General features: G+C 30.5%; 12 protein-coding genes and 2 non-coding genes across 28 annotated transcripts; 7 read left to right on the plus strand and 7 right to left on the minus strand.

The window, feature by feature from the left end:
- Positions 1-29,265: 29,265 nt before the first annotated feature.
- LOC105258829 (COP9 signalosome complex subunit 8) lies at positions 29,266-32,538 on the minus strand. Its single transcript, XM_011270357.3, has 4 exons — positions 32,345-32,538; positions 32,104-32,174; positions 30,886-31,064; positions 29,266-30,242 (listed from the first exon to the last, which is right to left on the minus strand). The coding sequence occupies exons 1-4, from the start codon at positions 32,408-32,410 to the stop codon at positions 29,983-29,985; spliced, it is 576 nt and encodes a 191-aa protein (XP_011268659.1). The 5' UTR covers positions 32,411-32,538; the 3' UTR covers positions 29,266-29,982.
- Positions 32,539-32,582: 44 nt separating this feature from the next.
- Positions 32,583-47,246, plus strand: LOC105258830 (dedicator of cytokinesis protein 1). Of its 7 annotated transcripts, none has more exons than XM_020029865.2 (23): positions 32,632-32,992; positions 33,696-33,937; positions 34,064-34,812; positions 34,965-35,121; positions 35,237-35,407; positions 35,492-35,872; positions 35,966-36,181; positions 36,275-36,597; positions 36,693-37,041; positions 38,199-38,297; positions 38,653-38,843; positions 38,923-39,273; positions 39,481-39,757; positions 39,868-40,115; positions 40,288-40,419; positions 40,511-40,790; positions 40,883-41,106; positions 41,225-41,524; positions 41,680-41,989; positions 42,067-42,176; positions 44,290-44,415; positions 45,759-46,017; positions 46,100-47,246. In XM_020029865.2, exons 1-23 carry the CDS (start codon positions 32,950-32,952, stop codon positions 46,565-46,567), a joined length of 6,006 nt encoding a protein of 2,001 aa, XP_019885424.1. In that variant the 5' UTR covers positions 32,632-32,949; the 3' UTR covers positions 46,568-47,246. The 7 variants fall into 7 exon arrangements, with proteins under 7 accessions (XP_019885428.1, XP_025267408.1, XP_019885424.1 ...); XM_011270359.3 differs by having other exon boundaries at positions 34,968-35,121; XM_020029866.2 differs by having other exon boundaries at positions 32,633-32,992; positions 44,308-44,415.
- A 3,691-nt stretch (positions 47,247-50,937) lies between these two features.
- LOC105258831 (glycerol-3-phosphate acyltransferase 3) lies at positions 50,938-67,074 on the minus strand. Its single transcript, XM_011270364.3, has 9 exons — positions 66,913-67,074; positions 54,402-54,677; positions 54,148-54,288; positions 53,886-54,020; positions 52,466-52,699; positions 51,764-51,879; positions 51,525-51,666; positions 51,231-51,439; positions 50,938-51,122 (listed from the first exon to the last, which is right to left on the minus strand). The coding sequence occupies exons 1-9, from the start codon at positions 67,063-67,065 to the stop codon at positions 51,035-51,037; spliced, it is 1,494 nt and encodes a 497-aa protein (XP_011268666.1). The 5' UTR covers positions 67,066-67,074; the 3' UTR covers positions 50,938-51,034.
- Positions 67,075-67,652: 578 nt separating this feature from the next.
- Positions 67,653-69,045, plus strand: LOC105258832 (ATP synthase subunit e, mitochondrial). The gene is made up of 3 exons (XM_011270365.3): positions 67,653-67,777; positions 68,216-68,372; positions 68,841-69,045. The coding sequence occupies exons 1-3, from the start codon at positions 67,724-67,726 to the stop codon at positions 68,888-68,890; spliced, it is 261 nt and encodes an 86-aa protein (XP_011268667.1). The 5' UTR covers positions 67,653-67,723; the 3' UTR covers positions 68,891-69,045.
- Positions 69,046-69,175: 130 nt separating this feature from the next.
- Trnak-uuu lies at positions 69,176-69,248 on the minus strand. Its single transcript has one exon. It is a non-coding gene; the product is annotated as a tRNA-Lys (tRNA).
- A 737-nt stretch (positions 69,249-69,985) lies between these two features.
- On the minus strand, positions 69,986-72,453 carry LOC105258835 (dihydropteridine reductase). Its single transcript, XM_011270367.3, has 5 exons — positions 72,248-72,453; positions 70,898-70,981; positions 70,569-70,815; positions 70,292-70,484; positions 69,986-70,219 (listed from the first exon to the last, which is right to left on the minus strand). The coding sequence occupies exons 1-5, from the start codon at positions 72,335-72,337 to the stop codon at positions 70,120-70,122; spliced, it is 714 nt and encodes a 237-aa protein (XP_011268669.1). The 5' UTR covers positions 72,338-72,453; the 3' UTR covers positions 69,986-70,119.
- Positions 72,454-73,108: 655 nt separating this feature from the next.
- On the plus strand, positions 73,109-80,581 carry LOC105258833 (E3 ubiquitin-protein ligase KCMF1). Its single transcript, XM_011270366.3, has 8 exons — positions 73,109-73,341; positions 75,524-75,691; positions 76,103-76,242; positions 76,401-76,597; positions 77,046-77,238; positions 78,351-78,568; positions 79,204-79,654; positions 79,994-80,581. The coding sequence occupies exons 1-8, from the start codon at positions 73,326-73,328 to the stop codon at positions 80,168-80,170; spliced, it is 1,560 nt and encodes a 519-aa protein (XP_011268668.1). The 5' UTR covers positions 73,109-73,325; the 3' UTR covers positions 80,171-80,581.
- A 6,049-nt stretch (positions 80,582-86,630) lies between these two features.
- On the plus strand, positions 86,631-88,835 carry LOC105258836 (ribose-5-phosphate isomerase). The gene is made up of 6 exons (XM_011270368.3): positions 86,631-86,844; positions 86,926-86,986; positions 87,695-87,810; positions 87,886-88,019; positions 88,098-88,239; positions 88,328-88,835. Exons 1-6 carry the CDS (start codon positions 86,716-86,718, stop codon positions 88,532-88,534), a joined length of 789 nt encoding a protein of 262 aa, XP_011268670.1. The 5' UTR covers positions 86,631-86,715; the 3' UTR covers positions 88,535-88,835.
- Positions 88,836-89,477: 642 nt separating this feature from the next.
- Positions 89,478-89,550, minus strand: Trnak-uuu. The gene has a single exon. It is a non-coding gene; the product is annotated as a tRNA-Lys (tRNA).
- Positions 89,551-93,836: 4,286 nt separating this feature from the next.
- On the plus strand, positions 93,837-96,761 carry LOC105258837 (cardioactive peptide-like). The gene is made up of 4 exons (XM_011270369.1): positions 93,837-94,000; positions 95,722-95,799; positions 96,179-96,257; positions 96,502-96,761. Exons 1-4 carry the CDS (start codon positions 93,995-93,997, stop codon positions 96,705-96,707), a joined length of 369 nt encoding a protein of 122 aa, XP_011268671.1. The 5' UTR covers positions 93,837-93,994; the 3' UTR covers positions 96,708-96,761.
- Positions 96,762-97,518: 757 nt separating this feature from the next.
- On the minus strand, positions 97,519-102,106 carry LOC105258848 (TNF receptor-associated factor 6). Its single transcript, XM_011270384.3, has 5 exons — positions 101,946-102,106; positions 101,156-101,290; positions 100,509-100,730; positions 98,387-98,631; positions 97,519-97,806 (listed from the first exon to the last, which is right to left on the minus strand). The coding sequence occupies exons 1-5, from the start codon at positions 102,034-102,036 to the stop codon at positions 97,552-97,554; spliced, it is 948 nt and encodes a 315-aa protein (XP_011268686.1). The 5' UTR covers positions 102,037-102,106; the 3' UTR covers positions 97,519-97,551.
- A 6,233-nt stretch (positions 102,107-108,339) lies between these two features.
- LOC105258838 (secretory carrier-associated membrane protein 5) lies at positions 108,340-110,870 on the plus strand. Its single transcript, XM_011270371.3, has 8 exons — positions 108,340-108,562; positions 109,141-109,404; positions 109,503-109,566; positions 109,664-109,792; positions 109,876-110,032; positions 110,110-110,211; positions 110,298-110,424; positions 110,502-110,870. The coding sequence occupies exons 1-8, from the start codon at positions 108,506-108,508 to the stop codon at positions 110,661-110,663; spliced, it is 1,062 nt and encodes a 353-aa protein (XP_011268673.2). The 5' UTR covers positions 108,340-108,505; the 3' UTR covers positions 110,664-110,870.
- Positions 110,871-111,712: 842 nt separating this feature from the next.
- On the minus strand, positions 111,713-115,031 carry LOC105258849 (DNA helicase MCM9). The gene is made up of 11 exons (XM_025411651.1): positions 114,907-115,031; positions 114,579-114,720; positions 114,271-114,432; positions 113,982-114,107; positions 113,797-113,903; positions 113,471-113,687; positions 113,140-113,373; positions 112,677-113,047; positions 112,376-112,585; positions 112,071-112,222; positions 111,713-111,982 (listed from the first exon to the last, which is right to left on the minus strand). Exons 1-11 carry the CDS (start codon positions 114,999-115,001, stop codon positions 111,930-111,932), a joined length of 1,869 nt encoding a protein of 622 aa, XP_025267436.1. The 5' UTR covers positions 115,002-115,031; the 3' UTR covers positions 111,713-111,929.
- A 12,352-nt stretch (positions 115,032-127,383) lies between these two features.
- Positions 127,384-235,919, plus strand: LOC105258840 (zwei Ig domain protein zig-8). Of its 9 annotated transcripts, none has more exons than XM_025411644.1 (9): positions 127,384-127,665; positions 141,124-141,497; positions 141,585-141,756; positions 164,401-164,576; positions 216,991-217,201; positions 217,546-217,599; positions 223,903-224,075; positions 225,154-225,310; positions 234,830-235,919. In XM_025411644.1, the coding sequence occupies exons 2-9, from the start codon at positions 141,375-141,377 to the stop codon at positions 234,964-234,966; spliced, it is 1,203 nt and encodes a 400-aa protein (XP_025267429.1). In that variant the 5' UTR covers positions 127,384-127,665; positions 141,124-141,374; the 3' UTR covers positions 234,967-235,919. The 9 variants fall into 9 exon arrangements, with proteins under 9 accessions (XP_025267429.1, XP_025267427.1, XP_025267431.1 ...); XM_025411642.1 differs by lacking the exon at positions 127,384-127,665 and adding an exon at positions 133,793-134,148; XM_025411646.1 differs by lacking the exon at positions 127,384-127,665 and adding an exon at positions 133,793-134,148 and having other exon boundaries at positions 141,178-141,497.
- The last annotated feature ends 7,874 nt before the right edge of the window (positions 235,920-243,793 follow it).

Raw genomic sequence — 243,793 nt, forward strand, 5'->3', positions numbered from 1 at the left:
TTCAGACAATTTTTGTTTGCACAGTTGTAATTTTAATTGATTGCATTGATCTAATAGTGTCGCAGGAGATTGTGAATTAAAGCAAAAATAGCAAAATTTATGGTAAAAATTTGTTAAATAAATTCAAAGATTATTTATATTTTAATGTAAATTGAGTTTTGTTTGTTTTTAAAAATAAAATGTCTATCAATAAACTTTTTGTATATCATGTATTAACCGAAAATACCTATACCCTATAACCCACTTTTATAAATAACTGTAGTATATTTATTGTAATAACTGTAGAGTTTTAATCAGTTTCACAATAACATTATATGCAGTTATACTTTGCATTAAATATGTATGTGTACGAGTTTATTTACAGGGAAAGATGAAACGGAGAGTGAATCTTGCTCGAGGTACAACTTCCGGATTTCGGCACAATCGAGCATCGAATCTCGATACCGTTCGCCCGAGTGTTTTACTTAGCGTCGATTTTCTCTCTCTAGAAACCGTCTTGCTTCCCGGTAGGCAGCGTGATCACGATTATAATGGCATACAGAGACTCGACGCCGAGTCGTGGGGTCACACGCGGGGTCGTCGGGTTGTAAACCCTCGTCGGGTGCGACCCGCGAGAAGAAGGAAGAAGAATACGTTCCCTCTTTGGTTTTCTTTCCCTCCACCTTTTTCTCCTCTTTTGACCCGGACTCCCACCCTCTATCGCCTCGTGGGATAGTCTATATACGATCTGCAAGCAACGTCTCCGATCTGCACAAAGTCGTTAACGAGTCTCCTCGTTATCTTTAGCGCTTAGTTTTATACATGTTTGTATACATGTATATACGTGTGTGTTGCTTGCCTAGACGGTCTGTTATAAGGAAAATGACGAAAAGTGGGAGAATTCGAGGGGAATTCGAGGGGATAGAAGAGGATTAAGGAGAGAAAGAGAGAGAGATGCGCCTAGACATGGAGCTGAAGAACCGGGAAGGTCGTTCTTTCTCCTCCTCTGTCCCTTCCCTCTCTATTCCTCCTTCTCTCATCTCACCATTGCTGATCCTCGAAGACACACAGGTACTTTCTCCTACAGTTTTTCGGTGCCGCCTTTGGCATGCATAGAGATCGACGACGACAATGATGACGTCGACGGCGGCAGACACACCACTCATAGCTTGCGGATTGTTTACGGACCGTGAAATTTTATTTGTCGGCCAGGATGTAACTCAAGGCCGAAAAATCGTAATTAATATTAATAGCAATTCGGATTTAAAAGAACCGGAAGAATTTTTAATTTTTTGTCAATATTAATTAATATAACAAAGAAATATAATAAATAATAATACAATATAATAGAAAAAAATAAGTTAAGTTATAATCATAAAAAGAAAGAGAAGAAAGATATACTCGTAAATAAAGGTATCCTTAGATACTAAAAAAGAATATTAATCAAATTATTTAAAAAATCATGTATAGAATTTTTATTATATGATAATCCTTAATTATATTACAAATAAGAACATGATGAAAAATATTGGAATTAAAATTATATTGTTTATTGTGAACGGAAAAGTTAACCAAATACTTTTCGAAGAATCGCCAATCTCTTTTTAGCGTACAAAATTGATCTATACGATAAGATCATCGATGTAAATCGAGATAGGGTTCTGATTTATATAATTTATGTAAATATGCAATTTATGTACGATTTTTCGCTCGGATTCAAGGTGAATGCATTGTGATTTATACGGATATTGCGTGTTTTAAAAATGTTATTCGCAAAAATATAAATGATGCAGTAATTTTTAGATTAGCAAATGAATTATGCACTCGATGTTTCGTTTTTAACTCTAGGCCAATTTCAATAATCGAAACTACACGCAAATAATACAGTTTATTTTTAGACTCGCAGGTTACTTTTATTTTTGGCAAATATCGACATGAGCAAACTTCAAATTTCAACGAAGTTTATTTATACGAAATAATGCAGTTGTATCTTTACCTGACACGTACATGACATGTTATATTTTCATCGCAAAATTATATTAGAATAAAGCAACAATAATACTGTTTCCAAAATCGCACTAACAGATATAATCTCAAACTTGATAATTAACATAAACTAATATTTACACATAATGTTAATCTTCACGTAGCAAAAAGTGGCTCGAGATACGATATGCAATGCACACATTGCAATTTTGTTGATTTCTTCACCCATTTCTATAACTGTGGGAAATAACAGGTAACAAATTACTGAGCAGAAGCAATGCTAGAATCAAAACTTGATGCGTTGCGCAAAAAGCACCTCTGGTCGGCGAATTTTTTTTCGAAAGAGAGGGCGTTTTAAGATTTTGTTACGCCATCATGCAATTTCGCTGATTTATGATCCCTTCTCTCTATCGCTTGTATGACCGATCATCTAACGGAGAACAAAAGGATCTATTACATGGCCGTTACCATTAAATGGAGAAAAATGATGGAGAACACATTTGCTCGTTATAATTTTCATGAAATCATACGGATTTCTAATAGTATTTACAAAAATTTTAAACTTTTCAAAGACTTATAGAATAGATTGAGAAATTTAATAATGCATTATATTAAAAAAAAAAAAATTTTAATACGCTCTGTCTATCAAAATTTTCAATTATGTAGAAAAATGTTTATCATTACAAGTACAAAAATGAGGGAGAAAGAGAGAAATATTGAAAGAGCGCGCACGCACGCGGAAAAATGAAGCTTATGAGAGGCTGCACGCCCGCACGTAATATGGGTTTCATGAGTGTTTGACAGATGACTAATGCAGAACCACCGCGATGGACGTACGGACACCGGTTGAAAGCCGAGCCTACAAAGTCGTTAACAACGTTGCTTGGCCTTGGTCAGGAGTCGTTGGTTAACGGGTCGAGGGATTTTTTCTCAGATCCCATATCTGCTTCCTGCTATTTACTTTGTGGCTGCTATACGCGCTTTATCATTGTCCTCGTGGCATTTTATCTCGCATATCGGGCATATATTAATAATCCCCCGCATCTTTCTTTTTCTCACCGTTTAGCGCGTGTCGGGACCTTTGCGAATTTTTCCCTTATCAATCGTGTGATTTATTTTCGCGCGAATTTCATGCAGAAATTCGTCTTCTGCAAAATGCCTCTTCCGAAAGACATTCTATCGCGCTGCTGAAAAATTTTATCTTTCCAACAATTTTATATTTCCAAAAATTTATATTAGATTAAAATTTATATTTATCAATTTATTTATTTTAACGATTCTGTCATTCAAAAACATTTTCGATAACTTCAATATTCGTGATACTTGCAAATATCTGCTGTTATGTTAATGGTAAAAGTTTGTACGAAATATAATGCGCTAAATAATAAAAAACAGATCGTAAATCAAGATAATTCGCCGAACCATATTTGTCTTTTCAAAGCTATCGCGATAATTAAAAAAAAGATGCATACGTGTAATTATTATCGAATAAAAAATTTTATAGTCGTTTAAGAACTTCGCTTTCTAGGAGAAACGTCATTTCTGCGGAAATATTATACGCAGCATTAAAAATAGAAAACGCTTACAACTGTTTATATCATAAAGGACAGGTTCTTAATCGTACTTTCTTGAGTACAGAATGTCAGCGTAAAGCAGATGTCAATGTGCGTTTATTAATTCCGCTCATAAATAGCGATGGGAAAACAAATGTATAAAAAATATTGTCCAGGTTGCGCGTTCTTACACGTGCGCGATAATTCGCGTTGACGCGTTAGATATTCCGGCAGCCTGGGGGATATGCGTTTTCGCAACAAACGTGTCAATTATCTCATCAATTTATCGTACACGAGTCATGTGTTGGCTGATTAGGATTAGCCATATCTTAATGCAGCTCTAGAAAAAGCCATATAATTAATTCCACATTCGAATAAATCTCTTTGCAAATCTTGATTGGAGGACATGTGATATAAAAAAGCGCGTTTATCTAAAATATTACATGTTTGTTTTCATAATTAATTAAATAAAAATTAATGGCGCGTAAAATTACGAAATTACTACAAATATGGATTATTAAAAAGGATCCAAGATCTTTTATTAAAGTATTTTTCCATGATTGATTATACAAGTAGATACGGATGAATCGATTCAGCCTCATTCTTAACGCGACGATGCAAACGATTGAACGCGTCAGTTCAAGTGACAACGACAGTGGCAGCAGTTACATTACTCGTTCCTGACGCCAATTATTTACATTAAGTAATCGTATAAGATTCCTATTTGCCGGCTTCTGATCTTGCCGACGTGGAGACAAGCAGTAATTATGCATTTACGAGGACGCATATGCGCGTTTATAACCACTTTCGCCTCTCTAATTACGAAGGAAGATAGCCACCATCATTTGGATTTGAATTTAATGGAACGAACAATACATAGTTATATCGACTTTAGTTTTTTTTCTTCCCTAAAAAAATCGAGATTAAAGTATTAATATCATATGCTTGATTCTTTCCTTTTTTAAACTTTTACAGAATTAAGAATCAAGAAGCAAGAAATCTAAATGCACGAATTAATTGTCCAAGACATGTAAACGATGCACAACACATCCGCACTTTTTGTCCAGAATATTGCAAAATCCTTGTTTAATGGTTGAGTGACGCGCGTATTAATGCATTAGACTATCTGCGCCTTCGTATCGTTGCCTTTGGCGTGTCGTTGTTAAAAAAAAGGATTTTTATCTGTTGTAGAAATGTTAGCGGAGGGAGATACTGTTTTCTTAGCCAATCGTGCAAAACATATTATTACTAAATTCCTGAGATTAAATGCGAAAAATCAAAAGCTTCAATTCATTCTTCAATTCTTGTTCCTTCTCTTTCGCTTTTCTGTAAATTTTTTGAATCTTACAAATTTTATAAAATATAATTGTACAAAGTTTAATGAAATAATGTTAAAAAATATTTTTAATTGTTTGAATTGATGAAATCTTCATAAGTCTTTTTTCCTGTTTTTTTTGTAAAAAAATCAAACAATTTAAACATATTTTTTAACATTATTTCACTAAACTTTGTACAATTATATCTCATAAAATTTGAAAGATTCAAAAAATTTCCGATCTTTTAATCTGCAGACAAGAGAAGTCAGTTTGTACACATGAAGGCTGCAATCTTCCCCTCTAACGTATATTACAATAAATCACATAGCGGGTCTAATTTCGCGCTCGCATCGATCACGAACACGTCCGATATTCCAATCGCGATCGGTTTCTCCTCGGCCAAGTATTATTTCTATCAGAGAGAAGAGCCTCTCGATTGAGTATCTCTCCTTTTCTACAGAATTAGGTATCCTCGGCGAATGGTGTGTGCGACCTCGCTGTCCTGCGCGTATAGGTCGTTTCACCTGTCACCTGCGCAGAAACGAAAGAGAGAGGACGATCGCTACGGGCGAAAAAGGAAAGGACGAGCGAGCGAGTAGTCGCGTAGACATCCCGATTGATCGGAATCGTTCGACAACGCTTAACTACGAGACCCACCGGCTTCTTCGATATTGGCCTAATAAAAGAACGAAGTTGTAGGCCTGCTTCAAGATGTCAAACAGGTCAATACGCATGCATGTCAATCTGAAATTCTCTAGAAATACCTTTGCATAAAATGATTTATTTTCTGTATACAGAGAAAGAAAGGAAGAGAAAAAGACATATATCCGGCGCGATTAATTTATTATTCTCTTAAGATTTTAGCTCTAAAATTCGACATAAAACGGTACTTTAATTTCAGTATTTTTAAAGCTGAACAATATTTGTGTATGGCAACATTTATTAAGTTAAAAAATATTTTTATCTAAGGGATGAAAGGTCAGCGGTAATCAAGTGATATTTCCAAGTTTATATCCTCGCATCGAGCGAAGAAAACATTCTGAAGGTACATGGCAAAATAACATTCGGCACATAATCCGTGCGAGTTCGATGAAGAGCGGTATTCTGCATTTCGATGTTGCTCTTTACCCGCAATGTGAATACAAACTTCACCTGTGGGCGTAAAAGATCGCGGTCATTAAATGGCCATCTGGATATCTTATAGACGTGAGTGGAAGGTAGCGATATTCAAATAAATGCAAAACTTCCGCTAAACGACTTAATTTTTTTTTCAAAAAATGACTAGAAGTTGAAGAAATTAAAAGAGGCTATGCTAAATATATTGATGAGGATTATTATATTGATGCTAAATATATTGATGAAGATTGAGTGAATAAAATGTGAAAGAGGAGGAGACTCTAAAAATAGTTCCATAAAAAAACATAAAATAAATATTGACAGGAAATACTTAATGAGAAAATACCAATTGAATTATACATCAAAATCTATCCAAAATAACAAAAGTTCAATATGTTTCTTTGTATACGCACAAAAAATGGACATTCTTGTTTTGAAAATATATTTAGATTTAACATGGAAATCTTGAAATGAGATTATATTGCGTTAATTAAAGAAAAATATAATTGCTTGAATAATTATTTACTTGAATGAAGCCATTTTATACAGTTCAATCTAGAAAAATATATTCTTATGATTTAAGATTTAATTTTCTTGAATGGAAAAGAAACAATGTTGGATAGAAAATAACATTTTTAAATCAAAGATTATAATTTTCTTAAAATAGAATTAAATAATTATATTTTCTTAAGGTGACAATATTAAAATAAGACTATAATATTGTGGAAATTTAAAATTATTAAATTCTTCGAAGAAAATTATAAATTGTTGCGTATATACGAAACAATGAACGCGTTAGATTAAGTACATAAATTTTGATTTGACACTTCTTTTTTTTCTGTGCGCGCAAAATAAAAGTTTTTCGATTGAATTTTATATGTCTCATGGCATGAATATTTCTCTTCGATTGCTTAATCTATCATATTTTAATATATTTAAAAATTAATATTTCCATCTGTCGAAAAAAAAAGAATTATTCTTTGTTGAATTTGGTATTATTTGTAAAATTTTCTTAATTAAATTTTTGAAGTGACCGATTATTACTCTCATCGCTAAAGTCACGGTTTCCAGCAAGCGGTTAGTACAGGAAGTGAGTTCTATAAATGCGACTTTCTTCATATATCTAAATCGGATGCCAGCAACCTACCACAAGACTCGTCTCTCTCGTAAGAGAGAAGATCACGGTGCTCCGGAATGGGCGAGAGATGGATGGTGCCGGGCAGAGTAAAAGCGCGTTATAACGACGGTGAATAAATATTGGAGTAGGTACACGAGCGGTATTACCATACAATACGCATACCGCGTAGAGTCGTTCTGCGGGCCATGCAAGGGTGCGACGCTCGCTGTTGTCGCGCTCCTAGAGTTTTCTGCTCGGTATGTTTATGTGCGTGTAATGTTTCTCTCTCTCTCTCTCTCTCTCTCTCCCTCTGTCTCTTCAATCTTTTCTCTTTAATAGCCATTAATCATCGCGATCTTCCATCGAGGCCCACGCAGCTACAGCGTCAGATACATTGCGTATGCGATATCGAAATATTAGAGAAGGGAGACTTCCCTTGGTTAACTCTAGAATAGGACTTCGTGGATATCGCATTTCGCATTGCGCGTTGATCTGTATCGACCTCTGGACTGCAAGATTACACAGAAAAAAAATAAATGTCAAATCAAAACTTGTATATACTCGAACTAACTCGTTCATTGTTTCGTATATACGCAACAATTTATAATTTTCTTCGAAGAATTTAATAATTTTAAATTTCCACAATATTATAGTCTTATTTTAATATTGTAATTATCATCTCAAGAATATATAATTATTTAATTCTATTTTAAGAAAATTATAATCTTTGATTTAAAAATGTTATTTTTTATCTAACATTGTTTCTTTTCCATTCAAGAAAATTAAATCTTAAATCATAAGAATATATTTTTCTTAATTGAACCATATAAAATGGCTTTTTATAAAATTGCTTTCAAGTAAGCAATCATTCAAGCAATTATATTTTTCTTTAATTAACGCAATATAATCTCATTTCAAGATTTCCATGTTAAAACTAAATATATTTTCAAAACAAGAATGTCCTTTTTTTGTGTATGCATAACGCAAATAAGGTTTTCCCCCGTCCTTCCCCCTACATTTTAACGAATGTTCAATGCTTAAATATAATGCACAAAAATGTTAAAAGATGCTGAGGAAAAAGTTAGGGGCAAAAGATTTTAGATCGACTTTGATTTTAATGTATTAGTATTTCAATATTTAGATGCAAATATTAATTATTTAATAATATTGTTTCGTATATTTTTGCGGATGATAGATTATCATTTGATAAAAATAAATTTTAATTTTTTTCATAATAATATTAACTTTTGACATATATATTAAGTTTCACAAATTATCATAATTCGTTCGAAATATACCCCTAATCTTTCATCGTTCCCCTTTATAATTAAATATCCAGGTCATGACCTGTCTTTTAGGTACCTCTCAGAGCTATTTCCGTGAAACTGTATGATCATGCTAAACTTTGGCTGATTAAAGCAGCTATTTCCATGAAACTCTACATTCATGTTAAACTTTTAAAAATATAAGTTAAGTTCTAATACGGGATGTAATTCGGGATTCATATTAATCATAAATCATTCCGATTTCCTTGCACGATTGTGCGATTGCGTATACATCTTACATGTAATCGATTAGAATTAAAGATCATCTACGAAACAAAAAGTGTTTCAATCATTTCAACGTAGATTAAATTTCCAATCTCGAAAGAATTTCGCGGTTAAAGTAACTTCTCGAGAGAGACAAGAGAAGCATCATACGCAGCGGCTGGTGTTTAGGGACGAGCGGCTGGAGTCTCTAGTCGCAAGCGAGCGAGCAGAGAGCGATCGCGAGTCGTTAGATCCTGTTGGCCTGCTGTCTCGGAGAGGAACGGCCGACGTAACGTAAGCTTGCATCCCGCCGACGCCGAACGACGGAGACGCGGCGACGTCGGCGCGATCGGGTCGGACAAGGATGCCCGCAGAGACAACAGAACGCGCGAGAGGAGATCTCGGGAGACCGAGTGTAAGAGCTAGAAGCGCGGTCGGGGACGGGACCAGGAGGGGAGTGGGTGAGCCGACCTCTGACCCGACGCGGTGAGGGGACGACCGGGGACCGCGGCACCGTGGCGCATAGCTTAGGCATAGCTCGGGCATAAAGCAGCGACTCGCCCGCCTTTCACTTCGCGAGGAGATGAAGGCAAGAGACGTAGATAGAGACGGCCGGGGAGTGCCCCGCCGCGTCTATGCTATTATCATATTACGGCCGATTTACCGTCGCCGCGACGCTGGCGTCGGATCCAACTGCGACAGACCTTCGCTGTCTCTTAATAGCCAGGATCGAAATAGTAACCATAATTAAAATTTGAAAAAATCTCAATCATAAGAAAAATAAAGCAGAGTAAAAATGGAAGTAAAAGGCTCTGTAAAAGAAAAGAGAGTAATACAGAAATTAAAAGAATAATATTCTTATATAAGAGCTGCTTTCTTATTAAAAGAAATAATCGTAGATGTACCAAAATACCTTGTAAAAATTTTAATTTTTAATAAAGTTCCTTGAAACGACTGCAATGACGCTTCGAGCAATTTTTGCTTTCTTCCTTTGCGAGTTTCTCGCTGTCAACGCGTTTTGCGATAGGATTATCATACGACGCGATCGCGGGACAAATGTTCCAACACTCGGATTACGCAAGAAATAGCATTGAGACGTATACCTTCGACCGCTCAATTTTTGTCCCACTGAGAAGAAGAAATAAAAGTCGAATCGCTATCACTGTACCGCAAAAGCGCGCGATTGATCTCGCGAAACGAAAGTGATATCACTGCGCCACAAGCACGGAGCATTTATTTCTTTTATCGCGCTTTGATCCCTTTTCCCGCGCGCGATCCGCTCTCGCAATTGCTGCGCGATAAATTCTACAAACTCTCGAGCGTGACGACATAATTATAATTTATTAAATAATTATAGTGGTAAAATAATTGCTAGTATATTTTATATAGTATATATTGTAATGGTAGGGTGTTACTCTTTTCCGGAGAATATAATGTGTAAATACCATATCCTCTAAAGAAACAAGCATAATATAAAACAAAGATATTCCGAGATAAAAAATAAAAAATAATTAGATACATAAAGTGAAAAATATAATATAATTAGTTTTCTCAGTTTTCGATAAGAAACATAGTTCTGTTCGTCAATTTATTAGCATGTATATATCTCTTTTCTCTTATGCGATGATATAACGGTATAAATTGAGCTTACTTATTTCCGTACGACAATTTAGTCTTGAATATATCCTAAACTAATGTTGACAAAAAAGTCGAAGTCGATTGTAAGTGTCGACGAGTTGTTCGCTCGAGCGAGCGCGAGATTGACGGGATAATCGCGAAGCAAGACGCAAGTGATTTCGACGCGTGGTAGATGGGACATTCGTTACTGTCTTTATTAGCGTGCGTGTTTTGCTTCTTTTACTTTGTTGTACAAATGACGGAAGCATAATTAACGATTTGATGTTTTCACTGTTGAAAAGGAGAAATGCTATTTTCAAATTTTTATCGATAATTCATTGCAAATAACTTCTTGTTACTTCGTACAATTGCAAAATAAATGTAATTAACTTATAAACGGATACATGTATTATACATTTCTGCGAGGAATACTTTGTTGGTTATTTTTATATATTTATTATCGAATTTTTATCGGAATGTGTGTGCTCGCGACATACAAATATAGATTGAGAGTCGGAATTTTTGCAATCATATTACTTTACAATTTTAAATGCTTTGATTTAACAAAGAACATAAATAGAGAAAAAGAGAGAAAAATGAGAAAAATATGTGTTATACATTACTGCGAGGAATACTTTGTTGGTTATTTTTAAATATTTATTATCGAATTTTTATCGGAATGTGTGTGCTCGCGACATACAAATACAGATCGAGAGTCGGAATTTTTGTAATCATATTACTTTACAATTTTAAATGCTTTGATTTGACAAAGAACATAAATAGAGAACATTGATTCCGGTGCAACTCGATCTAAATAATCGATGAGAATAACCGAAGGACGGCAGAAAAAACGTACTTTTGCATCTCTCAGTCCAGCATGGTGAGACGACAAAATCACTTTCGTCGCTGCTCGTGTCTCCGCGCGTGCTAATCGCGGAGATGGCGCGATACTGGAGGTCGCGCCGGCTCATTCGACCCCGGTACTCCTCGTAGCAGCGAGGACACCAATCGCTACTCTAACGTAAACGCGGAAAGAGAAGTTGTGAGGAGAAAAAATAGTAACCAGAGAATAGAGAGAGAGAGGCGAGGCCGAAGAGTACCGGTGAGAGTGCACGGCCGTAACATACAGTACGATACGGTCGTGCCAGCATTCCTGTAGGTCGACCCGTAGTGCGCGCGACGTGTAATTATCATCTCCCAAGGGCCTATCCCACGCTATCCAAGTTAAGTGGGACACAGCCGATTACTGCGTGAGCGATTAGGAGAGAAAGAAGGAGAGAGAGAGAAAGAGAGACGCAAGGAGAGCGCAAAAGAAGGGGCCGCACGGCTCGGCTTTGAAAAAATTTGACTTCAAGTTTTTTTCTCAGAGAAGGATGCAAATTTGTTGACAATTGTTAAAATTCTGTCGCACTAACGCTGAACTGGATCGATAATTAATGGATTATTTTTAATTACTGGATTATTAATTCATGATAATTAAAATTTTGCTTATCATTATTTAGTGTAAAAGATAGTATTATTAACGATGTTAAAGTAAATTTTAATACACAGTTTAGTGCAAATTTAAATTTTCCCGTAGCAATTAAAGATTGATTTATAATGTTATACAATGATAATATCCATATATCTTTCTAAAGGCATAATTAAAGTCTATCAGTCTGTAGCAGCGAGATTATAAATTCAAGCGTTCGATAAATCAGATAAATGAAGGCAAATTGTTTTGTGAACTAATAAATAGAAATTGATACACCTCGTTGACTTCTATCAATTTCCGGTTTATATATGTATCTATTGAAACTTGAAATTGTCATTTATGTAATTGCGGTATATAGATCAATAAGAGAGAGAGAGAAAGAGAGAGAGAAAATAATTAACTTTGTAATTATTAAAAACTAATTTGTATAATTATTGTAATTTCAAATTTTTTTTAGATTGCAGAAAATATTCTTATCTAAGAATGTAATAATAAGATTTGTGACATCATTTTACAGCTAAAAAGAATGTTCTATATACTAATACTAAACTATTTTAATCCCATTATTTTGATAGTCTGACAAAAAATATTTGATAAAGTTATAAATAAATAATTAAAAAGAAAATGGCATAAGAACCAATGCGTGGTAGTTGGAGCGCAGAGAAGTAACACTTCTTTTTTTTTCAATATTGGTTTATTGAAAACATATTAATAACAAAACATATTAATAACAAAAAGCGAATGTTTCGGATCATCTTTTGATCCTTCTTCAGCGCGATGTTAACATTATATATTACAAATAGTGACGCGTTACATTAAACAAATTTATTTTTATAATTTCTCGACGCGTAGGTGACGCTAAATTGCATCCAGCGGAGATCTAGCAAGCACTCTGCTTCCAACAGTCAATTAAGTATACTATAGTTATGCTATGCGACGTCACAGCAGATCAGATTTCGTGCTTTCTTATAATTAATAATACAGTATACTGCTGTGTGCCTCATGTTTATTCGAGACTCGGTGACGAACTCACTTATAAATAAATAGCATAGCTTTTTCAGATACACAACTCGTTAACTCGCTCCTGTAATTTTGCATCAAAATAATTATGAATCCGAATGCGTCATAGATTATAGCGATTCAAATGCATAAGAACTTATGCTAATTGTTATATGCGAGCAGCAAGGGTAGCATTTATAATATTAAAGTTCTCGCTAAGCGAAAAAAGATGTGATTAAATTAGACGCAGCGCAGCTGATTGCCGTATGAATGATTAGAACGGAGAAGAATGTCAGTGGAAAAGGAAGGATTAGCTCGGCCGATGATTGATTCGTGTTTCTCTTGTCCGAGAACGAGAAGGAAATGAACCTGTCCGCGTTAACGCGGCCGCTGCTACTTATCATTTCACCATGCATAATTGCGCAATAACTATTCCCGATTGTAACAATTACATAAAAGAAGATCTAGCACGAAATATTTCTCATAGAAGTGTAATGCGAATATAATTGATCGAATAAAATTATCTTTGTAATATATCATGATTTAAACAAGTTACTAAATAATAACTATTAGATAAATAATAATAACTCTCTCTCTCTCTCTCTCTCTCTCTCTCTCTCTCTAATTTTGATTTTAATATTTAAAACAGATATAATTTCCGAACATCTTGTATATAAAATTAAATATATATAAAGTTTTTTAAATTTAAGTTAAATTTAAGTTTTCAAGACAATTATTTAAATTTTTTAAATTAGTTTTCAAGACAATTATTTTCAATGATTATTTATTAATTTATTTATTCTCTTCTAAATGTATATATGTATAACAAAATTAAAACTAATTATTTTTAATAAATTGAACTTACACTCATCGTAAATATGTTTATAAAATGTAATAAAATATTTTATATAAAATGCTTATAATATATGTCTATATAGCATAATGAAATACTTTTTGGAGTATATGTACAATTTAAATTACTAATTCACTACTAAATTATATTTTGCAATAAATCGATATTTTATGAGAAATTTTATAATAATTACGAAATATTAAAATTCATTATATGTATGTAAATATATATATGAATTAATTATTCCAGTGATTTCTAGAAATATTTAAGCTAGAATATATTTATTATTTCACTGTAAAATCTCTCTCTCTCTCTCTTTCTCTCTCTCTCTCTCTCAAAATAATTAACGATTGAACCAATGCAGTTTACTATCGTTGATGCCGACGTTGTGTAGTGAATCATTTGCATTGCGGTAAATTTCGTTCATACAAACGAGCACAAAACGATTCGGGCAAGGAAGGACAAATTTCGAAATAATTTGAAATATTTCTCAACCTAAACAAGCGTCCTTGTTTTTAATTACGCGATGCCCGGATCCGCTAAAACTTAATTAACCGATCACAGAGATAAGAAGAAACATCGTTCGGACAAAGTGTTGCGCGTGAACAAAGCTGCAAAATATTTTAAGGTATTACGTAATTGCGATGTTTATGAATTTATATGCTCGCTAAGATTATGGAGATATTGCAGTTCTCATGACTCAACAAGTGATAGTTTACGTAATTCCGAAACTATTCGAAAACCGGTACAACTCACAGAGCTTCTATAAATATCCAATTACGCTTATACAATACTTTTCAATAGTCTCTATTAATATTTTGTATATTTATTATTTTGTATATTTAAGTCATTATCCATAATAATTAATTAATATTATAGAATTTTAATTATTAAATTAGTATAATTTAAATATAATTTAACATAGCGATTCATAGAAATCCTTATTTTGAATTTAGTATATTTTTTATCTTTAATTTAATATCAATAAAAATTAGTTAAAAGGCTTCAAGGACCAACGCAATGGTGAAAATATGCAAAAAATGAACGGTTATTACAATTTAATAAACCATATGAAAATGTTTATTTAATTTAACACGACAAACGCTGCGTTTCAATCCAATTCGGATCCTTTTCAATGTCGAATAACACATGACTGTTAATTTTATTTTTATTTTTATGTTTATCACTCACTTTGTTATTCGACATTAAAAAGGATCCGAATTGGACTGAAACGCAGCGTTTGTCGTGTTTAAATTAAATAAACATTTTCATATGGTTTATTAAATTGTAATAACCGTTCTATTTTTTGAATATCTTCACCATTGCGTTGGTGCTTGAAGCCTTTTAACTAATTTTTATTGATTTTATCTAACGGACCTTTACTTCATTATAATAATTTTAATTTAATATATTTTATTTTTAATTTTTTAATATAATTTAATATAGCAATCCATAGAAATCCCTATTTTTTCTTTTCTTGTTGGAATTTTATAATGAAATAAGGATTAGGTGAATAAAGTCGATCGAGCGATTAGGTCTCGATTAGTCGTGACTTCGGTGCCTGGAGAGGAGCAAAAGTCGAGAGGAGACAATAGATCGTTCGGGAATTAAGCGCAACGAGAGAGGGCGGAACGCAACATCGATGGCGAGCATGATCGTTCGCGCGAGAGGCTTAACGGTTCTTTCTTTCCGAGGACTAACGTCATCGGAGGTGTACTTTCGACGTCTATAACTCTTTAAAATTTACATAAGTACATCGATGATAGGCGTACCGCACGGTGAGATCGAGTGCGCCGACAATACTCCGGAGATACCGAGGAGAGAGATACTCCCACGCGCGTAAATCGTTATTGACATTGACCAGTTTCCGCGTGGTATACGTACACAAACAAATAATTGTTCAAAATATTGCATTTCTCCGAAGTAGAAGAATAGTAGTAGCGAATAATTCGCAGAATAATTACCTTTAAATGCGAAATGAAAGGGAAAATAAATGTAGCAATTTTCTTAGAATCATTACTTTCCGGCGTAATATTAAATAATATCATTAAATATTTATAAAAGATATTTAAAAATGCATATTGTGATTTCACAAAATTTTGAAATTAACGCAACAATATTTTTTATTGATTTATGTAGACAAAATCTCATGATATGGAAGACACGTCGTCTCGACTGGTCGTCGCTGCTTCGATAATTCGATTATCGTGCCTAATTAAAGCACGGTAGTATGCAACAATTGTTAAAGAACAGTGATAGCGATATGTTTAGAGGCGATGCGACTTCGCTACGACTATGAAAGGTGGGAACCGTCGGGAGAGAAGTCGTGCGCGACGTTGGTGGCCACTACCCGGAAATGGACGACGACTATGGAGTCATCAGATTCCCTTGCACTCCATTCATCTGAAATCCATTGTCGTCGTCATCGTTAATAACACGAGACGAATCGCGATGACACGCGCGACACCGCTAAATGTACACTGATAAAATCGTTCGCGATGTATCCGTCAGAATGTCCGGCTTTTTAAACCTCGGCAATTTATTTTCGTATTAGGGTGGTAGATAAATTTATACAGAAAGAAAGAGAGGACAAGACATAAAATGTTGTCCTTGAAACGAATTATGCATTGGAACGATACATGACATTTCTTTGATTACTGTCAAGAGACCGGATGGCGTTGGTCGTTTCAATCTAATGTCAACTTACTGATATGTAATGCAATAAGTCAACAAGATATTTAGTAAATGATTACAACATCCAATTTTTTATTTTATATGTATATATGTCATATGATGTAATATATATCGTAACTTTTTCTCTCTCATATAAAACGAATGATATTCATAAACTTTCAACTTTGTGCGTCACGAATGATATTCGCATTTAGTAAAAAAGTTAAATTATCAGACAATGTTTTTCTAATCGATTATTCTGACAAAGCAGTTACTTTAGAATACAATAGATAGATCGTTAGATATTACTTGGTATCAGCTTTCTCTATATACTTTCTATACAAATCAACTAATAAGATTGATAGAAATTACAATTAGGAACCACATAATCTCAAAATCGCATAAGAAGTGTAAATAATGACGCTGCTCTTCAAGATTTGATAGATGAACCGCGCGCATATTTGCGATATTGGCTATGTCATGTGAAAAAACGATCGATGCTCTCGCTTCGTTTCGTGCGCAACAAAAAAGTCATGGATAGATGATGTCTAATCGTCCCTGGTGTCCACAAATTGGAAAGACGCGAGAGGATGGGGCCTGACGTCATTCAGCCTAACGAGATTAGAACGCGTTTCGTACCATCGGTTCCGATAACGTATATCCATTAAAAAAAGAGGAAAAAATACATACCTCCCATCCAATCATCACATGCGTGAAAAAATAGTGATCCTCACGATATCATTTCTAAAAATATATTTATGCTTTAGCGTTTTTGCTAGTAGTCTAATATAGAATAATTCCGACACTCTGATGTAATAAATATAAAATGTTGTAAAAAAGAAAAAAATATTATAGAAATAATATATAATTAGCAAATATTTTTTACGAGCGTTATAGCAATTTCTCGAGGGAGAAAAAGAAAACAATTCTATTATTTTATATAATCATTGATGATAAAATCAATTTCCAAAACAGTTTCATTATCTATTATGAAATAATAGCTTAACTTGTCATTCCGTAATCTTCAATATTAAATAGCTTTATCTGTTTTCAATTGGAATAATTGCCAATAATGAGACGAAAACAAATTCAAGGGATTTTCAAATTTAAGGGATGTACCTTACAATGTATCATTGTAAGTAAATATGTATATACATATGTGTTTATATGTGTGTGTGTGTGTGTTCTTATTGGTCGTCGCGCCACTAGTACCTTTCTCTCTCGCTCAAGGAAACGGTGCATCTCGCGGGCGAGAAAGGGTCGGCGGTCTCTGTATACCGTAGGCAAATCGCGTCCTTTTTCCCGGAGCGGTGCACGAAAGCGGAGACAATGGATACGTGGGCGCAGCATCGCGAACCTTAACCCCAGGTGAACCCTATATTCTTCGTTCTTTCTCTCTCCTCGCTCCCTCCCCCTTTCTCTTTCTCTCTGTCTCTCTCTCTCTCTCTTTTTACACTGGCGAACACTCTTCTTCGCGTTTCTGCTCTATCAACTAAGCCTCTATTCTCTGATCCTTGCAGAGCTTCGTCGACCCTCTTCCGGTCGAAGCAGTATTCTCTCTCTCTCTCTTTTTCTCTCTCGATCTCACCTATATCTTCTCAGGTGTTTCTCCCTGCCATCGAGCGTTTGCGAAATCCCAGAAGTTGCGCGCATGCAACCACCTTCTGTCGTGCCATCGAAGCGCGAAAGTGGGGCTATCTAAGAAAGGCTATCATGGAAAAGCTCATGGAAACCATGCTTTTTCGAGATGAGAATTTTTCGTGCGCAGGATTTTTTTCAAAAGGTAGAAGGTTTTTCAAAAGGTAAAAGTTTCATATTATTAATTACTTATAACACTGTTAATAAATGGAAAAATACGGAATCTTGAAATCCTGACCAAAAATTGTAATTAATTTTTGAAGAATTAAAAATTTTTTTTTTCAAAAAAATAACAAATATTCAAATATAAAAAAGATTTTTCTATCTATATATTTATTCTAGAACGATATTATATTTCTTATGCATCTTTGCCCTTGCAATGTTACTTTGTTGCATAAATTTGAAATTTTGTGACATAATGATTTTGTTCTTGGAAAATTTCCAGAGCAAAGAAACTTATTTTTCCAGAGAGTACATTATTACAAAATATAAATTTATGTTCTCTACAAAATTCATGTACATAGTGTATTCGATAAAGTGGCAAAATTGAAAATTCTTATTAAACAAAAAAAATGGAATTAAAAGGTTGTGTAATCCGACTATTCCTTTTTTTCAATCAATTGTAAAATCTCGGGAGTGTCGGATAATTCTTTGATGAAACTCTAGGATGTTGTGTGAAAGAAGCAAAGACTTCGCGTAACATCCAAAAGTTTCAAAGAAAGAATTTTTCACTTTATTTCTGGCGGACATTATGGATATCGTTACGAACGCCATAAGCATGATTTTTACCAGGTTAACAATCATGATCTGCGAAGAGGCCTTACAAGGGGAAGTCGCGGTTGACTCTTCACCAATTTTGATCTCCTTTGGCTGTTAAAGTATCGTTACCGAAAACGTTACGCGGGGGGGGGGGGGCGGGGAGGGGCGAATTATCTGCGAGAGAAGATGCTATAAAAATCCATTCTCTCATTCATCATCAACTTTCCGCTGATGCATTTTTAAATATGATACAATATGCATGGTACCCGTCAAAATTAATATCAGAATGAACATTTTTTTCAAAGGTCAATATTTGAATTGAATGTTCAATGTTCCAAACAATCGGGAAAAAAAAATTTTTTTTACATGGTGCATTGGACGAAAAGCTCGAACACGGATCAACTTTTTTTCGATGTAGATTCACCACACCAAAGGAGATCAAAATCGGTGAAAAGTCAACCGCGACCTCCCCTTGTTAGTCGAAATTATTTTTCAAAGTACGACGGGCATTAATTTTACGCGATAAATGTCGTGTACGAAACAAAAGATTCGTCGAGAAAGAAGAGCGATTTTGTCAATTCCGGACGAATTTCCTTACTTCGTAATTAGGAACAAAGAATGCGACATAGCGGATTCGCTGGTTTCTTTTAAACATCGCGTACTGTGCTTAACTTTCCGTATTAAAGTGTATAACTTAAAGTGATATATTAAATTGTTCGTTTTTTTTAATTTAAACAATTAAAAATTAATGAGAATTGATTATTTAAAAATTTTCATGCATTTTAAAACACAATAAGTTAAATATATTTTTTAAAAACAGTTATATATGTGATAAATGAAAGCAAGAAAGATTTATATTAGTTATAATCTTTGACGAGAGAGAAGTCGCAGGATATTCTTCCGAAGATTTTCTTCGGGAAAAAAAATTTCATCTCCACAGAGGGTCAAGATGTCTTTGCGACTGAATAACCATGCCTCTCGATAATCGATCGTTATTGTTATCGCACATGAAGATATTCTCGAGGCACGTATCAAGAGCGCGGGAAAAACAATATTACGAGCATTCAGTTTCGGGGTGGGTCGAGAATATCTCGCTATCATGTTCTCAGGATCGGAAGAGCGCGGCCTCGGTTTTGCAACAATGCAAGATATGTTACTCTACCATGTTATGCAACACGATGCGTATTTGCTCGTACTTCTCTTATTGTTAGCATAAGAAAGCCATTAAATGGCCGCAAAATTTTTATGATCTATGGTTGTTGCGATCGCGATCGAAATCAAGCTATTTATCATAATATTCGAATAAAATGGATATTACATCCGAATAAATCTCGGATAATCTATCGACAGGTGAGATAAACAAAGATGTGAAAATCTCATTTTAATAATCAATATTATAAATAATTTACTAAATTAATTTTACATGAAATGCTCTCGTTATTTTCTGTAATGCTTTACGTATTATTTCTTGCACAAATTCTCGTTATTAAATTAAAGTCGGACATTTCGATCGATTATCGAAAACTCTCAGTCCTTACATTTTAGAATGATGATAAATTTGAACAATTGCAAATTTCATATCCTCTATATCATAGCACCTGTCCTCGCGTTTTCTAGTCGAATCAATACCTTTGAATGAATCGAAATGTTTGACTCGAAGGATCTCTTTTGAGGCGAACGTCGATCGATTCAGCTGATCTCCGATGACGAGTGTTACGCAGATGTTACACCGCTCGGAATGCTACGAAACGTTCGATTAGAGAAGGGGAGCGAGGGGACATAGAGGGACAACGGCAGGTCGGAGGATAGAAGATACAATTGAATGTTGGCGGATCAGTGGGCGGAACGCAGTTCGATTGTTTCTTTATCGCGATCATCCTCGTTCTCTCTCCTGCGACGCCAATAGCAATCTCACCCGGCATAGTGTTACCGTAGATTTATATAGGGTGTTCTTTCGATCACATATTTCGCAATAAATTGTGACGTCATGATATCACGATATCGTTTTAAAAATTTAAAAATAAAAGAAGCTAAAAATATTCGATTAAAATTGCAATTTTTTAAATCCAATCGCGCGAGTCAGAGCTTTTCAAACGTGCATCAACAGCTTATGCATTTATCAAAGGGATTGTCATTTTTTTTATTGTCAATTTAGTTAATAAAAAATAAGTCATCCATATAATTTAATTTAAAGCTCGTTAAGGGCTATCCAACAAGATTATAATTATGCAATGTATTGTCGGCTCTCTCAAAGTTATAAACAACTGTCATTTTTTTCTACTTGTAACTGAAAATACGTATCCGGTACATAGTGGTGGGACACCCTGTAGATCGCGGCTTTGTCCCCGTTCGAGCTGGTCGATGGTACTCCGGTGGGTGCGCTCAGAATGCGCCTTCTCTGTGTGCACGGCATACCATCGGAGAAAAGAAAACCGATCGTTACCTTTGCACAATTGCATCCCGTGCACGCGGAACGTATGCGCGATCGAACAACGAGGGGATCATCGATTCGTCTCGGGCTCGAACTCCCCCATACGCTTTCGATTATTGGTGAAGACGGAAAGTCTCCTTACTGTCTACCTTTGGCAGGTAGACGCGGCAACTTGTATCTACGCTTATTTGCAAATAATAAAGAAGTCGCGGCTAAAAATGTCTAATTTTCGCAAGCAAACTTTAAAGATATCGTTATGTGTTTTCATATAAAATTTTCATATAAAATTTTGAATGTTTAGTAAATTTCTCTATGTAAATTCAAGTTATATACATGAATTTTAATTAAAATTTTATCTGATTTCGCATATAAAATAAATATATAAATTTCTTAAGCACACAAGCAGACATTCGCTTTTTCGTGGCTACCGGATATGTAAAATAAATTGCCTGAATAAAAGAGGTATCTTGTGAAAAAACACTTAAAAATATATGTGAAAGAATCTGTCGTTTGGGGCATTAATTTAATTTTTAATTTATTTCGCCTTCAGTTTGTCGGTTTAAATCAATCACGTTCTATTATATATCTTGTTACATATGACGTTAATCATACATCTTGTTACATATAAGATTAATATACAGATATTGGCAATTGATAAAAAAAAATAATAATAACACACATGATTTGGTAAAATTAAGTTTTATGTTACTTTTAGAAAAATTAATTAAGAATTCTATATTACTTTTTTAATCATTTTATTAAAATTAACGATTCAAAGGAGACTATTTTCATGTCAGATCTCTGCAAAACTTAATATGAATTAAATATAAATTTATTCTATTTTTGATTCTATTAACATGTATAAGTTGAAAAATTACTAATAATAATACTTTTTAATATGTCATAATTATATTATCTTTATACATTTTCTTACGAATTATAATTATGATTTCAAGAATATATAGCTCTTTATTAATTACTTCTATTCTAAAATTAAGAAATTATTTCATGAAAATAAATCTAAGATACTCAGATCTTTGCGAATGATGACTAATAAATTCGAGTGTTAAACAATGACAAATAATTGAACAATTTTCTTGAATAATAGTAGATTCTGATGATCCAAAATCTATCAGATCGACGGGGAGGAAATGACACGATTCGATTGGAACCTAACAAAAAAAAATGACATCATCGATTAAAGAAGGAGGATCCTCAAAATTATCATCAGAATGCAAACTCTTGTAAAGTGGATTGCTTGATTACGCAACAAGGAGGTAGGATAACTAAACCCGAGAAGATGTAGCATGTCTGTTTTGAATTACGATGACAAAGAGAGAGTGTGAGATTGTGATTGCATTTCTATTATGCTCCATCGACAATTACGAAGGTATTGTAAATGGAATGTTTTAATTGCATAATCTTCATTTTTAATTAATTTTGAATATCTTTAATTTCATAAATTAAAATAAATCTTTTCACGTAAATTTAAAAACATCATAAGTTGTATATAAAAATGAAACAATTAAATAAAATTTCTTGATAGAATAATTACATTACGCAAGCATTCTTCTTCTTATGAATATGATTTAGATATACATATCAGTAGCAATGCTTTCTATTCTCTTGAAACTTGAAAACAATAATAATATATCTACATCGAATATAAATCTCTTACAGTTGAAACATGCATTTGAATGTTTCCATCATGCAAAATCTCGAGACATTCAACAATAAGTAAAAATCAATGAAACAAAAACACCAAGCTATAAACGTCATATTGCGTTTTCATTTAAAACTTCGGATTATTCCTACGCTTAGGATAAATGTAGAAATAAAAAAAGAACGAGCAATGTCTGAAATTGCATAACTTATATAATTCCCTCCGGCTTAATGTTTCTTATAGCTTCTAACAGCCAGGGTCTTCATCGAAGCTGCCAATCTAAAACGCGACCGACACAGACACGCCGTGATTGGATGCCTCGGCGTAGCTCCGCGGCTCGCGTTCTCCGATTAGGTGAAAAATCCGCGTCGCGCGCGGATAATGCGACGCAGATTCTTATCGATCACATCATTTAGAGGCAAGTGCAAGTGGCGTCCCGCGATAAAAATACCCAGTAATGGTATCAAGAAGAAAAGGTCACTCTGAAACCTGGGCGCCCTTTTCTCCGCACGTGTCAAACGAACCGCTATTCGCAAACACCATCGCCTTTAATTCTCGAAAACGCGCCCCGTGAAATCCACCCGCACCCCCGAGTCGATCCGTGAGGTCACCGAGGAAGAGGAGGAGGAGGAGGAGGAGGAGGACAGGCTGGCGAAGGGAAATCCTCGTCGAAGGCTCACCGCGGCCTTCCACTTCGTCTTCTCTTCATCATTATCATCATCCACTCCTCGTCCTCGACGTCTCACCCCCCGGCTCTTCCGCCGCAGCCGTGTGCGCGATGGGGACTTACGAAATCGCGCGTTCGTTCGATTCGTGCCGCTCGCTCGCGCGGAGAGCATCGGCGTTTTCCGCGACGCGCAAAGGTCATCGCAAGCGAGCGCGAGCGAGCTCGGGAAAGAAGACGCGAGTCACCGGCGCGTACTCTTACGAGGGGAGGTCAGCTGAGGTAACCCGGCTTGGCTCTTCCCTCTCGCCTCTCACCTTCGCTTCGTTTAATGTTGCAAACGATGCTCGCTTGTCTTCGTTAATACTCCGCGTCGCGTTGCGCCGAGATAATCACATGGGATCTGGAGAATAAGATTTCTGAATTTGAGGCCGATACCGATAAATTTCGTCTCGAACAAGGAGACTCTTACTGGGAGAGACGCTATTCGCAAATTTCATTCAGAAATTTAATTTTATATATTCCTTTTTATCTGTTATTGCTTCAATAGTATCTAATATAGTTGAGGTATACTACTTAATTAGATTTTTTAAATCTTTTTTAGTGTAATTCTTTCAAATAATTTTATTTATTTATTTTATAACGCTATATTTTTAATAATTTCTTTTGATCTTGCATATGTATTATATTTGATTAATTTATATTACCTTGATAATTTTTTTAGGACAGATTGTGTATGAATTTAAATATTCCGCTGTTGAATTTAAATATTCCAATTGATTGAGGATGTACAATTATTGAAATAGGGTTGTTTACCCTATTACATGCTACGATATTATCGATGATGGACGATTGAACGGATGCAAGAAGATCCACCCGCTAATGTCTGTATTCGCGGCGACTCACGACGAAGATTCAGTGTGTTCTTTCGCTGCTTGATAGTTACTTCGATTACATTGCCGTAGGGCAAATAAATTACATTCTCGTAAATCACCGAGGTTGCAATTTCATTCTCCATGTCGAAGAAATTCAGTATAAAAGCTGTACATTACGTTAATTCCATACATCTCTTTCACAAAATATCAAAGTAATTACTTATGATTCTTTCTATGTTTTTGCAGCATGTGTGGCCTCTTCTAATTTGCAAAAAAAAATTCCGATCACGTTTTCGTTTACTGATATGTGCTTAACGGATTTAATTTATCTTTAATACTTTAGTACAGAACTGTCATACTTAATTTTACGTTCACTATTTCCTTATTTGTGTTATTTATACGTCCAACATTGAGAAATGTTTTTTAATAATCTTAAAATATCCGGACTTAGATATGCGTGACAATTAATTTTAGAATCGTGGCATGTATTGTTGTTTAGAGGCCATCTGCCTCTTCTGTTATTTCGTTAAATCGAGAATGCAACTCAATCAGCCGGCGCAGCCAAAACAAAGTCTCCCGAACCTCGCGCGAGCGTGATTTCATCGAAAGGTTAACGAAGACCGATAGAGAGCCGCGAAACGTTCGACAATCCGCGAGCGAGGCGCGAACACGAGGCATCCACCACCAGGTAACGTCCCGAGGAGCGCGTTGTTCGTGATCGTTTTCTCTCCTGGTCGTCCGCCGCACCGCCTCGGCATAGAATAATAATAATAAAAAAAAAAAAAAGAGAGAGAGAATCGGCCGGCGCGATGCGATATCGCGATGCAATCATCTCGCCGGATGAATCTGCATTATTCAACGAACGGCGTTGAAAAGGCGCGCGAGAGGAGCTCGTGGAAACGAGTCCCGTGTTCTGCGCGTTCTACAAGTACAGATACAACGGGTCCGGGGGTCGGACCCCATCATCGACGGGGCCTTGTCTGGGGCCACATCCCGGGGCCGTTTGCAACCCCCCGCTGATCTCGCGAGAGCGGCTTTTTCGTTACCGATTATTATTGGCGCCGATATATTCCCGATACGGAACAGCGCGTCTAGGATAGGCCTCGTCGTACATATGTACGAGTGCGCGTGGGAACATTGCCTTCCTTTTCCGCATGTGTTCGATAGGTTGGACGCTTTTCTACGAGCATTCTCACACGTTGGAATTAACGGGCGAAAATTAGCTTACGTTGGGATGATTTAACCAGGGTATATCGGCCGATCGTATTTTAACGACTTCCCGGATACGCTCGGCACGAAAAGAAGCCTTGGATTAAGAAATCTAATCTCAATATCGAGATGGATGAATTATAGAAAATCATTTGCGTGTGAGAATGTTTAAAATTGGATTATAATAAAATTTAAAATTATTTAAAATATGAGAAGAATCCATTTAATTGGATTTTAATTCTTTATGACGTTGTAATAAAATCTGTAAAATTGTAAAAAATAAAAGACCTCATTATTAATATAGATTTTTCGATAGTAATAAAATGTAATATGTGAGTGAATGATTTCATAGGATTTCGTAGGAATATAATATCTAGAGATAAAATCAATAATCATTAACCGATCTGACAAATGTGGCATTTTTCAAAAAATAAAGAAGGATTTTTACATTCAATATCAAAGAATTAATAATTAATTTTCTAATATATTATATTATATTATCGCAATAATTATTATCCTTAATCACAATCAAATATTAATATGCACAATCAAATATTAATATTATATTAATCATTGACCGATCTGATAAATGTGGCATTTTTCAAAAAATAAATAAAGATTTTTACATTCAATATCAAAGAATTAATAATTAATTTTCTTATATATTATATTATCGCAATAATTATTATCCTTAATCATGCACAATCAAATATTAATATTATATTAATACAATTGATTTATTAATATCATAATTATTTTCCGCGTATATATATAAATATTAAATGTTATACGTAACATGTACCGCTTATATATTTGTTGTATTCAATATTATTTTGTTGAAAAAAGTTTATATATATCTATAACAAGTACCATATAATATACAACATTATTTAATATTTCCCATGTTTTATAAGAATAAGATTTCTTTTTATTCACGCTAATTTAGAGATTAGGCGAATAATCATAAATAAATGTTAACAAACAGGAGGCCGTTCATCATCAACTTTTTATTATTTTAGTAAAATAGCTTCCTGTATAAAAAACTTCAAAATAAAATATTATTTGTCAAAATATTGTTTTATAAAATTATTAATTAATTAAAGTTTCTTCACATTAATATCCATTGATATTTGCTCGTGATTGCTCGTTCGATTTCTCTAGAGTCGACTTAAGAAATTCGATAAAAAGCACTCGATAAAAACACATATATTTCAATTTGTTCTACAGAAAAGAGGCAGCACTACAAAGGCTTTCACCTCCGTGACTCTGGAGTGTACAGAGTATGATATGCATTCTATCCCGCATAATAGAAGAGATCCAACGAGCGGCGACGAGAGCGAGTTTCAACTTCTCTCGTTAGCATGCATATTCCTCACGAAATATCCGCGATCCACGCGCGGTCGGATCGAATAATGCATCGCGCCGCGCACCGCGGAGATCGAAACAATCGTTCGCGAGCAGAAACGAACGCGGTAGATTTCCGTGGCGATTCTCACGTTTCTCGAACGCTTGCTCGAAGCCGAGACCACAGGTGTGAGAATCGGACGAAGGCGCACAGAGGTTGCTGAAAAGCTACACGTATCAACTTCACTCTTATGATCTTTTGAACCAACTTCTCTTTATCAAAGATCTCTATCAAATTCGTTTAGTATCCATCGTTTATATATTTGTTGTATTCAATATTATTTTATTGAACAGTTATGTATATCTAATAAATCATACATTATATGATATGCAATATTATTTAATATTTTTCATGCGATATAAGAATGAAATTTCTTTTTATTCATGCTAATTTAAACATTAAGCATGAACAATCATAAATAAATCCTAACAAACAAGAGGTCATTAATTATTAATTTTTTATTATTTTAGTAAAATAGTTTCCTATATCAAAAACTTTATGTAAAATATTTTTTATAAAATTGTTGATTAATTAAAGTATCTTCACATTAATATTAAATTTGTACTTTAATTGTCAATATTAAATATTTTTATGATTACACACGCAAAAACATTATGTTTAGACAAAATATTAAATATATTAAATATTACATGTATTACATAAATATTAAATATTAAATATATTAAATATATTACATGTATTAACCTTGAAGAAAAATTTGTTATCTATTTGCGCTAATAAAAAAAATTAGTTATTTTTAATCGTTTATAAATAAAAAAAGATTCTTTTTCAAACTTATCTGTAAAGTGCTTTTTTATTTATTTTATATTTATTTTATTTTCTTTTTATCCTTGACACAGTCTCAAAGTTTGCATAATCAACGTGAAACGAATGCTCAACTAATTAAATTACAAGTAGTCAATTTATTGCTTCTTAATAAAAATGCAAAAAAAAGTTATTCGAAGTCAATCGCATTCGCGAATTTATAGTATCTCAAAAGTTTCGCTAAAAAATTATTCTCAAGAGAGGACATAAATTTAAATGTTTAAATATAATAGCTATATACATACATGTATAAATATCTACAAACATATATGTGTTTATTTCAAACAGGAATCCCGTATTAATATTTTAATCATTACTGGCTTTTAATTTACAGCATAATGCATTTATGCATAAATATATGTGTAAATATATATATATATATATATATATATATATATATATGTATTTAATGTACACATATATATTAATACATAGATATGCAAATCACCTCGATCCCGACAACATATATGTAGCTTTTCAGCACCTTGTAGAGAGATGTAGATGGAACGCGTGTAGAACTAGCGATACTGGTGCAACAACTTTCTATAATGGTGGTGCCCCCCCTCCCCCCCAAAAAAGAGCAAGAATATCGGAGTATCGATGCCCGACGAGAGACCGTGAGCTACCTGCCCTAAGTTTCGTTGAGAATACCTGCGAAATTGCGTAACCGGTGGCATAACAATGTCGATCGGTCCGGTCCGAGGAATCGATTTCGTAGAGAATTCGCTCCCCTTGGAACGTACAGTTGTTATGTTACTTACCTTTATACTTCCGTAAACCTGTCCACACATCCCCGTCGATTTTTCCGAACGAGAATTCGCAATTTGCGTGGCTCACCATATTATTGTAAATAAATAAGCGCGAATTTTGCTTTTCGGCTTTTCCGCGCCAAACGTGGTGACGTTAGCGTTACGCCGTTCGAGATATCGAATTTCTACGAGAAGTATCGAGTGTCCTGCACGAATTTAATTTAACCGCGGTTTTCAAAATTACACGTGAGATGAAATTTGATGACTCATCGATTGCCGGTGATGTAAGCCGATTTTATCAAAACGATTTCATTGATTTTATCTTGATTGAATTTGTCTTTCTAATATCTCTATTGAGCCTTACTAATCCTTTGTTTTCTTTTAGTTTTAAATCTTAAAAGATGAAAGATATCAGTAAAACTGAAATTTAAATTAATCAAAATTTCAGTAAAAATGATCTCTAAAAAAGAACTGTACTATATATTAATTAAATATTATATCTATAATATAATTAATTAAATATTATATCTATAATATATATTAATTAAATATTATATAATTATTTTTTAACATCGTTATAATTCGTGAACATACTGTCGAAATTTTTAAATAAAAATAAATCCATAAAAATAAATAAGTTAATTTAAATTTTTTTAATTAAAAAGAATAACAAAAAATGGAGATTGCGAGATCGTAAAAATCTATCTTAAAATGTATTTTCGCTGTAAATGACTGTTAGAAATCCTCATAAACTGATATCAGGGGAAATATTGCGAGGATAATGGTGAATGGGAATAGTTCAGTGAAGAAGAAAAACAAATATAAAAACACTCACTTGCTGTTACAACACACTTTATCAAAATCTAGCAATGCACGCCGTTTGAAACAGTTCCAGTCTTTTTATTTCTCCTTTCGTTTCTTCTTCTCGATTCGAAGGTACCACGAGGAATCACGCGTGAGAATAGTTCGCGTGCCACGCACGTGTTTAAGTTAGATAGAGGCACGTCGTTGTCGTCGTCGTCGTGAGGAACATTAACGGCTACCTGCCCGATTCTTACTGCGGCGAACCACTTTGATAATTACAGCGATGCGAACGGTGTGTATTTTCAGGGGATCCACATCAGGTAGGCGAGTTAGGAGCACGACAGGGAAGAGGAGACGAGAGGAAAAGAGACTCCTGTCGGAGGATACTGTTCTGCAAATGCCAGTCCGCCCTCTCGCGCACGCACAGCTGATTATCGATTAATATAGTTGTTGATTCCACGCTTGCGAGGAGCTTCATTGAATTATCCTTCCGATTGAACGGACAAATCGCGTGGGTAGCTGCTTTCTGTCTCTATCTCTGTCACTACTCCCTCTCCCTCTCTGTCTATCGTAAGGTATGCTTATTTTACGAGCACGAACATCGATGATGTTACCTTCGGCGCGCACTTCCTCCTTTATATAATAGAGTTACGAGGCGAGATTGCGAAAGGAGGTTCGAGTCCGTCATCGAGATCGCGCAACGATTCGAGTCCACACGAGATGAAGTCAAGGAAGAATAGAAGATCCCTCAATTTTCCAAAAAGGACACAAATTGTGTGAGTTTCTCCAGTTGCTCCTCCGTTAAACAGATCTTGTCCGATTGACTGTATTGTTCCTCGTCGTTTTGCTTGCACGGTTGCACTATGGTACCGTCGACGCTCCAACCCCTGTCAATAGCGGCTTGTCGCGCCTCATCCAACGACATCCCGCTCATCGTCGCCATAGTCGTCAGGTTCAATGAAGAGTACGCCTTCGATATCAGCCTCATCACTCGTTCTCGAACGTTGTCTGCAAAAATCGGAGGTGAATCGGGAATTCCGTTAGTACAACAAGAAGTCTTCTTGTTTAACACAGAGCAAGAAATTTGAATAAAGAACACCAATAGCTGTGCAGATGCCGCTCGACTAATCGATTATCGATTGGCGTTGTAAGTGATAATTATGTATAGACGGTGGGTTTAATAACAATTGATTGTCGTTAATTATAATAAGGTACATATTTAGTCTTTACCTCTACAGATGTAGGGCGCTAAATAAAGAAAAAAAACAACATAAAACGTAAAGAGATAAAGAGATCAAATTTATTAAAATATCAAATATATATTTTTTTAATGCATATACTTACTAAATAATAACTGCAATAAGAGATTTAAGATTTTAATTATTTAGAAGATAATGATTAATACGAATTTGCATTATTATTATTATTGTAATGGATAATCTCTGTGGATGAATAATCATGATGATTGTATTTTTTTCAGATTTCTTTGGTGACATTATATATTAAAAATACATTATAAATTCTAACAGTGGCACATAGGAAAGAAATAATTTAATTCCAGGTATCTTGTTGTCTAATTCTAATGATTATTTTATTATGGAATTTCGTTACTTTATTAATCTCTTATTATTTTAAAATATATTTAACTTACCTTTTAGAGCTGCCATAATCTCTTTGACATCTTCGCTCCATTCCACATTGAGGGCCACATGCACCGCAGGCCAATTGCGTTGCCACATGCGTTGTCCTACAATCCATATTCGTCTGAGGTCTTCATGGGCGGCTTTTATATCCGAGGGAATTCGTTGCCAGAGGAACTTTGCGTTGCATCTGTCATTGTCGTTTCATTCAAATAAACAAAATCACAGGTCGATCGGTAAACAGATTCGACACACTCTCTCATGCGTGATGTATGATGTACAAAAATAAAATAGATCGTAAATAGCCGATTTTAGCAGATCGCTGCAAGCGATTTTGCGTTGCATCTGTCATTGTCGATTCATTCAAATAAACAAAATCACAAGTCGATTGATAAACAGATTCGACACACTCTCTCATGTGTGATGTACAAAAATAAAATAGATAGCAAATAGCCGATTTTAGCAGATCGCTGCAAGCGACTTTGCGAAATATTTTGTGTGACACGCTCATGCTATCGACGCAAAATACTTCTTTACGTGATATAAATTTTAACGCCAGGAGAAACAAAGCGACTTTAGACCGATAGACCATAAAGGATTATAAAAAGCACAATGCAAAGGAGGATAACAAATGGTGTCATCACAGATAGATTTAATGGATCTTAAAACCCACACAACAATAAATGAAAAAAATATTCTTATTATCTTGTTGGCAGATATAGATGTGAATAAAACATGAATACTCATACATTTTATAAAATGCATCCCAAGAAAGTAAGGTGCGAATAAGAAGCAAAAGCTTCTAAAAGTATGTCAAAAAATAAAAGACATAATATAAAGAAATATTTTAGCAATAATTTTGCGCAATCAAATACTTAGTGATAATGGTATAAAGTTGGTGCAATGAATGATCCAATCACCTGACAACTTAAGACAACATATAAATTCAAAAACATGCTTAATCATTATTTCAACTGTTTTTCATGGTAATGTATCTGATTAAATTATAACTCAATATTCAATATTGCGATATAAAGGAACTTTACATTAAAATATACATTGAATATCTTATGCTAATTCAAGCACATAAATTGCACATCCTATCTGTGTTATTAATAAAGCAATAATGTGTTATTAATAAAGCAATAATAGAAAAAATGGTTAAGATAAGTAAAAGATACAATATCCCTCATGAGAAACTAATTGAATATGTGTGCTTTTCTACTCACAGATCATTCTGATGGAGATAGACAGCCAGCAATCGCATGTAAGCTTGTGCAGTTAGAACACCAGTCGTGGGCTGAAACGAGCGATTAACTGAAATTACTTTCCACATTCACCTCCTCAATTATAAAACGATATCTCACCCAAAACGTGCTTCATCGCCGAATGCAAGTACGTAAAGAAGATTGAACATAAATAGACGATATAACCTGCAAAAGCGCCTTTTCGCACAGTTTGGAAACTCACCTCCAATTCGCTGATTTCTAGCTCGTTCATCAATCTGTTGAGCTCGGCGGTACAATTGGGCACCATGACGGCAGTTTTGTCTATTATTTCGACGATAATTAACGACCCGAGATCTCAAAAATACGCCGACCACGACAAAAATCAACCGCAAGTGCCAACGCGAGATGGACAGAGCGAAATCAGCTGATGTCGCGCGACGTCGCGTTCAGTAGCATCGATATTACAGATTACAGCTTATCTCAGGCAGATTCGAGATCTTTTTATCGACAATATTTATCCGCAAATATCCTCTTTATCGATACGATTATTTAAATGGGAGCCAAGAGTACGAACATTCCTCACTCGCGTTTTCCTCTCTGTGCTTACGTCAATTTTTATGCATTTCGTGACATGTTTGTTCCCTCTAGTCTCGTCTCTCTTCCATCCGTTCTCACATCGCTGTGGTAATATACATAGTAGAGAAGTGTAGCATCCTGTTTCGGAGGCATTATAGTAATAGATGGCAAGATAAAAACGGCAATATATTTTATTCGCCCTGGCGAGATGCGAGTCGCGAGATGTAACTAATGTAAATATCTTAGAAGTGCTAAGAGTACCGGAATAAAATGACAATGACATGGAAGCGGATTAATGAGCAGTTAGGAGTAGGTGAGGAATACGGTTTGTGCGTAAGATTAATAACCCTCTGTGCTGCGAAATATTCCAACATCCTGGGAGGTGCCCCCGAGAGTTCAGATAAAATATTCGTTACATCGCGTCTGACATTCGAGTGGGCACTTCACCCTTCGCTACCTCTGTCGTGTATACTGAATCTTTGATGTATTTTATGCATGTGACATTTCGTATATAATATTCGTGTATTCAATATTTATGATACATTACATTAATCAACTAATATAAATGGATGTATTGTTTCATTATACATACCGTAGTCATGTTGAATTTAGAATTGATTGAAAATCATTTTATTTTGTCATAAATATGGGAAAATAATATTATTTTGTGTATTAATATTAATGCTATTATGTAAATATTTTATTACACATATATTGATCTATGTTGATTATTTATAAGGAAAAAATATTCACTATTATACATTTTTATCTTTATATATACATTTTTTATATGCATGTAAAATATATTTGTATATTTTAAAAATAATCTTAAGTTATTACATAAAATTGAGCAGATAATTAGTTAAAATTTATTAATAGACATTAACACGAAACAATTATAATTCCAAAATTAATATAAATTGAAGATATAATTTTTTATTGAGATATACAAAAATGCAGAGTCTTGAAGAAATATTACAATATTAAAATGAGATATATTTTTAATTTCACTTTAGCCATCCATAATTTTGCGCATCCAAACCCGTACACGATACGTTTAACAGTCGGAGAGGTTGTACAGATAACTGAGGAGTGTGGAGACTGGTACTATGGCCGCAGCAAGTTTAAAGGCACATGTGGAATTTTTCCAAAGTCCTATATACATATCTTACAGAAATCAACGTATACGGATAACCTAGTACATGAAATCACTAATGTTCTAAAAGAATGGGGGCATCATTGGAAGTATTTATATGTGGTATGAATATATTTTTTTTATTATATATATATATATATATATATATATATATATATATATAAAACTTAATTTATCTCTCTAAACATGTATAAATATAACTTTATATAATTTTTTGTACATATATAGACACACTCCGAGTACTTCAGGACAATGCAGCAACAAATTTTGGATGCAATAGGATACAGAAGCAAGATTTTGAGTGGTACTTTAACAGTAGACGAATTGAAAGATATGAAAAGATTAGCAACGGCAAGGATAGACACTGGAAATCAACTGTTGGGTTTGGACATGGTGGTTCGAGACGAGCATGGAAACGTTTTAAATCCCGAAGAAACGAGTACTATCCAATTATATTATCATCATGAGACTGCTGCAGAAAGGATAAGGAAGGCGTCCAATGACACCAAAAAAAAGTCCCATAAGCCACAAGTACCTGTATATTCACATATCTTCTTTGTCAGTGTGAGAAATTTTGTGTGTAAAATGGCAGAGGATGTAGAGCTACTATTGACTTTATACGATGGTAGGGAAATGAAAGCTATCACGGAAAATTACGTGGTATCATGGAGCAAAGAGGGACTTGCAAGAGACATCGATCAGTTGCACAATCTTAGAGTATTGTTCACGGATCTTGGCTCCAGAGATTTGACAAGGGACAAAGTTTATTTAGCCTGTTATGTAATTAGAGTGGGCGGTATGGAAGCCAAAGAACCGGACCACCGACGCTCGAGCGTTGCACAAAATAATCAGAACAAATCCAAAAGTACGGAAAATATGAGAAGACCATTCGGTGTAGCCGCGATGGATATCACTTTATTTATTACTGGCAAACTCGAGGGAGATGTTGAACAACATCATTTTATACCTTTTATACAGTAAGTACATATTTAAGGTATCTTGGTTTTATGACATCCAATATTGTGAAATTTATGATTAAACTCTCAAAGAAAAGTATTAATTAATTAATAATACTTGAAAGAGAGTTAAGGCAGAATTGTTTTGTTGGTTTCCTTATTCTTTGCTTCAGATGTTGTGAGAAAGATAGTCTTGATGGAACATTACGTAAAATTATTGCACAAAAAGAAGCAATTATCCAGAAACATATCAATGGCAATATTACCAATATCACAGGTGGACAAGGATTATGGACGAGTTTAAAATTGTTAAGAGGCGATCCAAAGCAAGTGAGTTGTGAAATAAAATAATTTTTCTATACAATTGTAAATTTTTTCTAAACGATTGTATTGTTGTGCTTTATATAAACAAAAATTATATCTCTAATTTTGAGAATTTGTATAGGTACGTGACGAAAATCCACATCTAGTCCTCGGTAATGTTGCAATTGCACGTAAAATGGGATTTCCGGAAGTTATTTTGCCGGGTGACGTACGCAACGACCTATATTTGACTTTAATTAGTGGCGAATTTAGTAAAGGTTCAAAATCTACAGATAAAAATGTGGAAGTAACGGTTAGTATAAGAATTTAAATAGAAGATAAAAATTGATAAAAATATTCCTACAAAAATAGATTAAATATATCTGATTTTTAACAGGTTAAAGTATGTAATGAACATGGTATAGCAATTCCTGGAGTCATGACATTAGGAGGCGGCGCGTCTCCTATTGATGAGTATCGTAGTGTTATTTATTATCATGAAGACAAGCCTAGATGGTGCGAAACGTTCAAGATTGCCATACCTATAGAAGAATTCAAGCAAGCTCATTTAAAGTTTACATTCAAGCATCGCAGTTCTAACGAAGCGAAAGATAAGTCTGAGAAACCATTTGCTTTAAGTTATGTTCGATTAATGCAACGTAATGGTACAACTCTGCAAGACATACAACACGAATTGTTGGTTTACAAATTAGAGCAAAAGAAGTATGAGGAAAGTGATATATCTTACTTTAAATTGCCATCAACACGCGGAGAATTGGTATGTCTATTTGTTTATTAAAGAGATAAAGGAAATTTCATACATTTTTAATATTTCAACATTTTTATCTTCTCTTTTTTGTGTGTGATTTAGGCTGAATTAAATATAGAGAAGAAGCCAAGTTTAGGATCATTAACATTAAGCAGCAAAGATAGTTTTTTGATAGCAACCAATATTTGCTCAACAAAATTAACCCAGAATGTAGATTTATTAGGTTTACTTAATTGGGCATCACACAATACTGGCTTGAAAGAATCTTTAGCTGCTTTAATGAAGGTCGATGGGGAGGAAATAGTGAAGTTTCTGCAGGTAAAATAAAATATTCGAGGGAAATTACATGTATAACAATAATAATTATATTTGTATGAGAATAATTTTAATGAGCAGCATCATTTTTTACAGGATGTTTTGGATGCTTTATTTAACATTTTAATGAGTAATTCAGACAGTGATGTCTATGATGATATGGTCTTTGAGTGCCTTTTATATATTATTGGACTCGTGTCCGATAGAAAGTATCAGCACTTTCAACCAGTATTAGATTTATACATTTCTGAAAGTTTCTCTGCAACTCTTGCATATAAAAAATTAATTGCAGTATTGCGCAAGCGTATAGATAACATCGGCAACAACGATGGTCAAGAACGTGATTTATTGCTTAAAACAATGAAAAGTCTGCAATACTGCATGAGGTTTATTGTTGAATCTCGTCTTTTATTTACTGAGTATGTTTCATTTATTATTACCCACATATATATTTATTCTTTAAAAGAGAAATATATACATGATTTTTAATAATTATTGTAATTTTCTTTCAAAGATTAAATCAAGATGAAGAAGAATTCTCACAAACATTAACAGATCTATTACAATCCATTGTTAATCTCATGAGTTATGAAACTGATGGGACTTTGTTGGTTCAAGGAGCTTGTCTCAAGTATCTGCCTACAACAATACCTCATTTATTAAGGGTCTACAGTGGCAAGCAATTGAGTACAATTCTAACAGATTTACTTGTGACTCTACCAACAGGTAGATTAACTAAGCAGAAAATGATGACAGTCAATGATATTGTTCATAGTCCACTTTTTTTAAATGTGGAGTGTAGAGCGATTTTATTGCCAAGAATTACTATACTTGTGAGAGACTTATTGGAAGCCAAAGAGGAGGTAAGATGTCATAAAATGTGCTGTTTCCTAATGCTATAATTTCCTATAATCGACAATTTAAGCAAATTGGAATGTATACATTACACTTATCTATATTTCACAAGAAATAATATAAATTCATCATTTATATAATCTCGCGACACTTTTCACAGAATTCTAACTATATACATTTGCATATAACTAAATCTGATTGAACTTATAAATTTTTACTTGCATTTAATATCGTGTCGTACATGATAAATATCATTCGTGCTTTCCGTACAGCCTGCGATCCTTTCGCCACGCATCTTTCTACATGAATCTTATCAAACTTCCTTTTTTATAGAGGATGTCTTTTCATTTTTTATTTTTTAAATCATAGCTTGTTTATTATAAATTTTATTACTAAACTTTTAATCAATTTTTCACATTATTATTTTTATTAATATTATTTGTATATTATTTTTTATAAAAGAAATAAGAAAGAAATTTTTTAAAAAAGAAATAATATTATGTATTTAGCAATAATTTTTCACAATATATATAATAATAAAAATTGAAAATTGTTGTTATTTGAAAATATAATTGAAAGAGACATCCTTTTTACTTACTCTTTCAGTAGAGCATGTAAGAGTAAATATATTCATTGTATTGAAATAATAAAATTCCAAATGTGGCATGTGTTTGTCCAGTGATATGTTATTGCGTAATGTTTATTCTGCATTTTATATAATAAGCATTTACATATAAAATTATTTAATTTGTGTGATATCTTCTTCGATTTATTACTTTGTTTTTTTTTTGTTATAATATAAATTTTGAAATGTTTTATGATTTATATAGTTTATTAATTCATAGTATGAAAATATCAAACACTCGTGACTGTGAAAAAAAAATTATAATCATTAAATGAAAATTTTCTTTTTCTTTTCTCTATTATACATACTTTTGTCTATTATTAGTATATCACATTAAATTTTTCTATTATTTTTCTATTATTAATATATTTCTTAGTGAGAAACTGCATCTTTACTGCATGCAGTTCTAAATTCACATTGGTGTCGGGAATTTTCAGAAATGTATATGTCTTTAGAAAATGGTATTTTTTTTTTCAACTAACAAGGGTTATTTCATTTTTTTTTTGTATACGGTTTGGTTTTGGTTAATGGCGTTTAAAGGGGCTATCGAGTACGCCTGGAAAGAGCGTGGCGAAGGTAGCCAGGCTGCTCGGCGAAAATCGACATCGGCTCAACCAACATCGCGGCTACTCTGAAGAGGTAATTTTTGATAAATGCAGGAAATTCTCTACGCAATCTACGGAAATCTTCTACGAAAATAAATAACGTTTTTCATGGCGTTACATGGTATATTTTAAGACAGTTTTACACAGAACTTTGCATTTATGCCTGTGTGTTGTATTATATTTTATAATTTAGGATCGATGATTCGCGTTATGCGAATTATTTTTGTGTGTGAATGTATAGATTGCAGAGAGTGTATATCATATTATAATTCACTAATTTAGACATGTTGATTTATATATTTTTCTACTAATTTTTATATTTTATAGAAATAGATACATTCAAGCAATCTTACTAAATACTTGTTAAATCTGTCTTTATGTTCCTACAGGTGGAATTATGTGTCAAGATATTGTCTGACATTCTGGAACTGACTTTTAGAAAAGATATAGGTAGCACAGTTTCAGATGTTAAAGAGATAATGTTAACTGCATTACGCACTGTTATACAAACTGTTATATCAATGGATAGGGAAAATCCTTTAGTTGGAAATTTAGTTTCAGTCATGTTAGCAATATTCAGGTATTTTTAAGATCTTAAAATAATGGTAAAAAAATTATTGGAGATATATCTCTATGCTTATTTTTGTCATCTTTTTCAGACAAATGACACAACACCATTATGAAGTATACATCAATCACTTTGGAACAAGAATTGATTTACTCGATTTTCTTATGGAGATATTATTAGTTTTCAAAGATTTAGTTTCTAGAAGTGTATTTGCAGGAGACTGGTGTGAAATGATTATGCTTCAAAATAGTGTTATTCTAAAATCATTACGATATTTCTCAGGCACAATTAGAGATTATTTTTTTACCGAATTTGAGCATCAAGCATGGTCAAATTTTTTTCATTGTGCTATTGCATTTTTAACTCAACCTGCCCTACAGTTGGAAACATTCACACCAGCCAAACGAAATCGTATTATTGCACGTTATAACGACATGCGTAGGTACGTTTCTTATCAAATATAATAATTATACAACCGTTTCAAATCACTATCACAGAAAATTATAAACTCAAATAGAAATGCAATTTAAATAAATATATGAATCTTAGTTGCATAACACATTTTATGTATAAAATATTTTTATTAAGCATGGTAAATTGATAAAATAAAAATAATAATATCACATTTTCTTTATATGATACATTACAGAGAAACTGCATTTGAAATTCGATCAATGTGGTTCAATTTGGGACAACACAAAATACTATTTGTGCCTGCTTTAGTCGGCGCAATCCTTGAAATGGCATTAATACCTGAAACTGAATTAAGAAAAGCTACAATACCTATCTTTTTCGATATGATGCAATGTGAATATTACAGTTCACGAATAGTGGAAGGATACGGCGATACCAAACGTGATCCTGCTCATATTAAAGCTAATTTTATAGAATATGAAAATGAGATGATTGCAAAATTGGATATCTTGGTATAGTTTTTATATCATTTTATATATTGAAATTAAAAGTCGCAACTTAAATTTGCTTCATTAATTATATCAATGAAAGATTATACTTTATCAAAGTATCTTCTTTATAGGTAGAAGGAGGTAGAGGTGACGAACAATTTCGTGCGCTTTGGACTTATGTTATGGGTTCTTTGTGCGAAAAACATTCCACAATGCGAGAGCAAGGCTTACGCTTTGTAGACACTATCGCTAAACTCATGGAACGTTTATTACAATATCGAGATATTATTCACGCAGAATCTCAAGAACATCGTATGCTTTGCACTGTAAATTTATTGGAATTTTATTCTGAGATTAATAGGAAAGAAATGTACATTAGGTAAATATAAAAAAAATGTACTATATTTTAATAATTAAATTTAAATGTTTTAATCGTCTATTTCAAGATTGATTAAATTCTATATAATAAACCTAATTTTTTATGTTAATTTTATTTAATATAATGTAAATAAATAAATATTAAATTACATTAAATTTTTTTTACATTACAGGTACGTGAACAAACTATGTGAATTACATTTAGAATGCGATAATTATACAGAAGCAGCTTATTCTCTGAAGCTTCATAGTCAGTTATTAGCATGGAGCGACCAACCTTTACCACCTTTGCTGATATCGCACAGGTATCATCACATACTTAGAATTAAATAACGAAATATTTTTATACATTAAACTTATATTAATAAAATAAATATTAAAATATTTTTTTCCTAGATATCCATTATGCCAAACACATCGTGAACTAAAAGAAGCATTGTATAATGATATTATCGATTATTTTGACAAAGGAAGAATGTGGGAATGTGCTCTTACTGTTTGTAAGGAATTAATATCACAATATGAGGAAGAAACATTCGATTATTTGCAACTATCTGTATTATTAAGACGTATGGCAAAGTTCTATGATTGCATAGTAAAACAATTAAGACCTGAACCAGAATATTTTAGAGTTGCATATTATGGCAGAGGACATCCTGTTTTCCTTCAAAATAAGGTAATAATAAACTTTGACATGTTTAACAAATAAAAATATATTTTTGATCGTATTTTATATTCGCTTTTAACCAAATAATTCATTTATAATAGGTATTTGTTTATCGAGGAAAAGAATACGAACGGCTTAGTGACTTTTGTTCAAGAACGTTGAACCAATTACCGAATGCAGAGCAAATGAACAAATTATCTCCACCCACTATAGAAATGTTGGAATCTAATCATCAATATGTACAAATTAATAAGGTAGAGCCATTGATGGACGAAAAGAGGCATCGTCTGAGTGGTAAACCAGTTACTGCAGAAGCAGTTTTAAGGTATTCAATATTATATTAAAGTAACTAAACACAACATATGCAACATTTTATTATTATTGTAAATATATTTTTGTAAATATTATTATTATTTTTACGTTTTATCAACTATATATTTTAGGTATCATCGTGTGAATGACGTACAACGCTTTAGATTTTCAAGACCCGCACCGAGAAAAGAAATCATTGCGATAGCTAATGATAAGGAAAAAGAAATAAATGCTGGCATTAATAGCAGCAATGAATTTGCTTCGTTATGGTTAGAAAGAACAGTGCTTGTGACAAGCTATCCGTTGCCCGGAATTCTTCGGTGGTTTCCTGTGACATCTAGCGAGACATATTTAGTCAGTCCATTGAGAAATGCGATTGAAACTATGGAAGCTACAAATATAGCACTACGTGATCTCATTATTGCTCATAGGTTTGTTTAATATTTTTTTATAACTAAAATAAATATAACAAAGTAAGTATATAATAAATATAACAAAGTAATTACGTCCTATACTTAGATTACTCTTATTTATCATTACTTACATTATGAATTTTTGCAATAATTTTTTTCACTACTTATTGCAGGAGCGATCCCAGTCTTCCATTAAATCCCTTAAGCATGAAATTGAATGGTATATTGGATCCAGCTGTTATGGGTGGTATTGATAACTATGAAAAGGCTTTTCTCAATGCAGAATACAAGGAAAATCATCTAGAAGAGAGTTCGGATCTTCTCAAATTAGAAGGACTTATTGCAGAGCAAATTCCCTTACTCAGTATAGGACTCCAGTTGCACAAAGCACGAGCGCCTACCGAATTGACACCGTTTCATCAACGTTTAGAACAATGTTTCGTGTCATTGCGCAATCAAGTAGAAGTTAAATATGGAAAGAGGGTAAGTTAATCTAATTATTCAAGTCAATAGTTATACATGCAGATTTTCAAAATTTTTTTATTTTATATAATATATAGACATGCGATTTGCAAATTGAAAGCCTAACACAGACCGTAACTATGCGAAGGCCACCAACTTCAAGAGGGGATAATCACTGCCTGTCTGAGTCAAATATGAATAATTCAGAGTAAGTCATTCTGTTAATGTTCGCAAAAGCAGCATTTTTTTTTTATTAAGGAGTTATAAACGCATGTTTATTATTTTACTAACGAGTTTATCGTGACTAATATGGAAATAATTATTACATAGCATGTTATTGTTATATCATAATCATCATTATTGGAATAAAGCGATATTTCGTATTACTAATCTATTTATAAAAAGTTACATTTTAAATCTAATTATTTTAAATATTATCTTTATTTGTATTAAATTATATAACAAATAAATATCTGATGATACATGGATATTTCTAAGCAATATTTGTTATAAGTAAAATCAGTATGTGGTAATAGGTGTGTGTGTGTGTGTGTGTGTGTGTGTGTGTGTGTGTGTGGTGTGTGTGTGTGTGTGTGTGTGTGTGTGTGTGTGTGTGTGTGTGTGTGTGTGTGTGTGTGTGTGTGTGTGTGTGTGTGTGTGTGTGTGTGTGTGTGTGTGTGTGTGTGTGTGTGTGTGTGTGTGTGTGTGTGTGTGTGTGTGTGTGTGTGTGTGTGTGTGTGTGTGGGTGTGTGTGTGGTGTGTGTGTGTGTGTGTGTGTGTGTGTGTGTGTGTGTGTGTGTGTGTGTGTGTGTGTGTGTGTGTGTGTGTGTGTGTGTGTGTGTGTGTGTGTGTGTGTGTGTGTGTGTGTGTGTGTGTGTGTGTGTGTGTGTGGTGTGTGTGTGTGTGTGTGTGTGTGTGTGTGTGTGTGTGTGTGTGTGTGTGTTGTGTGTGTGTGTGTGTGTGTGTGTGTGTGTGTGTGTGTGTGTGTGTGTGTGTGTGTGTGTGTGTGTGTGTGTGTGTGTGTGTGTGTGTGTGTGTGTGTGTGTGTGTGGTGTGTGTGTGTGTGTGTGTGTGTTGTGTGTGTGTGTGTGTGTGTGTGTGTGTGTGTGTGTGTGTGTGTGTGTGTGTGTGTGTGTGTGTGTGTGTGTGTGTGTGTGTGTGTGTGTGTGTGTGTGTGTGTGTGTGTGTGTGTGTGTGTGTGTGTGGTGTGTGTGTGTGTGTGTGTGTGTGTGTGTGTGTGTGTGTGTGTGTGTGTGGTGTGTGTGTGTGTGTGTGTGTGTGTGTGTGTGTGTGTGTGTGTGTGTGTGTGTGTGTGTGTGTGTGTGTGTGTGTGTGTGTGTGTGTGTGTGTGTGTGTGTGTGTGTGTGTGTGTGTGTGTGTGTGTGTGTGTGTGTGTGTGTGTGTGTGTGTGTGTGTGTGTGTGTGTGTGTGTGTGTGTGTGTGTGTGTGTGTGTGTGTGTGTGTGTGTGTGTGTGTGTGTGTGTGTGTGTGTGTGTGTGTGGTGTGTGTGTGTGTGTGTGTGTGTGTGTGTGTGTGTGTGTGTGTGTGTGTGTGTGTGTGTGTGTGTGTGTGTGTGGTGTGTGTTGTGTGTGTGTGTGTGTGTGTGTGTGTGTGTGTGTGTGTGTGTGTGTGTGTGTGTGTGTGTGGTGTGTGTGTGTGTGTGTGTGTGTGTGTGTGGTGTGTGTGTGTGTGTGTGTGTGTGTGTGTGTGTGTGTGTGTGTGTGTGTGTGTGTGTGTGTGTGTGTGTGTGTGTTGTGTGTGTGTGTGTGTGTGTGTGTGTGTGTGTGTGTGTGTGTGTGTGTGTGTGTGTGTGTGTGTGTGTGTGTGTGTGTGTGTGTGTGTGTGTGTGTGTGTGTGTGTGTGTGTGTGTGTGTGTGTGGTGTGTGTGTGTGTGTGTGTGTGTGTGTGTGTGTGTGTGTGTGTGTGTGTGTGTGTGTGTGTGTGTGGTGTGTGTGTGTGTGTGTGTGTGTGTGTGTGTGTGTGTGTGTGTGTGTGTGTGTGTGTGTGTGTGTGTGTGTGTGTGTGTGTGTGTGTGTGTGTGTGTGTGTGTGTGTGTGTGTGTGTGTGTGTGTGTGTGTGTGTGTGTGTGTGTGTGTGTGTGTGTGTGTGTGTGGTGTGTGTGTGTGTGTGTGTGTGTGTGTGTGTGTGTGTGTGTGTGTGTGTGTGCGCGTGCGCGTGCGCGTGCGCGTGCGCGTGCGCGTGCGCGTGTGCGTGTGTGTGTGTGTGTGTGTGTGTGTGTGCCACAGGATGTGTTCAAAGGCAAGCATGATTGATCCTGTATCAGTTTTAAAATAATTATATTATACAATTATCCCATTCAGCTGTATAATTCACTCCAGGGTATCCTCACTTACAAGATCCCAAGTTGCAACGTTCAAGTCTCTTGCATCGTTCAATTTTAACAACAGCACACCCCCCAGTGGTGTTCAAACCATCAATTTGTCAAGGTAAAATCATATGAGTGTTTAACTTAGCTTCAGCACTAACTCAAGAATTGAATCATTTCTCTATAGATGAGTTAATATAAGTGCTAATTTATATTATTATATTAAATGCTAATTTCTGTACAAAAGCCTTAGATATTTGGATCTCTTATGATAGAGGAAATATTAAAAATTCAAAACATAAAAAAATAGATGCGCGAATTTATTTAATATTTCTCATAATCACAGTTTATATGTCTAAAGAGAGTAAAATCCCGTTTTAGAGCACATGATAGAATAGTATGCAATATGATTTCAGGAATATCGCTGTTGGACCCGATAAACTCTCGCATAGTACCATATTATCCTTTCTTCGTACTTAATATTCCTGTTATATATCTTTGTTTTTTATTTCCAGTTTACTTGTGTGTTTTCCAGTTATTTTATTTTTTTAGACAATATAGATAATATGAATTAATATATATTTTCCCTTATATATATATGTACATTAATTTGTGTAATTTATGTTACTTTTTATATATTTGCGTTCCGAGAATGAGTAACAAATCCATAAACATTAAAATTAACCAGAAATATTTAAATCATTTATAAATAATATTTTAAAAATAATAGATTTGAAATACAGATTACAATTTTGCATTACTTTATCATTTTGCTTCTGCAGAATGCAAAAGATATAACGAGACAATAAAAAAAAAAAAACCTATTCTTAATGCTACATAGTTATACTTCTCTTTATGTCATAAAAATTATATATTACATGAAACAAGATAATTTGAAACGCATACGAAAAACGTACTGATTTTTTAAATTAACATTTTTACACATCTTCTATTTCTATTTATTCCGCTTCTCATCTGCATGTTTCTGTTTTGCATTTCTCATAATATCGTCATATCCTTGGAATATATATCTCCTTCAACTGGCAATCTGTACTAAACTTCCTAAGTCTACAATAACTACGATAGGTAATTAAAAAATATGTATTTGCTATAGATTGTTGCAAGGCTCGAGTGATATTGCGATTATTACAATTATTACATTTCTCTTATCAAATATCTGATATCTTGATTAAAATATAAGCATACACACAGCTTGTACAATATTCTTCTGATAATTATATTATAAACTAATTATAAACTAATTTATTTAATTCATGAAATTTAATCATTTATCTCAATTATAATCTCATCTATTTTATTTCTGTATCTATTTATAATTATGACTTACACTACTTTTAATCTATATACGATTAGTCTATATACGATTTACTTTTATCTGTCTATTTCTGATTTTACTTTTTGATACTCACGTTGCCTTTAATTGCAAATATTTTCAATTTATAGGAACAACTCCATGCGTTCGCATATTCTGTCAACGGCCTCTTTGCAAAAAGCATTGGGAAATTCGAGTCCGGGAACATATAAGAAGAAGGATGCGAAGCGTAGAAGTTCGCGAAAGAGCGATTCCGCCACGGTGACGAAAAGCGATCAACCGACCAGTCAATGGTACACCACGGCCGAAATATCTCACAGTTCAACATGTTCCATTACGTCATTGATATCTAATTTACATTCGACACCTGTATTTGAACTACGTCAAGAGGTAATAAGTTTGACTTCATACGAGCATTGTCTTTTTATTTCTTATAATCTTAAAATAGAGATATACGCACCTGTTTACACAGCTTACACCAAAACGACCTCTGAGATCAGAAGCGGAGAAAGAACGTAGAATGAGTAATCGCTGGTCTGGGCAGTCTCAACACTATCTAAGGAATATTAGTAATGAATTGGAACCAAGTAATTTGGGAAAAGGAAATAGGGATAGCGTTGGCACGACTGACAGTACAGCATCCGAGGATGATCCGCCGCCGCCTCTGCCGATTAAAATGCGCGAGGCCGATTATTGTAATCTTCCAGAGGAACTTTCCTCTAATCAGTGTCTAGCTAGTAGTCCTTTGAATAATCTGAACAAATCTCCAGGGCAGTGGAAGAACAAGTTACCGACACCTACTGATGATGATCTAGATAGTCATTCTAATAAACCGCCAACGCCTCCACCGAAACCGAAAAGACCGATTAATAATTTGCATAAGATTGTTGTTCTCGCGTCTAATGATGACAAAGATGTCGAAGATTCGTCGACTGCGTAATGTAATGTCAAATCCTGCAGATTGTCTTGCCGAGAGTTGTGCATAACAAGTGTTGATCCACGCTTTATAATACGTATTTCTTGTTATTTCCATTTATTTCTGTATCGTTGATCTTTAGAAGAGTTACCAATCTCTTAGAGTTTTAGTATATTACTTTGTGCCTTTCTTTCGAGATTTAGGATAAGCGAGTTTAATATATGCTATTATCATATAAACTTTTTAATAGTAGAAAAAATGTTACACCATTCGTATATATATTCAGGAACAATATTACTGATAAAAAAATTCAAAAGTTAATGTGACTTCATAAAATAGCATTTATAATTTTGCAGTGCATGACAAAAACTATAACGACAAATCGTAAACTAACATATATATATTTGCCTTATTTTTATTCTAATATCGAGTAATAATATACAGAACTTGATTAACTCGCGCTTTATTCAAGAAATTCAATGTTTTTATAACATTATTAACGGAAAGAGAATTTATGCTTACAAAGATAAAAATTGCTTTGATAAAAGTTTGCTTTTAACGAACGATTGTTCATTATATGAGCATATTTTTTCAAACATTTGAATATTATTTGATTACATTTCACATGTTTGCTGTAGTATCCATTATAAGGCATAATATAATGTTCATTTTTTCGACCTAAAACTTTATTATCATATAGTTTTGGACATATATATTTGTGACAAATACATATTTTTATAGATTTTGATATGAAACATATATACACATATATAACTTTAATTGTAATGAGAATTTTGGGAACCTTTTACATTTTATACTGGCAATTTTTGAATTTATGACTAATGATATAATATACAAAAACAAAATTAATGCATTAAAATATAGTAAAAATGATTTACTTTTTGCACATCTGTTTGATAATATTCTAAATTATTTTACAAATCCGATTTTTATGAAATAATTATGAGTAGTTATATAGTTTATAATCGCAACATAATTATTATTTACCAAATCATTGTGATCTAGTGGTAAAAAAAATTATATGAGTTACTGTATTTATATAAGTCATTCATACTTGTTAACAACGAGACTATAGTCTTATGTGTTAACTTATTTTTAATACAAGAAGACATTGTTTATATAAATATATTTCGTAAGAATAAGTATATATGCAGCAACTGCATAGTGTTGCATGTTTGTTTCATAATCCAAATAAATTATTTACTTGTAATGTCAATTACATGATAGAGTATAATTAATGCTATACATATGACAAACTGCTTCCTAATTGTGAGCACAAAATCAGAATAAAAATTTAAATGGATTATGAAAATTATAATCTATAATTTTATATATATATAAAGAGATTTAATAATCAATCAGGGTGTCGATTTGCATTGCCTTTTAATTATAGCAGATTCTACAAACTTATAACACTAGAAGAGGCCATTTATAACGTTTATACAAGCTATTTATTACGTTTTTCATCATCATCACTTGAGTCTCATACCAAAGAGATTAGTGCTTTATTTATTAAGAGCTTTAGAAAATTATGTGATGCTGAAGAAAAGAATATAATATCCTGTAATATATTGATATTTGCATTTAGTGGATAAAGAAAAATGTGTTAAAAGATAAGTGAATAAATCATTCATTACTTATGATAATTAATGTAGCAAAGATCTGTATTCAAAGTTATTGTTCTTATGTTATTGTTTATTTGCTATGAAGTAAAATTCTAAAAAATAAATTATACATATATTTGAGCACAGCATTTATGAATACAGTTCTTAGCTTTGTCGCTAACTTTGTTATGTAATAGAAAAAAATGACTATATTGAGCATAAAAATTAAGGAATTTAATGTAGTGCCATTTGTTTTTCGATATATATACATATTATATTAAATATTTTTTACTTTTAGGGACCAATGTATACATCACACATTTTGTTATTTAATTTGAAATAATTTTTCTGGTTTTTTACTCTTGCATATAATATATTGCAACATTTTCACACACATACAAAATAATATTTATTTAATATATAACTATATTCACACACATCGACAATATCTTAATTATAAACAAGTAATTATAACAAATTATAACCACTCACATTAGCAAATCCTATACACACTATATGGTACATTTCTCTCACATAAGAAAAGCAAATATATATATATATATATATATATATATATATATATATACATACATACATACATACATATATATACTACATAACAAACCAATTTATAAAACATGAGATAATTTCATGAAATAATTTTACTTGATTTAAGAATCCTTATTTTTTAATATAAAGCTACACATATAGTTACATCTTATATATTATATATTGACTAATAATTTACTTATAAAAATATATTTTATATATAGACCGTTTCTTATGAAAAAAAAATTTACAATGACATTACAAATAGCACAAGAAAGGAGGAAGTGAGGGATGAATCTCTAAGTTTAACTTTACAAAACAATAAATTTATACAAGTTTTGTAATCATAATATATATGCATTAGGATGAATTCAAAAAGTAATTCAATTTTCTACAATTTACTTTTTATATAATAATCGTCTCCAACTAATTGTTCATTACAATTAACAATAATTCTTTTATTTTAGTTCTCTCGGAAAACAATTTTTAAAGATTTAAAAGAAGCTTATAAATTTGCTTATTACTGTAATTAAATCTTTCTTTGGATTGACACCGATTTAGAAAAAGTTATTAAAATCGAATGTAAAATTTATTGAATAAATCATATATTTAATTATATAATATATAATTATATAAATTATATAATGTATTCACTTTTTCAATCAACAGGAATTAGGCCAAATTGATGAAATATATAACAAATAATAGAAAGATATTATATAGAAGTGACTCATTTTCATTAATAAGACTAATAAGTTAATAATTACAGTAATTCCATCGCGATAGTAAAAAATAGCACCTATTGTAAATTTGCTATTTAATTTTGGTTGGAAGTGTGAGAAAATACATTTTTTGATATTTATTTATCTATCTTTTTTCTTTTCCTTTTAAGATGGTTTTTTGAATCGAGATTTTCAAATACAATTGTGATATATTAATATTTATTTATATTAAAATTCGTAACTACTGTGTATTATATTTATTGTTATATTGACATGAATTGCATATAGAGCGTTAAAGTTGACATTTTATGTATATGTGTATATATATATATATATATATATATATATATATATATACATATATATATATATATATATATATATATGTAAAATATAAAAGTAGAAAATATATATATATATATATATATATATATATATATCGAAATGTTATTCAGAGTTTTAATAGAAAAATAACAATAATGTTTCTAAAGAATAATTAATATCCAAAGTGCTATATTTGCTATTCTGTTAAGTCTTCTTCAGGAAAATAAATAAATATTTTTTTTTTTTGTGTTAAAAATATTTTACAGCAGAAACTATATTTTCCCCTACTATTTTTATAGTTAAGAGAAAATTAATGCATCGTCTTCAATTATCTGGTAATTTTGGAAATTGAAATATGTATGAATTGGAAAGATTTTGATGCTATCCATACATTCATACATGCAAAAAAGTATCACATATTTTAACATAATTACACATTTCACATATATAAATAATTCGTAATGCTTTTACAATCATTTGATATTATTAACATTAAAAACTAGCAAATAATAATGTTTGCACTTTTTAAGAACTTCTAGATGAAAACTGGAAACCGTCAACGCATCTAGCCAGCTATATCGCATAAAAATTAACTTAAAATTTACATTTACATAATTATAAATGTACATACAGCAATACGTTTCTGCGCGCATCAAAATTACAGTTGTCACTCTATTTTCATCTAGAAATTTGACAAGAAAATGCAAACAGTCATATCTGCAAAAAGATCTATATTAAAACTTAATGTAACAAATTTTCTTAGTGATGACACCGACGAGATACTGTTAAAGACCGACAGCCCTGGGTAAATTTTCGTAATCACCAAGTGGGCCCGGTGGGCCCGAAGATAATAGAAGATTGATGATATTATCAGCCGTTTTGATTATATTGAAGACAATTACAAGAGTTATTTAAATCATGCGAGTATTTTAGATCATTCTGCTATTGTTTTATTATCGAAAATATATAAATCTTTTATATATCTGTTTTAAAAATGACAAATTATGTATAAAATCGTTATTTTATTATCGACAATGTAAAGATTTTGTTACCTACAGTAACATTTTGCACGTTTTTTTCTGGTTACGCTAAGTCCCATAAGATCATCGGTCTTTAATAGTATCTTGTCGGTGGTGATGATAATGAATGCAGAAAAACAATATGTGATAAACGAGCCAATTGAATGAAATTATTTTGTTTAAACAAACAAATAACACGCAATATTTGCATTATGAAATGTTTGAAGTGACTAGAAACAATGAGTTTATTTTTCATTCAACTTTAAATCGTTTACTGAATTCTTCTTGCTGCTTTTCCCTCCATTCCTTCTTTGGCTTCATCCTCTTCAATTGACCATCCCTGCCATTCATGAAAGAAATATGCGTATAATTATTTGATGAATATATATGTATATAATATTTTCATTTCTTAATAAAAAAAAATGTTTTTGAATTAAACGAATATTACCATTGCAAATCGACGAGTCCACCTTGTCGCGCTATCACAGATTTCACTCGATTCGCAAAATCGATAGCACTCTCCCCCTCCTTTCTATACATTGGAGGAAGATACCAAACATCGCAGACTATTGCCCAGCTCGACATCATCATGTACAAATATTGTATCATCGAATATCGACTGCTGTTCCAAAATGCGTCGCCGAATCTTGGATCGTACTATTTAAAAAATAAAGAGTAGAAAGAATAGATATATATTTTTAAAGGATATATATTTGCATTTTATTTAAAAAAAAGAAATTACTTTTATAGCTACAGGATAAATAACGCTGTCCACTTCGAAACTGCCCTTTTTAAATTGCATAACTGATGTATTGTTGATACATGTACCCTCCGGAAAAATGAGTATTGGTGGATTTGTAGGATCTGATACATGCTTCTTTAATCTGTGCAAAACATAATTATAATAACATTTTAAAACAATTATATTGTCATATAAAATATAACAAAAAAAAATGTATAATTATGCTTAAACGATCGCACCTTTTTGCAACTGCTTCTCTGTCTTTGACTTCAGAACGTTCAAACCATATATGTGGAGAAGCACGGGCAAGAGCTCTTTGTAATATTCCTAAGAAACCACCATGTCTCTGACCTATCTATAATGAGAAATGTAAATAAGAGAATTATTGATAATTTATATTTAAAATTCATAGCATTGCCTTTCAGAAGCTGTATACTGCTTTTAAATTACATATATTGAAGTTTACATTAATAATGAGACTCAACATCATAATTTAATTAAATTATATTAAAAATATAGAAAAATAAAAATTATATCTTTAACAATTTAAAAGTGGAATTTAAATTTTTAATTTTATTTAATTTAAAAATTTAGTTTTTGTATCTCTAATGTTTTACATTATAATACAAACGTTAACTTTTCATTCAATTTTCGCTAAAGAAAATTAAATATCCTAACAAATTTATAACCATCAAAAGGAGCATACAATTTCTAAAACATTTTAACTCAATACTATGCATAAAATAATATAGATAATAAATTTATAAAGTAACGAGATACACCAGCATGCTTTCGCAATTATGAAGTAATATCATTATAGGAATGTTTATAAAAACGTTATTGCAAGCAAAACAAAAAAGAACTGATTTTATATGTGCTAAAAATCAACTACTAAAGGATTTTTGAACAGCATGAAATTCATAATAATAAGAATAACATACCAAGGAATAACAATTATCACACATCAGTACAAGTACATCAATGGGAGACGTGTGATTAGCAACACATATGCCTCTGACAGGTCGGTTCTCTGGGTTGTTGTATGTGATGACTGAAGACAGAGCACTGGATAAGACAGCAAAGCACATTATGGAGACTTTGTAGTTCAGCCACCGCTTGAAGCTACCCTCCGGAACGTAGCCCACTACTGCAGTGCACACTGTCAGCCACATCACCTGTAAACCACAAGCTTTGCACCTGAGAAACGTGGGATTCCCTCTCTCTATCGTTGCTGAGTAGGTACTACCTGTAAACCAAAGTTACAGGACACATTACCTGTAACACTTACCAGTAATGCGCAACAACTTCTGTAATACTAGTAACAAATATTCGATCTCTAGTTACATATACGAAAGTAAACTGATTAAAATCATATTGTTTTATTGCGCGATATAGATATGAAGAATTGAGATATTTTTATATTTTCTATATTTTCTATCTGTTTAAAAATATACTATCCATTTAGCTATATATATATATATATATATATATATATATATATATATATATATATTATATATAGCCTATTGCATACATAGTGAGAGATTAAAATGATAAGAATTATAAATTACAATTTTATTATAGAATATTTTACAATTTTGTCTCTGTACGACATTCCCAAATATATAAAATAACAAAATAGTAAAATTGAAGCAAATGCGCTTTAAACATTGATAGATGAGAATTATATTCGCCACTACACTATATAACGAATTGCTTAAAAGCTGGAAAATTTATCTGTTAATGTACCATCTTATCCACAATATATTACATATATAAAGAGAATATCATTAGGACGCATAAGATGTAGATGTTGAGAGTGGATGTATGATTTACAACGCATACTTCTCCGTTTTTTGGTTTGTACTAAATTATGGATTGTGATTATCCAAGATAGAACGTGATATTATTTTGAACGCAATAAGGAAAGCCTGATTATTCGATTAATGTTTTATGCGGTCGGTAGAATGCCGATTAAACATGTTACAATTACGATATAATAACTAAGAAGCTCTGATATTAGTATGTATAGCAGCTTTAAATTTATGTTTAATATAAGTATGCTGCTCTTAATATGCTATACAGCATTATAAATTTAAAACATTTAAAAAATGTGAAATTAACTATTGTACATATTCTTCTGCAAAAAGATACTATTCACGATCTAAATTTTTTATTAGCTAAAGGAAATTTATACTGCTAGATGAATATGCAAGTAAGAATCCTTATTTCTTTCACATTTACTACATATTTATTATAATTATCATTATTATTATCACTATTATCATTGTATTATCATTATTATATGTTATTATTATAATTATAGCGCACACATAATATATGAAATAGTATTGCACTTACCCCTATAAAGCAAATAAATATCCTTAAGGGTAGAAGAAAGCAATAGCGTATGACGAATCCGATCATCCATATGAAAGTTAACTTCCAAGAAATAAATTCATAAAATCTATTCGTCCGTGTTAACAGATTCCAATTCTACATAAAAATACATTGACAAATTATTTAAAGACATATATATATTTAATAAACGTACATTAATAAATCGCGCGATAGCTATTATTATAAATAGTTTATTTTTTTTTTAGACTCGAAAAAGCATTACCTTAAGTTCTTCGGCTTCAAATCGCGACGTCACCTCATCTTCTATAATAGCTTCAACGCCCGCTCTGATGTAATCTAGGCAACCTGATGGCGCAAATCCGGCTTTTAATGTTTCTAAAGAATTTTTCTGGTTAAGCCTGTCCTAAAATATTTAAATAATTAAAGAAATATTTTCAATTTACGTAAGATTTGACAAAGTATATATGAAAGTATATATAATCTGTTATTTATATTTTTTTCACTTTATAAATTTACCTTTTTAACTTCATCAATTGATGTTTCTTGTTGATCATTTTTTAGATTCGATTCTTCAACATGATTGTGCATTTCTGGCTCCGGAACTAAGATGAAGTCCTTTGATCTGGCTATCACCAAGTTGCCTGCACAGCCGTTTTGTGCTTTTTTCGATGTTACCGTAGAATTTTTTCCCATGATCGTTTGCGACTCGCATTCTTCTTCTGTACTAAGATTCTCATCTTCATCTCGAGTGCCGTTTCTCTTCTTCGCACTCTCTATGTTTTGTCTGCCGGACTGTGACATAGTCAATGTGTAATCGCTCATAAAATGTATGTATTACATCAATTATTTCTTGCATCATTAACGTTTTTGTAATGAATAATTATAGTTTAAAGGTCACGCGGCATTTGCATTATTTTTTGTTTAGAAACTTCTAATTTATGCGATATATTGGAGGACACATTATTTTTCAAAAAATTAAGATATTGATTCGATTAATTAAGATTAGTTATAGACTAAAATGTTTATAAAATAAAATAAATTAATAATTAAAATAAATTAATTAGAATTAAGAGAATTATAAATCAAGAATTTTTTTTGAATTTATATGCCTTTAAAAATACGACAATGATATTCGTAACGATATGCATCTGATTATTGTGTTACTCGCGATTGTAATTCAAGGAGGAGCTATGAAATATTACGTAATTCGAAAATACTACTCGTTATTGTAAGAGATAGCGGAAAACACGCGAGGCTAATCTGTACATACACGTGTTCAAGAATAGCATATGTTATCGAAGATTGGCATATTTAATAATCATCATATCATATAGCTATCGAGACTTTGATCCATCATAATGACAAGTCAATCTCACAATAAATGCATTAATACTAATAATACATATGTCCTTCAATATATCGCTTAGGATAAATAAAAGCTTTTAAAAAGAAAGAAAAATTGTTAATATTAGAATTCCAAAAAATAATCCAACGCGTAAACATTACGAATTAAATAAATATCAATTACTTTTTTTTTATTATTATTTTTATAAATTGCTGTGGTCTATTTTTGCTTGTGACACAAATATTTTGATATTTTAATAGGAAATATTTGATTAATTAACAATTAATTACTTCGAGACTACATTATGCTAAATTATTTGTCAAATATTCGTTAAATAATAAGTAATTAGATTAATTAATTTTATATATTTCATTTAAAAAATGTTTGCCCGTATATAAATATAGACAAATTAAAAATAATATTTTGGATTATTACCTACCACACAAAGAATAGATTTTTATAAAATTGTTTATAAAATAAATTTTCATACAAAAATTAATTTCCTGCAAGTCAAAAAAAATTTTATTTTTCTTTGTAAATTTCTAAAATTTGAAGCTTAAAAAACATTGGTACGAATGACGCAATATTCAGCACGAATGCACCATAATGAATATTAACATCTAGCATAAATTCACCTTTTTCAGCCTCCATTCAGCCTCTTTTGCTCTATGATATAGATATAATATGGAATCATGATTGTATCATTATTTCCGGTACAAATGCATTGAATAAATGCAAGTTGATTGAACTTGAATTTATTCAGTATGTTTATATCGAAAATAATGACGCAATCATAATTTCATATCACCTGACTCTAAATGATTATATTAATATATAAATAATGATTATATTAATGACTTTTAATGACTTTTTATATTAATGATTTTTAATTTATAGCTAATGATTTTAATTGTTATTTTTAGCAAATATAATTTTGCATGTGAATTAAACAGAGATGATGTGTCAAGTAATGTTTATTATTTTTCCGTATTTTCTATAAGATTACAATTGTCAATGTGACAATAGAACTGACAATCATATAACATTTTTCTAAGTACTAATGCAATAATGAAGTAATAAAGTTTTAATATATAAGTATTAAATAATTAAATTATTTTATTACTTTAAGTAGGCTGAACATTTCGATTTGCATCAGTTTAAAAAAAAAGAATAAAGTAAACTCTCGAACTTTTATGTTAGTAATAATAATAATTTTTTAAAATTAATATTTTCATATATTATACATTACACACACATTTTGGAAAATACAAAAATTATAAAATTCTAAAGAAAAAAAGAGACAAAGAGTAGAAAGAGAACAAAGAAAAAAGAAAAGATGAGAAACACTGTCCATCATAAATGCCTTAATTTCCATGATTATGACTTACATAGATATTCTTATCAATATTACGAAAGATATTTTTGAAGTGGCGTGATATTTTATTTTTATTATCAAAAAAACTTGATATGGGAATTTTACATTTAAAATATCAGAGTGTACGTGATTGTAAATAACAAATCACGTTTTTTCACTCGATGTTAGAGTTAATAAATAATTTTTATATTAATATTTTTAGATTAGAAGACTTTAAAAAATATCTTTTATATTAATATTTTTAGATTAGAAGACTTTAAAAAATATTCTCCTTTAATCCTTTAAAAAATATCCTCCTTTAATCCTTTAAAAAATATCCTCCTTTAATCCTCCGGAGTATCTTAATCAGTATTACAGAAATATGCAAATTATTGCTAATTAATATAAAGCATCAAAATTATTATAATTATTATAATTAGTAACACAATTATTGCGAATTATTATAATTATAATTAGTAGCATAAAACACATATGCTTATATTTATTATGAAAAATTTCCATATATTGTTTCCGCAATCGAAAATGGAAATTCAAGATGATTCGTAATCACTGATGCTGCAGATGAACACAAATTAGACTTTATATTTTCGTCTTTATTTTTTCGACTTTATATTCAATTCATATTTCTCTCGGCAAATTTCTATTTTATATGCAAATATTTATTTTTGTACAAAATGTCAAATATAAAAATTAGAAAATATTACTTAATCTTACGACAGGTTTCCACAGATATAATATCCTCTTTTAAAAAATTGTATTTCAATTTGAAGAAGATTTTATTGGTCATTAATATAGGTCAATTTCATTTAAACAATCTCTTACGTTAGTTGATATTGATTATTGTATATTGATCATTCGCTTCTCATATTAACGTTTCCTGTTATCACGTGTCGCATACATATGACATCTCAATTTATATAATAAATCAGTATATGTATACATACAATAATAAATATTTTCTTTCAATTTTAATATTAATATTAACAAATGTTAAGATCTATATCTTTTATTAATTTAGAGATAAATAAAAAAACTCTAAAATTTATAAATAATAACATAATCTAAAAAAGCCTCAGATATAGTGTAAAAAAATTTAATACAACATTAAAACAAATTATTAAAACAAATTACAAGAGAATTATTTGCATCTAGCGTTTTCTCACGTTTTTAATGATAATAATAATATTTATAACTTATTGCATCGATTTGATATAAACAATTTATAAAAAGAATGACATGAGTTACTTAATCGTACGCTAATCGATACTTCACACGTTTCAATGCGCGAATCGCAGCTTCAATATTGTGTCTGATGATTAGCGGCACGTGATGACAACGTGTTGAGAGAGCATCTAGATCACGCGGCAATATGTTTAGCCTTTCTCCCGAGAGAAATGTACAAAGCCTCTCACTAGCAATCGAAAACCGAAATTCAGATGAGTTGTAGTCGTTAATGTTGCGTACACAGACTAAACTTTACATGTTATACATACACTGAAGAAAAAATTATCTTGAAATAAAAAAATTTTAGTTAACTCAAGAAAGCTATTTATTCGGTGGGTACTAATCACGCATTTACTTGTATTCAAAACGTCTGTTTGCTTAAGTCAAGTATTTATTTACATATGTTTAAAAAAATATATATGCTTAAAAAAATATAATTTTTAATGAAATATTTTTATTTTAATTTTACAAAATATTTATTAAAATGTATTTTTTATTCCCAAAAATTTTAAATTTTTTAATTTTAAAAAATAATATATTTAATTTAATAAATAGTATATATTTTATGAAAATAGTATTTAAATAAAAAATATATAAATGAAAATAATGTACTTAATATAACATGCATATTTAATTAAAATTAAATGCTTTTGCTTAAATGAAAGAAACAATTCCTTGCATTTAAAGCAAGTTTCAAGAAAACAAATTTATTTTATTTAAAAAAATTTTTCCCTCAGTGTATATAGTATATACATGTATATTTCTCTCTAAGAATTTTTGTTTTACAAGTTCATACAAGATATTAATGAAAATTAGAAAAATATTACTTGATTTTACGTACAATAAATTTTTAGACACACATTCTCTTTCAAATAATTATATTTCAAACTGAAAAATGAGAGATATTGAGAAAAATGTTATTTTCATGGGAAATATCGATGTTTTACAATTTTGTTTCCAGATAAAAAATTGAAGGCGATCGGTTCATGAGAAAAAAAATTATAGAATCTTTATTTTTATAGTCATCGGAGTATGTTCTTACTAGCATATAAACTTAAGAAGATTCGGAGAAAGTTTAATAATACATTCAAGAAAGCGACGATTAAGAATGCATTTTTAAAATACCAACTTAATTTAGTATAAAATTTATATACTATATAATCGCAACTCTCTTATGTTTTTAATAAATTTTTAACTCTAGAAAAAATTTGAAAAAAATATTTTTTAAATAATTTTGATTCGTGACTTTCTTGCTTGCTTATTTAAACGAAAACCATTAAAATTAAGAGAAAAAATTAAAATTTTTTATATTTATATTAATGCATTAAAATGATAACAACTAATGCCGTTTTATATATGTGAAAAGTAAAATGATAAAATAATTAAAATTATAAAATTATTAATTATTTGCAATATAAATTATTTCTATTAATATCAGTTTATTTTAATGCTTTGGTGATTAATTACTCGAATGATCGACCAATTATGAACATAATTATATACAATAATATCATTATTCTCTTTATTGAGAAAACTTTGAATTCATTATTATTATTCGATGAGTACATATCAGATATTGTTCTCTTATCTCTCTTAATACCATTAAAGTTTCCACCACAAAAAGGTCAAAGCTCTCGCAAAATGCACTGTAAGGAACCGAAATGAGCCATGTGACGAATACTGATGATTTATTAGTGTGGATGTATCGAAAACATTAAGATAATAAACATTAAGATAAGAAAATAAACATTTTAGCTCCTAAGTTTGTATGTTTACGTTGGAAAATCATTCAATCAAGGATTGCTTCATCATCCTGTCTAACATAATAAATATATATGCTATGCATTCAGATGGTAGTCGTTTTTCTCTATATGTATAGGCATAATATTTTGCTCTATTAATATATTTGAATTATTCTATTTTTTTCTGTACTGTACTTTATTCTTTTTTTTTTGTTTTACACATAAGAGCTTGGGTTAATATACTCGACCTCTCTTATAACTCCGCGCATACAATGTACATGCTCAGGATCTATTATTGTTGCGCGGACTGCCCCTAACACATAAGTATATAAGTCATATCTGATCGTTCATGGTTCAAATTCCATAGATATTTTCATATATTTATTTTATTCAATTGGTTTCGAATCAATTATGCTTTGATAATATGCTTTGATAATATTATATTTCAATAATGTTGTCACTTATTGCAGAAAAAAAAAATTATATTTATATATATGCATGTATGTATGTATTGTAATTGCTTGCAATACATATCCAAATAAATTATTTTATAATATTATATTTTTTATGTAACAATTTGCATACATTCATAATTTCCTATGATCCTAAATTTCGCGTACGATCTAGATAACAATCTATTCAATATATATTCCTATATCTGGAAATGCTTTATAGAGTGGACAACATAAATTATATCAATGATACAGAAGACACAAGAGTTTAGATGAATCTAGGTTACATTTTATACTCTATAAACAGGGTGCTCATGTAGATCCGCGTGCATAGATTCTATTGACAAAAATAGTCTCCCTATCTTCGGTAACGCTACATGTTAGTTAAGAATCATAACTCGAAATCACGCTTATATTATAAGAGATCAATAAACACTTTAAATTTCCACTATAAGATTTCCGTGCGTTGTATTTAAAAAAATATATCTTTATGATTTTTATATACTTATTAAAAAATATGAGATCTGACATTTTAAATAATTCTAAAGTATTTAATAATAATTCTAAAAATGTTAAGTCATATGTTATAATCATTATGTTATAATCGGTTTTTAATCATTATAAAAATATATTGGTCTCTATAATTGGATTAAAAAATAGCAAGAAAATAAAAATAAATTTAATGAGCTAATAGAAAAATAATCTAATATTAAATTTCTAATCCATTATTTTTATTAAAAATATCACAAACAGTTTTGCAATTATATATAGATCTTTTTATATATAAATTTTAAAATCTTTAAATGTGAAAATAATTAAGAAAATCACACACACACATTCTGTATTTAAATTCATTTTTTTATTATTCTTCTTAAAATTGTGCTCAAAAAATTTATATTAATAAAATTTTACTTTTCAGCTGTTTCCGTTTATCCGTTTATCATGAAATCAAAGTGATAACACGGTGTGATAAACAAAAGTCGTGAGGTATAATAATCATATAAAAATGATACGAGAACGTCTACATTGATTTAAGATGGAAATTGTATCGGTATTTTCCTTGAAAGTGAGAATATATAGTCTGATAACGAAAAGTTTGTGTGTGTGTAGAATATTGCAAATAAACTGCATCTTTGCTTTGATTATCGCGACATACGATACAAAATAATATTTTTCAATTCAGGAAAGATAGGCACATTGAGTTCCAGATGTTGTTGATGCAATTCTTAGCAGTTACTTTTTTCAAAACACATACTCAAAGTACTAACTAAGCAATTCATATTTTTTAAGTTTGATGAATTAGTCATGAATTATACCTATTATAGTTTCATTTTTCGTTTTTTATCAGTCATTCGAAAAGATGAAATCGAATAAAAAAAGAGAAAATGAATAATTCTCTGTAATTAGAAAGTAAGTAGCATTAGCTTCATTTATGTGTATTATTTTTCGAAATAATATTGTCTAATTTATAGTAACACTATTCATTAATTTATAAATTAATTTATATTATATATAATTACATCTTTAAATTATAATTTAAAAATTATAATTTTTTAATATGAGATATAAAATGCTATACTGCTTTTCATTTCAATAAGACTATTCAATACTTTTAATCGAATTCAATATATTGCGACATAATCAAGTAAGATTCAAGATTCGAATAAGAATTTCCAAAGTAGCAATGAATTAAAATGTTTGCAAAGACATTTTGCGCAATTACTGTACTATTTAAAACCCGCATATTCTATAATAATATATCTAACAATATAATATATCTAATATAATATATCTAACAATAAAATTTTTATATTCCATTTTTTGTGTTCTTTTTTGGTTGCATATATTTTATCATGATTAAATAAATATATTAAAGATTTTATTTTTTAGATTTAGTATAACATAAATTTTTCATTTTCTTTTCCTGGATTTAAATAATTGAAGAAAATTTAATATAAAATTGAGATAATAAGAAATGAAAATGAATAAGATCCACAAAAATATTATATTAATTGTTCTAATTATACATTTAATTTACGTATTTATACTTTAAAATATTATATAGTAATAAAAAATTAAGAATGGATATATTACAATTCTTCAACACAAAGATATAAATATTTTTATTATGTTATATTAAAAGAAAGATTTCTTTAAATTCTTTGTTCAATATTTTGAAGAGATCTTATTAAATTGAGAAATTGCAGAAGCAAAAAGAACATAAGATTATATAGATATTTTTTTTTATTAAACTTACATTTACACATAAATTATTTCCTCTTCAAAGATATTTTAGTTTGAAATAGATCTAAATGTAAACATTTTCATATCAATTATTATTTATTATTATTATAATATTTTATATTATTTTAGTTCTTAACTATATTTTTATTCAGATATTTAGAATGATATATTCGTTACATGTGTCTAGACGGTAAGGTGACACATGTTTTATAAATCAACTTTTCCGACCATCGAAACTAGAATAATATCAATGACAAATAATATCAATGATGAATTCTTCGTATTCATATGTATAACTTAATACTTTCTTTGCTTCTGACATCACAGTACAAAAAGTCGGACTAAGGTTCAAAGTATTGACAGATTCTTGAAACATCTTATTCATCAAGATTTTTGTTCTTATCAAGCATTATCATTTAATTTATTATAATTATATAATTTATCATTTATATAAAATATAATTTATCATTTATATCATGTTTTTTTCATAGAATTTTTTTCGAACTAATTTAATTGAATGAATTATGCTAATATTTATAGTAGTACAAAAAATAAATGTAATATAATCAAGTTACATCGAATTATGTACTGAATTAACAAATCGAGACGGAATTATATTTGCTGAATATATAATGCGCATTTTCTACGTATGTGCGCACGTACAACGTTTCAAGTATTTAAATTAGATCTTGCTATACACAATAATATGTATAATCGATGACTCAGTAGATTCCTCGATAATAAAAATAATATTATAATGTATATGTTTTTATTTTCGGTGTTTTTTAAATATATTTTATATCATTTATTAAAATAATATAAATCCTATAATTTTTAATAACTATATTATTGATACAAATAATCGGGATTTTTAATGAAAATAATTTGCGTTATGTGTTTAAATCAATGTATAAAATTTTATATAATATTATATATACATATATATATATATATATACACATATAACATATATATAATAACATATATATATATATATATATATGTATATATATATATATATATATATATATATAATTTAATATTGTTGCCATTACATGCAATTTTCGTTGTACTTGTAGAATTATATATTAAATTATAATATTCGATTATAATATATTTAATTATAATTCGATTATAATTATTAATTAACATATTGGCCGGTATGTTTCGTTTGTCACTTTTTTCTTTCCAATTTACAAATAAATTTGTAATAAATAAAAGTAAAGATTAATTGCACTGTTACAAGCCATCGCGGAGACAGCTTATATTGATTTTACTAGACTATAGCATAGACATGTACATACTTTATATAGTCAATACACTAGATATGCATTAAAAATTAGGAAAGTTTGTTCAATATACTAGTGAACATTCTCTAAATGATTATATATATATTTAATTCTAAAGATCCCAAGAATAATTAAAATTTTTTTATTTTTCACTGATATATTAAAGTATGATATCAAGAATAGAAAATTATATATAATTTTTTTTTCTAAAAATATACAAGATATTTTTTTTCATGATATTATACTTGACATAATACTATACTTGACATCTATATGTATAGATTAATAAAATATATACTGGAAATTAATTTTCATGAATTAATAAATACATATAAATTTTAATAAATTTTCATAATTCAGTTTTGCTAGAAATCAGACAGATATAAATAGATTTGCATTTATTTAATACAGAATGCTAAAAGAGCAGTTGCCGGTATATGCATTTTATAAATCCACTATTAAATGCGAATTGTTATACATAAAAAAAGTAATTTATTTCGATGTAAAAAAATTCACATAATATTTTTCGCTCCTAATATCATAAATAATGACTGAAGATACGAATAATTTAATATGAACCGGAGGGCTTAAGCATCTTAAATACAAATTATATTCAAGCAATAAAGTTTGCAGGTTTTCCCATCCCTTCAGTTTCCTTTGGCAATCTGCGTTCGATTTATTTAATGTCAACAGGGTTATTTCTGTATGATTTTCGTAATTACTTTGGCAAATTTCATTTACGAACTTATTTCTGATTTTAGACTTAACTATTTAAAGATGCACTGTAAAGATCCGTATGTTTACATCGAATGCTGAAAGATTGCTATCGAAGCACAAAGTCACAAAGTCATGCCGAAAATACACATATTGCATAGCTACGTATTCTCGTTAAAAGTAAAAGGTCATTAAGTGTTTACAAGTCATATTAATGTACGATATGAATATGATGTGAATATGATATGAATATATTGATATTTGTTTGATTCGTTCATCAAAGATAAATTGATTGCGCTATTTTGTGATATCAGCTGTTTTATGTATAATAGAGAACAGTTAAGATTCGCGTATGTACGATTTATTTCATAATTAAAACATTTCCGTAAATGCAATTGGGTTGAGATGTTTCGCATTATACTGATTTATTAATTATGCTACTTGTTGATCCTACTCGCTTAACTTTCCTTTCAAATTTTTGACTTTTATTTATAATAGCATATAAAATAGTCAATCGGTAAAATAGTAAATCATTAGTCGTAATTTTATCAGTTGTCGAACTATATTTATATATTAAAAATAGAAACAAATTTTAAAAAATTATTGTAATTAATAATAATGAAAATTTTAAATAATACGCATCATGGGAAAAATAATCAGTCATTAAATCAATTAGAATATTGAGAAGTAATATGTGTAGAATATAAAGGCAAATGGAAATGATGAATCAATATATGTATGAATGGACGAATCGGATACCCCTGATATATATGTGATATGTAAACATCTTATAATACTCTCAATATTGGCACGAAAATTACATTAGTGGTAACTGAAAATACAAATATACATGTACGAGTAACGGATTTCTACAAAATAAGCAATCTGTTTAGAATATATAAATATCTAACTCTCCTGCTTAATAAAGAATAAAAGGCAACCCTAATTTTAATTTAAAAATGCAGAGAATTTGATATATCTAATGTTTCTATGCTTTTTCATTAAATAAATAAATTTGGAAATTTTAAGGATAAATACATAAATGTTTAATAAACATTAATTTATTAAACATTTAATTAAACATTAGTTTTTTTAGAATTTAATATTTTTTAATGTATAATTATAATTGTTAGTAGTAAAATGAGTAAAAAATTTAAACCGTTTTAAAACAGATTTAAAATTAAATAAACAATAATATATACAATTTTTTTAAAAATTTGTTTTATATAACTGACAAAAATCTTTAATTTAAAAACCTTTAAATTATTTTTCATTTAAAAACATAAACTAAAAATTTTATTTTTTACTTATCTTTAACACTTTTAAGTTTATTAGTTTAGCAAAAGAAAAAAAACCAATATCGCATAAATTTCTGTGTAAATTTTTTTTAAAGCTAACTATGAAAAGAATTTCTTATTAATGTAGTTTGTATAAATATTACACAATTTGTGTTGTATATAATTAAAAAAAGTGCGCATATTTTTTTTATACTTAAATCATCCGATGTACTCAATACCCTTTTTAAAAAATAATGTATACATATACTTGTGTTAAGATCGCTCTTTCAAAATTTAAGAAAATATATTCAATATATTCAATATATTTTTTTAAAATAACCCTTGTAGTATTGTCTACATTCATTATGATTATGACAAATTGCTTCTTTTCACGACATTTTTAATGTGTTTTGAAATATTATAAATTTTAATGAGACTTATATATAATTTTTAAAATTAAATATTTATTTTCAGAAAATTTTTATCATTTATATGTTATGTAACAATCCGCATTCGAGTAAGTTAACAGGTTTCATTAATGAAAATAATTTCAACAAAGTTTACTCTTAAAATATTTTTTGTTAATAATTTTTTATTCGCATACGTTAATTATTACATGCTCAAAGCAAGAAAATCTTTCAAATTAACTATAATACAGAATAAGATTTATAAAATGCCCAGTTGTTGCATTATTATTATTATTTTTATTAATACCCATATATATAATAATTAGATATTAATTAATATAATAGAAGAAACTTCTCTTACACATTGATTTATTCTGTCTAAAAATAAATCGAGCCCACGTAACATTAAACAATAGTTTTCAAGAATGAGATTTTTTCATAGCTCATATATTTTGAAGTTGCAATAAGATAAATAAGTATAATAGGGGCGCGCTTAATTAACTGCAATTAACAGAAGTCAATATGTTTCGTCTGTAAAATTAAACTGCGTGAGAAATTAATTTCACCACCAAAATTACAGCATATAAGAAATAATAATTTACACAATTAAACAATTTAGTTTTCCTAAAATCATTATTTTCCATAAAAAAAAGTTATAGTATTTTGCGAGTATTATGAATCATATTCGAGTATGTCGAAAAAAAAGGCGATTTACGTATTGACGCGGGAGATTATTCGAGACTTGCATTCAATACACGTGTCCTAAAGTTTCGATACAGGAAACGCTCTTCCGGCGAGAGAGGAGAGACGTGATTGTGAAAACCGAGACCTCGCGGGACGACGCGAGGCACGTTCTCGATATCGCGAAAAAGCGCATTTTATGTCGCCGAGATAACGCGAAAATTCGTGCCGGTTAAATTCGAAATTTTCAACGAAATATCGGTGCTCGCGCACTCACCTCGAAGAGGGCCAGCAACAGCTTGATGTACAGCCTGCGTACACCGAGGGACTTGCCAATACAAGCGAAGAATACAATTGCTATTAGTAGCATAAGGAAGGGCATCAGTAACATGGAAAACACGAATGACATCACCGTCCACAATGACGCCATTTTGCTTACTGCCGAGAAATTCGAACGCGAAGCTTCGTTCCCCGTCGAAAGAGGTGCATGAAGTTTGTATATTCTAGATAGGATACTCGGCAAAAATTTCTGTCAGGCGCCCTCTATGAGTCACATCGCGACCGACGAGTAATTTTCTCACCTCCGAGGGTAAAGACATTTTTTGCGAAATGCTCTAATTTGTGATATTTCAATATATTTTGGAAGGACAGAGGAAGATATATATTCAATATATTTTGAAAGATGAGAGAAATGGATATTTGATATTAACGAAATTTTAACACAAGCTACAAAATTGTTCTCCAAATAGAAGATACTGTATCAGAAACAATATACGATGAATTTTTGTATAGAAGTTAGAGAAAAACAATCATATAAGTCTTATATTCTTTATGAAAAAATATTATTTTTTCATAAAAGGATATTATTTTCTTTTATTTTTTATCATTATATTTTTCGAAGAATTTAGTGAGTATAATTATAATTATAATTATTACAATTATTATAATTATTGTTATTAAATTTTTCGACATCCAATCACAATTAAATATTGGATAAAATAACTCTCTCGTAGTCGAAATGTGTGTGTCTTATCTGAGCAGACGCACAATTCACAACAAATACGTCAGGTGATCCTTATCCGAACAAAATGTCGACCGCCGAACTGAATCCGAGACCTTTGCGGGTTTCTCCTTTTATTAAAGTAAGATACAATTTTTCATTATCGTATATATTACTCTGCATCTTCATATAATTTATTTTACTTCAAAGTATTCAAAATATATTTTTTACTTATAACTATCTTAATAAAACTCTACCTCCCATCTCGACTAAAAATTGATTTTATTACATAATTTTTCTATCGTTTCATGAAAATGTATGGAATGATAAATATGTGTAAAAGATGACAATGATAATTTTACTGCGATCATGACAACTTGTGGCTACAGTTTAAAGTTTCATTAAAAATAAGTTCATCTAATGTCATTCTTTCATTTTCTAACCTGAAATGTCTTAATCTATATAAAATCTGTATGAAATATAATAGACTTTCGTTAATATTACATCTAATATTTCCCATAAAATTCTGCTATCCTTATTTAGCCAATTAATAAATTAATACAAATATTTCATTTTATAGTTTTGCCGCTGGAGTCTTCTTTTTACTGGAATCGTTTATGGTGCATATCATCAGCGAAGATTAAGTAAAAGAGAAAATGCTCGTAGAGAAGAGGAATTGAAGCTTAAACCTATGCGCGATGCAAAACTAGCTGAAGAAAAGAGACTTGCTCAAATAGGTAAAAAAAATTATATAAATATAGATTTACGATATATGTTATTTGAAATATATATATTTAATAAAGTATATTTATAAATATATATATTTAATATATTTAATAAAGTAACATTAAATGTCACTATATTATGTTAAAATGTTACAGAGTCTATAAAAGATATCTATTTTTCAGTCATTTTTTTTCTAGAATTAATATTTTTAGTTTCAATAATATTTGAAGTGTAATTGAAATTAAAGTATTTTATACAGAACTTTATTCAGGAAACAATATTATATTGGCAAAAAAGAGAGAGAGTGTGATTTAAAAAATGTCTGATTTTAGAAGATAAATTGTCCAAATAACTTGTATCAAACATTGTACTATATAAATATCTTATAAACATAATTTATAACATAAATAATTATATTATAAGTATGTTATGAATATAAATATGTTATGTTATAAACATGAATCTTATTTTTTTTTCAGCGGAACAAAAAATGTTTGATGATATGTTCACACCATCCAAAGCAACATAAACTTAACTTATTTGACATTAGTATATGTTCATAAAATGTTGATTGATTTGTATATCTGTAAAACTAGTCGCATATTATTCCGACATCATTATCGCAGTCGCAAATGATAAACTCTATATTGTACAAAAGTATCAAATAAAGATCTGTGAAGACTATGTATTATAATGTATATATGTATAATAGCCCATATGTAATTTGTGCGTACAATATATGAGATTTAATAAGCATATATTCATATATAATAATAGGCAGTATCTTTAATTTAAAAAAAATTAAAAAAAAAATCGCCCGAACAGGGACTCGAACCCTGGACCCTCAGATTAAAAGTCTGATGCTCTACCGACTGAGCTATCCGGGCTGATATTTGAACTTCTTCAAATGTATTAATTACATTGGATACAGATTAATTTAAAATGTTTAAAATTAAAATATCTTAGCTTTTTTCCTTTTCTCTCTGATAGAAAAAATATATGTATATTTTTAATGGTATAAAGATTATTTTTTAAAATATATAATTTATAATGATTACATTTTACAAGATTTTCAAAAAATAATTATTTAAAGTTAGATTTTATAGAGATCAATATAGTTTTTGAAGAAAAATTAAAATATCAAATTTTTTTTCTTATTTCCTTATCTATTTATAATTTAATAAATTTGAGTTAATTATAATTAACTTGAATTAAATATATATTTTCATATTCTAGATAAGTGAATATTATATATAACATAAGTAATAATAATAGTGCTATTATTTTACAATTTATTTATAAATTGTGTTCCTATCAAGATAATTGTTTATTATATGTAATATCTCTGTTTAATTCCCTATTAAATTTACACTTACATATACTCTATTATATTTGTATATAGGATAGTAAATTTACATGAAACAGACAATATATAATGCATTAACCATTCTTTTGTAATATCCAATATAATATACATATTATATTAATAATAGAGATGTATATGTTAATGTACAAAAATTATTTGCTTATTTAAAATAATTAAACAATCTATACATCAATTATCTATACATTAATATACAAAAATATATTATGCTGAAATCATATATTAATTCTTGATATAAAAATAAAGATTGTATGGGTGAAGGATTTGTCTCTGAACATATTCCTTCTTTATGCAACAATAAAAATGAAATATATGTATATTGTCATAAATGCTTTGAGATTTTTGTTCCCACGAATTTTATCTGTTCCATATTTTTAAGCTGTAATTAGTTCTGTCTTATTGTCCTTAGTAATAAGCTGCAGGAGAGAACCATTAGTAGGTCGATCTTGATTCTGAGACCATTTCCAAAACAAACTATATAGATAAAGATAAATTTATAAATCTCAAATTATACAAGACATTTGTGATGAGAAAATGTTATCTTACTTCGACACAAAATCAAGTGGAGTCCATGTACTTGTATCAGCTTTTGGCATCCATTTTCTATTCATTGGTGTATCCAAAGTAATAGGTAGTATACAAGCTACCAAACTATTGGAAGGAAGACCACTATCTTTAGCCGCTAGAGATTTTGTCAATTGATGAACTGCTGCTTTTGCCATACCATAGCCAATCATACCTGATTGAATAAAATTGATTTTTAGTAAGTATAAAAAAATATATATATGACTAAATATATATATTAATTCATTCAAGAAAAGACCTGGTGTTTCTTCCAATGCTGCCTTTGCACCAGTTAAAGAAAGAAATCCTCCTTCCTTCAAATATCGAGATGCAATGCTAGCAGCTATAATGGAACTCCAAACACTTTGTTTCCACATTAAATCACTATTCTTTACAAAATCTTTATGTGCTGCATTGCCACCAGCCCATCCTCCAGCTACACAAATAATACCATCAACTTTTTCATCTTTCAGAGTATTTTCAATTTGGGCCAGAATTTTCGTTTCCTAAGATAACAATAACAAAATAATGTTTAATAATGTACTTTAATATTGTAATAAAAAAAGATTGAAAATAATGAAAACTTACCTGCTGCAGCCAATCATTGTCAGGATTTACAATTACACTTAAATCAGCTTGTTCATTTGGATTTGTATCAATGCAGCCAACCCACTAAAATTATAATATAATACACATTATATTAAAAATTAATTTTAAGAAATATTATAACAGCACATGTGTTATAAAATATTATATTTTTTTACAATAATGTGATTATATAATATGTAATGTATAAAAAATTTTATTAATTATCTGATTCATAGGAGAAAAATTAATTATTATAATTCAAGATGCGATAAAATACACATTTAAACATGATATTGCTTCTATAAAAAAATTTTGTATTAATATTTAACATATAACTTTATAAACAATGATATACAATTGACATTTTTATAAATAATATAATTAGTTATAAATGTATTAATATTATAATGTAATAAATATCTGGTTTATAACATGTGGTTTATTTTAAAAAATATGTATGATTTAAATGATATATCAGTTTTTGTGATTTATTTAAATAAATATTTGTTACCTCCAGATAAGCAATCTCTATGGGAGGAGCAACATTTTTATAAATAAAATAATAAAATAATAGTAATAAATATTTATGCTTTAGCATAAAATCTGATTTATCTAATGCATATTTATTACAGATAAGCAATCTAGAAGGAGTGGTTGTGAAAGGTCTCTCTTGACTATTATTACATAAAATGACCTTGATACACAGTTTTTATCCTACATATTCTCCTATATGTATATGTTTCTAAGGAAGGATAGAAATAAATATACATATGAATATAACATTTGAATATAATAATAAAATTTGTTTCAGCATGTAAACATATATGTGTATTAAATTAACAAAGGATTAGCTATATATTACACATAACTTTAAATTATTATAAAATATCTAATATTGTCACAACTTAATCAAACCAAGAAAATTGACAAGGAAAGTTCATTATATTTAAATCATGGCAGTACTATGCTGTTCAACATTTTGACTTATAAATATCACATTATTAAAGTCATACACATTATGAAAATTATTTCTTTTTTTCTTTTTTTTGTTACAATAAATTCAATGACAAGATTAAAATAGCTATGAAAATGTGCATTTATGCATCATACATATCACAGCAATTATATCAATAAATCGAATAATAAATATTAGACTTTTATTTCATTATTTGACATTGATTATATTTAATAATGTACATTTTTATTTTTGTAAAAAATATTGTTGATAGAATATCGAACATGAAATTTACGAATGCAATATGTGGTGATAAAACTGCCGATAAGATAACGATGCGATTAATCCAAGATTAATATGAGAGAGTAATGACATTCATGAATTTCACCACTCACCCAATTCTGGGTTTTAAATTGCGATACGCAAGCCGAGCCGAGGGCACCCTTACCCCCATACACAATTACACGTCCAAGTACCGTGGCCATTGTTCAATAAATGATACGATTTCGCGAGATCCAATCCCGAGATTCCGCGATTGATGACGGAATGATACGAATGCGCGCGGGAGCAGCTGTCGGAAAGTGTCGTTGAAGGAGTGCTAGATTGCCAGATCTTACCATGAACTATACGTTTTTCATAGATCGCCTTTCAAATTTAATATTTTTTTTTGCAAGAGCAGATTTCTCTCGAGATGAAAAAAATCAAAAATGAAAATCGAATTAAATATTTTTACGATTGAAATATAATATACATATGATTTTGTATTGTCAAAATATAATTGTAAATTAATTTTATTAATTTCTAATTTATAAATATTTTATAATTGATAATATCACAAATCGTTTTGTAACAATTTAAAAACTTCATGAATATTTTTCAATCTCGTATATATGTATGTACATGATTGATTGCAATTTTATTTTATTTCAAAAAAACAATCATCAAATTCTTTTCGAACATATCAATAGAGGCTTACAAATTTTCTTCTTTTAGGAATTAAAATCGCAGTTTTATAAAAATATAATTGTTTTTCACCGAAGTAAAACGAGACGAGGATGACACATATTTCAAATTAATCCACTATCATATTTCATTAATTTAACTATATTTAATTATATTAAAATATTTCACATTTAAATGTATGATTTCATGTATTTTGTATTTCCCGCTAAAATGGTGGTGAGCGCGGCGATCGGCGCAGTAGGCGGCGCGCGACGCGCGTCGTGAGCAAGTGACAGGTAGGTAGGTCGGTCTGACGTGACGTCACATTCGTCAGCCCTAGTTGGGTTAGGTTTTACGCTGGATATTCTAACGAGAAATTTTTTGTTTGACGATTGATGTTTTCTCTGTGTCTGCCGTAGTCGAACGACGCCGAGTGTTACGCGGAGCGACAATCAGGGCAGTCGCGTCTCGCGGAGCGAACGATCGCGAGGGGCTCGCGGAGTTTGGCGTATATGAGATTTTAAACGGAAAATGAGTCGACATGAAGGTACGTACGTACGTTGCTGCGCTCTGACTCGACCCGCGGGATGACCCGCGGGATATCGTCGGCCGTGGCTACGTCAGGGGCGTGAATGGACGTCCCGGGGACGCTCCCCCGGGAGTCCGCGCGGACTCTACCCGGTGACGGTGCCCGGTCGAGCCGCGGGGACGTCTTAACGCATAGGACACGTCCCACGAGCTCCCGAGTAGCCGAGCGGACCTAATGTCAGAGGCCAGATGGCAGCACTCGAATGAAAATCACACCAATTTCTGCGAACGAATTTGCGACGTTTTCCCGGATGATCTCGCAAAATTCGCGACAACGTTCGATGTCCACCTGTTCGGGCCTGTCGTTCGATCATTGATCGGCTGTCAGACCGTCCTATCCCCTCGGTTGAGTCCTCTCTCAGACAGCCCTTGTCATGATGATGATGGTGATGAGAAGTCTTTCCCTTGTAGAACATATTGCAAGCCTTTTCCAATGTTTTCACAGTTTCCTTGTATTGAGACTACTTAGACAAGTGATTGATAAAAGTTTCATGTAGCAAATCATGTCATTGTGAGAAGTCCTTGTCTGCCACTTTCTGGAGATCGTAACATTGCTGATTAATGTGTGTCATAAAAATAATGTTCCTGTACAAGTCATATTGCTCTTAAGTTTCTGGCCTTTGAGATTGTAATATAAGTGAAACTATATTTTCGTATTATAAATATATATGTATTTGTAATATGAGAAAAGATAATGTAATATAATTTAAACCATGTAATTTAAACTGTAAAGAATGTAAGGACTCGAATCTTACAAGGTATAATATATATATATATATATATATATATATATATATATATATATATATCTTATATTTGTTATATAATTATAGTGTCTAATATAAAGATGATAAATTAAATTGAAGTAGGAACTTGAGAATTCTCATTTATCACACATCATTAGTTTTATTTAGCATTTTTTAATAAATTATCATATATACATAGATTTTTAGTTGCTACTGTGAATAGATATATGTGACAATTATTGTACCATTCTATAAAATATAAATTAGTTATTCTCAAATGTGCATTTGCTATAATCAAGCATGGCATATATATAATATCTCAAATCTTGTTTTCCATTGTTGCAAGACTATGACTCGCTTGCTACAAATTGCTATTTTTAGTTTTATAGTCATCTGACTTTTAATTCTTTATTGACAAGTTAAAAGAGCTCTCAAGTTCTTCATATGATTAGTGCAAACTTGAATATAATTTTTTTTTAATAATAATACACACACACACACACACACACACACACACACACACACATATATATATATATATATATTCAATTATCTAAAAGTTATAAAAATATTCACAAAATATTTTCTTCTGTGTCAAGATATTATTTATAAATAATTTTATTGATTAATATGCACAAATATTATTATAACTTTTTCTTAATTAGATCTTTTCCTTTTTTATTTATATGTATTGTTATATATATTCTGCCTTTTCCATAAACAATTAAAAATTATATATATGTATATATATATATATATATATATATATATATATAATTATATATTATTATTTATTATATACACACTGTGTTCAATGCTGCAGTATTAATAAATATGTTATATATTAATAATAAAACAGTATGGCAATTTCTGAATATTACATTGTAATACATTAGGTTTTATAATATTTAATATTAGAGAAATTCTAATATTCTATACTTTTTAACACAGATTTAAAAAAAAAAGTTTGGTTATTTGTACTAAAATCTTTCATTAAGTAATGTGAAATATTAAATTAACAAATTTCTTTATATGTCTATATATATATATATATATATATATATATATATGTATATATATATATATATGTCTTTATATACTATTTCTTTATTTTATTAAATTTTATCTCCTATATTTTTGATTTATTATTATTTATCATGGAAAATAATAATAAAACTTTTTATAGTAAATAATAAATAATAATAAAAATTTTTATAATAATAAATTTATAAAATAGATAATAAAAAAGAAATTGGATATGTATAATAACAAATAAAAGGAATAATTAAAACAATATTTAAAAATTAATGGAACTTTATCTGAACATATGTGATATGTAATATATTGTATGCAGTATTTTTATATTTTTATATTTATTTAATAATAATATTTTAGGGGTAAGCTGTGATTCCTGCTTGAAGGGAAATTTTCGGGGTCGTAGATACAAGTGCCTTGTATGCTACGATTATGATCTATGTGCCAGCTGTTATGAGGGAGGTGCCAGTACCACACGCCACCTCACAGATCATCCTATGCAGTGCATACTTACTAGAGCTGACTATGGTAAGGCCCTCTTATCAAATTTAAAATATAATATTTAATTTATCGATAGTAAGCACTTTACAAGTATTACATTTTTTAACTATAAACACATACACTAGTAAAGAAACATTATTTCAATATATTAAATGTTAATTGATACATTTGGTTATAAATAATGAGAAATTGACATATTTTGATAAATAAAGTTTTTTTAATAGTAGAATTTAAAAAAATTTTATTTATTTAATTATTTTTACTAAATTCAATAATATGGAAATTTATAAATTTTATTTTTTATCAAATTTCACAAAGAAAAACATGTATTTTTGTTCCCACAAATTTTTCAAATAATTTATAGAAAAAAAGGGGATTGCAATTAAATTATTTTATATTAAATATTTCTTAATTCATTTTTAAATGATTTTTGAATAGAATTATACTATGGTGGCGAAGGAGTAAGTGTAGAGCAGCCTCAATCTTTAACTTGTCCTTATTGTGCAAAAATGGGTTTAACTGAAGCTACCTTGCAAGAGCATGTTGCTGCTGAACATCCTGATACTTCGTTTGAAGTTGTATGTATATATCTTTATTTAAAGTATGTATACATGTTTTCATATTTTTAAATAAAAATGATATATTTATATTATATGGATATTATAATATTATATAATGTTCATATAAACAAATACAATAACTTATTTTATATTAAAATATTGTATTTTTATTATAGGTTTGTCCAGTATGTGCAGCTGTGCCAGGTGGAGATCCTAATCATGTAACTGATGATTTTGCTGGCCACTTGACACTAGAGCATCGTAGCGGACCAAGGGACCTGATCTCTTTCCTAGATGAACCCTCTGCAAGCAGGCATGGAGTTAGACGGATACCTCATCCATCTAGAGCTGTTGGAGCCCCACGTGCGCGTCGGTATGTAATAACATTCGTCCTTTATTTAAATAATTCATTTGTCGGTATGTTCATTATATTATATTTATCGAATATTTTTATCAAAAGAGTATTATATAATATAATACTATAAGTTAAGATAAACTTATTCTGACTACTGTTTATCATTGTAGAATGTGATTATTATGATTATTATTTGTCAACTTTCTTGCATTTTAAATTTTATAATAATTATTAGATATTCTTTACGAATTTTTATATAAAATTATATCTCAGTTCTTTAAATATTGTATATATATTGTTTAAAGATGCAAATATGATAAATTTTAATAATTTTTAATATTATAATAATTTTTTCTTCAATGAGAATTTAAACTGTTATATAATTGCCAACAAATAGTTTTTACTATATCATTTTATCATCACTTCATCTTAGATAATGTTCATTAGACTATCATTGGACCTGCAGGTCCAACATGCATTTCAGTTCATCCGGAGGATTGAGCCCAAGTAATCGAGAAGGTATAGATCCAATTGCGGAATTGCTGTCTCAATTATCGGGAGTACGTAGAAGCGGAGGCGGAAGTGGACAAAGCTCATCAGCACCTTCGCAACTACAGCAATTACAAATGCAATTGCAATTAGAACGACAACAAGTCCGGGTATAAAAACAAATTTATTTTTATCCCAACAAGAATTAATATGCCATTTTTTATCATTTTAATTAAAACAGATAAAATCAGCATTATGTATTCTAAAGTTAAGCGTTTTCAGATTAAATAATTGAGTATTAATTCATAATAGAATGTATCCTGTTCAGATACTAAAATATATTATGACTCAGAACTGTGGCAGTAATAGTTACAAGTGCTTATCACAAAGCGAAAACACGTTAAACGTAAACGGAAAACAATAGAAATTATAAAGTATTAAATCAACCGCGATAAAAAGTAATTTTGAAAATGCTCTCGCAATCGTATTCGAAATATATAGAGGTTATTCTCTTGTATATATTTTGTTGAAATTTTTCCATGTTTTGATATGATGTTATTTTCATTGACTACTGTTTTCAGAAATATAAAAGTAGATATTTATAAATAAGGAAAATGTTATAGAAGGACAAATAAAGATAAAAAAATAAAGATAAAAAACATGAGAAACTACAATGAGAAATAACAATAAATGAAGAAATACAAGTTATATTAATTTTAAATAAAATTGCAAAATAATTTGAGAATGATAAATGAAATATATATAGTGAGTTAATTTAATAATTTATACATTGACTAAATTTAATAATTTTGAGTAAATTTAATAATTTTCAACAATCTCTTATGCCAATATGATATTGATGATTAATATGCGTTATTTTATGTTGTTAATAAATATTTAGATATATTAAATGTTGTATTCTACAAATAATTCTTTTTTATTAATTTTTATTTATATTTGAATTATCTAAAATAATAAAAATTAGCATTTTATTTTCACAAAATATTAATTTGAATTTTAGATATTTTAATATCAAGATATTAAATATATATATATATATATATAGTTATCAAGATATATAGATTATTTTAATATTTTTAAAATTGAATATTTAAAATAGATATACAAAAAATTATTCATATTGTAAGAAATCTTTTTTTATGTAAAAAATGAAGCAATATATGAGAATCATCTTTTTATCCAATGTTGTTTATAGTGAAAGAATTAACAATTTTTACAAATTAGACAATATAGATTAAATAAAATATTACTTTTTTTCTAGGCTGCTAGACAACAACTCGAGCGATTACCTAGGAGACAGACACAAGTGATCGGTTCTGTGAGCGGTGGCAGCGGCGGTGCTAGTGGTGGGAGCGGTGGTCATTCTACTGCTATAGGAGCATCAAATAATGCCAGTAGTAACAATAATGCAACTAATGTAACCAATCCACCTGGTATACCTTCTATTAACTCACAGAACATTATGTTCCTGTTACCCAGGTATGTTTTACATTTCTCTTTCTACATATACGCACGCGCATACAAACACACACACATACACAGAGGTTATTATAAAATATAATGTCTCACTATTCTTACTAATACTAATAAATATGGTACTTAATATATGTACTAATATGTAAACAAATACTTAATTTGTGCATTTTATTTTCACAAAATTTTAATTGGGAAGTTATCAAGATATTTTAATATCAAGATATTAAATATATATAATTATCAAGATATTTTAATATTTTTAAAATTTAATATTTAAAATAGATATACAAAAATAGTGTTTAGTCTAGTTTTTATTGTAATAAAAAAATGAAAAAGATTTAATATACGAGACATTATAATGATTTAAAATATTACTTATTTCTTTCTATCAATTTTAAAAATTATAAAAATCTATTGTTAATAATATTGCTCTGATGTGCATTATATAAAAACACATTATGATTATATATTCATTATGTATGTATGTATATGTAAAATTAAATATATACTGATATAAATATTTACTGATATAAAGAAATAAATATATATGTTTAAAGAAGCGTTGTAAATATAAATAACTGAAACATAGTTATTGTTATATTTTAGAAACATGATTTTCCTTTTTCGTATTTGTGTAGATGCATTACGACTACGCTGTCTGATTCACAACTGCAAAGTATTGAACGCGAGAGTGCAAATAGGAGTCTTTTTGCACGCGAACTTATCGTCGCAACGCTTTCCCAAACATTGTCAGAATTGATGCAACAGCAATGTATCGTTCAAACGCCAGCGTCAAATGCGACTACTGCCACGACCAGCCCCGAAACACCAAACGCCAACACTTCCATCGTTCCCACAAAGAAATTGAGTTTAGTTCAGGAAGCAAAGAGGGAACAAGCTACAAGTAAACACATGACATCTATGCAAAAAGAATCACATATTCTGCAGGCTGCTGCTGCTGCTACAACAACTGGTAGCATGGGCTCAGGTCTGCAAAATCAGGGCTTACCTCCAAATCCTAATAACATTGCAACGCAAAATCCACCTATAGTTCAAACATTGATGCATAGTGTGTTACCTCAGCCATTGGTAAGCATCCATTTTTCTGGCATTTAATATATGTACAGTTTAAAATATTCACTGTTTTAATTTATTAAAAAATGTATGAAAGATGAAAGTAATATATATGATATATTTGGAACTCGATGTAGCTATATTTATCTTTCCCATACAACTTCATCTCTCAGTTATCATATCTAAATTTAGCTCTCAGTATGCATAATGGTGGCCGTGGAACGTTCCTCTTACTTCAGTGGCATGTTATATCTAGTTCCAGATGTAGTATGTCGAAACAAAATAACTAATACATAATAGAAAATCATAATGCAATAGTAACGTCGAGTTCTTATAGAATTTCGTGTAATGTAGGTACTGCAGCAACCACTGCCGCCACCAATTAGGAATACTGGTACTGGAACTATCAGGGAACCGATAGCAGCTCCGGCGCCCGCTTATGTCAGAGGCGGAGTAGCTTCTTCGCGTAGGAAGCCGGTTAGAGCTGTAGATGGAAGAAATCAGTCTACGGAGCCACCACCCCCACACTAACCCCTCCTTAGCCCGTGTATCCACCCATCCTGATTCCTCACACAGGACCCTCTAGCACTAGTCCTAGCACTGTTTAGAACACCTCATCATTATTGTTATTATTATAATATATATTAATAATTATTCGAAACACCCTCTCCTCCCTTCTTTCTCCTTTTCCTCCTCCTTCTCTTCTTACTCATCCTCTTGTGCCCTACTATTATTACTATTTTCCCGAACTTTAATCTCGCCATCTTTGCTGTTATGTGACATGGAATAAGGGCAAGAGCTGATTTGCGCTGGCCACTGTGGCATATCTGTGGAATAATAATGTACATAACTCACTTATTGCAGTCATTCTCGGAATATATAAAGTTCGTTCGCAGGTACTATTCTTCTTCGAACGAATCTTGCCATGTTCTTCCACACTGACATTCTACTATGGCGTTGTCTCTTATTCCCGCTGGAGAGCAGATGTTGACGAATAAACGTGCTATAAAAAGAAAGATCTTAAGAACACAGCGACATTAACATGTTCACTATTCAGTTATCAAAGTATCAAAGGATATGGATAAATACACGAGAATATACTGTATTGTGATCTGGCAAATCTAGACGAATATGTACAATGAAATTTTTTAAAATTACATTGTGTACATTATACATATTTGCTGTTACAATACATATAAAATGCTAAAAACTTTATTAATTTATATACGCAGTATAAATTCTATCGAACAATCGACTGCTAATGTGCTATGTACTTTAAAACACGATATGCGTTCTCTTTTTCAAATAAAAATACACGAACGCCTGGGTTGGTCCGTAATAATATATTAATGCTTTTAAATTGTTAAAAACTAATCTTGAGATAACTTTTCCGGCGCACTAATAGTGGAAAATAATACACACAAAACTATTGTAGAGATGAATAAATGAACTGTCACCAATGGTATAACAATGCAGAACAATGTTACTGCATATTTTTCAAATGACTACATAGATTTAAACCTCGTTATAATAGAGAGAGACTCTTCTGTATGCTTTACAATCAATAAATCATTGGTATAATATATAAAAAAAATTATTTATAGTCTATAATTATTATTTGTAGCTTATATAAACTTCTATTATTTTTCAATTCGTTTTAAATAAAATTTATTCATTGCAACACTTTGTATATGTCAAATAAGCAAAGAAAAAAAAGTAGATAAATATATATATTGACAAAATTTTATATACTAGACTATCTTAATTAAACAGATGTTTAGTCAAATTAAATTTGATTTAGTAAATTGGCACTAGCGCGCGGACCATCCCTTGGCAATTATACAAGGCATAAGAAGATGATGTCATAAAGTGGAGAGAGATTACTTTTAATTGTCATAAATTATTATCTTACACGGCAACTTTATAAATTAATGGTTCTCAGAATGATTTAGCTTTTGGCGCTTATAACTGGTATTGAATGTTTTATTAATATTTAATTAAATATGTCAAAGATTGTTTTTCGGATTATTGTGAATTATATAATTGTACATCGTAATTCGACATAGTGTGGAATAAAGTTTCTTTTAAAATTGATCACTCCATTTTAAGGCATTAAAAAAAAATAATTGTAGTATAATATTTTTCAAAAAATCTGTTTTCTCTTAAAGCTATACTTGGGATACATATCTAACACATGTTTAAGAAGCATAACGTAAATTGTTTTATTGTGAATCAATCGCGGTAATAGAAAAAAATCTTTAAATTTTTCTTTAAATTTTCTTAATAGCATACTTAATATTTTTAATAAAAATGTATTTCTTTTATTTTTTTTTTGCAACACCCGAAGACATCGGTAACATTATATCAGAGTATGCAATGTGATGCATTTGTAAAATTTTTACAGAGTAGATTTCGAAATATTTGTATATTACATAAGTATTATTTGTTTTTTCTTAAATTTGTATTGCTTTATAATCTCTTTTTGCCCTTTTTCTTGCATGGTCATTGTCGCATACATAATTTTCTGTCCTGCCATTAATTTTGTCAATTCAAATTATCTTTCGCCTATATTATCCCGTGTGAGCGTGTATCAGCAAGATGAGGTGGTTCTGCAAAGCGTGTAACATTTTATAAAAAAAAATGTGCAAAAATTATATATATACACGCATCGTGTAGAGATCCGTAAAAAAAAAAAAGAGTTAAAATATTTAGTGTGTGAATCTGTATTATGATAGTATGAAATTCAGAGCTTGGTCATCTTATTTTCTGTGCGCGAGATATCGAGGAAACTAAAAATTAAAGAAATTAGGACAAATTGTGTATGCAAGGAACGCGTGTTTAACTTTTAATTGCCGTTTCTTTGATGTATTCTAATCTTCCTGGATGTTTTGCTTATCTCTTTATCTATATTCGACATGTGTACACTTTAAACGAGTGTTTTTTCGAATAACTATTCACAATCCTGTACTTTATGCTGTGTAATTAGTTGCAGTTTACGAAGAAATAGAAACAATTAAACGGGATACACTGAATTGCCTTAATGCAGGATGCCTGAGAAATTAATGAGAGGGATCGACCTATCCTCTCTGAAAAATGGATGTGTCTGCATTGCGACTATCTTGCGCATGATGCTCCAATGAAGTTAATACTGTACTGAGCTAATCTTAATAAAACATATGCATACGTAAAAAAATTATCAAATAGCGGATATTGTGAGTAGATTTATTGCATGATTATATATTCTGATCGAATCAATATTATTTATTAAAATAGAATATACTATGACGATTCATAAACTGCAGGAGCCTGTATTCAAAAGCTTCCAAATTAATATAAGTTTAATTTTTTATTTTTCTCACTTTTTATCTATTTCCATTTATTTGATTAGAAATTGCGTTTTTTTATTTAATTAAGTTCAAACGTAAAACATTGCACATTTTATTTGTATTCGAGAAATTATGTTCTCCTTATTTCTGCATCATTAATCGGATTGTTAAATTTTATCTTTTTATTCAAAATATCTTCATTATTATTATTCACAACACAATATGTATATATTACATGAAATAATGCTTGAAAAAGGAGATTTTAAAAGGCTATTTCAGTATCTTCCCAGTTATTTATGCAATAATCAAGATTCATGATTTTAAACTATATAAGAAAAACTTTAGGATTTATGCAAATAAGCATTTTGGAAATATATTAACAAATATACATACAGAATAGAACAGAATCGTATTAACATCGTTGCAATTCCTAAAAATATGTGTAAAATATTTTATTTCCTCATTTTCCTTTTTGTTAAATAAAATCAACTCTTATAAAAATTTGATTTGTATTTACTATATTTTATGTAACATGTCTACCATATAACTGAATTTTATACATATATATATGTATGTATGTATGTATCGTAAATTTGATTAATTTAACAATTAATCGTATTTATAGAAACATATGTACACATCAGAAAAATTTATATGATATCGTTGATGAACATAAGTAATTATGTTTGCGTATGTGTCGAAGTAATTTGAAATAACAATGCAGTTATATGTGTAGATAATAAAAGTTATATGATAGAATTCAAGAAAAAAATAAGAAAGTAGAGAGTTTAAAGAGCGAATATTAAAAATTGAATTAAATTTCTGATTTATTAATATAATTATACATTTTTATTAATATGTTTCTTTTATTTAACGTTATAATAATATTATAATTATTCATCTAATAATCTTAAGGCTTATGTATCTAAATTTGCGGCCCAATATGAAGGTGCCTGATTGTAATATATTAGATAATTATTAATTCTTTTACAACAAAGAGAATATCGTTGTAATATTGCGTTATCGATATGTGCAAATGGAGATTAAGCGAGATATACACGCTTTCAATAATTAATATATAAATAAGACAAATGTGAAAACAGTTTTTATGTATATCCTTTTCGTTGCTTAATTTGTTTATATTTACTTTACGATAACGCAATATGTTTTCATTAATGTGGAATGAGAAAAATATCTCCGCAGTTACCTTCTTTATATACTTCAGTTTATTGCTTTTAAGACGAGATTAATATAAAAATCTCGTCTTTATATAATTTTATTTAATTAATAAAGATTATGTCTATACGAAATATCGAATAGGAATAATGTATATAGAATTTGAGAATAATATAATGCTTCAATCTATCATTGTAAACCATCAAATTGATCCGTTATATTAACTTAGCATTATTTTTGTTTATATAAAGCGAAACCATTCTTGTTTAGATAAAGAAACAAAGAAACGGTTTGCAAGAAGAGTATTAAATATTTTCGTTTTGATTATATTAAAAATTTGAACTCTGTAAAATTATATCGGTTTCGATTTTTAATTAAAGGCCAGTGATGTATACGATAATGAAAGAAGAATCAAATAAGTTAAAGAAAAGCCGCATGTAATAGATGTATAAAAATAGAAAGGAAAATGTGCTGATTATAGTTACCTAATGCGATCTAAACTCTCTATAAAAAATAATTCTGAACGTAATTTTGTTATTGTATTGCTTCTTGGAAGAATCATGCGCTAAGTAGGACAGACGAATGCGATAGAAAAGAAAATAACGAAGTTCTCTTGACTGGAAAAATTCTATTTTTTTCCTGTAAAACAGGAAAGAAACATATAAAAATATGCGAATAGAAAAATACGTTTATTTCTTTAATGAGATGCCTCATATGAGATATCTATCAAATTGGCAACAAAATTGATATTTTTTTGATAGATATTTTAATTGAAAACTCTGATTAAAAAAATATCAATTATGTATAAATAACTTTGGTAAATACAGTTGTATTGTCACATTTTGACAGATATCTTATATATGCGCAGTCGAACTGATAAGAAAAATAACAGGAGACTCTTGTGTTATTTACTTGTGGATTAATTTTATAACACAAATACTTAATAGCTTTATATCTCTATTTACATCATGGAAGGAAATGTTTAAAAGGATTGTTTTTATCTGCTATCATGTTAAAGTCTATTCGTTTTAAAAGATAAATAGCCAAAATTTATAAAAAAATTATTTTATGTATAGATTTTATGCGAGAGCTGAAGAAAATGATTATGGAAGACATATGTGTTCCTTTCATTTGTAAGTAATTTTTTAGGCGATGTAGTTGCATAATATAAAATACTTATGCAATATATAGCATTAATTAAAGTTGATTGTTACACTTACATCGGATCACTTTAATGCAGTCCAATTTGCCAGCATAAATGGTTCAATTCTTGATTAATGATTTTTTTAAATAAAATTTTTCTTTCAGTAATTTAATTTTTATATAGACATCAATTAATTGATCGTTTTTTAGAAACGAAAAAAGGATTTAATTATTTGATCAAATAAAAATTAAATTAATTGTTTGATTAAATTGAAGTGACAAAAACATTCAAACAGTCAAGTTAGTAAACCATCAGTTAAATATTGAACATCTTGAATATTTAATTTATGAGATTTCTTTTTCTAAAATCTCGATCACAGGAATAGATCTCGGAGTTCTGATATGTCTAAGCGATGTGCTAAGAATTTTTCTCTATGATGGAGTAACATAATTGCACGAATTAGCATGGGAAAAATCTACATGGATTTTTACCTGACTTTTAAGACGATGTTATACGAATATGTATGAATACATGATTGCAATGAACGAAAGTGAAAGCGCGAATGAACAAATAAAAGAAGAGAAAGAGGGTGCATTGATAATCGAAATCTTGTGCGTGATAGATACAGTAAAACGGAAAGTGTTGATAAATATTACTGCTAATTACTAATAGCGAGAAAGAGAGAGAATTCAAGTATAAAGTCTTATATAATAATTATTGAAATGTGTAAATTGTGTTTGGTTGTATTTTGTGTTACATGCCTCTGATGCTGAATATAATGGAAATTCAATCAAAACATATATATGTTTGTGCTGGCTCTTTTTTCCTATATTAGATATGCATCAAATAACTTATGAAGTGTATCGAGAAATCAAGATTTTTATTTGATTTATTTGAAGGATTTAGGGGTGAATATATTAGATTGAAACTATATAATATTGCTATAGGAATCAACAATACGAAAAATAAAACAAATATTGCAAGAGATATATTTATTTATTTTTACTAAAAAAATATTAGTTTATAAATTTTTTCTATCGTAACAATTAAAAATTGTGTGTAATAAAATTGCAGTATCTTTCTTCGTAATTATTAAATCATATGTAAGAATGTAATATTCATGGAACGCGATTTGTATTGGGTTCATTTAAATTCCAAGATAATCAATATCTAGAGAGAGAGAGAGAGAGAAAATTTAAAAGAATCCATTCGTGAATATAAATGCAAGACAGACTTAAAAAAAATCGATTTTTTTAATGAACGAGTTTTCTCGATGCTATGAAAAATCGATTTCTAATCGAATCTCTCATAACATATGTACTCATAACATATGTATAATATGTAAGGAATATGATACTTCTATAATTATTCATTATTATTGTATATACATATGAGATGATAGAGATAACTTGGTATTCACATCAGTTTTCATGGTCTGTTCGCCTGTTCAAATAGCCGCCAGATTATGGCACGGTGCTCCGAAAAGTTTATTAAAGATGGGTCCGCTCGAAAGTGCCAAGAAAATTGCGGCTCATAAAGCCGTGAACGAATATGTCCAGGTAAACTGATTTAATTAAAAAGATTGTATATAATTAATCAGTTATGAGGTTATATTAATATTCCAGTGAATTGTTTTTCAGAATAACACTGTGATTGGAATCGGTAGTGGATCCACTGTGATTTATGCTATTCAAAGACTTGGTAATGATGACGTTTCTTTTATCATATAATTATTTAAAAATTATTTTATTTCAGAATGATATATTTTGAACATTACGATATTTAATTAGTTATCAATTAATTAGTTATCATTTTAATATTAATCTAACATTCTTATTTCTGCAAGTAAACATTTAATGTACATTGTACATTGTACATATCAATAAAACCATATAAAAAGATTCCATTACTATTTATATATTAAATTTTCTATGCATCAATATGTCTTTATAAAAAAACATGTGTACAGGGAAAATCTATTTCTTGATTTATGTATATAAATGTATAAAGCCATTTCTAAAATAAATGATTCAATGAATGCAATGTACAATGCGATACGTTGGTGTTGATAGCTGTGGTAAAAGATTATTTTCCTACTTTTAATTTAATTTTAAAATTTAAACTCTGATATTACAGTATATTTTATGCATTATTCTCTGGATTGTTTTATTGAAAAACATATGACGCTAAATTAACATTTGACCTTTTCATCAATAGCGTCAGCATATTTTTTTATTCTTATTACATATCATATAACGTTCTATGTGTTAGATTCAGTTTTTTATAAAATTTGTAATAATACTTTATTCTTTGTATTGAATAAAATATAACTTTGTTACATTTTAAAAATTTTATAAATATATCATTTTATATATATAATAAATACGCACATAACAATTTTGATTTTAGCTGAACGTGTCAAGGAAGAAGGACTCAATGTAGTCTGTGTTCCTACATCATTTCAAGCTCGTCAACTTATATTAGATAATCATCTAACTTTAGGCGATTTAGAAACTCATCCAAAGGTAATTCTGAAATATTTTTCCTATTCATATTTTTTATTATATATATTTTTAAATATGATTGCAATATGGTTACAGCTGGACTGTACAATCGATGGGGCAGATGAAGTTGATGCTGAATTGAATCTCATTAAAGGTGGTGGAGGATGTTTATTACAAGAAAAAATTGTAGCTTCCTGTGCGCAACAGTTTGTTGTCATAGCAGATTATACGTAAGCACGATCTTTATTTCAATATTATATTCACAAATTATGTAATAATATAATTTCTTTATATATTTTACATTTTAGAAAAAACTCACAAAAACTTGGCGAGCAATATAAAAAAGGAATTCCTATTGAAGTAATTCCTATGGCATATGTGCCGATTCAAGATAGAATTGAAAGAATATATGGAGGATCTGCAAAAATTAGAATGGCTCTGGCAAAAGTTGTAAGTATATGTTTTTATTATTGAAATTATTAAATCAACAATAATATGTAGATAAATAATATATATATAATTTATATTTTATTTACAGGGCCCGGTAATAACAGATAATGGTAATTTTCTCTTGGACTGGCATTTTCCACAAGATATAACTAATTGGGTTAAAGTTAATCAAGAAATATCTCTGATACCTGGAGTTATAGAAACTGGTCTATTTATAAATATGGCTGAGAAAGCTTTCTTTGGTATGCCAGATGGTAGCGTGAAGGAACAAAGTTCAAACTTCCCTAAGATTTAATATATATTACTATGCAAATTATATTTTCTTCAAATCACCTTTGAGCAATAATATTTTGTCTACACAGTGAATCTTATATATATTATCAGCAAAAATCTTTCGCACCTTTTCTTTGGAATATTAATTTTCATTTTTTACCATATGTATTATTTTAGTTGCATTGTCACTTTTTTATATTCTTGTTTGTTTATATCCCTGTTTTTATATGTCTATTTTACATAAAGACATAATTTTGTGATAGTTTTTTTTACCATCGTATAACATTGTAATTATTTTTATAGTTATAATCAAAGAAATAGTTTACATCTTCAAGATAAATTGCTCAATATTCATATTTTGTAACAATGAAATAAGCATTGTTTTATATGAAATATTATTTTATATTGTTATATATGTGAAATATATTATACAAAATGTTTGAAATATAATATATAATTATAAAACAACGCTTCGAATAAAATCTACCTACACATTTTTACAAAATATATTTTTTATATAATTTTTTATGCGTTTAAAGAGATAAATGAAGATTTTATGTAAGAAATAATACTTATTCGGATTTTATGTATTAGTTTATATATCTCTTAGGTTATTTGTGTATATAATTTTTTAAAATTTTTCAATTTTTTTTGCTATTGTATTGAATAGATGAGAAAATACAGTATTAACTGTATTTTTAGAAATGTTATGATAGATTAGGTTAAAGAAAACAAACTTTAACTATTACTATTTTACTAACTTTAACTTGCACTATTTTTCATTCATAATGATTAATTTTTAAAACTCTATACATGAAAAATTTAAAGATATATTGCAGAAGGAGAAAATATATAAAAAAAAAATATATATATATATATATATATGTATGTGTGTGTGTGCGCGTGTGTGTGTACACTTATGTAAACGATATATCATTAAATATTATTTATCACAAAAAATAAATCGCCCGAACAGGGACTCGAACCCTGGACCCTCAGATTAAAAGTCTGATGCTCTACCGACTGAGCTATCCGGGCGAACTTGAAAACTGTGTCGCTAATATTGTATTGTTACTTTCACTCACAAACAATTGTAAAATGATATGTATATATACATATATATTTTTTTTTTACAATTATATATATGCATAGAACAATTCGTATTGTGATTTCTCTAAATGATATTTATATATATTATATCATAATGTATAATAGGGACTGATAACAAAATTCAAAAAATTCCCCGATAGGAAAATTGTGAAAACATTTTACAATAATGACATCATGACTTGAGAAAAAATTTCTCCATAATTGCAACAAATGATTCACCATATTATTATTATTTTATTGAAATACTATTTCGAAATTAATTGCAAACAGTTATTAATATTTTAAAAGATCAATATCTTTACATCTATTTTACATTTATTTTTAAAAATATATTCATATAATTGCAATCAACAAATTTCATGCAAGATTTTGTCATATAATATTATAAATGGTTTCCTATCGAGACATTGATATGGATTTTTATAGATGATAGGAGGAGAGAGCTTTTAGTTATATTGATGATGTAATTATAGGCTGTTTTTCAGATTTTATTTTACATAAAAATATCTTTAACAAAAATTAGCAGTCCATTTAGCAATCCATTTTTTTATGAAATTATAAATTTTCAATTATCGAAATTAGAAAAATTGTTTTTAAATCTTTGCTATTTTATCATACTGTTATATTATCATACTGTTTATATTCATTTTATTTCTCTTTTAATTCTCTAATGTCGGATAAAATTAATTTTTTGAGAAATAAAAACTTTTATATTTCAAATTTAAGAGATTAATATTATATATATATATATATATATATATATATATATATATATATATATATCTTTATTAAAATTGCACTCTATTTTGAATTCGATATTTATTTCAGTTATAGCTTAGTAAATGCTTGAGAATCGTCTTATGAGTATTTACATATAACGTAGTCTGTTATAAGTGTGTATTTATCTTCTCTTTTATGTGAGATAGTTATATATTCTATATTTTGCATAAGCGATACATCTCTTATTCATAAGTATGATCTCTATTATCCAGTAAATGCAAGGAGCAGTACTGATTTACTGTCTTGCGTTAACTTTAGTGCTAACAGCATTTATATCTATCATAAATTAAACATCGTTATTTATTTCAATAAAGCAATAGTTTTTCACATTATTTAATTATATCAACTGTATAACTATATAATTATATATATATATATATATATATATATATATATATATAAATTATATAGTTGATTATAATAGTTGATTATATAGTTGTTTAATAAATAAGGATGTTTAATTTATGATAGATATAAATGCTATTAGCACTAAAGTTAACGCAAGTATTAAAAGAAATTCTTCTTTATGTAAATATATATATATATATATATATATATATATATATATTTACATAAAGAAGAATTTCTTTTAATACTTAATTATACATTTTTGAAAGATATATATATATATATATATATATATATATATATATGTATATATACATATGTATCTTTCAAAAATTTATAATTAAGTATTAAGAGAAATTCTTTTTAAAATAATTTATGAATATGTAAATATATTATAGATATGTGATTGCGAAATGAATAATATTGTCAGACAGTTATGAAATTTAACTTGTTCTTAAACTCTTTTGCAGTTTTCGAATATTTATCGTCGCGACAGATAAGTATGTAATCGAAAATTTTAGCGAAAGAAAAATAAGAAATAATGGACAACCACTGGCGAACTAGGTTGAACGATCTAATCGTAACTCAGCGGGCTCTGATGTGGGAACGATGTAAGTACTTAAGCTTGACTGTTTTTTCTATGATTTTTACATGAGGACTCTTACCCGGTCGACTTGTTATAGTTAGACTGACTTTGCTTCCTGGCATCGATTTAATCTACATTAATCCTCAGTTCCGATTATTTCACTTTTGATCTATTTTGCATAGTTTTTATTTGTCCAAGTTTTTATTTATTGTTATCAAATATTCGATAAACTATAATATGAAACGTTAGAAGGAAGTATACATTAATAATGCATTTACATTGATGATTCAGCGTTCATACAAGATTCAAGTAAAACGTTTATTATTTTGCTTATGAAAATTGAGATATTAAATATGCTTTTTTTTTATTTTTAATTTGCATCTAATTATCTAGAAATCTAAAAAATATACAAATCAATATATCATACAGAAATATATATTTATATGTGTGTGTAAAATATATATGTAATTATATTATATATATACAACTATTAAAATATAATTATTTGTAAAATGCTATTTATAAAATTTATGTAACGAAATCTCTATGTAACCATTTTTGTTTATGATGTAGTGTATATTATGTATGTTGCAGTAATGTTGGTACAGCGTGGACAGAGTTGATTCAATTTTAAAAATTCGTAGACTAATATTTCACTTTAGCGTTAATTTTTCGTGTATGAAAGAGTGACTTTATTTATAATGTTGTTTATACGCATACATGATGCGTATAAACCTCATTTCAACCGCTTTAAATTTTAATAATCTCTTTGATAATTTTGAGTGAATTTTTGTGAACGAAATGTTTTTGCTTTAAAGGAAGTCGTTATTTGTAATGCTGTAAAGGAAGTCGTTATTTGTAATGCAATTTTTTCACAATTCATTAAGCATTTTCTCACAACACATTAAGTATTTTCGTAATTACATATAAAATTAAAATTGTATTAATGCAATGTGTTCACTTGAATATGTAAATGAAAAATAAGATTTTGTTATTTGCTCATGTGTGTAAAATTTCATGTGAAAAATGCTTTCTTCTAAATGCTCAATTCAAATCTATTAATATTTCAAATTTTTTAAAATGTATTGATTCTAAATTGGTCAAAAAATTTGATATTTAATTCAATTAGAACAAATATATTATATATTTTATATTAAGTATTTACGCTTAATAAAACGTTGACCGTGAAAAATAAATTAAAAATAGAAATGCGATTGAGATTAAAATTGATTAAATAAAAAAATAGGAAACAAATTCAAGAAAAATGATATTTCAACATGGTATAGTAATAAAGTTTAAAAACGTAATATTTTGAAATAACGTTCCAAATTAAATTATATTTCGAAATAATTAATACGTTATATTTATACTGACGCATGTTATGTACTCTCAACAATTTATTTGTACAATACATACATCGATTTTTATTTTGTACATTCTTTCAATATATAATCCAATTTCTATAGAGTATGCGCTATATGAAAAAAAAATTTATCAATCGTTATTGTATTACAACAGATTTAGATGCCGTGTATTAAATTGTTTTATGATCTGCAATTATATAATATCAAAACGAAGTGCGAGAACAAAAATTCCTTCATAGACAATACACAGTAAAATAGTAGGATGCCAATATATTATTGAAATTTCCGTTGAAATTTCATGTGACCTATGACAATTTATGATCCGTGAATCTTAAGGAGCAACATGTATTGGATCTGTCTAAGGAATTGCATAAGATGCATATTCCGTGAATAGTCACGAAGTCATAGTTATAATCTATATATAGCGAAAATTATGAACTAAGAGAGTTATGCAAATATATCTTCTAACAAGAAAAATGAAAAATAATTTAATATTTTCCGATAAATATCAGAATTTACATATTTTTCTACAGAAAAAATACTTTTTTTCCCTTTCTTTTTTTCTCTATCTCTTAGAAAAGAATAAGATAGCTTACAATTAGATGCAGCTAATTATTTAATGATTACATGCATTAGAAAATCAAAATAAAAATTTAATTTAGTTACATATATTTTTTCTTAAAGAGAAAATGAGAGAAAGAGAAAGAGAGAGAGAGAGAGAGAGAGAGAGAGAGAGAGAGAGTTTTCATATTTTAAAAATTATCATATTTTGATAATTAAGAAATAACCATTATTATATATTAATACTACATATTTTATCTTTCTTTTTCTGTAGTTTTTAACTGTGTTTCTGTGCAAAATTTTTGTGTGTATTCCTAACATAATTCAACAATCAAAAAGGAAGATTTTTCCCTCGGAAGGATAAGTTAAAAAAGTCACCTACGAAGTTTAAATGCATCCTTGGTAAAGGACAGTATTTTGAGATATGAAATATCGTCGCCCGCGCATTTGCGGTCATGCGTTCTTCAGACTTGCATTCATCCCCATGGCGTTTATCGCAATGGAGGGGTTAACGGGGTTTGTATTTGAAGAGCAGCCGCGCGATTTTGCTCCTCAATCGAGAGAGAGAAGCCACGGCTTCAACCGCGCGTGACAACTTTTGCAAATAAACGTGGAATCCGTATTGATAGTAAATTAAGAACGTATTTATTGTCGAAAAGGTATCACTCCAGAGGTGCGCTTCAGACTATTGCATACCAAAATTTCAAAAACTTCTCAACTAAAAAATCTCGATATGAAGGTAATGTATATATTTCCTTCTCGTAAAAATATATAAATTATTAAATTTGATTTTACATATATAGTGATTGATTTTATACAATTTTGTTGTCTATTCTTAGAAATATAATATAATATATTTTAATAAAAAAATGTGTGTCATAATTCTTCAGATTTTAATATATTTATAATTTTTTAAATATATATAATATTTCTTTAGAAATATATATTTTATATTAATGTATATATAAATTAAAATGCATATATCTAAATATTTATATCAATTTATTTCTTTACGAAGATTCTACAAAATGTTTTCTGTTATAAAATTTTATTTCTTTTTGTTATAGATTTTTATTATAAAATGTGTAGAAAATATAGAATTTAATATATATATTTTTAAAGTAGATTTTATATAAATGATACAAAATCTGATGATAGATCTGGTAATAATACGTTTATATAAAAAATGCACATACACATAGTATGTACAAAATAACTTACAATAAATTAGAATAGGTTTATTATTTCATGTTTTTGCAAATGCCTGCAGTTTTTTTAATTACTAAAGTTATTATTTTATATATATATATATTTTTTATATGTATATATAAATTTAAACACTTATATGCAATAGCATCTGATTATTTTAATTAAATATATAGATTTAAATGCATAATAATGCAATAATAATTGTTTTCTTATCGAATATAAATTTTTATATAAAATAATAATATATATCAACTTTAATATAAAAGATCTTTTCAATTAAAACGACTAAGGAAGATATGTTAAATTTTAAATATGTAGATAAATAGTAGACAAAAAAAAAGAGATAAATTTTTTTCGAATAATTAAAAAAAAGTTATATTTTTTAATGGAAAATCTAATTTGTAACTATTACATTTAATATTATTTTCGAAAAGTTATAAAATGTGTAGAAAATATAGAATTTAATATATATTTTTTTAAAGTAGATTTTATACAAATGATACAAAATCTGATGATAGATCTGGTAATAATACGTTTATATAAAAAATGCACATACACATAGTATGTACAAAATAACTTACAATAAATTAGAATAGGTTTATTAATAATATAAATTATATATAATATATAAATTTATAAATAATATAAATATACTTTAATAATATTGTAATTAAAACAACATTATGCTGATTAAAAATATGCAAATATTTGAACGTAACTGCTGTAATATATTATTAGAATAATGTTTAACATATGGCTATGTGTGTTGCGCGCGACGCTTCCACTATAAAATTATAAAGATTTCCAAAAATTTTTAAAAGAACAACAATATCGAATATACTATTAATAATGATTTAAATTATACTTTATTTTGTCATTTTCATATTATACAAATCGATTGCTGAGAAATTTGCTTGAACTACATTAAAATATATGTTTATGCGAGGAAAATCATTATTGATTGTTTTTGTTAAGTTAATTAAAGGAAATCGAGTGTGTTTTGTACGGCGTGACAAATAATGTCATAACTTCGCTAATTATTAATTAAACATTGTGTAAATTGATCTAGAATACTTAAGCAGCTTAACAGTCGGATTTACGGACTCTATGCAATGCTTATATAACGTAAATATTTGCAAACGATTTATATAAATGTACCGCTTATTTCATTATTTTTATTATATTTACAATATTATTATAAAAAATATAGAAATAGTTTTGCATTTGTTGACTCCTTCTTTTGTTCCACAGATTACTGAATATCTTTGTTGTATGCTGGCTTGCATGTCTCTACTGCAGATGGTAAATACTGAAGTTTCGAAAGAAAAGGTAAGACAGATTTTAACGAATTTGTATTTGTTCAGTGCATTTTATAAAAATATATTCCTCTTTTAACCAATTATTATCAGAATTATCAGAATTATCAGAATTATCAGAAAAATTTTTTAAATTTTGTAAAATATGACAGAAATATTACCAGATTGTAAAATATGACAAAATTGTTATTAATTTATATAATTATTTTGTAAAATATGACAGAATTAGAAAGTGCTAGAGTGTATTCTTGTTTATATCTTCAAGATGTAAAATATGCATCTCTTGGACACAAATTATTTAATAGAATCTATCCATATTTGAGGATTACTCAAATTTCACATTTTGAAAGAAAAAACATCTCTAAGAATGCAATTGATACAATTCATTTTAGTTCGAACGACAGCTTCTAGACGCCCTTATGATGGAGAATACAATGAAGCCAAAGAGACCGTTTTGCAATGCTTTTACGGGTAAGACGTAATTCCAATTTTTTAGCAATTAATATTAATTTACAAATATTATAAAAAAATTTTTGTGTACGTAGCATAACACAAATATACTGTAATATTAAATATTTTCCAACAATTAAAACTTTTTTGCTAGTTTCTATATGAAAATAGTTGTTTTGAAAATAGAATAAATTATAAAACCGCATATGCTTTTAAACTATAATAAATAAAATTTTAGTAATTGAGTATTTTCGGTCTCTCGTAGGATGTGGCAGATATGTTTCAGAAGAAAAAAGAGAAGAAAAGAAAGAACCACGTATTTCTACGTTGCTTCATTTACTCAGAACACTCCTGAATACCTCTAAGCAAAACACTTGGAACACAATTGATCGTGAGAATTATCAATTGCAACAGATGCCACAAGTTTATGTCTCGAATCGAATGCCTCTACGTGACAGACAGGAAAGTTAATTTTGACGAATACAACTTGACGTTCGAGTGTCGCCAGTATTTCTCTAACACAAATGGGACTATATAGATATTTTTATTTTTAATGTATATTATTTGTTAATATTCACTACAATATCAATATCAAATATATAATATAAAAATTATGTTAAAATAATATCATTTAATTTTATATAACTAAAATTAAAAAAATTATCTTTTTTTAAACTCTCGAAAACATGAATGTGATTATATTTCTTTGCAGGGTTTTATTATATCCCTTTGTTTTGCTTTTATTTACTTACGACATTTATATCTCGATATGGCTTAATACTTATTATATTTATTTTCATTTATGGTTTCTAGTCATAATTAAACAAATGTAAATGAAAGAATTATTATAATTATGTGACTACACTTTTTAAATTTTTCCTACAACTTTTAGGAGAATTTCATTGCTACAAACGTAATGTCCATGAAAATATATAAACATAAATATATAAACCAAAATATGGATGCTAGTTAGAATAGAATTAGGAATCTTTATTATAAATATTTATTTATTTATAGAAGTCTTTATAATGATTATACATTTATTTGTATGTACCTTATCTCTTTAAATAGCAGAATCTTAATTAATTTATTGTTAGTAAATCAGACATTTCTTAAATAATTGTTAAATTGGATCTGATTTGTATTCAATAAATCCTATGAAACCTGTTATCTAGATAATTAATATTTAAAATAACGATTAATTTATTTTTTCTTTCTAGTTTTTTAAAATAAATTATAATATATATTTTTTTAATAATAACAGAGCATATATTTATTGCATAACAAATGTTATTTTCTGACAATTAGCTTTATCTCAAATAATATGCAGATAAATATTAAGTTTTATTAGCACACTTCCATTCCACATGTATCTTGTATTTCTTAAATATCGTTGAAATATGAATGGTTTTGATCGAATAATATGTCTGGAGATACTCAGTCCGACACATTCTGGATTATCTGCCTTTCTCGCAGGCCTACCCCAGAAATTTTCAGTGCAAAGTGTAGCCGGATCCCAAATTCGAGATCGTCGATCTTCGCGTATGTCCTCCAGAGAATGATCCAAAACCTATCGAGCATTATATCGATAATCGCATTTAATTAATTAATTTTATTATATTATTATTATATATTATAATTAATTTTATTATATATTATTATTATATTTCTAGAGAATTATTATTGATTTCATATTTATTTCTTCAATAGTATGATTATTATTGAAGAAATAAAATTCTCATTATTTTAAATAAGAAAAATATTAAAAAATTATATATATTTCTTTACGTTCGAAAGTTATATAAGTATATGTAATCTGTAACATTTATAAATTCAATATAATAAAAAAACGTACGAAGTCATAACTTCTTTAACTTATTTTGAATTCGATTACATTAAAAAATTTTGTCCGAGCCCGTCCTTCGGTAGTCTTTCGTATGCAACCGTGATGAGGATTCAGTACGACATCTCAACGCAATTCTTCTTGTTTTTTCTCTATTGAGAGACTACCTGTCCGCAAACTCTTTCTCTTTTGTGCTTCGTGCAATTGCATTACCCATAATCCCTTGTGAAATTTTATTTTACTCGGGCACGTTAGATTTTTTTTTCCGAGTTCAACTTGGCACTTTCATTGTTATGCTTTTACATACCTCGAGGCGAATCCTGTGTGGAAAAGGCCATGTGAGAACGGCATCATAACGGCCATGTGTCAATCCGACTCCCACAAAAATCGTACCATCGGGAAAATATTTCGGCGTGATTTTCAGATACATGGCATAACTGTTTCGACCTACGTAAAAAGTAGGGCTACGCATCGAGCGGCCAGTTTGCCAGTTTATTAGCATTTCGTCAAAGTTTTTTACTTGCCAATAATAGACGAATGTATTTGCCGAACCTGTAGATAAGAGTTACTTATTAATTTTGAATTTTTACTTTTGATAGCCTTATATTAATGTAATATATTAATATAACATTTGACAGTATTTTCTTTAACTTTTATATAAAGATTTTTATGATATGTATTATCAAATATATATTTTTTAATGTATCTCTAAAGTTTTTCAACATCAAGAATTTTAATTGTGGAAATTTTAATTGTAAAGTTAACTAAAAAGTCCAAAATTGCTAAATTAAGACGAAAAAAATTAACTAAAGAAATTAACTAAGCTTCAAATAACAAAATCTTTTTTTTAGTAAATTTGAAATAAATTTTGCTTAACAATATAATTTAAGAAGTTTGACTATGGCAAATCATTAAGATTACAGGCTAATTTAAAATCAAATATCTTAAATATTAAACAATGACAATAATCAAATATTTTAAATATTAAAAATGAGAAATAAATAAATATTTTAAATTTGTATTTTTAAATATTAAACATTTAATCAGTTAAGCTATTAAGCTTTTACTAAAAAATCTATTTAAGATATTAAATTTTTTTATTAAATTGATATGCAACATGTGTGTGTGTTAATTTTGAAATAATTATATTCATAATACAAAAATAATTTTTTATAAAACGATATTGATCAATATAGTCGCAACCACACATGTTTATTCATGGATGTCATGGATATCAAATATATTAACAATTGAAATCTAACAATATAATTATTTAGTAGTAATTGTATTATGGCTTTTATATATTTCTCAGTGGATTACATAGTATTTTTACTATTTAAATGCAACAGAGAGATAATAACGCAGAGTTAATCGTATACTGCAACACGAAATAAATCTCGATATTTTGTTACACCATTCATTACGATTGAATTATGTTTATCCCGACTTTAGCTTTAGTTTTGTCACATGCGCGTTGGACAAGGTGAACTTTCCGCAACACGCCTCCAACAGATCCACATTTGCATGAAACCACATATCTCTTACATATAAATGCCTAGCTTAGATTCGAAAGTAACAATGCATATTATGCAAGAAATACAAGAATTCTACATACGTAAAATCCGTATTTTATTTTTAGTCATTATTCTAGAATGACATTTATGTTATACGTTGACGCATGCAAAATTAAAATATTATGTTTTGTAATTAATTTTAATTTTTTAGAAAGATTATACATTTTGATTATACATTTTGATTTTAATTAATTGATAAGCGACTGAAGATGAAGTTAATTTAGTTTTCCATGCTAAGCTTTTGGAATGTAATCAAATTACAAAAATTGCTTGTTTAGAATTCAGAATTTAATTCAAATTTTGATTATAACATTTTATATTAAATGTTAAATTTTACAATAAATGATAGTTTGATTTATAGTATATTTAAGAAAAATGTTGTTATAAATTTCTAATATGTGTAAATTGTTTGTTGTAAAGCTAATGTCAATAATTAATATAAAATATATAGAATAAATTAATATATAGAATAAAAGAATTTATTTTTGATTTTTTTGAGATATGTTATATTATACATTGCAGTAATTATAAAATTATTTTTTAGTCACCAAGTTTATTTGCGTACAGAACTAATATTACATACACATTCATATATATGTGTAGAATTCAATATGGTAGCAGAAGCACTTGCAAAGTTTTGAGAACTTTAGACTCACCAGTTGCTGAAGAACTACTTTGTGTTTAGCTAAGAGCATAAAGCTAACTTCAGACTACTGCTATTATAAACTATATATCAATAAACGCATGTTTTTCGTCATTAGAAATTTTCAAAAATTAATACATATATTGTAATAAACTTAATTTTTCTCTTTTTACAAATGTGTACTAAAATTAATTCATTGTAATTGCACTAACCATTTGATGTTGATAAATTTTGTATAGTATTGTTGAATTTATCGATTTCATCTTGTCTCGGTGATAAAAAATCATTGGATATTCCATCATAAAGATTAGTGTTTTGTATATTTTTTAGATAATTTGGCTGCTGCTCCAAAATGTTATAAAGTATCCATTTAATATCCGCAAGTTCCTTAATGAATTTTTTTTCTAATCTTGCAAACTTTTCATCCATTGCCTCTGGAAGCACATGTTTTTATAAATTAGTATTAACTTCCCGTGTGTACTAAGGGCAGAATTATCTTATTCTAATAAAAAAAATGTATTCCTTTCTAAAGTTCAATTTTCTGCATTGAGTAGAAAATATAATTATTTTTACTTAAATTATATAAAAATAATATAATTATTTTTACTTTTATTTTTGTTTAAATTGATTTTATTAAATTCCATAAGTTGAGACTCTTTCTATGTACAGTATTATTCTACATATTTTATTTTTTCTTTTTTATTTGATATCATATATTAAAACAAGCTTGGAAAATCGTAAAGATTGTAACACAATTCATAAAGTATATATATATATATATATATATATATATATATATATATATATTTAGTATATTAATCCAATAATATATTTAATATTGATTTTGACATTTACTTACTTGCCTTACACGCTCCGGTGAGCACTGTTGTAACAGTGGCACGTGCATTCGCGATCACATCTTCTGTTGTAATTTTACAAACAGTATGTTGCATTTCCGTGACATCGTCGTTGGTGACATTGGCCTCAATCACAGCTAAAAATTGCAGTAAGTTGCATGATCGCAGATAGATCTATATTTATTAGTAAGCAACACATAAAAAAAAGTAACTTAGTCAAAAAAATTTAATTAAAAAATGTTGTATATCGATAGAAATTTATGTTTTAAAATTACAAATATATGCATATTACAAATTTATGTATATTTTAAAATTAGAGATTGCAAACATCAAATTATTAAATATACCATATATTATTACTACTATTATTACTACTATTATTTTTCTTAACGTGTTTTTGTATTTTTTCTGTTTTTATTCACTTTTATTTTAAATTATTACGAATTAACTGATTAAGTTTTATTATTTGATATAAATGTATTGTTATATATTATGCATATACAATCTTTTCCATCTTAAAATTTGTACTCAAACCATTTTTTAATAAGATAAATATAAAGAAAATGTTTATAATAAAGAATATAATTGCTATTTATAATTATATTATCAAATTTTAATTTAACTTTGTAAATTTAAAATTGAATTAGTTGTTAATGTTAAAATTTTCTTTTAAAGTTTATAAGTCGGTTTATAACACAATAATAAGATTAAATTTTCAATAAAATCATGTTTCATCACATCGATTCTAATTGAAAAATGAAATAACTAAAATAAAAAATTTTTCGCACTTACGCATTTTTCGCAAAGATTCACTCAAACCACATATCATAGAGAATGCACCGAGATAAAACAATGTTATAAAGTAATGTATGGTTGTCGACATTTTATCGCAACATTATAAACAGAACGTTGTACCAAAATTAAAATGGTTCGACTCTGAACGACGATATGGCTTCGACTCACTTTTTTAAAAATAGATTTTATCTTTTTCCCATCCAATGAAAACGCAACGAAGAAAAGTTATGTAATGTAGAAAAAACATTTCATTAAATGTACGTTTAATAAAAATTAATTTTTATTATGTGACTTATATGTAGAATTGTATGTTTTCAATAATAATAGTTTGGTATAACATTTTTATGTTCAATATTTCAACTAATTTTTGTAAACACATTTTTAATTAAATAAATAAATATTTAAAATAAAATATATTTACTTAAAGAAAAAATTGAATAAATTATAAACAAAAAATTTTCTTTAATAAATGATTTATAAATTAAGAAGAAAAGAAAAATAAGTAAACAAATTGTTACATAAGAAATAAAATATTAAAAATGTAGAAAATGTATATGTACATATAGATTTATTTTCTCTCAATAAAAAGACAATAAATTAGAGCAGCCTTAAATTTCATTAAAGAATTGACTAATATATTAATTTTTAAATAATATTTTGAATTTATGATAATATATTATTTTTATATATTTGAATATTAAATTATTTTTTTATACATTTCTAATAAAATAATTGAGATAAATTGGTAAGTTAATATTTAAAAAAATGCACATCTTTTTGTTTTAAATTAAATAATTTATGCAAATAGTATTTATACAAATTATAAATTACTTTTGCAATTATACACACACACACACACACACACACACACACACACACACACACACACACACACACACACACACACACACACACACACACACACACACACACACACACACACACATATATATATATATATATGCACGAATTAATTAAAAAATATAAGCATGTTTAATATTCTATGATGATTTTCCATTTTCACTTATAGAATCTCTAACAATTCTTTTTTCAGCATGAAGGCAAATGTCACATTAAAATTATTCCTACTTTGTTCAATGCATATTTGATTGTTATAATCCGACCATGAAGTAAGAGTAGGAAGATGTAACTACATAGATTATTGAAGATTAAAGATTGTTGCATATGTGAAATGGAAAAGATTTAAATAATTTAAATAACATGAATAAGAAAACTAGCGTCTACGAACTACAGCGGATGGTAATGCCTAAAAATTCTTTTTAATTGTACACGAAATTTAAACGAAAACACGGCATATGCATATATTTTACTTGGTGCAATTAACCAAGATATAGATTCTCATTTTTAAGAAATTCTATAAAATCCTCTTTACCTGAAGAGACATAGATGAGAAAAATATCGGGGCGAAGTCGCTGAATCGGGAATCGAACCCGAGTCTTTTGCTTGCCGGGCGACTGCTCTTACCACTGAGCTATTCAGCCCTACATTGTGTATATATATATATATATACATATATATATATATATATATATATATATATGTATATTATAATATAGTACAAAATGAAAAAATTTAATTATATTAGATTGTAGTATTTGAATTTTCTGCGCATTATAATAAGTTTTGTAATAGTGTTCAATAGATTATAATTAGAATTTTGTTAATAGTAACTAATATCTTTTGTCATATCTAAAAATCTGTACATATACATATATATATATATATATATATATATATATTCATTTTGTCTACAATAATTTTTTGCGGAGTATTAACATCATATATAAGAATTTTGTCTACAATAATTTTTTGCCGAGTATTAACATCATATATAAGAAGTATTGGTTTATTTTCAAAATTGTATTACTCGGTCAAAAAAAATCGTAGGAAAATTTAAAAAAAGCGTTTTGTATACAAAATGTTGAAGTTTGTGGAATTTGAGTTGAATTTCTTGAGAAAAATTTTTTTTATTAAGTTGAAGCGTGTTAAAAATACATAATTTTAAAGAATTAAACAGTGTGTTCTTTCTTAAAGCGCAGAATAAGGAAGATAAAAAAAATTTAAAAACCACCAACTGCGCGTAAAAGTTGAAACTTCAAGCTTCAAATTGCTTTTTTAACTTTTTGTCTACGATTTTTCGACGAGCTTATAGATAGAAATATTCTTAGCATAAAAATGTTTCAAAATATAAACAGGAAACAAGAGTGATTTTTATTTATATTAAATAATTCTAATATTAAAGATAATACAAAGAAAACAAAAGCTGTATGCATTTTTTTGAGAATTTAATATTTCAATTTTAATTATACCTTTTCTATTGTACGTCCCCTAAAAAATGATCATATCTTTCTAATATGCTTTCTCCAGAGCAGCTATATATCTAAAAGCAGTTTCATCATATTTTTCTTTACAATGTTTCGTTAATAAGTGATTCTATTTTGTCATTGTCCATTATTGTGATATAAATACCTTCCACGTAATGTATTTGTACTACACTTTCGATAATCTAAAAATATCTTTTATTTATAAAAATAATCTTAAAAATGACAAATTATTACGCTCTAATCAAATTTACTTTATGTAGACTATAATCCTTTTTAGCAAAAGTGATAGGCGTAAGCGTGGGTTTTAATAAGATTATAGATGATTTCAGACGTGGCAATAATGTTATATTATAATCTTGTATAGCGATTATATGGTCATAAAACGTCGAACATAAAAGTTTCTGATTTTCAACAGTTAATACATTGATATCCTTCGAAAAGCGAGCAGTAATTCTAATTTTTCTTCCCACGTATTGCATTTAATTAGATCTAATGCAAACTATAAGTAATATTGTATTAGTGCAACAAAATGATGATAACAAAATGGCAATCTGCATTTTAAACTGAGAAAATAATATCCTTATATTATGTTATTTCATATAATCTAAATTACAAACGAAAGAAATTTTACAAAACTTTTGTAATTTAGATTATATAAAAGAATATAATAAAAAATTTAGTCTATTTTATAATTTTAAAGCATATGCTAACAAATTATTTCATAATTTTTCCTCTCATTCTATTAACTATATGCTATTCTATTATAAATAATAAACATCTATAAACAATTAAATAAATAACTTTTGCAATAAAATTATTTATTTAATTAAGATATAATATATTTTTAATAATTGCCCAAAAATCATAATATATTTAAATAACTGACTAATCATTTCATTGTTAGAGTCAAGATATAATTTTATTAAATGAAGTAAAATGTTGTTGTAGCTTTTGCTACAAAATAGTCACAAAAAATCGCTATCTCTTTTTAATAATTTAAGGCTTTTTAAGGCTTAAAGTGTTTCTCTATATTTTTTGTAGAGTATTATTTAATGACTATGTTAAAACTCTATTCAGAAACTAACTTCGAAAATATAATAGTATATCTTCAATCAGGTGTTCATACACAATTATGAATAAAATAATTAATGCTAACAATTGAAACTTTTTAGAAAATAAAAGATAATAATCAAAATTGAATAATTATAATATAATAAATCTCCTATACAAAAATCGATTTTTTATATGTTGTATAAGAATGGATTTAAGTAAAAAATATTTGTAATTGTGTGTAAAATTTTTTTTGTATTTTTGACTTTCTGATTAAAGTTTTCTCTAAATATTTCATAAGATATAAAAATAACTTAATAGTGCAAAATTAACATTGCAAAAGATATAGATAGATTTTTTGTATGATATTTTGCGCGTGAAAATCTAAGTACACTTTTCACTAAGCAACTATGTAATAATACGTAATAATATGTAATAATGAATAAAATAATTAATACTGCTAAAAATAAATTCTTTAGAAAATAAAAGATTATGTTAAAACTGTCAGAAAAATTATAATAGAATAGAGATAACTATTTTAGAAATCAATATTTTGTATCATCTTGCTCTATAACAATACTTTTCAACTACTTTTAAGCTATCACATGATTGTAATAAAAATTCTTGAGAATAATAAAGAAAATATTTTCTCAAATATAAATAAACATTTAAATAATTTCTTTTTTGTAAATACTCTAAGAAAGCAAGTTAATAATTTTAAAAATAGAACAGTTAAATATAATAATTGAATATATTAAATAGAGTAAACAAGGAGCAATTATTCTACCAAAAGATCATTAGAAAATATTGGTTAAACTCTTTAATACACAATTGTAAGCAATAGAATTGTTATATTATATTCAAATATTCCCGCCATTGTCGTTGACCTACTAGTTCTAACAGGCAGCCAATAGGTGAAGACGTCGTCACTTATAAAATGATTAATTTATTAATTTTTAATAAAAAATGCAATAAATCATTAAAAGTCATGATGTAGCAATAAACAGCAATTAAGGAATAACTGTTTTATATTAAACATAATTGCAAAAAATTATTAAAAATATATTTTTCAATGAAAATTATTACTTTTACGTTTTTTGTAAATATTAAAAAAATATATTAATTTTGAAAACAGAACAATTGTTGATTCTGATAGAGCAATTAAAGAGTAATCACATTGAGCTATTGTTCATTAAAAACTTTGTGCTATTTCCAATTTATTTTTGGCCGCTAACTCCCATAAAGGTGCAATTTCATTGACGCTAGAAACCAGCGGCAAATTAAAATCACTAGACTTTCTCTAGATATGGCGTCAATAAAATAAAGTTCAAACAGTTTCAACTTTTTCAGTGTGTAAAGCGGCCTTTTCATTGACGCTACTTTTTAGCGTCAATGAAATTGCACCTTAACAGTTGGCAGCCCTACGAGATAGGCTGTGCAGCACTGCGCGTATATAAAATAAATTTGAAATCGCTTCTAGCCTAACCATCTTCACGCGATCGACTTTATTTGAATTGCACGGCATCGCATCGAATTATGATGCGGCGTCGATTTGTTCGAACGTAATTCGGGACATCGCGATGCTGTATAAGCGTCGAATGAGCATGAATTGTCACGCAAATATGATAAATCACATCTACTCACCGTTCACCGGCTGTTCCACAGGCCGCTCCACTCGCTCGCCTCGGGACGTCCCATTCCGATCTTGATGCACACGATATCATCAACGCGAATGCGTGACACTTTATTCGGCACTCCCGATATTCGCTCGCATCCGATAATCATCATCAAGGGCGCAAATAACGCGACGCGACTTCGCTCCATCTTCGCGATCGCGCTATCACTGAACTGTGAAAAATAGCTGTCGCGCACTTTCACCAACATATTATGAAAGTCGCGCGATCATCCTTGGACACTTTCGACGCTCTTTCACTCGCGATATTCGTTTAAAAACGGTTAAAAGACGCGAAAAATGCGGACGTACGACGATCCGTGTAACTGCGTATGACTCCGATTCACGTATGACGCGTATGACGTAGCAGTGACGCGCTAACATGGCGGCCGAACCAGTGCGCATTCGTTTCTGCGCAGAAACGAATGCGCACTGGTTCGGCCGCCATGTTAGCGCGTCACTGCTACGTCATACGCGTCATACGTGAATCGGAGTCATACGCAGTTACACGGATCGTCGTACGTCCGCATTTTTCGCGTCTTTTAACCGTTTTTAAACGAATATCGCGAGTGAAAGAGCGTCGAAAGTGTCCAAGGATGATCGCGCGACTTTCATAATATGTTGGTGAAAGTGCGCGACAGCTATTTTTCACAGTTCAGTGATAGCGCGATCGCGAAGATGGAGCGAAGTCGCGTCGCGTTATTTGCGCCCTTGATGATGATTATCGGATGCGAGCGAATATCGGGAGTGCCGAATAAAGTGTCACGCATTCGCGTTGATGATATCGTGTGCATCAAGATCGGAATGGGACGTCCCGAGGCGAGCGAGTGGAGCGGCCTGTGGAACAGCCGGTGAACGGTGAGTAGATGTGATTTATCATATTTGCGTGACAATTCGTGCTCATTCGACGCTTATACAGTATCGCGATGTCCCGAATTACGTTCGAACAAATCGGCGCCGCCATCATAATTCGATGCGATGCCGTGCAATTCAAATAAAGTCGATCGCGTGAAGATGGTTAGGCTAGAAGCGATTTCAAATTTATTTTATATACGCGCAGTGCTGCACAGCCTATCCCGTAGGGTTGCCAACTGTTAAGGTGCAATTTCATTGACGCTAAAAAGTAGCGTCAATGAAAAGGCCGCTTTACACACTGAAAAAGTTGAAACTGTTTGAACTTTATTTTATTGACGCCATATCTAGAGAAAGTCTAGTGATTTTAATTTGCCGCTGGTTTCTAGCGTCAATGAAATTGCACCTTAAGATTGACCGTCTTTAATAGTACTTTGTCGGTGTCTCTAGTAATAGGTAAGTAGGTTGGTAGCAATAGATGTCATTTCGAGATGAATGAGTGCAGTCGGTGTTATCGTACATAACTGACTGATCATGGCACATTGGTTTTAGGTAGATTTAGATAAGATTAATCAGCATATTGAAATCGTACGAATTCTGTGCGTTTTGACCGTATATCGCAGGAACAAGGACAAAGGATGTCCGGCTTCGACGAGAATCCCTTCGGGGAGCCCACGATCAACGATCCCTTCTCGGTAAGTAGCCTGTGCGTGTCAAACAGAATGACGGAACACGCAACTCCGTTCTCCAATATTGCTTGCGTATCTGTCAAAATTTGTCGATCCGTCTCGCCGATATTTTTTTTCATCGTCTACTTCAGGAAAGGTTAATCACAATCTATCGGACGATACGTGACACCTACCTAAAATTCGATTTATAATTATTGATTGTCATTCTAATGTTGGCAAAAATATCTTTTTGCGCCTTTATATTAATAATTTTTTTTTTTCCGTTATCAGACAATTGATAATTTTTTTATCGCAAAATCTAACTGTGTCATGTTTCTACTTTATATTGTATATGATACTGTATTATTTTACATGCAATTTTGTAATAAGATATATTATCCTATTATTTTTCTTTAGAAATTTTAAGTGCGATCTATAAAAATGTGCCTTCTAATAGTAATCTATTATAGCATATCCTATTTTGTATTTTGGAAAATATGTAAAACATAATTTCATATTTAAATGTAATACAAAAAGAGAATACATTAAGATAAAACAAGAGATAAGAAATATAATTAATAGATGTGTATTAACATGAATAATAGGATCCAGCAATACGAAGAGCAGTAACTTCTACACCTGCTAGTAGAGGTCTTGAAGATTATAATCCTTTTGCTGAGCAAGGTACTCAAGGGACTACACAAGTCAGAGGAGCGGTGAATCCGCCGATTTATGGTGGAGTTGGTGCAACGCAACAACCAGCCACACTTCAACCTACTAATCAAGAAGCACCTCCTCCTGCATATGCTCGCACTCCCCAGCAAACAGTCAATACAGCGCTTGGAAGTTCTTTGTCACCTTCGTCAGATGTAAATTTACACTGAAATTTAATGTTTCTATGCAATTTTTTTTATAAAACTTTGAAAGTGTTTTATGACAAGATAGAGAATATATTTATATATTTTAGCAACGAGCTGAACCAGAATGGAAAGCCAGAGCAGAAGAAGAATTAAGAAATACTCCTTACTACCGTTAGTTTATCATTTGTATTATAATTACAATTCTCAGTTTAAATAATATCATTTTTTATATAAGTAAAGATATTTATTGAAATTCTTGATATCACAGCAAGGCGAAATAATTGGCCACCACTACCAGACAAATGTTGTTTCCAACCATGCTTTTATCAAGATATTGATGTAGAAATTCACACTGATTTTCAAAAAATAGTGAGACAATTATATTATCTTTGGATGTGTAAGTTTAATTTGTAAACAATATTAATATGTTTAGTTATTAATGTCATATGTGTATTGAATATTTAATAATATTGTTTATAGTTCATGGATGGGTCCTGCTAATGAATGTAATTGGAGGATTTGTTTTGATGCTTTGTGACGAGGGTTTCTCAGTATTTGGTCTAGCAATCCTGTATCTTATACTCTTTACTCCATTTTCCTTCATGTGTTGGTTTCGACCAGCGTACAGGGCTTTCAAGTAAATTTTATTTGATATCACAAGAATCAAACAAAGCATAAGAATTAGAAAAATAAATCGTCACTTTAATTTTTCAGGAATGACAGCTCTTTCAACTTTATGGTCTTTTTCTTCGTCTTCTTCTTTCAACTTATTGTGACAAGTATACAGGCTATAGGTATTCCCGGTGCTGGAACTTGGTAATATATATTTTTTGATTACATTTCAGTTTTATACATATGTAAATACTTGTATGCTAATATAAATTGCATCTTTTATATTGTAGTGGTCTAATAACAGCGATTAAGATGTTGGATTCGACGGCCAAAGGTATTTTTATTGGTCTCCTCATGCTCTTCATTGCTATTTGCTTTCTTCTTGCTGCAGGTGGTGATCTCTTACTGCTCAGTAAGGTATAGTACGTTTATTGAAAAATTGAATACTAATTTATTGATTTCAATGAAGCACAAATGAAATTATATATTTATAGATTCATCGTATTTATCGTAATTCTGATGCGAGTGTTACAAAGGCACAGCAAGAGTTTGCTACAACATTTTTGCGAAACGAGCATGTGCAAAACGTTGCGAGCAATGCTGCGGCAAGTGCAATTCGTTCACAAATGGCTAATGCTAGCCAGCCACGTTATTAATTAAATAACTATCATTTATTTGTTCTTCAGATATACACTATATTCTGGCTTTATCATTCAAATAAGTGGATAGATCTCATTAGTTCCACTGTTTACAGATTATGCAAAATAACCATAGAAATGCAGTGTATTTACAAAACTTATTCTTACAATGAATCACTGTAATATACGAAAATTGCTTCACGATTAAATTTATTCTCCGATGTATGTTGTATTAACATTAATTGTACAGTTATAGCAAATATTTAAAGTATTAATGGATATTCTAAAGAAATCTTTCAAAATTAATGTGTATTTAATTTTTTGTCTATTCATTATTGTATTTTATTTCCGTTTATATTTATGAGATCTAGAAATTAAATTACAATGATATGAGTGAGTTATTGATAATCATATCTATAATTTTATTATTATATTATAATTGCTTCTATTTACTAGCTTTCATATTTTAATGGCATAGTTTCATAACAATATGATTATGTATAAGCTATGATTAATTACTATGATAAAAGAAAAATGGTAATTAAATCTTTCTAAGTCTAGATAATCAGAAAATTTGAGTATGGAACATAATTTCATTCAAATTTGTTAAATATTAATATAAATGCTAATTTACTTATGATTGTTGATATGCAGTCTTTTTGTAAACCTTATAAAATCCTGTATACATTCCTTTATATATATAAAATTTATATATAATTTAAATTTTTTATTCTAATTGTTTTTTTTAAATTAAATTTTTGCTTTCTGCAGATTATGTAACAGAAAGAAGTTTATGAATATATATTATAAATATATTAATATATATTTGTAAATATATATTCATAATATTATGAAGTTTATGAATATTTATATTGTATTTTAGCTTATACAAATGTGTCAAAAAAACAATTTATAATTGTTATAGGGATATGATTTTATATGATTTTTCTAATCAAAGTACTAAAAAATGCTGTTATTTGTTGGAAATATACTTATGTTTATTTGTATTTCTTCACGTATTAGAATAGTAATAAATATTATATAAATACAATTGAAAATCTTAAAACTAATCGTTTACAAATAATTATTAAAAATATTAAATGTAGATTTCTATGTAAAATCACAGTATGTGCATATTTTTATAAAATCTATCACAAGATCTACTTATGTCGATCAGCTCATTTAACAGAACTATTTGTAGACCCATTGAATAAAAACTTCTTGTATTTGTTTTAAAAGATTAATAGATATTTGTTATAAAAATATTTCATTAGCAATTGATATTTATATACATGATTCTAATTCTTGTAATTCAAGTCTTTTAAGTAAGTCTTTTGCTATAAGAAAATATTAAAACTGTAGTATTATGTTGAAAAAATTTTTAAATATGATATGTATTTATGTAATTTTGTTTGATATGCATACCTTTGGAATAATATGTTGCAATTGGATCTGTAGGAAATGGACAACCAACATCAGAATTTAACATGGTGGTTCCAATCAATTCTGCTGCAGTTATAGCATCAATAATTTCTACTTTAGTTCGATACATAAGTTTTGCATGGCCCTCTGCTAATCTGAAATAATTAAAAAAGTTCACTAATGTTATCAACTTATAAATCATCGTTAATAATTGTGTTGCACGCGCGCGTGCAAATTTGATTTAGAATAATAGCATGCAAGAAAGAATTCTGGTGTAACTAATTGCATTGATTAATTTCTTATTATACCTGATAAGGCTATCTAAAAGTCGTACTGTTGTTCTTTCAGGCCTTCTATGTGGATCTGATCTGTGATAAAGATAAGTTGCACTAAGTATTTTTTTTGCCTCTTCGGTTAACACTGGTTTCCATGTACGTACGTGCGCGAAATATTCACAGAGAGTCTCTTCCATCCACAAACCTGTTAAGTTCAAAGGACCCATATATGTTTCAGAATATCTGTAAAGTAGTATTTTACAAATATTTTGTTGCTACAAATTATATTGATGTTAATGTTGATTATATTGATGTTATGAAATACAGATATTACGAGTTATTTTCTTCATCTTCACAAGCAGCTTTCAAAATATGACTCGATGTCATTCTGTCCCATTCGGGATTTCTAGTATCTTTCAGAAGGAGGATCAAATCGAAACGCGATAAAAGAGGATTTCCTAAACAGGTTTTCCATTCTTCACCAGTAAAACATCCACCATCTGGATTAATCGCTGCAATGACAGAGCAACGGCTGTTTAAAGTGGTCAGCATGCCGGCTTTAGCTATGGAGATGGTTTGTTGTTCCATTGCTTCATGCACAGAGGTTCTATCATGTGAACTCATTGTCGTGAACTCGTCCACGCAACATACACCTCCATCTGCAAGGACCAAAGCTCCAGCTTCTAAGTGCCAACCATCCGAATCCTACAATACATCTTTCATGGTAGATTATTTACTAAATAATTATTTAAATTGAAGAATAAGATAAATAGATATAAATTATTTGATATACTAACTCTGACAGCACCTGCTGTAAGTCCAGCAGCAGTAGTACCAATACCAGTTGTAAAGACAGATCGTGTAATTAATCGAGACGCAATATGAAGCAATTGTGATTTACCAGTTCCAGGATCTCCAACCAAAAGGAGATGTGGTTCACCTCTTATACGTGTTCCCGTTTCATTGGTTTTTGCTACTCCACCACACAAAATAACAGCCAATGCTAATTTTGCAATATACATTCCATATAGCTGTAAATAATAAAGGACAATAGGAAATTATATCTAATTATATCTATGTTATACATTTTATATTATATTTCGTAATATATAAAAATATTAAATATACCTGAGGACAAATAGAGGCAAGAATATTGTCTCTACCAATTAATGCATTATCTTTATAATGTTCCCAATATGCTGTAAAAGTATCTTTTATTTCAGCAGTAGAAAACGTTGCTTCTGAGATTTTTCTGCGTATCGAGATGTTGTTGGCCATTAAAAATGTTGTGGCTTCTGCGCGATGGCCAACTTTTAATGTACTCCATTTTCGAATAACTACTCCACTAAAAATATTTTCATAAACATATAATTTTAGGATTAGATTTAACATTACATTTTAAAAATGGTAATATTTCATTTGCTATTTTTCACAATCAAATATAAGCTACTAACCTGATGTCTACATTATCACCAGGTCTACATTTGTCGGTCAAATCATCTAACAGAATTACTTGTAGACCCACTGAATAACAGCTTCTCGTATCTATTTTACATTTGTCCTGTATACATATATAAATATTATTAATATGGGAAATATAATATATGTAATGGTAATAACAATATAAAGCTTTTTGTACCTGAATTTTTATTTCTTGGTAATCTGAACAATCATCTTGTTCTAAAGATGTTAAAGTTGTTATATTTGGCGAATTACATGCTTCACAACATTTGATATTTCTAAACAATTGCCTTTCCCACTCTAACTATAAGAAAATATTAGAAATATAATTTATATATATTTATATGCATATTAGAGAAAAAATGAGTGTAAGCTTCAAATTACAATTCATTTTTATGTTCTAGCTGTATTTTATATTTATGCTGAATATAATATTTATATATGATATTTATATGATATTTATATACCTTAACTATACTGATATGTTCACACTTTTTACAGATAAAACGTTTTTTTATCTTCATAATTGTAGGTTGAGACATGCGAACCACTATTCCAGAGGTTGAAACTAGTTGACCAATTTGGCCTGTGTCGATTTTTATTGGTACTGCAGCAATTCTAACATGAACCTATTTTAATATATTATAATAAAACAAGAGATTAATAATATAAATATTAGAATATAGAATATAAATATTAAAAAATAATTCCTGTTTTTATTAAATAATGCACAATTCATATACAAGTAATTAGTAGAAAAATTAAAAATTCATACTCTGGTCTTTACTGTTTGATCTGTTTTACATAATTGTTCCTGAGCTTTTACCGCTGCTTCATCGCACAATGGTAAATAATGTCTAGGATTGCGTAAGATTTTCTGTGCATTCTCCACATCAGCTTCAAATAACGATACAAAACTAAAACATTATGCAAGATTATATGATAAAAACATTATTGAAAAAAAGAGAAAAGAGAGGATTTATCACAAAACTTATTAATCTTTTTATTTATCTTATATGTAAAGTTTAAAATATGATAATTTTGATTTATACATATATTTTTGTTAACCTAGTAAATTCAAGAGTAAAAACAAATCAACTTACTTTACTTGTATTGAATAGAACACATGATCTTGTGTAGCATTTAATATTTCTTCCAAATCTTTTGTGTGATGTTTTAAGAGATAATCTTGAAGCATATTGATTACAGAAAATATTATTATTCAGAGCTTAATAATTTTAATTTAGAATAAGATATATACACTTTTAAAATGCCTATCTAAATAGCACGTGATTATTTTTCTTCTAGACACGTGGAACTGTTTATTAACCACTACTGTCAATATTACGCGCGATCATTTTCTCGTTACAAACTTTCCTCTCTATTCAAATTTCTGTATTTAGTGGTCTAGCAAACCATTGATCCAGAGTGCACTCCATTTGACGCTATTTTCACTTCGCAACGTTGGACCAATCAGAGCGAAGGACCTTGCAGCTTCAAAGCAGCGTCAAGTGGAGCACACCTTTAATTAAATACAATAAGACCCTAGAGAATTAATAGTGCGATCAATAGTGGGGATAAATTAAAAGATAAATTGGCATTATGTGCGTTCTCGTAATTGCGTGCGATATGTCTTTGAATCATCACTACTGGCAAAGGTACATATATTTTTATTAATTAAATTGTTATTAATATAAAATTTGTTATACATATTATTATACATGTTATTATATTATTATTCATTATACATATATTTTTTATTTTTCACTTCTCTTGACTTAATTTCTTAGCTACATGGTTTGAATTTCTTACACATTTTTTACCCATTTCGATAAAAATGTCACGCTTAGCAAGCGACAAAGATTATTTGCTAAAACACCATCAATAGCGCAAATTCCTCAGCTGTCAGTTAAACGCTCGAAATTCCATTTGAACCGGAAACCATTCTCGCATCACGCTCTGAGGATTGGTCGCAGTTTCGGTTACTTTTCGCCAAACCGCATTGACGGCCGGCTTCCATTAATCGATCCCTGTATCCCGGCGTCTATCTGTCCCATAATTCTGCGTCGCGGTTTTGCGCGGAATTCTGCGGCGAAACTTCTTCCGCAACAACGGAAACCTTTTCTGCTCTTAATTTTCGGCGCGAGGGTGATTCGCGTGGGGTGAATTTCAATGGGAACATTTGGGGAAATAAATGTGCGCGGCCGAATGGATATTCCGAGCTTTCCGAATATTTGACTTACGATAAAATCGAATTTTTCGCTCGTTCAAACAGCGACGAAGCAAACGGAAATCGGTGGAAATACACACAGCAATGATAATACTATCCGAATAAAACGAGAGTATTCCGCTCGATTTTCATGCAATTTTTCACGCTGCGGGTTTTTACTTATATCAAGGTAATTATTTGTAGAGGTAGACAGATGGATTTCGAAATATTTATTATACGAAAGTTTTTCTCGCATCTAAAAAAACGCAATGCAAATATTTATCGCTTGTATTAATGTTAATATTTAATTTAATAATACACATTATATAAATTACAATGATTTAAAAAGCAATGCAAGAGATAATACATATTTTAAAGCTTTTATTTTGCTTTCTATAAAGTAAATTATTTTATTTATATAGACATGATTTTCTCGTATATCTACTTATAAATCAAATTACTTATGTATTCGTCTCTTTGATGAATAAAAGGCTTTATATTGAGCGCAAAAAAAACTGTAAACCTGAGAGTCTTGTGTCCTGGGGACAAAGCGTCCGTTAATCAACGTTTTAACGATATCCGATTTGGGATACGTAGCGCGGCGTAACTCATCTTTTTATTTGTCGATTCTCATCCGGCACTATTTCTTCTCCGAGCTTGATACCCGGAGGGGTTTGATTTAAATTGGAGTACGATGACATTTTCAAGTGGGGGGGATAATGTACATTAAATATATGACATCTGTATTGGTTTTACGATGTCATTAGTAACGATTCCTTTTATAACCTGTTTCTGAGTTATAAATTACTGGTTGGACATACGTTGGTGGAGAGAAACAGTATAATTAGCGTTACTGTGCGCACACTAGATATATATGCGAATGTATAATTGGTCTGCACACGATCAAAACTTGCCTCATCCGTTTTGTACTTTAACGTCGCAAGCATAAGTCTTCTGATCTCGTGAATCTCTTCAAAGTAGCTTTGTGTTCAAATATATTTTTTGCAGTCCATTTACATATATTATATTTACAAATATTAAATAATTCTAATGTCACATTATCAGGCTCGTATTGTCTTTAAATGTATATAATTATATAATTATATTATATAAATATTATAGAAATAATATATGATTTATTTTGATAGAAATTATATAATTGGTTTTATATCTTATTACTATAGCAATATAATTATATTGCTTATTTTATTATATTTATAATATAATAAAATATATTATTATAAATAAAATATAATTATTATTAATATAATAATTATTCCAATATAATAAATATATTATTATGTTTATAATATAATATATATTATTAAATATGATATCGATTTAAAGAATCGAAAAAATAGTATCATATATTTATAATGTATATCATCTCTAAGTAAGAAATACCAGTACAAAAATATACAGTATATTGTATCTAAAATAATGTATTTCAATATCTTTTGACATAAAATTGTGAAATCATAGAACAAATTATACAATTTTTCTTGGGTAAAGTCTGCAATACACTTTTTTTATCATAGAAAATTCTATTTTAAATAAATTTATTGCAGTTACATAATATGCAGTTACAAAATATTTTACAAAATTATGCTTAAAAAATTCACAAAATATAAAAATAATAAATTCATACAATTAATATGATATTTATGTATAAGATATTGAATTAATAAATATAATATCATATAAGTAGTATACATTCTTAATTATCTTAACATTACATCTTCGTAAAAATAAACAGGATATAATTGTTTTATTTGATTTTTCAGTATTAACGATTCATCGAGAAACGCCATCCAGATAAAAATAAACGATGAGCTCGTAACGAGATACAAATCGTTTTCCATTGAAATTCCATGACCTTGTGCCAACAATAACTACGGGATCGTTCGCTCAGTGGACATCTATTCTTGTACTTGAAATTCCACGAAACGCAAATTTTCGCCTATTCCATCGAGCGGTAGCAGGATGAATCGTTGGAGTTCAAGTCACACGTACACTGCATTTCCTGTAAGTACAATTCTATACAAGTTGTCAGTCGCAGGCTGCATAGCTGGAGCTTTCCAGATGAAATTACAGAAAGTTGAATGTCATCGGAATGTCCAGAAATATCGCGTTCTCTCTCGAACCATTAACATCACGTTTATTTGTTCATTGCTGGTGTTGGATAACACAAAAACATATAAAATTATAAGCTCAGGAGAAATGGATCAAAGTTTTGAAAAATAAAATTGCATATAATAAAATAATTGATAATTTATTTTATCGGGTTTAATTTTACATATATTTTGTTTGTCTTTTTACGTTTTATCTTGTTTATATGTATAGTTAATATATTAAAAAACAATGCAAATAATTGCTAATAATTTTTAGTTGACCAGATAGCATTCAACTTCATATTGATATTGTTTTTAATTTTATTTTCAAACATTTGCTCTTCACATATAATTTCGGCTTTCAATTTGTACATGATATGAACAATTATTTGTAAACGTATATACAATTTTATATGTGATTTCAAGTATCTTTATACGTGTCACTTTTGAAAAATAACATTTACCTGTTATAAGAAATATATGTTGCTAAACAAATTTTAAATATTTTGAAATATTCTCTTTTAGACGGAAATATGATTTAATTTATTGATATTATTGAAATATTTAACTTATTTATAAATTGTACGGATATTTGTTATTTGTACGGATATCATTTTATATTAATTTTATTGATTTTTTTTTCTACATAAACATAGAATAGTGATTTTGAGCAAAACGTAGTTTTCTCCTAAAGTATACAAATTAAATGATTACATTAATTAAATATTAATGATTATATTAATTAAACGGGAAAATAGATTTTGTCGAATAATAGAAATAACGTCAATTTTTTATTTAAGAATTAGGAAATTTATTCTGTCGAATATAAGATTACGATAAAAATAATATATATAAAATTTCAAAAATTAATTTCATGTATATATTTATATAAAATAATGTATTTATTATATATTATTTTATATATTTATCAAATTTTTGTTTCTGAAACTTAATTTTTACATGTTTTTTGAAATATTTTCAAATTGAGAAATGCATTATCCGCGAGAGATGGATTTTCAATGTATTTTTTTTTTGTTTTTTATACTTCTTTATGTTACATCAAACAAAGTTTTCAATCGAATAAATGGGGCTTTAATTAAATTTAATTAAATTTTATCATGTAACTGTAAAATTATTTTATAATTTTTATTGATTAAAAATCTTACATATTATGTATCTTTAAATATTAATAAATTTGAAAATACTAAGTTCTGTATTAATAAATTTAATTTGTATTATTCTCGAGATGTTTCTAAAAAGAAAATATATTTCCTTATATTTAGAATTTGTGTTACATATTATTATAAATCATCTGCAATACTATAAATACTATGAAGTAATTAAATTTTCTTCCTGTACACAATAATTATATTTTTGTAAAATATTTATCTATTTTTTTGTTTTTAACGAGACCATGCATTTAAAAACCACTTGTCGCTGTTGGTTAATTATTATAAATCACAAAAGTAAATTTGAAATATTTTTATTTATACATTTCAAAGGCATTTATATATTTTGAAAGCAATTAAAAAAAAACTATTTTGAGACCATTCTTTTTTGGATTAATGTAATTTACGTTCTATCGAAATTATTTATATATAGAACTAGAATTTGTTCAATTCTATTTAATAATTTATATTAATAACACAATTACTATTTAAATTTTTAACAAAGAAATTATTTGATTTATTTAAAATTGTTGAAATAAATAAATCTTATCATATTATTATTATAAAGTATCTCAGAGAGATTCTTTAATATAGGAATGCATATATACGTAACTAAAATATGTAACTTATATGTGATTTACCTACACACATATGTGGTTTATTACATATAAGTATTTATTTTATTGTTAGAGAAATGATCTATTTAAAGATATAGACAATATTTTCATTCATCTTCAATATGCGAGACATTTTATCACCCATTTACCATGTTATCGAAAGGTAGGAGGTATTGCGATTCGAAAGAAATATCTCGTGAACAAGCATTAGTAAAAGAGGAGTGGTGGTCGCGTCTTGTCCAGCAAGGATTCCATGTCCTGCTGGGTCCTACGCTTTAATAATACATTTCAAGGCCGTTAATCACATCGATGAAATATAATTTAATACTTCACCGACCTAGGGACGACCACTAAAAATGATGAACGATCGGGAAACACGCGGCAAATGTGCCACCTACAAGAGATTCCCGTGCACCACCCTGAACGTGCAATAACGATAAAGGGTTGGGTATTCGTGAACGACCCTTCTGCTATAGGCACTTGTGAAAGGCATGTGTGGGCTGTACATTACATTCGTCCACTCAGCCACACTCAATAGCCTCCCAATTCGGATTCCTTCATATATGGAGCGGCCGAGTGGTCCTCTACTTCCGCGAATAGCAATGGGACCGATTCGGGCACTTACATATAATATTCAATCAATAGAATATCCCTCTCATTGTAACGATTTATATTCTAAATATAACGAATCAGGGTAAAAATGGATATACAGTGAGTAAAAAATAAAAAAAGCGATATAGATTGATTATACTTGTTATCGTGAAAATACATGCTTTATTAAAATTAAAAGAAAGCGAATATTAGATCATCGATTTAAATTACTTGGTTAATACATTATGTGACAAATAATTTTATATTTTAATAAGTTTTTCTTTTTTTCTTTTATTATAATTTTTAATATTTTCAATATCTAAACAGGTGAATTATTTTACATAATCGATATATATTGTTAATATTTTAAAATTTTTTTATTTTTTTATAATTTAGTAATTTAATGATTAATTAAAAAATATATGAAATGTGCAATAGCAATAATCATAAAGACATGTATATACTGTTAGTTTTATGAAAAATTTAAAAAGAATGGATTTTATCTCTGACTGAAACAAAGTTTTCTCTTTTACAATAATATAACTTTAAAGCTTCGAATCTTGAAGAGTTTCGTTCTTTTTAGAGCGATAGAGATCCTTAAGAGACGTCCCATGGTCACGTAGATATTGATTATATTGATCCGAAGGGGACGATCTACTTACTCGACGAAGAAGTCTTCGTTATTACCAGTATTCGTCCTGATGACATTCGCTCAAGTATGTTCCTTTCGATCTTTGTGTGACACTCGTGGGAGTAGAATCTGTTGTTGTGAACCGAATCAAGACGATGTTCGTGACGGCAATGCCAGCAATTTCGATGGACAAAATCATTCCCGACAATTTGAGATATAATTTGACAGTAATCCGGAAATAAAATATAGATAAGAAAAAAATTAGATTAAAGATTCGCATTGATTAATCACGTTCAATTTTGAATGTAAAAAGGAAATATAGAAATAAAAATTGTTTTCCTTAATTGTGAATGACGCTATATCAAATAAATTCATTCAATTTTCAAAGAGAATGATACTCTACAGAAGATTAAGATATATATATTTTTAATAATAATATTGTTGTTATTAAAATGACAGGCAACATATATTTAGCTCTATAAAAACAAAATATATTAGCTTTAAAAACAAAAAACAAGTTCATATAAAAAAGCTTTAAGAGAAGATTTCATTTTGATATACATATGTTATTCATATTTTACATGTATTTATGATGTATTTTAAAATTATAATTATAATAATATATTTATAAAAAAATGTAATGTTAAAATTAAAATTATTTAGATTTCATTACAGATAAACAAACAGATAGATAGACAAAGAGAAAAAAGGTGAAAGATTGAGAGAAAATATTAGTCTTTCGTTAAATATATACAATATATATATATATATATATATATATATATATATATATGTGATAATATTATATCAAAATCTTGTCATATAATACAATAAAAATAATACAGAATGCCATCTTCAAATCTGTAGAACATTATTCGTTTTCATTTCTTGTCAAAAGACATTAATACTTTCATTTTCATTTCTTGTCAAGAAACATTAATACTTTTCTAACATGTTATAAATACAAAGAGATATTAATAAGACAAAATAGGATAGGACATAAATAATTCACGATAATATCTATATGTGAAAATATTATGGAGTTTAACATCCGTTCATTTCGCGCGACATTCATGCTTCATACTCTTCGCTGCAACCTTTGTTGGATCTGTATGTACGTATGTTTGTGTGTGTGTGTGTATTTGCACTCCTCATCTCTCATATAAATTATCGAAATATTCACATAACTTATCGAATGTGTACATTATAGAGATTTCTGGAATGGAATAATAAAGATATAAAATAACGTTTTTTATAGTTAGCTCAGAAAATCGTTAGTAACAATCATTAGCATATACAAACATATCCGTTAAAACTTGCGATATTGTAGCTGTTTTATTTAAAATTATTGCGCTATTAAAATATTATTATTATTGAATAAAACTTAATCCTTTTGTTCAAATCATAATTTTTCATATTTTTATCAATGTGTGAATACGTAGGTATTTTCTGCGTATTTTTGATTGCAATATTGCACCGCGACAATTTTTTTATACAGCTGCTGGGCATCGAATATTCTTTTCTGTTACATTTTAAAGGGCTTCAAAGAATACAAAAGCTCTTTATTTCACGAGCGAAAAACATTAACATAAAAAATTTTAATATTCAAGTTGCTTTAGATATTCGAGTATTTTTAATAGAAAGGTTGAAACGTAAAAAGATTAACTTGAAATAATTGATATTTTTATAAAGGCAAATTATATAATCGATTGAAAAAGAATAAATTTACTTACCTAAAACTGATGAAATGTTACATTATCATGAAAAGAGAAATTTGATATTTCTTATGAATATTATATTACACAATATATTAAAGTTTCATTTGTTGAAATAAATATTTTATAGCTATTTCTCGAGATTGTACTTTGAATTCGATTTCCGAAAACTATCTCTAACAGTTTTCGAAGAAAGACATTAAGTCAATCCATAAATCATCTTTCAATTTCGTAGATTCGAGCGGGCCACGTTAACTCGACTAATTTCTTTCAGTGGACGGACACATTCATTTTCTCCAATATTTCTTCTTTCCTTATCTATGACTGATTTTATTTTAAAAATCACTATAAATTTGTAATAATCTTTCTGTAGATATATTTTTTTATATATTAAATAATAATTAAATATTAGAAATTTTCTTTCTTTATGTGAATAATATTTATTCAGCATTTGCGTATATATATATATTGCATACTTTGAATATCATATCAACGTCAAACTGAATTTATTCATTAAATATTCATTTCAAAAAATATTTTGCAGCAGTTGAAATATTTTTTGCATATTTTGTACGTTACATAAAATTGCCAATTTATTTAATTTCTTGAAATTTAGGTCGTATTATTTAATATTAAAATTATAGATAAGGAAAAAGCGGAGATATAGTTATTCTTATCTCAAGCTTAAAAACATATGGACACGCATAATAAAGAAGTATTGTCTTTCTCTCGCGGTGTGTGTCATGCTGTGTCGTGTAACGGTGCTTTAGAACCATTTCTTGTGGCTATAAGTTCAGAGAAAAGAACTTCATTTTCATCCATCTTCCTCTGCCTTCTTCACGTTGCGCTTAGATGCTTTAAAGTTAAAAAATTGCGGTACGCCTTAAGAATGCATTGCGCGAGGTTGACATCATGCGGAAAGAGTTATGAGACAATAATTACTTATTAACTAAGAATGCAACAATCAAACAATCAAACATATTCTGCAGTCTGCGTCGATTAAGCGCTAATTTCAACTGATTATTAAAGTAGAATTAAAGAGAATAATTTCAGAAGAAATATGAAATAATGTTATTGACTATGCAACAGTAAAGCTAATATTGACAAAAAAATAGAAAGCATATTAATAACTTAGCATTTAATAGTTTTGGTAGAAAATATATAATAACTATTAATTTTATTAACTTCATTAAAACTTAAATCTATTAATTTTTAAAATTAAATTAATTTAAAAGATCATGATTTTAATCGCTAACAATAAATTGTCATTTTCTTAATAATTGAATATTTTCAAGCTTTATCCTGAAGATAATTTCTCTTTAGTATAATAATATTGTTTATGTGTCATTATTTCATAGTTCTTTATTATTAAAATATAAAGAAAAAGGAGTGGGTGATATTAAAGCTAAGAGTAAGGCTTTGATGCCTGAGAAAAATACTCCGGTGTAGTATTTTATTTACTTTCGGTCTATGGATAGGGAAATATGGTCGGATATAATAAAAACGCATTGCCTTTGGCTATATTACGTTATATGCGCGCACGGTTAGGTAATAATCATTGTTTTAAAAAAATTCCTAAGATGCAGAAGTAAAAACTTCGTTTTCATGAGTCCTCTTTTGTCTTATTTATATTATGCATGCTTAAGCATTCCAAAGAAGCATTCATTATAATCGAGTATAAGGAATTTGAACTCATTATATTATTATATTATTATATTATTATAATTATCACAATTATCACAATTATTGTATTGTATACAGAGATACAAAGCGCTAAATAATTTTTTTATCGACTATACCGAATGGAAGAACATGATCCGTTTTTTTCTTCATGTGTGCAAGATGTATTATTTAAGGATTGATATTTTCTTAGTCAGTAATTTTCGCATGGACGGACACGATATAATCTTCTCGATATTACACATGACCACACGTTCGTTCAAAAATTGAACAGCTAGCTTTGGGGTTGCACCTCATAAATTATCAGCGGGAGTCGAGCGTAGGGTCCTACTTTGGGCACATGACTTCGGATGACTGGAGTCGTCTAGAGTTTTGAATTATGAGAGCGCGGTGACTCTGCAATTCGGTTGGTGATCGATTCCTTGTCGTTTCTAGGCCTTGACATTTATATTTGAAGTTTAGAAAAGTGTTATGCTCGGCTCCACTATTTTAAACGCGCAACATTTTGGTGTATATTTCGAATCGAGGAATAGAATATAGAATAATTTCAATTCGAATATGATTTATATAAATGTTTAAATAGCGTTAAGATCGCGATTTGTTTGAGCAACAAAGTTCCCGAAATTGATGAAGTTATGCAGGGATTTTGAGAGAAGATTTAACGCTACTTTGGTGAAAATTTATGACGGTATGTAATAAATTGATTGGTATGTAATAAATTGATTATGTACATTGGCAGAGTTGACACTTGATAGTAAGGCTATTGATATTAATTCTATATAAACCAGAGAACGACGGTGCAAGTAAATACAATTACAAATCTACATATTTTTAGAAGATGAGATGCAAACAAATACATATATATATATATATATATATATATATATATATATATATATATGTTAAAGTTATACAAAAAATACATATTATTAAATAAAATATTAATTTTATATTTTATATATGTATATACATGTAAAAAATATTTTAATATAAATACATATTTTTCGTACTTTTAATGTAAACATGAAATATATTTAAAAAGTTAATAAAATTATAGTTTCACGTTATTGCGATATGCAATACACTGTCATATCAATATACATATTAAAGTTTAGATACATCATAAAACTTTTACAGACCACTAAAAATTTATCCAACTTTTTCGAGTATTTTTTTCTTTAAAGCGTAAAACGAATACTGTCTCACATCAAAATTATTGATTATTTCTTCTTTCAAATTCTTAAAGGGTAATGTGCGAGAACCGTTTATGGTAAAGATTTATCCAAATTGATCGATCAGATTGCAGTAGGTACTTTCAACTGCAGTTCCCTAAGATTTATATATATAAATCGGCGTCGAAGCTCGAAAAGTGGTGTTAAGCCGGCAAGACCATCGCGATACCCTACGTGATCCATTTCTTTCCTTGGGTTACACGCCGGCCCATCATCATCCGACGACTAATTGTTTCTTTCGTCGAGCACACGGACGGGCCACTCGATCACGCGGGATGATCTATAGCGGAGTAAATCTTGTTTAGCGAGATACAGGTGGTCATCCCGTACAGAGCGGGAATAGAGCTTGATGGATGGCCGGTACCGATCTTGCGGTGCCTCGTGGTTTAGACGCCAAACATACTGATACGTTAACGGTGGGGCGTTCGGTGTAGTTTAACAAAGCTTTGACGGACTCACGAGCCTCGTGCTCGTTTTATGGAGATGCATCGGCGCATTCTCGTTGCGAGATCCCATGTGTTTGACATTTGATCTCGCCGCGCATGTGCATACTCGCAGAAAGATTAGTTTGTTTTATTCAGTTGTGAGTATGTTAAAAAAGAATTATTTAAAAAATTCTTATGAGATAATATCCTAAGAATTTATAAATCCATGTTCACTAAAAATATCCATGCTTACTAAAAAATTTGCGAAAGGATGTTTTTTCCGCTCAATTTTTTTGCGATATACAAAAATCAATAATAAATTTATTTAAGAATCTATAAAAAATATATTGTAATATATGCATTTGTATGTGGATAGAAAAAATATAATTTTATATTTAAAATCTTATAAATATTTTTTAAAATCTTTAAATTATAATATATTAGGTAGCATAATTTTCTGTTTTCTGTCTCCCTTTGATTAATTCTGTTGATGTTGTAGAACCATTAAGCCTCAAGTCATCAATTTTTTTTCGCCGTCACACTATGATTTGTGAGATACAAAGTGTACCGCGCGTTTTTTCTTCGCATTTTTGAATGCATATGATTTTATATAGATCACTTTAACTATGTGTTCTCTTTTTTCCACTTTTTTGTCAACTACATTCTTTCCCACGTTACTTTTATCTTCAACTTTTAATTAAATCGACAAATAGTTTGAGAATTAAATATAAAAACTTTAAATATATAAACTTTTGAGAATTAAATATAAAAACTATTAAATATATAAACTTTTTAGAAAAATATTTAAAACTTAATGATTGATTTATTCTATCAAAGAATATTATTAAATCTATTAACTTTATAATAATCAAGAAAAAAATTCATTCAAAAATTAAATTTCATTTTATATCAATGAATTAAAAAGATTGTACGTGATACACGATTTTTTATTTCTAGTAAAGTAATATGTTATTTGCGTAAAAATATGATATAACAAAAAATGTGACGAAAAAATAAAAAAAATGACGTAAAGTCTGGGAGATTAATGTCCTGTGAAACTTTTTACGCGCGTTTATATAGAGGTGTATTTTGCCTAGTTGGTAAAGAGATGTAGATCATTGAATAATGATAGGATGTTCCATCCCATTCCATTCGCTTGTAGTCCCATCCTCCCTAGCACAACAGTCATCATGTCGTCGTGGTACGGATCACTTAGGGATCATTAGCTTTATGGCGCTTCCGTATGGTTAGCCGTTTGCGTACAAGTGAATATTGCTCAAATACACCGTGAAATCGCGTGACGGCAGTGAAATAAAAGGAAATACGCATGCATTATTTAATTAATATCCAAGAGTTATGAAAATAACGCATAAAAAAAACGTATCTCTACCAAAAAAAATCACTCGCAGAAGCGAGAAAAGAATGATACGGTAGAGTGAGAGGTAAAAAGTCGCAGTAAACTTAACGAATCGCGCAAAGAAGGTAGGCTACTTATTAAAGCATACGGTGAGAACCGTCAAGGAGGAAACAGGTCGCCAAATCCGGACGCTAACGGGATCGATTTAGCCGGAACGAAAAAGCCGCTCGGACCGCAACCGAGCAATTTCCGTCGCGGCGGGAACGATGATTAATTTTCCCGGCGATTCCCACGAAGAAACCCGCGACATACCGTTGCACGGTCGCGCGGAGCCGAATTAATCCAGATGTCACACGATATCCTTAGCTGTGCGTTGCGTCCGCAAGACCGGGTAACTCATCGCGTGTAACTGCACACCGCAAACGTATATCGCGGATATTATGTTACTGTATTTCATTACCAGGGGCAAGGAGCGGATATGGCGGCTGCAACGGCGTATTATCCTGGAGCGCGAGGTGAGCCCGCACGCGGCTCTCTCAGGAACAGAGGAGGATAACGCTTCCTCTTCATGCGGGTGTAACGCTCAGCTCCGACTTCCGGTCATTCCATTCAGCAATATCATCTTACGCGCTTCCTCCGTGACTCAAACTCTCCTCAGACGGGTCATAATCAAAGGCTTACAGCGCGCGCACACCTCTATAAGTCAGTCGTTGCTTCAACGCGACCGCACACCCCGATGTGCTATTTAATTACTATATGGCTCTCAGATACCTCATAAGTGGCTTTGGTATACAGTTTCCAGTATTAATAGCAATATGTATACACTCACATATACAATTATGCATACTGTATATGTATATTAGTATTTCATCCATGTTGTAATAAACTCTCTCCTTGAACACTGATCGAAGCCAGATATACTGTTTGTAGTCTCTTTGCCAGCGATTTTTGCTAGGTCACTAGGCAATAGTAGCCTATTTCATTAAATTGTGCAGTGGAATGGAATGTTCATGCATGATAGTACTTATATCGACAGAAATTTAATGGATGATATACATACAGGGTGAGTAATTTTAAATTACTCACCCCAATAACTTTCTTATTTTTGATTGTAGAAAGAAATGTTTCGAACAAAAGTTGTTTGACTCGAAGGTGGACAAGATGATGCCATTAGTTTGACTTTGAATAATTATTTGAAGATCACACGAAGATCACCTTTAATTTTTTAAATGGAACCGCGTAGTGTTTTGGAAAGCTCTCGAAATAAGCCAATGGCATCATCTTATGTCCCCCTTCGAGTCAAACAACTTTTGTCTAAAACATTTGTTTCTACAATCAAAAATAAGAAAATTAGTGGGGTGGGTAACTTAAAATGACTCACCCCGTATATATGTATATATTGTGTAATAATCGCTGCAAAATGTGCATCACTAAACGTGCATTGGAACTTACATGTATGAGATACTATTATAAGTAGATACAATTGTTTCTTTTTTGCTTTACTTCGCTTTATCTTTAAAATCTAATTACCACTTAAATTAACATTAAACAGATATAGTTTCACATAAACGGTCCGCCCTTAATGAGCACACCAAGTGCGCAAAACATATCGTTCCGATCCTGAAAGTATTATACCGCGTCTGGCTACATTTCTGGCCAGCGCAAAGAGAAACTAATTATATAACGTGATAACGAGATAATTTGGGTTCAGCCTGACGGTCTCGCATTTGTGCGCTCATAAAGAGAATACGATTATAAATAGAAATAGGGAGAATACATTAAGAGATACAAACTGTGTTTCATCGGTCGATTTCCATTATTATACTAATTTGCATGTTACTGACGATTTTTATAAAACCAAATTGCCATCTGCCATTACATAATTAACTTAGGAACTCTTGTACGCGATTTTATCTAAAAGAAGAAGAGAAAGAGAATATCAAGACATTGTAAGACAGTGATTATTCACTGTCGTCTATTATTTTTCGTCATCTTATCTCATGGAAGTGCGTAAATTAACACTGGACAAAAGACATTGTACGTGACATATAGGATTTTGCATATCAGACAGTATAAAAATGTAGTAAATTTCTAACTACAATCTTTGTAACTAAATTTTTTCTATCAGTCAAAACAGATAATTAAAAGATAATTAATTAAAGTTAAATCTGAAAACTATATATTTTCCATTATTTTCGGTCACGCAATTGCTATGAATACATATATCCACACATTTGGTTCAATTATACTTAATTACTTTAAAAGAGAACAGTCGAGTTATTTATGGAGAGCGGTGATTTAAAGCTTGCGATTCGTGGTAAACTTATACGAATTTAATTGAATTTAATTTGATGCCTCAACAGCAATCAATCGCGCAAGAAGTTAGAATCTATTTTATAACTGCGTTATTAAACATTCGAGTGATTGAATTTTAATCCTCGGAATATTTTTGGATTTTACGATAACGAGAGATGGAGCTGATTTATAAAAGTAGAAAAGGGAAACGCATGCTATCACTGCCGCTATTATATCTGCACGATATCTTTGTCCAATTATATTTCCAATTATTTTGCGAGCACATCCGGCTTACATCATAGTCCGCGCGTAACGTAGGCGCAATTTAATCATATATTTCATTTTCGACCAATTATAAAAACGGAGATGTGCCAGAGAATTCAATTGATTTTACGATCGGTATTTTTTAAAATAGCCCTTTATGTCTGCTATATTTTTATATATATTGCAATGGATTGCTTCCTAAATAATTCGTAAATCTGCATATTTTGTTCCATTCAATACGAGCATTATATCGTGATATATAACGACGATATAGTTTGCTATTAATGAGAATTCAAAGCGAATCGAAATGTTTCGCGATTGTTACGGAAGCAATAACATATATTGGCATAAATACGTACTAATACTTGCAAATCTAGATATTTTGTTAGCTTTTCTCTCTCTTTTATCAAAAATAATTTATTAACAATAATTTATTAACAATAATTCTACCAAAACTATTAAAAATAATGATTTAAAAAAATAAAAATATTCAATATATAATATTCTGGATTATATATATATATATATATATATATATATATATATGTATATATATCGTATATATACATACGTATATACAAATGCCATATTTTCTTTTTTTCCTTTATTTATCTGCTAAAGCTATATTTATATTTTACGTTTGTTGCTATTTCGCATACTTATATTGTAAGAGAATATTACTTTCAATTTTATTCAAATTCAGGTAGGATTAATTTGCCGTAAAACATAGAAGTTGTACTCTAATGAAAATTTCAATAGTTCCTTTAATGAGTTTTGAGCCCTTGATAATTAATTCTGCAAACTTATATTTCTGCAACCGAGTTAATTTCACCGACGCAAATTAGGAATTTAATCAAATCTCGGCAGTCATTTCGGCCGTGGCCACGCACAAAAATGGCAATTAAATCCGACATGCCGTTATTAAGTTCCACAAATCATTTACGCAATCTTACATTTCCCATGAAAAAGAAAAATGATTGAGAATTAATTATAATTTATGAATTTTGACGCTTTATTGCTTATTCCATTGTCCCTGCAGTCAATTATTTGTCAAGGCAATTTTGAAGCTATCAATAATTCCTTATCCCAGAAGCGTGATAAATGCTCCGATAATTATTCTCGCATACACGGTAGCACATGAAATCCATTCGACGTCTTTTCTTTTTTATCGTCAGCGAGGGGATAAGAAAGAATCGCGTTCCACGGATTACGCGGCATGGGTGGCACCATTTCTATTCATCGTGGAAAATAAAGCCGGTCTCGATCGCCGAGTTCCGATAACCATGAATATTTTATCTGCATAATATTTCTAACACACACGTTCAACCGCGCGTTTCATCACACTCGTGCACATATGTCGATTCTATCTCTTTCTCTCTCTCTCTTTCTTCCCATCTCATGTCTTGTTAGACATTACATATCCAGAGACGATAGCTATAACGTACGTCGCACTGCAGACTCGTATCGTATTCACGGCGGCGCCGATGTGTCGATGTAAACGTGTGTCCAGTGTGAATCGCAAATCTCACACTCACATCCGCGATTTTCGCACGAGCTGAAATGGGGCAGTATGCGATTTCGCGCGTGCTCAGGGGATACGGACATCGCGGATCGGACGCGAATCGCGATGATAACAAGCTTCATGGACCGCCGCGAAATGGGCCGAATGTAAAGTCAGGACGTCGTTATGATGCGTGTGATGGGTAATGTTGCGTGCCGAAAGTAATGTTGTTTGCCATGAAACGTTGTTAATAGACGCCTCGCGTTTCGCTGTCGTATGTCGCGCTACGATTTTATACGCGAATTTAATGTCATATCGTATACGTTGCGTGATGGTCGGTGTGTCGGGATATTAATGGCGAGACTCTACGTGGCGATATTTCCTGTCTGTTAAATGTTGCAATTATCAGCACAGAGAGCGTTAATCATTAGAATAGAAAGACAGAAAGATTTTTTTCGTTTCGCTGCAACAAAATACATAAGCAATGTAACGTGAATAACATTGCACAAAGCAAATGCCGACGATAGAAATTTAATTAATTAATTTGCCTGCCACGACGTGCTATTAAAAAATGCACTTAGCAAGTTGGTATACAAAATGTCGAGATGCAGAATGAAGACTAAAACCTCCTTTTCTGCGGTCAGAGAGGACTGTGGCGGAAATTTAAATTTACCCACGTACGGAAAACTTCACAAAGCTCAGTGGGCCGCTTAATAAAATTTTCCTACATACAAAAATTCCACGCGCGCCTCCTCTCGTGTTCACGTACAGGTACAGCTCTCAAGAGCGCCGAGAGCCGAGAGACGTAAAATCTCTGTCCCGTTCGCCGCGAGCGGGACACGAGCGCGTTGCTATGATTGCCCGTATTAGAAGGGGAGCACACGTTCGACGCAATGGCTCGCAAATTCTGTATGCATTCGTGGTTAGCGGCGTGCAACGCCGGAACGATCGATCGCGCGAGATATGCACGCTTGGATGCTGCGCTTTTGCACGCGGATCGAGTCGATGAACAGGCCGCGAATCCCCCGCGCGCGCTTGATACGTTACTACGTGTTGCCCGATAAGCAGAGTTCGCTGTGTGCAGATTTCAGCCCTTAACCCTTTAACGCTGCTTGCCTCGAATTGACGAGCCATCCGTTACGAGTGATTTATATGATTAAGCGGGGCGCAACGCCAGATTCATCATTGTGTGATTGCCGCATATTCATTGTAGCCAACAAAATATTTTTGCCTTTCTGTCGAATTTCGATCATTCTCGTTATCGTTGCATTGTATTATTGTCGTAACAAGGTGGTCAAATTATTTGTATGTCTATAACAATGCGCTACTTGGTAACTTGAATTAATAATAACGATGAAATTATATTAATAATTTTATTTCGGCAATTTATTTTAGTAATTTTATGTATAGTTCTAGAGAATATTTTGGAGGGAATATAGAATTTTTGTACAAACACATATTTTTGGGATGGTGAAATTATATTTATTACATTAATAATGTCAAATATGTAACTGATTAATATACTGACTGCATTAGCGTTTTTGGAATCCAACTGTAAAATGTATAACATTTATACGCTTCAAGTGGACACAGATTTAATTTGATTTCTCTTCTCTAAATTGGGCCACGCAAAATTCTTTTCTTCAAACGCTGCAATAACATAAAAAAAGGAATTTTATTTTTGAACGCAAATAAATTGCATCAAAAACTATTTCAATATTTTTCCTGTTAGTATTCTTATTTTTCTAAAATTTTGCTATTTTAATTCTTTGTTTTATCTTTTTGATTTTTTATTCAATTTCACCTAAACATTTCTAAGGGAAAGTCGTTTCGGAAATACAGAATATAATATGTACATAATAATCGTGTTAACGTATCGCATCTATAACTTGACCCTTTACTTCCCGTCTACCCTTTACAATATTAACATGATTCGCTGTATCACATTTCGGCGCCACGGTGCCTACAAAATGCGGGCTTCTCACACACACACAGATTATCGAGTTCTGTGTACACTTAACGTATCTTCGAGCTCCAAATTCATGAGAGACACCACTACAATATCGTGCGCTTCAACGAGGAAGGCAATTGGCCTTCCACCCGCACTGATTTCACTCACCCACACATGTTACACGCGTTCTCCTCCACGAGACGACAATTCACACCGGTCATCATTGTGGGCTACGCACACCAGTATCGCGTCTCGAGTGGATCGTCTCTAGTACTCGGTGCGAGGCACCACGCGGGGCTAGTTTGCCTCATGCACCCACAGTGCGTACGGCTGTTTTGTCACGCGTGCGGTCGACACGCGTGTGTGCACGTTATACGTCGTCGTCGTATTCGTCGGCTTACCTAAGTTTATTGTTAGAGGGACCGCGTACCGCACTGTAGACGGAGCTTGAGGAGATTTAGTGCGTCTCGCATGCTGCTCCGGGTATCACATGTGCCGGCTCTGATCTATCTCGATCGTTCTTCGGTGTTATATGGATATGAAAGACGTCTCAGTGATAATTCGTGGAAATATGTGTTAATTTAGATAGACTAGAAAGTATTTTACGAATTCATGAATGGAAATTAATTTATTTTTTATCATTATACATTGCATTGTTGTAATCTCTGATGGAATTATGAATAAGTGGAAATGGAACTATTATAATTCGTTTGACAATATAATTAATTTCAAACTAATGTTATAAAAATATAACGATGAAATGTTAAAAGATATTCATGATTAATAATTTAATTAAGTAATTTAATAGATAAAAAAAGGAGCAATCGACATTTTATTTTTATAAATTACTTTCGAATCATAAATATCCATTATAATCTTTTTCTATAAATATTTTTAAAAAATTTCATGCATATATATGTAACGAACTCGATATATTATTAATATGAGAATTTAAATTACTAATGAAATTGAAATAATTTAAGTTAATAATGATAAAGATAACGATGAATACGATAAAAAATGAAAAGGAAAAATAGATAAAAATACAGAGAAGGATATTTCCATGACGGTAATTAAAACCAAAATAACAGAATGACAAACGACTAATTTTAAATACACAGAGAAGGAGATGGAGCCGGACCAGAATACCAAAAGCAAATAAAAGTTGTCACAGTACGCACAGCTCCGACCTGTTTACACAGATTCCACAATTCTCTACCATTTTCCGTACTTTTCGTCACAAACCTGGAAATCAAGCGGAACGCAATAGCGAGATTCCGTGGGCATCGCACTATTGGAGAAACGCTCACTCGCTCCGGGTAGCGGTGGTGAGGGAGTGAAAAACGAGAAATTAGGATTTCGAGGACAGCAAAGTGCTTGGAACACGAAAAACCAATTGCACGAGAGCTCGAAGGGTTGGTGGAAAATGCGATAGCTTGATGAGGGTCCGAGAGTGGTGACGAAAGACATTGTTTACTTTAGAAATAGTGTTATTATAAATTTGTTTCACAAATATTGTTAAATATGAGTTTAAAATATTGCTAAACAATACTTGATAAATATCTCAATCTAAAAGATAATTGCAAATAATTTTGTTTAATTTTATTATAAAGTTAAATAATTAGTATAAAATAAATTTAATATAAATTATATTACAGAAAAAAATAAAATATATTGGAGTTAACTAAAGACAGTAATAGCTCAAATACATATAAAATTGATATGTATATTGATAGTTAATAGTTAATAGTTAATAGTTTTTTCAAACTATTAGATATTTCTGTTTCCTATCTCAAATTTTTCGTTCTGTAAACGATGCATTGATTTTCCTTTTGTTAAATGCAGTGTCAAAATATTGGAGAAAAGTGAATAGTCTCTTTTATTTTATTTCATATATCATTTTATTTTACACGCGAGCAAGAATGTCAATGCTTTTGAATAGAAGTATTAAATTTGCAAGACCATGCCATATAGTTGATTTAAGCAAAAACTCAAAACGTCCAAAAGAGGAAGTGTGCAAACATAAAGCTTGACATTCGGCGGAAATTTCGATACTGCAAAGTGAAATAGGCAAACCAATACTGTCGACAACATCGACCCTTCGAACCACAAAGCCGCGTCCTATACCGCCGCCCTGCCATCAAGAAGAATAAAAAGGCAAGCGGATGTCGAAAAAGTTTCGTCCTTTCGTGGAGAAGTCACCTGAACTGCCGTTGCTAAAATTACTCCACTAGAACCGCCCGCAAATCTCCGAGTCCTTTTTCGTCATCACGGGCGACCCGCCACGCGTTTTAACGTGCGTCGTTTCAAGCTTCATTCTCCTGGAACTAATACATGTTCAAATGTGTCGACAGTCCCATCTCCCTCAGCCACGATTTTGACATCATTACCTCTTTCGTTTTCTCTCTCTCATCTTTAAAATTTTAATTAAGTCCGGTAATTATGTAGGACGACGACAGAAAAGAGAAAGGAGAAGAACGCCGTTGTCGGCGTCCTGTATACGCGTGTTCTTGGGAATGTATTCGATATAAATAACATGTGGATGTAAAGGTCGCAAGATCTCGCGGTTTCCATCTGCTTTTAAATAGTCTTGTGAAACTTAGAAGATCGAAGAAAGATTTACTTGTTTCTAAGATAAGATTAAATGAATTGTTGGATATAAATAATATTTTTTTTATTTTGAGAAAAAAGATGATAAGATATTTAATTTAATCCAAGAGAGTCTATGAGAGAGAGAAAGAGAGAGAGAGAGAAAAAGCAAGCAAGATATTATCAATTTTTCAATCTTTATAATTATATCTTTCTTCGGATCAAGAACCAAATCTTGCATGAGAGGAATTTCGATTTATTTAAACACAATATATCGTTCCATTTTTACTACGACGTATGCTTCACATTCTGTACATATATTTTTATTTTTTTCTGACTCAAAATTTATTCCTTGAGAAAATTCATTTTTATATATTCGCGTCGTTTTTTCGCAAAAATTACTCAATGTTATTTTTTGCTCTCGTTTTATTTACGTGAGCCTTCTCTCGCTTGATGATGTCATATAAGTATTTGAATTTTAATTTGTCTCGTCCTGAAAATTTCGTTATTCCCAGCGTGCTTGTACGCTGCATGTCGTACATTCACGCCATGTTATCGTGTGCGCACACGTAGGTGCATACACTACACACAGACATTTTATGCGCCCTCAGTTTTATGTCCCACACTCTACACCTGTGCAACACACTCGCTCACTATCTCCAACCCGCATCTCGCTCCTTCGCTCATTCCCCATCAAGCTCCGTAGCTTAACAAGGGCATTAATTAATAATACCTCCCAGGGATAATTTGCGCCTGCTGTCTTGCATCAGCATTGCTATTGTCCACGAGGTCGGCGTCTACCCTTTGTGTCTGCATCGCGGTGCATCTTAAAATTGACCCGGCGCCATCTCCATGCTCAACAGACACACACACATACATACCCTGAGGACAAATGATGGTTTTCCAGACGCGGTCTTAGAAGTTTATGAAAAATATTGAAGATAGGATAACAGTACAATCTGAAAAAAATTATTTTCTTCAAGTTGATACACTTTTGTGAGAAATATATCTGATTTTGAAAAACATTTCGATTTTATAAAACTGTAAATTCTTGATAAATATATGAAATTTTTTATTACAGATTTTATTGCAGTGCTAGATACTAGAACAAGATTAGCTGCAATTATGCATACTTGCAACGAAAAATATTATGAATAGCTCGGTGTTGTAGTCGTTTCACTAATTTGCAACGTAAACTTCCAAGTTATATGAGTATGTAAAATACGCAGTGGTTTATGAATTCTATTTTTAGTATGCTATTTTTTGAAAGCACAATTCCACTATGAGTACAAATACATTATTTACAATAATATTTCTAGATAAAGATAGGATATGTAGTACATAGAATATAAAAAAAAATAGAATTTTATATAAAATACAAATTTTTCTTCCATAGGAAAAAAAGAATTTTCTTTTATATATGACTTTTTTCAAATGTATTTATATGTTTGCTCCAATTTAGTTTCATTAATTTTTATTAATATTATTATTGTTTTATTCTTTCGGTAGAGAGAAATTTTTATAAGATATTTGCATTATCGAGAGATTTTTAATTTATACTTGTAATTATTAAATAAACGTTTATGATTTTAATAGTTAATATATAATAACATTATAGATGAAACTTTATTAAACAATTCAAGACTAGTAAAATCAATAAAAAAATAATGGATTGTGAATAAGAAAATTTGATTTGATGAAACATTTCATAATTTTAATACTAATATTTTAAAGATTGACATTGCTCAAGTCATATATTATTATTTTCCCTTACTTAAATTTTTAGTAGAATGGTTTGGTTAAAAAACCTTCCGACATTAGGTCACATGAGTACTTCAGGTTTACTAAACGCGTACTACTGTAAGCTCTGGAGGAGTTATGCATTTGTCACAACTGCTTATATATATATATATAATATGCGCATTTTATTTATTGAAATTTATCTGTATGATTTTCATTATTGTATAAATTAACCGATATTAAAAACAAAATTTATTTTATTTTTGATGTAGATTTCGCTATATTTTGAGTTTACCGTTTTATTTTATCTAGTTTAACACATTTTTCCTTAAATTACATCATAATATTTTCAAGTCGGTATACTTTTTGTGACCGCGTGTTTCCGAGTTTTCGATTGAAACAGTAAAATTAAACATTTTAGATATTGCAACTCACATTCGCAGAATAACGTTTTTATTGATCACATTTTTATTGATAAAAAAAAAATTGTTATTCTATCGAGCCAAAAATCAATACTAAAATTTAGATTTTTGGCGAAACTGACACTATTTTCAATTAAAAGTGATGTTATTTTATCTCTAAATTTCTCGTTATCATTTATTGAATATTTTACTGATGAATAATTTTGAAAGAATAATTTCTTTTTCTTTTGTAATAATGATTTTGTAAAATGAAAATTTTGTTTGGAGAAATTTAAATACGTTTGAATCGCAAATGAGAATGGTCATATTTTATATTAAAAAATAAATTCTATCGTAATATATTTTTTCATTGAGCTGTTCCATACATTTATTTTAACTTGGGTTATAAAGAAAGTATTTCTTTTCATGTCGTGGCAAGTAATTTCCTAAATTTTCTGACATATAAAGATCTCGAAAACAATGATAATGACGACGATGTACTGTTATAAAGCCATCTGACGAATTAATTAATGGAGAACTGTCATTATATCTAACTGCGGTTTAATTTGAACAGGATCAATTTACTCTCATATAGCGCAACTGTGTTGCTTTTTGTATGCCAGGGATCAATAAGTCTTTGACCAGAAATGTGTTCATTAGCGGAAAATCGAGACTTTTAGATGGAAATTAACGAGGTTGTTTTGAAGCATAGTTAGAGGTGAAACGCGCTGCTTCCACGATCCATCCGCCCCCAATTAACCTACATGCGGATAAAATTCAGTAACGTTGTTACTGAATACAGAAATAGCTACACATTTTAATTAAAATCGAACAAAATTTAATATATAGCAATTTATTATTACGTTAGGATTACAGTGATTGACAATTGATCTTGTTTTAAGCTCGACATTATTAATTACGGAAAGATTACATATGTCGCAAAGTTATAATTATTGTATAAAAAATATCTAAACATCTTTTGCAATACGTTTGTCTGTTTCGTTATGCGACCACTAACAATTTATCTTTGAAATATAATATATAAAAAAATATAATATATCTTTGAAATATAATATATCAAATATATGTTATTGTATAATTAATTATTTCTGAGGAATCGTCGTGGAATTAAAAGTTTCTTATTAAACAAGTAATATCATTTTAGCAAGTATATGAAAAAGTCGCGTTATGAATATTATATAGTAAAAATAAATATACGATATTTACTGGAAACAGCCAGAATTAAGTTAATAATAGTTCATTGATTTAATCTAACTTAAATTTACAATAGCTAATTTCCCTCACAAATTAAAACATGTCTTTGTTCTAAATAAAGAATGTAAATCGCGTAAGAATTATTAACAAAACAGAGAGCGCTCTCTTCTCTTCAACCAATTTTTAGTCATATAAATTAAAGTAATAATTTAGTCGTCATAAATTAATTTAACCATTTAAAATGGTAGATTTTATCGTGGTAAATGGAATTCTGTCTTAAATATTCATAATGAGTTCAGTTTCTTTAGGAATTACATAGCTAATATGCGGTCTTTATTATCTACATAATCATATAAACGGAATAATTAGAAAATTACTTTGGCAAACACTGTGTAAATTACTGTTATCCATTCGTAATGATAGTATGATGTAGAAATTTAGGTGGCCGCCATTTAACTCCGTGCTGATCCATTTTATTGTGAGCAACGTGAATAATCGCGAAAATTAACTGCCAAAATTTATGACAAACGTAATGCATTCATATGAGCGAACAGGTATAATACATCGCATATCCGAATCTTATTGTTGGTATCGCATGCCAGAGACATGCTGAAATCGCATAAACGGATGCCATTTATCATGCTGCCAGATCTTACTATGTTGGATGAGTGACAGCGCGTTAAATTTAGCATTAATGATGCGGTTCGAGGTATCGCTATCGTGAAACGGAAGTTCGTTAATTAGTTATCGTGGCGAAAAGTGTACAACAACTTATACCACGTTCCACGCATCACGTTGTCTTCATCGCGATGAATTTCAATTCTCTGTTATGATAAAAGATGCAATTAGAATTCAATCTCGATTCACATTTATATGTCTTAAATGCGCCGCATACTTTTCTGATCGATTATTAATTTCTACGATTCTAAGTTTGTCATAGTTAAATCAATGTGAAAAATGTATATTTTAATATATATTTTTTATAATATAGATGAAAATAATAATATTTTAATTAAAAGTTTTTTTTAGGTTTTTTGATGTTTATTTGATGTTTATTTCTAAGTTAATTGAAAGAAAATATAAATAACTTGAAATATGTGTGTAATTAAGTTATATTACTCTTATTTTGGCTTACTGTTGTTTTATATATACGTAGATATCTTTATTTTATATTATCTATATTATAAAAATTTGACAGATAATTGCAAATATAAAATTGTGTGGGGATAAATATCTAATTCGAAATTATTATCCTCGAAAAAGTTATATATCTATACATCATAAATATTATCAAAAGAAAATATAGAATTTTGCTGGCAATGTTCCAAAGTACGTAGCTTAAAGTGCACCCTTAGATAAATAAGATACTCTGCAACGTAATAGAAAAATAAGAGAATTTAAAATTGCTTGTTTCCATATCTCTAAAAATAATTATATATACATATATATTGAACAAATTATATATACATATATATTGAACAAAGTAAAATAATTATATATACATATATATTGAACATCCTATGCATCCTTCATCGTTGAGAGAAATTTGACTAATACATAAATATTGTTTCTACAATTATTTCTAATTATTATACATCTCATGCTAACATACAAAATACTATTGTAGAGAAATCACAAAACAGAAATTAAACGCTTTTTATGCGCAAAGTGGGGGAATTAGTTTCAGTGAATTTGGATTGTGCCAAAAGTTCAGTGGATTCATTTACGAGTGTAATTTCTCCGTGCAACACGAGATAAAAGTGCTACAATAACAAACCGTATTGTGAGAAAGAAAGATCGCTTCGTGTGTAACGTTCGTAAGCTGACTGTGTGCGCAATGTAACTATTCGCCATGCCCGATGCAATCGCGTCCTATTAATGAATGCAGCTCGCATCTGCGGCACGCGCGTTAAGATCGTTACGAAATCTTGCGTCACGTGTGCGAGAATCGAAAGCCAGGCGGAAGGAAGGAAGGAAGGAAGGAAGGAAGGAAGGAAGGAAGTAAGTAAGAAAGGAAGGAAGAGAGAAAGCACGCGCGTTAAGCATTATTAAACTTCTCGCGCTCTAATCCGGGTGTAACGCGCGCAGTTTACGTGGTTGGAACGAAAACTATGCGGCACGATGAAGGGGCTAAGGAGAATCGGTGGTGGCCTACCGAGCGGGAAAAAGTTGGATTACTGCCAGAAGATGTGTCAAGCTCGAGGAATATTGCTGGTGTACTTGACTATCTGCGCTTCGCTGCCGGATGCTATTTTCACCGGTTAGTATCGATGATTCTTTTTACGACCGCGCGATATTTCGTCGTCTTCCAATTTCTATATTTCAGCGACACGAGCTTTCCTTGTTGGAGCAATTGCATAATTCATGCAGTTATCGGTCATTTGTAAAATTATAGTTTTCCGAATCTTACATGCGTGAATATAACATTAATTTTTTAACGCATAATAACATGTGCTAATTTTTCTATCGAACGTCTTTGATTCTATTCGGTAGTGTATTTCTAATATTATTTCTTTATGGATAACAAATTTTAATTTATTTCTCATTTATTTAATTATAAATTTATTTAATAACAAATATAATTATAAATTGATTTAATTATAAATAAAAATAAAATTAAATAAAACTTATTAATAAGTATAAGCTTTTTTATTGGCTTTAAAATGCATGCTACGATAGAATTTTTGACTTTTAGCAAATGTTATGCAAATACTTTATTTTTATTAATCTTAGTATAGTACAGTTTCATCATAAAAATCTGTTGTTGTTCGCTAGAAAATAACTCACAAATGACACTACCACCGTCAGTAATGCCGAGCATAATGACGATATGATTTCTACGTCGCTGATGCAGAATGCGGAAGTGGAACTTTTCTGCAGTCGTTCTTTAATATAAGGTCTCGCGGTCTCACCTGAGAAATGAAGAGCATAAATCATGGTGCTCATCAAGCCTCGCGTGGTCTCAATTTTGCAAAACTTTTCCCACAAATCTTTGCCGCCCGCCTTGGGCGCTGTCATCTCCATCTTTTAAAGATTAGTTTAATGTCGTTCGTGATGCTTGCCGTACTTCAACTTTATAATGAGAAAGTCACTAAGATGGGATGAAATAAGCAATAACACTTGGTATACATAATGAAAATACAGAGCATCACATTGAATTTATTTTTCAAAGTTCATACATATTATTTTGTCTAATAATAATTTAAAGTTATTTGATAATGATGTGTGACGTAGTAATAATAATATTTTATTTAAAGAGCAAATTTTACTAAATTAAACATATATAAAAAAGAGGTGTAAATATTATTGACTCACTTTAATTTAATTTGTAATTAATGTGTAATAAATTAATAATTGCAATGTTTAAAACTTATAGCTTTTTCACATAAATTCTTGATGTAATTAAATTTATGATTTTATATATGATTTTATTTAAGTCATTTAACAAGAGATTCGCGTAATAATATATTACAAACAATTTGATGATAAAATTTGCAACATGTATATTTGTCAGAGGCTAACTAAAATACATTTAGACTTCTGAGACAATTCGAGCACTGGTCCCATTAAAAATAGACTTACCAGATCCGACAGAGCTATAATAGAAATACATCGCTAATTCGGTCACTATAATATCATAATAAAACCAATATATCGTGACTGATAATTATAACTTTTTTCGCTAAATTATTTCCATTCTTAGATATGTAAAATTATGTCAATACTGCATGACTTTTAGGCCGATCTTGTAATCTCTTTTTCAATTATATAATATTTTATGATTTTTAAATTAAAATGTCTTATAATTTTATTACATACAATTATATTCTTACATTTTTTTTTATATATGTGATAGTAAATTTGAGTATATTTAATTTTTGTACCTAAAACTTTTCCCTTAATCTCGTTTCAGATTTACTATGAATTAAAAAAAAATATATAAGGTTATGCATTCTTTCATTTTAACGTCGGAAGTGCGTGACTAGAAATGTAAATTAAGAGAAACGACTCTTGTAAAACGCGAGGGTAGTATTAGAGGATGTCCTCAGACGCACTCGAACGCGAACACGACTCTATGTGTCGAGATATGCAACCCGTAACGCTTCACAGGCAAAATAGGAACTAATTAAGCACACGAGAGTTTAAACGAGGCGCGGCACCAGCCGTAGTGCAAATTGCAAGTCGTATTAACAATTATCTCGTAATTGTCTACAGTACGCTCAGGATTTGTAAAGCTAGAATTAAATTCGCAAGTAACGCTGGCTGGCATTTCGTGTCTCGGTTCCGCGTGTTTCTTTCTGAGTGCATATTTCTCAGTCTATTTTTACTCAAATCTTTACTATTATATTTCTCCCTTTGACATTTCACTCAAAGGTAAGGAGAAAAGTGAATTCCGCAATTCTCTTTTCAGAAATAAAATATAGCAATTTTACACACGTGTGAAAATCATGCAAATATTTTTTTTATTACACAATAATAGAATATTATTTATTGTACACCTTCAAAAACATATTATGTTCACGTGTAAATAAACACGCGTACGTGTATGAAATATTAAATTATTTTTCGCGTTCTTGAATATAAATAAATATATATGTTATAATATAATATAACAGTAGCTATTATATGTATTATAGCTATATTATAATAATAGCTATTACATTATAATTATTATATAATAATTTAGAATAATAATAGTTATTATATAATAATTTTATATGCAAAAGGATATGTTAAAATATTATGTTATATATAATTAAATTAAAATTTTATAAATAAGAAAAAGCATTGACGTCGCAAATCTCAATATCTTACTTTCTTGTGCATCATTATTTTGGCTGCAAAAATGGCATCATTTGAAAAATATTTTTCGCAAAGTATTAAAATTTCTATCACATCATTATAATTATAAAAGAAAACTTTTTATTGTAAAAAGCTTTCTTATTAATTATAATGATATATGATAGAAATTTTAACGTTTTGCGAAAAATATTTTTCAAATGATGCCATGTTATTTTTGCAGCCAAAATAACGATGCGCAAGAAAGTAAGATATTGAGATTTGCGACGCCAACGCCTTTTTTCTGTAACGTATGTTTTTATGGAGCATTGGCTTTATGACGACCATATGCTACTATAAAAGCACACGTACACATGTGTTCGTGCATTCGTGAAATTCCAACGTTTCTAAATGCACGCGACTGTGTAAAATTGTGTCAAAGGAAACACGGGTGATAGCTTACGCTTTTATATGCTGCGCTCAGCTTGATCCTCTTCAATATCAAATATTGTTCGTACATTTGTACATTAAAGCTTAAATAAATTAGTTTTCAGATAATATAACATGTTATAAATTAAATTCTTTAGTATTATAAATGGAATGTTATATATTATAAATGAAATTCTGCGAATTAATGCGTATTGTTTATAACAATTTCACGCGTGTCAAAATAGAAATTTAATTTTACTCTTGAGAAATTACCAGTGTTTTTCTTTTCCACTACATTATAACTTTTTCAATCTTATGTATTATAAATCTTATTTAAAATATATTAAACAAGTTTTTCAAAGTTTAAATACTTGAATTCTCAGATGAGGTATTGCGCTGAGAAACATAGTAGTCTTATTGTTAGTCTTGGTCAAGTGCTTGTGCGAAGTTTACTTACCTCTGAAGGAACAAGAGAGATGCATTAATTGGTTTCTTGAACCGAGCGTCACATTTGAAGTTCCCTGCAAACTAAACATCTGGTTTTAGCGGTCTAAACATTCGGATCCCATGTTGATTTCCACACGTGGGGAGAACATCCAAACCGGGATAATATTTAACTGATATTTGAATCTGATGCCCCCTAAGCTCGAAGTGAATTTATTCGCTTTATGAAAAATATAATTTTTATCTTTTAGATAAAATACAATTTACTTGTATTTTCATTTAACATATTTTAATTCGACGAAAACAATTTTTATGCAAAATTCAAATATATAAATTTGTCTCTCTTTTTAGAGAATAATATATTATAAATATCTCTTTTTATACATATACACATGTATATAATTCTGATCATTTACCAATCCGGTTTTCTATGAAACTGAAAGCACAAAGCAATTTCTGAGCGATACAGTCTATTAGATAATCGCATGAATATAAAGCTATCAGAAATAGCAGGATAGCAACCTCTTCAAAGAGGAGAAGCTGTTTTACATTTACCGTAATGGTGGGGCAGAAAATTCGATTCACTTCTACTCGATTTTCCCCGAGACAATGCTAGCAACGTATCGCCGAAAGGGAGAACCAAAAACAAACTATCCTCTACTGTATTCGTCTGGCGGAAACGAACCGCGTGTCTATCAATAGAACGAGCTGCAACTCGATTTGTCTTGCTCGCAGTGAGAGCAAATACACAAACAGTTGAAATGCAACATTAATTCGAAATAAAAGTATTGCTTTTTCTCATTTCTTGTGTTATGCTCTCTAGCTCGCTCTGAAAAAAATACACTGACAGTAATAAACAAGATTAATCAATGAATTATCGCGAAATAATGTTTGGGGTGTACACAAAAATTAAAATTTTATTGCAAAATGGAGAAAGAACACGACTCTGTATTTTGCTCGAAAATTTGCGGTTTCGCGAGACACATGATCTCAAAAAGGACAGATGACTTGCAAAAGTTTGGTAACTGTTGTTCCCGGCAGGGACTATCGAGTTTGGTTGCAAAGCGTCGCGAAACGCAGTTACTCGACATCGAGACAACCGAAAACAAAACTCGCAGCGTTCTCGGTTCCTGTGTCGGAAACGCATCGCGCGGTTAGCCATAAAGAGGATCGCGGTGGAAGCGAGCGAGGAGTAGCCCGGGCGCCGGCAGTTACTTACGCTTAGGACGATTTACCTTAATTAATTAACCGGCGTTGTGACGGGGCGCTAATTTATGCTCATAGAATGATTCACCGCCACTTCTGGGCGGATTGTGGTTTAACCTCCTTCTTACTCGGGCTCGACCGTCGACAGCAACCCCGGCAAAATTCAACCCCGTCGCGCTTCGTCTGACGGATGAGCCGCGCTAATTAGAAGTCAGATCGTTTCGAATCGCGGTCAAAAATTCGCGCGGACATGTCCAGCCCCAGGGAACGATGTTACGACGCGACACGTGTCTCGCGAAAGCGCCTCGTTGACATCTCTCGCCTTTTTTTTCTCCTGAAACCGCTCTCGAAATATCGCAATATTTTATTCAAATTAATATATTTGATCCGTTAGATATAATTTTCCAATTAAATACAATTGAAAATAAATATAACGACATTTTCTCAAAAGACTGTCATTTCATATGATCTTCACCGGAGGAACATTCTACACCTATTTGTAGGACAAATGATTATAATTGTATAAGCGGTTTATAATGATGTGAAAACATTTGTTCTTCTATACAAAACGAATTTCACGCATTACACCGTAATACCTTTCGATAACAATGAGATAAATGCCACGTCCGGCACTAGGCAATATTATTTCCGCAGATTTACACGTTAAATTAAACAAGGTAAAGCAACATTGTTGCACTTTCTCGCTTCTTGTTATTTTATCTCGAGCCAATCTCGCGAAGTAAATTTTATAGATACATTCCTACTCAAATAGTTTGAGCTGTTGCATGTATCCGCAAATATATGCGCGAGGAACAGCAAAGACAAATTGGAGATTCTTTCTAATGCCACTAACTTTATTAACAAAACCAGATAGAGATGCACATATATGCTATAGACTTATACACTTACATACACTTGCATTAGAACTCATATATATGTTTTTCGATATATATCGATGCATTGATATTAATTTAAATCAGTCATATAGTCTATGATATGAGAAAAAGAAAGAGAGAGAAAAGAAAAAATTTTATTAATAATTAAGTTCATAAAAAAGGCAAACATCTAAGCACAGCATAATAAATTTACATGAAATAGATTATATGAAGCGAAATTTAATTTAATATTAATATAAGATATTAACATAAAAATTTGTGTTGAATTAAGAATATAAAGCACAAATATACTACATATTTTGATATATCAAAGTCATCGCTGTTAAGAAAAATATTAAATAAGCTAACAGATAATTTTAAACAATTAATTAAACAAATACGTAACATCTAATTTTTATCATATATATCTTTTCATTCAATATTTCTAATAATATTTCTAATAATATTTTAATAATAGAAATGAATAGTATTTCTAATAATATTTTAATAATAGAAATGAATAGTATTTCTAATAATATTTTAATAATAGAAATGAATAGTATTTCTAATAATATTTTAATAATAGAGACGAATATTTTGTCTTCAAGTATAAACAAATATTTCCTTTAGTTATATTTTTCGAAATACTCACTCTTTGGTCGATTGAAGCAAAATCATTTGCTTGAAATCTACCTTTTCTCCGAATCATTTGCTTGAAATCTATCTTTTTTCCGAATCATTTGCTTGAAATCTATCTTTTCTCCGAATGCATTCAAATAAATTTAAAAGAGATTTAATTCTGATGTTACTGATGTATTAATTGTGCCATGAAATCCTATGAAAGTGTCGATAAAACTGGAACGAATCGGGCGCACTAGACATCGATACAACGCGGAGAAAAAGAGTGGTTAAGTGAAAAAGAGTGGAGTCCCGCAGTCGATTCATCGGGGATGCGACTTCACATAAACAGGAAAACATTCGTTTGTCGCAGCAGATCCGTATTCGCGCGCGACACATTCACGCGAGATGCCTCTAAATCACAGTAGCACAGTCGAGTTAACGGGTTACAATCCGTGTATCGGTCTAGTGCTTGCCAGCGAGGGCTTGGCAAGCCCTTTCCCAGGCTCGTCGACGAAGTTCGCTCGAATCCCCATTTCGTCCTTGTGACACCACCGTTCCATGCTATTTATAGATTAATTACGGTACGTTAGATCGATGTCTATGCGCGTGACTGGAATTCGATTGACATAGATGATGGGACTCGCGAATTCTGCATGCTGGAAAGGACATGTGATGGACATTTTAGGGACGCTTAGTTAGGGGAAACTTTGGTATTGTGGTAAAATTATAGTGCGAACGATAACGAATTGTCGCTGGATGAATTGAGACAGTCTATAAATACTGGCTTGTCACGATCCGTTAATAGAACGAAGGAAATAAATAAAATCTCGCGTTCTCTTTCAAAAAAATAAAGAAAAATATATTTTTCATGTTTTAAGATTCTTTTTTTAAATCGATATTTTAAGTCGAACAATGTTTTAGCAAAGAATATCTAAAATTCTCTATGGGATACATTTTAAAATTCGACATTGCGAGCATAATTCGATCTCGATAAAATTTTATGTTGTTGTCTCTCTCTCTCTTTTAAAATTAAATGAAATTAGCTCTCTTTTAAAATTAAATAAAATTAGCTCCTCTCTTCAGTATCTGGATTGATCACTAATTGTAGAATGTTGCAATATAATTCATCTTAATCAGAATCGTATTACTCATCACGTTACTTATCAAAATTCTATTATTATTATTTATTAGAGAATACCGTCACAGCCTTCTATTTACTATTCATATGAATACTAGATTGCCAAGCATATATTGTGTAGTCTGTACTGTATTGCCATAATTTTCCGAGCATTGTTCATAGAATATGTAGTGTTTCAAGCGCGTGTACCATTGAACTGTATGTATCGCTGTTGGAATTGTGGAAATGATTAAACCTCTGATTCAATTATTTGTAAAATTGCAGAGTACGTTGTTTGCATGTAACTAATACAAAAACTACGATAACGGAATAAAAATAAATATCTGTAACATATATCTATAATCAATTTAAAGGATTTAAAAAATTGACTCTTTAAATTTGTGAATTTGCAGAACAATACACGAAATAATGAGAAATAGATTAGATGCTCAGTTTGCTGGGACCTAAATGTTTATTTAAATTGTATAAAATTAATATACATTAAAATTAATATACATAAAATTAATTTACATTGTATAAAAAATAATTAATTTATAAGAGGTTATAACTTGTAATTTTCAAAAAGCTTGTAGTTATATATGAATGTATTTAATAGTTCATCACTCGACGATTATTCAATGACGATTTCAAAATTAACGCTATCTGTTTCAAATTATCCTACATTTCTTAGAAAATTTCTTAAAAATCTCTCCGTGCAGGCAATAAAAATCCTTTCATTAATCTACCTTCGTTCTGACCGTACGCGAGAGTTCTGTCTTTATTTTCGTTCCTTCGACAATTTCAGCTCCGATACGCGCCCGCTGACGGGCCAATGGATTTCCGGAAAGCATTTGCCATGGTTTCTTCCATCGGCCTGGCTGATGGAGTCGGACGTGTACGTTTCTTGTTGTCGTTTTATGCATTCGCGCTGCCATGGCGTTCGTACAAACGTGAAAAATGACTCAGTAAGCGACATTCCAGGCATAAGGCCCAGAACGCGTTTTTTAACGAAGTATTTGCTGAGATCCCCGTGTCATTATTTATATTTAATGACGCGTAATTATGAATGGATGCGTTATAAAAATGCTCAATGGGAAAATAAAGCTTCGATGGATGTTCTTATCGAATTCTTTCAAATTTCAATAAACAAATATTAACTGAAACCTGATTTTTTTCATGTTTAACAAACATCGTTGATATGAATAATTTGACGAGTTAAGTGACTTTTAATAAAAAAGTGATTTTTTATAACAATAATTATTGAAAAATTTTAACTTTTAATTTTAACTTTAAAAGCTTTGATTTATGAACATACTAATAAAATATTCTCGCTTGTCAAAAAGTGCTCGACATATAAGGAGGAATGAATGCAAAGACTACTGTTGAATATAACACGGCGCCGCGCGTATATACAAAGTCGGATATAATTTATTCTGCATGTGAATTTGTCACAGAGCTTTCGCTAGCACGCTGAACTCGGCGCCACCGTGAAGCTCTTTTTTCGTTTTGCGACTTCCGCTTTCTGGACTCACATACTAATCCTACAAAGACTCACAAATAAACCCCGTCGACGCGTTTCGCTTTACGACTAATTTGACATATTATGGTGCGTTTCTGCATCGTAAGTTGCACGACGCGGTATCTCTGCGTTCGTGTTACGCGTATATTTTTCTAAGACAACGATCGACATTTACATTTCTGTCGCGATATCCGTCGGAATATTTATTTATCATTCTATCTTTAAAAGGTTAATGTTTTCATGTGCAAGATTTTTATTTATCGTTTACACTGAGCTCTACAAAATTTCGCTTCTGGGAAATTCGAATAATATTCAAATTTTTATTTTCTAATTCATCGATTTTAATTTTTTATGATTGTTAAAAAAAGTAAAGTCCTTATTTCTTTTATATTTAGTTAATTTTTAAGTATATGCATAATAATACAGAAATAAAGATATTGATCGTGTTGCCGGATTTTTATTTGATCACAGACCATCACGGCCTTAAAATTCGCACTTCACTTTAAGAGAACAATTGTCGTTAATAGTTCTTTGCGTATTATGCATACAATCAACAAGAGACAGCAATAGGGGGTCTCTCCCCTATATCCGCCAATTAGATTCGTTCGATATATCGCACGTATTTTACTTTCAACATCAAATATGTTATTGAAATCAAATGTATTTAATCAAATCATAAAAAAATTATAATGAAAAAAAATGCAAGTCTACTATAAAATGCCGCTTTTACACTAAATATTAATATTATGCAAATATATGATTATTTATCATATTATATATGCAAATAGATATTACTAAATACAAGTTTATCAATTTATTGCTTATAATTAAGTGTTCCAAATAATATATTCTCAACATGGTATAATAATAATGCATAAAACAAACACAAATTATAATAATATCTCATTTTGATTATAATTATAAATATCTAATTATAAATATGCATGCATTCATAATCATTCTCTACTGTATGTGTTTATAAAATACATGTTGTTAGTCTAAAATGTATTGGTTAATTTTAATAATGAGATAAACAATCAAGTAAAGTATCATTTAATAATCTATAATATAAATAATATTGTATTTAATAATCATATTAAAAGTAAAATTTGTTAAATTAAAGAAAAGATATATAAATGATTATGTTAAGGTTACATATAATAAATTTTCAGGCGTTGTTTTAGACTGTAATCATATTGTAAAAATATCACGAATTAAGATCCTACTTGTTTTCGCTTAATATTAAGAATGGTAAAGACGAGATCACCAAGATTTTTCATGAAACGCGAGCGGGACCGAGATGAGATTCAGTTTTCGATTTGTCGCTTCGGTTAGACGCCGCACTCCGAACGGATTGTGAACTTTGACGCCATACTCGCTGAGCTTTTTCAATAAACCGCCGAAACCGCGGATGAGAGAAAATTGAGGTCGGAGAGCGACGACTCCGGCGAGATGTAATACTTTCTTCGACCATTATCCGTCGCGTCGCTTCGCGCAATTCGAAATTCCGGCGTGTTTCCGCAGAAGTTCGATTTGCACGTAACTTCGAAAATTGATGCGTCAAAAAGCGTTGAAAAAGAGTTCCCAGACTCATTGTCGGGAAATCATTTTGACATTCTGCAATCGCAACGTGCACGAAAGTTGAACTTTATGACATTTTAGAGGCAATAATAACGCGTTTAAGATCTCTTTTATTCAATATTCCACTGTTTTAATAAAATATCGAAATAAATTGTTATTATATTAAAATCTGCACGAATAATTGAGAAGAACATGTCGCTTTTGCAATTTTATCGCATGACTAATAAAGAACATGAAAAATGACAAAGGGTTATAAAGGCTATTTAATTAGTAGCAAAAGTAATTAAAAGTTACAATGGAAATGGAAAAATAGTATTTCTCTCTCTCTCTCTCTCTCTCTCTCTCGAGATTGATAAAGAGTTGTTGAAAATTGTTCAATTAACGTGCGAGAAGCGTAATCATGGCGCAATCAAACGATTTAACTTCACTACCAATGAAGAAAAATCTTTTTATCACATTTCGCAGACAGCTATCGAGATATCGCAGTATCCGATCTGTTTAATAAAAATTTGGATTACGATTAATGCGTGCACGAGCGAGTTCTTCTCTCTGAAAACACGATCGTGAATCAAGTATTGGACGTATCAATCTGAAAGATATCCCTCGCCTTCGTCGCATTTTTCAAGTTTCTTGGCGATCCACTTCACTTTTCTCATCGCATCCTCTCCTGGCGGTATCGTCCTTTTTCCTATCTTTATCTTATTTTCTTTCTTTCCACCTACGTCGTCGTGTTCTTTTCTCCTTCGTTTTTAATGCTCAGGCAAACATTATCGTAACTTCCTGGCGACCATGCGCGAAATGTGCTCACGGACACAAACTTACGTACGTATATAGGGTGACACGCTTGATTTTATCGCGCGCGATGTAATTCAGAGATTTAGTACAAAGCACGTTTTTGCGGGCGAACTGCGCGTTTTGTAGGGCCCGCTGGGCAATACGGGAAATGTAAGAAGTCATAGTTAACCATAAACATATAAACATATTTTATTGCTTGCTTTTTATGTCGAGCGAAGCGTCATAACTTATCTGTGAAATTACGTTTTTAAAACTTTTGTGTGCGAAAGAACAATATATTTTTAGTTTTTTCTTTTAAAAAGCTTCTTAAGTTGCTTTTATTATGCTTTTTAAATATATAAGTAATTCGATAATAAAAATGTCAACAGAATTATTTATTATATAGATTTTTTTTAATTTTACGTCTATTTATAATTCGCGATTATATTGATACCTTAATTTACAATTTGAGCGACATAAATCTTAGACTTTATGTTTAATCAACATTAACAAAGAACGAAACAACTTTTATCGTGTAAAAATTAAAAATTAATATACAAAATATATTGTTTGTAACTTTTGACATTAACATAAATTAAGGAATATTTTGATGCATGAGTTTTACAAACATACTCTTTTGATTAAATCGTTAATGCATATGCTTTTCGCACGACATATGTCATGTGCTCCCACGCGTGCGTAAATGTCGCACGAGTCTCACGAGCCAAGAAAGAGCAAATCGTGCAGTGGAATTTCTCTTCTTGTTTTTCCGTCTCTTCTTGGAAGCTTTCGTTCCTTCTTTTACCATTTCCGTTTCTTTCCCTATATTATACGTTGCACCTGGAAAGTTGGGAGATCGGCTGCAGCTCAGTTTTATTAGCAGGTCGGATGTCCTCTTTGCAGCTTCTTTTCTCTCATACATTTTCTAGAGTCCAAGATCTCGTTTCGTGCCTTTAAAGCGACACGTCAATCTTATTCTCTTTTCTACTCTCTACCCTGTATATCTTTTTTCTTATCTACCTCGGGTTGGTAAATTTGGCAGACACGGTAGTGAATACAAGAGCTTTTTCCATTTATTTAAAGTCCATTTATTTTAATCTTCATGCATCACTTCTTGAAATGTGGTATCCGTTATAAAAGCTCTTTCTTTCCATTAATATACCTACAGATTTATATTCAGATTTAAATCTAGTAAACACACGTGCATGACAAAAGAAAGCGTAATGTATTATTTTAAGAAGTCAGTTTTCTGTGGAACTTTATTTTCCCCCGCAAAATTTAAAAGGGCATTAAGCAACTCTTAAGAGCTGTCACGAAATCGTCCATCTCGATGAATCAAATGGGAGGAACGTTTCCAAGAAATGGTCATGCTTAGCGAGGAATACCACGTGTTTGGCATGTGTGTTTGCAGGCATATTACTAACGGTATACACCCGCGCGGTATCTCTCATTGCACTAGCTTGTGTTACGGATTATAAACACCGCGTAATTCAGGCAACCTCTGTGTTTCTGCTTGATGAAATGAAATTTCTCGCGTCCGACGAAATTCGCCAGTTTCGCCACATTACTTCGCGTTTGCACGAGTACAAGATTGTTCTTGGCAGGATAATTTGGGTTTCAGTCCTCCTTCCGGATCGTTTCTCTACTTGACTGTGGTAAATTCCTAAGAGAATTCTCGCTTCTTTCGCTCTTCTTTAATAATCGACTTATAGCCAATTATATTATAGCAAACATAATTATTAATCCGATATTTATTTCATCATTATTTTCTAGAATTCTAAACTACAAACTTTTGACGTTAAAACATTTGACATTGATTATTATTAAATTATTATTATTATTATTATTATTATTATTAAATTATTGAGTTAGATGTATTTTGGTAATTTTCAGACAATAAATGTAGCCCAAGTGTTATAATAATTCTTATAAAAATTAATTAATTACTGTGGCATATGATGAAATTAGTTCTAGCTACCTTTGAGTATGTTATTTATACATATGGGTTTACTCTCCAAAAATATCTCTCTTCAATCGCACGCGGAAAATTCTTTACATTTTTCACAGGGAGCCAATTCAAAGATGATAGCACTATATGCGGAAAAAAGTGGATTTACGCATTATGATCTCGACAAATGGGGTCACGCATATCCTTTTCCCTGCGTCTCTCGCCCAGTCACCCATGGTTCTCAGAATATTTGCCGTAAGTTTTTATGGCGTTATATCTTATATAAAACTGACAGCCGAATCCATTTAAAGATACCGATACGAGAAGGATTTTGCTTTATGACATTATTGCGAGATTGTGATTGTCACTGTTTCACCTTTAATATATTAGAGCGTGTAAAAAATAGATGTATTAAATAAACATTAAAATTTTTAAAATATAAATATAAATTTAAAATATAAATTAATAAAATATAAATCTTGGAATGAATAAAATATAAGAAATATATTAGAATATAGTATATATATACGCGAATTATTATAATAATATGTGACCTTGTATAAAATATAAAAAATATTTAGATATAAAAGTATATAAATTTAAATATTAAAATAAAAAATATTTGTCTTGCAACAGCGCGTTCCATTTCTTGTAACAACTTTATTTTGATTCATAAAACTCACTTGTCAACTGTTAGCGTTTTTTTATTATCATATCTTATTAATATTTAGCTATAGAAATATAATTTTTTTGCAAATAATATTTAACAAATTATATTAGGGTAAAATGTAGAAAGTTTAAATAGTCTCATAATATTAAAAATTGGAGGTAAAATCATATTAAATAATGAGCCATATCTGTTAAATTGTCACAGATAATCAGAAATGAAAGAGATCAAATAGATCGCATACGTGGAGCACGTGTGGTGTACTTATTACGCGTAAGAATTTAGTGAATGCAGATATCACACAATCCTGCCATTCTCAATTCGCAGAAATGTAATCCTTTTTCTCCCAGCAACTCGATGCTTAATAGTGGTGTCTATGAAAACGTGAATTTTCTTTCAATGCCGACACGTTGGCATTTCAAAATTATTTCCAATTGAATGGCATTGTACAGCAATCTTTTTTGTTATATAATAATAAATAATCTAATTGGAAAAATACTATACTATAATATGACACGTCATATTATATATATTGGAAAAATACTATACTATAATATGACACGTCATATTATATATATTTACAAGTTATCTTGTCAATATTGCGCGCATTAGCCTTCAATGATGTAGGTAAATTTAGAATTAATATTTTCTAAGCAAAAGGGTTATTACGTAAATCAGCAATTAATTTTTATGATATAAATCTTAAAATTTGTTTTAAATTAAACACAAAATAAAATTTTGCTATTTATTCGTGTGTTTGCTTTTATAGAATAAATTTCTTTTATACGCGTCATACGTAAAACGAGGAGTAAATTCAAGCAAAGTCGACGGCAACCGGAAGTTACCGCCTGTGCGAAAGAACTCTATCTCTAACTGGGGCGGCTTAAGCTCGTAAACGGTTTTCTGAAGTTGCTGGCGTGCCGGCAAGGCAAGAAAAATTATATTCGCCCGCGACATCAAATTGGAAACAGTCTTGAGCCGTCAACGCCTCCGCAATGGAAGCGGGACAGACTTAGGAGTGTGTTGAGTACTCGAAGATTTTGAAAAATCTAACTGAGGTTATTGCGAAAGCGTTGCAAAACTTTTATATGAAAATCGTCGTCTTCTTATTGGTTGAAATTAACTTTCCTTATGCTGCAACGACCATCTGGTCTCACACTTTTGCAGATTATTTCAATTCTCTTGCTTTTACCATATGCGTAAAAAATAATGAAGAAAAAAATAACAAATAAACTGTATTTTAATTTTCGATCAATTGAAAATTGAATTTTAGAAATTGTATAAATCAGTTAATTGCTTTACTCGAATAATTACGTGACTATTTTATTTTTACAGAGAAATTTCTGTTTTTTAAATAGAATTTTTTACTTAGAAATGTACATGTGTAAACTGCGAAACACAATAAATTTTTTGATAAATTTAAGGTATATCATATCATTTTTCTAATGAAAAATCACACTTTAATTTATATCGCGTTGAACGTCGAGTATACTTCCGCTTTAAGTATCGTTATGGCACTTCTGCCGAAATGGTACCTGATAGTGAGCACTACGCGAAGTGCTTCCATTACCTCCACGCCTGTTTGAAGTGTCTAAATAGGCGTGTCTGTATATTGAACGTACATGTGTGCAGTTACGCAAATGCAGTTCATGCAACATCTTTTGAAGTCACTTTATAATAATCATAAAATTCGATCATTTTTTTTAGAAATACGCATATTTTAGCAGTTTCTATACATATCAATTATTTACATAGACAATTCCAGGATTATAAAAGTTATATTTATAATTTGGGCGGTAAATTATTTAATACATTTATGTTTTCTCTACCTAATAATATATCTTAATTTAAAATAATTTTCTTCTTAACTTTATTAATACAATAATTAATTTTTATCATGATGTGATTAAATTTTATCATGATGACAGTGGATACAATTTAAGTAATTCTTATATTTCTAGGATTACACATAATAATTGAAGATTTTATTTAAAGAGGAAGAACATAATATATGTGAAAAGTTTTACACTGATTGGTGATCCCCCATACACATAATTGTTTTTATATTTCCTGCCATCTAAATGACATATTTTAAAATATATTTTGAGAGATTCAGCGTTAAATTAATAATATATCTTTTATTATATATGATCGTGACATATATGTTTAAATTAAATATATTTCAATATATTTAAATATATTTCAATATTTCAATATATTTAATTAAGTATATTTTAAAAATAATTTTTCTTTTTGCGATTGTGTCATCCCTTAAGCACAGTAAAATTTTATTCCTCGCCGGATTTTGCCTTTGTTGCACGCCGTCATAAATTTCATCGAAATCGAACACTGTCGCAGAGCGGTCCAACATCATTTCAGCGAGAACCAATGAAATAATCTCGTCGTTAATCTCGCACGTCGCATCGGAGGAAGGGAAAGGGAGGAAGAAGGCGAAGGGAGAAGCGCTGCACAATCCTTGAACCGGAGGCTGCTCCGGACCGCGGCCTTTTCTGGTTTTCCTGCTCGAAACAATGAGGACGAAAGTTTACGGTCGCGCTAGACCACCGCGAGGATCATATATTTTCGCCGCAACGCTCGTAAACTGCGGTCATGCTGCCAGTCGCCACATCGTAGGCGGACCTTCGAGAGGCGATGTTGGGGTGCACGCGGATAGAAGGGTTTGCGTGGCAGTGCGCCACTGTGTCAACGTGTCACTGGATAATTTCGGAGTTACGCAGTTCTCTTGTTTTCCCCTGTCCTTTTTCTTTCTTTTTTTTCCGCCGCAGAGATTTGTTCCCCGCCCGAGTGCGCCGTTTGCGTACGTGTTTATCTAAGTGTATTTTGGATGAAACATGGGAAGGTCGTCCCGCTTACTGCTCGCACTTGCGTTCGTTTGGATATGTGCATTATGATATGGTTGAAATATCGTATAGTACTTCTTGGTATGTCGTAAATGTTCGTAAGACAATAGAAGCAATATATGCGAATCATATGATTCGAAATGAGACGAATGGAATACACTAATCAAGATTCAATTCAACTGTCAAAAAATGACAGTTTTATCAATTTTCTGCATTGGACAGTTTTATCAATTTTCTACATTGGAAAGTTTTTCGCTATTAAACATTTACATTGATGTGTATTTGTTTGAAAATATTTAGATTTATAAATGTTGAATTTTGCAAAATTAGTCTTTAATTTGAAGTTGATTTTATTATATTTAAAATATTCAAATTTACTTCTAAATATATATATATATATATATATATATATATATATATATATATACACAGTAAAAAATAAAATGTTAATTATAACATTTTTCACATGTCCCAGAAAGTCTATTCTAAATTTCAAGTTAAAATAATTCATTCGTCGTATGTTACTTATTGACAAATTAAAAACATTAAATAATTGACACAATAACATACAAATTAATTAAAAATTACATGAAAAAATAATTACAATAATTTGTAAGAAATGTTGAACATTAACATATAATAGTAATTATTTTAATTTAAATTATTTGTAATAGAAACATTTGATTTTAGTAAATTATTTTTGTATGTGAAAGTTCAAGATTATTTGAAGATTCACTTTAACTTTTCTTAGAATATTAAATTGACTTTGAGACATGTTGATTGTTTAAAATGATTATGTTAAAAATACTCAAAATAATATTCCATTTCTAAGAAACATATACAAAGTGTTAAATTATGAAGTTGACATAAATATAACACATGAAAACATTATAAAAATAATAACATATAGATTGTATGTTAATTTTACATTGAAATACTAATCAAAACGTGATAACACAAGAAAATTTCAACATATGAACGCACAATTTTTTACTGTGTATATATACATGAATTCTGAGGACATAATTGTTAATCGAATCAAAATTTATTTTTGTTTGTACGCATAAATTTTAAAATGCTGCACGTCAGCCGTGTTAAGAGATTTAGCGGTCCAGAAAAGCGCGTTGGGAAGAAATATGCCAGGGGAAAACCTAGATAATGCTTCCAAGAAATAAAAATGTCGGTCGCTCGAACACGCGAATTAGGAACTTCGTAAGAAAGGTGGGATCTGGAAGGAAGTAGTCCAAGAAGATTTAGTGCGTAGGCAATTTGTGGGACGTTATGTTACTCTTCTATAGTAATTGTGACTTCACATGAGAATTTACGAAAATGTCTCTAGAGATAGCTATTTCCTATCTCACACTTATCCCTTGGAGTATAAAAGTAATAAAAAATTGCATTGATTTTTTTATTTACGTATAAATTAATTTTATTACAGATACATTTAAGAATCTTGATGATAATTTTTGTAAAAATCCCGAGCATTTATGTGTATACATTTCACACATAAAAAAAGAACAGTTTTATGTCAACGCTTTATGCTGCAAAAGAATTAATTATTCATATTAAACAAAAAAACAAAGAGAGAAGATATGCTTTAATACTTTCGTTTATTAAGCAGCATGAAAAATATTCGGCCACAATACGTTTTCGCATCTAGTTTTATTTGTTGCAAATTTAGCGGTACTAATCATTAAATTATCACATAGCTGTAGTTAGAATAATATTCATAAACAGGTGACACGCATAATAAACGCGAACGCGTTTAAAGCGTTTCATTTAAGCACGTTTATTTGAAACTACAGCCATCGGTGTGATATTATTTTTCTGGCATAACCAGGCGCTTTTATCGCCGATAAAAACGAAACTAGGGCTTACACGTGTGGATTTTCATTCTTTCTCGATCTTTTTAAAGGATCCTTTTAAAGGATTTGCCTATCGGTGTTTTTAAGAAGAAAAATGTCTCCGGTCACAGAAATGATAATGATGATGGCGGGGAGCAGCAATCTTAGTTTACGGCACATTTACGCGCACAGTTTATAATATTACGGAAGGAAAAAAGCCCTCGGGATAAAAAAGTGGCAAGTGACTATTCACATAGGGGTTGTAAAGACTCTTGCCGAGGTGGCGCTTGTCGAGGATTCGCGACGAGTAGAAACGGATGGCTGTAGTCAGACGCGAAACTATTACTGTATCTAACAGAAATATATTTGTGGAAGAGAGAGTGGTCGAAATTGTTCCGCAAATTTCCTGGAGTGATTCATATCATGCATTTGCTTTTAAATGTGTTGGCACCACTTTGATTTATTTAATATATACAAGATGCATATGTAAAGGAAAAAGAGATTTCGTAAGAGATTATATAATTTATGTTAAAGAATGCAATATACTGGAACTATTATTTATTTCAACGTGCAACGTTATGCATAGTAGTTTTAGAAATAATTTTAAAAAAGAGAGAGACGTTGCCTTATATTTAAAAAATATATTTTTTTAAAAATTGAGGCTTAAAAATTACTTTAATTCCTTCGTCTAATTTATGTACCGGAAAAACCATTGAAAGTGATGTAGAGACGGGGATAATGACGTTGCAGGGTCATTTTCAGGTAATGTACATCCTTATTTGTGACGGTAGCTTTTTGTCAATTAATCTGAAGTTATCAGGAAGGGTGGTAGGACTTTACTCCATGTTATTAGGGTGAAGGCGTAAAGGGGTAGAGTGTTGGTCATTTGTATAACGTCAGTGGAATGGGTATGTATACGGGCGTTATCGCACCACAAGAGGGATGGTGGGAGGTAGTGATGGAACCAAACTAATATTTACTCACGATTCTCGAGCCAAGTAAACGAAGATGTTCATATAAACTAAGTTAATATTAACTTCCAAATTGTAAATTTCACTGATATGTTTCTAATACTTGATCGTGCACGTTTCATATTTAAAATATAATTTGTAGGATGTCGAAACACTTGTGGAATGCATAAAAATTATTATAATTCTGTTTTTTATAGTAAATTATAATATTATAAGAAATTTATAAGATTAAATGTTTAACTTAAAAATGGACTTACAAGTGTTAAACAAATTTACAATTTTTGTCATATATATATTTATTTACATAATATAAAGTGTATTTTTAAATTGCACTTTACACAATACTTTTATGCAAAGCGTTAAATAATGGCAGATAAAGATTATGCGTGACAATAATGAATGAATTATAATGTTTGTCGAGATTGAAAGAGAAAATCGCAGACTTTTGGAGAGAGCATTGTTTATGCGAAATGGTTAACTCAACGAGTTACGATGTCAGCGGATTGTTCTGGGCAGATTCGTTTGATAATTCGATAGCCGTCCGCGTTTCAAGCCCCTCGCAATCCTCGCCGCATTCACCGTGGATTTACTCTCATGCCGCATGCAGGTTCATCCAATTAAATTTATCAGATTGCACGCGCTCGAGGGTCAAAAAGAGGACAATGATTGGCAAGTGTTTGTCTTTTTTGGGTCGCAATAAAAGATATCTTTTTATTCATAGTTCGGACATTATATAAAATATAATGTCGCGATATAAAATGGACAACGATGACATAATGTAACAATAGATTGAAATAAATGTTTATTTGCTTCAAGGGTGATTTATCTTAAAGATTTGGTAATTTATCTTAAACCAAGATGTCTTATCTCGCGATTTATACTATGCACGGAAATTATTTTTTGTAATTTTTATGTCTCTGATGCAATAACCTCTGTGAAATTGGCTTCCTATTTTTTAAATTATTAGAGTTTCAAATGTCCCTCAAAGAGTTCTAGAATTCTTGATTTTTTTTTTGTACATTAGCGGATTCGTATAGTCAACTCGTAGTTTCTATTACAAACTTTCCTTTCGGATCAATCCCTGTCAACCACCAATGAGTATCGTCGTTCAATCTGATGATGATTGATGATGATGGAGAATATACTAAGCGTTCCGAAAGTATATTAAGTAGAGAATAATCCGTATAGCTATTTGAATGCTTATTTCGAAGAGTTTTTTTAAAAGTTTGAAGTTTTACAACACGTGTTTGAGTAGTAGATAAAAATCTCAAAAAGCTAGAAAGATATAATAAGCATTAAGAATAAAAATAATGAATTAGCTAGAAATAAGTAAAATATAAAGCTAACGTTTTTCGAGATTATGCAAATATACCATTTAATAAAGATTTTATATTAAATAAGAGAGAAAAATATCTCCAATTTGAAATTTAATATTGAATTAAAAACACCTGATTATTTTGCATAATGCTAGATAGAAAATTTGTTAAATAATGAAGTATGATAGTATAATTTCCATGAATAGATTGAATAAAGATATTAATATAATACTAATATTAATATAATAATAATAATATAATAATAATAATAATAATATTAATATAATAATAATAATATTAATATGATAATAACAACAATTTCCTTTATATTATTTTTAATTGAATTTTAAATTAACTAAGTTATTTCTTTTTGTGATTGAAATGATGTTTGCGGTTACTTTGTATGCACACACAATTTGAATAACGTACACTATATAATATTTTAAAATTGAAATCGTTCGAAACTTTAACTTTTGCTTCTATACTACGTCTTTGTTTTACGTGACATGCATGTTTGAAATAAATTCTATGACTTGCAGAGAAGAATATATGCGAATCGAGTCTATTTTGTTGCTACGTGAAGCAAATTTATACGAACGCGCAAAGCAGACTTAAAAAATACTCATTCTTTTATTAACTTGCACATCATCATCTCATAAATTGCGTCGCAGTTAATTTCGAAACATGTATTTTTATACAATATTTTGTGCACAAATTCTCGCAAAAATATAAATTTATAAATTTGTAATGCGTGAAGGAATAACATATAAAATACATAAAAAAGAGTATATTATAAAACAACTTTTTCTGTATTCATGAATAGTTGTTTTTGTGTCATAGTTGAAATGTAGAGGTGGTCAGGAGAACTCTGATTATAAAAACGTGTACGCACGAAAACGAGTAATAATGATAAAAGCGTATAAACTTGTATCTAATTTATTAAAAAACAAGTTTTTACAAAAACATCCAAACAATCACTTTTACCGCAAACTCACTCAGATCAATTCCACGAGTGAGCCAATAAAAACATGTTATTGATTAAACATAAAACATTTCTCGTTCTCTTTTTTTCTTATTACCAGCAATATTCTTTGTTGAGAAAATTTTGCAAATAAAATTGCTAGCGAACGCATTCTCGACAAAATACACGTCGTTTGCTGCAAATCGTGTATACATGTAATGTCTTTCACTATCATGAGAACGAGCATATACATTGTCACTAAAGTACGCTGGATTATTCTTCGTAGTATGACGAAAGGGACGCTGAGTGGCAGGGGGAAGCGAGAAGAAGATAGGCAGAATTCTATAGAGATACAAACGAGCATGTACAATGAAGCAAAGTGCACAGCTATGTTCCATAAGATATTCTACCGAAACGTCGAAGAGCGTATTACGCTTAAGAAATGAGCTGAGTTTGCTCGCTCGGCGCCAGTTCGCTACTTGCCAGTTATAATGCACTTGGATTCTGGTATCTTGTAAGTAGTACATCCAGCAGTCGCTCGCAGCAGACTTGGAGTTGTGTTCTCGCGGGAGACGTTGGCGAGCATTGGTTTCCTGTCCAGAATTCGCATACAAGTTTCACGAAAGATAGAACATTTCTCATGCCTCCCCGCGATGCTCAACATATGCAACACGTGTGATTAAGTCATGAACACGAAAACAAGTTCTTTCTTAAATCTGTGATTTAATAACCTTCTTGTAATTTTATTATTTACTTTTAATAATATTTTGCTTAACAACAATTATTTCTTGTTTATAATTTTAATAAGATTGAGAAATAGATTAAGCGTAGATCATGTCAGAGATTTAATAACCCTTCTGCAATTTTATTACTTTTTTATTTAATAATATTTTGCTTAGCAACAATTATTTCTTGTTTACAATTTTAATAAGATTGAAAAATAGATTAAGCGTAGATCATGTCATTTGTCAGAACGTTATTCTCTTTTCAGCGGCAGCACATGTACGCGAAACATTCAAGGAAGGTACGCAGCGGCATGTAAACGATGCCACTAATGATTTGATGGAAGATTTGACCGTTTTCGAGCCGACAGCAGCGAACGTCAGTGCATTTGTAGGACATACCGCATATCTACCATGCCGCGTGCGAAATTTGGGCGACAAAGTAGTAAGTCTTTTCTTATTTTATTTATTTCTTCAGACAACAGCAACTGTCAATTAAACACGAGTTCTTTTTTGGAGTTCTCTCTTTGGATTGTTTCAATTAAATTTATATAAAAAATAATTCGCATACGATATTTCGCATTTCAATAAAAATTGTATACGCATATATATTATTATATTGCATGAATTCCGTTTATTGGATGATAGTCAGTGTATAAATGATCCTGGACAACTGACAAAGATCGCGTACGTGTGTATATCATTATTAATTGCAAACAAGAACTGATTGGCCCGGCAGCAATTAATCTGAAAATTTACCGGAGACAGCTTCGATTCAAACAGGTTGCTTCCAGTACCCTTATCTACACAAGAGAGCCTATGTAATTAATACAGCGGAATGACAAATTGTCGCTTCTGTAATAGCGGGCCGCCAATAAATATCGCGGCCGCGATTAGGGGGCTCCCCACACGTAAATGTAGATATGGAAATGGTATCGTGGAGCATAGGAAATGGCATGTCTGTGACGATCTGTCATGAGAAATCGCAAGGACACAGATATCGTTGTGTTTCCTTTGAAAGCGAAATCTCTCCGGTGCGTATCTCGGGGCGTTGACTAAGCGCGACATAGATTTAACGAAGATGTATGAGCACCTTAACAGAAGCTTCCCTTTACAGATATGTATGCCTCGCTCTTAGCTCTCGTCCTATTCCGGAGGTTTGTCAAAGTATTTAATGCTCTGCGCGAATTTATAACAAACTGTTGATTGAAGCTCATCAACGTTGATGAGACTTTATGAATATAGAATGATGCGAATAATAAGGTGGTAAGGTTTAATTCTTAATCGCTTTTCTTAAGACACGATGTATAATGTTAATGTCAGAAAGATGTTCTTACATTTTCATACAACTCTTAAATAATATAACCGAAGTTAAAGGCAAGAGCAAAAACTTGTAAATTTGTAGCGTATAAAGAATGTAGAAGGAAAACTGGAAATTCCTAAAATGTTTACATCAAAGTACGAACTCTATAACTTATCTATCTAAATTCTTCGCTCCGAGTAACACGCGCAAATAGAATCTTCCGGAAATTCTTGCGCCTGGAGCTGTAGTCTCTATACTTGCCGAAGTGCCGAAAACACGGTTTCGCGGTAATAAGAGCGTCAGAGGAAGATCGGTGGAACGACTGAAGCGTGCGTGCGAATTTGTGGACGATTCAGCTGCGATTCACGTAAACGGTGGACGTAATCATTTTGCCAAGAATGCGATTCTCTCTCTCGTCGCGTTCCACATTCGCGTATTTTTGACGGTTGCGAGACCAGTTCGCTCGCAGACACCCGATAGATTAAAGGGCACTTGGCGCCAACCGGGAATCATTCCTGGGAAGCAAACGTCATGTTCCTCGCTATGTATTTTTCCCTACGAACGCAATTTTTCGACACGCCCGTCCAATTTTCGCGACCTACTTTTCCGCTTTTTTGAATTTCCTCTCTTGCTTTGGACAGATATCCGAGCTTCTGCAACGACTTTTATTGTTATCAAACGACCGGCAGTAAAAAGCGTATGCAACTGGTGGATGAATGCGGTTTTTGTAGCGGGCTACTAATTTTTATGTCCATCTCGAGAAAAAAATTAATCGGAATTGATATATGTATGTATGTACACTCTTGATACCTTTGTAATTCAATTTGTTTTTCGATAAAACTGACATTGAAACCCATGATCCACGATGATTTTTCTCTTTTATTTTTTCTTAAGAAAAATATAGAAGAGAGATTTCATGTTAGAAAATAATATTCATTTATACTAATATAATTAAAACTAATAATAGTCATTTATAATAATATAATTAAAACTCGTTGCAGATGAATATGTATATCTAATTGTAAGTTATAGATGCTAACATTGAATTATTCTGAGTTTACTGAATTATTTATTTTTTTCAGCAATTTCTGCAATTCATTTAGCTTTCTGTTCGTATTTTATATGCATTTATTATGTATACCATAACTTTGTTTTTATTTTAATTCTTCTACTAATCAATTATTAATCTGTCATATTTAATATTTTTTATGAATGTCATTTAATATTTTAATAATAATTATATTATTTTCTTTCTTGGAAATAAGTACAGTTGATTAAAATTTTTAATAAAAATACTTTGTTTAAATTTTTCTAATTTTTTCTTATCAATGCATAAACCGCATTCTTTTTACTAAAAGAGAATTTGATTTCAATATTGTTATCTAAAAAAAATTTAAACAGAAGATTGATCGTACGAACAAATATGATTCAATGTCCAATATTTCAAAAGCGTATTTATGTCTAACATAGATTTTATTGGAAACGAACGAATATATATAGATTTCTTTAATAGCTGGGATACAAAATTGCTCGGCGCGCGTTTTCTCCAAGAGCACGGCCGGATGCATTTTTAGTTCACGTTCACCAGGTTTTTCCAATCTTTTCCACATTTTTCTTCCTTCCACTTATCTGTTTCCTTTTTTTTCAGCGATCCCTCTTTAATTAAATATCGATCTACGCGCGGATGGTCAGCGACGACGCGTCGATTACGGCAAGTTTTCTTGAGTTAAGTCGGAAAATCAAATAGAGTTTAAGGTGAAAATAATTGTGAAAGATTAGTCGCATTTTAGTAAAACTTGGATTGCATATTAAACAGGAATAAAATTGTAATGAAATTTGTAACGTTTCTACATTACATCGGATTATCAGTTAACATCGGATTATCAAGTAACATTCTTATAAGAAATTATAAATGAATGAATCCGCACGAACAAAGTCATTATTTTCCAAGTCTCATCGATTCCGCGAATTGCGAGCATTAAAAATGAGCATTCAGAAGAGAATGCAAGAGGAAATAAATCGATTATCATTTAATAAATGGTATTTTAGTTTTAAATTAAGGATGAATAAATTTATGCATAATATCTGCAATTAAATAGAAAATTAATTGCATTAATTAAATTGGTTTAAAAAATCGCTTACAATTAAATAATTATCATATAAATATTAATATACTTTATATCGATAATAAACTAGAAAATATATTTTATCGCTTATTTTAACCTAATATTATTATATATCGTATAATCTGTTATAAATTTTCGCTTATCGATATTACTCAATTTCTAGTGATGTATTTCTTGTTTGAATTAAAACTTTCTGCAAAATCGTACACAACTATTCCAATGGTACATAAGAACCTGGCATCAGATTGAATGCTCATTTTTGATTTTTGTATTCTTTATTTTTTTATTCTTTTTCAAGCTTTATCATTATCGATATTTAATCAAAAACGAATCATTGAAAAAAGATGCAATACTATGGAAGAAAGTTATATGTATAGGAATAGTGAGATTGGGGTTGTTCTGTACGCGTCTCTTCGTTCTGATTGTGAGTGCAACGAAAATGCATAGCCTGATATTCAATTTTAAAGGGTCAATGCATATCTGTTCCTGTTTCCTTTTTGTAAGAGAATAAATCAGGACTTGATCCCTACGAAATATCAGTTTACGATTCCTTCGGGCAGGAATATCAAAAGGGTCGAACGCGAATGTAAGTCAAGTTAGCAGCGAATGACTGTGTCTATTGTATTCTTCTTTTATAACGGTTTCCAAGAATCTTATTTATTTCAGTGAAGATGAGTTATGAAAGCTACGGCTCGCGATTTTTCTACGTGAAGGAAATCCAAGGAACGTTGAGATAATGCAACGTAAAGTGCCGCCCAAATGCAATAAACCATGTCTTTATGCCACTCCTTGTTAAACATTATTCAATTTAGAATAAAATCTTTTGTGTATTTTCTATCGAGATCTAAGTTAATTATCATTGTTTGAAAGATAAATTAACTTTTTTGTTATTAAAATTTCGTTTTCCTGTAATATGACTTTAAACGAGAAAAAAAATTTTTTTTTTAATGAGAGAGCTATGAGAAACAGATTTATTATGAAGAAATAGAAATTCTTTTATATATATATATATATATCATAAAAAACAGAAATAAGAATAATCTCAAATATAATTGAAAACATTTTATACAAAAATACAAAAATTTATTTTCTATTTATTCTGAGATTTGAAATATTTTTATATTATCGGATTTTTTAAAATATCATTTAATTAATCATAATTTTTATTAATCATAATTTTTAGGAGAACTGAAATTTAAACGCGCGGTCATCATAATATATAAATTTCTAATATTTTTTCTTAGATGCACAATCTATATCTATAATATTTGCATAATCGAATATTGCGAAAAGACAAATATTGTAGATTCTATTAACATGTTAGTTTTTTAAAGATATATTAATATTCTTTTTAATAGTTTTAAAAAGTATATTTTATGCTACTGTTTCGAAAGTTTGTCTCGCTTCAAATTTTTTATTATTTCTATGGTAAACATTAATATATTATACAAAAACATTATAAAAATCAAACAAAATTCAACAAGTGAAATATTCATATCTTTCTGTAATATCTCCTTTATTAAAGATGCATATAACCGTTTTGACTTTAAGCATTTTATGAGCATTGCCTCTCTCACCACAAATCGTTTGAATTAATGTTTCCAATGTTAATGCTCACCAGCACATTTTGGCATAGAATCTCCGAAAAGTGTCCCGTAACTCGTTCATCTCCTCGACCAAAACATCCGCGACATGATGGATGGCCGGAAGGGGATTCCTCTGTATTTATGCTGCTCATAAAATTCGATATTTGCGCTCGCCCGCGTTTCTTTGCTTAATATTTACCAAATTCTCGCAATAAAAAGAATGCAGAATATTATTGAAATTCACGTTTTCTGTGACATATGCATTATCTTTTCCATGAGAAGTTTTAATGAAAGCTTTTTCGATTTATATGCTACAAATGGAAAAAGTATTTGGTCGGCAATAAATATTTGAAAGATAAGATTTTTTTATGGTGTATTTTTTAACTTTATAATAGAATAAGATAATTGGATGTATAATAATGATGTTTTTTATAAAGATTACATCATTATGTAGCATGATAGATCGAAAAGAAAAGGGCGAATTCGTTCTAGTAAGATCGATTTTCTATGTGTAAGACTCGAATTCCCAGTGCAACATTTCCACCGCATAAATTGGACAATTGCGAATTCCGAACGTGCATTATTCATGATTTTGAGATAAGAGAATGCGACCATTTCGAGAAAAACTAGATGCGTGTATATATGTGAATGTAATCAGAAAAAAGAACAAAGCAGCTGGCATATGGTGATCATTTCGTTTTATTCTGATTTTTCAAATTGCCATGAAAGTAGATTCTTTTCGACATTGCAAGAAAGAAGGAAAAGATAATAAAGAGGGAAAATTTTTTAAGAGATTATCTTCGTGCACTTTTCCATAATATAATAGCTTTTAGAATATTCATAAGTTAGTTTAAATTTTGTAAAATTGAAAAAAATTTATATAAAATTCTATGCAACGTCTTTTTAAGAGATTTTTACATGATATCATGTTATCGATTGTAAATGATTTAATGCAGACTGGACAAATTATTTGCATCGCTATCAATTAACGACAATTATTATAAAAAGAAAATTGCGAAAAGGACAATAATGAAATACACAAACGTTGAAATTAACTGTATAAATTAGAGTAAAATACGTATCACAAATATCGTTATATACAGAAGTTCAATAAATCTACATTTGTGCGAGGTATTGTATTTAATGTTTGTCCTCGCCTGAGATTATATAACATATGAATAAAATTGAAAATATTTCGACGTGAAAATGTTATGAAAATAAAACGTGTTTGAATAATTGTTTGTACTTATTGAAGTACTATCGTCAATAAGAACTGTTGTGCGAGTTTGATGCAAGCAATATTTACAATCTACGTACTGTAGATACGAATACATTTTGATAGCATGATATTAATAATATTCGCGTAGTGATGTATGATTTTTTATAAGGTCACGATAAGCAAAAATGTACGATAAATAAAAAATAATGCTGACATAATTCTACAGATGATTATTGCAATGAATCGTCATCTTTGATAACGTGGTACAAAAATAATGTGACAATGATTGATAATCAAATTGTCAATGATATTTATGCATGGATAGAACTGTTAAAATAACAAATTTTATATATATGCTGCTAAATGTAATATATATATATATATATATATATATATAATTATAAAATTATATATATATATATATATATATATATATATATAATTTTTATTCTATAATTATGTGTTCGATAGGATATATACCTAACTTGTTTTAAAATTGTGTTGGATATTTAGAAAGTAATTATTTTGCATTTCAACACAATATTAATAAATGATATTAACTTTAATTTGTAACGTTATCTCACGGATGACTTATGCCGGTTTTAAAGAGAGAAAACCTTGAAATTTTGTAGGAGAGCATGTTCATTATGCCGCATCTGAATAACTAATTCTTAAGTTGTCTTAAGAAATTCAGCGGGGATTTTAATTATAAGAAGCCTTTCAAGCATTTCACAAGAAAGAGAGTTTTTTTTCATTAAGATTACAGTCGACTACCAAGGCGTTTTCTAAACAAATGTTCCCTTTTCCATTGTATCACCGTAGCGGAGAAAAAAAAAGAAGAATGGCACAAAGGGGTGAAAAACGCAGGAGCGAGAAAGTGAAACAACTGTAGGTGGTTGAAATGCTTCCAGGTATTTCAAAGGTGAGACCATTTTGCGTTTATAAGAAACTTTTTGCCTTTCGCGTGTTGTTAAATACGTTCGAAGAAAAGAAACGCGGGAATAAATTGAGATGTTAAAGTTTGTATAGAAATATAGATATGATAAATTTTGCTATTCAGAATAAGTGACGATTCTGTGACAATGGCATTTATGGTATTATAATGTATAAGCCATATCACCGCGATATTACGCAATTGAATTAACAATCAATCATAATTTGGTATTTATGGTAATTACATGGATGAGTGATTTATCCTTAATACGAGGCAATCGAATTTATCGTCAAAAATAGGCTGTTTGCACATTTCCAAATAGCATAACCAATCGATTGATCATATCTCATTTTACAGCGTGTCGTGTTTCTTGTGTTAATTTACTTTAATAAAGTACAATATATATTAGATATATTAGAATAATTTTATTTTTAATTGTTTCTCTTGCCTCGATTTTTTACATTAAAAATATGTTTTTGAAAATATGATTACTTTTAGTTTAGTGATTGTGTTTTATGAAACACAAATCAATGTTAGTTTTTATATATAAAAACAAAATTTTATACCAAAATATTCTTTATTAGTCTGATATAATATTCATGAATTTATTATTTCAAGATTAAAATAATTTCTTATATTATAATTTCTTACAGGTACGATACGTAAAAACGCAATAGTAGAGTATACAACAGTGATTTGTTAAAAAAACGAATGTATTCTAATTGTATAAAGCAATTCAACATAATTAATATTTAAGAAAATAATAATGGCGAATAATTTTTCAATTGTCTTAGATAAATATTTAAGAAAGAAATATATAATTTTTAAAAAGAAACTTTTTTACACCTAAATTTTTATAAAATATGACAAATAAAAATACTAATTCTTATAAAAATAATTTAAATATTAATTAGATATTAATAAAATGTTAATTTAATATTAATATTAAATATTATAATTTAAATATTAATTGATTAAGCAAATATTATAATATTAGCAATATATATTGATATATTTTATACCAATTTATATAATAAATATTAATTATATTATAAATATTCTTTCAATATTTAAATTTAAATAAAATTTAGAATATTTAAAGTTTGTATTATATTACACACACATACGAAATGATGTAAATTTGACATCATAGGATATAGAATAAAGAAGTGATAATTTCATAAATAACAAATCATAAAATAAATAAACTAAATTACTCACCTCAAAGTTCTACCGTCACCTGATACTTCTCCGGGTTCTTTTTTGTTAATTACTTGCTGCTTTCTCGTGGTAGTCACTCGTGAAAACACTATTAATTACGATTCACGTCTAATTATCAAATCTATCTAATTATCTATCTAATTATCACGTCTAATTATCAAATTATAACAATCGCACGACACTTTAAACGACGTTAATCACAAGCGCAGTACGCACTTTAATATATTGTGAATATATATTCTGAGAAAATAATAATATAAAGTCATTATATATTTCATATTTAATCACATAGCCAAATTCATGCGTCTTGAAACATTATCTCCATCTTGTTAACGAAAGCATGAGTATTGTATCTAAATTAAAATTAAAGAGTGTATTGTATCTAAATTAAAATTGAAGATTAAAGTAGAATTTCAGAATAAAATTCAAGATACCAAGTTATTTGAAAATATATCATCGCTTTGCTGATCCATATAATAAATTTTAATCGAAAAGAGTAGAATATATTAAGTTTAAAAAAATAATGGATGAATAAATATCGAACATATGATAATACGCGATTAATAATTATTAATAATAATAATAATTATTATTAAAGTTACTAATGATTAATATAATAATTAAAATGTATTGCGATGCGACTCGATCGGAATTTATCCGAAACATTTTTCATTAATTATTGAAAAATATGAAAATGATGATCGACAAGTTTACTTGGCTATGCGATAATCGCGAGAATTAATTATGTGCAGATTAAAATGATCACTATAATGAATACTAATAAAAAATAATTGTAAAAATAAACGACATACGAAGCGGTTGTCATATCACTACCATCTCTCTCGAATCTGACTGTGTAAATAACAACACAAGGTAACCACGTATGACAACACACGACTACGTATGCCGTATAAACAAACATCGAACACCTTACCGGTAGTTACATTGTGTTATCTCATAATATTTAACATATTATAAAATAAATTTATGCATTATATTCTATTCTTTGTTGGTGTTTCAAATTAATTATTGTTAAATGATTTGTATGTATGACGACTTTTCAGTCTTTGGATTATTCAATTCTATATTATAATCTATCTATATATCTGAAGTCGAATAATTTAAATAAATCTGTGACATCAAATACTCATTAATAATTAATTAAAAATTTAAGAAATATACGTAATATATTTTGCATACATTCACTTTATAATACGTTAAATATTATATTTTATGTGACATGAATTAAATGTCTTACGGCACTCAGCGTTTGTTGTTTGCAATTTAATATTATGACGTGTTTATAAGTATAACCTTGCACGGTGGCTTCTTCATTTATGAGGTGAGACTCGAGCAGGATAGTAATGATACAAGCCGCTCCGTATTTCTGTGATCATTCTTTGCGAATATTACAATTATAATTATCATTAACTCACGAGATAAGTTAATTCTCACAATTATTGCGTATCGAAGTTGAATTATTGATCATCATTTTTATATTTTTTTATCATTAACGAAACGTTTTACGTACACAAATAAACTTTGATCGAACGGCATCGCGTTTTAATTAGTACAGTCGTTTGTTAATTTTATATTTAATATTTATCAATCGTGTATCATTCAGCGTTTGTAATATTCATCCGCGTTTTTATGATATACGACTAATAAATACTAAAACGCACATATTTTATTTGTAATTGTTTTGATTAAAATCTATCATGTGGCACGAGATAAAACGATGATATATTTTCGGATATTCTTCGAATGCTTTAATTTTAATTACACCGCTCATACACACATTTTATATATTATATTATATTGTTTTAAGGAGAGAGCGAAAGCGCATATACTATTCGTTAATAATGGAGATACTCACGTATACGATTCAAATACGGAGCGGATAGTACTTTTTTGTTATCATAAGAACATTTTCGCGTTTCTTGTCATAATGTAACAAAATGTGTATCGCATATGATTAACGTCGGGAGTGCCGTACAAAGTGTCGCACGATCGTAATTAACAGTGTTTTCACTTTGAGTGAGTACCATGAAGAAATGAAAGTGAATTAACAAGAGAGAAGAAAATGTCCCAGAACATTATCTGGCGATAGTGGAACAATTGTGAGTGAAAATAATTTATATTTATTGACTTATTTCTTCTACTTTTTGATTCATAAATTTAGTTATTCGTTGATCTTTATAGCATATTATTTTTTTATGATAATAAATTTAAAATATTTCAAAATTTTATTTTAAACTATACATTTAATAAAATATTTATAATAATATTTTTATAAATATTTTAATAGATATATAAAAAACATCTTAATTTATTAAAACATTTAAAATATTTTAATTATTTAAGTTATTTATATGAAAATTCGATTTTTATTTATATTTTACGAAAATTTATTTCCCTAAAAAGTTTTCGAGAATAATTATGTAATTCTTTTTATTAAATATTTATTTAAAAACAACAGATCTGAATAACTGAATTATTTGCCATTATTATTTTTTTAAAAATATTGATTATATGTATTGTTTTATATAATTTGTATATACTTATTTTTTTGCAGATCAATATTGTGTGCTACAATTCTACTGTTGCACATTATTGGTGAGTGTAAAAATATTTTTTATTTTATTTTGTTTTTATTTTGTTCGAAATAATGATTTTATGATTATCATATAAAATTTTCATGTTTTTAATGTATTTGCAATATTTTATATAGTATATATAAAATAAGGTACCTATATATATTTATATCTACAAATAATTTATCTGCATGTTATTTAAAACAAAAATCCGTCACGAAAAAATAGTAATGGGCCAAAAGTCAAGAAGATTATAATCTGCAATATTTGCATATACACGGTTAAGAATTTCTAATGTTGTCTTGGCATTTGTACTTTAAATGAAAGTAAGTACTGTGGCATTCTTTGAAATTTCATATTACAAAAAAAATTAATTAAAAGTTACGTCCGAAAGAGTTTCATTTAACTTAAAATGTTCGTAGAGACTGCTTATACGCTATGTCTAAAAACTAGTAACTGTTTTACTTATATTTCATGCAAAAATATTTGTTAAAAAATTTTATTTTGCATTTGTATCAAAAAGTCAGAATTTACCTAATTAAGAGGTATATTTATATAGTATATATTTATATATACTCATTATATAATAATTATGAATATTATGAATATATGTAATATTAATTTTCATTTCTTTATTTATTTCTTTTACTTTTGATTTTCTTTTCCCTTGTAAATAAGGTTAACAATAGATATAATACAAAAACTCTGAACAATTATATACATAATTTATTATTCTCATAGCTTCATTTAAATATAAAGTGCAATATTGCTTCGAAAGATACACAATAGCAGGTTGTTTCCTTTGCTAGAGAAAGCATTACTCGCAAACTAACACTTATAACAACTCCTTGGTACACTAAAGTCGACACCGAAACTGGTGGAAACGGAACGCGGTAGAAATGAGAAGTTCCTTTCCGTTTGCTGACATCGGACGGCTACGTCATCGTCGTTTACGAAACTTTTAACGCGAATGTGAAACTGTCCGGTTACTGGTGCTTCTGAAAAGAGATTCTCACCTTTCAGAAACGATCCATTTTAAACTCACTGCATAAATGGTAAATAAATCTTAAAAATGGTAAGATAATTCATGAAAATGGACCAGTGTATGATGACGACAGTTGAATAAAATTAATTAAAATAGAAATAATTTTAGATAGTTTGTCGGAGCAAATATAACTCATATAAGCAAATATATACTCATTCGTGATGATGTAACATGTCAGTTATGATCGCAAATAATACATTTTTATAATCACACACACGCGTATACACACAATGCTTATTATTGTTATTATGAGAAACAAGCTTCAGATTACTATTTGATTTCAAAAAGTAATATTTTGATAAGTAATATCTATAATAAATAATATTTTGAAAAAAAGTAATATCTCTCAGCGCTTTTTATCAGAAAATATGCTTCAAGATATTAGAGAATTTTAACGAATGATATTATTAATGTAATTGGCAGCATCAATATCATGTTTATTTACAACATAAATTTATATAATATGATTTATATTATTTTACACATTGACAATAAAAGAAAGTTTACACAGCAAAGTTGGAAACAATAAAAATGAAAGAAATAAATCTGAAATTAACTTATAGGAAAAGGCAATATATAAAAAATTGTATTTTATGTGTTTGTTGGAAAATATTAATTATATATAGAAACGGAATATCAAATAATTATAAATTCTTAGCAAGTTATATTATTAAACTGTTAGTAAACATCATTAATATATCCCTCAAACAATTAACATTCCATTTATTTGTCCATTGCTGCATCTGGTGAATAATATGAAAGTATAAAATTATAAGCTTAGGAAAAATTCATCAAAGTTTTAAAAAATATTGTATTTAATGAAATAGAGTTTCTTAAATAATTGGTAATTTATTTTGATCGGGTTTAACTTTATACGTGTGTATACACACACACACACACACACACACACACACACACTCTCTCTCTCTCTCTCTCACATACATACATACATACATAAGTATATCCCAGTCAATATATTTCTATAAAATATTATGTAATAAAATTCTCATTTTTATCAAAAATTTCAGAATTTAATTTATTGGATTTTTATTAATGGAAAACTTGGTTTTATGATGTAATTAATTTCAGAAAAAGGGTAAAAATTTTATCTGTATTTCGAAAATGTATCCAATTATAATTAATTAACATCAAGGTAAATTGGCGAAGGTTTGTCGAAAATGTCCAATAAAAGAAAAGACATAATATCAATTTGTTTATTGGATCTCTCCGGGCTTAAAATGGAAAATTTATGTATATCACTGAGTATTATAAACATCAACTCTTGGTAAGAAAAAAATATAGTAAAAAATGCCGAAATTATGAAAGCAAAATAATACGTTGGGATCCAGGAAAAAGCATGTGGTCGCAGATTTTTTGTTTTCTTCCTTTTTTTTTTATGAGCGGTCATTACGCACAACAGCGTCACCGACAGACAGTCTGCTTCCTACTGTAATTAACGTCCGAAAAACAGACGCAGTGTCGGATTACGAATAAAAATATGACAACTGTGGCCGGCGCGCGCGGCATACGTTTTAAAAGTCGCTTATGAAAATAACGGTTGCGGACAACAACGCGTTACGTTTAAAATTAAAAACATCCATCGCGAGTTAGTTGGGCGGAATAAAAACGCGATCCTTCACTTCGCGCAAACGACATCGCGTTATATGTGTGTTAACAAGCCTCGAATTGTGCGGTAAGTTTGCACTACCATATGCGGAGATTTAGTGAATCCACTTAACTATGTTTATATAATTCTAGAGCAACTGAAATTTACGTTTTATGTAATTTTTGTCGCGTACGCAAAACTCTGAAATATATTTTACTTTTATCTGACATAATTAAAAATCGGCATCCGCTATATATTCGCGTATATAATATTTATATATTATTAATATATTATATAATATTATATAATTTTAATGTATGTAATATTTACAAAATACTTAATATATATTATAAATATTGATCACTTTTAAGGATGATTTATACGATGAAATATTTTTCTACATATATTTATCTTTATGGGTATTATTGTAGATTAAATGTGAATAAATAAATAAGTAGTTTATGTAGATACTATAGAAGAATATCTTATATGAGAGAGTGTTGCGAATGTACATAATATAGAATCAATTTTTATTGCGATATGTGTGTATTTGCACTAATATAATAATTTATTTTGCTATAGTAACGATATTCAATTGTTGTATATTCTTTTTAATAAAATTATGCCATATTTGATTCCTGTCGATATACATGTATTTACATTGAGTTTGTCCATTACGAATGATACACATTACAATTGAGGATAATTAAATTTATCTCATTTAAATGTATTTTCGCAGCGATTTTAATGGCTACGACTTTGCAATATTTTCCATATTTTAACATAAACATACAACATAAACATCTATCGTTTGGCAATTGGTTTTAAATCAACATCGATGCTAACATGAAAATTAATTATTTAAGATAAAAGCTTCGTTCTCTATCATTACTGGTACTATTACATAAATGCATACTAAATAAGCGTATTGCTATTATGCTTGAAAATTTGTGCCCAGAGTGAAATAATGTGCAAACGAAATTAATTAAAGTAATCAAATATTAGCTTTTATGATACAATCATGTAAATGGACATTTGTATCTTTAAAATATATTATTACACAATTTTAATATTATAATATGTATGCATTGAAATATTTGACATAAAATTCTTTATTTATTGTCTAGTAAAGAGATCGAATATAAAAGCAATATCATATAGAATTTTAAGTGTATATAAAACTGTCATAAAAGCATTAATCTATTATAAAATAAATTTGCCAAATTAAAAGCGTGAATTGCATTACTTATATGCGGTGGAAAGCAATCAGAATCTTTAATCATAACATTGAATCAGATTATATATCTGTGTAATATTGAATATGAAAAATAATATTTTTTTAGAAATATATTGATGTAAAAAAAGAATTGAAATAATTACATGATTATGATAAAATAATAAATCCAACAATATATTTAATCAATATTTCGTACAATATTGAGAGGAATCACATCGATACTTTGTATCGTTATCTATAGGATATTCATTTATTATATTTGTCATGTGAAAGATAATATGAATGGAGCATTCTTCGCAATTCTTTTTTTTGGCAAGTTCGAGAAAACCTTTTTCGGAGTGGAAAATTGTCGAATGAATCTCGATGCTTTTTTCGATGGTGTTCAATGGGACGAAGACTGATTCCAACAACTAGTTCAATGAGAGATAAAGAGAAGAGAATGCATGTAGGAAGAACGAGGCGAAAGGCGTAAAGAGTAGAAAGAGTAAAATGGTGTAGAAAAATGGGAGATAATATGAGAGGGAATTGGACATGATGTACGTTCTCGAGGTGGTTTGCATTTTATCTGCGAACATTGTTAGAGAGTCAATTTGCATAAACGCAGAAGTAAGAAGAGAAAGACAGAGAGAGAGAGAGAAAGAGAGAGAGAGAGAGAGAGAGAGAGAGAGAGAGAGAGAGAGAGAGAGAGAGAGAGAGAGAGAGAGAGAGAGAGAGAGAGATAGAGCGAGAGGAGGGAGAGAGAGAGAGATATTCTGTTTCTCACATATTTTAATTTTTGTCGATTAATATGCAAGGTACTCTCTTTTTGTATCAATATGATTTACTATAACAAAATATTCTTTCTGGTAGCGTCTGCAGCGAAAATTTCATATTGAGATACTGCTAAACGTAAAGTATAGTATATGTTTTTTAGTTATTATTATTATTATTATTATTATTATTATTATTATTATTATTATTATTATTATTATTATTATTATTATTATTATTATTATTATTATTATTGCAATTATTTTCACGAACATATATGTATTTTTTCTCTTTTTGATGTATTGATTTTGATGTATTTGATTCGTATATACAACATATCAAGATATATTCATGAGATAATGTACATATAAATTAATGAAGATAATTTCGCGACTAATTACAGCCTAGAAACATAACTTTCGATCTTACGCGTCCATACCATCTGTCTCGTATCGCTTCGGTCCGGCATTTTTCTGTGGGAGATGTCGATAAAATCATTCGTCGCAATCCAGCACCGGCGTCGAGAGGTCATCTAATTGTTTTCTTCCGGAAGTTTTACCGGAGATGTCTCTCATCGTGACAAACGACGCCTTTACCCTCTTCGCCCTTTTCTCTTCGCAAAAAGCGCCTGCGATCACGAGCGAAGAAAATGACGTGCGATTCCTCTCGATGGACGTATGTCCAGACGACGACGTTCTATCGCGAGCATAGGCGTCGCAACTTTTCCGTGGAATTGATTTAATCTCAGTCAATATCGTGACATTTAATTGACATTTATGGGAGAATTTTGCTTTTATATAAAGCTAAGGTACTGCGATTTTATGGAAGAATAATTTAGGGCGCATTTAACAAGTTGGCAAAAAGAGAAATAATTTTATTAATTTAATTCTTCAAAATTATTTTTGTAATTATTGATGCAGAAATTTAGTATCAACCGGGCTTAATTAAGAAGTCGGACACCTGGCATCCAAAAAAAATAAGGTGTGATAATAATGACACGGCTAAAATCGCCGTTCCAGCAACTGATAATTGATGAGCGAGTGCAGTAGAAGGCGTGCAAGAGGAAACGACGTTACAAATGATGACGCGGTATTATTTCATTATTTATGGTACGAATTTTGCCGCGACTGGCGCGGCGCTGGCCGACGTTTTTCCGATTCTGTGCTGCTAGAAGCGTGGATTAAGTTACCGTCGGTGAGCTGAATTAAAACGCTAATAACGAGCAGTGATATTTATTGGACGGCTTTTGCGGGAGTTAGAACCGAAAGCCGCCCTTCGCATTTCGCCTCAACCCTCTCGCGTATACTTTTCGGGTCTCTTGCGTCGTTCACGAAGCCTCTTTCCACCGTCGGAGCGAACTTTTGCCAATCCATGGTAGTCTCTGGTGATGCCACCATTGTTTCCAAAACAGCGGTTCTTACCACTTTTATGAGGGAGATTTCGGGCTTAGTCAGGCAGATAACTCCGCTGCGCTCGTCGCTTAATCACGACCGCCTTTACCAAACACATACACACACACACACACACACACACACAACTTTAAGCCTTATTTTTTCGCGTCCTTGGTATCAAGCGATCTCAGGACGAACAAAAGCGGTTTTTAGCCGCGTAGGACATTTTTATGAGTCAGGAACACAGAGTTGCGGGACATTTCTTAGTTTACGACGCTATAAGAATGCTCTGCTCTGGCTCTGCAATAAGTGATTCTGGATTAGTATAAGTCATAATCTATTTTGTAAATTTTTTAAATAAATTATAAAAAATGTATAATTTTGTAATCAAAAAGAAAAAATTAATTTATCATTAAGAATTATAACTAATATTTATATTATCATCACGCATGTAAAAAGTTTCCTACGGAAGATTTGTATCAAAATCGGTATAAATTGAAAGGATGTTTGTATTCGTAGAATCATTTTACGCGTAAGAACTAATATTTACATGTAAACAGAAAACTGGTATTATAGTGTATTAGGAGATATTACCTACAGATATATACACACATATCTTTTCGCGGCTTATAACACATCTCTCTCAGAGACCGGTAAACCGTGAAATGTTGAACTGATGTAAGCCGTGTTGAAAACGAGCTTAATCCGCTTTTGAATGCAATGCCGCGCAATCGCAATAGTCATGGAACTTTTAACCGGACCTCGTGAAAATGACACTCTCGATTCCGAAATCTAATACGGATTTAAGTCCGGCATTATAAAGCTCGTTATTATTACCGATGTCGCATGGAACTAGATCGAAATTTTTTAGCGACATAGTATAATATTCGGGCTTTGAGAATGAAATTCGAGAAACGAGCTCAAGTTGTTGTCGTAAGTAGCTTATACCGATTTTATACCTCGTTTTGTGTCCCAGTTGCGTTTACGCGACAATCGACAGTTGAATTTTCCTGCCAAAAATTTTACTTTACGCGACACTGTGAAATCCAATGTGAATTTAGCATTTGAATTTACTCGCATCCCCGGAGTATTTTCGAATTGTTTTAATACCGGTGTTCGTAGAATTTTTGAATTAACCGTAAAATCAAAGGTCTTTCATGCCCTGTTCATTTGGCGTTTATAGATAATGAGATTATTGCGTATGAAGTTTGCTCGTGATTATGATTGTCTCTATTCAAGACTACACTTTTTTCTTGCTTTTAATCGTGCGTGTCCTTGTCTGGGTTATTTCGCATGGATATCAATAATTAATTCGTCTCGTATTTTAATTGACAGCAGAACATTTTCCAGCGAATAACGAATTAATAAAGTCAGTGCGGTGATCTTTTGCAAATTTGCGTATTCTCCGCACTCGGGCCAACCGTACCATCGATCACCGTAAAAAAACAACGCCAACAGTTTGGAGAAACATGCGCGTTTCTCTTATAATAATATGCAAATGTATTTAACGACGATTCCACACGGCGTATGCCGCGGGCCGTCTGAACAAACCGAAATTCGCGTGTGCGCGTTATTGCGCCCGAAATTTCATAATCGTCGAAATTGTTATCGTCGATCGCTTCCGAATTCCATAATAATCGAGCTACGCGATGGCTTGAATTTATTCATTGGCATTTTGGATATTTTAAGCGATGAAAGTACATGGCGGGGCTTTTTTTTCTTTCGGAATATCGGAGCGAATCCGCGGGCAACTAACAGGAACGGTCGTTGACGCCGAAGGGAGGCGCGAGGGGAGAGTGAGAGTTAGTTTCATTTAACCCCCCTCGGTCAATCGACTACCGATCGCGATATTTTGGGCCGAAAACGCGTGTCCGAAAACGTGACTCTGGCCATCGAACTGTTCTCATCCCCGATTAACTTTAACGCGAACCGTATGTTCGCTCTGTTTCGATGAATCGTTCTTCGTGAATGCGTAAAAATTTCATCAAATTGATATTGATGCACGCTATAAAAGCGTTAGTGAAAATAACGATTTTCCAATCTCGGCGAAAGTGGTGCGCAATTAAGAACATAAATACTCTCAAATTCGGTGTTGTCGACTTTCGGCTAAATTACGCGATTAAGCGCGTTGTGAAAAGAAACTCGCACAAGAAATTCGGGATAATACGTTTTGCGCGAAGACCATTAAGACTTCAATAAGCTCGATAGAATTGTTGGCAAAATAATGAAGCAAAATAATCGATACAGTTGATGTGTTGGATTTATTTAACTCCATTGTTCGTAGCGCCGATGATAATAGACAATAGATTTGAACTTTGTTCTAAAATATATCTTTAAATAATTTTTTAAACTAATACTAACTTTTTAGATTTCTTTCGAAATTAATTATTTAATATCAGATAATTACGTTAAAATATTCAATATTTAAATATTTAATCTACAAGTTTATTAAATTATTGAATATAAATTGAAATAATGTTTTAATATATTATCAAAACTGATATTTTAGGGCTCTTTAAAAATGCATACTAAGAATATCATGAAATATGTAAATTGTTTTAATATCTAAATGCACTTCAACATTTAAAGGGGCAAATTATTAAAACGGTATAAACTATTAAAAATTAAAATGGAACCAATTCATGGAATAATAATAATATATAGTCAATATAATAATAACAATATAAATTAATCACAATTGATTTATATTAAAAATATGCGTAGAGAGTACAGAGAGAGATTTAGAGCAATAACAGCATTACGCATTGCAATTACCTAATTAATTGATATCATATATTAATGATAATTGAAATACAATGGCTAGAGATTTTCTGGAAAAAAACACTAAAATTATAATATAACAACACAAGCCAGCAATTCAATATCACTCAAAATTAACTGAATAATAATCTAAGTTCCGCTATGCACTTTGTAAGTCACAGAACATTCAATGTCTGTTAATTTGCATGTTACAATATTAATTAAGGAAGAACATCCTTCCATCCTACGATCTGAAGCTGTTGGCCTCCAGCGTATTTCAGTCTCGGATCTTACCTGAAATTTCGGCAATAAAACACTCTCTTGACATCTCTCCCTTCTTCCCTTAAAACTGAGATTAGTCTACTTACAGTAGGCTTGTTGAAGTTGATTAAAGGAATGACGGCAAGGTGTTTGATGGAGAAGGGCGCATCCACTCGATGCAATTGAGAGATGAAAAAAGAGGTGGAATTCACCTCATAATCTTCGTAACAAGACGCTGTCGTATTCGTGAAGAGCCCACTCCAATAAATCACGCGCCTCGAGCCTCATGTAAACAGACTGACTTAATAAATCTAATTATTTGCAGCCAGAAGACTGCCGAGAAAAATAAATTTTTATCGTCGGAATTTTTGGCGTCAATACCACCACTTATATTCCGTTCCGCAAAAAACGAATTGTGAAATTGCGATTTTTTACGACAATGACAAGTAAAATTAGTGCATATTTCGCTATAATATTTAAATCACATATCGAAATATTTTTATTTATATACGAATAATGATTTATTTTACTAGACAAATAGTTTAATGAATTGCGTGAATTATGTTGTATAAAATTTATACTGATTTGAATTCGTGATTTCAAATGTGTGACAAACCACACGTGTGTAATATATTTATTTATCAAAATATTGGAGATTGACAAAATGACAAATATTTTTTTCGAGAGAGAAAGAAAGAAAAAGTATCGCGTTAATAAAAATAATTCAAACTCGTCATGGATTGATTTAAAAATTGCATAACCTGATTTTTTAAAGTGAAAAGTTTGTGGTATCTAGATAGAGATATTTCTATTTTAATATCCTTAAAAATGATATATCTGCATGAAATTAATCAATTTAGTATTTTTCTTTTCAAGATATTTTATTATCCCTTCTCGGATTTTTTCAATTATCATCTTTTACTCTATTTTTTCTCTTTTAACATCAAATTCTCACATATTTCTTGCTCTTTTGATCAGGAATTAGATTTAATAATGTTTTCTTATAAGTTTTTTCTACATGCTCAATATTTGAAAGAGTTATCGATAAAGCTTTAAACTTATTCTTCGTTTTCTCGGTGGTTTTCCGCTTCTCTTTTGGGATTAAAATTCTGAAAAAAAAGCAAAAATTCCAGCATGCCGCTTTCCGGTCAGGCAAAGAGAAACAAGGACAACGCGCGTGACGTATTATTAGGGAAGAAGGCAATCTCGATCGTTGTAAATCTCGCAGAGTGTAATTAACTCTGGCAATAATGACCGAAGAAGAAATTGGCCTCGAATTCGCTGTATCGCGAGGAAGACAAGATTGGAGATTTATTGTTTCTTTAATCTGCGGCGATTGTTCTGTTTCCTGTAATTAGCGCGCACAGTTGTTGAAAACTTCGGCTATATTACTGGTGAAGGAAACATGAATTTACTTACAAAAGATGGCGACGTGGAAACGTGTTATATTGCATAATATGGCACGTATTCTGACGTATTCCGACTTTATTATCGCTATATGTTATCGTATTTTCTATTCTATTGGGTTTTAGTGAATTCTGTCATATTTTGACAGACTTTGAATGTATCCTAGCAAACTTTATTTTAAATCCAACTATTTTGCCACACTATAAACTGGCATAAATATTTAATTGATAATTGTGACATATAAACTTGTGGCGTCTCTTTTTTTATACTTTATATTATATATTTTATTTCCTCTTTTATTTTAATTGTTAATTAAAATACTTATGTCGACTAATATTACACGAGTATTATTAGAAGTTTGTGAATTCCGACGGTTGCTCTTAATATTTTACGTGAAGCCAAGAGCGTGAAGCTCTTAGTGCCGTATATAATACATCTCCTTAAGAAGATTCCTCGCACGTTTCTCACAGTCATTGTGCGAAATGCAATTCGATTTCTTCAAAGAGATCAAATTTAAGAATGTTGAAAAAGAATCAGTTTATTACATATTATTATTATCATTCATTAAATTTATTATTATTATTATTTAAATTGATTTGATTGATCATTTTTATAAAGTATATCGATACAAATGATAAAAAATTATGCAATATAATATATTATATTGTATATATGTTATGGAGAATACTTGTAATAAACACACATGTATGTAATACTTCCTAGGTAAAAATCGGATTTTTCTTATATTTATGAACTGTCAGTGAAATTATTTTTGCTATCTTTTACAAATGATTATTATTTCAACACAAATAAATTGTTTTAGTCTCACATATGCTCGATCTGATTTTGTTTGTTGAAAAGTCAAAGCAATAAGTGCAATAAAACATAACGTGAATTCGTTCGAGCGTTCAATTGAAACTCGAGTATAACGTAGAACAACACGTTCTGGGCGTATTCGATGACGAAGAATAAGAAAAGAGAAAAGAAAAAGGGAAAGAAAGAAAAAAAGAATAAGGACGCTCGGGATTTTCAAAGCTAACCTACCGCCTTCAATTGTAGATTCGCGTTTTCATCTTATTTCCTTCCCACAAAAGTTCAGTGGCGCGGTGATCCTTCGTTCTTTTCTAAACTACGAGGTTGAGCCCCTTCCTATGCAAAGCCAAGACGCTAACTGGCTGACTGAATGCCTTTATGCGATATTATTTTCCTCGCACCACTAACTTCTCGATTACTTTTATTAGAATGCAACTTTGAGAATTAATATGATCGAGTCCGCCAACCGATTTATTTGCGATGTGATTTTGTATTTCAGTCGAAAAACACTTTTTCAATGCTTTATTCTTTCGTTGGAGCGCGAAATTTCGCTTCTATGTAACATGATAACGCCCGCATTTTCCGTAATTTACATGGTTGATATCATACACATAGGATAGTTAAGCTATTTTTTTATCTAGTAGATAATCTTCATAGCTTTTTATTTCTGTATATGTTAAGTAAAAACTGTAAAAATGGGAGATCCAGCAAGTTATAAAATTAAATTAAATATTAAAATCCGATTAATCTTCTTTTATATAATTATAATTATAATTAAAGTTTTTTTTAGGTAATAGGAAATAGATTTTCATGTTTTCCATAAAAGTTTGTTCTTTCTCTTATTCGACTATTATTTTCTTTGCTTGGATATAATTTTATAAGTTCATTAAAAGATTAAACAGTATTTATTGATAAATAAAATTTTTTATAACTTTTTCGTCAACTTTCTGTCTTTTTCGTGATATACCGTTTCTTTTATTCATATATTTATTTTCTGTGAGAACAAAACAATACATCGCGAAAGAAAACCAGAAGTTATATCGTATATATGTATGATTGCCATTCTTGTTGTAACTACATGTTTTAATAATATGTTATAATATCTAAAAAAATAATTATTTTGTTAAAAAAAAATAGTATTGATAGAAAGTAAAGCGTATTAATTTAAAAAAATCGTAGTTTATCAATTTCGTACTTTATCAATTTTCCAAATGCACTGTCAAATTTGTTCTCTTTATTAAAACACTAATCTTTTATAATAGAAAAGAAATTTTTACGAACGCAAGATGTTGTGATCGATTTTATTAAAATATGATTATAGATATTGACGTGGCAGTCGATACGATTGATTTGTCTGAGAGATGAGATTTCGTATTTTAGTCGCTATAGCTCTTATCAATTTTCCATTAACAAAAAGCATCACTTTCACCATTATCCATCAGCATAGCGTGACATCGAATGTCCCAGATGTCCTTAAATGCAGGATAAATCCTACCCTTTTAGTTTCACCGTGTTCCCTTTCGTTTCCTCTCCTCTCTTCGTCTTCGCAAGCGCGCTCCTGCGCGCCTTCACGCCTCATCGATCCTTGAACTTCGATATGCCAGTGACTTTCATGACATAAATAAATCGTATCGCACCGATCGTTACTCGATTTTGTGACTGACTATACGAAAGTTTTTGGGAAAAGTTGATAAAATCGAAAAGTACATGACATCTTACTACCAACTATAAAATATTTTTATAAATTATCTCTCTTAAAATGTAAATAATTCAGCAAAATATAATTAAAAATAATAATAATAATAAATATTAATTGTAATTATAAATTCTGATTGTTTCAAATATTAGCAATATCATAATAATCATACAACAATCATACATCAATTATATATTAGATTGTTAACATTTGTAAAAATAAATGTTATAAAAATGTTAGAAAAAATGTTAGAAAAAATGTTATAAAAATAAATATTATAAAAAAAATATGGGATTCAGCTTTTAATTCTTTAGTTGATCCTTTAATTGATTTTATTATAGTTTAATCATAAAGGTCTTTTGTCTAATTATGAGAAATGAGACCTCGTATTGATTAATTACAAGAGTTGCAACAACTTCTATTACTTGTAATTTTATTATTTTTCCAGCGTTATGAATAATATTATTTTCTAACAAATGATATATTATGAATATTTCTGTTGCGACACGAGTACAACGAGTGCGTGTCGTTTTTTATAAAACAGCATCCTTATAAATAAAATATTATACTTCCTTCATGATTCTTGAATTCAAAAGCATTACATGATATACTTTAGTTGTAAAAATAAAATATTTTTATAAATTATCTCTCTTAAAATGTAAATAATTCAGAAAAATAATGAGAAATACGATTAGAAAAATACAATTAGAAATAATAATAATAATAAATATTAATTGTAATTATAAATTCTGGTTGTTTCAAATATTAGCGATATCATAATAATCATTATAAGATGTGTTGAAGAAAAATATAATACTATATAAATATGTAATATTACTTGTACAGACTTTAATAGATTATTAAATTTTTTGTGAAAATATTTTAGTAAGAAAAAAAGTAGCTATTTTTTTCCTTTCTCATTATTATAACTAAACAGATTAAAAATAAATTATTTCAAGTATGGATAAAATAATAAGACAACAGTGTGCAAAAGTTGTAAAATAAATCACGGAAAGATGCAAAAAAAGCAAATTTGCGAAAGCGCCCAGCGATCGTTACACGTCGAGAAGAAATGGTAGCCGGAGAGTTAAAGCGTTTCTAACTGAAATTTTTCTCATTCGAAGGCAAAAGCACGTTTTCAGTCTTCCTCAGAAAAGTTCCCTGCGCTATCTTTATTGCCTCTGCATCTTTCTGACTTCTGCTCCGAAGAATCGCATTACTGCGTTACTTGTCTTAGATTAGTTTCCCACTTCGTCGTTCTGTAAAAGGGAAAACCCTTTTACAGAAAAAATTCTACTAAAGTCTTTTAATCTCTTCCCGGAAGTATCAGGTCGATATTTTCCTTGCCCGACACTTCCTTCCGCTTATGTAGAAGCGTTCGAAAGACGACACTCGAGGAAAATAACTGTCGAAAAGAACTTTACCTTCTAAAGATCTTCGCGACAGAAATTTTCTTCATTCAAAGACCAATGGCTTGTCCAAGAAAGTCCTTCTTACCATGTTGATCATTTCTTTTCGTACTTTTCTTGTCTGAAGTTCAGAAACTCGTTTTTCAACGGACTACATGTTGAACGGGAAGATCAGGAATAGTAAAAAAATAGTGGAATATTAGGTAGACGTGAAAGACATTAAAAATTGACTTTTAAGATTTATGTACTAAATTACAGTTTGCTAGATTAGGAAGCTATTTTACAGATGCTGTATATAATTATATACGTCTATTGTTTAAAACAAATCTATTAAAATTAAAAAATTAAATAATATTTAATTAATTAATTAATATTTAATTTAATTTTAACAATTTAATTTAATTTTAATAAGTTTAAAATAAACCTATTAAAATTAGAAAATTAAATATTTAACAATTTAATTTTAGTTTCTACAAGTTAGATCTTTGTTGTTGATTTTTCTTTCATTTTTCAACAAAATGATTGAATATGTCATGTGACAGTACTTCATTTCCGCTCTCTTTAAAACAACATTTCTTCTCAATCTCAAGATGCAAAATTCAGCAAACTCTCTGCACCGAGAATATTTCCGTAGACGGAAGGAACCAACAATATAGGGAGCAGAAATTTTTCTCATTCAAAGACAACGGTGCGTTTTTCGTCTTCGGCGAAACTTTTCCGCGCTCTCTTTATCGTTCCTTGCTCATCCACTCTGACCTTCGCCATTCCCCTCGAAATCTCATTACGTTACTTATCTTAATATATCGTACTTTACTAGCGATTTTCCTTTCCAACTACTCGGTTCTGGATAATTTCATGTAATGGAAACGTGATGGAATTGAGTGGAAAGGCGTTGTAGAAATAATGGCATATCGTTCAAGTATACTTATTCATAAAGAGAAATGCTCGGTTCCTCCGTAGATTCCTCGACGACCTGCAATAACGGTGGAGAGTAATCACATGTAAATCCGCGACTGCCAGACTCTAAGAGTAATTATCTTCCGTCGAAAGATAAACTCTTCAGAAGAGTTCTTGAAAGTCATGTATTATACCTTTCGTTATAATACGTCGACGAGTTTATACCTTCTCAAACAACGAAATAGACGTTTCCACGGATCTGTGGAAGCTCTTGTGTACTTAACATTAAATTTATTAGTCGGTTTAGTGTCTTTTTATCTCGTTTTCTCTCTCTTTAACGCCACGGATTATTCTGTAAACAAAATGGAGATATTCGCTTTCCACCTTCTTTTTATACACGTCATCTTTAATCGTACTTTTAATCTGCAAGAGCTCTGCTTGTAATTTGCTGAAATGTACGAAGTCGTGATATGTAACGTGCGCTCTGGTTACGACGACTTTTTTCTTTAATACACCTGCACAACTTGTTAGAATTTTCGATAGAATAATACAATGTATTATTGTTTGCCGATATTTCTTGCTTACTAGAATAAATTGTTACTCTCGAAATCTATTATCAATATAAATAGAAAATTTATTTTTTAATAAAAACAAATTTAAATTTATTTTTTAAAGCATTCCAGAGGTTTCTTGCGAAAAAGTATAGTATTTTCCGACATATCTTATAGCCCGATGTTACACAAAATATTATGGCAGAGCAGAATGTCGTGTAAGCGAAAGAGAGACACGCTATTTTTATACGGTGATTTACTTGCAATTTTGTAGAACGGGCGCATGTCTGTGTAAATTCAATATTATGACTGGATGATGAATTGCTGAGGGTTGTGCTTTATAAATTTTCGTTCGCCCGAGGGAAACCGCGAGCGCGCCGTTGTTTCATGATTTTCTCTTCTTTTTGCAGTTATTTTACTTTCGTATCCGATAAAGTACGGGAAATCACATATTTAAGCGCACCAGTGCAGCAAAAATATGTGCTGTAAAGACCTTTCTTCGAATGTTATTTTGTTTCTATATTTTTTTACTGACATTTTTTTTACGAAGATTTAATTAAAGTTATCAAAGAGAGTCTTCATAGATTCCATAGAAATCGAATTGCATTCGATCAAGCTATGGACTAATTGGGATAGGAAACGAGTTCGAAACATCGAACTAGGAGAACGCACGTAGCAATTTGTCGTCTCCACGGGCGGTATTTAAACATAATTGCGATGATCGAAGAACTTCGATGGGAAGCTGCTCTATCAGCCGCAGGCTGCACGATCGTTTCAAATTTTCAGCTATTCGCGGTTTCACCAAGTGAACAAGCCGTGGCAAACGACATTCCAACATTTACAAGTGTTCACCGCTTAATGAAGAAAACGTCCACGTAACAAGAAGCTCGTAGCGAAGCGTTATTACGTTCCGATCGATTAATCGATTATGAGAGTGACTTCGAGTACGAATAAATTATTAGGAGATTGCACGTAATATTGAGACTTTATCGATTGTGCGTTTTGATCGGCGAAATATTGCAACAACCTTTAATTATTACATACAAAGGTCCATTAACATTTATTTTATAATTTATATCCAAATGACATCTCATTACGAAAGAATAATAAAAAATAAAATTATCGAGGTTGATAGATCGCGAATAAAATTTTAATATTTTTAACATTAAATTGATCTTATGTTTTTTTTAAGATAACTTTTTGCTTTTCTTAACACGCAGTAACATTGTGTAGCGAAAAAACATCGACGTGCGAATTAAATTTGGATCGTATTCGATAAATTTCACATTGGTTTAATCAAATTCCGCGTTTCGATCAACCGGTCCGGCTCGTAGAATTCATTCGGTAAAGAGGGTATTGAAAGTGCAACAACGACAACCCGATATCTCTCTTCCTCCTATTTCGAGCCTCCGCGTATGCGATTCGAGTACATGAATCGAATCGCAAGTAGGGGGAACCTGTTCATCGAACGGAGAAAACGGGCTCGGGTTCGCTTCGTTCGCGTATTGTATTGTATTGTTCTATCGGAATATACGTTCCGGACGCGCGTTCCTCCCCATCCTCAGCCGTCTCCGACAACCTCGCGGAACTATCCCCCCCGTGTTCGATCCTCGACGGCCACTGCGCCATTTCCGCTGCGAGATTGTCGAAAGGACTAGGATAAAGTTATATCGTATTTCCGAGTCTCCCTCCGATTTAGCAATACTCGAACTTTCGGTAATTGACGGACCGTGGAGAGCATATCGACTACTTGTTCGCAAAATTACTTGGATTCTACGTTATTACGGTTCGAATGAAGTTAGTAATGAAAGTCAGTAAAAAGAATCAATGAATTATCTGTGAAATATTTGATGCACGATTTACCTTGATTTTTATTTATTTAAGAATTTAATTAATCACTGATATGAGTTTTTTTTAAATTTTCATTTCGAAAAGTTTTAAGAGGGAAATGGCAGGTACGTTTGTTTAAAAATAAATAATTCCTAAGAATAAATAAGTTAGTGTCAATATTTTATATCGCATATATGTATATCATATTTTATTGATGCAATTCGAAATAACAGATATAAACTGCAAAAAAACAAATTTTTCCTCTTTGGCTTTTTATGTATAAAAGATCGTTAATATATAAGTTTTGTTTTTTAGATTATGTTTTTTTCTAGTAATTTATTTTGCGTATCTTATCTGGAAACGTATAAAAATGATGCTTATACACAAATATCCAATAAAGATGACATTTTTATTGTGGATCAATATTACATTAGAGCCGAATCGCGACGAAATCACAGCTAAGTTGTCAAGGTGCCTTTTGCCAGATTTGGACTACTATGCGGTTTATCATCGAGAAAATAGGCGGATGTCATACAGTCGGATTATCCGGATTTCGGTGATACGAGGCTCGATCCTCGTCGCTGTCTCGAAAAACTTGCTGCTGATTCACTTTCAGAAATCATAAAAGTAAGGGCGGCGTTTTCGCGACTTGCCGATACCTTTCCACAAATACATTTTTCAAAAATATACCGTCACAAAAATATCAAGTTATTTGTAGATCATTTAATTTACTAAATGTTGAGTGATAAAAATATAATTTTATTTTTTACAAAAAATTATGTATTAAGATATATGTGAAACAAGCACTTGTTTTTTTCTTAATATTCACATATAGTTTAACATATAATTTCAAACATATCTGTTCATTTCCTAACGAAATGCTTTGATTACTCACATTATTTCGTATGGAGATTTAATTATTCGCTTTTTTTTGCAATGGCACACATTTATATTCTTTTTAATACTATGTAGTAATACTTTGATATTTAAAATTTTCATTTAATAAAATTATCATTTTTTATTTTCTTAGCCTACATAATATCAACTATCTCTGCATTTTGTGATGCATTTAATTTGTCAGAGATGGGTTTGCAATTATGACGGATCGTTTTCTAAGTTATTTTCGATTTTCAAGCGACATCCTCGAATCGAATTTCGTATACTTTTTTATCGTTTCGTAGTTTCGCAAAAATAATAATTTTTGTGAAAAGAAAATTTTTATTTAAATAAATAATGTTGGATATCATACATTGAATTTGAGATTTTAAAAATAATTTCTTATTGAAAATTGTCATATCCAATCAAATTATGATTAATAATTATCAAGCGGTACAATATATATCATATTATTTAAAAAATGAATATTTTGGAAGAAAGCTCAATATTTAGAAGTAGATTTAAAAATACTGGCAAATTGTTATCATTTAATAACATGTATATCCGTATTTCAGATATTATAATTTTTCTTTTTTCGCAAAGTAACGCTTTACGCATATAATTATTAAGTTTGATACTTTTAACATTAAAATTCAGCTAAGAGGATTGTCATAATTTTTACTTTGGATGTAATAATATCCTTTTGTATCAAATAAAAGAGGAAGGAACTCTGTAAACGATACGTTATAAAGATAAAAGTCACTGCGAATTATATTGGTTTTGGCAACAGAGAATGCTTTGTCGCGATAGAATTTTGCAATCGCCAATGTGTCAGAACTAAATCACAATAGCATCTAACTTATATGTTCGCAGATCGGTGCGCATACTGCATTCCATCCGCGCACTCCATCGGCGATCAATTGTGTCGGATGTCTCTTTCGAAGGCACGCCTGTCTGATGGCTCGATTAAAACTTCCTTCGACCTACTCTTCCCCTCCTCGTACGTAGAAATCTCAAAGTTCATCCGGAACGTGCTCTCGCGGTTGAAGAGAGGTCACCGAAAGAATGCGTCGATATATCTCGCGGTGCCAACTTTTAGTTCCTGCTGCCATCATTGTGTGACGAAGGTTGAATTCATGCCGCAGCACAATCGTGGCACAAATTATTTACCGCTTTTCTCGTGTAGTTTGTGTTTTTTTCATTGCTTTCGCGCTTACAAACGGGAGATTTATTTAAAATATGAAATAATGTGGAATAGTAATTCCAGATGTCTGATTTTATTTAAAATTTATATATATATATAGAGAGTATATCTTTTATTATTTTATTATAATATATTAATTATTAACAAAGTTAATTATTACTATTCTCTATATATTGTATTTAATATTACATTACTCTTTTATATATGTATATTATATTTAGTAATTATGCATCCAAAAGGTAAGTTATTTAATGATAACTTGAAAATAATGTTAACAAATAAAAAAAAAGAACAATTTTATATTGTAGTTTAACGCAACAGAATTAAGATAAAAAAGTAGACACGCATAAAATACAACCATGAGTATTTTTAAAAGCATAATAATATTTCAAAAGCATAACATTAAGTGAAAAAAATGCTGTTACACATATGTTACGTATAAAACTATATTATAATAGTCACAAATTATACACAATACTCACAATACATTGAAGCGCTGGAAATGTACTGCTTGAGAACAATGTTAAAAGACGCATCGATATATATCCAATCGATTTATTTTTTCCTTATCATGATGACAATGCAGATAGCATAGAATTCATAACTGGAAATTACGATGCGAATCGACGCATTCACAATTGTATGTATGTATGTGTGTGTGTGTGTATATATATACAGAGTGTTCCATTTTAATTTTGCCATCGAAATATTTCGTAAAGTCTAAAAGATACGAAAAAATGTTTCAGACAAAAGTTGTATGGTTTTGATGGAGATATAAGATGATTAGTTTGACCTTAAAAAGTCACCTGAAGTCACATGAACGTCACCTCCAACTTTTTAAATGGGACATCCTATATGCTTTTGCATATTCTTGTAGCTTATCTCGAGAGCTTTCCAAAACATTATAATTGAGTTTTCATGAAGTATATATATATATATATATCGTGCCCATCACTGCGATATATATATATATATATATATATATATATATATATATATGCAATACACTATACGATATATATATATATATCGCATAGTGATGGGCAAGATCCAATTATTGATTCGCAATTTTCGATACGTTTCAAGTACAAATGACTCGCATAGTATAGATGAACATCAAAATAGATACGGTGTAGCCCGAATGGATCAGATTTCCTGCTCTACAATGCTTCTATTCAAAACTCTGGCACAACATAAATCCCATTCAAATTTATATTGCGATAAACAGTTGAGAATAATGGAGTGTGCATTCTGATAACATTTATATTTTATGCTTAGCATTGTGAGTCAGCTTAAATATTCATATCCAATTATGTATTTAAAATCGAATTTCGTTATCGAAGTTTTTACACTGCCAGCCAGTCAAAATCCTTGATGTGAAAAATTTTAAAAATAAAATTAACTATTCTGGCTGCATATTATGAGATATTTGACATAATTGTCAAAAGAAATAAATGTCAAAAGAAATGTATAATATTTTATACAGTAATATAATTCATAACATAGGAGGTTTAGCGCCATTGCTGATGGTGTCTTAGGAACTGCGTCTCCAAGATTGACTATACGACTAGCTGCACTCCTAATCTCGTAAAGAGAGGTATAGTTTCTCGAGTACGGCTTAGTATTCGTCGAATGCCTCAAGCATCCCGGGTTATGTCGTATCCGACGTTCGCGGGAAGGGTGCGAGAATGAGCCGCTCATCTTGAATTTCGCGGCTAATAAACACGACCGGGCTAAACTTGCTGATATTCGCGTTGCTAGAAACCGCTAAGTCGATCTTGAAGTTCATGAATATTATCTCGATCTAAAAGATGCCTGGACGTTGCTATGCACGTTAGAGTCATGAATGCGTTTAAGTTTTTCAACGATCGATAAAAAATTGGTAATCTGATATTCATTGAGAACCACCTACATTTCCAAGGGATTATTAAATAAAATATGAAATTGTTTTGTAGATATATTTGTTGAGAAGAAACTAAGCTTGTGGATAATTTAAAGAAATTTTCAAAATAAATGTGATTATTAAATGATACGGTTATTAATTGAAAAATAGCAATTTTTTTTTACTTTTATTATATGTGAAATAGATTACATGTAAATGGATTAATATAGTAGAATTTGCTTTGTGTCTCTTTAGTCTGACTTTGAGATTAAAGCAAGTCGTAAACAGCAATATGGACGTAAATTTCCGCGCAAGCAAGCACAGATATCGATGGTACAAACTTCAGCATTAAAAATTAAACACGGGAATGATCTAGTATCTCTTCTTAGTTCTCGAGCTAAATATCTGCGCATTAGCTGAATTTCTTATCAATAGATTATCTTATCAATAGAATATTAATAGAATATCTTAAATGGACGTATCGCCGATAGAAAAAATATTAGGATTCGTTAATCAAAAATTAAATAAGTGGAAGCTAGATACAATCTCTAATTTGATGTTCCAAGCTTCATAAGCAATAAAAGGAATAAATCAGAAAATTGAAACGAGAAGATAACTTATACGAAAAATATGTTATAGCTATTTTATAATTGTGGTATTTTATATAAGAGGATATATTTTATAAAAGTTTTATAAAAGTTTCTTTGTATTCATTATATACGATTGAAAAAAAATATATATATATATATATATATATATATATATATATATAATATCAATACTTTACAATTGAAATATTTTTTTAAGAGAATAATTTTTTAATACACATTGATAGGAAAATAATGCAAAGAAATTATTTTCTTTAACAGATATTTTTTTATTTTAAATATATTAATATTTTAATTTTATATAATCCATTTAATATTTTAACTAAATAATTTATTTGTTTACTCCTAAAATTTTTTTTACATTTTACTCCTTTTTTTATTACAGTTAGGAAAATACAAATAATACACCTACTCCTTTTTTTTATTACAGTTAGGAAAAATACAAATAATACATCAATATTATGATATTATATAATATTTACTGTAAAATTGTATATTGATTTTGCTGCAGATATATATATAATACCTATACTATGGGTAAATAAAATTTTTTCTCTTTCGCTTTAAAATATTGAATATTTTCTCGACCAAATCATAAACTGCCACTATTGCACCAATATATATTCTGAAACAAGAAAAATATTATTTTATGATGTAATAATAGAAGAAAAAGAATTTTATACACACACATATTGATTATCATCATTTTAATATTATTAAGAATTACTGTTCTTTTGTGTGAATTAAGAGAAAATGATTCACTGCGATATATATATTATTCCGTTCTTAAATTTAAAAAGTCAATGCAAAAATTATCTATTCTTTTGTACAAAATTATGATTGTAGAATAATCCTTTCTAGGTCTTGATTTTTGAAAAATGAAACGCGACAACATCGTGTGGCCATTTAAAAACCAGAAACGCCGCAACGCATGCATATATGTACGAGCAACATTACAATTCCTGGAAGATCCTGCTTGGAATCGAGAATTTCTTGCAATCTTCGGCGGTCTACCGTGTAGATCTATTCGAAAATGGACCGCGCGTAATACGGCGTAAAAATCGGCCATATAAATCGCACAAGCTTTCTTTCTTCCTTTCCCCATTTTCTAAAGTTTTCCCTACTACCGACATTCGTATCAAATTTCTTCCACCATTTTAATCGGTATTTATTGTCCATTTAATTCTATAAAACTTTGTTCTTTTTTTCGTCCGAAGATTAAACGAATAAAGGAAACGAGGAATTAAAACCGCTTTCCGAACATATCGTATATTTTGTTACAAATGCTTCATGTTAGTGGAATTTGGAATTTTTAATTGTCTTTGACAAACCGTCGTGCATTTTTTCATTTTTCTCTTGTTTCTCCGACTTCCAAGAGTAAGAAAAAAACCGTACAGTAACGCCAGAGCTCTTGGTTCCATCCATTTTATTTTACGATCTTCCCGGGAAAACTTATCAACGTGGATGATGGTAGTGAAGTGAAAAATTGCAGGTCAAAAAGAGAAATTGGCCAGTATTCCTTCTAACCGCGTACTGTCTTTCTACCAATTTTTTTTTTACGTAACCGTCTGTGTAAATAAGTAACCATTGTTGATTTAATTTTTCCTTAAAATATTATAATAATAAAATTTATAACTAAAATATTAACATTGTAAAAAGGACACGAATACTGTTGTATCATTAAATATTCTAAATTGATTCTGGTCGATTTTTGAAAATTATTTTCACAGATATGCCAATTTTGTTTAAATACTTTCAATAATAACGTGGTAATACAATTTCTCCATTTTGTAATAATTTGTAAGCATTTTCCATTTTCACTTATTTTGTATATTGAAAGAAAATTACTTAGGGCCGGTTGTACCAACATCATTTTAGTTTTAAGCAAAACTTAAATATATGTCTGTCTTTATTTATTTAGAAAGAAAGATAAAGATAGACATATATTTAAGTCTCGCTTAAAACTGAAATAACGTTAGTGCAATCGGGCCTTATGTATATATCATTCCTTTGACATTTCGATTATCCACACGTACAGTAGTTACAGACTACTTGATCAGACATTTAACTTTCTATCTGCTGTGTAATATAAATGTAAAAATTGCCATGTATCAACTCTTGAAATTTTTCTGAGAAAAGTTAATTTAAGATAAAAATAAGTGAATAATGCAATGTATTTTTACTGAATTAAATTTTAATTAATCTAAAGTTTATATATTGTACAAAGAAAGGATTTTGTGTAGACATTATAACGGAAATAATATATTTAAAGAATTATTGAAAAAGAAAATTAATGAAAAATTTGAATTTAAGTTATAATATATAATAATAATTAGAATATTCAATTCTTTATTCCTAGTTTTACAAGTGCAATTGATATGAGAATATTTACATATTTTATATGTTGCGAAACGACAGATTTTATTAAAAATATATTAGATATAAGATATAATGATATATATGATGATATATAAGATATAATGATTAAAAATGTATATATTTTTTAAATTTTATATTATATATATATATATATATATATATATATTAAACATTATTTATATTAGATATCTGTTTAAATATATATTAGATTTTTTAAATTATATTAGAGAGAGATTTCTGATAATAATATAACTAAGAACAACGAGAAAGAAACTACATTTAAATATTTTCTAAATCTTCAAGTTACTTGCACAAGTGTGCAATAGCTTACAATATAAAAACCACCCTGTATACAACCCCCAAATCTCATGCTTTCTCTCGATCCTCTCAAGGTCACGCGAAATTCACGATTCCAGGCAGTAAAAGGATCTTCCCGGGATCCCAACGATTCTCTTACATATATGTATATCGTTATGGTAATTCCGATCCTCGACGACGCTCGCATGCGCGTCGAATTGTAAGACGACGTTTCACATCGACTGTCTAGAATCTCCAGGCAACCCTTTCTTGCTTGCCAAGTGACGGTATATAACAATGAATCGTATAACTATTGCGACGCCATCGCTGCTACTGGTGGGATAATGTAACGGCAGGAAACTATGGAATATGATGATCCTTTTGTTGCGCAAAGCACGGAGTATTTCTACGAGAGGGGAAAACGAGGAGAAAATGATTCTCAGGTAAATGGATTCGACAGTAGTGTGCTATTAAATTAATCATGCAATATTTTCTATCGCAAAAAAATTATAAACTGATTGATACAGAGATAGAAAGAGAGCGTAATATTCGCAAAAAAATATAAGCTTTTCATGTTTTTAATAATAAATATGTGTGTACATATATTGTTCTATCATTTTTGTGACAAAATTATTTTGGAGATTGGTCTGGGAAAAAAATAGAAAATGACCGAACTCATTTTATTAGTTTCCACGCGAGAACTTAAGTAGAATGCCTCAGGTACATCGGCCCGATCGATAGCGTATTGCGACGAACGAAGTTATAAACGAAGCCGGTGTGGCTCGAATAAAAATCAGCAGGAGTCGCTAGAACTTCTAAGGGTGGCGACTGGCGGCCTCCTCGCCATCGCGATGGAAGAAGCAGGAAGCCTGGATGAAAACTCGATCAGCAACGTCGGAGGTTGTTGCACGTCGAGATGGAGAAGAGATGACATGACAGTGGAAAAGGGTGCGGACGATGAGCTCGATACTAGACCGGGATACGGTTGTCCACTACCGAGATTTCTTTCCTCGCTATATATTACGAAGGATGTGGAAGGGAAGAGAGAGAGAGAGAGAGAGAGAGAGAGAGAGAGAGAGAGAGAGAGAGAGAGGGCCGTGGGTTGATTTCAAATGATCCTGGATTTCTCGGGGGTGAATAAAAAAGGAAGCAGCCGGGGAAAGTGAAATGAATTTCTCTCTCAGGCGAAACCTTTCTTTGTCTTTTGCCGGTTATCCCTTTTTTACGTCCGCATCTTTTTAGTTTAAGCTTTTTGCGTCACAATTTCTTGACGTTTTAGCGTATCTTAGAGAATTTTCAGACGTATACGTAAACATATATTTTGAAGCATACATATATATCGTTTAATAAAATTTATGACACGTAATCTTGGATCTATATAAACGTGGCTATAAAGATCATTGTATAAAATACGTAAAGATATTTTGTATGTGACGATGAAAATCTTTAATTAATGAAAGATGTGTTATTGAATATTAATTTACCTAATTAAATTTACTTATTATTTACGCTTGCAAAATCATGAATACGTCGATCACGCACTGTCTACTATATAATCAATTGTTTGTTAACTACCAACGAATGCCGAACATCTCTAACAAACTTTTTTGTTCATTAAATTTGCCGATGCATGCATCCGTAATTCCGCGGAAGCGAAATACGTAACGCACGCGAGTTGTTGCCTTAGCGAGCGATGCGCGAGTTAGATTTCAAAGGCAACTCGTTTGGAACTTCGACGCCGAGCAAACGAGCCTCGGGAAAAGTACTTTTACATCAAATATCCCGCGCATAGCACGTTGCACGTGGGCAAAATTCTTCTGCCGTGACCAGCGATGTGAAAGGTCGCCGCCCTCGTTTCTACCGCCACGTCGGATGGACGTTGCTTCAAAAGCACGCGCTTTCGACAACTCTAAGAAAAGAGAGTAAGCGCATCAAGCCGCGGAAAAATGCACCTCGCAGGAATGCACCATCTGTGTGCATCATCGTGGACAAAGATGAGGTATCCACTAGCGCACTCCGTAGTAAATAAAAGGGTTGGACACGCCAAGTTTTGTTGATACGGATTTTCATACAAAATCTTCAAGAAACGATATTGTATTTTAAAATGAAATATTTCCCCTCGTAATATTAAAACACCACTCATTCATCATAAAAAGATAGTGTACATAAAGAAAGCATAGAATTTTTATTTTTCTAAATATTTCTATTTTTACTTAAAATTATTACAGAATTAATAAAAAAGATACGAACTTATTTTATACTGTAAAATATTTTGCAAAATCTTTTCAATAAATTTATGAATTATTGAATTAAATTTTTTTTATAACATTGAGAAAAGCTGTAAATCTTGAAATAATCTCAAGATAGCTCAGATAGCTCCCCAGATAGCTCATACATTACGTAAATGATAATTATCAGCATCTGTAAAGTTTCTTTAATCATGTATTTCTTGGAGTCGATAGCATTTTAAGCGTTAAAATGGTTGAGCTACTACCAAATTACCAAACAGACTAAGTTGGGTTTCAAGCTTAGCTTTGTTTAAATTTTAAATGCCGAGCAAAGTTACCCTAAGTAAGGTTTACTGGACTTAGTCCGGGAATTTAGACCCAAATAATTAACGTCGCTCTGCGGATTTTGGCTGACACGCTTAAGCATATCACGACGGCAAGAAAGACAAAGTACAATCCGCACGAACATTTATTAAGAGTCGAGGGAATATATCTTTGAAACAATAGAAATGATAGTGAAAGAGATAGAATATATAGCAAGAAAAATCGTATAAATTATTCCAGAGAGTGAACAAGAATTAATATATTCTGTTGAGCATTGTTATAGATAGAGAAGCGATGTAACAGCGTGTAATTTAAAATATTTATTAATTGATTAACTGTGTTAATTTAAAAATTTCGATATTAATTATTTTGTAATTTTTAAATTATTTCTGGAAAAATTCGAATCGCTTATTGTTTATTGCTTTTTTTATCATCACAATCCTGTTCAATATTTTTATACTATAATATACAGTAATTAAAGTTTTAATAAGTATTTAAATTAGCTCCACTGCTTTTCAATTAAAATTCTGACAATATTTATACATAACTGTTATCGAAGCGAATTGTCATAACATATTTCTATTAGAATTTAAAACTAATGTGTATTTTTCAAGCTACTATTTATTATATTATTTTATAGTATAACTATGTTTATTTCAGAAATATTAATATCTGCATTTCTTTTTTATGAATTTTAACAAAATTGCCCAGTTTGATGTAGCTATTTGACTGCAAAATAAACATCAAAGCTATCTACAAAAAATTTTGATTTATTCTATCGTAAATATTCGGGATACAACAAATAAATAGTTGCAGTCGAGATTTTTTCGCGATATTTAATTTCGATTACGCTAAAAGTATTAGCGCCAAAGCGCGCGAACGCTTCTTTCCCTTTCTATTCTTTTTTTATGATCGTTGTTTTTTCAAACGTAATTGCTATCGCATCGCGCCAGGAGTTGCACATTGTGCGCGATTTTTTTTTTAACACGGTGTCACGCATCAACGATATGAAACGCCCGCTCGTTCTTCAATTATTTGGAGCACGCAAAATTTTTCGGCCTCGCATAGTTTTGTCGTTCAATCGGATATCTGACATTAAAAGCATTTATGGGTCGTTGGAACCACCGAGCGGTCGATATCCGTTTTTCGAACCAGAAAAAAGTTTTTTTTTCCCTTTTTTGTTTTAATCTACAACCTCTTTTAAACTACCGACAAACGTGTAAGCTCAACGGCGTCAGAGCGTTTTTGATAGAGATTTGTATCAATCCGCGTTATATCACATCACGAAAGTCGATATTAAAGTATTTTAACAAAATTGTTTAAAATTCAGGCTTTAATTATAATCATTTAAATCAATAAATATACATAGAAAAGTATATAGGTAATATAATATATAAGAAATGCACATAAATGAAGTGTTTGTAACGAGAAAGAAAGAGAGACAAAAAAGAGAGAAAGAGAGAGAGAGAATCACATTTAATCTTCATTGCGTGATAATACGGAAAGATATAATTTCCAAGCAAATAAAATGAGACAGCTTAATTTAATTGAAATTCATGCCAATTACATAAATTTGCTAGTATTAATTTAAATACTTTGATAGAAACATTTTACATGATGCATTCGGTATCAAAGAGAAAAACTCTGACGTTAAATCGATACAAGAGGAAAACGATTTTAATGAGAATAGATTAGCACAACTCAATAAAAATGTTGCCTTTATAAAAGTAAATTACCACAAAATAAACATTATTAAATTATATTATTGAATTTTATGATATTTGTAATACGACTGTACTGCAATAATAAAATATAAAAGTTAATAAAATAAGTAAGATTTAATAATGAAGTGATATTTAGTTTTTAATAAATATTTAAATTTATGTAGAGGAAAAATTGTTTATATATATCAAATTATGCAGATTGGATTAATTTGTTCGATATATTAACTTGTGAAAAATTTAATGTTTTGATATCTGTTTTATCTGATATGCAATAATATCTAAATGAAAGCTTATTAAAAGAGAAAGACATTTTAGATTTCTCTGATAATTGATTGACTTCATAATTCATAAACAAAACTTTTTAATTTCATAATTAAGATAATTCACGATTTTAAAATTTACTAAGTGTGATTTAATATATATAGTTTTGTTTTAAAATATAAGTAAAGCTATATTTATTTTTACAAAATCTTTTATATTCTTAAAAACCTATTAAATCTATTTTGTACAACTTTTTTTTCTCTCCCACGTGTTTGAGTCTTTTCAGAAAATTTTATTTTTTTTTAGTTGATCTGTCTATATATCATTCACCGAAGCTGAAAGCAGCGATTCTCGAAAGCATAAGTACTTCCGTTGGACAACAATTTATGGCGTTTTAGTCAGGACGTTCCCGCGGAGCGTTGACAGGAAGGTAGAGCGCGGGAAGAAATATATCCAAAAGCCGAGGATCTTTGACCTAATGCACGCTTCATCGCTTACGAACTGGCGAGTCCTTCTTCTTTTTCCCGTGAGATAATGGCCCCTGGCAAATTCGGATTTACACGCGGCTGTTCACGAGCGATTGGAAGCGTTCCAACATAGCGCGTGCAACGTTTTATACTCCCGACATTTTTACCTTTATTTTCAACGACGATCCACCTCGATATTTTTACAGTCGTAGCTTCGCGCAGAGATTACGTAAACAGTGCACACGATTTCCCGCGGACTTGTTTCTGCGTACGGAGGAGGAGACGACGTGATAGAATGACTTGAGCTCGCAATAAATCGAAGTTCCTATACTAATGTTTTCTGAATATCTTATTTCTTTTCGTGAAACTAATAATATATTTTCCGAAATGGAATCAAAATGCTTCCAACTTTATACCAGTTACATTTTATAAGTGCTAATCTTAGTAAATTAATGATAAATTTTTAAATATATCGATTAACTGTAATAAATTGTATAAGAAATTGCTCGATTATCATATATAGTACTACTGCAAAATATAAGACAGTTACATATGTCTTCTTAAAATAAAGAATCTTAAAATAGAGAAAAAATAAAAAATATATCTAAAAAGAAAATTAAATAATTAATTAATTTGGCGTATTAATCGTATAAAGTGTTGAATTTTTATTCAAAATTCTGTCTTTATTTATAAAAAGAAATCAATATTTTCTCAATGATAAATGTCTAGATTTCTTTGCCTACTATTTCGGTAAACATCATTTACGTGATTATTACACTTGCTAGGTATGTATCATTCACGTATTATTTAACCAAATTGCTTATCATTTTGCTAAGCGAGGACACAATCGTCCTAAGAAAATTGGCATTACTGGCGTTGTCAGGTCTCAGGCACGTCTTCCGGAAAATAACGAAGCGAGCACAAGCCACGACGTTAGAGCCAAGTCAAAGCGGAACTCGGAAAATGACAAGGAGAAACGACCAAGAAAGGGGAAACGCGTATCGTGCGCGCGGCCGCGTGCAAGTGCCTCTCATCAGTATGCAAAATGCGGGACTCGCTCAGGGTGGGCGCGTGGGTGCACCCTTGTGTCCTCCATTTACCCGACTGGGAATCGTATACGGCGCGGCGACGCGGTTCCTGCTGAACTGAAACCACCCTGCTTGCCCCATCGCTTCCCGGTGCCGCGGTAGCGAACTCTTCGCTTCGCTTTACGCCTCTTTGTGCGCGAGTCGCATCGCAGATGCGATAGCGAAGCGTTATCGTACGCCGAGCACGCGTGTCCCCGCGTGTCCCCCGTTGTGACATGCGTGCTCTCGGGGTGTCTGCACCCTGCACCCTGCGTCGCCTTCACCGCACGTAGCGTAATTATCCTCGTGCACGACGTTCCACCGCTCATCGTGTTGCTCTTTCTCTTTCTCTCTCTCTCTCTCTCTCTCTCTCTCTCTCTCTCTCTCTCTTTCTCTCTGCTTCCATTTCTTTCGTCTTTCGCGAACGTCGTCCTCTTTACGTCGTAAGAGACGTCTCGAAACTTGTTCGCGCTTCGGTACTTTCCAAGACTACTTTCCGTTAGCGATTTTATCTCGCTTCTTCGCGAATGTCCCGTCCCGATCTCTGGCAATTTGTTTCTTGCGAGTTGTGCGCTCCCTTTGTAAGTTGCGCGCCTCGCCAAGTCTTGATTGAATTACAAGCGTTTCAACAGCACGACGGGTAAATGGGCCGCAGCGCGGGAGGCAAAATTTAAATCGTCCCGCGATTGAATTTTTATGTAAAAATCCGGTTTGCGCTTTTCTTCCCCTATTTTCTCCTACTTTGATTACTTTGCGGTCCGCAGCGTGCAGTAACGCGCGCGTCCGACGAATCCCTTTCTTCTTGTTTTGATCCCATCTCCCGTAGCCGCAGCTACCATATCTCTGGTACTCTGCCCAAACATCTTTGATGTTCTAATGAAGTTAGTTTGCTAAGAAACAACGTTGACCGGAGATTCCTGTCTACGTGTGCGGCCAAGAGAGAGGGTTGCGTCGTTACATATTATCCACCAAAGCGGTTTTCGTATCTTCTTCCTTCTCTCTGGACAAGCTTCTGCTTCCGCTCTCGTCGCCTGGAACCCCGCCGTCTCGTATCTCATTCTCGTGTTCTCGCATTGCAAGAATGGAGATAGAACGAGCTTTGCACAGTTCATGATAAACTCTTTTCATTAAGAAGATAGAGCTTTTAAATGCGAGCTGTCGTCGTTCTCTCGCACAATTTCGGTTTAATTTCTAATCGCACAATTGTGTATTATATACAATACAATCATTGTCAGCTGTTTCTTACATTTAATAATTTTTGAGAATATTTCTTGCTCTCGAAGTTTCAGCATTTTAAGATTATTTTTTGTCTAGATATTTCTAAAGTGAATCAATGATTAAACAAAGCATGTTGATTTGTTACAATATTATGCATTATTATTCTTACAGTATCTCGTCCATTTGTCTTTCGCATCGTTAAACATAATCGATCGCGATAAACTAAATTATGCATAATAAATTGTGCCTTGCACTCTCAGAAACCTCAGACGCAGTCCTGATACATCCAGATCCAGTTAGTCGGCTATCCTTTTGTATGATAGAATACAATAGAAAACGCGACAAAGCCGCCTGACGAATTTCAGCCTTGGTCCGTTCAGTCGACTCTGCTTTCTGTAGTTATATAAAGATGCAAACTTTCTAAGGACGTTGGACATCCGCGAAAAGAGGTAGTATATGGATAATGGCAAAAAAATAATTGGATCTGGTGTAGATACTTTCAAAAATCCCGCAGGAGATCCTGTTGAGCAGAAAAGGAATAAAACTCTCGTTGACTTATATCGAAAATTGAAGATATTCTTGTGGACACAAGTATCAAATATTTTGCTTAAAATTCTCACATTTGTAGATATTCTAATTAAATGTATATATATTTTTAAAATTTTTTTATATAATATGTATCTTATATAATATATTCATATAATATTGATGATATAATTATGTGATAAAAACTTTTTGTTGTAATAAATATTATTATCACATTGCAATTATTTATTGCATATCTTGATATGATTTTGATCATGAAGAATTTTAATATTTTTATTAAATATATATCAATCAAATATCTTTAGTAATCTACAAAGGAGAGCAAAGTAAGAGAAAAAATACGATTTTATTTATTAAATTTATAGAATTGATTTTTGTAATCTTTATGGCTGTACATGGCTGAAGTACTCTTAAAAGTCTAGATTCCATAGTTCTGCAGTAGTTGAGTATTGCGAATTTCAAATAAAAGTTAGTATGAATAAAAAAAATATTTCCACATCAATTGGTCGGTTTCGCGCGTTCAGCATTGATCGCATTTCTCGTAGATGTGAAGAAGACAGAACATACCGGGTTTTTGTTTTCCTCTCTGACCTAGTTTTCTCTTACATCTTCAAATTGTCGGAGCGGATGGGCCAGAATACACCGGATTTTAATTTACGCGGAGTGTCAGAAGCACGCGGATAATCGAATGCCATTACTGCCATGGTTGGTGCAACGTGTAACGCAATAAAGGTAATCGATGAAAGCCCGGTGACCCGAGACTACTGTTGGTTGTCGATTAGTTTAGATTAGTCGAGACTAGTACTAGTCGAGAATCGTACGTTTGTGGAATCTATGCCTTCACGAAAAAACAATATACTTAAAAATTAATGTACATAGACACACACACACACAACACACACACACAAACACATAGAACATACATGAGAATTTTTAAAATAAAATATCTAAGATTTAGATATTTAATTATATTATGTTGTATTATATATATTAATTATATATATATATATATATATATATATATATATATATATAAATATAATATATATAATATAATTAATTATATAATAAATATAATATATATATAAAATCATGTTTGAATAGAGTGTAAAATTATGTAATAACTTTTAATAAAGATAATAAGACAATATTATTTTATAAATTCTTAATATAAGTACTTAAATATATAACTAGATAAATGTGTAAAAAAAATTTGTATGAAGATTGATTAACAAAGTCATGCGTATAAAATGATAAAATTGATGTTTTTGTGTTTTAATAGGAAGTAACATTTTCCCTTTTACTCCGAAATTAATATTTTATTACGTAATTACTATTGAATTTACCTCTCAAGTCAAACTTTCTTTATGCTCAGAAAGCAAAGTATCTAATCTTTTTAAAGTTAATTGTATATTAATATACAGTAATTAAGTTCTATAACATTTTATAGACTTTAAAATTTATCCGTATTGAAATGAAGAATGTAAAAAGATTTATAAATGATAGATAAATGATAAGATAGAGATTTTAAATCTATTATATTTTAAAATGGATCGCATTGATAAATTGAAGTTTAATGATGAAATTTTTTTGTATTTTATCTCTCTCTCTCTCTTTTTTGTATATCCATATTTCTTGTACGATTATGTTACATTTGTTTATCTAATTTTTCAAAATTTTAAAAGAAATACTACGATATTTGAAAAGTAAGCGTTGAACACTACAAATTAGTTGAAGAACGTGTAAACAATGATTTTAAAATAAATAATTTTATTTCCGTATTTTATTGAAATTATACATATGAATTAAAAAAAATTAACGTAACATTAAAATTTGTTTTTAAGAGAACCGATATTTCCAATAGGCATCATCGTTTTTCAAAGAAAAGCGCTACATCCTTATGTAAAATGTTATTCCACGAACTTACCTAGACAAGCCTTTCAGCAAATATTACCTACGTAGCGACATTTTTTTATCCTCGTAGAGATAGGAAAAATACGCACCGTCCGATTTTTTAATCCGATTTCGTTTATCGGAAAAAGTAGAAACTGTTGGTCGGCCAGTGTAAAAATTGTTTCGCCGAGCGGAAATGGCACACGGTCCGAGTATTGAAGAGGATTACGCAATGCATGGTTGCGCGAGGATTCGTAAATTTTTCACCTTTTCGATTATTGAGGAGAACTGTGAGAAAGTTTATTGAAATACAAATACGTATTGGTGGATCATCATATAATCTTCGACAAACGTTTAAACTCCAGAGTGACTAATATGTAATAAATTATAGACGAAGATTTATTTTTATGTGTTTTTTTCGGAAACAATTTTACGATTTATAAAAATGAGTTATTTGTATTTTTTTATTGCACGAATAAATGTCTACACATATTTTTACGATTAGTTTAATTGGATTATTAGTCCAGTGAAATAATAAAATGGAAAGTACTTTATTACAAGATAAATATTAATAATTGTTAGAAGAAAATCACATCATTACTAATTGTGCAATTTCTGAGTTCGCAATGATTAATTTAATTAGAAAGTAACAACACAGAAATCACAAAGGCTGCCAATCTCGGTCGTTCGATGAACAACTTTAACCGAATGTAAATTCGAGAGCGTTAAGTCGATTTTATCGAATCCCAAAGGACGAACACGCCGTCGTTCGCGATGGAAAGACGACGGCCGCGATTCTTATCGTCGATGCAAAAGTAGAAGTAAATAATTTACCTGGGGAACACACTGATTCGATGGCGCCATCGAGGATTTTCTTTTAGTGCAAGCTTTCTCCCGATTCTATCCTCGCTGTTCTTTTCGCTCGACTACTCGTGACTTTCTCGATTCAGGCGAGCTAGGAACTCCCTTAATTCATTGTACCTCCATCGACGAACTTTCGCCTCCCTTTCTTCCCCAACAGGCCGCCGTCTGAAGAGCAAAAGCACCATTCAGGATTGTCGCATCGTGATCTGTCGGGTAAACGGGAAAGTAAATGATGTCGAACGATCCGGATGTGTGAGAGCTGCTTTAACTTTCAATGGTCAGACGACGAATTTTTAGAAAGAGAAGGCGTAGAGAGATTTTTATTTAGATAGATTTCCTTATTAATTACTTCCGTTGAATTATTGACTGCAATTTGCAAGTAAAAATTATTCATAGAGTAAATATATATGTGTACAGAATAATTGAAGAAAATATAACATGTTTGAAAGAAATTTAAATATATAAATAATTAATTCTAGCACTTTTAATGTTTGCAAAAATAAAATTGTATAGAAAACAATAATAATAATAGAATAAAACAGACTATAAGTAAAATTTTTTAAGCTATTAGATATAATTAAATAAAAATTTCTGTATTTTAATATAAATAAAAATAAAAATTTCTGTATTTCTATATTTTAAATATTTAGTTATATCTTTTTATACGTAAAAATGACATGATTTGGAAATAAAGCAATTTCAATTTAGATTCATAAATTTTTTAAATGATTGAAAATGAAAAATTTGTTAAGAGAGAAAATATTTTTTGTAGTATAAAATCTATAAAACCTGTATAATTTATCAATGCATGTTATTACGTAATAAATAAATGAGAGCAATAACTTTTTCCTTTTCTAAATGTCGGATTTTAATGGAGGAACATTTCGGCCTTTGCTGATGGCGTACAACACGTAATGTATAGAACAACGAGCAAAGTTCACGCGGTGGCGGGTTTTCTCTACGGAAAGGTGGTGGAACGGCGTGCATAAGGTGCCATCCTGCGGAAAATTCTGGTCGAACCGCGGTGGCGGGATGCTCGTAAGGTACGGCGAAATGTTGGAACGACTAGGGCCGTTGCATTTTTATCCCGGATGGTGCCGACGCAGCAGATGAAAGCGGTTATGTCGGCTCTCTATTGCCGTCCTTTGTCTCCCCCACCGTATCCAAGAGACGTTCCTTAACAGCCGCGCAGCTCCGTTTCCCCGACCATCTTTCCCTCATCCGTTCCGACGCAGTCATCTTTTCCGCTTCTTCCTCTTTCGCGACCTCAAAACCAGTTCTATTTTGGACCATCCGAGGATGGTATATTCGGGCACACTGGCGTACGACCAAACGCCGTGATACACCACCCCCGCTGCAACGTATAACGTGTTGTGCCGCATGGTGAATCCCTCTCCCATTCTAATGTTATTGCCGAAGCAACCACCATCCTTTTCCTCGCAAAGGCTGCATTATGCGGCGCTGCATTCCACTAAAGGCAGATTCCTCGAGGATATTTTCCCTCGGAGAGAACTCTCAATCGGGATTAAATGGGATTATCATGATTATTATTATTACAAATTACGGTGTTTTCATAATGATTTTGTTATATGAAAACGCATGTATTTTATGCGAGGGAAACATCCCTTAGATTTTTATGCTTCTCTATGAATTTGATAAAATTTGTTGGAAATATAAATAGAGAGAATTATGTTCCATTATGTACGTGTGTTAGAATGTTGAATCGGTTTTTCTCGCCTCTGAATAATGGAACGATCACTCTTAATATTCTCGATACTCTTAATATGACATTTTATTAATATTGTTATAAAATTGACATTTCCAAACTGGATTAGTAATTTGTCATATAACATAATTCTGCGCATTTAATCACGAGCAGTGACAAATGCGAAATTGCGCAGTGTCTGTATTTCTCTGAAAGCCTGAAATTTATATCGCTAATAAGATAAATACAATGTATATTTATTGATATTGATGCAAAAATCCTCAAATTAGCTTTCATTGTGAGTCTGACTGTAATCAACCAGCAGTTGCAATACATGAAAGAGGATAGTAATTAATTTTTATCCTATTATTTGTAGAGGTAATTTAAACATATGATTTTCTCTTTCCTCTTTTTTTATATATATTATACATATATGTGATTTGCATATCATACGAGTAAATCACTTTTTTATTTAAATAATTGTTCAAACTGATGCATTCATGCGTAATTAAATTCTTAGTAACAATTTCCGTAATAATATACGTCATACGATAGCAGGTTGTGCATGCAGCATATGTAAATCCTGCTCGTTTCACCTTTCGCCGATTCTGCCTTGCCAGAATCATTACACGTTTGCGTATTCAACGTGAGAAACCTTTAGTTAATTATAGATGCGCTCGCTCTCCTTACAACGTCGCTTATGCATAAGCACATTATATTGCAAACACATGTCGTACAATTCGCTGCTTGCTTTGTATTCACTAGAACGGTTGCAATTTAGCTAGAACGTGCTTCTTTACGAACGAAAGCAATTTATAGAAGCGAAGCGTTAGTCGAAGAGATTACTCGATACGAAATTTTTTCTCCTGATTATATTTTTAAAGCAATATATGTGTTAACAAATTTGATTTTTCTACTTCCCTTTGTTTTTCTTCGCGTACCAAATAGCGGTCTTCTGTTCTTTCGGATTAGCAATGCGAAGATTTATAATGATGCGCCAAAGGATTTATCGGATTACGAATAAAACGAGATGTTTTATTAAAACCGAACGACACCCGATAATCAAATATATCATATAACTCCGAATCACGCCGATAAAATCGGGAAAAGCAAGTTGCTAGAAGGAGAGGGAGAGTGAGGGGGTGGGAGAGCGTGTATCAGTACACTGCGGTATTCCGCCGTCGATTTAATTACCGATTAATCTAGACTTCTTTTGTTCCCTTTGAATAATGTCTACGTTTGCCCGACCAGAGATCGCTCGTGTATCACCGCGCTTGTTTTAATAACGACGATAAATCTCGAGTTCCACTGCCATGCCGACGAAATATTCGAGACTCCGTTGCCCCTTTTTTTTGTCAACCAGATTATTGGACTCCTCGCAGTCTCGATGTCACGTCGATGGGACGTTCTCAGTTGTATCTGACGGTGATGAATCAAAGAAATTCGTATGATTTAATCTCTCGAATATACAACCTAAATTTTAAAAGATTATGTCTTGAATTTATCTTTAAATATTTTAATTCGTTTCTTGTAGAGCAAGATTAACTTGAACCGAGATTAGAAAATTGTCAAATTGTTATCACTCTCGAATCATTATCCTTTGAAATAATACAATCGCTCTTAATATGCGATATAATTATAAGCAATGTTATATTAATAATAATATATTTACATAATAATTCAGCCATAATGAATCTACATCATTATAAGCATCGTTTGATCTGTAAGATTGTTGGCATTTTGGAGCAACATTAAATTGAAAATTGGCGCAACGTTTGGAATTCTCATCACTACTTATGACATTATTAAAACCTATTTTAAGCCGCCGTGGCAGCGGATGTCTCACGTTTTTGCGGCCGCGAATCAATAACTTTTTTCGATACGCCGTCGTGGCAACAAATCATCAAGAGTATCATGTATTCCCAGGCGTTCCTCGACGAAGCTAATACACGGTGAAACGTCTCATGGCATAGCCAATGGGAAAATGGTAACTGGGTATAGACCGGAAATGACTACCAGCCGATAACCGGATATCTAATATCCGACCGTTTGACCGGCCGAGTGCCGAAAAATATGAGGATCGGATAAGCCACGGCACAATGTCCGGTAACCATATTCATCGGATTACAGCTTTTGCTGGCAACACTGCATTCGCAAAAATTTCACCTTGTTTCATCAAACGTCCGCTGAAACTGAATGTTCTATTAGAGCGATTTCACACATTAAAAAGCTCAAATAAGAATAATCCAATCAACAAAAATTCTTAACTTAAAAAAGGCAATACACAATCAGTTTTATTGAAATAAAAAATATTTTTAAAATTGTAGAAAATAATTAGATATCCGGTAAGATTTTCTAAAAAAACATAAAAATTTTGATTATATTATTCTTTTTAAAATTAATCGACGAATCTTTTATCTTTCGTTAAATCTGATTTAATTATAAATTTTATTATAATAAAATTTATAATTAAATAAGATTAATTAATAAGAATAATTTTATTATAATTTTATTTAATTATAATTTTATTAATATTATAAATTTTATGTACTTGAGATAAATGCATGTATTCTTAAATGAAGAATTGTCATATATGTCATATATTGAGATATTAATTATATTGATATTAATTAATATATAAAAATGATTAATCATATCTTATGCGATATTCTGTATATCATTTTACATAGTATCTGAATATTGATAATTAAATTTTATAGTGATTTTAATTATTTGTTAATGCTATACACATATCGATACTGCGCGAGTGTTAATTGGTGAAACAAGATTGGCTAAACTTTCCTGAAATTTATTAGTATTAGTAATGTGTTTCCGAAGTAGGTTGCGCGGGACTTTAGCGTTAAGGAACAACGCAGAGGCAAATACGAGAAAGAGAATGAGTAATCACAGAGAATTACGTAATACTTGGCTGGCTTAAAACAGATATGTTCTTTGAGTTTCCTAACTCGTCGCGTTTTGTTTAAGAATTCTATTAAAACAAAGGAGGAAGAGAATTGCTACATTATAATATTCATAAATTATAGGCTTAAGGAAATCTCTGTCAAAAAAGTCAGTTATATTACGTGATATATATCAAAATGCAAAAATTTTATTTAAAGGATTATTTAAAGGATTTGCGAACACATTAAATATTTATTTATGAAAAATTAATGCTTCTAAAAATGTTATATGTGTAATATATGATATATAACATGATACATATTTTTTATATATCAAACAGATTGTATGTTAAATCTACTTATTATTATTTAATAGCAGAACACAATAAATAAAAAATTAAGGCTAAAACAATCAATGAGCGTTTAATACTTGTGTTTTATTGATTAAAACATAAATTTAATTTAGTATTTAAAATGGAAAATTGAAGGATCTCTTAGATAATGTATATACATTTTATATATATATATATATATATATATATATATATAATAAATATATAATAAAATTATATCAAAGAATTGGGAAAATTATTTCTTTGCAATCAATAGCATTTGGTTATTTCGTAAAAAAAGTACAAATTTATCATTTATTATTAATTTTTATTCTAATCGAGCTCGCAGTGGGGAAATGTTTCTAAACGAGAGAAAGAGAATACTGATTACAGTTAATATGCTATCAGTGACACAGTATCGATGATAATTAATAATAATTGCGTGCCGCTCGAGTAATCGAGCATCCATTAGCGCCATTACGCCCATCGTTGTGTTACCATCCTACGCGCCACATGTTCTCTCGCTTCTGCTCCATTAACTTTATTATCATCGCGTCGTAATGTATTATTATGTATTACGACGTATTACGTGTCGGTCGTCGCGCGCCGAACGAGGGAAATAAGTCATAGGGGTGGAAGAGGGGATGTTGATTTACGCGAGGCAAGTGCACGTTCTGCGCGAGCCTTCTCGGATTTTAAGGAGGAGCGGTCCTCGCACCGATACGACGGGCGTTTGCGGTCTCACGTATCGGTTAAATGACGCCACTCTGACAAATGCGCGTCATCAACGGTGTCTGGCAACTTTACGTTTCCCGAGTGCCGCTATTATCGAGCCCGCGTCCAACCACTACCCCTAGTTTGTATCCTTACAGCGAGGGATCTGTAGAAGATGCAGTCCCGAACTACCACGTTCACCACGAACTTTTATTTACTCGAGATGTTTTCACACTTGGGTAAAGAATATCATGCGGTAACGTCGGAAATGCCGAAGATTTTTATTTAATTTCTTCATTTTTAAAGCGTTCAAAAAGATTGTCTTTGTATTTTATTTACTTAAGCTAAGAATTTGTACAGATTGTGTAGATTGCGATTAATTAACAAGTATCAAATGATAGAAGAATATGATTTGATTTTGTCATAAAAATAGTTGTGCTTAATTAAATACGTGATTTTATTGATTTACACAAGATTCAAGATTTGCACAAGATACCATACTTTAATTAAAAATTTTGATTTTAAACGTTCTATTATAATTCCAAACTTTTAAGAGAAAAACATTTATTTTATCGCATATTTATTTGGTCCATGTAGCCTTTAATGTCTTTAACAATAAGTAAGATGTAAGTCCAAAAGATTAAATGTAAAAGATGAATTTTTAAGCCAAAATTTTCAAGATGATTGAATGTTTCCCTATTCCCTATTCCAGTAAATTGCATTTCTGATTTTAGGTTTCCTGGATGAGGAGCAGGGACCTCCATATTCTCACTTCGGGAAATTTCTCGTTCAGCTCGGATGCGCGATTCGGAGCCCAGCATACGCCAGGCAGCGATGCCTGGACTCTCAGGCTGGATAACGCCAGAAAGACGGATTCTGGCAAGTACGAGTGCCAGGTCAATACGGAACCTAAGATCATGTATGCAGTGCAGCTCTCTGTACGAGGTGATTGTCGTTCCACTTCACATTTCGTGCTTTACGTTTGCTCCTTGTACGACAATTTACGATAGCAATTCGACATTTTTTGTTTTTATAGAAATCGCAATTTTTTTAATTAAAACTTTTACGAAAATAATTGAATATTTTGATTTGCTTATTAAAATTTTTAATTATTAAAATAATATCCAAGCACATATAAAATTGGAATTGTATATTAAAAAAATATATTTTCTAGATTAATCTTAAAAAAATAATAACAGTCCATCACACAATTTATAATTATAAGTCATTGTATTTTTTGCTTTTGATATGCAACTATATTTTGTCGTTGAAAGTATTTATATTTCTAGATCCGGATAAACCGGAGGGATACGACGAGCCACATTCTCAGCAGACACGTATAAGTAAGTATATACCGTGAACGTGAGATATTTCTAGCTTGTGCGTGACACGTACGAAGCGTGACGTTTCTTTAGTTCCAGTCTCTATGCCGATCGAATCGGTTGTATATTTAAAGACCCGACTGAAAAGCGTGTTCCCATTAACGCTAAGCAGACTGTCGGTAATAACGATAAAAGTTTTAAATGGATAAATTAAATCCTGTCAATTATAAAAACTTCATATAGCGATTTCATAATAGCCTTATACATCTTTGATTTTATGAATCCCTGCAGCAAATGCATCGATAAAAATATATCTATTTAATTCAAGAAGAAATTTAAATTTATTTGACTTTTAGCACATATTCCTTGATTACAATTAACAATGTAAATCAAAAACTGTAAACATACTATACTTTTAATAATATTGTCCTTTTTTATTTTTAAAGTTTATTAATTTTTGTTTTAATTTGTGTTTACTATATTTTCAGTAATGAGTAAATTTTATCTGGAAAAATTTGTGTTATTAAGTTTTATATTATACGTATATATATGTAACAATTGAAATTAATTATTGAAATTTAAATGATCATACGCATATTTGCATTTTGTTGTGGCTCTAATTTCACTGACGGCGGACTTATTTTACCGTCTGTGATATCAGCGATAATATTTTGCGCAGACTTGCATAATTAATTTCCCCGCGTAATCAGCATTAGCTGAATCGGGTGTGCGCACTATATATAAAATGGAACGCCCCTGTATCCTATAGTCGGAAATTATATCATGCAAATTATTTTATGAATTTCTTGATCGGCACGGAAAGTCGGACGAGCGTACAATTATGCAATCAAAACTTAGTTGAAAGTTATGCGCGGATCGCGATAACGCGGTCGGTTAAGAAGTATTATTTTTTTCTTTCTTTTTTTTGGAAATCCATCTGCATTTCATTGGTATGTGCCCTATGGACGAACGTAAAAAAAATGTGCGCGATGAACATTATTTCGTAATAAAAATTTTTACTACTATAAATCTATAAAATGCCCTCTGGAACAAAGAGTGACCCAGTTACCGAGGGATTTGAAAATATAACTTTCATCGCGCAAGCGACTGGCAATTTCCGCTTTGTTTTACCACTTGGAAAGTAGCGGAACCAAAAGCACTGGTTGAATCGTCGTTAAGATTGCATCAGTTGGAAAAAGCGCGATTAATCAGCCGCGAGGTACAGCACTAAGCTTACTGATAATTATCGAGCGAAGAAAACGCGCTTTCTTGTAATACAATCGTTACAAATGTAAGGTATCACTGTCGCCATTAATTCTGTTTTTATGTATGTCAACGCGATATAGGTAACATGGCTAAACGCTGCAGATTTTTAAAGAAATCATATTTATTTTAATTATCATATCACATTTGTCTCAGATATTTTATAAATATAAATATAAATTATAATGAACTTGGAGAATATTCTTTTTTATTTATTTTAATATATATATAATTTATTTATGGAATGCTTATTCCATTATTTATCTTTGTATTATTTTTGTTAAATTACGATCGATATATATATATATATATATATATATATATATATATATATATATATTTAAATTTTTATTAGTGTATACATTCGAATCTTTTATATTTACTTTGATATTGTTTTACATTTTTTAAATATTATGCTATTTTTAAGAAATTCAGAAGCATATCTATAAAATTTGATCGTATTGGAAATTTTGCTTAAAGCTATGTGTCCTTATGTCACAACCATATTGGAAATATATAATAAAACCCGTAACCTCTGTATAGGATAGTCAATACTATGAACGAGAGATTAACTTGAACTTTCACGAGTGTTACAATGAGTGTTACAATGTTTAAAACTTATGCGATACCTGTTTACTGCTTTAGATGGTCGCTGGCGGACTTTTGAACGGGAAACCAGCGTTATTTCTGTTGTTCGCTATAATACTCCATGAAACTCTGTAGTAGGTATATTATATGAAAGTTTATTATCATATTTGCGCATGTTATATGTGCATAAACGACAAAATGCTTGAACATGTCTTAAGTCTAATTAATTTAATGATATTGTCAACGTTTAGTGACTTAAATGCAATAGTTTGATGTATAATAAAGGGAAAATTATTGGTAAAAGATTGCTTATAATCTTGTATATATTTTCCTGTGAAATATAAATAATGGCAGACAAAAAGATAAATAAATATTTTATGTTTCTAAACAAAAATTATTTAAACTCGTAAGCATCAAATATCTCATGCAAGAGAGAGATATAATAACTCGAAAGTCGACATTAATGAAGTGTCACATTTTTTATAAATATATTAATAACCTCCGATATGCTCTCATCGTAGTACATCGAATACCCTTTAAAAAATTATTAGAAGCTACTTTTTATTTTTCCCGCAGAATCGAGCAACATCAATCACTTAAGGATAAGTACGACACCGTTCTGGCTTTGACGCTCGTGATCCGTCGTCGTCGATTCTTCTTGCGAACTTTCTTCAGCCGCTTCATAATTCTTTTTAAGTAACGTCGTTTTATTTCAGACATATCCTCTCTGACGTCTTCGACGTCCTTGAATTTACGCTTTTTCGTTCGTGCCAAAACGACAGATTACGGAAAGTCGCGTCCTCTCGTTGAACCATGCTCTTGATATCATCGATGAAAATTAGAAACGTCGACGAAAATTTGCAAATGTCGCGGAAACACGATATACATGTTTGATAATACATTTATCGACTTCTTTTCAATTCTCTCATTTGAACATACACAAAAATTTGAACATACTTTAGAAATTTAATTATTATATTTTTTTCAAACATTATACTCTGAAATGTAGTTGCATTGACTTAATGGCAAAGTTACAACCAAGGATATTTCTTTTCGTACTACGACGTGTTTGCGCTTAGAACTCCACGCAGTTTCACTCGACTAATAAATATACTCGCGCCAAGTTTCTCCTCGCTTTTGTTCGCGATATATGCAAGACTTAAAGATGGTCACAGATCGCTGCCAGCTATATTGGCGAAGTTTCGCGACAGATAAATAAAAGAAAAACAAAGCGAAGGAAAATGCAACGCTCCACGCCCTCGCGAATGATATGATACAATGGTAGTAAATTTTTTCTCCATGCAATCATGTTTAAGATACATGTATTATTGCACTATGATGCAATATTAATATACAGAGTATTTCTTAATAAGTGCGAAAAATAGGAGATGATTCTTTGTCGAAAATTAAGGTTAATTTATTAATTAATTAACACTTCTTCAAAAATGAGAATAAAAATTAGGTTTTTATTTTTCAAATTTGAAATGAAATTAGGTGGATATTTTCTACTAGGTTATTTATTTTATTAATTTGTTTTTCAGCCTCCCATATTATTATAAGGGGATCAAACTAGTAATCCCTATTCAATTTTTGTATTAGAACTTTTTAATGGGCGGAATATGATCATCTAAAAATATGCATTAAAAAGTTTGATTTATTTAGAAACTTTCATTTCTTTTATTTTTTCATAAAATCAGTAGTTTTCAAGAAAAAAAATACGTTATCATGTACAACATGATGCTAAATAGCATAGGTTTAGAATTACGAGAAGTTAAATTTTAAAATAAAAATAAAATTAGAGTAAATATTGGGAAAATTGGGAACAAAAACAAAATTACAATAAAAACCTAAAAACCTAAAAAATAAAAACTAAAATTAGGTTTTTATTTTTAAGTTTTTATTTTACTTTTGGAGATAAAAATTATATCTCCATTTTTGGAGGAGTGTAACTTCACATGAAGGGATGTAGAAGTATATGTTTATATGAAAACCCCCCCTTAATTTTCGACAAAAAATCATTTCCTAAAATTTTTCGCATTTATTAAAAAACACCCTATATATCTGAGTGTATATATCAATATTGCACTATATACAGGCAATGACGTCACATAACATTACGATAATAAAATGTAATTTGTCAATTTATAACTAATTAACAATTATTCTAATTATAAATAATTAATTAGGAAATTATTCTATTACAATTATAATATTATTGAATTTTGTTATGCCACTTAATTTTATAAAATTTAAATATTAAATTTTGAATTTATTTATAAATGGATTGTTAGAAAAATAGTGTAAATAATCGGATAATCTTGGAGCCCGAAATTATACACATATTTGGCATATCGACATGACGAATCCACATTTAAGAATTGCTACTCAGAGAGAGAGAGAAAGAGTGTTGGCGGATCATGAGAGAATTTATCCACAAAGTTTCCGGCAAGAAAAAGACAAGCGGGACCGCATTCAGGAAAGAAACGTCGGCGAGCGAGTTTACAGTAATAACAGCATAACATAATATTTCGCTAGAGGGAACGCAGTCGTCGCCGGATTCATTTAAGTCTAATAGGATTATCCTTAATCTCGCGGTCCCGCCATGGATTCTTGGTATCCTTTTCTTCGTCGGCCACCGAGAGTTCAGAGTTCTAAGGGATAGGAACGGCTCGCTAAATGAGTCTCGACCGCAGTCCTCGTTGAATAATGTATACGTGCCTCGATATATTTTTATACGAAACTCATACAGACAATCCCATTTTCGGCCTCCTTTTTTTCCTTCGCGAAGATAATAATGAATTATTAATTCTGTTTGAAGAGAACTTACATTAGTGATCAAAATTAGCCACGAAAAATATAGACAACGTTGTTGTATGCCATTTTCATGCATGTGAAATTGTATTTCATTATAATTCTATGTCAAGCAACTTTCCTCATATTAATTTTTCATTTTTAATTTATCATCTTCGACAATATAAATACCCCATTTCTATGTACATTCTTTTCTAAAAGAAGAGAGTCGCAATATTTCTAGATTAAAACGAGCGGTTAACCGCGTAGATATGATGTATAAGAGAAGGATAATGAGACTTTGTTTCGTCATGCGATCAAAGTTTGCAACTCAAAGCTTTTTCATAATTTATCACATATGTAATGGGGAACCGAAGAGTTTTCAAGGAGCGAGGTAATTTACGGTACACTTTATAAAAAGCCAATGCACATAGCGATGCGTGATAGCTCGCGCGCATTAAACGAGTACTTGTCCCTGCTTTCTAAATTAAAATATACAAGCTTAACGTCTCTATGTGTGTGAGCGTGTTACATATTTCTTGCTATTTCAGCGTACTCTACTTTGTGCCGCGTTGGCGAAACACCGACCCAACGAGAGTGGATATAACCCTGGCATTAATTAAAATCATTGCATAACATTCGTCAAGTATTCTTGATAGAATCCGGCAAAAGCGTCCATTCTCGCATCGTTGGGTGTTTCTTTTCGTCGAAAAGGGAGGAGGGAGATAGATCTAGAATGCATTAATCCCGTTTGTCGGGATATTAAAACCGAGGACGGATTGCGTCAATTAGAGGGTATTCGCGATACATCACGCTCACTATGACGCTGTCAATTAAAAAGTTGCAATTCCTTTTGCATGTGCCGCCGTTTGTCCGCCGTTTCGAATGAATGTGTTTCTGAGATTTAATAGAAATTTCTTTATGAATTAAAGTATACAGATGTATAAGTACTTTCAAAATATTCCCTTTGTATGCTTATACTAGTTTTGCAAAAATATAAATAATAGAACATTGATTATATTCATACGATGAATGTTTCTACTGCTTGTCATGCTTAATTAAAGTAAATAATGTACGTATTTTCTTTTTCAGATAAAAATTTTTTAATAGAAAAAGTTTAGGATTATTATTTTAATATTAATTTTTTAATATTAATATTAATGTTTTAATAATTACATTCAATATAAGTCAATATAAAGTCAATATAAAGTCAATATAAAGTATCTAAGCTACAATTAATTATTTTTAATAGCAAACAAAATTAACTATCCCATAATCAAATATAATTTGTTGAAATATTATGATTTACATGAAGTAAATAAATATACAATATAATTACATGAAGTAAATAAAAATAGGCACATTAAAAAAATATTTTTATAGACACATTAAAATTAATATTATGCTATATACAGATTTCATATAATTTTTACACGAAAGTTGATACGTATGCATAATTTTCGTAAGATGTGGTTAAGCTTTTTTTTAAAGCAGAATGTGGGTTAAAAAATCTAATTGCATTTCCCCTTTAAGTCAAGATTCCACCGAGTACTTCGGATTCGATTAGGAAATTTGCTGGCTCGCTGCAGCAAGTATTATCCCCATCGGCTGTGCGAGTAATCCCGTCACGATGCGATCATTCAATTGCTTCTCACAGCTACCGCATGATATTTGTTCAAACATGACTTTCAGGTTATGAGAGTACAGCTCCGGTGGCGGACATAATGGGACCCCGGGAGCAAAGGGTGCCGTCGGGCTCAACGATCACCCTGAGATGCGTCATATTGTCGCCGTATCAGACCCGTCCCATCAGGGGTGTACAATGGCTTCGGGATAACAAACTCCTAACATTCCAGGTAATGCAGCCTCAGCTGGATATGCGGGGTCGTACTAATGAAATTTCTGTTTGAGAATCGGGAATCGGAAGGGGAGAAGGGTGAAAAAAGGAGCGATCGTATATCATCAACGACCGACGCGAAGGGATATGGGTCATGTAGCCCCCATCGTGTCTTCTACATTTTTGTTTGCGTAGTAGCCTGCGTCGGCTGTTTCTTTCGGCGCATTACGTGACACGTAGAAAGGTTGATCGATTTGACAGTCAACGCGGTTTTGTCGCGATTACGCCCGTTGGTCGCGACTTTGGAGTTGAGATTGATTTTCTTTAGATGATGCCTTCCTTTTTATTATTTATTGTTTGTTATTAAGAAAATTTTCATAAACGTATATAAATATATATAAATATGTGTGCGGAAAATTATAATATATATTTGTTAATTTTTAATAAATTTTTGAAACATGTTTGTTAAATTTTAAGGCTACTAATTTATTTATATATTTAAAGTGCCACGAGATAAAGAGATTTCTGAGAACGTCGATAAATCTGATATTGCAATTTTATCTTGGACGCGTAATAAATTTCATTATTCCTTTGAATGCGTGACTCGTAACTTGATGCATTCCAGAGAGAGAGAGAAAATTTTTATTATATTAATTATTTTAAACACTTTTATTTATTGATTTTTAGAAGTCTAGAATAAATTTATACTTGTTCTATTGATTTAATGATAATGAACGCTTTTATATTTATTGATACATGAATAAAAAAGATAGAATTTGAATTAAAATAATGAGATTTCACACAATATATGCAAGGAAAATGACAAAAACTCATATATTTCTCTTGTTATTTTCTTAAATACATGAATTATATGACAAAATTTTAATATATCTAGAAGAATAGTTCTACGTTCTTTTAAAATAAAAAAGTTTTGGCAGTTAATCAATATTCACATATATGTATAAATAAATTCGAATCTTGCCATAAGTTTTAGAAAAGGAGAAATATGAGTTTTGTATTTCTATATCTTTCAAATATTCCAAAAATTTCTCATTACTTACTTCCTCGTTGAGTTTGCTTATATATTCTTCATCCAGGCAGCGCGCGGGGGAATAAATGTGGAAACCGAAAGGGGTGCGGCACGTACAGTATCTGTGTTGACTTTGGCGGCGGTGACACAAAATGACGTTGGAAACTATTCGTGCAGGCCAACGGAGGGTCGATCAGCTACTGTCACCTTAATCATTGAGGAAGGTTAGTCACTATCTTTTTTCACTGACTTGATACCCATAAATAATTTGATTATAATTATCAGTATCATTTTTTTCTTCTCTTCCCACGCACAATTATCGATTATATGCGCGATTTTTTTATATAAAAATATTAATTGAAAACAATAATAGACAAGAAAGTATTGGAGAACTAACGAATGTATAAAGCAACAGAAAGTATATAAATTTATATATATTTTACGGGACATAATGATGTAATAACGGTACTTACGCGCGCTTCGCAATCTTCCGGGAAATCTCGCTGTCGCCGGATGTGCCACAAGCGTAGTCGGAAGCCCACCGCGGGCGCACCGATATTCCATTTCCTTCTACGCTTGCGTGTATCCTCGGCGGGGTACAACCATGATGTAAAGTCGTGCCTTAGGATTACTCGAAACACTTTAAAGTTTTAAAGAGGCGGCGGTATTTCACGCCGGAGCTATTTGTCTAGCTCAGCCCCTCGGTCGCCACGACGGGGATGAAAGGGAACGGAAGGGGGATGGAAAAGACGGAAGACCGCTCGCTTCTGAGAGTGTGTACTCCTGCGCGAGAGACGAGAAGCGGGAATGTCCGAGGAACGAGGAATGAGGAATCGCGGAAGGAGAGAAATTGCGGTTCACAGGTAGAAGGACGGTGACGAAGAAGGAGTAGAGTTTGAGAGAAAGGAAGAAACTTGCGGAAGGAAAGGAAGCGGTGCGGGGATTCTTTTCGTTTTCCTTTCCCCGTTCAAGTTTCTCGTTACACGTATTATTTTGTTTTTCTCCTTCTCTCCCTCTCCGTTAAATTGAAAGAGTAAATATGAAACTGGAAGAAGGAAAATGAAAGTAAATAGTTTTAAGCGCAATCGATAAGGCCAAGGGGAGAAGAACAAAGAGATTATTTGCTGCTTCTCTCGTTCTTACATTTCTAATACATTTTGTAGAGTTAAATATTGATTTTTTCCTTTCCATTTTTTTTTGCATACGATGCCAAACTAAATCCAAGACTAAAGAATGAAGAGAAAAATATCGTAATAAAGGGGAAGTAGGAAAATTATGAAGATATCAGCAGAAACCGAAAGGTATATAAGAATCTGCTGGCTGAAATGGAACGAATGGCACGGAAGGGGATGAAAACCGACGAAGGAACGTATCTAGGAAGCAGACACGGGAGGATCGCAAGGACACTTGCATGCGATTCACATGGGTAGTCTCTATTATCGTGAATTTCCCTTCGGAGGTTATTGCGAGGAAGCGCCCGTGGCGCGTGGTGTCGCATTTTTCCCGAGCGAAAACGCGTATGTACGCTATCTGTCCCTCCTGTGTGTCTATCCGCACGCGAAACGTGCCCCGCGCGACTATAAATCAGAACTTAGGCGACTCGCAGCCTCGTAGATTGCGGATTTACGCGGTTTATGTCGTGCGAGCGAAGAAAACTACCACCCCCGCGTAGCTAAGCGAAGTGCATTGCCCGATTTTTACGAGCGTATATTGACATAAAAATATCGCGAGATACGTGAAAATGAATATCGCGCGAATAACGACAATAACGGAGAATCGGACCGAACTTTGCGAGAGCCAAACGCTGCGAAATATCAAATAATGCCATTTATTTTCCGATTTATTGGTCCTGCGTCATCATTTTCTAAAAATTAATATTTGATAAATTTAATACACACATAATTATGAGAAAATTTATGTAACCTTATAAATAATGTCATATTTTTTAAAAGAATAAAAATATGAAGAAGAGAGAGAAAACAATTTTCTAACAAAAACTCTTAGTAATTCGACGCTAATAAAGATTCATTATATTTTAATAGCATAGAGATAACATGCAATTATGAACGCATATCATACTTTACAGAGTTTACGAAATTTCTTATTATTATTTATACGATCGTAAACACAGCGTAAATACTGTATAGTTATAACTCCGTGTAGGATTCTCATGTATATCGGAGTAAATCTCCGAGTGAATATAATATTAATACGTTTTGCACACACAGGATTGAAGCAACACACGTATAAATTATACATTTACTCGTTACATTTACGCTACACTTAACGTGTGTAAATCACGGTAGAAAAAAAAGAAACAAGTAATTAAAAATGTGTCATCTCGCAACTTGATTTAAATATCCATCGTACAAATGCGTAATATCTAAGAATAATTGTTGTAATACATAATTTATACATATATAATGCGTGAATTTATTGAATCGTGCTGTCCTTTTTGAAGAAACACGAGAAAATAGCGTACGACGCATGGAAGAAATCGCGTTTAATTCACTCGTACGTATCGCAAAACTGAATTTTCGTCTGATTGTGAGTCACTTTGCAACAGCACTTCACTCACATGTGTATATGTGTACGATACATCAACCGCAGGCACGATACGCGACCGCGCGAGAGCCCGACGATAAATCAGAAGTCCGGCCACTCGTTTTCTAGTTTTGCAGATTGCGAATTCGCGCAGTTTTTATCGGTACGAACGAGCTGAGTCCGAAGAAAGTGCCATTGCATTGGGATTAAACGCGACAGCGGGCATTTTTATGAGCGTGCCTGCATGAAAATATTTCTGCTGGATGACGCGCGAATATCATGTGCCAGAGAGAAGTGGTATTAAAATTATCAAATTTTCTTAATAATTAAGATTAATAATTGAATTGTAGTAAAATTGAAAAATTCAATCAAATGTTTATCCTAGTTTTTTACTCCAATTGCACGTATGTAACATTATCGTAAATATTTTCAATATTTTCTCATTTATTTTTTAAAAACTGTTTTAACAGCAGCGCACGATTTTCCCGTATAACAGTGTCTGCTGAGATATTATATCGAAACTTTATGTTCAATCTTATCGAAAAATCGACGGAGGGAGAGAAACTTTTCTTTTCTGCTGTCTCGAGATTGTCGCAGAGATAGCCAATAATTGATCATCTTACGATTAATTATTGGCATTTATACCGATAATTGGAATTAAACTGATAATCGTTGTTATTATCGAGATTAGAGACTTTGAATTAAGATCATTAAAAACCACCGTCGATCATTAAAGTCCGCACGATGAAACTGCGACGGTATGCGGGAAGTATTTTATTGAATTTTATTGGGACAGACGTTGTGTTGATTCGATTAGCAATTTGATGAACGCGTTTCAAAATATGGAAACGCCTCGCGGGATTCGTAGGAGGCGGATTAAAATAAAGTGCATCCGATTGTTTTCGTATGAATTTTTGACTCGGGATTCAATTCATTGATATGAATTTGTATTGATTCGTCGAAGTAGTAAACGATGTTAATAGAATTCCGGCATGAATTGGCAGTGGATAATTAATGATAGCTGAAAGTATGAGATATTGCATCACGATAAAATTACTTTTCTGGAGGGAACTTACTATTAATTTTATTTTATTATAAAGCAAATAAGTATTAAATTATTTTGAGGGATAAGAAGGAGAGGAAAGGGAAAAGATGAAGTTGGATAAGACAGCTTATACTTTTATTTAAATTTTTATTAGAAGCTTTGATAAAAGTTTTGCATCTCCTCTCTAATCAATTTTCACTAATAATTCATCGCTAATCCATTTAATATCGATATTTTAATTAATGCAGAAAATAGCCATTTTTTATTTAGGGAAAATAATTATTTATTATTTGCTAAATTCTTTTATCAAATATTATATTATCGTATCTTTTTTTCAAATATTTTATATATAATCATTTCTAATTTAATTATATATAATCATTTTTCTCTCGATATAATTGTAGTCCATTAGATTCCAATGTCTTACACTAAATTACAAGAGGCATACAACACAGCCCTTCGTCCTCGCATGCCTCATGTCCTCAAGTATCCACGAACGTTTCTACCCATGAACATTCGCGCGGCAAGAAGCGCCATTTGCGCGCGATTTGTCGAAAGCGGCGCGGGATTTAACGACTTTTGAGGAAGCCAATGCACCGTGCGCAAAAACGTCTCAAGTGCAGCGCCAGTCCGCGTCTGATGCCGGGTTTTTGCAACGGCTCTTACCGGGGAATGGGCTTTGGCGGCCGTCTGAGCTAATTCTTATGCGATCGTAAATAATGTCGCGCATATATCAAAACTTACAGCGACTCCCCATTCCGGCGTCGCAGTCGACGTTACCATCCCCTGCGGCGGTATCCTACCATCTTCGTTTCACCTGTATGCTGTCCTCGTCGCGCATCTTTCTCCCGAAAGTCCCGAACCACGTTGACCCATCTCCAATATCTTTTTTTTCTTCTTTGTTTTTCCCGTCATTTGCCGCTCGAGCGTAGCATCTGCCAACGGCACTTATGGTTGCGGCCGGATTAAAGATACAATTTTGCGATTCTATTAATTAAGAAAGTTAATTATGCTGGGATTCAATTTTCTTAATTGCACATCGCCGAGTTTTCGCGCTGCTTGTGCGCCCAGGGCAGAGGCGAGATCTTGTCGGGATCTGTTCGTTTGCTATCCAGCTTCGTCCAGAATGGCAGGCGGGGAAAGGGTCCCGTCGAAAGTTTCTCTCTCTCTCCCTTTTGACCTCTTTTAATTTCACTATCTGAATTTAAACGTGGTCCTTCTTTCTTCTTGTTTTTCTTTTTTTGCTTGTCTTCGAGCTCGATGCACCACCTTGCAACTCGCTGCGAACTTTCGATGATACCTCAAGAAAGATGCTGGTAAAACATATTTAATAGGATGTTCTTGATGTTTGCAAATTTTTTTACCACGATTCATTGAAAAATTCGTATTCTTTCCATTCGTAAAAGTATATTAAAGGAAGGAAGTTCATTTACGAAAGGAAATAATATTTACATTGCAGATGTCTTTGCAACATCGAGGAAATCAATTAAAACAGTTTAAGAAATTACAGAGGAAAATAGGCGTTAAATAACTCCGTAAATCGGGACGTTCCCCTTTGTAGCGAGTTATGATATCACTTTCCGACATCCTACGAATCCCTGGTGCCTCGGTACGTCGCCGGCTCAGTCTAGACGATTCATGGATACTTCCAAGATATTTTAAATATATATCGAGCACGACGGACTGCGGAAGTTTGCAGCGAGTTTAATACCTAACGGCTCCCTAGACTGTCATTTATACCGGCTTCAAACTCTCCGTTCTTCTAGATCTCTCCTCTCGCTTCTTATCTCGCTCTCTGTTTCTCTAGCGGCGTCTTGTGTCCTCTTAACGTACGATATTATTATTAAATTTTGTATTCAAAATACTAACAAAGTGAAATTCACGTGCTCCAGATCCATTATACTAATTCTTTCATATCCATACAATGAGGATTTTGCAATTTCACGAAATCCATTTATTTCATTTGATAAATTAATGCGTATTATAATGAATGAGTTTCTGAGTCAGTTAAAGCGCTCGTATTAGTATGAATCGTAGCTCAGATGGATTTAAACTAGATTTTTATTTTTCATCTTTCATCTTTATTATGCAAAGAGATCTTAAATTATTTTGTAATAATTATCTATCCAAAATTTATCATTAACTAAAGGAGATAATTATTTTTTGAGTACGCAGGTAGAATGTAAAGCAACAAATTGCGTATCCATTAACAAAAGATTTTCATTTTTAAACAACTTTGTACTCTTTTATCTTGCTTTAGGTATAACTTTATAAAGCCAACGGACAGTTTTCCGAGACAATGTCTAAAGGAGTTGCTAAAAGCGGACGGATGAGCTAAGTGCAACTTACTTGTAAACTTTTAACTCTCGTAGATCATTATAATTTCGCGCGGTTATCATGTTCGCATACTTATTAAATGCTAATACAAACTACATAAAAAAAATCGAGACCGTAATTAATAGGCAGTGTATGTAACGGTGCAAGCAAATTAACTTTGTAAATTAACTGTACTGTGCATTTTTTAATTCACTATACTTAAATATGGCTCGCGTATTGCCTTTTCCTCGTCTCAAATTTGTACTGAAAAATTATTGATTCACAAGAAAAATTATGTGATACTTTGCTATCCGTACTCTGAACCGCTATCGCAGATTGAAAATTAATTTTTAATTCCGTTCTCGCTCTCACAGCCCGCTAATCAATCCTTTCATAATTAAAAGCGTGTGTTATTTTATAATATATCGCAGTCAATTTTTAGAGTGGAGCTTATAAATACTCTGGGCGTGAAAAATAACGTGAACGGCGCTGAATAATAAAAGATTGCAATGTTTAAAAAAATGAAAAAAGGTTGAAATAGTTAGAGATTAATGGAAAACTACGGGATAGATTTTTTAAATAAAAAAATAAAAAAATAAAAAAATAATAATGAAAAAATTCTCTTGTTTATCATAAATTAATTGTAATATTTTCGGCGCATCGTATTTTAAATGTTAATGATTCATAAAAGGCAAAAATATTGTACGATCTCAATTTTTATAATTACATTCAATAATTAAATATACCGTTTTTTTTGTTTTCGTATTATTTTCAAAAAAGATAAATTATAATTAGTTTTAAGATATCATTTTACTTGTAATTTTTTACCTTTTTACTCCCGACTGCTGCCAACCAAAGGTTGGCAAAAAAATGGAGGGAGTATGAGTTTCACCGAGCTCGGATTAATTGTAACGGGTATTCTCGATAACAATAATAGTTCGGTGTCATCTTTTGCATATCAGTTTTTTATTAATCAAGGATGATTTAGAACATATAATTGTTTGCAAATTAAAATGAAATGCTGAATTAAAATAATATTATTTTGTACAAGAATAAAAAATATTGAAATAAAAAAAAAAAAAATATATATATATATATATATATATATATATCTAGAGAAAGAGTATTAAAAAGGAATATAAATTTTCTCAAGTATAATTGAAATTATGGTGTCGGAGTCACGACACTCGGAACAGTAATATAATCAAGTATACAATACGCATTTGCGCGTCATTTACATTCTACACTGTCCATGTAGGAGGTGCTAAGTAGATATCGACTGTCAAATGTTACCGTATACCCGCGATATATCGCAAACTGCTCATGATAGATCCTCGTCGCACCACCGGATATGGATTCATCACACGTGCAAGGATTTTGCTTCCGCTTTAATCGACGCGTGGAGTTACGACGCGTATGCGTGCCGCGTGCCGCGTACCACGCGCGTCGCATTCCCCGTTGCACTAACACGGATGCACGACGTTCATGGTGGTGATCGCAAGCACGCCTCTATTGAACGTGCAATTCATATACGGTTAATGACGCCGCTGCTTTCGTACAAATACCTGATCGGGCGCATACCCGGCAGTACGCAGGCATGCTTGAGCAGCATATTGTCGCCTGGATTCTAGAGATACAGTACAGCCGATCGTTATCGATCCTCATCGAATTCTACGCCACGCGTATCGATAATTATCCCTTTATCGCGCAACTACGGGCATTTTAAAATAATGACGCAAGAGACGAGACACGAGATTTTCAACAGGTTGCCAGTAGCAAATGTTAACACGTTTAATTTTGAAAATACATGTAGATTTAATAAAATATTCATGCGAGACAATATTAAACTAATTTGGCATGTGGATGGTATATTCAATAATATATACAATAAGAGTTAGAAATCATATTCTTCGCAGCAATAAATAAATTTATAGTATGAGTTGATTCGGCAATCAAGAATTGAATTTACATCTTGTAATATATTGTTACTTCGCACACGTATATCGTGAAACTAGTAATTAATTTGAAATTAGTCGGTACACGTGCATGAACTCAAATATTGGTTAGAATATTGATCACATGTTTATACGATCGATTGATAATTTCATGTTTGCTGAAAGGGCGCGATTAATCGAGAAGAGATCACGCTTTTGTATGACTTCCTCGTATGGTCCATTATTATTATTATTATTATCATCATTCTAATCAAGTTATCCTACAATAATATTAATGAAAAAGTATTTTTTAAACAAAATGTTTTTAAATTGTCTTCATAAAATTTGATATCATTTAATATCTTGTAATAATTTCTTATCATACAATACGCTTAAAATTATAAATATTTTCCTTTTCTTGAAGATCAGAAAGCAACACAGTGAACTTATTCGTGCACCACGAGATGTTCTTACCATTAAAGGATCAACGTAATCGGAGAAGAAATTGTTAAAAGCGTAATTTCAGAAAATAAAGTACCTGTTAGCAGCTTCTCTGTAAAGTTCAGCTCTCGTTTTCGCGCACGTTAATGGTCGTAAAGAACTGTGGGGATGAAGGCACGATTGGAATCTAAGCTTCAAAGGGCTAGCAATGGTTGGGAATTAAGGTTTCCTCGTCTCATTAAGACTTTAACTACTTTCTACATCGGCCGGCGACACGATCGGGTATAGACATTGGTTTCGATGTGTAAATGAAAAAACGAATTCGAAAATGGATCCACGCGAAATCAAAGCGCGAAACGTTCCCCTTTATTCGCGCCGCTTTGCCAATGCCAGAGTAATTTATGTTCGCGATGGCAGCTCGATTGAAATATTTACGACTCTTTTAAACTTCCCGGGATGTACGGTCATTGCCGTTGGCGTCTTGCTGGAAATATTGCGGATTGAATCTTGGCAAAACTAACCGCCCTCGTGTAAGCACAGCTGAATGCGTCTACACGTGCTAGGCGCCATATGTGCGAAGCATGTTCTTTAGCATCGGCTATGTATCATTTACATCGTACAATATGCGGGGAGTTTGTGAACACGTCGTCGATATTTTTGGGGTAATATGCAGATGTCAGATATCAGACTATTTGCAAGTGTTTTCGAGTAAAACTGTCACATACAATTTGGACTGACTGCTTTAAATGTGGATGTACAAATTTCAAGTGCGAGTTAATTTATTTCGAAACGAAGATAAATAATATATCATAATAATATCAATAATAAATCACAATATCGAGGTTTTTGTGATTCAATACATGAGAGATTAAAATATGTAAAAAATATAAAATATAAAAATCTTTATCGATTAAAATATCATAAAATATCATAATATTTCATAAAAATTTTGTGTTAATTACATTTTTAAATCTACTTTACATCTACATATTGTGCATGTAATTAGTACATAACGCTGTAGAATCGATCTTCTTTCAATATTATGTCAAGTTTAACTAGCGGAGAATGAAGAAATAACACGGAAAAATGCGTATCGACATCCTTCAAACAACGCGATAATTAATGGATGCCTTGTAACACGGGGAAACCTATAATCCCGTAATCTTGGAGTGACATTGATTTACGAGTGTGGGTAGTGTCATTATTCTCAAAAAGTATCAAGATTTCCAGCGTGAGCGCGATATACAGATTCAATATCCTAATACAGCAATTTTTCAATGTCCGCTCGTGTGAAGCGTTCTTACTGACATGACACTCATTAGATGATATCGCGTGAAACCGCGTTAATTCGATATTGTAGTCGTAAATATTCATATCACGATTACGAGAGCGATACGAGAATCGCTGACGAGTGTAGCGCTGACACAGACTCGGCTCTCCTTTTTTTTACTTTTCTGTTACAGGAGAACGCACGGAAGCCATGCAACGTGACGCCGGATACGTCTCTTCCGGAAATAACGTCAGGCACTGGCCCGGACTTCTGCTTCCGTTTTCGTGGCTTCTAATACTCGCGCGCAACAGCCAAACTTTCTTGCTCTAGCACACACTCGACAGTATTTCACGCTTATTTCTTGCTGTTTTCAATGCTAAAATGTACCTAAAATGTGAGTCGATTCAAATCGTAAGATATATTTGTAGATTTTTAAAATATATAAATCGTGTTATGCCAGACATGATAATGTGCTCCGTGAAAGTAATTATTAATTTATAAAATAGAGATTGGCGCAAATAGAGATGGATGCGATTTAAAAATTATGATAAAAGTTACTTATATATTCTACATAATCGCGGATAATTATAAAGCTTGATTCTGGAAATTTCATAAAAATGTTACATAAATCATATCGGAGAGAATCGTGATCTCACATACGATAACAGCAAAAATTTATGATTAAATTGATAAGTTATATTATAATCATAAGTTAATAATTAATCGTAGATTAGCAATTAAATAACATAACTTGTTAGCATAATGCGATCGAAGAATTGAAGTAGTGTAAAAAAAAATAAATAAACGCATCACAAGTCTTCCTCGTAGATTGTGTTTTAAGACCTCAACTTCTCTTTGCTTAATAAAAATACAATCAATTTATATCTATTCTTCGATTGCATTTAAAGCGATGACAAAAAATTTGTGGGAATTTAATATAAATGGTGATGGAAATAAACAAGAAAAAATGTCCTTGCACAAAATTCCTGCTGTACTGTTCCGTAACTTTAGGTTTGTGCGCAAATAATTCATTAAATGACTTGCGATATACTCCATTTGATCTCAATGTTCCGGAACATTCTTTTCGTCCTCGCAATTCACGACGTTTCTTTGAGAGCATGCTTCTTAAAGTCAATGGGATTACAGCGACCGCGCAGCGCCAAAGGATGCGAAGGTAATTTGATATCGTGCTACATCCTTTCGTTCGAAGGGACACGGAGAATGTCATGAATTTCATGAAATTTTAATGAATAAACATGTCAACAATGTGTGTTACACTCTTATTCCGTGTTAATATCTCTTAATGTATAAATATTTAACATCACAGGGAGATTGTCCTTAGATTATTATGATGGCAGAAAAGGTATGTATTGATGTTAATTTTTTTTATTATTATTTTAATCTTTATTTTTATTATTTTAATTTATTAATATTATTTTAATCTTTATTTTTTTTAGAAAGAAAATTATATACAAAAGATAAGAATAATCTTTTTCAAGAATAGTGCATGTGTGAATATGCGATACACATTTAATACATGGTAAAAATTTATTATAAAAAGAAATTAGATAATATATTTTTACTGCTAAAAACATTTTATGATTCAAAATATGATTTAATATACTAATGATTCTATTTATACATATTATTGCAAAATTACTTTTTTAATATGGAATCTTTTATATAAGATTTTGACGCGAATAATACATATATTACATATAATCAATTTTTATTTGGCTTATATTGCATGGTCTAAATTCAAATTACATAATCGCTGTTGAATTATGCGTCAGTCTTCCCTATAAATACCAAATAAGTCGTTTACTTATTCATGCTTATTCCGATATGTAAAAGAAAATCATATCGCGTACTCGAATTTGTCAAATTCAGGAACATATATGTATAACGAATGGCAATTTCTCTTGTCACGCATCGCGAATTCTGAAGACATAATTCTCTCTAAATTCGCAATTCTACTACGCCGTTGGTCTTCTTGCGGCATGATATGTATAATTTGATATGTTATTAATTATAAATAAGATGGACAAAAAGTCAGTGTGACAGGCTTGCGAGAGATTATATATTTGATCATAAAAATGAATCATCGAGAGGAATAGGATCGATTGAAGAAACGGGACGACGAATACATTAACCATATAACATTTTTAGTGCTTGTTACGACATGTATAAAACATATAGAGTTGTACTATCTTTTATACGCGACGATTAATCGTAATCGAAATTTGATGTGTGAAATTTTATATATATTTTCTAAATGTTTTATTTTATATATGACAAAAATCGTTATAAATTTTATAAATATTTATTGGAAAAAGTTGAAAAATCAGTTACATTTTATGCTTAATCTGATAGTACCTAACAATTTTATTATTTAATTAAATAGTATCTATGAATGTTGTAAAAGAAGAACGCGCAATTTACATACTACTGAATTTCACGCCGCACCTAACGCTTCTTTTACTACTGAATGTGATAGCGTGCTTTTTGCTACTGAATATTACTCTCTTAGTGTATATTGCAAATTTGATAATTAACAAAAATAATATTTAATTTTATTATAACTGTAAAATATTCTTAAAAGTGTACGTCGTCTAATTTGAATATATTACAAAATTCAAGAAATATAAGAAAAATAATTTAATTAATGTAAATGAATTAAATAACAACATTTTTTAAATATCTTTTAAATATCTTCTCAAAATTCGAATTTATTTTTAGTTTATTTCTTTTGATATAAACGTTATATAAACATAATTGTAAACTCAAATTTACAAACTGTATCGAACCTATATAAATAAAAATGCGATAACCGTGTTTCCCGTCCAGACTTATATACCTGTGTTGAAATTGACACGCCCTATGCGCATTTTATATTCAGGACATTACTTCGTGTTGAATTATTTTTCAAGTTCGGACAGGAGCACTAGTAGCAATGGTGGTAACTCTTCCCGGACGCGAGGCTCCTGTCGTCCTGTCTCAACCATCCCTCCTACTTGCTCACCGTCGCCGGAACGAATACCAGTTCAGCTTTTCTCCTGGTGTAATCATATATAACTGTCACTCCGCAGTAGAAATGATACGAAGTGTAAAACTCGGCCGACTCAACATAACGTCCGACAGCTGTGTATTTAGGTTCAAATTATAGCATTTACGTATCATAAAAATTCTGACATTTTGCAGTGATGATTTACGTAATTGTCTTCTTAAAAGATCCTCAAACTGTGTAATCTGCGTTTCCTTAAAATCCGTAATCGTTAAATTAAATAATTTGTTTGATGTGCAATTAAATTAGCGAATATCAACGTTTATTTCTGGTCATACGATGGACAATTGCAGAAAAATGGTGCGACGATTTCTCTCCGTCTAACGATGCAATTCGAGCGACGCGTCGGGAATCGTTAAAAGTGCCGCTTAAGCGACGTTAAAGCAAGAATAAAATAACACTAAATTTACGGCGGACCGTGAATCAACATGCTTTATGATTGTTCGGGTAGCGGATGATAAAGGATGAGAGCACGCGCGGGGAACTAGCTGGCCAGGTCGAACACGGACTCGAATGCCCGTTAAGAGTGGGGGGATGAAAATTGGAAAACTGCATTGTCCACCCGTTCTATCCCTCTGGGACACATTCGTTAGTGGGCACCGTTCACCAACGATAAATTTCACGTATCTTCCACTTTCCCGTCTTTCACCTGCGCTCAAATTAAAGATCAGCTCGATCGTGATTGCTCCCCATGTGTGCGACTCTTGTGACTTGATCATTTTTATTAAATATTTCGAAAAATATTGAATTATTAACTGATTATTATATATACATGTATGTATAATATATACATCTTATTATAAAATATAATTATTTATCTTTGATAAAATATAATTATTTATAAAATATATATAATTATTTTCTTATTATAAAATATAATTATTTATCTCTTATAAAGTAATTGCCTAAAGCCGTATTTATTATCACGTTCTTCCTTATAAATTTAGTTGAAGCTAGTCTCGAAACGTGATATGATTCAATATAACTTGAGAGTCAATTTAGAATTCTCGTGACGTCATATTTGCAACCGCGATACAGCAGAGGAACTCGGGTGAAGCCAATCTTGAGTGACATAGCCTTGAATCACACATGATTCAATACGTGACTTTTGAGGTTCCGCACGAGCTATTGCGCGTTACTATTTCGTCTACCTTGTGAACTCAATTTCAATTGAACTATGTTCGAACTATTGAACCGTCTGCGTATCAGAACAAGTTTATCAAGCATCTTGTGTGCTTGATGAGTTTCTAAAAAGAAACTTCAAGTAACAATTGCAAATATAGCCTTGAATGATAATTGTAACATAAAAATAAAATAAAATATAAAATAAAACTTATTTTAACGAAAAAATAATTAATTAATTATGCAACATATAACAGATTAAATTAATAATAATTGATATAAATAACATATTAAATATATATAAATATATATTATAAATATATATTATAAATAACAGATTAAATATATAAATTATAATTTTAATAATAAACAAATTTTGTATATTGCGGATAAAAATACAAAATATAATTCTAATAAAATAGTGAAGAATGCTAAAAAGATTGAATATTTATAAGGCCAAAATTAGAACGAGATACTATATTTTCTGCTCAAGCATTAACATACACACATACACAAATTAATCAGATTGCAAGAACTATTAAACCACAAAACATATTGATACGTCAATTCCTACGAGCGTTGACGCTAAATTCACAATATCATACTGAAGCGCATAATAATGCGGAATTTCACAGAGTGAAACATGTTAAATTGAACACTCTTTCAATATGGCAAAACGCGTATAAAATTTTGTACATGACAGTTTTATTCCGCTCGGCTTTATATATTTTTTCACGTTGATTTAATGCAATTTATCTTTTTGGATACAAGAGACGATTTGTATACAGAGAGATATGTATACAAGTATATTGTTATTTTCTCTTCTTTTTTTTTTCAAAATTTGCTTCAATTTCCATGTGGATAGATACGCGTACGTTGTCGAGAGATCTCGATAGCTGGATAGACAAACGGCGGCTAATTTTCGCAGATCCGCCTCTGCGCGTGACTCAAACAAAAAGGGGGCCGCTTTACTGTAAAAAGTGTTTGCGATCTTGCTTTGTTAACGGGCAATTCAACTTTGTTGCTTCAAATAAACAACGGCCAGCCAAACGAATGTACCTTCCCAATAGTACGCGCAACCTCGCTTTCAACGTGCCTTTTCACGCAAATTGCCACGGAAAGAGCTGAGCCAGTTAAAATGTTTACGAATGTCAAGTTTATCGCGAGAGATACCGTTGAACTGGAAACACGAATTTTCACAAATTACGGCAATACGATGAGAGTTTTTTGCTACGTTATAATGCATCTTTGAATTTTTACTTTAAATGAAGTAATTTAATTAATTTAATTGAAAAGGAATTGAATTTACAATAATTAATACATAGTGAGATTTAATGTTAGTTTTATTAAAGATTTGAGTAAATTTAAATTGATTAATATTTGCGTAGAGTTAAGCACTTTTATAATGCTGTGCTATATTACCATTAAGTATTATACATGTACATATATACATATAATCTTGTACGTAAAGTGCTGCAGCAAATTAAATTGCTAACGGCGACATTAATGGGTTAATGGGGAAATTTTTTCAGATTACACGTTCTTCATACACCAACGATCACTTTACCAAGCTACTGAGTGCATTTACGAGATATATGCCAAAGGTTAAATGAAGATAAGTTTTCCATTTCACTATCCAGCGCGATAAAATTAAGCAGCCAATATTGTTAAATGGAATATAAAATTCACATATAATACGCATATAATAATTCATATTGCGTAGCAGATTTCTATTATAAACATATATGTGTATATTATAACCATTTCATTGATTTTATGAGAATGTAGACATTTCATATTTATTTTTGCAGTTTATTATATTAATAAGATGAGAGTGAATTATATTAATAAGATTTGGAGTGCTTTTTCAGATGAATAAGTTATAAATAAAATAAATTATTCAAAACTGTGTGCTTTACACAAAATGATGTGCATTAATGTGAATAAAAGATTAATATGTCAAACCAAAGATAAAATTACTAAGATTTTATGATCCAGGTATTTGCATAATTTTTATATTATTTCGTGAAAATATTATCTTTTGTAACGTGAAATTTAAGAAATTTGTATTTATGAATGTTAAAAAATTGATAAGCAATTATTTAATATTGCGCAAATTTATCATTACGAAACAGCAATTCTATACCATGCAATTAAGCCGGATATCGATCCCGTCAAATTAGGACGTGATAATATAAAGACATCGGCAATAGAGTGTGGTAGTCATATTCAGCTGTACCAGAGAAATATTTTATGTATTCACGTATTTCATTATTGCATTGCAATACGTGAATGCATTATTAATTACTTCAAAGTCTTTGTCTTTCAATTTTAAGAAGCTTTATTTAAGACAACTAAAATATTTAAGACAAAATATTTTTATACAAAATCTTCCATTAAAATATTATATCGATATTTCAATATCTCAAAATATCGAATCAATATTTACTTTGTGTATCATGTCAATTATTTATTTTGTGTCTCATGTCAAATATTTACTTTGTGTATCATGTCAATTATTTATCAATATACACTATTTATTATTTGTAATAATTGTTTTAGTTAATTGATTACTATTAACTATTACAAATATTGTTACGAATAAAAATTATGTATGTAGATAAATATTATACATAAAATACCTTTAGTTAAAACTTGTGATTTTATTTTTGTTACAAAAAATACATTATATAACACACGCTGTTTGTGCAATTAAATCCATCAAACTGATTTGGCGATTTTAAATAAATTGATCAATCACGACTATCGGTAGAAATTTGATTAAAATATATGCACATTTTAATAGTATATGATTGCAATAAATTTACATTAGAATTTGCTTAAATTTGCATTTTGTTGGAAGCACTTAGATCTATATGTTAGATAGAGAGATTCTAATTTGATCTATACATAGACTAATATATATCTATGATATTTATTATAATCAATTGAAATTAATTTTGAACGCATTTTGTTTGAATAATGAATTCATTTAATTGTTTGTCACTTTTATAAATTTATAAAAATAGAAATATTATTTTTCTTGCGACAAATCACAAATAATGCAATACAATCGTTATTGCATCATTTTATACTTGAAATATCTAGACTCATATCAAAGACAAATATCAATTTAATTTGTTTCGTTTATATATATTAATAATGAATCGTCAATGCATGTCGATATTTTTCTGCTATAAAGCTGAAACAAAAAATACTTTTGTGTATATGTATATATACATAAATAATGACAATATATATTTTTTTATATTAGATAATATAAATATAAATGAGATAATTTATATTGATGTGTGTATATGTGTCATGTTTTTTATTACAAGAAGTAACACTTTGATAGAATCACGTTGCTCGTGCACATAAGATATATTTATAATTCTAATTTTCTAATTATTGCTTGTTTTTACTTTTCTCTATAAAATAATTACGTTATACAATTATTTTTTAAATAAATAAAAAACGCTTTGTTGTAAATTGGTGAAAATATTTATGAATAATATTATATTATAATTTATCACTTTACATTTACTCTTTTTTATATTTGCTTGGAGATTTCTGAAAACTGCAGATATGTTTCATTAACAATTGGATGAATAAAATGCGTAATACGCTTGCAGTTCAATATAATGTGCAAACAAGGACGGCTATTATACGAGGCTGAACGCAGATACGAAATTGAACATAAAAGAAAACGGTTGAGTGATTTCTCCGGTTCATAATTCGATCTGGATTTGATTTATGACGATGAAGTTGATCAAGTTAGCTATTCTCGTCACTGTCAACGTCACCGCCCAATGTAAGTATACAAAATTCAATAATTGACAAACACACAAATCATATATTTGTGAAAGAAATTTGTGAATATATTTTTGTGTCAAGTTTAGTAAAATAAAATCTCTCCAACAAAGTTTAACATATATTTTAGAATTTAGAATAATATAGATTCATGTGCCGTACTTTTTAAATATTTTTTATTTATTTCTCTCATCGAATAAAACATTTTTTCAGACTTTTTAAAATAATAAATTTTTTTAAAGTAATAAATTTTTTTTAAAGTAATAAATTTTGATTTTAGTTTTTATTTATAGAGTCTTGCTGCAATGAGGCTGAACGAATCGTCGCAAATCGGCGATAATATAACTACAATTAATCAATTTAAATATCAAATATTCTTTTAATCTTAAGGCGAGCATACTTGCATTATTAGTAATACTGCACAGTCTCACTGCTACTCGTTGCGTAGACAATTTTTACGAATGATATGGTATGTAACAATTTTATATTAAGAAGTATATATATATATATATATATATATATATTCATTAATAATAAAAATTATAATTTGAGAATTGGGCATTACTATATATTTTTATTATGATTGATTAATAATATGTAGAGAAGATATATATAAATTATTAATGTGCACAAAAATATTTTTACAAATTATTAGCTACACATCATTATCTGCAGTTTGTTCGTAGAAGATTATATTCTATGTATTTTTTTCTATGTTTTAGGAAAAAAGAAACAGAAAGTGTTAAGCAAATTTTAAACAAAGATCTCATAGATTCAACAATAGAAATACTAATAAATTTAGAGGTCAGACATGTCTATACGCCATCCGTGACAACGGCATCGACGCATATCTTGTGGAGAGAACATTCACACAATCCAAGGAATAATTGTTAGAAAACAATATTCGTGAATTAGAAAAATATGTAAAGTGCAAGTGGCTGGATCGGAAATCGAACCCGAGTCTTTCGCTTGCCGGGCAACTGCTCTAAACCACTGAGCTATTAGATCTCACACCTAATGCTGCTTTTCAACACAGTGATATGCGACTCCAGAGCGATGTTGTATCTCGCTCGATGGATGCAATGCCGATTGCCATGGAGAATTCTTGAAAGGAGTGGACTCAGGGGTAAAATGTATGTTGTATTTATAACACTTATT

The sequence above is a fragment of the Camponotus floridanus genome, unplaced genomic scaffold (genome assembly GCF_003227725.1).
Source record: "Camponotus floridanus strain SB8 unplaced genomic scaffold, Cflo_v7.5 scaffold41, whole genome shotgun sequence".
NCBI lineage: Eukaryota > Metazoa > Arthropoda > Insecta > Hymenoptera > Formicidae > Camponotus > Camponotus floridanus.

Coding starts and splice junctions, on each gene's coding strand:
- LOC105258848 (XM_011270384.3), bottom strand. CDS start 102,036: ATGTCGACAACCATACATTACTTTATAACATTGTTTTATCTCGGTGCA. Junction 100,731..101,155: donor CACCGGAGCGTGTAAGGCAA/GTAAGTAAATGT, acceptor ATGTGCTTCCAG/AGGCAATGGATGAAAAGTTT. Junction 97,807..98,386: donor CACACAGGATTCGCCTCGAG/GTATGTAAAAGC, acceptor AATGCTCGATAG/GTTTTGGATCATTCTCTGGA.
- LOC105258838 (XM_011270371.3), top strand. CDS start 108,506: ATGTCCGGCTTCGACGAGAATCCCTTCGGGGAGCCCACGATCAACGAT. Junction 109,567..109,663: donor AAGAAATACTCCTTACTACC/GTTAGTTTATCA, acceptor TTGATATCACAG/CAAGGCGAAATAATTGGCCA. Junction 109,793..109,875: donor ATTATATTATCTTTGGATGT/GTAAGTTTAATT, acceptor TATTGTTTATAG/TTCATGGATGGGTCCTGCTA.
- LOC105258849 (XM_025411651.1), bottom strand. CDS start 115,001: ATGCTTCAAGATTATCTCTTAAAACATCACACAAAAGATTTGGAAGAA. Junction 113,904..113,981: donor ACCAAGAAATAAAAATTCAG/GTACAAAAAGCT, acceptor ATATGTATACAG/GACAAATGTAAAATAGATAC. Junction 113,374..113,470: donor TTGCCTCTATTTGTCCTCAG/GTATATTTAATA, acceptor TATTATTTACAG/CTATATGGAATGTATATTGC.
- LOC105258830 (XM_020029865.2), top strand. CDS start 32,950: ATGACAATGACATGGAAGCGGATTAATGAGCAGTTAGGAGTAG. Junction 41,525..41,679: donor GATCTCATTATTGCTCATAG/GTTTGTTTAATA, acceptor TACTTATTGCAG/GAGCGATCCCAGTCTTCCAT. Junction 46,018..46,099: donor TATTTGAACTACGTCAAGAG/GTAATAAGTTTG, acceptor CTGTTTACACAG/CTTACACCAAAACGACCTCT.
- LOC105258837 (XM_011270369.1), top strand. Junction 95,800..96,178: donor CTGAAGTTTCGAAAGAAAAG/GTAAGACAGATT, acceptor AATTCATTTTAG/TTCGAACGACAGCTTCTAGA. Junction 96,258..96,501: donor GTTTTGCAATGCTTTTACGG/GTAAGACGTAAT, acceptor GGTCTCTCGTAG/GATGTGGCAGATATGTTTCA.
- LOC105258829 (XM_011270357.3), bottom strand. CDS start 32,410: ATGGTGCCCAATTGTACCGCCGAGCTCAACAGATTGATGAACGAGCTA. Junction 32,175..32,344: donor TAGAAATCAGCGAATTGGAG/GTGAGTTTCCAA, acceptor CGCTCGTTTCAG/CCCACGACTGGTGTTCTAAC. Junction 30,243..30,885: donor GATTATGGCAGCTCTAAAAG/GTAAGTTAAATA, acceptor CGATTTTTGCAG/ACAACGTTCGAGAACGAGTG.
- LOC105258832 (XM_011270365.3), top strand. CDS start 67,724: ATGTCGACCGCCGAACTGAATCCGAGACCTTTGCGGGTTTCTCCTTTT. Junction 67,778..68,215: donor GGGTTTCTCCTTTTATTAAA/GTAAGATACAAT, acceptor TTCATTTTATAG/TTTTGCCGCTGGAGTCTTCT. Junction 68,373..68,840: donor AAAGAGACTTGCTCAAATAG/GTAAAAAAAATT, acceptor TTTTTTTTTCAG/CGGAACAAAAAATGTTTGAT.
- LOC105258833 (XM_011270366.3), top strand. Junction 75,692..76,102: donor ACTTACTAGAGCTGACTATG/GTAAGGCCCTCT, acceptor ATTTTTGAATAG/AATTATACTATGGTGGCGAA. Junction 76,598..77,045: donor GGAGCCCCACGTGCGCGTCG/GTATGTAATAAC, acceptor TTGGACCTGCAG/GTCCAACATGCATTTCAGTT.
- LOC105258831 (XM_011270364.3), bottom strand. CDS start 67,065: ATGGCGTCATTGTGGACGGTGATGTCATTCGTGTTTTCCATGTTACTG. Junction 54,678..66,912: donor TGTTGCTGGCCCTCTTCGAG/GTGAGTGCGCGA, acceptor ACTATGTCACAG/TCCGGCAGACAAAACATAGA. Junction 51,880..52,465: donor GTGATAATTGTTATTCCTTG/GTATGTTATTCT, acceptor TTCTCATTATAG/ATAGGTCAGAGACATGGTGG.
- LOC105258840 (XM_025411644.1), top strand. CDS start 141,375: ATGAATGCAGCTCGCATCTGCGGCACGCGCGTTAAGATCGTTACGAAA. Junction 141,498..141,584: donor GGAAGGAAGGAAGGAAGGAA/GTAAGTAAGAAA, acceptor TAACGCGCGCAG/TTTACGTGGTTGGAACGAAA. Junction 224,076..225,153: donor ACAAACTCCTAACATTCCAG/GTAATGCAGCCT, acceptor TTCTTCATCCAG/GCAGCGCGCGGGGGAATAAA.
- LOC105258836 (XM_011270368.3), top strand. CDS start 86,716: ATGGTCTGTTCGCCTGTTCAAATAGCCGCCAGATTATGGCACGGTGCT. Junction 87,811..87,885: donor ATTTAGAAACTCATCCAAAG/GTAATTCTGAAA, acceptor ATATGGTTACAG/CTGGACTGTACAATCGATGG. Junction 88,020..88,097: donor GTTGTCATAGCAGATTATAC/GTAAGCACGATC, acceptor TTTACATTTTAG/AAAAAACTCACAAAAACTTG.
- LOC105258835 (XM_011270367.3), bottom strand. CDS start 72,337: ATGGCCACGGTACTTGGACGTGTAATTGTGTATGGGGGTAAGGGTGCC. Junction 70,816..70,897: donor ACAATGATTGGCTGCAGCAG/GTAAGTTTTCAT, acceptor TTGTTATCTTAG/GAAACGAAAATTCTGGCCCA. Junction 70,485..70,568: donor AGCATTGGAAGAAACACCAG/GTCTTTTCTTGA, acceptor TTATTCAATCAG/GTATGATTGGCTATGGTATG.